The sequence below is a fragment of the Manacus candei genome, unplaced genomic scaffold (assembly GCF_025592945.1).
Source record: "Manacus candei isolate 608988 ecotype Guabito, Panama unplaced genomic scaffold, ASM2559294v1 h1tg000084l, whole genome shotgun sequence".
Taxonomy (NCBI): Eukaryota; Metazoa; Chordata; class Aves; order Passeriformes; family Pipridae; genus Manacus; species Manacus candei.
Genome location: NW_026138132.1, coordinates 2,414,710 through 2,691,238, shown reverse-complemented (window position 1 = coordinate 2,691,238; position 276,529 = coordinate 2,414,710). Strand labels below are relative to the sequence as shown.

At 46.7% G+C, this 276,529-nt stretch overlaps 6 protein-coding genes and 1 long non-coding RNA gene across 21 annotated transcripts; 3 read left to right on the top strand and 4 right to left on the bottom strand.

The window, feature by feature from the left end:
- Nucleotides 1-76,424: 76,424 nt before the first annotated feature.
- On the bottom strand, nt 76,425-92,176 carry CDCA2 (cell division cycle associated 2). Of its 8 annotated transcripts, none has more exons than XM_051811801.1 (15): nt 91,973-92,176; nt 87,232-87,810; nt 85,887-86,017; nt 85,191-85,338; nt 84,419-84,612; nt 84,035-84,113; nt 83,015-83,259; nt 82,277-82,364; nt 81,532-81,740; nt 80,989-81,067; nt 80,351-80,403; nt 79,540-79,680; nt 78,626-78,800; nt 77,945-78,162; nt 76,425-77,458 (listed from the first exon to the last, which is right to left on the bottom strand). In XM_051811801.1, exons 2-15 carry the CDS (start codon nt 87,749-87,751, stop codon nt 76,655-76,657), a joined length of 3,084 nt encoding a protein of 1,027 aa, XP_051667761.1. In that variant the 5' UTR covers nt 87,752-87,810; nt 91,973-92,176; the 3' UTR covers nt 76,425-76,654. The 8 variants fall into 8 exon arrangements, with proteins under 8 accessions (XP_051667761.1, XP_051667758.1, XP_051667765.1 ...); XM_051811798.1 differs by lacking the exon at nt 91,973-92,176 and adding an exon at nt 88,966-89,065; XM_051811805.1 differs by lacking the exon at nt 91,973-92,176 and adding an exon at nt 88,966-89,065 and having other exon boundaries at nt 81,532-81,737.
- Nucleotides 89,152-99,112, top strand: KCTD9 (potassium channel tetramerization domain containing 9). 2 transcript variants are annotated; one of them, XM_051811887.1, is made up of 12 exons: nt 89,152-89,372; nt 91,456-91,577; nt 92,204-92,247; nt 92,531-92,627; nt 92,827-92,885; nt 93,496-93,624; nt 94,124-94,191; nt 94,290-94,385; nt 95,305-95,454; nt 95,696-95,801; nt 96,053-96,186; nt 96,380-99,109. In XM_051811887.1, the coding sequence occupies exons 1-12, from the start codon at nt 89,325-89,327 to the stop codon at nt 96,494-96,496; spliced, it is 1,170 nt and encodes a 389-aa protein (XP_051667847.1). In that variant the 5' UTR covers nt 89,152-89,324; the 3' UTR covers nt 96,497-99,109. The 2 variants fall into 2 exon arrangements, with proteins under 2 accessions (XP_051667847.1, XP_051667848.1); XM_051811888.1 differs by lacking the exon at nt 93,496-93,624 and having other exon boundaries at nt 96,380-99,112.
- Nucleotides 99,113-100,719: 1,607 nt separating this feature from the next.
- GNRH1 (gonadotropin releasing hormone 1) lies at nt 100,720-104,778 on the top strand. The gene is given in 5 exon segments (XM_051811953.1): nt 100,720-100,748; nt 100,750-100,836; nt 101,377-101,518; nt 102,155-102,250; nt 104,381-104,778. Coding segments are annotated over 5 exon segments (393 nt in total). The 3' UTR covers nt 104,420-104,778.
- Nucleotides 104,779-104,895: 117 nt separating this feature from the next.
- DOCK5 (dedicator of cytokinesis 5) lies at nt 104,896-187,504 on the bottom strand. Of its 7 annotated transcripts, none has more exons than XM_051811785.1 (53): nt 187,324-187,504; nt 171,433-171,516; nt 165,454-165,494; nt 164,477-164,532; nt 163,632-163,728; nt 160,380-160,528; nt 159,583-159,718; nt 159,299-159,456; nt 158,477-158,558; nt 157,799-157,928; nt 156,889-156,961; nt 155,322-155,464; nt 154,573-154,698; nt 153,927-154,051; nt 153,724-153,822; nt 152,587-152,659; nt 151,631-151,734; nt 151,113-151,305; nt 150,248-150,345; nt 149,555-149,644; nt 149,065-149,165; nt 147,625-147,759; nt 146,851-146,962; nt 145,713-145,783; nt 144,346-144,452; nt 143,570-143,706; nt 142,802-142,897; nt 141,280-141,378; nt 137,955-138,049; nt 137,440-137,518; nt 137,134-137,234; nt 136,313-136,371; nt 135,423-135,577; nt 133,790-133,875; nt 133,226-133,382; nt 132,606-132,646; nt 132,405-132,495; nt 131,913-132,032; nt 130,863-130,952; nt 129,582-129,686; nt 127,231-127,372; nt 123,917-123,998; nt 123,631-123,715; nt 123,370-123,444; nt 123,155-123,241; nt 122,579-122,755; nt 119,922-120,005; nt 118,825-118,962; nt 117,963-118,147; nt 117,024-117,201; nt 114,884-115,019; nt 113,101-113,198; nt 104,896-111,050 (listed from the first exon to the last, which is right to left on the bottom strand). In XM_051811785.1, exons 1-53 carry the CDS (start codon nt 187,364-187,366, stop codon nt 110,949-110,951), a joined length of 5,706 nt encoding a protein of 1,901 aa, XP_051667745.1. In that variant the 5' UTR covers nt 187,367-187,504; the 3' UTR covers nt 104,896-110,948. The 7 variants fall into 7 exon arrangements, with proteins under 7 accessions (XP_051667745.1, XP_051667746.1, XP_051667750.1 ...); XM_051811786.1 differs by having other exon boundaries at nt 117,963-118,129; XM_051811790.1 differs by lacking the exon at nt 187,324-187,504 and adding an exon at nt 186,035-186,530.
- A 3,505-nt stretch (nt 187,505-191,009) lies between these two features.
- On the bottom strand, nt 191,010-191,741 carry LOC127482022 (uncharacterized). The gene is made up of 3 exons (XR_007908401.1): nt 191,393-191,741; nt 191,233-191,352; nt 191,010-191,115 (listed from the first exon to the last, which is right to left on the bottom strand). It is a non-coding gene; the product is annotated as an uncharacterized LOC127482022 (long non-coding RNA).
- A 29,374-nt stretch (nt 191,742-221,115) lies between these two features.
- NEFL (neurofilament light chain) lies at nt 221,116-226,763 on the top strand. Its single transcript, XM_051811854.1, has 4 exons — nt 221,116-222,213; nt 223,958-224,082; nt 224,897-225,216; nt 226,174-226,763. Exons 1-4 carry the CDS (start codon nt 221,161-221,163, stop codon nt 226,347-226,349), a joined length of 1,674 nt encoding a protein of 557 aa, XP_051667814.1. The 5' UTR covers nt 221,116-221,160; the 3' UTR covers nt 226,350-226,763.
- Nucleotides 226,764-231,847: 5,084 nt separating this feature from the next.
- On the bottom strand, nt 231,848-236,575 carry NEFM (neurofilament medium chain). The gene is made up of 3 exons (XM_051811819.1): nt 235,492-236,575; nt 235,098-235,222; nt 231,848-233,748 (listed from the first exon to the last, which is right to left on the bottom strand). The coding sequence occupies exons 1-3, from the start codon at nt 236,551-236,553 to the stop codon at nt 232,365-232,367; spliced, it is 2,571 nt and encodes an 856-aa protein (XP_051667779.1). The 5' UTR covers nt 236,554-236,575; the 3' UTR covers nt 231,848-232,364.
- Between the last annotated feature and the right edge of the window lie 39,954 nt (nt 236,576-276,529).

Sequence of the window (276,529 nt, the reverse complement as noted above, 5' to 3'; positions counted from 1 at the left end):
GTGCATTTATCAAGGGTGAATATGTATTTGAATAATATATGCACTTTTATCCTGAGTCATTAAAAATGGTAAGTATTTTCCAGTTATATATTGAAGTTCATAGAGGTAATCGATTGCTTTGGATTTTTCTGCATTTTAGGGTTAAAAAAAAAAACCAAACACAACACAAGTTTAGTTCTCCTTTGCATCTCCTCTCCTGAAATTGGAAGGTGAGAACCAGTCTGATAAAATAAATCACTGCTTATCTGACTAAACCACTCAAAAGCACTGGATTGTTGGAAAGCCAGTTTTAGTGGAGGAAAAAAAAATGAGTTCCACTGCAGAGACCCCACCAAAACCCCCCAGTTCCCATGGAGAGCTGTCCCTATGGAAATACCTGGATGTTAATAAATAAATTTTCATATGGCCCCTTGAACCTGTGCTTGTCCATGTGCCCAGGAGTTTTAGGGATGGGTGAGGAAAATTGTGTCCTTGGTGATCCTTAGCTGTGGGAGAAGATGTTCTGGACGTGGGATGGTGGAGCTGGGACAACTCCCCCTTTTCCCAGCTGATGGGAGACATGTATTTAATGGATTTAAATGGATTTAGGAAGCACAAGGATGTGTTCCTTAAGCAGGGCAGAAGAGACAAACTGGGCTGCTCTGCTCCTTCTTGAAGATGTTCCACTTGTTGGGAAGGAATTTTCTATCCCTGGCTGGGTTGGGAGGTTTGGTGGGGTCTTCCTGAGGTGCCTTCTCAGTGCTGTTATATTCCATTTTAAAAGGGGGCAGTGGGTTTATTGTCTTCTAAAACCCAAGGCCTGGTCTATCATATCAGATTAGAAGTGATTTTAGGGAGGTCTGGTGGGAATAATGTGTTTTTAAGCAGCATGAACACAGTCAGGGGCTTCCAGCCAGGCTGCACCAAGTGTCTGCACTCCAGAAAAAAGATGAAATAAAAGAATTTCAGCTTTCTGATTGACACTGTGGGTTCTTTGTGCCATCAAGGATGGGGCAGCCAGCAACCCCAAAGCCAAGTGATCCCTGGAATATGAAGGAATCCCAGGTGTTGGGAAGCCTGGAGCTGTCACTGCAGGTTGACCTTTGATAGCACAGGGTCTGACCTGCTCGTGGGTGTTCAGAACAGCAAAACAGCCACAAAAACCCCCCCAAGCCCCCAAAATATTCCATACATTCATAGGTACCAACATCTCAGCGAGATTGGGAGGTCTGAATTCATGTTTGGGATTGGGCATAAAACCCAGATTGAGGGTTAGTAGAGCTGGGATTAAACCTTCCATAAATTTCAGTGAAAATTGAGCCCTAAATTTAAAAAAATTATCTTGGATCAGGCTCATTTTTATATTTTGACCTACTAAAACACCCCAAACAGCTCCAAAGCATTACAATGGTGGATTTTTTTCCCCCTGCCCTGTTCTGTACGGGCTACTTTTAAAATTTATCATCAAACAGATTAAAAATTCCAAGTCCAACAAACATTCCAGACCAACAGAAATTTCTAGACCCCCTACTACTTTTTTTTTTTGTTTTTTAACAAATAAGACTTTCATTACAAAATCTCAATCAGAAAGATTTCCAATTTAAAAAATTTGAGATATTTCATGGCAAAAAAACCTCTTTTGTTCATCGTCCAGCCTTTCTTTTTTGATCATTGCTTAGTCAGCATGTGAAAAAAAAGATCCACCACATCACTGAAGGCTTGGGAAGATTCAGGGGGAAAAATTTACAGGCTGGCAATAAAAAAAAAAAAAACCAAAACAAGGAAAGTTCCTGAAACATTCCACATTCCTGTCACACTCCAGTTGGTTTTATGAGCTCTGTCCAGTTGCTCAAGTTGCCACAGGGGGAAAAGAAAACCTCCCTAGGAAGCTGCTCCAAGTTTTTGCAGGAAGAGACACGAGTGTTGATGCAAACGTGGAAAAATGGCTTCTCCTGGTTTGATTTGAGCCGAAAAAAAGTGAAAATAATTAAATATAGGGGTGATTTAGAGCGTGAGTTTTGCTCAGGAGTGGAAATTGTGGTGATGGAGGGGAGAACTGACTGGGAACTTCCCAGAGAAAAAGGTGTGTAAATAAATCAATCCAATCCTCAGCCATGAGAGGAGGACTTTGGCACTGGCAAAACACCCAACAAAAGGGAAAAAAAAAAATAATAATGTAAAAATTGATGTGTAGGGATTTTTTCTTTTTCAGTGTAATGAGCAAATCTGTCCTCTTTTAGTTCTTGCTGTCGAGACTTTCCTCTCTGCCACCAGAAAGGTGAAAGTGTCACAAGAGGTGACTGCAAATTTTACCAGAACTTTGGAAGGGTACATTTGGTTTCCTTATTTATCTTGGTAGAGCATCTTACTCCCCCCTATTTCTTTGCACACTTCCAATATGCATGGTTTTTTTCAAAACCTCCTGTAAATTAAGACCTCATTTCTCTCCCTCCTGTATAGTTTTGGGGTCGGTTTTGGGGTTGGCTGGTTGGTTTTTTTTTTTGGTTTCTTTGCTTTGTCAGTTATCCACAGTATGAAGTTGCTATGCACAGAGCTTTTGTAAAGATAGGCTTTTTTTGGGGGTTGTTTTTTTTTTGTTGTTGTTGTTGTTTTGTTTACTGTTTTTAACGGTCCTACTTATGGAAGAATATCTTGTTTGTAAAATGAATTATGTCTACTTCAGTTTTAAACTTTAAATTATCCTAACAAAAAAAAAAAATAAAATTTTTGTACTGTAAACCAAGGGGGGAAATTATCTTAATTTCATCACATTCCATATTCTTTCTCATCTTTATGGGTCACTCAGGGCAACAATAACACTCCAAAATTATAATTATTATGTATGGGAGGGTTTTAAAACCAAGCTTGGCTGTAAAACATCCACACATCACCTGGTAGAGCCTGATTTGGATTATATTGGTCATGGAATAAGATAATAATTATTGGCCATGGAATAAGGTAATAATTAATGGTCTTTTCTGACCATTCCTTGTAACTGGTGAATAAATGGACTCTATGTGAGAGTTTAGTCCTTTTTGGGGAAGAAAGGCCTCGAAAAGCAGGACAGGGGGAGTCCTTTTTGGACACCTTCCCTTTTTGTGACAATTGGCCAAAGCACAAAATCAAAAACCAAACCCGGGACTGGTTGATCCTGGACTAGATTTGGGCTCCTTGGTCCTGTTTTAGGCACCATCTTTGTGCACAGCCCTGAGCAAACAATAAATTTAGGCTGCAGAGTCACACTGGCTCAGAAAATAAAAAGTGTGTTTTCTTCCCTCTTGTGCAGTGAACACTTCAGTCACAGGGATGGATAAACCAGAGCACTGAAAAGTGCTTGGGAAATGGTCATGGACTCTCTAACCCAGGAATATTCCATTTTCTGGGATGAAAATTACTGGAAAGGTTCAACCAGATGAAAATTTGCACTATGAAAGCCACTTCTCCTGACGTTTTTTGACTAAGGACAGAATATGAGTCAGTGTTTAAACCACTGCCAGATGTCAGGGAAAGCAAACACAAGGCACCATCAGCCAAAAGCTGAGGGAAAAACAGGGAATTTTTGGGTAATCTGCATCAATTACTCCTTCCAGGAGAACATGCAATTCAGAGATGACCTTCATGCCAGCAGTGAAACCCAAGTTGTCCACTGTCCTGGTGAAATATCCTCTGGAACAGAGGCCCATTCTCCTGAAAATCTGATTCAGCTCTTCCCCCCTTGCCCCCCCCCAGAAATCCCAGCAGTGTATTAAGTGCTGATTTTAGTGATAAAACCACCAGTTCCTGTCAAAGAGATTCTCAGCCTTCAACAGTGACCTGCTGTTCAGTGCAGGCAGGAGGTTTTGTTGTGCAGATGAAAGCTGGAGAGCTGCTGCTCCAGTCCCTCTTCGTTGCCTCTTTTAGGGACTTGATGATGTACAGACACAACATGGGCTCGTGGGGTGTCACTGGTGTCACCTTCAGAGCTGTCCTGAGGTCTGAGCAACTTCCAAAGGAAATGCTGTGGGAGGGGATACAGGAGATTTTCAGGGGGAAAAAAAATTAAGCTCTTAACTCAGAAAAAAAACCCCAACAAACAACTCTCTCCAACCCCAAGTAGCTTAAACTATGCAAGACTATCTGCACTGAAAGGGAATCTCTATTAAAACACCCCAAAAAGCTCTCAAACCAGGGACAGTGTCCTGGTGAACCTGTTCCATTATCTGTCTTCCTCTATTTTTAAAAGCCAGGGGGAAAAGGTTTTTCTTGGTCCACATTAAGACCAATAAAAGCCTGAAACCTTCAGCCCTGGGAAGTCCTTGGCTCAGCAGGTTTGACACGAAGATCTCGTTGCTGAGATTCTTCTGAGGGAAGAATTTAATGCCCTTTGTCACAGCAGATGCAGAAAGTGCCCCTTTTCCAAAGGCAAGGCAGCTGGGGGGCTGGTAATTTGTCCAGGATCAGGAACACCAAAGAAACTGGGATAATGGGAACTCTCCTAGGAGTGGCCTGTGATCCTGCAGGTTGTGTTTGTCTGGTTGTCTTTGTGCAGGTTGGGCACAGTTGCCAGGTTCAGAAAGGCCTTCCAGAGCAGCACATCCTCTCCCACCCTCCTTTTTTTAACCTCCTCTACAGGTCTTTTCCAAGTGGCTCTTGGTAAAAATCTGATTTTCCCTTTAACAAACAGCGAAACAAAAGCCACTCATCCAACCCCTCACTCAGGGCAGCCCCGGGAAGGGGAGGAAAGAATTGCCAGAGCAGTTAAAATATTTATCTCTGTGACAACACCCAGCTGTTGAGGTGCAAAGATGTGAAGCTTTAATGTGCAGGGGGTTAGTTAAGTAGGAATGTCTCATTAACTCCACGAGCAGGACTGGATTAACCAGCAGCTGGTGGCCCTGGCAGAGGGTGCTGACAGAGCAGCCAGGACAGAGCCAAACATCAGGGGAAGGGGAAACCCAACACTTCCCCCTCTCAGAGAGGAAAGCACCAAATCCTGTCCCATGGAGGCAAGATTAGAAGGTTGGGGGAAGCACCACGAGGGGAGGGTGGGAAAGGGAAATCTGAGCTGTCCTGCTTTGGGGTTGTGCAAAGTTACAGCAGCAACAAAGAGCTGGGGGTGAGGAAACTCCAACCTGCCCTTTTCCAGGTCCTGTTCCACGGGGAGACATGGATGGAAGGTGGTGTTTCCTTGTTAGTTTAGCAAGGTTTGTGCTTTGTGGACTTGGGGGCAACTCCTCCAGCTCGTTTCTGTGTTGTCAAACTCAATCCAGGGTGGACACGGGGGTTGTTGCTATTCAGCTTTGACCAGCAATTAGTAACTGCCTCTCTAATGAGGTGTTTGCTATAATTTTGCCACCATTAAAATCAGTGGCAGCTTCAAACTTAATAATGAATCGGGGTTTTAATGAATTCAGGGTAGAATTGGTTAGGAATTATATACAGCAATAGTTCCTGAGGAACAGTAAAAAGGAGAGGGGAGTGGAACTGGATAACAAACAGCACAAGCAAAAGAGTTTATCTGCTGGCAATAATTCCACCTCTCCCTGTTTGCAAGCTCCAAAGTTACCCAGAGATGGATCCTCAGCTCTTGCAATCCCAAGCTGTGGAGCTGGACCAATCTATGCCATCTCTGATCTGGCCACATCAGTACTTTCCCCTCCAGCCTGCAAACCAGAAACACAGAATTAGTGGGGAAAAAATACAAGCACTGGGTTTCTTCCATGTTCTCACCCATCCCAGATGGGTTGGATTTTTAAGATATGACTCAATTGTTTCTCTGATTAATAGAGAAAGGAATATTTCCAACAGCAAGCAACCTTGGGAGGATGTGTTGGATCCATTTGGAGAACGTAACTACCCATGAGGAGAAATTCAAGCACCTTTTCTGGAGACTCTTCGCTTTAAGTGGCTGAAAACTATATTCCATAAGAAAGTGGTGTTTCTGTAGGATTGGGATGGAGAAGGACTTCTCCCAACACCTCACTGCCTTTGCAGGAACTTGATTGGAATTTACCAGCAGGGTCCCTGTGACACTGCAACTGCTGCAGTCATTTCTTTGTCTTTAAAATGCCATATAATTGCTAATGTAATTAGTGATGTATACAGAGGGGGCCCGTGCAATTACCAAGTCCTAAGATCAAGTAATTAATGTTCTGTCAACAAAACAGCAACTGTTTCATTAACAACTGTCTGGGTTTGAAAACAGAGCAACTCAGAAGGTACCCACTTGGCTGAGTTTGGCAACAGCAGCGAATTCAAACCCCAAACACACCAGCAGAGCTCGACTGCACATGGAAAGTGGGATTGAGCCGTTCTCCAGTTCCAGCTCCCAGTCATTCCTCCTTCCAGGGGCAGGAGGAGTCATCCATCCTGCTCAAGGAGACAGGGCTCCCAGCTGGGCAGGCTGTGCTGCCGACTGATGGCCCCGGTTTCGTGAATAATCTCGAGCATTAAACACTTGCAGAAGGTTTCAAGGGCCTGCAAAGGTTTATTGAACGTTGTGGGATTTGGACTTTTGGCCTATGATTTTGCTGTCCTTTGAATTCATTTAATATTCCCAAGGTTTTCCTCCCCCCCCCCATGACCCAGAGCACCTTTCTCAGGGTGGCAGGAGGAGATGCCCACCTTGGTCTGATTTTGCACTCTCCTTTCCCTTTATAAACCTGATGGTTTTACAAAGAGGTTTTTAACAAAGATTTACCTCATTCTATTCCTCACAGGTCTTTTTCTGACAGCTCACAACCCTCAAAGTGTTGCCCAGATCCACTTTGGTGTCTCCTGCCTGTCTCCTTGTCTCTGTGCTCATATCAAGAGGCCACTTCCAAGGGTGAAACCCTGACAGGTGGAGACTGGAAGGAGCAGTTTTGGTCCTACACAACTCTGGTCTCTGCTGTGTAACCTCCAGCACCATCTGCTGGTTCTGGATCTCCCAGTTTGCAGTCGAGGGAGGGATTCCAGGTCCAGTTCTCCCAGGACACAACACGGAGTCAAAGTCCTGATGCACCACAACAGCTCAAATCTCCAGGGTGGGAATGGTCCCTGCTCCTTCAAACCAAATTAGTGGGGATGGTCCCTATCCATGCCCTCAGTATCACACTTGCTGAGCAAAGAGCATTTGCAGCACCCCTGCCTTTAGCCCAGGACAAGCTCTGTGTTCCACAATCACCCCATTCCCTCAGGAGATGCCGTTTCCATCCTCCAGAAACCCTCCCTGTCCTCCCTCCCCACCTGTCCCCTGCCTCAGCCTGCCCAGGACACAGCTGACACATCCCAGGATGCACAATAGCTGTGCTGGGATGGAATGAAGCAGCAGGAGCAGGAGGGATCAAGGAGGATTTCCGGAGAGATTTGCAGCACAAACAAGCACGAGGAGCTCTCAAAGTGCACAATTTTCCCTCCCGCTCTGCGCGTGTCATTTTATTACAGGGTAATTAAAGAACACTCAAAAATGGTGATTAATAGGCTTTTTAGCTTCAGAGAAATCACATCTTTGATGTCAGTTGCTTAAACATTCAGTTTTAGTTTACTTTGCCATTGAGGAATGGAAATAAATAAAGGACGCCAAGGATGCTTTTTTTTCCCACCCTCCTGTTTTTTTACTCGCTGTAGGGAAGCTTTGTAACAGTCACATGGGTAAAAATGAGATCCAGGCAAGCAAATGATGCCCCAAATGAAACCCTGGACCAGCTCTGGCATCACACATGAGGTGTCACTGTGTGTGGTTCAAGCAGCAGTCACAGGTTCCCTTTTCTAGTGAGCTCCATAGTTCAGATTATTTGATTTTTAAGGGGATTAAGGGAAGCAACTGGGATGATACAGATCCCAAGCCAACACCAGGTAACTTCCCAGTCCACTCCCTGGGGACAAACAAGGGAGGGAACGAGCTGTTCCCTGTGTCTTTGGCAACACCAGCAAATCCCAGATGCCCAAGGTCTGGTCTCCTGCTCACTTTGAACCCCTGATTGAAGTAGTGCCTCTCTAGGGTGCTTGGTTTTATTCCATATAACCAGTTTTAACCATGGGTGAATTTACACATGATGGAGAGTTAAGAAAGAGGTCAGTTCTAAGTGCTTTTATTTTTCCTTTCATTTAATCTCTGGGCTCCATAACCACCCACAAACCCTTGATAACCTGCACTACAGGTCTTTTATCATAAAGATTATGAAGATGCCTGGTCCCATAATAGTATTTTCAGCCCACTAGGCAGCCTACAGAGCCAATATTTTTCCTTAAAGAATAATTTTCACTTTTTCTCCAGTTCTCCTTTCTCAGCCTTTCCCTTTACACCCCTAATTCTAGAAAAATCAAAAGTAAAAAGGCAGGGCTTAGAGTTTGAGTGAATAAATTAATCTATTAACCTATATGTAAGCATCAGTTTCTTGAAATGTTTTTTGGAGCTTTATTGGCTTTTTTTCCCCTCATTATCTGTTCTCCTGCCTGGCACTCTTATTTCCAAATATTTGTACCTCGTCACACCTATATGCAGATTGAAAATTATGGATGTTTTTCATTCAATTGCTCCTGGAAGAAAAAGAGAGGGGAGGGAGGAGGGAGAAAAGCCAAGTTTAATACTCCACAGTAGCCCAAACCTCCTGGGCATAAAACCTGGTTCAGGTAGACACATCTGGTGAAATACATCCCATCAAATTAGTACCAGGGGTATTGAGATTCTAAGACGACCGGCAGACAATTCCCTTTCTAATGTAGTGCTTTGGAGGTTGTTGAAGAAACTTGAATCCCAAATCTCCCGTGCAATGAGTGATCCTAAACATGCCTGGGCTCAAATGCTGCAAGTGAAGATCAAAGCAGCCGGGTCCAAATTGGCTTTTGCAAACAAAGCAAGCCCAGGGATCCCCCGGAGAACGTGGTGCTAATTTTATCAGATCTCCTTGACTTCTCCTTCCCAACAGTTTGTCATTTAAGGAGAAAAAAAATAATAATAATAATCATCATCATGAGAATGCATTTCTCTCTGACTGTCAGGAATATGGTTGTAAGACAAACAAATTCAAGTGTCTGCTTTGCAAGGCACCCAACAGCCTTAATGCAGTTAAAATGAAAAATGAGAACGTTTCCCCCTCTGAAAGCTGCCCACATTTTGGTCCCTGAACCACACACTGACACACACACACACACACACACAGAGTGCCATGAATATTTCAATACAGCTCAGCCTTTCAGATCAATACAGGCAACTCTCAAGTTCTATTGATTTTTCAGAGGTTTGGCTCACCAGGGTGATAAAATATTTCTCAAGTTATGAAACCTGAGCTCAGGAGCTTTTGCTGACACTTCAGCATTTACCAGACACATCTCTCTCTCTCTCTCTCTCCCTCTGCCTGGATTTATGACTAAGCAATAAGTCTTGGGAAGGTGGGCACTATCATCCCATAGGGCCCACTTAGGGTCAAAAAAAGAAGACAGGCTACAGGACAGCCCTTCAGGTCCCTAAACCTCTGTTTTCTGAGGTAATCACTTATTCTTTTCCACATGCCCTCAAAGTCCTTATTCCAAGATTCATTAGCCAGCCAGTGAATTCCCTCTCAGTTACCTCTGTAAGCTGTCAGAGAGAAAGGGACACCAAAGCAGACACCAAATAAAGCAACTCCCTGCTGAGGCAAGGGAGCTAATCCTCTCCATATGGAAAGGAAATATACTTAATTATGTATTTATGCATGTCATTGCAGGCTTATATCTTGTTTCACTTTCATCCACAATGATCCAAACCTATTTAAATACAATGAGTAAACATTTCTGGGTTTACAATAACAGCAACACACGGTCACTTTTCAGTTCCCAACCATTTCCTTTCCAGTTTTGATTTGTCCTGGAGCAGCGGGTTTGGGGCTATGACAAGCTAATAACCCTCCATGTATCCCAGTTTCCCTTTGTTCCCTTCTACCTGTTTCCATCACCAATCCCTTGGTGTAGGGAGTGGCTAAATCCCATCCAGGTGAGGATGTGGAAGGAGAGCAGGATGTGCACAAGGACCAAACCTTGCACTGGAATCTACCCAGTATTTTAAAAACCATTACAACACATTTCAAAGATTAGATGTTTGAAATTAGATTAGATTTTTAGATTGGAATTAGATATTTGATCCAATATATCAAGTTTTTGAAATCAAAGGCAGCCCCAACTGTAGGGAACCAAACAGGGGTTCCAGTCAGAGGTCCTGAAACAGGACTCAGCCAGAGGCCTCTGAGATAACACAGGAATCCACTAAAAGATCTTGGGCAGCCTGGGAAGGAGAGAAAAGAAGCTGCTAATTCCTGCAGAGGAATACCTGTTTGAGTACCTGCACTTAAAGATAAAAATAAGACAGAAAAAACTGTTTTAGGCTAACACCACTTATAGAACATATATTTAGCAATAATAATGTGTTGTTAAAAGGTTTGAAAGCAGTGTGTAAACTTAAAAAATGGGTGTAACAGTATAAAAAGTAGATCCCTGTGAGCTTTCTTTTCTGTACCTTAGAAATCAATGATCTAAGAGTGATAAAAGTGTGTTAATGTGAACATTGGAGGCCTTTTTCTGCCATTTATCCGGGGATGACGAGGATGAAGAATAAAGCCTCCAACTTATAATGCAGTCAGATTGTTTTTCTTAACAACTAAAAGACACCCAAAAAAGTGCAAAACTGCATTAGACAGGTTTTCAGGCGTTGGCACCCAACCACTGGAGGTTCCTCAGGGGCAGAAATCTGTGAGCGCGGAGGGAGAAGGCCCAAGGCCTAATTCAGCCTCCTCGTTAGTCCCGAGCCTCGTTAACAGCTCTGCACCCAACGTTCAGAACTCTCACTGCAGCACCACGAGGCAATTTTCTGTGGGAAGGTGGCTATTTATTATTCCTTGTGAACAGATAGAGCAGAAAGAGAAAAACGAGGTTAACTGGCTTGACCCCCCGGCGCGATCCAGGCCGGCGCCGTCGGATCGATTCCCCCCAGCTCTCCCTCCATTTTGTGCCTCGGCTCTCTTGTTTTAGGGAATTAAGAGGCATCTTTCACCACTGGAAACTTAAAGGCCTTTATGTTGGAATAACCTCACAAAGTGGGCCGAGCCCTGCCGACCCGGTGCCGTCCCTTCCCGCGGGGATGTGGCCACACGCGACGGGCACCTCGTGGTGCTGCAGGAAACGCCTTCGGTGCCTTTGTGTGGGGAATCTGCCATGGCAGAGCTGCTCATTGAGGTGGCCAAGAAGGCCAATGGATCCTGGGCTGGCTCAGGAACAGGGTGGCCAACAGGGCCAGGGAAGTGATTCTGCCCCTGGACTCAGCACTGGTGAGGCCACCCCTGGAGTGCTGTGTCCAGTTCTGGGCCCTCAGCTCAGGAAGGACATGGAGGGGCTGGAGCAGGGCCAGAGAAGGGCAACAAGGCTGGGGAAGGGACTGGAGCACAAGTGCTGTGAGGAGAGGCTGAGGGAGCTGGGGGGGCTCAGCCTGGAGAAGAGGAGGCTCAGGGGAGACCTCCTCACTCTCTGCAACTCCCTGCCAGGAGGGGGGAGCCAGGGGGGGTTGGTCTCTTTTCCCAGGCAACCATCAGCAAGACAAGAGGGCTGGGTCTGCAGCTGTGCCAGGGGAGGGTTAGGTTGGAGATCAGGAAGAATTTCTTTGCAGAGAGGGTGCTCAGCCATTGGAATGGGCTGCCCAGGGAAGGGGTGGATTCTCCATCCCTGGAGGTTTTTAAGCAGAGACTGGATGTGGCATCAGTGCCATGGGCTGGGAACCACGGCGGGGTTGGATCAAGGGTTGGACTGGATGATCTCGGAGGTCCCTTCCAACCCAGCTGATTCTGGGATTCTATGATTCTATGATTAACAGCCTGTTAATTACTGGGGAGCAGCCCCAAGAGCTGCATTGCTCTGTCCATAACCCACCTCCCAGCAGGTGATGGTCTTTGCACGCCGAGGTGTTGCTGTGCTTGGGACTGAGGGCCCAAGGAGCTCATTTGCTGTCCTCAGACAGGCTCAGGCCCTTCCAAAGGTGGTGGCACTGCTGCTCCTTGCTCATCACATCCTCTGGATGGCCCTGGCTGTTGGATTCAGGTCCAGCAATCCCGCTGTGGAATGCTGCAATCTCACCTCAGCTGAGGCCCGACCATCACACATTTGCTTCCATTTTTCTTACAACCTCCACCCTTTCAGGGCCTTCAGCAACTCTGGACATTCCCATTTGGCTGTTTTTAGGGTGGAAATAATTTTGTCTGCGTCAGACTGTCTGGAAAAACCCAAGGATCAGCATTCCCAGTGCCCACAGAGAGAAAATGCTGTGCTCCCCAGGAGGAAGGCAGGATATTTTTGAATCCTCACCGAAGAAGGGGAACAACGAAATGATCATCCATTTAATTTAGTTTTTCTCTCCTACTGCTGCTTTGCACTGCGTTATTTTTTTCCATCTGCAGCAATATGATGGCTGGAAGGACTTCTTCCCACAGCCCCCAAATCCCCTCCCTCATCAACATGCTGCACGTCTCTCCCATTTAATGTGTGCTCTCACTTTTGGTGCATTGCCCCCAAGACTCAACATGTTATATTTGGCTGCATTAAAAGTATATTCTCCATTTATTGGCCTCAAACAGACTCAAGTCCATCCACTGCTACCTCCTCTCTCAGTCCATCCTCTGCTTCCAGAGAAAATAAGCTAAAATAGATATAAGTCCCCATATATAAACAATACTGGTTTCTCAGGAGCATCAAATAACTTAAAATCCTAAGGCATGCAAGAACTTTTGAAGCATCATGCCCCCAAGAGCCTGCATTCAAAAGTGCTAAACAAATAGTTGTTGTGGTGCTTGGTACTTTGAGAAAAGGGCAAAAAAAACCCCAAACAGTTAAATATTTAACTTAAGGTACATTTGAGTATCCTAATTTCTGGCCTTATCCCCAAAATTATCAGCAAATCTCTCCTGAAGTATATCTTTTTAAAAGTAAATAAATATTGTACTGGCTCCTAAGTTGCTTTTAGGTAGTCCAGGAGGATAATAGTAGTGTTTCTTTGTTTAAAGTTATTTTAATTATTATAAATATTAGTTGTTTTTTAATCCAGTAGCATCAAGGAGCCTTAAGGACCTTGTGCTCCCTGCTGTCCCTCAGGTGGCAGGAGACTGTCCCAGCCCCTGCCTGTTCCAGAGCAGGTTTGAGAGGGGACAAAAGTGCAGAGCAGAGAGACCTGGGCAGATTCACAGGCTCAGGGGCCAGGCAAGAGAGGACCCACAAGAGACAATTAAAAGAGGTAACATAACGAACATTTTCAACCTGACTCACAAAGAAGAGGATTTGTGTGCCTGGGCACTGATAGAGTTTTCCTTCCCTGATCCAGAAAGCATCTGAACTGCAGTCAGGCACCTCAAAAAATCCCATTTGAGACAGTCTTCCCTGGAGGAGCTTCCCTGAGGTGACAGAGCTTGGCAGGGTTTGCCCAATTTCCACTTTCCCCCCCGTGATGGTCTTTTAAGACTTTCAGGAAGCAGCATCCAAGAATTACACTTCCTCAAACAAAATCTGACAGAGAGAATCCATCATTCCCCTCACTTGAACACTTCTCAGCAGTTTCAGCAGCACAGCTCTGTGAAACCAAGAGCAGCTCTGCCTTCCCATCCCAGTTTGCCACTTCAAGAGCACGCCATCCGACCCAGCTCCATCCCTCCCAGGGCACCAATACCCAGGAAGAATCCTAAGGCAGTTAAAAACCCCACATCAAAGCCCCACATTGGCCATCTCTAATCAAATTACACTTCTCAAGCTGTTCACTCCCCAAACCCCATCAAACAGTTCCCAATATTTTCCCCACAACTGGTGTTAAGCTGTAATTGCTCGCTGGATCTTTCTGCCCCTCTTGAATAATTGGTGTTGGAACTGCCACTTTATAGTCCTTGGGAATGTGACCTGTCATTAGAAAGCTTCTAAAAATATCAGTTAACACTTCACAATTTTCTCTCCTTTATTTCCTTCTGCAGCCATGGATGTGCCCTCCCTGGACCAGATACCTGATCTGCCTTGGAGCATAAAACCTTTCAGCAATAATTTTTGCAGTCATTTACACAGTAACACCTTTCTCTGGGCCTGGGAATAGAAAGTCAGATCTTTAACGGATGAAAACTGGCAGAGCTCCATGGATTTTAATAGTTACCTCTCTTTACACCGCTTGGAGAGTTCACTCAGAATTTTTTTTATACCTTTACAAGCTCATTTCTCGTTATTTAAAAGGAAAGGCTCGACTTGAAGAGTTCATAGGAAATCAAACTCACGTGATGAGGGCAGCATTTATTAATCTGTTATTAAACAACAGATTTCCAGTCTGGCTGGAGACTGTATTTCAGGACATCTCTAATGAGAGGTCTACTAAAAATATCAATATGCTTAATTATCTCCCTGAACTGGACCTTGGGTTCATAAGCTCAGAGTTTCATCTTCCAGTGTGCCAAACCCCATATTTCCAGTGGCAGATCTTTGGACTGGGCTGTGCAGAGGGTGAGGTTTTGGCAGCAGGAGCCATGAGGATCCTCATTTGGAGAGCTTATACCCAGAGTTCCTTTTAGAGCCAAGGGCTTGGAGCACAGAAAATGCTCTGAAAGGCAGGTATTGCCAAGGGCAGTCACAAACTCTTGTGGCTTTTTCCCTCAGCAGGTTCTCAGTGATTTTCAGCAGTGGCTGGTGCTCTGATTCCTGTCTCCTCAATCCCTGAGCTGCAGCCACTGCTGTTATTTAAAGTGCTCTGACACAGACAACCCCCCTGCTCTGGACCTGGCAGGCTCTTCCCAAGCCACAGCATCCAGGAGTACTTAGATATACACTATTTAAAGCACATTTCTTGACCAAGGATTGCCCAAGCTCTCTATGAAAAGGAGGATGGGATGCCTCAGCCACCCTGGAACTGTGCATTCCTCCTTCCCAGCACAGCTCCAAGTGTTCCAGCCCAGCCTCATCCCTGGGATTTGGAGTGCACACACCACTCAGACACTGAGTGCACACACCACTCAGACACTGAGCCCAGCTCACAGAGGAAGGAGAGGCAGTTTTATCCAGCATTGTTGCTCAAAGTCCACAGTAGGTTGACCCCCTGGCCTTTTGCAGCAATCTTTAATGCCCAGTGTTACTTGATTCCTCACGGCACTTCTTTGGCGCTGGACAGGGCAGAGGTCAAGGTCTGGAATGTCACCAGAGCTGCTACTTAGGAGGGGAGACAATTAGAGGATTGTCTAGACACCGGGCTCTGGGCTGTGTGTGATAAGCTGCAATCAGCCCTCGGAGGTGATGTAAACAAGCTGCTGAGCTTTCCTTTCCAGCCTCCTCCTGCCTTTCCTGGCAGCTCTCGTGTTCTCCCTCCTGGTGCTGCTCCTTCCCTGCATCTGCTGCTCCTGGCACGCCAGCTGTGGGCACCACATCTGCACAGAGAGAGCTGCAGCACCCGGGCAAAGAGCTGCCCTGCTGCACTTCCCCAGGATTGGCAGAGATCATTTATGTCATAGTATTATTTATATAAAATACAGAATCACCAACAGGACAGCTTGAGGACTCCCAATCCTAAAATAACACCCATTCCCACACAGACCTCAGAGCTGTGGATTCAACCACTTCCAGAAAGGAGCTGAAGCTGCATTCCCAAAGCCCAGAAAAGCACATTAAACCCACTGAGTTATTGCATTTTAAATAACCAAACAGACCAAAAATAGCCAGGAAAAGCCATCATTCACGAGCATCTCAGGCCATTTGTCAAATCTAGATTATATGTTCAGAATTACCAAACCCCATTTATTACCTGGAGAATAAATATCACCACGGTTTCTTTTACTGTGAAACACTGATAATGACATTACAGTTCTATAACCCCTCTAATTCCAGTGATCTCCAAGTGTTTTATTGTGGCCCTGGTTCACCAAAAAATGTAATCACAGAATGAAAATCCCATTTACTCCAACAGAATGTGCTCAAGTGCTTTGCTGAACTGGGGACTAAACTATTAAAATTTACATGCCCGTAAGGCAGGAATTATCTATCCTGGTTCACAGATGAGAGGAAAATGAGGCTTGCAGAGAAACTCCCTCAGACCTCCACTCTGTGATTCTAGGTATGTCCAAATCAAACAGAGGGATGCACAGAATCCAAAAACAACAGGCTAGAGGCAGAGCCCGTTTTTAAAGAGTTTTATGTGTTCATCCCTGGGCCACAGAGACCAGACTTGGGAGAAGAAGAAACAAGACCATATGGGAGAGACTAGTCCATAGGCACTGAATATATGTATAGTCTAGAAAAATTATCTTAATTGCTCTTTTCCCTCCAAATGGGCATCCTGTTCTAGTTTTAGGCCTGGCACTAACTCAACGTGTTCAATCCAAGTCTTGCCTCCAGGTTCACGGAAGGATTTGTGGAAATCGGAGCCTGTTCAAGCTCCAGGGCCTGCAGGAAAACCCTTGTGGGTGTGTGTCTTACCCAGAGGTGTTTTATGGTGCCTTCTCAAGCAACACCTGGGAATCCTTCCCCCAAATTCCTAAGTGGGACTTGTGAAGAAACGTGTCTTGGGAGGATCCTCCTGGTGTTTTCCAAGGGAGGGACTTCCCAGCCCTGTGCCGTGTAGACACAATCAATAAAGCTCCCAGTTCCCTCCCTCAGTCCCCATTCCTGAGTTAAAGAGCTCCCAACAACCTGGGACATACCAGCAAACTTCACACAGAGGGAACATGAAGCAAATTCCCTCTTCCATCCCCCCAAGGCTGCCCATATCCCACATTAAGAGAATATCCAGGACATGTTTTATTTACATTCCTCAAATAAGGCACTTGGGCTTTGGGGGTTTAGTGGGTTGGTTTTTTGTTGGTTTGTTTGATTTGTTTTGTTGTTGTTTTTTTTTCAAACCACCTTTTGTCAGATGAGTTTGTCTGAAAACTTCTTGTAAAGCCCTGCCCAAGTTCTGCTGAGCAAATCCAGGTCTGCATTTACTGCTCTCCAAGCTTCCAAAGCACCTTCTGTAATCACACCGTGATAGAGCAAGGATGTAAAACCGAGGGAAATGTATCAAGGCTGTTCCTATCCAAACTATTAAACGTAAAACTTCTGTTTGTGGGCCTCAGAGGCTTCTTAAAGTGTTAAGGAATGTCATCAGCCTAACCAGGCTCAGAACTGTGAGTTGTTTAAAGCACAGTTGCTCTTAAGGCTCAGCCCCACTTCAGTCCTGCCTCACGTGAAGTCAGACATCCTATTAAAACTGGGAAAGAATGGCTCACTTGAAAAACATCTGTTCCAATGTCCTTTGTTGTCTAGACCATTTTCAGAGATTGAGATCCAGGAGTCCAACAAATATTAATTAAAGGCTTGCAAAAGACACAGAGGAATGCAGATGCAGGGGAAGGTAGTTTCTCCACAAGCTACAGCTCTGTCTGGTCCGAACTCAGGAGGAATTTCTTCCTGGAAAGGGTGGTCAGGCATTGGAAGGGGCTGCCCAAGGAGGTGGGGGAGTCTCCATCCCTGGAAGTGCCCAAGGAAGGACTGGAAGTGGCACTCAGTGCTCTGGGCTGGGGGACAAAGTGGGGATTGGGCACAGGGGGGACTCCATGGCCTGAGAGGGCTTTTCCAACCTGTGATTCTCTGACATGGCCCTGGGAGCCAAAAGACCTGGTCAGAGTCTGCCTTCTCTTTCCTGAAATCCCTGCTGCAACAGGAATGCACTCCATGATTTCCACTGCATTCTGAGCAATCAAAGATGAACATTTGTACAGCCTGGGCAGACTTTAGAGCAACGGGCTCCACCGAGTGAAAACCTCCAGCAGCCTGTGCTGAGTGTTAAACCAACTTCCACTGGCAGCAATTCTCCTGCAGAAAGAGGCCCTTCCTCCTTCCTTCATCTAATTTGACCCTCAGGGCATTGGAGCTTTCTCCTCTGCAGCTCTTGCCCATCAGTGCATCTTCTTAGCATCTCTTTTCCCCTTCAACTCATTCCCACTCTCTCTTCTAAACTCAGCTGGAAGCATCTCTTTTCCCCCTTGCCCGTGACTCTTAATTTCTCTCTCCCTTGGTAGTTATTTAACTCATTAACTGAATTAATTTTAACCCTAAAGCGCTTTGGGTGAATAGATTTTATGAAAGATCTGATGCAAAATCAAGTCTTGGGGGCCTTTTTTTGGCACTGGAGGTGCACAAAGGAGCCTCAGTGCAGCTGAGAATCAGAGCCTCATTTCACAGACCCTGCGTGGAGTTTAATCTCAGGGTGACTCCCAGATTCCATTTAATGACAAAGTGACTCTTTGATTGATAAAGGTCCCAGGCCCCTGATGCAGACTAAATATCCAAGCATCCTCAACAGTGGAAAAATTATTCTTGGATCTGCATGAAACAAGACTCTCCATCATTTTCCCACACATGCTTCTTAGAAAAAAATCCCTTTTTCCTTTCAGAATGCTGTTTTATCAGGAAATATTAAGAGCAGAGTAGGCTCCAGCACGGTGGTTTTGCCTTTTTTTGCTCTAAGAGGTGGCTGTTTGCCTGGGGAAAAAAAAAAAAACAACCAGAAAATCAACATAGAAATAATATGGAAGTTGCCCTACAGAATGTTTATTTTGCTTAGGTGCACTGATGGCTTTGAGAAGCAGTTTGGTTTCTCTTTCAGGACAATTAAAGTTTTGTTCACCAAAACTGCACTGGAGACAAGAATCTTCCAGCATGAGGGATGGATTGGAACTTGCCAGCACCCAAAAAGGGGCATTTTCAGCTGGTTGGGCCTAAGTGGTTTCTGAGCCTACAATTTGCCACAGAAATGCTTGGAAAAGGAGGATGGGAATCAAAGGGAATTATGGCCCTTCAGCACAGTCACATTCCATAGACTGACACACAGTTGCTGACTCACACCTTCCTGGGGCTCAGAATACCTAAACTCATTTAAAATGATTAAATACATATATATACACACAATCTATAAATGAATACATATAATTATATATATAAATAAATATATGCAATTTATATGTGTATATAAATTAAATACATATATACAATATATAAAATGATTAAATATATATATATACACACAATCTATAAATGAATACATATATATTAATTATATATGTATATAAATAAATACATGTAATTTATATATGTATATAAATAAATATATGTCATTTATATATGTATATAAATTAAATACACATATATACACACAATATATAAAATGATTAAATCATCATTTTAATTCTACAATGATGGTTACTATACATTTTTAATTCTAAAATGATGATTACTGTCCACCCTTCTCTTCAGCACTGGGAAACTCATCCCAGTGGGATCATCCTTTCTAGCAGAGCCTTTTCCCTGAACACGGTGCTGGGTTGGCAGTTTGACTTGATCTTAAAGGTCTCTTTCACAGAATAGATAAGGTTGGAAGAGACTGGAATGGGTTTTTTTATGATAAAAAAGTCCTGGTTGGCCACCAGCCTGTTCACTGAAAGAAATTCAGCATCTGTCTGATGAGCCAGCCTGGCACACAAATGACTCATCCCATTTTTATTATAACATAATTATTTCAATATATTTGAAAGCATCATGAGCTTCTGTAGCAGGACTGAACTGCCAGGAAAAGGGGTAAAAGTAGCAGGACCACCCTGCTGATGGGCTGGGGAAAGGGAATAAAAAAAGAGGAGGTAGAGAAGAGGGGGAAAAAAAAAAAAAGGAACCTGTCTCCAACTGCTGCTATTTTCTCCATCCCAGGCACTCACACACTTTGATCACAGGCACTAAAGAACCTGCTCTGATCCTCTCAGAAAAGGTGACCTGGCAGCTCTTTCCTCACCTGCAATTTCTGGCTTTCAGCTGATTTAAAGGAGTGCGAGGAAACAAAGCCCTGCTCATAGATCAGTGTCAGAGAGGAGCCCCTGCAGCAGGAGCACGTCCCTGTGTTTGTGACACACCGAGGGAACTGACCCCAAACCCAGCTCTGCTGCTTTTCCCTGGGAGCAGTAAATAAGGAGCAGGGTTGAGGAGCTGAGCCAAAGTAATTTGGCCAGTTCTGGGTTGACTGAAAGGTGATACTGAACTTTTAAATGGTTTTATCCCCTTCTCGTTAGTGGCATCGTTCAATCAGGACTCCTGAGCCTCCGAGGGAAGGGATTGTGGCCACCCAGGGAATTCCTCGCTCCAGCCAGGAAATGTGGGGTTTGTTAGTTCAAACAGCATCTGTAGGGAGCTGGTAAACAACAGCTGAGATGATGAAAGATCACATCAGCTCCTTGCTTTGAAGTAAAAGGCATTAAAACCACGAGTGTACCAGTTCTTCTGCGAGCTGAGCCCCCCCTGCATCCCCATCCCCGAGAACCTGGCGTGGCTGTTGCTGCTGCATAACGAGCTGGATAATAAAAATCCATAAAAATATCAACAAGGCACTTGGAAGTGACAGGAAAAAGCCAGGGAGGCCTTTTGCTGGCGATGCTGCCATTAAAGGCAATTTGTTCCTTTATGCCTGGAATGAAATCAAACGTCCTCCCAAGGCCCAGAGTGACATTTTTAGCCTCAGAAATTTCAGATGTGTCGTCACCTGGAGGGGTGAGTTGCAGATATTCAGGAGCAGAGACTCTGTACACAGAGTCTTGCAAGCAAGCACAAGGACCAGGGCTCATGTTTTAACAGAGTGTGAGTTCTCCCTTTTGCAAAGTTAGTTAGATAGTTGTTGTTAATTATAAAGAGATTAAAGCAAGTTAGGAGCCTCTGCCCCTTGGCATGTTAGAAGGCTGAGGTTCAATGCCTGCAGTGCTGCTGGAAAAGCATGGACAGAGCTGCTTCTGGAAGTTTCCTCAGCTCCCTGGCAGCACTGGGAGTCAGAGCACACCCACCCTGCAGCCCTGGCAGCCTGGATCCCGTTAGTCCACTCTAATCACACTGAAGAATCTCCTCACCTCCTCCTTACCCTGCCTCTGCTTTTTCCATCTCTTCCAAATCCACCTCAACCCCTGGTGCTGGGCTTCCCTTTTCTTTCCCTGCCACCAACCTCTCCACCTTGCTTTTTTTCCCAATTAATCCCATCATGTTTCCCACCCTTAATAAAAACAGCATCTCCAGAATCCAGTGTATAAGGCACTGGACTGGGATGGTGGAGGCCAGGCTCTAATTCCAGTGGTGGTCCCACACTGCAGTGCTTTCTCTCTCAAAGCCATTCCTGTATAAAACAAGGGGAACAATTTACATCTTCATTTGCAAAATGCTTTGAGATCTCGACATGAAAAGAGCCAAACAGCAAGAATGAATAATATATGAGAGCTACAGGACAAGAGCTGGGTTTATTCCTGGCCCTAACACGCCAGTGTTAGTGAAATATTTTTGTCTGTGTAAATATTTTTCCACAATAAATTATTGTTAATAACAGCTTTCTTTCTCTCTTTTTTTTTTCTTTTTTTTTTAAAAAAAAGGCTCGAGCTATAAAAATTGCCTGGTCAGGAAGATCTCAAAAAACATAACCCTGGGAATGTGGACTCTCTTTCTAGCACTACTGAACAACCCCCTCCTCCCCCAGAAAGGCACTCTAAATTATGTACTTTAACACATAAAGAGGCATCATAACAAGGGTAGAATAAATACATAGAGTCCAACTTGAACTACTCATGTCCATGTGTCAGAAGATGCCTGAAAGGTGAAATACTCACAGGCATTTTGCCCTCTGATTTGTTAGATTAGGTGCCTTTCAGCACATTTAAGTACATTTTTTTAGGATGCCATGCAGCTCACAGAGAGCAACAAAGTGCTTTAGGGTTCAGCACATCTAGCTTGTGCAGAAAATTAACATCTTCAGCCTTGAGCCCACCACAAACCCCACACCAGCAGCCCTGGGTCTCAGGTATGGCAGTGTTTAGGAGTTTAAAATCTTAAAAAATAACTGCTGTTCCCAAATGAAGGAGTGTTAAAGGCTATGGATCCAAGGAGGAAGCTCCATCTCACAGATCCCGTGGCAAACCAATATCTCCAAGCAGATGAAATCCTTAGAGCCTTCCCAGCCCTTAAAAATGATGGGTTAAGAGCAACAGAGCCCCATCCAGTCCAGAAATCTTTGGGCAGCCACCCACAAAACCAAAATTCAGATGCCCTAAAAGAGAGGCTGTGATTTATCCATCCCTGGAAGTGTCCAAGGCCAGGTTGGAGCAACCTAGAAGGTTGTCCCTGCCCATGGCAGGGGGTGGCACTGGCTGGGCTTTAAGGTCCCTTCCCACCCAAAGCATCCCAGGATTCTGTGATTCTATGGAAAGCAGATGTCCCAGAGGTTCCATACAGCCATTCAGGAGCCTCATTGCTCCTGGTTTTTTAGCCAAATTGTGCTGACAGGCTGCAGGAGCTCTGGTGGGGAGGCCCAGGATGGATGGGAGCTGCAGGCAGATGTCACTGCTCCCCTTCCCCTCCCTCCCCTCCCTCCAAGGAGGCCCTGAACTGTCACATCCCTGTGCCAAGTGCCTGGGCAGGAATGTGCAGGAATGTGAGCCCCAGCCTGGCATCAGCCAGTGGGTCATTAATTACTGGTGATGGATGAACTCCACAGCTTCGGGCTGGAAAACGAGACCCTTTCCCGGAGCAGAGCAGGGGGTTGTGGCACAGGGCAGACACAGCTCCAGGTTTTCCTGCTTAGAGCTCAGCACATGTTCCAGGGGCTGGGTGGGAAAACCAGGCACAAGGAGGGCTCAGCTCAGCTAATCCTGACCCAAGAGCTGTTGTTATCCCGCGACGTGTCTCTTTTTCCAGCGCTGAATTCAGCCAGCCTTGAAACGTGGGATGTGCAAACAAATCTGTTCAGGTCCTTTCTCTCTGACTGCAAGACTTAGCACCTTTGCAGAACGAATTAATTAGGCCTCCTGAAAGAACGTGTAGGCTTGGAGGAGTGTCTGACAGAGCAGTTTCCAAAGTAACAACTGGGGGGAAAAAAACCAACAAATTGCGTTCCCCAGTGCCCTGAATAGGACAGATTAGAACAACCAGGGTGGGGAGAAGTGTTGGGAATGGTGCACTGAGCACCAGGAATGCACATCTACTGGGAAGATTGTGCTGTCAGAACATGCTGGTCTTTCCCTGTTTGCCCCCTTCCCCAGTCTGAAGGTATCTGCCTGCATTAAGGGGCTGCAAGTAATGCAATAAAAAATAAATTCCAGTTTCATTTGCCTCCTGTTGCACTGTACCCCAGAGCTGCCTGCTTTACAAGTCTACCAGAGTGAAATAAAAAGTAAGACTTCCTGTATGTCTGCTCCACTTCTCAGGTTATGAGGCAGAGAAAGGAAAAAAAAATCATCGGTAATTGCTTTACATATAAATGTGAAAACAATTTTAGAACTCCCTGGTCCTGCATCAACATGCAGATGTCATTTACCAGCTCTGAACTGTGTATTAGCAGAACACAGAAGAGCAATGATAAAGGAAATGGTTCTGCTCCACAGCTCTGTGTTAACCTGTTTATATCCAAGGATTTGCAAAAATAAGCTTTTTTTTCCCCCGAGGGCTCCACAGATTGTTTCGTTTCGTGAGGGGCAGCAACACAAAAACCTGGGACTGTCTCCCAGGAGCCTCTCCAAGGCCACAGAGGGGGGAATCCAACCTGGGAACTGCAGCAGCCACAAATGCAGACATCATGTCAGGGTGTGGGGTTGCTGTGGTGTTCCCTTAATGCAGAAAGTGTGGCAGGGAAAGAGGAAAACGCTCAGTTTTGTGTCTCTCCTTCAATCCATCAACAGCAGAGACAAATTCTGGGGGGCTCAAATAGAGGCAGAGACACCAAAATAACTGCCTGGGTTTAAAGCCCAGCCAGTGGTGTTATTTCAGAGCTGCTCTGTCCACATAAACCAGCCCCCCATCCTGCAGCATCCATCAGCTCCCACTCCACCAGGACACGAGGAAATCAATACAAGGCAATTAAAAATATTTCCTTTAAGTAGCAGCAGCCTGTCTTTTCCTCTGGCAAACACAGCCAAAAGCTTGTACAGCACATGCACAACAGAAGTAAAGCAAGTGGACATTCTGCAGCATTCCTGAGGAAACCCCAGGGAGCTGAGTGCCACTTGAGGGAGAAACAAAGCACTTACCTCAGTGTAATGCAGTGCCAGAAACCATTAAAAATAAACTCCCCCCCCAACATCCAGCAAGCCCAGAGCACTGCAGCTCCTTCCCTGCAGCTCCTTCCCTGCCCTGGCTCTGCAGTTCCACCTCTGGAGCAGGGAAAGCTCTTGGAAAGGGGCTTGGAATTCCAGAGTTGTGTTAATTAGTGCATTGGGCAGCGAGGACATTCAGGGCCAACGGGCTGGGTTGGATTCTTGCTGCCCAAGGAAGTCCTGGTAGCCAGAACAGACCTTGTACAAGCCCCCTGGTGTTAACAGGGATCTGCCAAGTCCTTGTGGGAGCTCAGGGGCCTGTGGAATTATTCCTGGGATTTTAAGGTCAGCAGCGCCATCATTTAACCCCAAGTCCTGTGTGGCACATCTCCATCTCACAGATCTCACATCTCCATCTCACAGATCTCATATCTCCATCTCACAGATCTCACATCTCCATCTCACAGATCTCATATCTCCATCTCCTGTATCTCATATATCCCTGTCTCCTGTATCTCATATATCCCCGTCTCCCATGTCTCCTTCTCCATCATTTAACCCTATATCCATCTCCATCCCATATATCTCATATCTCCATCTCATAGACCTCATATCTCTGTCTCCTATATCTCATATATCCCCATCTCATATATCTCCTATATCTCCTGTATCTCCTTCTCCATCATTTAACCCCATATCCTGTGTGGCACATCTCCATCCCATATATCTCATATCTCCATCTCCTATATCCCATATTTCTGTCTCCTATACCTCATATATCCCCATCTCCTATATCTCCTTCTCCATCATTTAACCCCCTGTCCTGTGTAGCACATCTCCATCCCATATATCTCATATTTCTATCTCATATAGCTCCCTCTCCTATATCCCATATCTCTGTCTCTTATATCTCATATATCCCCATCTCCTGTATCTCCTTCTCCATCATTTAACCCCACCTCCTGCACAGCCCAGGCTGGAGAATTCCACAGCTCCCTTGCACTGAGCTCACCAGCTCTTGCTGCTTTGAAGTACATTTTCCAAAAAGTCAAACCAAGGAGAAGAGGAAAGACAGAGATTCCATCGTAATTTTTGTCCCAGGGGTCGAGGGCTGAGTTTAAACAGCAAACAAAACGAGCTCCAGCCAAAATAATTCTGTAAAAGAACAGGATTTTGTTGCAAGCTTCTCTCCATGCCCCCAAAACAATACCAAAAATAGCTATTCTGAGCCAGTTATACCTTTACAGGTTAAAAAGAGTGAAGAATTAGGAAGCAGAACGTGGGAGAGCACAACAGAAATATGTGATATTTGTAATAAGCTGAAGTTTGGTGTTTTCCTGTCCTTTCACTCTGTGCTTTCATTTCTAAAGTGAACTGATCCCAGATCCTACTCCAGCAGCAACTCTGTGGGTCCTCCTGTCTCTGGATGTGGCTTGTTACAGGTCCTGAGAAGGAATTTTCAATATAATCACTAATGTTTGCACACTCAGGTGATTTTCTTCCTCATCCCTCCTCACCCCCCTCATTCTTTAACACTTCTACTCATCAAGCCACGTCTGAAATTAAAAAAATACAGAGGCAAATTGAAGCATCTGATCCAAAGCCAAGGAAAGGCTTCCCTGAAGGTTCCATGTCTTTAGTGCTGTGAAGTTGCCAGCACTGGATTTAACAGTTTTTGTATCAAGATCTGAAGGGGCAGATATTAAAAATCTGGGGGAGCTCAGAAACCATGGAAAATGGAGAGTAAAAGAGTCATGAGAGTAAAAGATCAACAGGCAAACAGAGCAGGGCTTGCCCTGAGCCCTGGGGTGCCCGAGGAGCCCATCCAGGGTGTTCAAGGCTCTGATTTCGTGCCCAGTGACATCAATTATTGATTCCCACAGGAGCTGGGACGTGTCTTGAGTTGCCCAAAGGGACAGAGGAAGTTTGTGGCAGAGCTGAGGCTCAGCCCAGCCCTCCAGCCTTTCCATTTAGCCAGATGTCCATGTGTCCTTTTAGATTTCCCTGCCTCCTTTCCCGGAGTGATCCCCCCAGCTCTGCCCCCCTGCTCTGCCAGGAAGGAGGAGATGGCACTTTAACTCTCCCAGCCGCTCTCTGTCAGCTCCTGCTGCCACTTGGGATGTGCTGTCGCTTCCATGGAAACAGATCCGTGAATCTTTTTCCCAGGAAATGCCTCCAAACTGCCTTCATTTGGTTTGGTTGTTGTTTGCAACAACCCTGTGCCCACTGAGGCTGCAGGACTTCTGCTGTTGTTTAATGGAGAAGCATCATTTTGGGGACAAAATCAGGTGCAACCTTAATATAAGTGTAAAATATTCTCTTTCCCCCCCCCCCCCCAGGGATTTCCCCTCCTCTGCCTGGGATTCCCTTGCCAAAGTTGGCCCTGCAGTTAAAATATTCACTGATTTATCTGACTCGTGGTCAAGGAAAGACTCCTGTTGCAATGAAAGAGAATCATGGAATATCCTGAGCTGGAAGGGACCCCCAAGGATCACGGATCCAACTCTTGGCCCTGCACCCAAAAATCCCAAAACACCCCAAAATCCCACCCTGTGCCAGAGAGCACTGGTCAAACACTCCTTGAAGTACAATAACAACACATCACTTTGACACAAAAGCTCAAAATGTGTTCACTTCTGACAAGAACTTTCAAATAATTTTGCTGAACCCAAAAGCTGAGAAATTTCAGGCAGGTTTTAGTTGAACCTGCATTTTTCACATGCAAAAAAGTTCTCAGCCGTGGTAATAGCTGTGGGTATCCAGGAAAATGTGGATATCTGCACAGAAAGAGCTGTAGATTTTACTGTACACCCTGAGTCCTCCTGTGAGGGGAGGAGATGAAGCAGAATTTGAGATGCCCATGGACAGCAGCAGTGCCAGGGTGTGCCCTCCTTCCTCTGCTGTGAACTCCCAAGGAGCAGAGCTGGGGAATTCCATGTGGGATCTGCCTTGGCATCCCAGGCTGCAAATTGTCAAATCAGGGAATCCTGGAATGGTTTGGGTTGGAAGGAACATCAAAGCCCATCCAGTGCCACCCCTGCCATGGGCAGGGACACCTTCCACTAAACCAGGCTGATCCAACCTGGCCTTGGACACTTCCAGGGATCCAGGGGCAGCCACAGCTTCTCTGGGAACTCCATCCCAGCCCCTCCCCACCCTCATGGGGAAGGATTCCTTCCCAATATCCCATCTACCCCTGCCCTCTGGCTGTTTGAAGCCATTCCCTGTGTCCTGTCCCTCCAGCCCTTGGAAATAGTTTCTCTCCATCTTTTTTACCGGCTCCTTCAGGTCCTGGAAGGCCACAAGTGGATTTCTCTGGAACCTTCTCTTCTCCAGGCTGAACAATCCCAGTTCTCTCAGCTTTTCCTCCCAGCAGATCTGCTCCATCCCTCTGATCCCCATCTAGTCCTTGGAGGCAGCAGGAGCCAGGATAACCCCAGCAGGGACACACATCCCTGCGAGAGCAGGTCCTGAAGCCCAACTCAGCTGTGCCAGGGGTTAAGCTGTTGGAATCTTGGAATTGTTAAGGTTGGAAAAACCCTCTAAGATCAAGTCCAACCATAACCCAGCACCACCACCATGTTCACCACTAAACCACGTCCCCAAGTGCCACTTCCAGAGGATTTTGGGATGTTTCCAGGCAGAGTGAGGCTGTGTGGAACACAGGCACAGAAACTTTGCCCTGGCACATCCTTGCACCACGGGCAACAAATGGATTTGGCTGCCGAGGAGGATTCTCCCCCTGTTCCATCTGCAATGGATGGAACACGAAATCCCAATCCTACATTACTCCACAAGCCTTTATTTCTCTAATAATAATTTGGAGAAGTGACAAAAAGAAATGAAATTTTGTGTCCCATCACGTCTCGTCACAGCCCGGGGGAAACTTTACTCTCTTTTTTTTTTTTTTAATTTTAATTTCATTTTCCTATCTTTTCAAATTCCCCCCCCCCCCCCATCTGATTATAAAGCTCCACCTAAATTATAAATTATTGACTTTAGGAGAGAAAAAAAAAAAAAAAAAAAAAATAAAATTTTTCCTTAAAATTCTGAAAAGGCTGAGATGTCAAGGTTGGAGAGAAGCAGCTGTTTTGGAAAATGTTGCCTTTTTCTTTGTTCCGAATGCTATTTAAACATTGGCAGGGGGCCTCATTAAAGATGAATCGATGAATTAGTAAGTAGTGTTGTAGCCAGAAGAGACAGCATGTGCTCCTGTGGTGAAAACAGATTTACACAAAAGAAAGGAAGGGGGGGGGCAGAAAATATGTGCAACAAAGTCGGAGTTTTACAATATTCTATCAGGGTTGCACCAATCCCAGGCAGGATCTATCAGAATTTCCAATATAAATTCATATTTTGGGGGTTAGAAGTTGGATGTGGATGCGAAGTTTCCTCTGGGCTAAAATGGAATAGATAAGTTTTGGGCCCTGGAGCTTTTTTAGTTACCAAAATGTTATGAAGTGTGAAATAATAATAATTAGGAATATAGCATGGGAATCACCAAACAGGCAGATCTAATCCAGCTGAAAAAGCAAAGAGAGAGATCAGCTCAACTCTCAGCACCGGGGTGTGCCTGCATTAATATGGTAATGGCACCTCACTTTGGGCACCAGACCTGGAGGGAGGGCTTGGAAAACAGGGATCAGCTTTAGCCATGGAGCTGCAGGGGGGATTCACAGGGACCAGGAGCACCAGGGTCTAAATGTCAGGGGGCAGATCCAAAGTGGAGCTGCTGCTCTGGCTCTGGGATGCAAAGGAACAGAGGAGACAAAAGACCTGTCCCAGCTTCTGTCCCCAACACCAGCCTCGCTCTCCCGGCCTTTGCCTCCTGCTCCAGCTCCAGGAGATGGAAAACAGGAGCAAGTTCCACCCACAGGGGTGGGAATGGTGCTCCCAGTGTGACTGAACATTCCTTTGACACACCTCCCTGCCCACCACCTGATCCTGGCAGTGCCCCCAACCTGCCCAAATCAGACACCTCAACAAAGCTGAGATCAGCCAGGATCAGCTGGGACCAGCCAGGATCAGCTGGGACCAGCTCGAGCCTTGGTGACACAACCACATCCAAGGACCCCTGGGATTGCTTTCAGAATTCCTGGGATGTTCCTGAGCGTGGATGAAGACCCCGAAGAACCAGAGGGAAAAGCCCACCAGAGCTGGGCTGTGGCACTGAAAGAAGTCACAGAAGAAGAATGGATTTGAAATAATGGACTTGTTTAACTGAGACTGTTGAATGGAGAGAAATTACAAGTTTATGGCTGTTTCAATGTTTTTTAATAATGGTTTGTCCCTATCCCCATGTTGTAATGGTTTGTTCCCACAAGAGTTCCACTCCCTTCTCATGCATACCCTATTGTTATCCCCTCCCCTCTATGCTCTGTACCCAGTCGTTGTTCCTCCTTCCCAAATATCCTCCTCTTGTTCACCACACTCTGGGAAGTTCTCCCAGCTCCCCTATAAAAGGGGGAGCCATTTTAATAAACTGGTTCCCTCCTTTCCACCCTACAACCTGTGTGGGACCCTGAGTGAACATCCCCGTGTCCCCAGCCGGGCTGCGTCGCCTGAGGAGCATCCCAAAATATTCCCAAAGTCTTGCTACCCTTCCCCAGGCAGAATTCCTCCTGGGAGGTTCTCCTGGCACAATCCCTCTGGTGTTTTGCCAATCAAACCCAAACCACAGCAATCCCAAAGGTACCAGAAGTTGCTCCTGTGCTTTCGGCAAATGGAAAAGGAGGGGCTTGCACAGCCCTGTCCAAAATCCCAATCCCACACTATTCCATGAGACTTTATTTCTCTAATAATAATTCAGAGAAGTGACAAAGAGAAAATGAAAATTTTTTTGTGTTTTTAGAAGGCTGTAGAAGGGTGAAGGAGAAATAATTCAGATTATCACCTATAAGCTGCTACTAATTCTTCTCCCTTTATGCCCCTACAGGTAAATTAGACATCTACAAAGCCCAGAGAAGATCTTAAAGAACTTAATACTTATATTTGCTCTGGTTTTTTTTAAATTTAAGTGTTGAAACTGGAGAATGGAGGCACACTGAGGTTTATGAGGTCACCCTGGGAACCTTCAGCAAAGCCACCAGCTGAATGCAGACCTCTCCTGTTCACTCCCTTTCATCCATGACCTATCCTTCAAGCCCCAAAATGAAGGAACAGGACCAAGTACCATGTAAACAGAAGATTTCTGAGTGGCTCCAGTGGGTTTTTAACTTTTATATAAAATACAATTACATTGCTCCAGCTTCCTAGATGCTGATTCTTTTCAGATCTGTCACCATTAATAAACCTCAAGAAGAGTCCTAAAAACTTGCAAGACATTAATTGCTTTTTTACAGCTACAAGAGGACCACTTATCCCAATTTGTTAAGTGTAAAGAGTCAAAATTTCCCACTGCTTTAAGTTTTCATCCACACCAAGGATTTGCAGCAAATAAAATTTAATGTCATTTTTGTCTCGCTCGCTACGAGACTGTTTTGCTGTTTTAAATAATTTACTGTTACATCATTACACTGAAATCATCACTGCTGTAGATCTGGCACGAGGCACTTTGCATGGGATGTATTTTGGGGTTTTTAAAGGAAAAAAATGAAGTCCTTCCTGCTGAACATCCCTGGAATTCCTGACCTGCCCGTGGAGAAGCTGAGGCACAAGGGGCATCCTGAACTAGGACTGGAACTGGGAATTCCTGCAGCTGAGACCTTCCCACCACCTCCTGCTGCTCCCAAAGAATCCCAAAGCAGAGGGACACAGATAATTTTTCCCCTCAGTTCTACCTCCTTCCTCTGGAATCATTGATTAAGGTCAGAAAAGCCCTTTAAGATCATCAGATCCAACCATCCACCACTGATCCAGGGCCCCAAGTGCCACATCCACCCATTTTTTTGAACATTTCCAGGGATCCCAGGGAGCTCCTTTCCCCCTGCTCTCCCCCTCAGGTGATCCCAGCTCTCCCCCCGAGCTGGAGAACAATTTGATTTCCCTTTTAAACCAGCTTCTGAGATCTTTCTGTCCTTCTAAACCTGTTAGCAGGGCTATTAAGAGCGGATTTTATTTTTTTTTTTAATTAACTTTCTGTCCCCTGGCTCCTCCCCAGCTGCTCCAGGTCCACTATTATTTCCCTTGACTCCCTGTGACTGTGACCCAGATTTGCTGAGGAGGAGCTGAGACCATCCAGGAGCAAGATCAGACTCACTTTGGGGCAGCCACACCAGACCTGACTTGATGGCTTAAGTTAGAGCAGTCCAGAGGACCCAACAGCACGTGAAAATCAGCTTTTCTCTCTATTTTGTAGCATCCACCTGCGTGAGAACACATTAATTTAGAACCTCCCTCCACGAAGGATCACCATGGACAGGTAAAGTCCTGTCCCTCTGCACCACCTGGGCAAGGGGAAATGGTAAAACATGGCAAAGTTTGGGCAGTAAATAGGATTTTATGCCTTAAAAATCGAATTAATTGCTTGCAAAATAAGCAGAAATAAAGGGAAGGATGTTTGGCCCATCAGCCACACTCTGATTTAAATGAAGCCCTAAGAAAAACATTAAGGATGGGGGAAATTCTCCAGCAGGTTGTTTTCTAGCTCAGATTAAGAATCACCAAGAGAAATGCCAAAGGTAAGATGAAATCTGAATTCCTAATTATTTAAATCAAGGGGACAAAAATGCTAAAAAAAGGCTGGGAGAGAACAGCTACAGAGAGAGGAATATAAACTGAAAAAAAAAAAAAAAGAGTAGAGAAATAACTGGGGGTTTAATGCCTAAGAAAATTTAAGGTTAACAGCCCAGAAATGGTTAACACATTCCTGCAGCAGAACAGGCCTTAAAAATAGAGAAATAAACGACTAAATAAATAAATAAGGGAATAAATCTCGGCTCCCCATCCCTCTAAACCTCCACAGCTCCCACTCCAAGGGTTTGTTTCATCCCACAGCTCTTCCCGAGGAAGGGTCATAAAAAAAATATCGTACCTTAAGAAACAGAAAAAAAAAAAAAGGAGTTAAAAAAAAAAAAAAAAGGGGAAAGAATGTACTTGAATCTATTGATTTGTGCTGTAGCAAAGCCCCTGACATCGTGGAGCGATGAAGATATTGCTCTGGACCCTGTGTGCCTCCTCATACTTCTCCTCTGCTTATGAGGGTCTCTGAGGATGGTATTAAAGATATTGTAGTTCCCACTCTCCGACTCTGGGATATCAGCGAGATTCTCCTGTGTAAAGAATAATTATCAGCACTGCTGTTACCTCTAGTAAGTGTGTAATTACATGCTCTGGTTTGTGGGCTGTAGGCTGGGCGATTTGGAATTCTGCAGGAATGATAAATTCTCCTTTTTTTCGCCGCCTTCTTCCAAATAATAATAATAATAATGATAATAATCATCATCGTCGTTATCAACGTGGCAAAGGAAAGATAGAAAAGCTTCTTCTGGTGTCAGCTTTTGGTTGGGGGATTATTTTTGGCTTTGAGGCTGAAAGGAGCTTTGAAATCTAAGATTTCTGCTGTAGAAAAAGAATAGGAGGAGAAGGGGAAGGAATAAAAGCAGGAGAGTGAGTGAAGGAGAAGCCTTGAGAGCATGGCCATGGAAATATGTTTGATTCCAGTCATCCACCAGAATCTACTTTTATTGGAGGGTCAATAACAGGAGCTGTGCAATTTTAAATTATACAGCAATGACAAATTCTCCTTTTTTCACCACCTTCTTCCAAATAATAATAATAATAATGATAATAATCATCATCGTCGCAATCAACGTGGCAAAGGAAAGATAGAAAAGCTTCTTCTGGTGTCAGCTTTTGGTTGGGGGATTATTTTTGGCTTTGAGGCTGAAAGGAGCTTCGAAATCTTAAAATTCCTGCTGCAGAAATCAAATAGGGGGAGAAGGGGAAGGAATGAAAGCAGGAGAGTGAATGCAGAAGAACCCCTTTTTCAGCAGGTCTTCAACTGGTTTGCTGGTCTTTAAAAGAGTTAAGCCAGTTTCTATTTGCTGAAAATCTGGTTCCTAGCTCTATTTTTGTTTTTCTGCCCCTGCTAAGGTTTACATATATTCATGTTGCCTTTACATATATTCATGCTCCCTTTTACATATATTCATGTTCCCTTTAGGGAAAGTTTTATAGCGATTACTGGGGAGAAAGCCAAAAGGGACCTCTATAAATACACCTCTAAACACTCCAGGATTTAAATCAGATCGTTTCCATGGGTTATTTCAAGGATGGGGCTTGCAGGGTATCCTGGGGAATTCAAGGGTTTGGATCCAATCCTCACTGAAACGCCGGAGGAATGTCACAGAAATGGAAAATCCATTATGCTGTTATTTACTCTTCGGGTTTCTTTTGGTTTATTCCCGGCAGCAGGATGCTGCTTTCACTCCCAACATCCCAGGATGGGCTGACACATGGACTGTGGCTGTTTGCAGCAGCATTCCCAAGGAAATATCCACGGGAGGAGAACAGGCAGGGGCGGATCCTGAGGCCATACAGGTGTTTGGGGAGCCTTTTATCAGCCTGGTCTTGCCTACAAAGCAAACCAGTGGGTTAAAAACTCGGATTTTTGCCTTGCAAGCTGCTCTTTGGAAAGGGAAACTGGTGGTTGTCTTTGCAGAGCAATGACAGGAGATTCTCTGGAACCTCAGGGATTTTACTGCTCCAGCAGTAAATAAAACCAGAGGGATGGAAACAACTGGGGCTTTTCAACTCCAGCCTGAACATCCTGCTACAAGTGGCCGATTCATTGGGTTTGGGATCCATCTGGGACTAGATCTTACTTCTCCAAGCTCTCTATTAATCATGTTGTTGATAAATAACTTTCCAGACATACTCCAGGGGAGGAGCTGAGTCCCAGTGCCATCAGTGAGAGCTGTGGAACTGGTATTAAAGTGCACATCAAGAAGCAGAAATTTTGGGTCCCACATCTACTGGTTGGTTCATGGGAAGACCTGAATTCCAGTTCTGGCATAACTTCCTTCCCTCCTTATTTTCAGAGAGCAGGTGAAGAAATATTGTCCTTGTTTCACTGGATTTTTTGTCTCTGGACAAAATTCCTGGAAATTATCTCCTTTTACACTATTCCACGGTGTAGGATTTAATCCAAGGCTCCAAAAGGTTTCAATTAGCACTAAAAGATCTCTTTTCATCCTGATTTATGGCTCTTTTAGTCCCTGTGTTGGAGCACTCACGTGGAAGGCAAAGGGGGCAGCTTGGATCCCACTCCCTCTGGAAGTCACAGAGGTTTGGGGACCAACTCACCTTGGAAAAATCCTCTGTGTTCCCATCCCTGGGACCTCTCAGAGCTGATGTGGGTTATTGGATCATCCTCCAAAGACAAGGATCAAGCCCTGAAAGAACAAGGGGAGGGAGAGGCACGACTGGGACACGAAAATAGGAGTTAAGTCAAGCATGCAAAATTGTCATTAAAATTTACCAGGCCAGGGACTAAATAGATGTCTCTCCCTTACAGAGCCTCGTGGAGAAAGTCTGGTGAAAATTAATAGGCACTGAGTCAACAGGAGTCTGTAGGAATAAAACAGGATGCCATGGAAATGACTCCAAAATCTACAAGGACAGATGAAGCTTTAAAATATGTTGTCTTTTCTTAAATGCTCATATTTTACACCCTGCAATAGAAATAAAAGCTTATGAGGAGTCTAGAAGAGGGAATAATTTACAATTAAATGTCATGAAGGAGGAATCACACTATTGTACTTACCTTGGCAAAATGACTACTGGAATTTTACTCAGATGAATCTGAATGGTATTGACTGTATTTGATAAATTTTTTGAGGAAGATTTATCACTTAAATGGCATCTTTATTAGTGTTACCTTGTTTATTTTGCTCTGTGATACAGGAGAGGTTCTGCACACACGAGAAAAGGAAAAGACTTCATTAATTAAGGAGTGAGACCATGAGGCAAAGGGCTGAGCTGCTTATTGAGGTGATAAGCAAATAAAAGTAGACATTCAGGCTACCAAAACAAAAACAAAGAATGAAACAAACAAAATTAAACAAAAATGAAACAGTGCAAGAAGAAACCAAAACAACAAAACCAAACAAACTCTCCCCAACAACAACAAACAAACCACCAACTAAAAAAAAACCTCAAAACCTACAAAATCTCCCAAATAAACCAATTTCCCCCCCAAAAAAACCAACCAAAAAAAAAAAAAAACAAACCCAAACACTTTGCCTGGTGCCTCAGTTCCTCCCTTCTAAAAAGGAGGGATATTCCCTGACCTCCTTTGGGAAAAGCTTTGCAGGATTAAAACAGGATTGTTATGATGAACAAACTCCAAGTAATTCCTACTTTTGGACTGATCCTGCAGGGATTTGTTTCCCCACCTACACCCTCAAAGCTTCCTCCATGTCCACAGCACAGTTCAACCTCCCCTGGTGAAAGATGCCTCCTAACTGGGAAATATTATTCATTAAGAAGTGCCTTCTAGAGACATAAGAGAACTTTTAACCCTTGAAAAACAGCAGGAGGATGTTCTCCTGTGTCTTCACCAACACAGTTCTATACATAAATATAAATATATGATTTAAGTTCAGGGGGTTTTCCCTGGTACCTCTAAAATTCATTAGGGTGGATTTGGTTCCTCTGTTTCAACTCAGTTAGGAAGAAGCTGTAAAATTAGAGCTCTGGATGAATTTTTTCCTCCCTGAGACAGAATTCCATCTAATTTCTTTGTTCCTCCCCAAGCCAGCTTTGAAAACCCTCCTGGGGCTCCCCCATCCTTTTCTGGGGGTTCACATTTGGAATTCTGGATCTCAGGGGCTCAGGAAATGTCAGGACTACAAAAAGAACCCAACCTACCCCAGTATAAGTATTAAGTGCAGGGGTTTTTCCCTGGTACCTCTAAAATTCTTTAGGGCAGATTTGGCTCCTCTGTTTCAACTCAGGAAGAAGCTGTAAAATCAAAGCTCTGGATGAATTCTTTTCTCCCAGAGATAGAATTCAGAATTCTTTTCTCCCAGAGACAGAATTCCATCTGATTTCTTTGTTCCTCCCCAAGCCAGCTTTGAAAACCCTCCTGGGGCTCCCCCATCCTTTTCTGGGGGTTCACATTTGGAATTCTGGATCTCAGGGGCTCAGGAAATGTCAGGATTACAAAAAGAACCCAATCTACCCCAGTATAAGTATTAAGTGCAGGGGTTTTTCCCTGGTACCTCTAAAATTCTTTAGGGTGGATTTGGCTCCTCTGTTTCAACTCAATTAGGAAGAAGCTGTAAAATCAAAGCTCTGGATGAATTCTTTTCTCCCAGAGACAGAATTCAGAATTCTTTTCTCCCAGAGACAGAATTCCACCTGATTTCTTTGTTCCTCCCCAAGGCAGCTTTGAAAACCCTCCTGGGGCTCCTCCATCCTTTCCTGGGGGTTCCCATTCAGAGCGGATCCCTTTTGCCGGCCTTTAATTGAGAGTGAAAAGCTGGTTTCTGAAGGCAAGGTAAGGCACTGAAGGTAAGTGATCACCAGAGTGCCCCTGCAATAAATCACTGGAGCCCAGGTCAGGTTTGGAGTGTGAATGCAGCGCTCAATAAAGGCACAAACTCCACCTTCCAGCTCCACACCGAGCCCGGCTAATTGACCCCGCGCTGCTCCCCCCATTAATCATCCTGGCACGGGGGGCAAGAGGCAGCTCCACTGCACAGACCTGCCCGAGCTGGGGGGGCAGAGAAAAGGTGAGATGAAATCATAGACAGTTCTGCCTTAATTAACTCCCAGCTTTGGTGGATGCCCCCGTTTTTTCCAGCGGGGTTTGCCCGGGTTGGGGTCACCTGGATGCTCGAGGGAATAAAAGTGGGGGTGAAGGATCAGCTGGACACAGGAGGGGAAGTCACAGCAGTGGTTGGGTTTCCAGTGCAAATCACACCATCCATTCACAGAACCCTCAGATATTCTGAGCTTAATCCCATGCAGAGAAACCTCACGGATTCTGAGTTATATCCATGCATAGAAACCTCAAATATTCTGAGTTTAATCCCATAAAGAGAAACCTCACAGATTCTGAGCTAAATCCCATGCAGAGAAACCTCACAGATTCTGAGTTTAATCTTATGCATAGAAACCTCATGGATTCTGAGTTTAATCATATGCATAGAAACCTCATGGATTCTGAGTTTAATCTTATGCATAGAAACCTCAAATATTCTGAGTTTAATCCCATAAAGAGAAACCTCACAGATTCTGAGCTAAATCCCATGGGAGGTACAATAAAGTTACACCAAAATTGAGGTTTCCAGTGCAAATCACATCATCCATTCACAAAACCCTCAAATATTCTGAGTTTAATCCCATGTATAGGAACCTCACAGATTCTGATCTTAATCCCATGCAGAGAAACCTCACAGATTCTGAGCTAAATCCCACGGGAGGTACAATAAAGTTACACCAGTGTTTGGGTTTCCAGTGCAAATCACACCATCCATTCACAAAAACCTCAATATTATGAGTTTAATCTCCTTCATAGAAACCTCACAGATTCTGAGTTTAATCCCACACATAGAAACCTCACAGATTCTGATCTTAATTCCATGCAGAGAAACCTCACATATTCTGAGTTTAATCCCATGCAGAGAAACCTCACATGTTCTGAGCTAAATCCCAGGATTCTGAGCTAAATCCCACAGGAGGTACAATAAAGTTACACCAATGTTTGGGTTTCCAGTGCAAATCACACCATCCATTCACAAAACCCTCAAATATTCTGAGTTTAATCCCATGCAGAGAAACCTCACAGATTCTGAGTTTAATCCCATTCATAGAAACCTCACAGATTCTGAGTTTAATCCCATGTATGGCATTAAATGCCCCTGCTGTCATTTATCCAAGCCCAGAGTAAATGAAATTACTGTTCCACCTGCACAGGGCTTTTCTTGCACTGATTTTGTCACGGGAATGTTGTGCAGGGACACGTTGGAAAACCCTAAAGCCAACCCTTCACCTCTTCCCAACCTTCAACCAAGATTGAAAGCACCTCAGAGTTTATCTATTTATCTGATGCTTTGGAATAATCATCTGGAGATTGTGGCCATGCTCATGTGAAGGATTCCAACAATTTAATTGAAGGAAATGACCTCATTAATATGGAGTTAAAGTCCATGGGTAGACTGGGAGCCTGTGCTCCATTTTCCAAGGAAAATGAATTGTGGGGTCAAGTGAACAATGGTTTTTAGGTGCCTAGACACCTTCAAAAATTGGGGCAAAAAAACCCCAAACCCAAACAGGGAATGACAGTTAAATTTAATCTCAAAAATCTCTGTTGAAAAAGGAACACGTGAGCACTTTCAAATTTCCATCCCATGTTTCATTTAGGACTATTCCTGCTTTATTTTCCTTTGGCATAAATCTGTTTATTGGCTGTGAACAACCTGATCAAACTTGGAAGTGACCCTGCTTTGAGGGGGGAATTGGAGCAATGACTTCCAGACATCCTTTCAGCCCAAATTAGCCTTTAACTCTATTACCAAATGGTAAAGATGCCCTGAAATAAGCCCTTTAAACACTGAAACATGAGTGATATTAACGTGAATATATAATTGTTTGTTAAACCACCAGGAATTTCTGGGGAGGCAACCACCACAAAGCTGAGATTTTTCAAAACTACCTAAAGAGCTCTGCTGGAAATCAAGGATTTGAAGTGAAAAAGCAGCTCAAAACTCACGTTTCACAAACACCACGTTGTGAATGACAAATACATTTACAAATCTCAGCCAAAAAAAAAACAAACTTTAACTGTATTCAAAAGGCACTGAAAATTCAGGAAGAGGGTGAAATATTTAGTCCTTCATATTTTGAAAATTCAGGAAGAGGGTGAAATATTTAGTCCTCCATACAATATCACACTGAACTTGCTCACCTGAGCCAGGGAGCAGGAATTGCACAGGGTAGGAATTGCACAGGGTGGGAATGCACAGGCTTGGAATCCTCCTCTATCCCAAGGAATTGCTCTGGGTGAGGAATGGGGAAATTCCAGGATTTCCAGGCAGTGCTGGATTTACAGAGACCCCCAGCATTCCATCCAAATTCCTGGAAACCAGAGCGTGGGGATCCCTGCAGAGCCAGGGCCCTGCTCTGACATTTCCAGAGCCATGCTCCAACCTTTCCTGAAAAAAAAACTCCCCTCTCCTTCCCCATTTTTCTCCATTTACAGGGGCTGAATGCTTGAATGCTTCCCCGCCAGCAATTCCAAAGAAAGGACAATCCCCTTGGAGCACGAGACACAGAACCTATTAATAAGCAAATGGAAAGAGCTGGCACAGATTTCTCCTTGTTTAATTCAGCAGCCACCAGAGCCTGAGCCTTTCCCTCCAAGGTGGGAGATGACTTAATGCACCTCCAGCTCCCCCCCACAGCCAGGACTCCCAGGATGCTCCTTTGAACACACAGCTCTGGATTTTAGGGAAAGGAGGCTTTAATCCTGTCCATGCTACCTCTGTCCACACCTGAGCACCACTCAGTTTTTGGGGGGAGAAGGAGTGCAGAGCTTTGGGGAAATGACTCTGTGGAGGGGGATGATGAAGAGATCAAACCCTTGTCCACAAGTGGGAAACTATCCCTTCAGCTTGTGCTTAACCCTGTCCCAAATCTGGTCTTCCTCTCCTCCCCCTGCAATGCTGAAGACAATCCAAGGGAATCCTGTCCCATAAAAACCTTCCCATCCACCTGCTTTGCACAGAACATTTCTGTGTCACATTGGAATTTCCTGAATTATTTCCATTGCAGAAAAGAAAAGAAAACCACCCAGAGATACTTTTTCAGTTGTGGTGAATTCTTTTCCCCCCTTACCCATCCCAGTTTTCCAGCAACCCCACCTGAGATCAACATAAACACCATTCCCTGGGAAAGGGGTGCTGGGTTGGAAGTCAGGCTCCAGGGGAAGGAGGAAATGTGGGGTGTCCTCAATGAGTTCTACACTTCTCCATCCTAAAAGCATTTTCACCTCCCCTGCTCTGTATAAAAGGATAGTGTTCTGCCAAGCAACAGAAAATATCAACTCTGACACAATCAAATATGAGAATCCACTTTTTTTGTCTTTGAACTGAGCACAGACAGTGGCTGAGCCCAAGAGCACGTTGGATTCTGTGCCCCAGGCTCACCTCCTGCTCCACAGGCTGAATCCTGCAGCTTCAGTTCCTTCAGATCTCTCTAAATCTGTTGCAATCCTGCACCTCAAGCCCCCAATTTGTTTAGGGATGAAAAAAACCCAAAATCCTCAACTCCCTCTGCCCCAAACCACCCCAAACCCAGGGATAATTTCCCTGGCAAAACCCTTCTCCCACACAAAGCTCCAATCCTGGCTCTTCCCAGCCCGGGAGCTGCTGTGGATTTAAATTGCAGCCTGGGTGACAACACTGCTGGGGATATCCCAGGCTTAAATCATCCACTTGTCTTTCATATTGACACTTCCTCAAATGCAATCCTGTCACAGGAGTGTTCTGGTGACATGTGGAATATGGAACAGGCTCCCCAGTGGACACTGGTCATTTTAATGTTGTGAACAGCTCGTCACACCTTCCAGCTTTGCTGGTGCTGCTGTGGAAATTGGGGTGGCCATGGAATGACAAGAATCTCCTGGTGATGCTCCACTTTCCATCCCAGTGGGCTCCTCGGTGATTTGCAGGTTTCTCTGCAGCATTTCTGCACCAGGACAGGGGATTCCAGGAAGTTTCTCACAAAGAAAGGATGGGAATAACCCCGTTAGAAAAAGCTGTCCAAAAATGGCTCTGAAGAAAACGTGTTGGGCTTTTTTTTTTTCAAATCCCAGTTGCCAGGAACAGGTTATGATTTAATATTTTGTAGGTGTCTGCTTTGCCTGTCCATTCAAACTTAATCATTTAATCAAAACTCTTCTCATTTATCAAAAGTTTATCATTTCCAGGTCAAGCCTTCCCAGCAGACCCTGGAAAATAGAGCTGCCCATTTCACTGCTGTTCTGATTTATTGGAAAGCCAAAAAATAAACTCTTCCTCAGGAAATCAGCTCCACCAAAGCCCCCCCCATTTAGTCTGCTCGGATATCCTAAAAGTCTTACACCATGAAGGGTGACCAACATGGACAATTCTCAGCCTCAGGGGTGACCAGTCCACTGGAAATTCCATTTCTCATGTGGGGAAAGTGCTGTAAAGCTTTGTAAATGCTCTTTAAAATCAAATTTAATGGAGCAGGTTGACTTCAGAGCTTCTTGGCAGCAGCAGATCAGAATCATCTGGGTTGGTACTCCTGTGATTCACCCCAAATGTGACCTGTATCAATGAATAAAAGATGTATTTTAATATAAAACCAGATACACAGATGAAGCCCAATGCCCAATGGTAAGAAATTACAATTAGACACATCGTTTTCCTGAAGTTTGGTGAAGAAATTACCCAAAAGTTCATCCAGAGCCGAGGCAGCAAACTTGGATCACGTTCACTGTGATTCACAGAGGGGTTTTTAATCTGCCTTTGGGGAGGCTGAACTGGGCATGACACACATGTCACCAGCACAGGGGAAGCAGCAGCTCTTAATGCACCTCAGATTTCATCACTGATCCAATGGGTGGGGCCAGAAATGCTGGAACAGGCTGGGAGTTTTGGAGTCATAGAATAATGGAATCACAGAATCCCAGAATCAGCTGGGTTGGAAGGGACCTCTGAGATCATCCAGTCCAACCCTTGATCCAACCCCGCCGTGGTTCCCAGCCCATGGCACTGATGCCACATCCAGTCTCTGCTTAAAAACCTCCAGGGATGGAGAATCCCCCCCTTCCCTGGGCAGCCCATTCCAATGGCTGAGCACCCTCTCTGCAAAGAAATTCTTCCTAATCTCCAGCCTAACCCTCCCCTGGCACAGCTGCAGACCCAGCCCTCTTGTCTTGCTGATGGTTGCCTGGGAAAAGAGACCAACCCCCCCTGGCTCCCCCCTCCTGGCAGGGAGTTGCAGAGAGTGAGGAGGTCTCCCCTGAGCCTCCTCTTCTCCAGGCTGAGCCCCCCCAGCTCCCTCAGCCTCTCCTCACAGCACTTGTGCTCCAGTCCCTTCCCCAGCCTTGTTGCCCTTCTCTGGCCCTGCTCCAGCCCCTCCATGTCCTTCCTGAGCTGAGGGCCCAGAACTGGACACAGCACTCCAGGGGTGGCCTCACCAGCGCTGAGTCCAGGGGCAGAATCCCTTCCCTGGCCCTGTTGGCCACCCTGTTCCTGAGCCAGGCCAGGGTCCATTGGCCTCTTGTCCCCCTGGGCACACTCTGGCTCCTGTTCAGCTTCCCATCCATCCAATCCCTCCTTCCAGGCTCTCTGGTCAGCCCAAACAGGGAAGGTAATGAATGGCAAGGCTGCCCTTAGGAGGAGCAGAGTTATTAGCCTAATGCAGCGGGAGGAATGATGCATTAAGACATTAAGAATCAAAACAATCACATTAATGCTTTGACAGCATAAGCAGGAAACAAAAGATGGGAGCTGTAACACGAACCATATGGCTCCATAACTAATCCCTCCTTTAAGCAGCCTCGTGGAAGCACCTTGGGAAGGTTTGGGCCTTCCCAGAGCATCTCAGCATCCTTATTTTACAGAGTTCTCCTTTCATTCTCTCCTCCCCCCTACTCTTTCCCTCTCTGAAAGCGTTTTGTTGTGGGCTTTGGTGTCTTTTTTGTGTTTGTTTGGTTGGAGTTTTTTTTGTCTGAAAAGATCTTCCAACTGCTTCTCCTTCCCTTAAAGTCCAAATCCTACGTCAACCCAATTAAGCCCACACAGCCATAATAAATGAGGCTTGTCAGTTTGGCTCACTTGAGACCCCAAACTGAGCTAATATTACTCAATATGCAGATGTTTTCTGTCTCTTTCTCTTGGAAAAAAAAAAAAGAAAAACAAAACAGAAAAGGAAAAGTGTTATTCAAATGGATTAATGATGAATTGCTGCTAATCTGAAGAGGATCCGCTGCAGAATGACAGGAGGTTGCAGAAATGTCAAGTGGAGGAGATGTGTGGGAGCACTGAAGTCCTCTCTCAACCTGCTGGTGGGTTTAAATAATTCAAATGTCGTGCTGCTGGACCACACCAGCTCACCCTTGGCAAAAAAAACCCCACCAAAATAAAGTGGGTTGCAGAAAAATGTTTGGCCCCCGAACGCTGCTCAAACAGGGACCTGTCACAGGGAGACCTTCCAGGAAGAGTCCCTGGGCTTGTTTTCAGCTCTTCCAGGAGTTGCTGGGAGTTGCAGAGCCCTTTAAATTCCTAAAAATCACATTACAGGGCCTTTTAAATTCCTGAAAATCACGTTACACCTGATTCTGCAAAAGAGAGTGGTTGGAGTTTAACCCCAGTGGCTGCAGCCCCAATCCAGGGCAGTCACCTCTACAGCACTGAAAAATTGCCTCCAGTCTGATTTTAAGGATAATTATCCCCAAATATCATCCACACCAATGTGAAGTATCAAAAGCTGTTTAAAAGCCTAAAAAAAAAAAAAATAAAATAAAATTGGCATCTGTTTCCCTCAGTTCCTGTAGCAGCCTGTCGGGGAATTTGTTGGAAAGAGGGGAAACTGAGGTTGGATTTCTGGATAAAATTCTTCCCTGTGAGGGCAGGGAGGGGCTGGGATGAGAATTCCAAGAAAACTTGTGGCTGCCCCATCCCTGGGAGTGTCCAAGGCCAGGTTGGAGCAACCTGGACTAGTGGGAGGGGGTGGGATGAGATGATTTTTAGGGTCCCTTCCAACCCAAACCATTCCATGACTCTTTTTTTTCCATCATCCTTGTATTTTTTTTCCCCACTCTTTCCACAGCTTTCCCCGTTTTTCTGTGTTTATTTCACAGAAGCTGAGTGCTAATGGCAAAGAAAAAAAACCCAACAAAACACCCTGGAGCTGAATTTGAAACATCTCAAAGCTTCAAATCCTGAGCCCAGGACTCATCTTAAAAATAGTGTTTGAACAACACCCAGAGAAAGAAAGCAAAATGCAGGTGTGGGAAAACACTTCCAGGAATCTCTGAATGCAATATCTGGAATTTATTTCTTTTTAATTGAAGAAATGGCTCTTTGCAGGAGCTGGAGGGAGGAGGAAGGAAGACACACAGACTATTTTGTATTGCCCCAGAATCCAGGAGCGGGGCTTAATGCAAATAATTGACAAGTTTTCCAGAAAAAAAAAGAGAATTAAAAATAAAAATAAATACATGTCGAGTTTTTTTCCTCCTCAAGCACCAGCAGCTGCACTTTGTGCTTTAACAAACAAATTCCTGCTGAGCTGCCACATAAATGCAAATTATCAGGATAATTCTTTTCCTTGTTTTTTTTGGTTTTTTTTTTTTTTGATAAAAAAAATCCAGTTAAAGATTTCTGCAGTGGAACTGAGTGCTCTGATTTATCTCCCTCAGAGCCAATGTTAAACTCAGTTTTCATTCAAGAATAGTTTACTGGAGAACATCCAGAGTTTGGAATTTTTTTTTCTTTTTGTTTCTTTTTATTCTCTGGTTGGTTTTGTTTTGGTTTTTTTTTCTTGCTTTGTTTGCAAAGCAATTTAATGGAGGTTGAAAAGCTATAGGGGAAAAAAAAAAATCAAAGTTTCAATAGAAAAGAGCATGAAAAAATCCTCCTTTATTTAACCAGCCTTAGCATGACAGCAGATAAGGCAAAGATCAAAATTGCAGTTATATCTGCTTTGCACAAAACACTAATATATGTTAAAAACCCCCCTGATTTCTCCCAATCAAGTTGTTTTAAATGAGAGTCCAGTAACTACCTTGGGCTGATATTGGAGTTCTGGAGAAGGAAAGCAGGAATTCCCTGGATTAGATCTCAGCAGGGACAAGGAAAATCAGCAATTTCTTCTTTAGTTTTTTTTTACTTCCCTCATGCCCTTCAGGTTATTTAGAACCTGCACGTTTGTTACTGCAATAAATAATTGGCTTTTTGCTATTTTAGCCTTCTTTTATGGGTTTGAATACAAACATTGACTAAAAAAAGAGCAAAATGTTGTTTGATGCTCTAAAACCAAAATACTGCCAATCTGATTTTGGTCTTAAGTTACAACCAAGTTCCAATAATGTCAATTATAGCAGTTTCAGGCTGTAAATTAATTTATTTCAGGCAAAAGGATAAAGGGGGCTAAAGTCTTGTAGTAAATGAAGTTGAGGGTTATCCACTGGCTCCTGGGCTGATATTGGAGTTCTGGAGAAGGAAAGCAGGAATTCCCTGAGATAAGGAAAATCAGCAATTCCTTCTTTAGTTTTTTTTTTTTTAATTTCCTGATGCCCTTCAGTGTCTTTACCATCTGCACGTTTGTTACCACAATAAATAATTTGCTTGTTCATATTTTAGGCTCCTTTTGTAGATTTGAATACAAATATTGACTAAACAAGAGCAAAATGTTGTTTGATGCTCTAAAACCAAAATACTGCAAATCTGATTTTGGTCTTAAGTTACAACCAAGTTCCAATAATGTCAATTATAGCAGTTTAAGGCTGTAAATTAATTTATTTCAGGCAAAAGGATAAAGGGGGCTAAAGTCTTGTAGTAAATGAAGTTGAGGGTTATCCACTGGCTCCTGGGCTGAGCATCCCTGAGCTTTGGAAGCTCCAAAAAACCAGCTTTTCCCACCCAGCTGTGCAGCAAAGACAGAGAGGAGAGCAAAGCACGGAGGAATTCCAAGTTCCAGGCTGCAGGGAAGAGAAGGCAGAGAAGTTTGGGCTGTTTTATTTCATTTTTTATCGCCTCCTTTTGCATCCTCTGCCTGGAAAGCCTTGGCTAAGTGTGTCAGCTTCCTCCTTAATTGGAGTCTCTGTCTACTGAGAGCTCCAGTAAGTAATAAATAGATTCTCACCTACCTACTTTCCAAAGCTCTTCAAAGCCCACCTGGGCTACTGATGTTCTTGCTCACAATGGAGAATAGAGCAGGAGCTGAAGGATTTGACACTGCCTGAAACAGGCACTTAATAAATAGTGTTCTCCTGCCATGATTCAAACCAGCTGGCCACAGAGAACCAGGGGGGAGACTTGAACTGGGGAGAAGGAAATAAAGATAAAGGCAGAATAAATTCATCTCCTCGCTTTCCTCACCCCTCCCTTCCCCCCCCCCAAAAGGCAGCAAAGCTGGTTTTCATAACTGGGAAGGGAAAAGAGAGAGGGGGGGGCAAAAAAATATCCAAGAATTCCTCCTGAAAGAGATCAGCAAAACGTTCCAGAAACCATGAAAATCGTTGGAAAACTTAGAGAGAGCAGCAATTCCCAACGTTTGGCTGCTTAGCTTTGAAAATTAAAAAGGGAGGGGAGGGGGAAAAAAAAAAGGAAAAAAAAAAGAGGGAAAAGAAAAAAAAAAAGAGGGAAAAGGCAAATTTAAACCACAGGAACAAGGTTTTCCAGTCATGAGTAATGATTTTCGGAGTGAGCTCCGCTGAAAAACACCTGCCTTGCTGATAAACTGATTCCCTGTAAGAAAAGTCAGAGGGACTTGACTGGGACAGCTTCACCTCCAGCCAGATTTTTCACTTTGGAAGCAAAACTCAGCTCCCAGGTTTTCCATTAAAAGGACATCAATCCTTTTTTTTTATTTATTTTAATCCCTGCTGGAGTCACAAAATGTTTTGGGAGCAGCACACGAGGAAACCTCAGGGAGGTTCAGCTGTGGGACCCCACAGCAAAGCCCAGGAGCAGGTTGGGATATTCCAACCAACTGGAAGGGCAGGGAAAACCCCAAATCCTGGCCCCAGGATGGCAGGTCTGGTATCCACACCCGTGAAAAGGTTTGGGAGCTCTTCAATGAGCCCCTGAGCTGTGCTTTCCCAAATGACAGCAATTGTTGAATTTGTAGGAAGAAATTCCTTAAATTGCCTTTAGTGGCTTGGAACTGAAGGAGAGCAGGGTAAGATGGGATACTGGGAAAATATTCCTCCCTGGGAGGGTGATGAGGGGCTGGGCTGGAATTCCCAGAGAAGCTGTGGCTGCCCCTGGATCCCTGGAAGTGTCCAAGGCCAGGTTGGAAGGGGTTTGGAGCAACCTGGGCTGGTGGAAGGTGTCCCTGCCCATGGCAGGAGGTGGAACCAGGTCATTTTTAAGATCCTTTCCAACCCAAACCATTCCATGATTCCATGACACTCTTCTAGAGGTGGACTGACACGGTGAATGATGCAAATCCAGCTGGGAGTCCAACATCCCAGTGTCCTGCAGGAGCTGCTTTGTGTCACCACAATGGACATCAGACACTCCAACTGCTCCATTCCTGCCCTCTCTTATCCCTCTCCCGAGCCCTTCCCTGTTGGATACACCACTGTTCCCAGCTGCCCTGCCCCTGGAAGGCTGGCTCTGGCAGGATCCCAGGAAATCAGTGCTGGCATTCCAACAATCAGCATCTTGTTTCCCCTTCAGGTTTACAGACAATTAGCACCAGCACGAGGGGAAACAGCCTCAAGCTGAGCCAGGGGAGGGTCAGGTTGGATACTGGGAAAATTCCTTCATGGAAAGGGTGATTAAACATTGGAAGGTGGTGGAATCCCCATCCCTGGAGGTGTCCAAGGAATGACTGGATGTGGAACTCCAAGACAGGCTTGACTGGGCACGGTGGGATTGGCCAAGGGCTGAGCTGGATGAACTTGGAGGTCTTTTCCAACCTTAATGGTTCTGTGATTCCATGAAATCCTCACCTTGATCAGCAGCTAAATGAGTCTCAGTGGTGACAAAGGACACCTGAAAGCCAGTGCACAGCTAAAGAAACCCACAGGAGGACTTTCTGGACATCCAGGGCTGAGAGGCAGCAAGTTGATGTTCTGACAGAACAAGAGTAAAAGGAAGAAAAAAAACGTTCTGAGAAGTTTCAGGGCTCTGGGAGCTCGTTTTTCAAGCCACACGTGATAACTGGCTGGAAGAAACGCAGGCTCTGGCTCAGAAAAAGAGAAAAAAAAATCATTAATTTTGGAGTTTGTGTTCAGAGGTCACAAGCCTGAGGCTGAAAGTTAGGGGAAGAATGTTACACACACGAAAACAGGGAGGGAAGACCCTGGTCTTTCTTACAGGGACAAATCCAGAATGATTCCTGGGATGATTTAGCAGCATGTGGGATGTTTTACGTGGATCTCTTCAGGAAGAAGTTGCAACCACACCTTGGAAACATCTCAATGGCAGGATAATGGGATTTATTTCCAATTAATGGAAATTGTGCACCAAATCCTACAGCTGAAAGAAGCAGATCTGGGAAGGAAATTCCTGACAGTCGAGAGGGGAAAAATATTGTTTTGATGACTTTGAAGGAAGTTTAATTTGCAGTAAATAGCATCTTAGAAAGGTTGAAAGACCTTAAAAGGATAATCCCAAATACAGGGATATAACTTCCCAGTGAGTTCTTCCTTTCCCAGAGCCAAAAACCTGGAGTAGGCCCTGTGAGGTGGATTCCCAGCATGGACAGTGAGTCCTGCTGGTGGGGAGAAGCATTTCCAACCCTCCTGCCCTTCCCATGTGTCCTCCCTGTTTGTCCACGGGGATGAAAAGATGGGCTTTTCACCTTCAGAGAATTTTGCAAACCTGCTCCAGGAGGATAATCACCAGCAGGCAGCCAGCACGGACCTGTTTAAGTGAGAGAAGATTCTCAGGCTAATTTTAGGGGCTTGAACAGAAGGCGACACTCCAGCTGGGAGAAGATTTCCACCGAAAACAGTGTTTTGATGAAAACCAGAGGGTGAAGAGGGGGAGTTTCACAACATTTTTTTCCCCCCCTTTTCCTAACCTGCTCCGTGGAATCCACATGGGACACTGGGAGCAGTTAGCACGGAGGGAGCTGTGATGGTTCTGGCAGCAGAATCCAAGCAGGGACCTTCTGGAACAGGCAGAGATCTCTCTCCCAAGGAGTTTTGCAGGAATCTGATGGCATGTTTGGCACAGCAAGAGAGAAGTTGCTTTGTGAGTCGTTTACCTGAGTGGATCAACGTGGATCCCTCAAAGAAGAAGGATCTAAAGGAGACTGAACCTGATTCCTCCACCCCTCAATTCCTGCTGTAATTGTGCACTGGGAGTCACTGTTACCCTCACCTGAGGTCCTCAACCTGCTGAATGTGTGTCCTTCCCCTCCTCCAAAGCAACCAGACTCAGAGAATCTACCTGAGATCTCTGGATGGGGGTTTGGGTTGGGTTTTGGTTTTTTAAGGGAAGGCTGATAACCAGCAGAAATTTTCACTTAGTACAACAACAATTTGCTGAGAAAGACTGAAAAAAGGGGTGGTTTTATCAACTTTAGTTCCAATTCACCTGCTCCATAATTAGTGCAAAACTTCCTCCTTTTAGGGACAACAAAAAGGCAGAAAATCCTCCAGCCAAAGGGGGATATTTACTCATTTAAAATCACACAGGTCAGTTCTCTCTGGAACTCACACTTAAAGCACGAAGGAAAAAAACTACCCTAAAAAATCAGGGCAGGTCTGCAAAATATTTCAAACCTCAGGGCTACCCTCAGAACTGATCTTGAAGGAATAACTGGACCAGCAGGAAAGGCTGGGCCAGAATTGTAGAGGGAAGGAGACAACGGAGCCGGGGCTGATGTCCCCTGGTGCCCGTCCAGCTCTGCTCCAAACTCCAGAAACAAAGCATTGGAGTTGCTCAAGAAACCCAAACGAGTATTTATAACTTCCTGACAGGCTGGATTGCACAAAGCTTTAAGACCCCTGTAAAGTCCTGCCTTCCCTCCTTTCTCTCCCTCTCTCCACATGATAAAACTTGTGGCTCTTCGGGGAGAGCCACTTCTCCCCCAGATCCAGAATCAGTGCCTGGTGTCTGGAGACACCCTCATGTTCAACACCACCTTTTCAGCACCTCAAGCTGCCCAATCTCTCTCCCTCTCCTGTGGCCAGCTCAGGATCAGCTCCATCCCATCCTTTAACTGGAAGACAACGGAAGGCACAAGAGGAAAGTCTTCCAAGTGAGAGGTTTAAGTGATAGAATGAGTAGGAATCCTGGCAAAACCCATGGAGGGACTGCCAGGAAATTCTATATGATGCAGGTGCAAATAGTTTTTTGGTTTGGTGGTTTTTTTTAGTTTTTTTTTTTTTAATTCAGACTCATTAAAATATGTATTTTGCAAAACGAATTAAATTAAAACATCTGGAAGCTGGGAGGAAAGGCAGGGGCTGGACAGGAGGACTGAAAACACACACACACACACACACACACAGTGACTTTGTCTCCAGTTAAAAAGTGGATTTGAAGGCCCCAGGATCCATAATTGTGGGAAAGTAACCTGAAGATGCCAAACAACAGGAAATTACCAGAAGAATCTGTCAGCACAATCAGCTGCTATTTTCATTGTTCTTTGGCAAATTTATACACAGTCGGGAACACCTGGGCTGGCACCAGGCCCAGCCTTGACTAATTGCCAGGGGAGAGGAGCAGTCATTTGTCTTCAGTGGGGTTTCCTACGCTCGCTCCTCAAAACATGTGGTTTCACTTTTCCCCTCTCTCTGCAGGAAATGGCAGGACAGTGAAACGCAGAATAAATGAGCTCGATTCCAAGAGGTTGCCTCCTCAGAGGCCACTCCAAAAATAACTGTCTTGTGAGAGGCTGTTAATAACCAAGATTCTATATACTGTCTTCAGCAAACAACATTTCAAAGGCACAGTGTTCCTTTGCTCCCCAGACCCTCTGTGCTTTCAAAACCTTGTGGGAGGGGGGAGAAGAGAAGGAAGGGAGGGAGAGGAGGAAGAGCCCAGGCACTTGTGAGTCCTGAATAATTTCGAGGGGAATTCACACTCTCTTCAAGCTGCCCTTGCAAAACCCAACACACCTCAGAGAAGTTGCTTGGGTTTTTCCTTTAGAGCCGAGTAAAATGTGTTTTCTCAACTTTATTCCGGGATGAGCAGATTAAACTGCTCTGTCAGCCTCTGCTTTTTGGGGATGTCTCTCCCTCCATCCCCTTGGATAACTTGGAATGACCTGAGCTCACAGTAATTTACAGCAGACAATGGTTTCTTAGCCAGAAATCAGGCACAGCCTTGGTGTTTTGATGAGAGGGATATCCCAAGGTGTGTGGAAGCCAGGCTTTGCATTTCCAGGATCCATTTCTGGCTCACTCTTTGAGACAGGTCTCTGCTGCATGTGTCTTATATTAAAAAAATAAAGTAAGTCCCTCTCCAACTGCAAGTTTTGAAGCAGGTTTTAAAGCCCTGTGACAGAGCCCAGAAGAGTCCCAGCAATTACCTGTGTTATAGCTTTATCTCTGCCCAGACTTGGCTTTGACATTGTAAGACTGCACTTTAAAAGATCACCTCTTTACAAGAACCACCTGTCTAAAGCGACAGCTTTTTCCTTTAACCTCAGAACATATTTTTAAAGTTAACATACCACTAAAAAACCCCCACCCCCTGCTCCCATTACCACCAATTCTCAGCCAGCCCAGGCTGTGATGTCCCCTCCATGTAGCAAAAGCATGTTTTGTGTATTTATCTGTTAAACTTGGGGTGCTTTCTAATTTAAATTGCAGAATATTGACCTTTTTGGATGGTCCCAGCAGCAGCATGTTTTATATTGAAGTGCACATCCACATTTGGGATATTTTTCACCTGCATCTTGTCCAGCCCCTAGGATGATTTAGCACCTTGGCACTCTGACAGCAAAGGATCGCTCAAACATAAAAAAAACCCCAACCAAACCACCAAACCCTAAAACCCCGTTTAAAACGTACAGCAGATGATCATTAGGGTGGCTGATGGAGCTCAGGGAACATTTGGGTTTCATTTGGGTTCAGTTGCAGCCTCCTTAGCAGGGCAGGACTCAGCTGTAACTCTAAACTTGACCCACCTTTCCTTCCCCTTCTGCAGCGAAAGGTGAAAAATGCGCCGGAACATTTTCCAGCACGGTTCCACTGCGGCGCTGGGAGAGCTCAGACTTGGCTTATTTTCTCTAGGACTGAGATGTTTTGACATGTTTATTTGTTTAATTTGTTTATTTTGACTGGCTCTGATTATAATTGGCAGCCACGAGCAGAATTAACATTAGACAGTGTCTTAGACTTGTCGGTTACAATAATGCAAAAGGCATGTGAAGGCAAATCCTCCAAAGCAGTGACAATAGCTGGGGTTTGGTTCAGCAAAAACGTGTGGAGAGCAGATAGTGCTGGAATTACATCCTCCCTCTGATGGCTGTGATGCAGGATCAGCCCCTCAAAGGGCTGAGAGTTAAAAATTATGATGATTAAAACAATAAAATGTCTTGCTACCCGGATAGCACCAATCTGACCCTTGCTGGCATGATGGAATATCCTCTGAACAGCTGGATTTTGAATGAGAACCTTGGTGTGAAGCACAGAATCATCCAGGTTGGAAAAGCCCTCTCAGGTCATCAAGTCCAACCTGTGGCTGATCTCCACTGTCCCACCCAGCCCAGAGCTCTGAGTGCCACAGCCAGGCTTTCCTTGGGCACCTCCAGGACTCCAAACCTCCCTGGGCAGCTCCTTCCAATGATTAACAACCCTTTCCAGGAAGGAATTCTCCCAATATCCAACCTGAGCCTCCCCTGGCACAGCTGGAGGCCGTTCCCTCTCCTCCTGTCCCTTGTTCCCTGGCAGCTCCCCCCTCCTGTCAGGGGGTTGCAGAGCCAGAAGGTCCCCCCTGAGCCTCCTTTTCTCCAGGCTGAGCCCCCCCAGCTCCCTCAGCTCTCCTTATATGACTTACATTATAGCCAACATTATATTATATATATATCTTATAGCTTACAGTATATACAAAGTACTTTTTTTGGTGTCATGGCCAGTGCAGAAAGGGCTCATCATCCTTCCCAACCAGACCCTTCATTTATTCTTTGGAGTTTATTCTGACCCTCACTGACTTCACTTTGCCAAGACCTCCAGCACCACTGGTACTTTCTTGCAGTGGAGGAACGTTTTTTAGACTAACAAACTTTTCTCTGCTTGCCTTGGGTTTTGTTTTTGTTCTTAATTTCAGTCACAGAAACACAACACGAGCTGGGCAGAAATTTATTCAAGACACGCAGGGCGAAGCGTGGGGGTTTTTTTGTTTGTTTTTTTTTTTCTTTTTCTCTCTTTTTATTTCCATCCAAATGTTTTACTTCCAACGGCGTGTATTTAAACTGACAAAAGCAGGGCTATTTTCTGAGCTGCTGCATCCTCCAGCACTGGCTCCTGTGCCGTGATATTGCAGCCCATATGTTCCTCACAATCTCACACTTCCCCGGCGCTACCTGGGCCAACAAACCCCCTCCTGTGCCTGCAGACAATGCCACGTGTGGGGGAGAAATCTGCACCCTCTTGGCAGGCTCTGCTTCCTGGATTTGAGGTGAGGACACCTCATTCCCTGGTTCTCTCCTCCTCACTGCCCCAAAAAAGGGCCGGTTGAGGCCCCCCGAGTGGTGGCCATGTTGGAGCATCAGCAGATATTCCCATTAAAATTCCCTCAGATCCCTGCACTGCTGCCTTGTGGGGCAAATAAAACATTCCCTGAACTGCTGAACCTTAAAACAACGTCCTTAACCTTGACCAGTTAAAGACCAAGGCTAAATATTCAATCCAAGACTAAATATTCCATCCAGACCTTTCCTGGGATTCCAAAAGCCCCCTCGAGGGCTCCAGCTGGGAACTGCAGATCTCAAGAGCTTGGAATTCCAAATTTGGGATCCAAACACCTTTATAGGTGTTTAGGTCTGATATTAGTGGCTCCCTCCTCCTCCTCCAAAGGATCATCAGGGAGAAACTCGGGACACCTCACCTGCAAATCCCAGAGAACCTTAAAGGGAAGGGAAAAGAAAACCATCCCGGTTTTTCCAGGTGAGAAGGTGAGGCACAAAGGAAAAAGCATCGTGTCAGACACAGGGAAGGAGCAGAGACTTTAACTGTGTGTTTCTGAGGGTTTCCCATTTTTTTCCTTTCCTGGAGACTCTTTCCAAGGGCCTGGAGTGGCAGGACAAGGGGCAATGGATTTAAACGAAAAGAGAGCAGGGTTGGATGGGATATTGGGATATTGGGATATTGGGATACTGGGATACTGGGATATTGGGATATTGGGAAGGAATTCTGCCCTGGGAGGGTGGGGAGGACCTGGGATGGAATTCCCAGAGAAGCTGTGGCTGCCCCATCCCTGCAAGTGCCAGTGGATTTGGATGCATGTGGAGCAAGAGAAACGAAATGGAGCTAAAGCTCCTGGCAGTTCCTGTGCTCTCCCCATTTTATGATATTCCCATTTTCTTGAAGGAGTTCTCGTGCCTGTTTGTCAGCTTGTTAGATATTAGACACAGAATAAATCCCAGGGAAAAAACCAAAAAAATCCCAACATTTTTTTTGTGTATAATCCACTGGCTTCGATGGAATTTAATTAGTGTGCAGCTCTCAGGGGCAGTTCCATCACAACAGTGAACTGGAACACTTGAATTTTGGAGTCAATATTACATCAGTTCTCCTGCAATCACTGCATTTATTTATCAGCCATAAAAAGAACATCATGCTTGTGGTATTTATGGAGGGCATTATTGTATATATAAAATTATATATATTATAAATAGTATATGTAATAATTATATATAGATATTATACATTTTGTATATTTATACATAAATATTCTTATTTGCATATAAATATTATAGCATAATATATAATATACAATATATAATATATAATGTATAATGTATAATATATAATATATAATATATAATATATAATATATAATATATAATATATAATATATAATATATAATATATAATATATAATATATAATATATAATATATAATATATAATATATAATATGTATGTTTTTATATAATACAAATATTATAAATATATAGTGTTAAATATATATTAAATATATAAATAAATTAAATATGTTATATTATAACTATGAAATCTAATATATTGTATATTAGATAAAATTATTTTATATTAAAATATGTCATATATAATGTATAAATATTATATATATTTATATATTATATAAATATATGGTGGAAAGGAGCTGACTGGAAAAGCCTGGTCTGACAGATCCAACACCAAAGCAGGAGCCTCTGGAATTGGGTGCTTTTCTTACCTTTGCTGGATGATCTTGGGGGGGAAAAGAAAGGAGTGAAACATTCATTGTGCTGCCTGTGTCCTTCCCAACCTTTCCTGAGGTGCTGGTTGGGGAAGAAAAGCTTCTTGTTGTCCATAAAAATCAACCCAAATGGGGAAAAGTCAGGGGATGATCTCAGTTGGAAATGCTTGTGGAAACGGGCAGAATTGTCCACTTCTAGGCTGCACTTTATTTTAAAAGATAAACTGGGGGGTGAGAGGTGGTGGGCTCAGGGTCACACCGAGGATGCACAGGCAGCTTCTGCTCCAGCCCACCTGAAGACAAAATTGGGAATATACCCTCTTGGCTCTTGTGGCAAAGCAGCTTGGAAGATCCGTGTGTCTCAGGGCAGATATTCCTTCCAGAGGAGCTGCAGGAAAGACATTTCTCACTGTTCCAGTTTTGATTCTCAGGGACACACAAGTCTCAAGTGTTTTCCTGCCCGGCAGCACCTTCTGGTAGCCAGGACTCTGAGCTCCCTTCACTCAGGGCTTGCTGAAGATCTGAGCAAACAGAAACCTCAGCACGTGCTCAGTCACCTTTCTCACCCAGCAATCGTGTGGAATCTCAGGTTTACTGAGGTTGGAAAAGACCTTCAAGAAGATCAAGATCTCCACCAGCCCACCCAGCCCAGAGCACTGAGTGCCACGGCCAGGCTGCCTTGGGCACCTCCAGGGCTGGGCACTCCAAACCTCCCTGGGCAGTTCCAATGTTTAACAACCCTTTCCATGATGGAATTCCTCCTGATGTCCAACCTGAGCCTCCCCTGGCACAGCTGGAGGCCGTTCCCTCTCCTCCTGTCCCTTGTTCCCTGGCAGCTCCCCCCTCCTGTCAGGGGGTTGCAGAGCCAGAAGGTCCCCCCTGAGCCTCCTTTTCTCCAGGCTGAGCCCCCCCAGCTCCCTCAGCTGCTCCTGCTGCTCCAGCCCCTTCCCCAGCTCCGTTCCCTTCCCTGGACACACGAGCTTTTCTACACATTTCACAAACCCAAGCCTTGAGCATCCCAATTTTCCAGGTGGGAAGCTGAGGCCGGGCAAAGGGGCTGGTGAGCCACGAGACGCCCCCCGAGGTCACATCTTGGCAACTCCACAGGTGCAAAGGGGATAAAACCCCTCTGAGGAAATTTGTTCTGCCCGTGGGTGTCCCCGGGGGGTTGGAATGACAGACCTACAACCCCCTGACAGTGTCTGCTTAAACCAAGGCAGCACATTGGACATGTCTCAGACATCCCTCTACAGAGTCCAAGGCAGCAAAGGTCACTCACTGGATTCTCCACCTTTCTATAAAGTCCCCAAGATAAAGGGGAGAAACCTGCCCTGCTGCCTGTGCTGTGGCAGGGCTCTGTAGGTGGCTGGCTGTTGCCATCTCGTGGATAAAACAATATATGCCAAAATCGGAGCTGTTAAGTCAAGGTCCAAAAATCCCCTTCTCGGGAAAAATTCGGTGTCTTTCTTTCCCTTCGGGGTTAGCTCTGAACTCCTGTTCCACTGTGTTATCAGCTGCTTGTTGTTTGCTTTTCAGATAAAGAGAATTTTTTTTTTTTCCTGTTGACTGAAAAGTGAAAGAACGGCCTGGGTCAGACCTGAGTTCTTTTAATTAGTTTGAAAGACGAGGCTGAGACACGAAAAAGAAGGGGAGAGCAGATGAAACCTGTGCCAACTGGCAAACAAAGGGTTTGCTTTGCAATTCCGTGGATCGAGCAGTGGTCAAGGGGTGAAAACCCAAAGTGAGACATTTGAAATGGCAGGAGATTAACAGGCACAGAGAAGTTTTCTTTTGTCATTAACAGTTGGGATTCAAGTTCCCTCCTGGCTCTTCCTCTCCTGCTGCAGTTTACCCAGGGATGAAAGTGTTTAATGTGATTTATGGGACTAATCCTGGAAAAGGAGCAGGTTTTGTGCCTGGCAGCCCCTTTTTTTGGAGTCCCCAGTTCACAGGAGTGACCAGCAAGAGAGGGAAGCAGGAGCTGCTCCTGGAGGAGTTGTTATTCCTGATCCTACCCTTGGAGATTTATGCAGGCTGGCTCGGATCACAACAGCAGCCCAGCTCAGTCTGCCAATAAAAACAGCTCCTACATTTCCATCCCGGGCCACAGAATCCAGGAAAAGTCTCCCTGCCTCAGTTTCCCCACAGGAGAAACCGCAGCTGATACCTTGAGCTGAATTTATTTTTGAACAGAGTCCTTATTAACAAGTTTATTTTTAAACATTATTAACCATTATTAACAAGTTATTTTTTAAAAAAAACTCCAAACTTTTTGTGCCAACACAAGAACAAGATCACAAAATCTGTGATAGAATCCATATTAGAAAAATAGGGATTCAGGAACATGTAAGGAAGATGCCATGAGTCAGGCACTGATATAAATTCCAGACTCATTTAAATTTAGTCGATCAAAGAAGGGATCCCCCAAAACCATAGAAAAATCTACATTTAAAGAAAAAAATCATTTGAAGAAAAAATAATTTAAAGAAAAAATAATTTAAAGAAAAAATCATTTAAAGAAAAAATCATTTAAAGAAAAAATCATTTAAAGGAAAAAATGTATAAAGAGAAAAAATGTGTAGAGAAAAAATGTGTAAATAAAAAAATTAAAGGAAAAAAATTAAAGGAAAAAATTAAAGAAAAAATTACAGAAAAAATTAAAGGAAAAAATTAAAGAAAAATAAAGAAAAAAATAAGAAAAAATAAAGAAAAAATTAAAGGAAAAAATTAGAGGAAAAATTAAAGAAAAAATTAAAGAAAAAATTAAGGAAAAAATTAAGGAAAAAAATAAGGAAAAATTAAAGAAAAAATTAAAAGAAAAATTAAAGAAGAAATTAAAGAAAAAATTAAAGGAAAAAATGAAAGGAAAAATTAAAGAAAAATTAAAGAAAAAATTAAGGAAAAAATTAAGGAAAAAAATTAAAGAAAAAAAATTAAAGAAAAAAAAAGTAAAGAAAAATCTTCATAGATCACCCCCAGCATCTCTCAACCAAACATCAAACACCCCCCAGATCTCTGAGAACAAACATATTGATGTTTAACATTATTTGTCCTTTAATCAGACTGCCAGTTAAGTAAATTCATATCCAGTGGACAGTATTTAAGGAGCAGGGAAAACGTTTCCCCATTATATTCTGTCCCCAGGCAAGGGAGATGATCATTTTCTACCCTGCTAGGAAGGGCAGCACACCGTTAAATTGTGACAAATTAGTTTTGGGTTAAGAGCTTTACTAGTCCCGGGTGGTAACTAAAAATCTGCATTATTTGCCTGCAAAGCACCCCGGGAAGGGCTCAGGGAACACTCCCTGCTCGGTGCTGAACCAGAGTCAAGCCTCAAAGTGGCTCTGACAGGACATCCTGGGCCAACAGCAGAGCCTCACCCTACAAATATCCCAGCAGGACTCCCAAAAAACCTCAGTCTGGGCTTTCTCCCCCTGCCTGGTCTGACAGATCCAACACCAAAGCAGGAGCCTCTGGAATTGGGTGCCTTTGTTGCCCTTGCTGGATGATCTTGGGGGGGGAAAAGAAAGGAGTGAAACATTCATTGTGCTGCCTGTGTCCTTCCCAACCTTTCCTGAGGTGCTGTTTGGGGAAGAAAAGCTTCTTGTTGCCCATAAAAATCAACTTTTCTCCTTCAAACACAGGCTGGCTGTGAGGCAGGGAACTACCCTGAGTGGGGAGCTGGAAAATGGCCTTGCTGTGCTACAGCTCAGTGTGTTCCTTGGAGAAATTTGGGCTGTGGGGACCTGGATAACCTGGTTGGTTTGGACAACCAACCAAAATCTTCATTCACAGCCATTTCTCCTGCAGCTTCTGCTGTTTGTGTGGCAGCCCAGGCTCCAACCTTGGCAAAGGGCTCCTGAGCCCAGGTCTGGTCCTTGGCTTTAGAGATCCCCAAATATTCTCAGACCAGCTGTTTCCAGCTCTGATTTTGGATTGCCCAAATTCCTGGGATGAGGCAGTTTGCAAAGGGAATTATCAGAGTTATTTCAACTCAACCTCATCAGCCCCAGCCCTTGCTTTGCCAGCAGGGCCTGGGTTCCTGGCCCGCTGATCTCCACGGGATCGAGGTGGCCAGGACCATTTTCAGCTGGTAAATCAGCAATGTTTTCCCCTTCCCCCAGAGCTCAGGGAGTTCTGCTCCCCTCAGCCCGAGCTGACACAGGAGCAGCTGCACGGAGCCTCCAGGGAACGGGCCAGTAAAGGAGAAATTCCCAAGGGAAATGGTTTTTGGTGACCCCAGCGAGTTCCTCGTTGATGATGCATCAATATCTGCGTGTGCAGGGTCAAATGCACGACTGGATCCATCAGCAGGAAATTAAAGAGCCCTCTCTGAGCAGATATAGGGGGGTGTAAAGCCATTTACACCCCCCAAACATCCCTCCAGTGGTGGATGGTGGCCCCAAGTCCCACCAGTTGATTTCCCACGTGCCAGAAATCCAATAAATAAACCACTGTGGCAAGATTCCCCCCCACCCCCTTCAGCTCTTCAGTTCCTGCAGATGTCCTGATAAATATCCAAACATTCAGGCCATTCTCCAACCCTGTGCTGAATAACAAACCTTCCAGTTTTATTCTTCAAAATCCCATCCCGTTTGGACCGTCGAGCACTTCAGGTTTTTGGTTTGGTTTTTGTTGGTTTTTTTTTTTTAAAGTGCAAAGTGAAAAGGAAGGGGTGTGGGGAGGGGGGGGGGGGGGGGGACACCAAAAAAGTTACCAAAGCCGGGCTGCCACGTTTATTCTGCTTTTTATCACTTCAAAAATGAGCACTAAAGGGCCGAGCGGGGGCTCGCCCGACGGGTTTTTAATGTACTGTAATTTCTCAGGAAAACACTTTGTGAAAAGCAAGCAATATATCCTCGTGGATAAAGCCTGGAACCACGGTTTCCCCCACCATGCAAAACATCTGTGCCCTTGCCCAGAGGTCATCGCTGCAGTGGTGTTTCTCTTTACTTTTAAAGAAATGTCAGGCCATTTTTTACACAAGACTTATGACAGGGTGCTGTTTATTGTATCACAAAGCCACTATAACTCCAGCACAAGGAAACTGCTATTATTTGGAGAGTATATATCTTCCTGACTAGAGGGGGAAAGATGGAAATAAGAAAGGGCCTTTGCAGGGAGGCAAAGCCAGGGTCTCCCTTCGTGACACCAGCATCTTCTGCACGGCTGGGAACTGGGATCACTGGGCTGCTCAGGCTTAAATGTTAGGCTGGGATTTTCTGTTGGGTCACACAGCTCATCTCTCGCTTAAAACGGTGCCAAAGCCCCAATTTTTGAGGTCTCTCCCGTAACCAGGACATTCTTGAGCCACTTGACTTCGAATTTCAGCTCCCACACTGTTCAACACAGAACAGTTTTTTTGGTTTTTTGTTTCACGGGGGAAAAAGCGCCGAGGAAAATGTCAAGGACAATTTGGGGCGGAATAAAACCCGTTCCCAGTCACCTCTATTTCCTTTCCCCCCCTTTCCCTCCCCTCTATCAGGGAAAATTGCTTGTGGCTTTTGGTGGTGGCTCTGTGACTGGGGGCACCGGGGGGGCACCAGGCTGGGAGAGCTGCATCTTTCAAATCAGGGCTCTGGCTGAGATCATAACTACTTGTGTTCATGGAAGGTCCCCCGGTGCTCCTTGCAAGACTAACCTCTGTATCCTGGCCAAATTCCAGCTCGGGTAATTACAATCCACTTTCCCCAACACCTCTTCTCTTCTCTCCCCCTGCAGCGCTTTCAATCGCATATGAAATTATTCTATTATCTAATTAGAATAATGCCCACGGACCCCCTGCCAGGCTTGGGCACCCTGAGAGGTGCCACAGAGGCACCTGGAGCCCTCTGGATCTGGGAGCACCGGGAGAGAGCTGGGATTGGGATTGTCTGCCCGTGGAAGGCCAGAGTGAAGACCAGGGCTCGAGGTGAACTGCAAGAAATAAGGTTGGAAGGAGAAAGGAAGGACAGGAATGTGTGAGATTGAGGAAGATTAAGGAAGGAAGGAGGAGGATGGGTTGTGCTGGGGTGTGGAGGGTGTGGGTTTGCTCCATGTGTGGGCCAGTCACTGAATTTGGGCTTGATGATCCCTGTGGGTCCCTTCCAACCCAGAATATTCTGGGGTTTGTGTGTTTTGGGCTGATTTAGGTGCTGGTGAGTCAGTGCCACCCCCCCAGCAGGTGAAAGCAAAGCTGCTCAGGGGAAGCTCAGGGGGATGGTGGAAAGGAGAGAGAGGGAATTCTGATGTGGGCAGTGCCAGGACCAGGGACAATAAATGGTTTCAAACTGCCAGGGTTAGGTGGGATATTGGGAAGGAATTCCTCCCTGGGAGGGTGGGAAGGGACTGGGGATGGAATTCCCAGAGAAGTTGTGGCTGCTCCATCCCTGGAAGTGTCCAAGGCCAGGTTGGAGCAACCTGGGCTAGTGGGAGGTGTCCCTGCCCATGGCAGGGGTGGAACTGGATGGGATTTAAGGTCCCTTCCAACCCAAACATGGTCTCTACACCGTGTGAGTGCAGCCCCAAGCTCAGGTGCTTCACTGGATTGTGGAGCCTTTGATTTCTGGAGTGCAGGGGGGGGGGTGGATTGGGAGGAATCACCTTCCTCATCACATATTTGCACAAGCAAACAGCAGTGAAGCCACTAAAGGGGACACCCAGCCTTTTTAGGAACTCCACTGCCATCTGAGCAGCCAGATTTTAACAAGCAAACACAAATGGAAAAAGATCCATAAAATGTTTGAAATATCTTTTCCAGCACGTTCAGTGAACTCAGCTGCTCACAAATATTCCATGGCTTGATCTCAGAGAGATGAAATTTGGGAGTATTAAATTAGATGGAGCATCAAGAATTTTTCCTGACATTATCTTTTGGGTAAATTTTCTGGTAAATTTTCTTTGGGGTAATTTTGGGCAATGATCTGTGAGATGTTTAACCCAAAACTGAGCACAGGACATCCATCCCCCCCAAACTGCACCCCAGCACCCAGTGATGTGAACAGGAGAGGAAAACAGAGACAAATGCCATCAGCTCTTTTCAAACATTTGTTTGTGCTTCCTAGTCATTAACTGGAAAAAAACCACTTGTGGTTCTTTGGGGAGAAGAACTTTTGGTTCCCTTCTTTCTGCCATCCCTGTGTTTATGGAGCAGCTCCGAAGACATTCCAGTTTGGGTTGTTGTTGCCTTTGCACCTTTAAGCAGGGATTTTGGAGAGTGTTTCCTTCCAATGCTATCATTTAACTTGCCCATTTTTAAATGGAAATGGCAGCTGGATGCAGCCAGCAGATGCTGTGCAGTCCACAGAGGGCAATTATTAATTTCCCAGTGGACACCTTTGCTTGTGGTGACTGGCAGTGGTGGGGGGGATGTTTGCTTTTTTTATCTTATTATTGTTGTTATTATTATTATTAGCATTATTATTCTTACTCAGGCCTTTTATTTAAAGCTTTGCTGGATGTCTGGATCCCCACACACCTGCTGTGCCAGTGATTACTCTGTGTTTAATGGCTTGGCTGCCCTGGGAGAGCAGAGCTGAGGGAACAGGGGCTGGAGAGGACAAGAACGCAGCTGGTGAGTTGGTACATCCCAAAATTCTGAGTGAGGAGCCACCACCAGCCTGCTCAGGCCTGGAAAGAGCCTTGGTGGTGACACAGGCTGTGGGCTGGAGTGGTTTTGCTCCAACCTGTAACTACAGAATCATGGAATCCCAGAATCCAGGGTTGGAAGGACCTTAAAGCCCATCCAGCTCCACAGGGACACCTTCCACTAGCCCAGCTTGCTCCAGCCTGGCCTTGGGCACTTCCAGGGGTGGGGCAACTCTCAGGCAGGTTTGTAGCTAAACACTGAAATGGTGAAGGAAAGGGACAAATATGAATTTTCCACCAGGGTCTTGTCCCGACCTCGTTTTTCCTCTGCAGAAGATAATAATGAACGTTGTCAGGAGGAGGATGAAACTGCAGGAGCACCACTGGTAAAAACGAAAATATCTCAACAATGAATGTCCAAAATACACTTAAAAGATCCTCCCTGAGAATGTAAATCACCAGCACAGGCCAAACTCAACAGAGGAATTTCCCACCTGGTCACAGGCTGACAAATTGTCACCTCAGACTGGGAAAATCTCCCCCAGAGGCAAAGCAAACACAGAACCAAGGGCACAAAGGGAACTCTCTGGGCTTTAGGCCAAGCTTGACATCTCAGTTTTGTTCTTCACCTCCAAAGTGGCAGGGCTGGAGGGGGACATTTCACTTGGCCCAAACACCAGCTGGTGAATTCTCTCAGAGACACACCCAGAGCAGGGCAAAGACACCAGGCAGGAAAACCCACCCAATCTGGTTGTGAATGAAGTGTGAGCAGCTCAGTGACTCTGCAACATCAAGCTCCTCAAAGTGCCACCTGATTTTGTGCATTCCTGATGGCTCCTCATCCTCAGGCAACAGGAAAATGCCAAAAAATTGGGCTTTTTTCGAGGATGAAGCCTCAGCTCTGCAGTGAGATCCACACGGGGGGATCCTCATATCTACTTAGAGCCCCACTAATTTTAAAAAAGAGCAAGTGAGACAAAAGAAACCTGGATTTTTTTTTTCTTATAAAACTACTTTTTAAAGAGAAAACCCAAGAGGAGGTCCAAGCTCAGACACACAAGTCAAAACAGAGATAAATAAAAAACCAGGGAGGTTTCACAGATTGCTGAACATGTGTCATCAGAGCTGGGAGATAAGTTGCAGATACCAGGCAAAGAATTGGTGGGAATAAAGATTTCATTCTCCTAATACTTGGACAACTCTTTATTAGTTAAAACCCTCCCAGAATTCATTAACTGCCTCGTTTCTCTTGTCATACTTGCAGCTGAAGTAGTTACTGAAGAAAGATCAAGGGTTAAGCTGAACCCTCCACAACAGCACAAGGCTTTAAAAGAAATAATAATAATAATAATAAAAAAAAAAAAAAATAAAAACCTCCATCCAATTTTTTTCCCCAAATTAAATCAAGAACATTCATAATTAGTTTTTACACCGGAGACATCTAGTGGGAAATGAAAGAACTGAACGAGCCATGAGCTGCCTTCGCCCTTTCATTAATATTTGCTCCCCAATGCAGGTCAAATAAATCTAACTCACAGTTTGAAATGAGCAGCTTTAAAACTGATGTATTACTTTCTGCCTGGATTTGTGCCACCCAGTTTGGATAATTACTCCCAGTGCTTTTTCCCTGTTGGATCCGAAGCTTCTTCGCAAGAACGAAGCGAAGTTTGGGTTCCTCGAGATCTCTTCTGCTTTGGATAAACTTTTCCTTTCCCCTCCCCACCCTCAAAGATCGTTTCCACCTCGGCAGTTTGAGGAGCTGGGTTTGTGGGGGGTGAGCAGTGCCACCCAGGCCATCCTGCCCTGCTGCCCAGTGCCAGTGTCCTGCATCCCTGACCCCGGGACGATGCCCCTGGGCCGGAGCTCCTGCTCTGAATAACTTTGCTGAGGCACAAGTGTGAGCCCTGCTCTCACCAGGCTTGCACACTCATGCCCAGAGCAGGATGTTAAACAGGTGTTTAAGTCATTTGGAGGCCAAGAACAAAAGATGGAAACGAAAATGGATGGACAGAAAGGTGAATTAACCTGCCCCCTGCCATGGCTGTTGTGTCCAACCTCGTCCTGCTCTGCAGCTCCAAACTCTGCTCTGTGACAGCAGGGACAGGACCCAGGGAACAGCTGGAGCTGGGCCAGGGCAGGGTTAGGCTGGATAACAAGGAAAGGTTTTTCCTCCAGAGGGTGATTGGGCACTGAACAGGCTCCCCAGGGTTCGGTCACGGCCAGAGCTCCAGGAGGGTTTGGACAAAACTCCGAGGGCCAGGGTGGGATTGTTGGGGTGTCTGTGCAGGGCCAGGAGGTGGATGGATGATCCTTGGGGGTCCCTTCCAGCTGAGGATATTCTATGGCTGCCCAGAGAACCCCGAAGGAGCTCCAAAGCCCTGCTGGGACAGGTCAGTGCCCTGTGCCCAGGCTCACACCCTCGCTGGGTGGAAGGGCTGGGCAGTCTGAGAAACCAGCACCCAACACAACCCTTCTGGGAGATAACTTCAAACACCCCGTGGTGTGGGATGGGTGAAAGGGAGGAAAATTGAGAAAGGAAGACATTAAACCCTCGCTTAAGCAGAGCTTTGGCTGAGGCAGGTGAGACCCACGTGGGCACTGGGACTTAATCCCGAGCCCAACTGGCCCCGTGCCACTGGCCACTGGAGCTGCAGCTGCCCTGAGTGACAGCAGGAAATTGCAGTTTGGCTTTTTAGGAACTGTGAGAGGGAAAGCACAGCAGCTCTGCAGGGTTGGCTCTCCCCAGGCCCCTCGGGCTCTCATAAACCCCAACAGTCTGAGCTCCTCCAGGGACACTTTCCTCCTGCCAACCCAGAACCCCCTCAGCGTGGTTTCACCGCTGCCTTCCCAGGTATTAGGCTGGATAAATGCCATTTTGGGCCACAGCTCCTGCACAGCTCAGGCTAAAGGGCTTTTCTTTATTTCAAGTAGCAGTTCCAGTGGTTTTGGAAGAAGGTGGTTTGTCTGCATTGACTTTGTCACCACGTGAAAGTCATAAAGTCCTGACAGGGCTACAAGTCCTTTGCAGGTCTTCTTTGTTCTCCTGGACTTATTCACACTTTGGACTTTCATGTATATAAAAATGTACAAAAAATATGTCTAAGATGTATCAAAATGTATCTGAAATATACCTAAATGTATCTGAAATATACCTCAATGTATCTGAAATATACCTCAATGTATCTGAAATATGCATCTGAAATATACCTCAATGTATCTGAAATATGCATCTGAAATATATCTAATGTATCTGAATTATACATAAACATTATACATATATATATATATATAATACTATCTTCATGTATTCAGACTCTGGACCTTCATATACATAAAAATGTACAAAAAAATATGCCTGAAATGTATCAAAATGTATCTGAAATATACCTCAATGTATCTGAAATATGCATCTGAAATATATCTAATGTATCTGAATTATACATAAACATTATACATATATATATATATAATACTATCTTCATGTATTCAGACTTTGGACCTTCATGTATATAAAAATGTACAAAAAAATATGCCTGAAATGTATCAAAATGTATCTGAAATATACCTAAATGTATCTGAAATACACCTAAATGTATCTGAAATATGCATCTGAAACATATCTAATGTATCTGAATTATACATAAACATTATGTATATATATATATAAAAAATACTATCTCCATGTATTCACATTTTGGACCTTCATGTGTATAAAAATGTACAAAAAATATGTCTCAGATGTATCAAAATGTATCTGAAATATACCTAAATGTATCTGAAATATGCATCTGAAATATATCTAATGTATCTGAATTATATATAAACTTTATACATATATATATATATATGAAATACTATCTTTATGTATCTAAAGACACAACACAAGAACAAAGCAAACAGTGTTGGGTGATGTCAGCCCAACACAGCAAGGATTGTTCCTAAATTATTATTCCAGTTTATATGGAGCCTAATGCAAAGATGTCTCAGGAAAAGAATGCAGCTGATGTGGAAATAAAAGGGAATAAAGGAATGGGGCTGCTTCCACTGTGAATGTGGGGTTACTCCTCCAGCTAAATTAGATTAAAACCAAACCAGACTGATAACAAAAATCCCTTCATGCTGCAAACAAACTTTACAGCAGGCTGGTTTTATAGTAAGATGTATAAATACAGCTCCTCTGCCTTGTAAAGGGCAAGTTCAAGTTGCAAGCAAGGCCCTTTATTGTGGATTTCTTTATTTCTGCTCCTTGTCATGTCCCAGCTGAGGCACCTGGGAGGGTTTAGAGCAAAGCACAAACTCACCCCAGCGAGCTGTTCCAGCAGATTTGGGGTTGTAGTGTTCCCCCAGCAGAGCTCTGTCAAGCTGGAGCTGCTGGTGCTGCACTTCCCAGCTGGGAAAAAGAAATTCAGCTTCTCCCAGAGAGTGTGAAGTTCAGCTTTTCAGGGCAAGGGAATTCCCACCGGGATGAGAAAAGCAACAGCTGATGAGCACATCCATAAAAACAATAAAAGAGGCACTTGTGATGGTACCAAGACAATGACAGGGAATAAAAAGGGTTTGTGTACTGAACACTCCAGTTTGTTTAATCAAAATGCTGCTCCAGAGGGGCCTCCTGAGGGAAAACTCACTGTGGCATTTTGGAGCTGTGGGAATGGGATCCCTCCTGGCACTGTCAGGGAATATCCTGAGTGGGAAGGGACCCACAGGGATCATTGAGTCCAACTCCTGGCCCTGCACAGGACATTCCATGGGGTCCTGTCGTGGTTGGAATCAGCTCTGTTATCTGTGTGAGGCTCAGATCCCTCCACATCCCAGATTTTTCCTTGTCTCAACACTGAGCCACCAAGGAAGCATCTGGGAAAGGGACTCTGCAGTTCCAGAGGAATTCCACCCAGCACTTCTTTGCACCAGACTTTATGGTTGGACCCCCCAAATGGCCTTTGCAAAGCCAGGGAAGACACTGCTGGCACCTCAAGAGTTTGCAAACTGAACTGGCTGTGGGCAAATGGAAGGAAACAGGAGAAAGGGAGGAAGCAGAGGAGGCACAAAAAGGCATTTCCTGGCACACAGAGGGCAAACAAAGCTCCTCAGCAGGCTGAAAATCCAGCCCCAAGAGGGGCAGCTGATGGGATCCCTCCCCAGCAGAGCCCATCACCTGCCTCCTGCCCTGTCCATGCTGAATAAATGCTCTGAAGAGAAGTGGGGAGGTACCTGCAGGCTCCTTATGTTAGAAAAGGTGTAAATTCCTCTAGATTAGATATTGGGAAGGAATCCCTCCCTGGGAGGGTGGGGAGGCCCTGGCACAGGTCGCCCAGAGAGGCTGTGGCTGCCTCTGGATCCCTGGAAGTGTCCAAGTGTCCATCCACCCACCCCTGGGCTGGTGGGAGGTGTCCCTGCCCATGGCAGAGGGTGAGATGAGATGATATTTAAGGTGGATATTTAATGATATCCATTCCAACACAAACCATTCCATGGCATTATCTTGCAGCGTCCAATTCCAAATTTTACAGCCATATAGCAGAAAAAAAACCAACCCAAAAAACTTCCATTCCAGGGCTCCAACCCTGCCCAGGTTGGAGCTGAACATTTTATCCAGCTGAACATGCTGGATGCACCTTTACAGGGGTTAGATGGGAGTCCACAAAGGAATGATTCCCTCCCTCCATTTAAACATCTATTCTTCCCTAATAAAGCCCCCCAGGCATTGGATTTCAGGCAGTGTTTGCAGGGATCCACGGGTTATTTCCAAGCCCAGCCATTACCAGTGAACATGGTGACATTAATATGAGTAAATGCAGGAAAAAGGATGAAATAAAACATATCCTATTGAAGGAAATGAGAGCTCCTTAAGAAAGAAAAACACACATAGGAAAGACGTGGGCATATCAGGATACAAATGGGACACTGGGGAGCTCTGGATTCCACAGGCATGATGTTATTGGAGTGTTTGATACCAGAGCAAGCACCTGCAGATATGAATTACATCCTTGTTCAGGCCACGAGCATCGGAGCCCTGACATCTCAGGAAGTGCTTATGTTATATTTCAAATCCCACTGCCAACTGCACAAATATCAGCTGAATCAATCATAGGTATAAAAGACATTATCTCGAGGACTTTTCAAGAGCTGAACAAGCCACCTCTCTTCTTCTGAGAGCAGCCCCAGCCCTTAAATCATGGGGGCTCTTGCTGCTGCTGCACCTGAGGAACACGAGGGGTGTGAGGCATCAAATGCTTCACCTCTGCACCCAGAAACGGGGGAGAAACAGGTAAAACCAGGAGCAAAAAGTTATACACGTTGTAAGTATGCCTTTGAGAGGGGACAGCTCGTTTTACACCCGTGGAAACTGAGGCTGCAGAGCATGGAAGGGTTTGGGCTCTGGAATGTCGAGCTCAGGGCCAGGGGGTGATGTCCTTCTGAGTTGTGTGACCCAGATGGGTTGGATGGGCAGAGGGAGGATTTTCATCTCCCAAATCTTTTGTTTGGCACCTTCAATTGCACCTTAAAAAAAAAAAAAAAAACCACCACAAAACCAGGTAAAAGCTGAATTAAATTTGGTTTTCTCACTCAAAAGGTCCATCCATGCAGACTCGATTCCCAGAGTGTTTGGAGAAGTTATTCCCCACCCAGACAGTGAAACCTAGAAATCAAAAAGCTTTTGGGACAGAGAGACATTTTCTGTCACATGTATCAGGGCTGTTAAAAACAGAGCACAAACACAGCTCAGAGAAATCTAATTTAACTGAAGATACCTGCATTGAAGGACTCAGAGAAATCTGCTTTAACTGAAAATACCTGCATTGAAAGACTCAGAGAAATCTGATTTAACTGAAAATACCTGCATTGAAAGACTCAGAGAAATCTGCTTTAACTGAAGATACCTGCATTGAAAGACTCAGATCTTAACTTTCTGCTACATAAAAAAAAAAAAATTCAAAACTACAAATATCAAAATATAACCCCCCAAAAAAATAATCTGGATTTTAATAATTACCCAAGATTTGAATAATTCTGGGAGCTTCAGAGCAAACCAAGGTTTTTACCAGTGTTAGGGCAGCATTTTGAATTTGAACTTTTCAGCGTGTTCAGAGTTTCCCCATAAGCTCTTATTAGATTAATTTGTTATTTTTCCACGCTTGCCACGGGAGTCTTAATTACTGTTGCTGCAAATCCAGCTCCCATCCATCTTAATCAAGCAGGGACTGTTTGGCCAATGCTGTTAAATCACCTGGTGGAACAGCTTTGCAAAAGTTTGTTCTTTGCAGTGGAAAAAAATGGCTGAGAAAGGGAGCAAAGGCAAATCCCTCCCTTTCCATTGGGTTCCCAGCAGCAGGAGGACGAAGTGGCCAAGAACAAAGGGGCCAGTTTTTGAATTTTGAGGAATTTTTGCCTTAAAAATAAAAGGAGGATCTGAATTATTGGGATCCTGGAATGGGTTGGGTTGGACCTTGAAGCTCAGCTGGTTTCAGGACACCTTCCACCAGCTCCAAGCCCCGTCCAACCTGAACGTTTCCATTTCTATTTTCCACTCTCCACTTTGCTATGGAATGATTTCATGACCTGGATGCAGCAATGAGGGTAATTACTGGGTATTTAACATGATTACATAATTTAAATCTGTTTTGGCAGAGGGCTTTTCCAGTCCTGTGCCAATTCCCATCCCCAATTTCAGTGCCAGTCCCTCAGCAGCTGGACCAGCTTAATGGTCCCTGTGAACAGTTAAAGTCTGCCTGGGATTTTTTTATTTAAAAAACCCACTTTTTAGAAAGATTGGATACCAAACAGAGCAGAAAAAGCATCTGCAGGGCTTGACTTTCTTTTCAGCCTCTTGTGATTGTTGAGTGTCAGACCCTTTGAGTGAGAAAACCAAATTTAATTCAGTTTTTGCCTGTTTTTGTGGTGGTTTGTTTTTTTTTTTAAGGTGTAATTGAAGGTGCCAAACAAAAGATTTGGGATATGAAAATCCTCCCTCTGCCCATCCAACCCATCTGGGTCACACAATTCAGAGTGGCACAGGAGGCTCCTCTAATTCAGCTCCCTGGGCCAATTTAAGCCACTCCTGAGCCCCTCAGTGCCCTGGGGAATGTTTTCCCAGGGAGTTTTCCCTCCAGGTTTTATTCCCCTGGTGTGTATTTTCATTTTGTACCCTCTAAGGTAATTGTGAGAACTGAAGAACAGTTCCAAATTTTCCAGATCCCACTTGCTTTCAGGTCCTCCCTTAGCTGCCTGCAAACCAAAATGCAGATCCTGGTGGAACTGCCACTTGTGAGCTCCCAAGGAACAATTCTGCAGAGCAGGAGTGCCATATTAAAATAAAAATCATAAAACCCCTGCACTGTTAAATTTAAGGAGGAGATTCCTCCTTGTTCTAAGGGTTTCATTTGATAGAGGAAAGCATCTCAAGTTGATGGGGAACTGTTCCCTGCTCAGCCATGGTTCACCCAAATCCCTCCATCCTCTGCTCTTCTCAGAGGTTCCTCTCATTTTAATCTTCAAAAAAAAAAACAACCTCTAAATCCAGAGTTTCCGAGGAAGTTCTCCTAATTAAGATTTCATTAACAGTTTGCACACACAAACCCGGTGCACCTTCCCTGTCAGACCTGAGACAACCCATTTACCCCAGCCCGGAGCACGAGGAAATGTGAGGATAAAAACAAAGGAGGTTCAAATTTCCTTCAAAAAAAGAGTCCAGCCCCCCTTTCCCTGTGTTCAGCTGCAGCAAGGTGAAAGGCTAAATGTGGACAGAATGGGAATATGTAAGTGGTTTCTAAGCTTTCTGCTGGGAATACTTAACAGCATAAGCATGTTTCCCCTGGAGACCTTCCCCACCATTTGGTCCAATTTCTTCCTCCAAGAACTCAACCAGGCCATGATGTAATGCTCCAGGGAAAACATTCCTCTCGAAAAAGAGTATCTTCCTGGGGAGAAGTTTGAAGAAAACATCTTAATATTGTTTAAACAGCTTTTGGCACAGGCACGCCGGTTGTGCTGCGCTCGGGGCCGAGAGCAGAAGGAGGGCTAAAAATATGGGAAGGGAAAGTTTGAGGGTTTAGTTTAAGGCTTCTCCTCGACTACCAGCCCAAGTCCCCAGTCCTCAGCCATCCTCATGGAATGAGGGAAAAAGGAAAAAGACTTTTTCAGCAGCAGAGCTTTGCTTTGCTAATAAAAGAGGGACCATTTAAGGCCTGGGCTGTTGTGGGTGTCAGGTTTGGAGCTGCCTGAAGCCTTATCACTGTAACCCCCAGCCAAAGGTGCAGTTCCAAGGCACTTCCCACCACGGGGCTGGCTGGGATTGAGGCCTTTTGGGGCTCTAAGAGGAGGCAACTCTGCCAAGTGTCCTGGCAGCAAAGCTTTAATTTGCTTAATGAGCGTGTCCACACGTTCCCTGCGCTACCGACCTCCCTCAGCCAGCCTGGCATTTCTGGCACTGCAAGGGCTGCACTTCGGGGTGTCAAACAGGAGGAAGCAGCACTGGGGACACAGAAGCAAGATAAGCAAGGCCAGAGGGCAGCACATTCCCAATCCCAGGCGGGGGAATGAGGGATGCAGGAAATCCCAGCGCGGCACAACCGACCCCTGCTCGCTGCGGGAGAGGCCAAACCCAAACACAAAATGAACATTTAAGGATTATATTCCATAGCTTGGATTAGGTCATGCTCAGCACTGATATAAGCTCCATTTGCATCACCTATTTCTTACATAAACTTTTAGCTTTCCTTGCAAAACACACCCTGGCACTTGAGGGTGTTGGTTTGGGTTTTTTCTTTTTTCCTTGAGAGTAAAACGACCTTTCTTTGTCATCATTAATATTTGTACCCACACAATTACTCCTTCCTCAACAGCACACACGAGGCTACTCAGCAGCTCAAATGTGAATTCCCTCCCAGCCTTAATAGATTTGCATTAGTGGAGATTTTTTGCTCCCAAACCTCAGCGTCCCTGACCTGCAGAACACGGCACTGAGGGCATTTGTGTGTCCAAAGCTTGGCTTATTTATGGCAGGGTGAAGCTTGGCTTCCACCCACCTCCAGCAGAACTCCCTGCATTTAATGGATGGGGATTTGAGAGCCCTGAAGTTAAAAAGAGCAAGGGGAACTGAGCAGCAGCTTCATCCAAGAACAGCAGGAACCCAAACCCAGCCCAGAGAGGGAATAAAACCCCTCCAGTTTTCTGATTCCTCCCTTGTTTAGTTCCCTGCATCGCTGGGGCTTCCAAGGTGTTTGCAGCTTTGGAGATACTTTGGAAGCTTTAATGATTTTTAAGGTGATTTTTAACAAAGGAGGCTACTGTAAAATAGGGCATTTTGCATATTAGCTGTTCAAAGGGGTTTTTGAGGAATAAAAGCTTTGGGTTTGTTGCTTTTTTAGTCCTTTGCTGTTTGAATTCTCAGAGGTCTCTGGGCACGGGGACTCCAGTCAAAGTTGTTGTTGTTATTGGTAATAAATATCATTATAAATGTTACAAAACATGTTGCACAACAAGAAATGTCTTGTCTGAAGAGTCCACTGCTTGGCCACGCTAAAACCTGCACCATAAAGAGGATATTTCAACCCAACTCAGTGGAGTTGGAGGCTTCTGTCAGAGGTTTTACTGCTCATTTCTTGTGCCTGTAGGTTTTTCAGTTTCTTGGTAGACCCTAAAAAACTTTTAAAGCCTCGAATCACAACTATTTATCACCCATCAGGGAGCTCCATAAAACATATTTTCCTTCAGAATGACTGTTCTCGTTAAAAAAAAATAAAAACTAATTTAAAGAAAGAAAAAAAAAAGACAATTAAGAACACTTTTTAAAAAAAATTCTCCATTATAACCCAACTTACAGGGATCCTTAAAACTTAAAAATTAATGCCACCTGCAAGCTGTAAATATATGCATTATTCCATTTTTTTTTTGTCCTCCCACCCCCCCCAAGTATTTTCTTTGGCTGTTACATTCAGCTGAACGAGGCCTAAAAATTGTCAAACTGAATTCTTGTTTAAGAGCTGAGCTGGAAGCACTGCCAGTTGGAGTGAAACACCCAGCCAGGTTTAGGGAATACGTTGTATTTATTTTGGCTGAGGGTGCAAAGGGGGGGGGGGAGAACATTTTCCATCCCATCCCAAGGCAGGCAAAAAAAAAAAAAAAGAATAAAAAAAGGGGCTTGAAATATTGCACAATAAAAGCCATTCATTATATCTGTCTCCTCTGCCTTCCAAAAACAAGAAGGGCTGACCAGTTCCAAATCTGTGCAGGGGGCAGGAAGATGGGAGTCAAGGGGTCACTGGAAATAACCCAAGACTAACACCAGGTTTTTCAGGTTGGAGGCAGGGAATGTGTTCCATGCCCTCATTCCCAGCTCATGCAGGTTTTTCATCTCCCCCCCCCCTCTCTTCCAAAGCCTGGTTCAAGTAGTTAATTGCTCTGTTCTGCACAATTTGCAGGACTTAATTACAAAACTAATACATTAGGCTACTTGTCTGCGAGTCACAGGCCCAAGTGCAGCTTTTCTGCTGGGACCCGGGGAAATCAGAGCTCATTTCCAGTTCAAACATTTGGATTTGCAGTTTTTCTCCTCATTCTAAACCCCTGCAATTTGCAGGAACACCCCATTCCAGTTTGTTTTATATCTCCAGTGCTCACCTACCTGTTGAAAAAGAAATTTCTTTTTCTACCCACTCTTGATCCTTGTGTTTAAACCATCTTTAAATACTTGGATTTTTTGGATCCTTGGATTACTTGGATTTTTCTCATTTTAAACCCCTGAAATTTGAAAGAACACCCCACTCCACTTCAGTTTGTTTTATATTTCCAGTGCTCATCTGTCTGTTGAAAATGAGATTTCTTTCCCTGCCCACTCTTGATCCTTGTGTTTAAATGCTTGGATTTTTTTGATCCTTGGATTTTTCTCCCCCTTTTAAGCCCCTGCAATTTGCAGGAACACCCCACTCCAGTTTGTTTTATATTTCCAGTGCTCACCTACCCATTGAAAATAAGCTGGAATTCAGCAGTATTTTTTTAGAATTGATTATTTTCAAGTCAAATAAATCAAAAGGCATTTGCAGCCCTTGTTATTTTTTCCCCCCTGGTTACCACGTCGGGATGAGAAAACTTTTTACTTCTATTAACTCATGTGGGAGAAACTTGGTCATCTCATCTCCATTTTTATAACTTAATGACAGCAAAATATTGGCACAAAGTAATTCCTGGGAAACATTAACACTTTCCCTTCAAAAAAACTTCCTGAAGAATTCAAGGCTGAGTTTGTTCTTTGTACCTTGAGCTCGTTAAAATCGAGGGAATTTAAGCAGAGACCATTCCAAGTGTGAAAAATTATCAGCCCCTGCTTCTGTTACAACCTTCTGCATAACTGAAGACTTGTCTCCTCTCAAATCCACTCTGGATTAAGGAGACAATTGATTTTGTGAGAATTTGAGGACAAATTCTCTCCAGAGGATGGACAAAAGGAACTACAAGCACTAAGTGGAAATATCTGCTGGAAATAACTGCAACCTCACCGTTTCTTGTAGTTCCTACCTCACACTGAGCACCCACAACTCATCCCTAACAACCCTTTTTCCCAGGACAAAAATCCAAGCTTTGTTTTCTCCTCCCTATAAAAGCCCTATCTCCTTTTAGCAGGTAATCATTCCACTCCAGAATTTACCTCCAGATAAATTCCAGGGCTCCGCTGCTGCTTTGCTTTATTTTTTTTGAACGTCAGGAGCAGCAGCTCTTCCGAAGTGACTCATTTTTTTAAGCTTCAGATTTTCACCTCAGCCAGCACCTCGACCGTTTTTGTCCCTCCTGCTGTGCTTTCCCAGCTCCCTCCCAAGCACAAAGCTCGTGTCAGCCTGCCCTCTCCTGGCAGCCAACAGCACTCAGCCCCCAAACTGCTCCCAAATCCCAAAATAAAACATCAAGCAAACCGGTTTGGGAGGGGTTTAAGACCTGTGGATGTGGCACTTTGGGGACAGGGTTTATGGCCTGGACTGGGGGATCTTAAAGTTCTTTTCCAACCTCAACGATTCTACAACTTGAGCAATATTTAAGTAGCAAAGTTTCTTTCAAGCTGCCTGAGGAGTTCTTGTCTTGGGAGGAACAGGCATAAAAATCAAACTGCTCTGTTTGCTTTTAAGCCCTATAAAAGCAGCCAAGTACATAAAACATTTTATTCCACATCACCAACGATAAAAGCAAGGCTGGTGTTCCACAGAAAGCTGTTTCCTCCGGGCTGGCACAGGGATTCCTTCGTGGGAAACACCAGGAAAAATGAAAGCAGCAGCAAGTGCTGGAGCAAACCACTGACAGTCACTTTTTATTGCACTGGTGCAACTAGAAAAATGCAACCAGGGAGATGCCAGGCCAGGCACTGAACCCCAGGGCTCTGCTTTCTGTGCTCAGGGGTTGGAAATGAAGCTCAGCTTTAGCTGGTTCACCTCCCTCAGCCAAGCTCATTTTTCTACGTGAATTTTATAGATAAGAAAGATTTAAAAGCTTTTTTTTTCTTTTTTCCTTTTTTTTTTTTTTAAATGACCCACCTTCAGAGTAGAGAAGCAGAATTCAGGAACTGTTTGTAACACAAAATCTTACTCTCAGAAACTTTACCTCTGCTCCTGTCCAGGAGTCAAACAGTCTTTCCAGAAGGTGGTAACAGGTCCCCCACCTCTTCCTCCTCCTCTTCAAGCCAGTTCTTTTCTTTCTTATTTGCAGAAAAACTCAAAAGGGTTTTCAAGCGTATTTTTTTTTGAAATCTAGAAGAAAATTCATGCAGATTTCAACAGCACTTTAAAAGGAATGATCAAGCACTTTAAAAGGAATGTTTGCTGGGAAGCAAACACTTCAAGCAGTTGTAGCTGAAAGGACACATAATTTACACCATGGTTTAACTACTAAAGACAACTCCACGTTCATCATGGGTGAAGAATTTTTTATTCTCTTGATTACCTGCCACAGCTGTACCAGACCAAGCCCCTGAGCCAAGCCAGTCTTCCCCACAGGTCTGATCTTCAAGCATTTTAGGCCTCAAGACATGGAAAATTAGCTCTAAGTTAACCAGAAAATTAATAAGGGAATAAAAGTGGAAGAGAGGAGAAAACAGCACTTGGACAGAACATAAGACTCTAATATTCATCTTCACTTCAGAAAATCAGAAACAGCTGAAACCTCGTTGAGTGTCCTCGGGAGGTTTTTCTGCTTCTTCTGAGTGTTTGGTGTTATTTCTGTCCTTCTTATTTACAGAATTTGTGATTCTCCTTTTCTGGGTTTGTGCCCAAGGAGTTTCTGGAGGTGTGGGTGCACTTCTCCTCCTCCTCCTCCTGCCAGGCCCGTGGGCATGATGAGCAGAGTCCTCGTTCTCCTTCCCCAGGGCTGGGAACAGGCCGGGGCTCTGCTCTCGGGGCTGAACGTTCTCAGCCCCCGCCAGGATGGATGTGCTGACTCTCCTCCTGGATTTGGGAGCGGGAGCTGGCAGGGGAGGCTGCTCTGGGAGCTCCCTGGGGAGCTGAATCCATGCAAGTCCCTCAGTTCCTGCCTCTCTCCTGAGCCTCATGCTGCGCCGCACTCTGGTCTCGCCGCCGGCGCTGCCCTTCCTTCGGCAAGGCTGGAAGGAGCTTTTGGGAACACACAAAACTTCTTCCACGTTATAAGATGACACTGGCAGGTCCATTCCAGTCATTTCCAAGTTTTCAACAGGAGGAAAGTAGATGGCACTGCTGCTTCTTCTTCTTCTTCCTCTTGCTGGGCTACCACTTACAGAACCTGGCTGAGGGCACTGAGTTCTCTGGGCACCCTCGTGTACATCAGTGGCCTGTTGTTCCAGAAATCCCAGGAGATTTCCTTCTAGTTGCTCATTTTCTGTCAAGGAACTACTCTCCTTTGCTTCATCTTCACCTTGCTGGAAACCCTCAGATGTACCAAAACCACCCTCTGCATCTGGCACGACGTTTGAAACCTGGGGGGGATAAAAATAATAATAATTCTTCATTTTTATTTTTTTTTTAGACACAGGCAAAAGGTGACCCACAAAAACCTGGTTTCAACTAAACAACTGTTGGTGTTTTCCACCCCATGCCTAGTCATTCTCCAAATGACTAGACAGACTGACTCCACAGAACCCTGGCATCCAGAATCCACAGGTTGGAAGTTGTTTCAATGTGAGGCCAAGCTCAGGTTGCTTGAGAATCCCAGAATCCTGGGATGGGCTGGGTTGGAAGGGACCTTCAAGCTCATCCCATGTCCCATGGGCTGGGACACCTCCCACCAGCCCAGGTTGCTCAGAGGCCTCACTCAGTGGAGTTCTAAACCCTCAGCACCTCTTCCAAGGCTGGAGATCCCACGGCCTCTCCAGGCAGCCTGTTCCAACCTTTAATCCATCATCCTTCCTGTGTTTTCCTTCCCCCCAAACATGACTTTCCTGATCCTTAAGCAGCTCAGTTACCTCCTGTTCAGTGCCAGAAGGAGCCTCCAGGTACTCCTGGGACACCTGAGGGGCCCCATCCCTGGAGCTGCCAGGAGCTGCCACATCCAGGTCCTTGGAGCTTGGATCTACATCCCCTGCATGGATGATGCTCTTCCCTCTCACCCCTTCAACCACCACCTCCTCCTGGACATCCTCACAGGCATTCCAGGATTTAGGATTATCTGCAGCTGCATCCTCTGAATCAGGACAAACAGGTGGTTAATTAACTCTGGGAATGTAAAAAAATCTCTTAATTATAACAACAAAAAGCTTCATAGTATTTTACTCTACATAAAATTAACCTTCTAAACAACCATTCCAGAGAAATAGTGGGAAAACCCCCACAGAAAGCTCTGCACATCCCTTGACTCTTCATGCCCAACTCACCAGCTTTAAAGACTGAAAATATCAGTGCCCAAAGAAAAAGCTTTTTTTGTCAGCTTTACACTGGAGTCCACCAAGAGGTGAATTTATTCAGTTGGACATTACTGATCTATTAGATCCTCCAGATTCTGCTATTATAGAGGCAATTAAATTAAAAAATATAATAGTGGGTTCGTTACTGATGCACAAAGATAACCAGGAACAGGTTTTTATGGAATAAAAAAAACGAGAAGGAACAGAGAGAGCAAAGCAAAATAAAGCTAAAAACCAAATTACCTGAAAAAAGCCCCTCTGCCTTTGGTGAGTCTGGAGATGAGACAGAAGAGAAATCCTCTGGAATTTCAGGGATAGGGCTGAGAAGGGGTTTCTTAGAAGCCATCTCTCTTTCCCCATATAGAGATTTTTTCACTTTTCTCTTTCTTCTTTTCCCGTAGCTTGTCTGCCTTGATCTCTGCAAACATTGAGAAGCCTGACTAGAGCACAACATCCCCCACAACATTTTCTATCAGATAAGTGACACCACTGCTGGATTGGGATGGAAGAACAATTGTTTCCCCTAAAAGGAAGGTTCCCCTTGTTCTGTAATCCACAAGTTAATCAGAAAACTCCAAGAATTTCTTTTCAAACACGAGACCTGATTTTTGGGTCACTCAAACAAACCTAGAAGGCAAAGAAATGAGTCTTTCAGCTCTGAAAACACTTTCTTCACCCATTGCTCAGTCTGAAAAGGATCAGGGGCAAAAATCTTTTAGAAGCTTCAAAGCTTTGTGACACTTAAATAAAATAGGACTGGGCAGGTTCAAACATCTCCTGCTGCAGGCACTTGGGAAGGGAAGAACCAGAAACTCATTTGCTGTCCCTGAAGTGTGAAAAGGCATAAAAAACCCCTCCTTTTTGCCCTAGAAATATTCAAACCCTGCTGATCAGCCTGAAAAGTGACACAAACACCCCCCCTTTCGCCTCCTTTTTGCCCTACAAATATTCAAATCCTAATAAATCAGCCTTTCTTGGGAAGAGGGACTCAGCAGTAAAGGTTGGGAAACAACTTGGGAACGAAGAAGAAAATCTTGGCAGCAAGAAAGAACACAAAGACTCTTTACAAAAGTCAAAATAATCAGAGAAAACCCAAGGAGAGACACTTGGATTGGGGAATAAAGGCAGGAATCCCCAGTGCAGTGGCTGCTGCTCACCTGTGGTTTTTTGGGAGCAGATGTGGTTGGATTCTTCTGGCGTGGGATCTTGTTCCTCCTTGGATTTTTAGTGCCTTCAGCATTCCTGGTGGTGGTGGCTCCTGAGGGTTTGCCATCAGCCTGCTCTGACTCAGCCCTGTGCTGTTGAGGAATTTTGAGTTGTTTTTTATTAAAAAAAAAACCCACCAGAGTCCAACTGGCATCAGAATCAAACTGGGCTTAGTCTCTATAATTTCATTTATGGGGCCATAAAAGGTAGAGACAACTGGAAATTAAATGTTACAGAGCTTGTCTTCACACAGTAAATACAGCCCTTTTTGCACAAAAAGGACATTCTAATGAGAAAAATGCTAAATTTTCCATCTTCACTTCTTTCTTTCAGGGAAGATGGGTTAGTTTTTTCATATTCCTGGTTGGGTTTTTTTTTTTGCCTTCCCTGTCTCCAATAAACCACCCCAGAGCTGTCCAATATTGAAGTGTGAAAGCTCTTCTGGCACAAATTGTTGTACAATTAAAATTCCAGCAACCACAAAGTTTTGTCAGATTGTTTGGGAAAGCTCCTGGAAAATTCCATGGAAATAGTAAATTTAAATATCAATAAAAAAATAATGGTTTTAATAACTGGAAAACCACTTTCACTCAGAAAAATCTCATTTCCTGGAGACAATTCCTTGCACTAACAGGAGGTATTTCCATATATCTGGATATGGACAATCCTGAGGAAAAGGCTGGAAAAGGGGGTATAAAACATAACAATTCTGCCTGAAGAAGTTCAAAAAACAGATAAAAAATCATCACTAAAGAAATTTACCTTCCTTTTAGCAGAAGAACGAGTTTTTACCATGTCAGCTTTGTCAGTTGGTTCTGTGATAGATGAAAAATAAAAGAATTTTGATTCAGTTTCAGTGCAAAAGTTGATCACATCCCAAGGAAATTATCCCCATAACTCCTAATATTATGCACTTGAACCCCCTTTGGCTTGAGTAGTGACTTATTCTTGAGGAATATTAAACATGGCAAGATAAAATAAATAACATTTTGCTTTATAAAATAGAGGAGAACTAAACTGGGGAGGGTTTGGTGAGAAATAATTAGCACACAACAATGCCCAGATTTCATAAATACATGTGCACAACCCCCTTTCAATTCTTTTATTGTTGGTTTGATATTTTAATATCAGAATTGTGACTGTAAGCCCAATTTAAGTCCAGACTTACTTCTTTAAGTCTGACTAGATCAGGCACTTTCAGAGAAAATACAAGGTTAAATAACAACCTAAACCTACTGCCAAGAGCTTTAGAAGAGAGCATTTAAATTTTAGCACAATTGAAATACATCCTCTGTATAAAAAAAAGCCAAACAGACCAAAAAAAACCAACAAAAAACCCCTCAACTCTCAATTTTCAGGTGCAAAAAGATTCATTATCTACAGCCAAAAAAGCAAGTTACCTTCTGCATTTTCAACAGGTGGAGGGTCTTCTGCAGCAAAGGAACTCTCCAGGAAATCTTGGGGAGGCTCAACACATTCCTTCAAACAAAAAAAGTTACATTTTTTAGCAATAAATATGCCACATAATGATATTTTTTAACAATAAATTACACCAGAGATGTACTGAAAAACCCCTTGTCCATCAGTGTTTGGAAGAGCCAAGTGGTTTTATTATTTTTTCTTAAAGAATGCACCAGATCATTGACTACATGTGGCAAAAAGAGTTACAGCATCAAAACAGAAGAAAAAAACAAGGCAAAACCACTCCTTGTGCCACCAGTACCCACCTTCAGACCCAGCTTTACAGGCCAAAGTGCTGCTCAGAATTCATAAAGCAAAAAGAAAGTTGAATAAAGCAGCCTTAAATTTAGTATTTCAGCAATTTCTTGGCAAAACCAAGCAGGTTTGGGGGAAAAATTCAACAAAAACTCAATAAAAAGTGACCATTCACAGAGAGCAGGGGCTGTTTTTGCAGCTTTAAAGAATAACAATAAAGAACTTACATCCTCACAGTCAAACTCCAGCCTGGGTAAAGGTTCTGCAGTTAAGCCTGGCCTTGGGGAAGGGCTGGAGCTCAGGCCTGGGGAGGCTCCTCTGCGCAGGGGGGTGTTTGCAGGCAAGGTCTGGTCGAATATTTCAGGGCTCAGAACTTCTCCAAAAGTCACTTTTTTCTTCTTTGGCGTTTTGAAGTCGAGATTTTCAGTGTTCTCTGCTGGAATAAAACAAAGGAGCAGCTCAGGGGATGTGGGACTGTCCCAGAGTGGGCTTTGCATGGGTCTGAACACCCCCCTAAAATCCCAAATAAACAGCAAAATCCACCTTTACACGTCCTGTGGGATCATCCACAATTTTCAGTGCAGCTTTATTACAGTATAAAGAATTAAGGAAGAAAGCAGAAGACTAGGAATGACCAGCTGTTCCACAAGTGTAAAATTCTTGGAAAAATCAGTGACTCTGCCCTAGTGTCAGAGGCTTCCTGAAGATTTTTGGGGTGGGATTAATTTTAGCAGCTTTTATTTAGTGGTGTTTTATTTTATTTAGTAGAGTTGATTTTATTTTATTTGCCTTGGCAATCTCATTTTCCAGGTCATGCAGTCAGAGGCCACACAGGAGCTAAAACAGTGGTGGTTAAAGTAGATCACCAAAAAGATTTAGCAAAGAGGCCAAACTTTATGATCCCAGATGATACTCTGCCTATTTAAAAAACAAAATGGGAATTATTTGTTTTTTTAAAAAGGGGAATCTAACCTGTTTCTGATGTTTCAAAGGTTTTTTCATAGTAGGAGACTGGGACAGGTTCACCTCCTCCTCTGCCAACTGCATCGTTCAAGTATTCCTGTCAAATTTAAATGATACCAGTCAGTACTATTTAATTATCAAATCTCAAATTTAATTAAAATATCCTTCTCAAAAGTGAAGATAAGTTTCCCTATGAGCAGCATTTAATAACCAGTCCTTTTGTTTTAAAAACTTACTTGTTTGTTGAATGAATAAAACTCAGACATTCATATCATATCCAGAATCCTGGAATGGTTTGAGTTGGGAGGGACCTTAAAGGGCTTCTCGTTCCACCCCCTGCCATGGGCAGGGACACCTTCCACTAGCCCAGGTTGCTCCAACCTGGCCTTGGAAACTTCCAGGGATGCAGGGGCAGCCACAGCTTCTCTGGGAATTCCACCCCAGCCCCTCCCCACCCTCACAAGTGGAATTCCTTCCCAATATCCCACCTAAACCCACTGTGTCAGTGGGAAGCCATTCCCAGGCCCTTGGAAAATAGTGTCTCTCCATCTTCTTGCAGGTCCTGGAAGGTACAATTAGGTCAAGGCCAGATCTCCTCCTAACACAAAAGCTTCAAGCCAAGCAGCATTAAATTCTTTCCAATCAACATCAAAGGCTCTTTAACCCTGACCCAAGTGCTGCTCACTCCTTAGGGCTCTGCAGCAGCTCATCCTTGGTGTTGGGACCTCCCTGGACCCCAGAACCAACCTTTGGGCTGCCCAGGAGTTGCCTCATGGGGGTTTTCTTCAGGATGGACCTCAGGGAGCCACTCTGGGGGAGGTCACTGAAGGGAACGGTGCCTGCTTGTCGTGGGGTGGCAGGGGGGGTGACGAGGGCTTTGCTTTCCTCCAGCATTCCCAGGCTCAGTCCTGCCACAAAAGCAACCTTCTTCCTGCTCAGAGCCGAGAGAACATCACTTCTGCTGTCAGCAGGGGTGGGCTCAGACCTGAAAACTTTGGGGCAAGGGCACAGATACGTCAGTTAAAGGCTGAAGGGAAATCGAGGAGGCTTTAGGATCAACAACACAAACTTGCACAGATTCTGTGCAGCAGCATCAAGGAAAAACCCATTTGTTTGGAAATTTTGGCTCCTGTGGCGCCACATTTCTGTTCAATATTTTTGGGAATTTATAGAACACCAGAAAGGAGTGTTGCATGGAGGAAAAGACATTTTGCATGGGGATTTTGTCAGTTGTGGGGAGGGGGAAATGAATGTGTTCTCTGATGTACAGAGAGGGACTCTCTGCATTCATATCCCTCTCTCCTTCACAGCCATGAGCTACTCAACTCTACTTTTCCTTAAAAAAAAAATCCTGGCTAGAAAATTACAGAAAACTAAGCAATTATTCCCAACCTGTCCCTCAGTTTGAGCTTTTTTCCCTACCAAGCTTCCCTACCCCACCTTCCCAATATTTCAGCCCCCCTCATAAAAGCTCTTTCCTTCAGTAAGGCCGTGTTTAATGCTTGGCTGGGCTGAACAAACTCCAAATTCTGGTTTTAAGCTGGGCTTTGAGGCACAGCAGCTCTCGAACTGTTTGTTATTTACAGCCCTTTTTTTTGTATGTTCCCCCATCAGCCTTTATGTCAGAGTGACCTCAGGTTTCTGGTGCATCATAAATTGCAGGCAAGAGGACAGATATGAGGTGAAACATTTCCTGACAAATATTCCAGCGGGTTTATTTCCTGAGGAGAATATAAGAGAGATTTTAATGCTGATGAATCTTCTTACCATGGCCTCTTTCCAAGGGATCTCCAGTTGCAACAGTCTCCAAGGACTCAGAAGGATTTTTTTGCCCATAAACCCATTCCTAGAGAAAAAGTTATGAGATTTTATATATATATGTCAATATATATCATCAATTTATACAGACACCAACACATGATAAAGAAATAAAAAACTATCTGACAATGTTGCCTCTTAAAATAGCACAAACTGTGGAGCTTTTTAATCCCACAAAGATTTCAGTGTTTTCTCAATCAGCCACTACTTTAGTTGGCTTTATTTTCCCCAAAACTAAATGTTTCAAAGGATTAGACGGCACAAATGAAAACATAAGGCATGAAAAAGCTATTTTAATCACTAAATTAGAAGTTTCCTCTCAATTCTGAGTACCTGTAGAGCAGCAGGTTCAGTCACAGCTGGGTTTGGAGACAAGATGCTGCAGATCCTGGGGTCACATTTACTGCTCCTGGTCACATTTTCCCTGCAAAAATTCTCTTTCAAATCAGCTCCACTGTTGTCCAACAGGAACTTTTCACTCCACTGCTCCAGGTCTGGCTCCTTTTTAAAAGGCACTTTGTTCTGAGCTGCATCAATTAAGAACAAAACACAAACCAAACAAACCACAAGGACAAACTTCAGGTTTTTTTTCAGTGAATTCTGGTTTTAGGTTTCTTCACCAAGAGGATGGTGAGATGCAAAAAGCCAGGTCATGTTTTAGGCAGGGAAAAGAAAACACATGGAAAATAACATCACCAACCCTCCAAAACAAAGCAAGTTATCCTTTGCATGTAAATGTTTGGAAGATCATCAATACCAGAGAAATAAAATAAAAACCATTCTCAGCTTCATGGGAAAAGTGTGCAAACACTAATGCTTAGTGAAAAAGTACAAAGATTATAAATCTAGGAACTAAAACTGAGGAAAGAGTCATAAAACCACAAGTTTTCATTTTTTTTCTGAGGAACCACCATTCAGGATGCACCAAGATGGTTAAAAGACACAAAAAAACCCCTCAAAGCAAACCCAAAACCCACCTGTGCCAAGCCTTATAAAGGAAGATTATTTTGTTTTACATGAAGTATTTTTAGTTTCTCACTTTTTAGCCTAAAGGAAGGCCTGATGTTTAAGACAAACCACTGAGCAGAGTATTAAATCAACTTACAAGAGCCTCCTTCCTGAGAATCATCCCCGTGGGACAGCCCAGAGAGTCCAGTTTCCCCTTCAGCTTCTTGGAGGGATTCAAAAGATGTTTGAAAGGTTTCAATCTTGTCCTTCAACGACCTGACATTCACATGTTTAAAAGGACTGATCTGCCAAAACAAAAATTAACCTCATCAGACTCTTTATTGCTTTGTATTTATCCTTTGAGATAAAAAAAGAGAGAGAGAAGAACAGAGTCTTGTGTTTAATCTGCCTGCAGTTGTAGGTGGATGGTAAGAATAAGCAAAAAAAGGAACTTTATCGAGAAATATTTTAAGTTTTACTGCATTTTAATAATCTGTTCCTCTAAGCCATGCCCAGAATTTGCTTTCTGACAGCCTGGGATAGTTCAAGTTAACAACTCTGATTAAACCAGTCACTTGTGCTCATATTGACTTCACTCACAACACTTTAATTACCCAAAAATCAAACTTGGAAAGTAAGACAAGTTAAAATACATCAGCAGGCTCAACGTGGAGAAGATTCCAGCCTCTAAACAAAACCTGGAATATCCCCTTAGCCTAAAGTCAAGTGGCCAAGGGAAGTCAGCAAAATCAGGTTCTCTCTCCTGCTGGATTCCTCCCAGGCCTTGCCTCATCCTTGGTGGTTCCTGGGGGGAACTGAAGTGCCCCAGGTGATATTTGGGAAGGACTGTCACCTGTGTAAAAGGTTCTTTTTGCCTCTTGCCTCTCTGCTGGGCCAGGTAGCGGATCAGGGAGTTGTTCTCCGGGGAGCCCCGCAAGCCGATGGTCGATCTGCGCCGGAACTTCAGCGAGGTGGGAGAACTCCCTGCCAGGGGGGACAAGAGCAGAGCTTAAAAAATAAATAAAATAAGAACAAGCCCAGAAAAAGCCAGGCATTTTTTTTAATACCTAAAGCTTCAAAATGCTATTTTTTTTGGTCTTTTTTAAGAGTGATTTCTGCTATTTCTGGAGAGACCCGAAGTTGTCTGCTCCGCTCAAGAAGTTTTCCTGAGCAAAAGGAAATGAGGTGCCTAAAAGCAAGTTAATATTTAACTGATTTATATACCATGTGAGGGGCTGGCTGGCTTTTAGTTTTTCAATTGCTAGGTAAGGAACTGAGCACAGGATTTGCAGAATTTGTCTTACAGCTCCCTTGTGAAGCTCAGAGACAAAAAGGGAACATCTAATTATGTAGGATGCAGGATAAATCCTGGTTAAACGTGGTAATTATCTTATATATAAGATATCCTATACATTACATTATATGTATATATAATATATATAAATATATGCTATATATACATATATATTATATATATGTTATATATACATATATATATATTACATACACATATATATTAAATATATGTTACATATACATATATATATATTACATACACATATATATTAAATATATGTTACATATACATATATATATGTTACATACACATATATATTAAATATATGTTACATATACATATATATATGTTACATACACATATATATTAAATATATGTTACATATACATATATATATGTTACATACACATATATATTAAATATATGTTACATATACATATATATATGTTACATACACATATATAATAAATATATGTTACATACACATATATATGTTACATACACATGTATATTATATATATGTTATATATACATATATATATGTTATACATACATATCTATTATAATATATATATTATGTATAATATATACACATATACATAATTTACATGTACATAATTTTCTATCATATATTGCATATATTATATAGAAAAATATATCATATAAATATAGAAGTGATATAAATAAATAAATAAATATCTATATAAGTAAATATTATATAAATATATAAGATACAGGATATTATAGCAACTCCTCTCAGAGTCTGCTCCTTGGGCATATCCAAATGCTGTCAGAGCACCTGAATCTGCCCTAAATTGGAGCTTTTGGGAAGAGCTTGGACTAGATGACCTCGAGATGCCTCTCTGGGAAGGACAACAGTCCTTACTCACTCCAGCCTCACCTTTACATCGTTTGGTGAAACTTTCTGGAGCAATCCCAAACTCGGTAATTGTCACAGTAGCAAAATCAACGGGGTTTTCCCTCAGCTCTTCAGATGTCCCCAAATCAGGTTTTCCTTCAGCTTTGTCCCTCTCAGGAGTGGAGCAGGAATCACTCCCCAAGGAACCAGACCTGCTGCCTGGAAAATCCTCCCCCCTGCTCAAAGGCAAGGTGGGTTCACTGCCCACATCCCCTTGGAGGGCACCACAACAGCCCCCAGGGAAGGGGCAGCTCCTGGGATCCCCCTCGGGGTGGGACAATTCCTCCCTGGGGCCTTTGGGGGATTTCAGGGCACGTTTGGGTGACCAGGCCTGGTTCCCATCGCTCAAATTCTCCTTCTTGGACGCTCTGATGACTCTGAATTTAGTCCCTTTGCAGATCTTCTGGTCTTTTGGCAGAGGGAAAGAGGCCTCATCTTTCTCTTCAAGACAACCTCCCTCATTTTCTTTAACTTTCAGGGGACTCTTGGGTTGTCTGTGCATTGTTTGGGATTTATTTTAAGAAACATTCACTCAGCCTTCGCTCCTGTAATCACAGATTCCTATCAAAAAGAAAAAAACAGATTATTATAGTTATTTGCTAAGAGCAAGAGTTCCCTACCACGCTCAAGCTGCTTCCAAACCCACATTTTTCCCGAGCAAAGTGTTTTTCCAGTGTGATGGAAAGGAAAATTTATCTCCAGAGAGCTACAGGGAAAGGACACAAAGGGCTGGAACAGGAAAGAGGAATGCACAGCAAGCAGTACAACAAACAACATAGTACAAGCAACGTAATAAACATAATATAAGCAATAAATATACACGGGGAAGGGAACACAAGGCCACGATTTCAATCTGTCAAACTTCATATCAGGGTAAAATCCATGCACAAAATACATTAATCACAACCACGCTGTGACTGTTTTGCCCCAAGTGTTGCAACAAATGTCAGCAGTTTAATACTACTTTTTATAAGACTCATTAGCATCAGCAGAGAAAGAGAGAGAGAGAAGATAAGTCTTGAGAAGAAACCAGCAGAAGGAACAATAATACTTTTTTTTTTTTAATACCACTAAGTTTTAACTAGAAAACTTAAGAGGCTAACTGGTTTGCTTGGGGTTTTTTTGTTTGGGTTTTGTTTGTTTGTTTGTTTGTTTTTGTTAGTTTCCTGGATTTGAAGTTGACGATGTAGAACTCAATAACATCAGCCTGAAACTTCGGTTCTGCAAATACCTGCGTTCTCAGAAGCAAAATTAAGCCCGTAAACACCGCGTTGGCGATTAATTTTTTTCCTTTTTCACACTGGAGGCCAATGCACACAATGAGACACCACACCAGCCCGCGTGGGGGTCGAGCCCGCCCGTACCCCCCAAGTCCCTCCGGGCTCGCCCCCCGTACCCCACACAGCGCACCCATCCCACACACCCCCAGCGCCGCTCGTAGCCCCTCAGACACCCCGCGATCCCTTCGTGCCGCCTCACCAGCGCTCCCCAGACCGCAGGACGACCCCCCAAACCCCCCAGGAGCCCTGACAGACCCGCACCCCTTCACAAACCCGCCTCAACCCGTCCCGCCTCACGTTCAAATCTGCCGCACCGCCCCGCCACCGAGTATCCCTCCGCGACCCCGCCCCTTTCGCCCCCCCACCCCTGACTCCCACCGAAAAGCCACCCCCGTTTCACGCAGCACCGGAGGGATTGCGGCTCGCGGGACGGGACCTCCTGCGCCGCCGCGTCTCCCTCGGGGGGTCCGCAGGGCTCGGCGTGGACCGGGGGCACTCTTTTGCTGGCGGAGGGATCACGAGCCGTTGAGTCGCAGACCGCTCAAGGGGGGGGGGCGGAATAATACATTCAATAAATTCATTCAACGGGCCGCGCCCACGTGACGCGCGGCGACCAATCACAGACGCTAAGCTACGCTTTATGCAAATAAGGCTGCTTTGTCCCGCCTCTCCGGCGGGGGCGCGGCGGTGATTGGATAGGTTTACTTGCAGCGCGGCGGTGATTGGCCGCGGGTGGTGTCAGTCATCGCGCGGCGCTTCCGGGTGTTGTGGCGGCCCCGGCGCGGCGGGCGCAGCATGAGGCGGGTGACGCTGTTCGTGAACGGCAGCGCCCGCAACGGCAAGGTCAGGCTTAAGGGGCACCGGACGGGGGGGTCCTGCATCGAGGGGAGGCGAAATCAGGGGGTCCGGGCCCCTCGGGGCGTGCCGGCCATGCGCTCCGTTGGCTGCCAGGCCTGGTCCGCGCTGAGGGAGGGTCCTGAGGGAAACCCAAAGGGTTTAAGACGGGAGTCGGTGTTAGAGACGCTCCGGGGCCTTGCTGAGTCGCGTCCCGTCAGTCGCAGCCTGCTGGAGTAGCGCTCTGGGCGTGGGGTGACCCTGTGTGGGGCCCCCGGGAATAATGGCACTAAATTGTTTAAAACCTCTCTGGGGTCCTCTCAGGGGTGGAAAAAGTTGATTTCTGGGCCCTGCCAGAAAGGCCCGGTGATGCGGTTCTAAATATAAGCCGTGATCTCGATGTTTCCACTCACACTGAGTGCAGGAGTTGATGTGACTGCACTTTAATGCTGTAGTTCTGTTAAATGTCATCTATAATCCATCCCATATTTCCCCATCCACAGACCGTTACTGTGATTGTGCTTTAATGCTGTATTTCTATTAAATGTTATCCATAATCCTGATTTTTCCCATCCACAGAGTTAATGTGACAGTAGTTCTATACATGTTATCCACGATCCTGATATTCCATCCGCAGACAATTGATGTGACTGTTCTTTAACCCTGTATTTCTGGTAAATGCCATTCATGATCCTGATTTTTCCCTCCACTCTTCAAGTGCAGAAGTTACTGTGGCTGTATTTGAACCTTGCAATTCTGAATGTTGGCCTTGACCCTCATTTTTCCATCCATAGGTCTGGACTAAAACACTTAATGTGACTGTACTTTAATGGTGTATTTCTATTAAATGTTATCCATGAGCCTGATTTTCCCATGCCCAGCTCTGAAGACACTTCATGTGACTGTACCTTAATTTTTTGCAGTTCTAAATGTATCCATGATCCTCCTTTTTCCATCCTGAGGGCAGACAATGTGACTGCAATTCAGTCTTTGGTTTTAGGGAGGGGAATACACTTGGGAGAGGCTTGGAACAGAAAAAGCAGCAATATTTCTCTAGAGGAATAAAAATCTGAATCATCATATTCTTATTCAACATTCCTTTCACTGCTGCTGGAGCTGTGCAAGTCACCCCATTTTTAGGCAATTTTCTACCATCAGAATTGGTCTATTTGCTTGGTTTTTAGTCAAAATCCACATGTATTTCCCTCTCCCTGTAAGATATTTTAGTATATAACATATATTGGTATATAACATGTATTGATATGTAAGATACTTTAAGATATATTGACATATAAGATATATACCTTATATTGAGATAAAAGATATACTGGTATATAAGATATATTACTATATAAGATCTATTGGTATATAAGATATATTAAAATCTATTGGTATATAAGATATATTGATACAAGATATTGGTATAAGGTATATTGGTATGTAAAATATATTAAGATATATTGGTATCTGAGAGATATTGGTAAATAAAAGATATTGCTAAATAAGAGATATTGATATATAAGTTATATTGGTAAATAAGTTATATTGGTAACTAAGAGATATTGGTAAATAAGAGATATTGATATATAAGATATATTGATATATAAGTTATATTAATATATAAGAGATATTGGTAAATAAGAGATATTGATATATAAGATATATTGATATATAAGTTATATTAATATATAAGAGATATTGGTAAATAAGAGATATTGATATATAAGAGATATTGGTAAATAGGAGATATTGGTATATAAGAGATATTGGTATATAAGAGATATTGGTATATAAGTTATATTGATATATAAGAGATATTGGTATATAGGAGATATTGGTAAATAGGAGATATTGGTAAATAAGAGATATTGACATATAAGTTATATTGATATATAAGAAATATTGGTAAATAAAAGATATTGATATATAAGTTATATTGATATATAAGAGATATTGATATATAAGTTATATTGATCCATAAGATATATTGATGCACAAGATATATTAAGGTATATTGATCTATAAGCTATATTGATCTATAAGCCATCTTGATATCCCTGCAGTTGATTTTATCCCCCCCATGTCTCCCCAGGTGGTGGCTGTGTATGGGACCCTCTCAGATTTGCTCTCTGTGGCCAGTAACAAGCTTGGAATCAAAGCCACCAGTGTTTACAATGGCAAAGGGGGACTCATTGATGACATTGCTTTGATCAGGTAAGGATGAGCCAATAAAAGACAAATTGGGGGGGGATTAAGAGAGCAGCCTGCTAATCCTCCTTAATCAATAACCAGATATTCTGATTTCCAGCCCAAGGGGCCTTTCATCCCTCCATTCAAAAATAATCCTGGCTTTTGAACTTCAGAGCATTTCTCTGTTGTTTAATCACAACTTGACCCAAACTGTGTTGGAGGCCTTTGAACCCCCCCGTGTTGATTCCAGGGCAATGTGTTCACCAGGAAATCCCACTGTTCCACTCAGCCCTTGCATGGGGATTTTTTTGAAGAGGAGACCAATCCTGTCATTGCTTTGGCATCACAGAATAGCCCCAGACTGGGGAGAAAAGCAACTATTTTGTAAAAATCAGTTGAGTGACAGAAATGGGCCCTACCTGGTCACTGCAGATAAACCCCTGGTGAAGTCAGTCCAGCCCAATCCACTGGAACCTGCAAAATTCAGACAAAATCCAGATCCTGAAGTTCCACTTCATGGCAACTGGTTATAATTCACCTGAAAGTGGCCAGGAGGGGTTTCCCTGTCAATGAGATGAGCAAGAAATGATGATTAATCTTCTTTTTCTCCTCCTCTCCCCCCTGCCCTCTCCTCTGCTCTCCTCTCTCAGGGATGATGATGTTTTGTTTGTCTGTGAAGGGGAGCCCTTCATTGGTAAGTCTATATAAAATACAGAAAAAAATATATAAACCCTTGTGTTTAACAGAAAGAGGTTTTATTTTGCTTCCATATAAACCCAAGATTTTATTTGCTGCTGTTTTCAGAAGACACCATAGGGAATGGATTAAGAAATAGTCACAGTTTCTCTAATAACTACTAATGTGTCGTAATAACTTATTATAGGCATATCATATTAATGTTATATTAATTACATATTATTAATTGTTATAAAAATTAGTATAAATAAAGAATTGCTAAGGTGTCTTTTAACCTGTAGATCCTCAGACTGATGGGAGAGCTCAGGAGGAGCTGACAGGGTCCCACACAGACTGGCTGACACTCAATGTAGGAGGCAGATACTTCACCACTACAAGGTAAAAATGCTTTTAGTCTCAAAAAAACCTCGATTTCAATGCAGCAAAAGAGCTTGGAAAATAACTTCTTATGAAATAGGAGGTCTTTGACTTCTGCCACTTTGTGTTTTGTGGTCACCAGCACGATATGGCAAGAATTCAATTCTTAAACGCTTTGTGTATGAGGTAAAAAGGGAATTGCAATGCCTTTGTTTTCTAGGAGCACTTTGGTTAACAAAGAACCTGACAGCATGTTGGCCCACATGTTTAAAGATAAAGGTGAGTACACTGAAAGAAACTTTGTTTTTGTCAAGTAATAAATTAGCAAAGCAGGCACAAGGCACTGTCGAGCTGAGAATCTAAAATATCAAAAATATGTTAAAAGTACCAAAGCAGAACATAGAATTATTCTTTTCATAATTCTTTATTTCTCTGTTGCCCACCTAAAATTTATCATCTCACAAAGTGAAAATACAACTCCCACCCACAGTTAGTGTTTTGGGTCCTTTTTTGTTTGTTTGTTTGTCTGTTTGATTTTAGGTTTTCATGTTATTGTTGCTCGGTTTCGTCAGGAGAATCCATGAGCAAACCCTGCCTTTGGGAGACAGTCAGACTCAAACCTTAGTGCTGCTTTTATTCTTATGCATTTGACAAAATATTTTAGTTATTTAGAGCAGCAACAAGTTCATTTTAAGGTGATTTTTCCCCCCTTACTCCTCCTTTCCTTTTGCAAACCACCCTTTCACACGTGGCATTTTCACATCCCGCCGCCTTTGGTAATAAAACTCTGCAAGCCAAGCAAATGCTCTTCTCTTAATATATCAAATTTAAACCTATATAGTAATATATCCAATTTAATGATCTATATATATATATGTTGTGGAAACAGATGCTTGGGGGAACAAGCAGGATCATAGAGGAGCATTCCTAATTGACCGCAGTCCCGAGTATTTTGAGCCCATTTTGAACTATTTACGTCACGGACAGCTCATTGTAAATGATGGCATTAATTTGCTAGGTAGGTATTACCTGTCTGACATCTGAATTATTCCTCTTTGGGAGTTAAGCTTTGCCCTCCAGGTGAAGCCAGAGGGACCTTTGCGTGCTCATCTCCGTGGTTTTCTTTGGAGTTTTAATTTCCTCGGGATTTATTCTCGGGCGTTGCAGCTCCACGTTGCTTCATTTAATGAAGGTGTTGCTTGATTTAGTGAAGATCACTTCATTTAATGAAGATTGCTTGATTTAATGAAGACAGGCTGTTTGTTTATCTTGGGAGCATTAAAAGTTTTCCATCCTGGATTCATGTCTGGCTGGAATTCTGGAGCTGATACCTTTAACCCAATGCTGGTGTTGCAAACATCCTGGCTGAGTGATTTTTTTTTTTTCCTTTTAGCTGCAAGCAAGCTTTCCCTCTGCCCAGTTACATCTAATACAATGTCTGTGGTTGTTCTCCAGTAGGGAGAAGGGTGATTTCTGGATTCACAGTTCCCTGGAAATAACAAACTCTTTGTTTCCAGGTGTCCTGGAGGAAGCCAGGTTTTTTGGTATCGATTCCCTAATCGAACACCTCGAAATAGCCATTAAGGTAATTTGGTTGAACACCTGAATGCCCCTGCCCTGCTCTTCCAGGGGATGTGTAATTTAGTGCTGTCTGTGTCAGCTGTTGAACAACATTCCCAACAGAATTCCCAGCCAGCTGAGGATCACTCTCCCATCTCTCGGAAGGAGTTTGTCCGGTTCCTGCTGGCAACACCCACCAAGTCCGAGCTGCGCTGTCAGGTGAGAACACATTCCTCTTCCTGACAAAATCCTAGGAATTTCTTCCCCACATCTCACCTAAACCTCCCTCTTTTAGCTTAAAACCACTTCCCCTTGTGCTGTCCCTCTCTGGAGTGCTGGTGTCTGGTGCTGGAATGTGGCAACGTGAAAAGCAAACACTGTGTTCTCTTTAGCTGAGTTTTGACTCTGAGCTGTGGCACAGTGACCTTGGCTTGGAATTCCAGGGTGGTTTGGGCTGCATTCCTGCTTTGGGGGGAAGCTTTCCTGGAGGAGTAATTTGTTTAAATGTAAAATAAACCCAGGACAATTTTTGAGAGCTTTGCATTTAGATTTCATAGAATAAATGGTCTTGTGTGTATTTATCTGTATAGAATCCTGGAATGGTTTGAGTTGGAAGGGACCTTAAAGGTCTTCTCATTCCACCCCCTGCCATGGGCAGGGACACCTTCCACTAGCCCAGGTTGTTCCAACCTGGCCTTGGACACTTCCAGGGATTCAGGGGCAGCCACAGCTTCTGTGGGAATTCCATCCCTGCCCCTCCCCACCCTCCCAGGGAAGGATTTCTTTCCAATATCCCATCTAACCCTGCCCTCTTTCAGTTTAAAAACCATTTCCCCTTGTCCTGTCCCTGCAGGCCCATATAAAAAGTCCCTCCCCCTCCTTTTTATAAGCCCCCTTCCCTGGTGGGGTGTCTTCAGCTCTTCCCAGGACCTGTGTGTGTCTGTATCTATCTTGTATCTGTGTATAATTATTTACAGCATATATTTTAATACATTCATACCCATATATTTACACACAGATATTTATACACTGTAAATATTAATGCACACATATCTACACAATTATCTTAACTCTGTGTCCTGACTTACCCCTTCCCTTCTGTAACCTTTCTGGGGGGTTTATTCCTTGGGATTCCCAGGGCCTGAATTTCAGTGGAGCGGATCTTTCCCGCCTGGATCTTCGCTACATCAACTTCAAGATGGCCAATCTGAGCCGCTGCAACCTGGCCCATGCCAACCTGTGCTGTGCCAACCTGGAGAGGGCTGACCTGTCAGGCTCTGTGCTGGATGTAAGAGCTGCTGCAGCTTGGGAGGGCTGGGCTTGTCTTACCAGAGAGGAGCTGGAACAAAGAGAGCGGTGTAAAACATCGAGTTCTTAAATATACTCTAGAGTTGTTCTGGTTCCCAAAGCTTTTACACTTCTTCTCAGTGATGGTTTAATGGGATTCACTCCCAGACCAGAAATTAAACCTGTATTTTGATTGGTTTGGTGTTGTTCTTCTGGCTCTCACTGCCTCCTGTCTGTGCCAGTGTGCCAACCTCCAAGGGGTGAAGATGCTGTGCTCCAATGCGGAGGGAGCGTCCCTGAAAGGCTGCAACTTTGAGGACCCATCAGGCCTTAAAGCTAATCTGGAAGGTAAGAAGGTTTTGCCCTGTGAATCTGTGCCAACTGCACCTGTGTTTGTACATTTATCTGGCCTAGAAAAGGTCCAGCTGTGGTTTGTCCAACCCTGAGAAGGGCCCACAAGGGCTGGGCCGAGTCTGTGACCATCCCAGCACTGAATTCCCTTCTCCTCCAATTCACACAGCTCTGAGGCAGCACCAGTGTGGAGCTGCTGTGTCTCTGCCTGTTTTTCCTCCCAGAACCCCTTTGTGTGTGTGTTCCAGGTGCCAACCTGAAAGGAGTGGACATGGAGGGCAGTCAGATGACAGGAATTAACCTCCGAGTCGCGACGCTGAAAAACGCCAAACTAAAGAACTGTAACCTCAGGGGAGCAACGTTGGCAGGAACTGATTTGGAAGTGAGTTGGGATTCATTTTACATCCTATTCCTTTAGATCCTACAGTCAGCTGATAATTTGGGGGATTGCTGGCTTTTGGCTGAGCTCTCCAGCTTCAGACTACAATGGAGTTCAGGTAAATGGACTTCAAGTAAAGCTCTGAACAGAGTTCTGGGTGCATCCCATTGACACTTCTTTTTCTTTTCCCCTTCAGAATTGTGATCTATCAGGTTGTGACCTCCAGGAAGCCAATTTGAGGGGCTCTAACGTGAAAGGAGCCATCTTTGAAGAGATGCTGACCCCCCTGCACATGTCCCAGAGCGTCAGATAGGGAAGAGAACACATCAGAGAGGAAGGAATCCAAACATCTGTCGTGACTTTCTTCACCTCCTCCCCTTCCTGAGTTAGAAGTAATGGTTATTAGACAACTTCCATTTGCAGTAGTGCCTAAGTAGGCTCTTTGATCACTTTTGGGGAGGGAATTTTTGTTTCAGAGGTGGAAACAGAGAGTTTCTTCCTTTGTGAAGAGAGTGAGGAAGTGGGCTGGTTCTAAAACCAGAAAGTGGGGCTGGTTTGGGGGGAGGGTTCAAGACTTTCATTGTTTTAGCATTGCCTCACTTTGGAATGCATTTTAATTTATAAAGCACAATATATGCAATTCTATTTATTAAATCTGTAGCTGCAATATGAATAGAAAATGTTATTCCTGTATAGTAGCAAACAAAGTTCAGGTTTACAGGTAGACAAGTGTATTTACAGTCAAGTGTCTTCATCTCTGCAGGGTGTTAATGCCAGGGGTGGTCACACAGTGCCCACGGGATGTGTTCAGGTCTCTGCTGGGGTGGAAACAGTGGGGAACTGTCCTCAGAGGTCCTAAATTGCTGTGGAGTGGTTGGAGTGCAGGGTTAGAGCAGCTTTATCCCCTCAAATGTGCAGAGGAAGCTGCTGCCCCTGCAGGGACCTGCCCACAGCCTGGATTGAGTTCCCCCTGGGAGATCCCTGGGCAGAAATGGGCTGTCTTAGTTAATCCTCTCCAAATGAGTGTGGAATTGCACTATCAATCCCAGCTGGGAAGAAAAACTCCCCTGCTTCCACATGTCCTGGCCACTCCAGACTGGAGTTCCTGTAGCTTTTTCCTTCTTTGTTGGGAATTCAACGTACAGAGGCAAACACAGAAGTGTCCCCAAAGCAGAGAGAAGCTCTGGGGCCACAGCACCTGCTCTCCCCTCCTCTCATCCCTTCAGGAGATGAAGAAATGGCCCTGTTTCCCCTCAATGTACTATGCAAATCCCCCTTGAAAGCATGGGCATAATCCCATTTCCCAGCCAGATCCACTCTGGGCTGCCTAAAGTGGCTGTAAAAGCATCTTGCCTGGGGCCAAGTGCCCCTTCCACACTTCCTTTACCTGTGGAAAAAAGCAGGGGAAACTGTTTTTTGTGTGAGCCTCCCTCCCTGTGGGGCTGCCCCTCAGCAAAGGAGCTGCAGGATCTGGGTAGTTTTCTCAGCTAACATTTCTTTTTAGACACAATCAAAAAGCACACGAAGAAACTATACCAAAAAAAATAGAAAAAAGGTGCAGCAAGAACTTACCTCAGATGCTTAAACCACCCCAAAGTTCAGACTCACCTTGAATCCTAAGGAAATACAGCTGTTACAGTACAAATACACAGGAAGAACCAGTGGATCCCAAAACTTGGAGGGTGGTTGGAGTGTCCCAGGAGTTGGAGTTCCACAGTTCCTCAGTGGGTTGTGTCTCACTTTGCAGTGCAATTTCCTGTCCTCCAGGCTTCTTGTCTCAGTTTGTTTGTTCCAAAAATGCTGCTTTGCCACCAATCTGGGAAGATCAGTGATTATTCTGGATCAGGATATGATTGGGTTTGGGGGGGGGGAATTGCAGGATTCTCCCTTATTTTCAAGTTGGCTCGACTCAGGCGTGTGACATGAACATCCAGGACTCAAAATCCCGGGCTCATGTGGTTCAGAATTGGGATTATTTCCTCCAGATCCCTCTGGATCAGGCTCTAGGACACCACCAGATCCTTGGTGAAGTGACCTATAGATTGAAGGGAAATATTCCAGTGTGATTTTGGAGTCCTTTCTCCCACCTCAAGGCTTTCAGTGGGGAGTGATGTGTGTGTTGCAGTAGAAGAAGATTCCTAGGGCTAGAGAAATAAATGAATTATTTTTCTTTATCATATTTTGTAGCTGGCAGAAGTAAAATATTGTATGGGGGGGAAAAAATACTCTATTTTCATAATCACTGTGTATAAAAATCTATTTGAACTTTCACTGGAGCACTGTTGAATAATCACAGCACGTGGCATCATCATTCACAGCTGAATTCAAGGTACCTCTTTTGCTATCACAGAGCTGGATGAGGAGCCCAAAGTGGCCTGTGCAGAAATTCCAGCCTAATTTAAGTTGCATTAATAAAAGTGTGAAAGAGAAAAATGTCTTGGTCGTCTTCATTTAAATAAACCACCCCAATCTTACCTGACAGCAAGAATTTTGGGTCGAAGCATAACCTTTACCTGCTGGAAAAAACCCAAATGTAGCTTGTGGGGGTTGCTGCAGTGGTTCTGATACATTAATTTAGGGAATTTTCATGAGGGTTTGTGTTGATTTGTCAATAATTAATTTCTAATACTTTTCAGCTTTTTTGTCCCCACCTTTCTTCTTTGCTTGATAAAATAGTTGGAGGCAGAAGTCATTCCCCATTGTCCCTCCATCCCAAGAGGCAGAAGTCATTCCCCATTGTCCCTCCATCCCAAGTCCCTCTCCAGCTCTCCTGGAGCCCCTTTAGGCCCTGGACAATTCCTTGACTTCCATGTCAGTACCAAACAGGACTGGCAGGAAGATTTCCCTCCCCAAAGCAGAGAAACTGCTGCAACTTGGAGCTCTGGCAGCTCTTCTGAAACGTCTCCATCACCCCAAATCTGAGCAGTTTGGTGTTTTCCACTGCCTGGGGCTGTAAAAGGTTCTGTGGGCAAACAAAACCCAGCTGGGATCTTATTTTTAACGTCCTTTAAGGGGCTTATAAAGTAGGGGTCCCTTCTCTCTCTAAATGCTATCCCTATCTCCTATTTACCTCTAAATAACCTTCATTTTTGCAAGGCTCATCAGGGAAGGAAGGAGCCTCCAAAGCCTCCCAGGAAAACCCCCCCGTGCCCACGGCAGAGGAACAATTTCTCCCACTGGAAACCAACTGTTTTCACAGCTTGATCCATTTTTATCAGCTGGAGTTCAACGTTGGCTGCTCTGGCCATGAGTAGGAGGAGCATTAGAGCAGGAAAAATTACTCTTAACAGTCACTAAATCCTCCTTCAATTATTTACTCATTAAATTACTTTTAATCCCTTTAAAAAGCTCCGAGAGGTCACGGGAGCTGGAACAGGGGATGGTGTTTGGAGAAGAGGGAACATGAGACAGTCAAATGGCACCAGGACAGTTCAGAGCAAGGCAGAAGGGCTGCCAGGTGGGTAAAAAATAAAAAATAAAACAAAAAAACCCCAAACAATCCCATTCCTGCAGCCAAAATTACTGACTTGAACTCCTGCATGCAAAGAGCTCTTGACTGCTTCAGAAACCTGCACTAACTCCAAGGAATGGAGAACATGGAATGGTTTGGGTTGGAAGGGGACCTTAAAGGTCTTCTCATTCCACCCCCTGCCATGGGCAGGGACACCTTCCACTAGCCCAGGTTGCTCCAACCTGGCCTTGGACACTTCCAGGGATTCAAGGGCAGCCACAGCTTCTCTGGGAATTCCATCCCAGCCCCTCCCCACCCTCCCAGGGAGGAATTCCTTCCCAATATCCCATCTAACCCTTCCCTCTGGCACTTTGAAGCCATTCCCTGTGTCCTGCCCCTCCACCCTTGTAAGAAGCACTTTGGAGTCCTATTCCCTCCTTTGTGCCAGCAAAGCACATTTACAATCCAACAGACTCCTCCACTGGATCACTTGGACACCAATTTGCATTTTACAGAGCAAAGAACATCAAGGCACCTCAACTGGAACCTGGAGGAGGAGGATTTCCAAGGAGCTCTCCAGCTGCTCTGTCCACTTGTGCCATCCCAGGCTCCTGCTCAGGCACCCAAGGGCTGTTCCCTTCAGATGTGTCTCAGCTTTTGGATCCCCCATCCCTGAAAGTGCCCAAGGCCAGGTTGGAGCAACCTGGGCTGGTGGAAAATGTCCCTGCCCGTGTCAGGGGGGTGGCACTGGGTGAGTTTTAACATCCCTTCCAACCCAAACCACCTGTGATTCTTACAGCCCGAATTCCTCACCCATCCCGAGTCCTCACCAAACACAAACTCACCCAAAATCTTCTCCTTAGGAATCAGAAACCACTGACAGGACAGCTCCTGCATTTCCCAGCAGCCAGCTGGGCCTGAATGTCACATTTACAAGCTCTTAAAAGCCAGGCTGTTACTTTTATGGCTCTCAGAGAAAACAGCTGAATTTAACAGCTACACGGGGGTGCTCCAATTATGGGCTTTACCTGGGCTGCATCACAGTCATTTTAACACCAAAATTGCAGCCTGGGAGGCAGAATGAGATGAAGTCACCTGCTGGGAGGGGGTTGGTGTATAAAAGGGAGGTGGCAGCCACAGTCACAGGACGTTTTCCATCCAGGAAGAGTTGGAGTTCCTCTGCCACCCCTCTCAGGCAGCAGGTAACGTGCTTGAACAACATCCCATCTTCCCTTTTTACTTATTCAGTGCTCACAGAAGCTCACAGGAGAAGAAACTCGGATCAGAAGAGACTGCAAAGAGCAGTTCTGGAGGAGCAGGGACATCAGAGCAGGAACTGAACACATCTGCCCAAACCCTACAGGGACCTGCACGGGACCTGGGAGGTCCAGACATGCCTCAAACTCTGAGAGGCTGCTCCAGAATCCTAGTTCAGATCTCCATCCAAATTCCTCAGATGTCAAAGCCCTTTTATAGGGAGTTAATCCCCACTTTGAGAGGCTCCCAAGGCAGCTGTGGCTCAGGCCCAGGCACGAGGTGCAGCTCAGAACTGCAGAGCACAGGCACAGGGGGGGATTCTTGGGGGGGACTTGATGATCCTTGTGGGTCCCTTCCATCTCATCAGGACATTCCACGAGCCTGTGATCCAGAAATGCAGCGTTTTCATCACTCTCCAAGGTAAAAACGCAGCTGGAATGCCTTGATGATAAAAAAGATGCTTTTTTTTTTTTTTCCTCTCCCAGGATGGAGAAGTCCAGGAAGATCTTTGCCAGTGTCCTGCTGGTGGTGCTGTCCGTGGGGATTTGCTTGGCTCAGCACTGGTCCTTTGGGCTGCAGCCAGGAGGGAAGAGGAGCACTGAGGACCTGGTGGGCTCATTCCAAGAGGTGGGTTTTAGGTTGGGGAACAACCCTGACCTGCAAAACATGCAGCCAGGAAGAGATGGTGCCACAGGCTGCCCTGGAGACCTGTATCCTTCCTGTCTCCTTCCCTTAAAACCTGTCTCCTTGCCCTAGACACCCATTTGTGCACAAACACACACGGGTTTTTAAGCAGTAATTGGAAAATAATTGGTATTTAACAGCCTGGCACAAAGAGCAGCAACCAAAGCCCCTGGGCAGCCACCTGCAAGGCAGAGATGGAGGCTGAAGGTCCAGGTTAAACCTGGTTTCATCCTCTCCCTAATTTCCAGCCCATATTCTGATGGGCTGTTTTACAGGGACATTCACCCACCTCCCTTAAAATTGTGGCAACTGCCCCGTGGTGGATGGTCAGGAATTAAATAACAAAGCACCTGTGGAAGGTTCTGTCCACCAGTGGTTTTCCCATTCTTCCCAACACTTCACGTCCAGCCTCTCCCAGCAGCACTTCCAGCATCCTGGTTTTCAGCTGCTGGAGCCCATGGGAAAAAAGGTGAATTTTAGCTGTGCAGTGGAACAGTTTCATCTTCATCTGTAACTGGGGAAGAGCTGCTTTGGCAGCAAAATCTCCTCTCCTGAAGGCTGTGTCACTTCCCAATCCAGATGGCAAAGGAAATGGAGAAATTAGGGGAGGTGCAGCACTCTGAGTGCCCTGGATCATCCCAGCATTCCAGGCTCAGGGATCTGGAGGAAGCCATGGTGAGTAACGTGCCTTTTACTTTACCACTATGGGAAAATTAGGGGAAAATACAGGAGGAAAGAGGAAAAAAGGTGCTGGAGGAGGAGGGAGAGGGGTGTAAGTTTAGTTCACATGAGGCAATGCTGGCTCTGCCCTTATTAAAGAATCCCAGGAGGGTTTGGGTTGGAAGGGCCTTAAAGATCCTCTTGTTCCTAAACCAGACCATTATCACCTGCATCAGTCCCAAGTCCCTCAGGGGGCAAGGGCACATAATTGTTGTGGCAGTGCCATTACTGCCTCCATTAAAACCAAAATCAAGCCAAGGCCACTCTGCCTCAACCCAAACCCACACAGCTCTCACAGCTGCTTAACTTCAAAGGCTCCCCCTGCCAGCTGCAGGAGCCACCAGATGGAAGCTGCTGCTCCCAAGGTCCCCAGGCTGGGAAATGCATTTTCCATTAGACAGAATCCCAGAACCAGCTGGGCTGGAAGGGACCTCAGAGATCATCCAGTCCAACCCTTGATCCAACCCCACCGTGGTTCCCAGCCCATGGCACTGATGCCACATCCAGTCTCTGCTTAAAAACCTCCAGGGATGGAGAATCCACCCCTTCCCTGGGCAGCCCATTCCAAGGGCTGAGCACCCTCTCTGCAAAGAAATTCTTCCTGATCTCCAACCTAACCCTCCCCTGGCACAGCTGCAGACCCAGCCCTCTTGTCTTGCTGATGGTTGCCTGGGAAAAGAGACCAACCCCCCCTGGCTCCCCCCTCCTGGCAGGGAGTTGCAGAGAGTGAGGAGGTCTCCCCTGAGCCTCCTCTTCTCCAGGCTGAGCCCCCCCAGCTCCCTCAGCCTCTCCTCACAGCACTTGTGCTCCAGTCCCTTCCCTGTTTGTAGCTCTGCATGAGATGCTCTAAGGCTGTGACACCCCGGGCTCCTCGTGCAAGTTCCCTGCCCCAGACCAAGGGCTCTGCAGCAAAACCAAACAGCAAAACCAGGCTCTTTAATTAATCCAGCAACACCCTGGCCAGGCCAGATGGTCCCCACTGCCCGGGAAGTGTCCCTGAGCCAGCCCAAAAGCTGGAACGCTCAATCTGTGCATCAAGTTTGAAGCCAAGACCCAAAGTTTCAAGCACTTGAAACACTCCCCAGCCTTTCCTGGCCTGAAACAGGCTCATCACCTCAGTAACAACAAAGCAGAGTCTTAATTCCATTGGATTTTCATGTGGAAACTACCTAAATAAGTATTACTTTAGGCCATTTAAACCCTATTGTACTGAACATATATTGGAATGGTGGTTCATGTCTGGCTTCCAACAGCACTACCTGCAGAATGAAGAGCCAGCAACAATAATTTAGGATTTTTTAGTATTTTAGTATTAGTATTAGTAATTTAGTATTTTTTTTTTACTGCAAGAGACAAGGTTAAGCAAAAAAAATATACCAGAATCATGAGGAGGATATTTGAAATGAGCCCTTGAGGAAACAACCAAGGAAAACCCTCAGGGTTGCTCAGAAACTTATTTCTTAATGACACTAAAAACAAATTAAGCTTTTCCACACAAACAAGGAAGGAAAACTCTCAGGTTTGCTCAGAAACTTCTTATTTCTTGCTCCTCAATGACCCTGAAAACAAATTAAACCTTTTCCACCTGCAGCTTTTCCAGGGATCATTGTCACTCCAATCCTCCTTTCCAAGCCACTCCACAGGGTGGATATTCCAGGTTGGAAAATATTCCATCATCCCAGTTATTCCTGCTCTTAAAAAAAAAACAAGAATATGGTGTGTTTTAACAGGAATATGATGTTTACAGGAATATGGTGTTTACAGGAATATAATGTGTGTTTACAGGAATATAATGTGTTTATAGGAATATAATGTGTTTATAGAAATATGATGTGAGTTAGGGATATGATGTTTATAGGAATATAATCTGTGTTTATAGGAATATAATGTGTTTATAGGAATATGATGTTTATAGGAATATGATTTTTATAGGAATATAATGTGTGCTTACAGGAATATAATGTGTATTTACAGGAATATGATGTATGTTTTTGCAGGAATATGATGTGTATTTACAGGAATATGATGTGTGTTTTTGCAGGAATATGATGTCTATTTACAGGACTATGATGTGTGTTTTTGCAGGAAAACCTGCTCGAAGGGGAAGGAAGAAGAAAGATTTAAACCCCAGTGGATTAACAGAGCCCAAATAAGGTCTCAGAGCTGTGGCAAAATCGGCTCCTCTTCACGTGGTCTTTGCTTTTTTGGGTCATGATGTGAATAAACTGCCCTGAAGTTGCATTTAAATGGCTGAAAATAATGGTGTGGGTTATTGGATTAAAAGAGGGACATCCCAGTGCAGAGGTGGAAAAGCAGGACAGGCTCTGCTTTGTGGCCTGCAACGAAAATTTGGATGTGGGAAAACTTTGATTTCACATTTAGAGCCCCAAACCCTCCCTGATCTCCCCGGTCTGTGGCTAAAACAGCCCCAAAACTTCATTAAATGCCCCAAAAATAAACTTACTGCTGGGCTGGAACTCTCCTCACGCCTCGGTGTAGGCAGGAAAGACTTTTAAATGCTCTTTTTTTTTTACTGGTTCGGTCATAAAAACTACATTTATTTTAAAAAGGTATTTACAAACTTTACAAGAGTCAATACATTTTAAAAAAAAACCACGGAAATTTATACACCTTGCTTTACAGAGACTCCTTTCCCAAAGCCCCTGCTCTCTTCAGAGAGCTGTTATTTTTTAATTAAAGCTGTATTTTTTGTTTTGCTGATTCAACTGCAGAGGACTTAAAAAAAATGAGGGGAAAAAGAAAAGGAAAAAAAGAAAAAAAAAGGAAAAGAAAAGCCTGCAGAGGTGAGTTTGGAGTTAAAAAACCACATCCAGGACACACAAACCCACGTCCCACGAACTCCAAATTCTCCCAAAATCACAGCAAGGTTTGTCATGATTAAACCTTTATAACCCCACAGTGAGAAATGACATTAATTAATACCATGTACCTGAATTTTGGAGCTGCTGAGGAACTTGCACCTCTGTTTAAAAACACAAACCAGCAGAAAAGTAGAGTCTGGGAGTGCCAAAGTGTCCTAAAGGTGCTTTAATTAATTAATTAATTAATTAGAGCAGAATCTGGTGAATCTCACGTGCCAGTGCAGGGAAAAAAAATCACATTATTGTTTAATTTTTCTTTGCTGCTTTAGTTCTTGCAAAAGCTCACCCTGATACACCAGAGAATTTGGTCTGCACCAGTAAAAACCAGATAGTTTTTAATTAAAAATAAAAAAATAAATCCAAATAAGGCAGCAGAAACGGGTCAGGAATGTTTTCACCATATATATATGTAAAAAAAAATTAGTTAAATTACAGATTTCAATTTATTATTTCCATTTACAATTAGAAAAATAAATAAGGAGAGAGAAGATCTGAGGGGGTGTCACTGCAAGGCCAATCTGGGTGTGTCTGGAGCAAACCCTGGGCTGGGAGAGGGGAGTTTGTGGGTTGTTATTTATTATTCCCCAAAATCTTTGCACATCCAGGGGGGTGTTTCTGCCACTGCACATCCCAGAGCTGCTCTCCCTGGAATTTTGTGTCCTTCCCTAATCCCATAATCCACCAAAACTCCTGTTCCTGCCCATCTTCTTCTGATGTGTAACATTTTTCAAGGAATTTAGCCCAGCACGACCAGTTTTAATTAAAAAGCTCCAGCAAACGAGTGTTGCAGCCCATTTCTCTCCAAGGGGACAAAAATAAAACCCTCAAAAACTTGAAATTTTAACACCAGCTTTGAACAGCAGGGCTAAGAAACTGGATTAGGGTTTTGCCTTCTGGATTTTTAACTTGGAGATTTGGGGTTTCAAACTGCAAATTGGGTAAAAACACTGATTTTTTTTTTTGATTTCTCATATGCAGAGAGCATCATTATGGACCATCCTGCTCCCATTTTTAGCCCTCCAGTTTAAAAAGCATCAGAGACACATCCAAGAGCATCCAAATAACATGAAAAGATGATTCTTGTTTAAAAAACTAAGTAGAGACACCTTAAATTGTGAAAATTAAACCTCACAACTCAGGCAGGTGCTGGAGCAAAGAGCAAACACCTAAAAAAAGAATCAGGGCTCTGGTGGGATTTCTCATAGATGTGGGCACTTAATTCTACTTAATTAAAATCAGTCAGGCCCCGGGCTTAGTCACACACTTAAGTGCACAACTGCCTTTAAAAAGCTGAAAATTAAATGAGTTTTTTTGGAGGGGCTAAAACTGGCACAAAGCTCTGAATGTTTCAGGCACAGAACAGAAATTCCACCTTGTGCCTCTGAGCCAAAAATGCTGATTTTTATCAGCCAAGAACATCCCCCCCAGTCAGTCCCACAGGTAAGAAAACAACCCCAATTTGGGAGATCTGCCTGATCTCTCTTTTCTATTCCTTTCTCCCTCTCCACCTCACATTTCATGCTAAATAATAAATACAATATTGACTTTGGCACATGGCCTTGTTTGCACCTTAATTCAGGCAGAGGCTTCTCCAATAATCAGATTTTAACACGCCTTTAGTGCTGTTTAAGGGTCTTTAAGCCAAATAAAAGGGCTTTTTAAAGCTTAAATTACACCAAGCACTGAATATTCCTGATTTTTGCAGCACTAGGATGGGTTCCAGCCACCCCCTGCTCACTCCCCTGCCTCTTTAGAGACTCACCTGCTTCCAGGTGACTCTGGGCTCAAAAATGATCATCCAGAAGAGACAGAAACTGGGTTTTTTTTGAGCCAAAGAAAGGAAAGGAAGGGGGAGGATAATTAACCACTTACACACCAAGTCCTCAGTTCATAAACCTCACCCATAAAACTGCACAAAAAGCAGCGAGAACCAAACCTCCTCAGGTTAAAGGGCAAAGTGGAAAGGGCAGAAAGGTCAGCTGAAAAATTCCTGCCAAGGTCAGAGCTCCTCCTGGGAGGGTTTTTTTTTTTTGCATGGATCGGTTCCCCCCTCCAGGAAAAATGCCCAAGGTACATCCACGTGCTAAAGTTGTGAAAGAAGAACAAAGAAAGGGTGGAAAACGAGACTTGAGAGTCACTGGGCACCAAAATATCCCAAATCTGGCAGCTGGTTTGTTCACCCCATTCCCTGGGATCCCCACTCTGTTCCTGCTGCCTCTCCAAAGGATTTAAAAGCCAACCTGCCCTGGCAAGGAAATGCAGCCAGGAATGAGGGACCAGGCAGAGTCAGAGAGGGGAAAGACACTGAATTAATTAAATGAATTAACTGGATTAACCAGAGGTGCTGTTGAGATGCTCTGCAGACACCTCAGACCACATCCTGCTGTTCTGCCTGAAGCAAAAGTCTCACAAGGAGACAAAAAGTTCTCGTTGGAGCGAAGTTTGGGAGGATCCTGGAGTTCCTGTGAGCAGGAGGGAAGTGGTTACAAGGGAGGAAGAAGTGGATAAAAACCAAAAGACAAGAAACCCCCCCGTGGTTTTCAAGTCAAGCAGAGTTTGCGTCCCAGAACACCAAGAGGAGCTGACACATCCCCTGGTGCTCCAGGGAGGGGGGGACCTGGCCAGGGTGTCCAGGAAGGTTTCCAAGATTCCCCCTGGGAAGCAGCAAGGCAGAGGCAGCTGGGAGTGTGTGCAGCAAACATGGATGTGATGTGACTGCCCTGCAAGCCCTGAAACATCCCCAACCTGACGGGAATGCAGGGTGACTGGGATGCAGACAATCTGTCTGCCAGAGCCAGCAGCTCCTGGAGTCACACAGGAGGCACGAGAATCCAGAGGAACAAAAGAAAGGACAACTTCAGGCTGAATAAACCCCCCCTGGGGCTTCACTGGGTTTGCTTTTCCCTGAAAAACTTCCATGAGGTTTAACAAACTTCATTTTTTCACTGGGAGCCGTTTCTGTGTGTAATGAAAAACCATTTCTGGCTGTAATGAAACCCCATTTCAGTCAGGTGAGCACAAAAAAGGTGCAGTGGCCTTCAAAAAAAAACCCCCAACCCAAGAGTTAATTGTATTTACTACTGTCAGTAACATCCTCAGCAGGTTTTTAGTGGCTCCCCCCAACTTGTACCAGATAATCAGAAGTCAAATGACAAGTTACAGTTACAGTAAAATTATTCCTGGAAAAGAAAATGTTCCTCAATACTGATGATAAATTAATTCCAAACAGACAAAGTTTCTTATAAGTGCAGAAATTTGGATCCAAATTCCTCAGCTGGTCCCTCTTGGTGAGTTTTAAGAATCTTTCAATTCTCCAAGAAGTCTCAATCTATATTTTACAATTTTGAGTTCCACAGTGAAAGGGAAGAACAAGAAGCAATTTTTTGCCAATCCCTGGAAAACATCAGGGAAAAAATAACAGCCAGGACACGACCAGGGCAGTCCCAGAGGCAGAGTGGAAGGGAAAACCCTCTGCCTGAATGGGGCAAGAGAATAATTCTTACAAATCAAGGAAACCTCCACCTGCACTTGCTTTTCTGCTTTAGAGTGAGATATAAATGATGATATCTAAAGAAATTCTGAATTAGGCAGCTTGGCAGGAAAAGCAAAGTTCTTCATGATGCATTATTCCTGAAACAGGGACTCTGGGGAAGTCCTGCTCCACACAGGATTCCAGTGGCAGCTCAGCCATGGGAATTCTGTGCCTGAGGCCCATCTGGTCCAGAAATAACACTGATATTTGTGTTGGATTTTTGGTCACTATGCAGCTCTGAGCACAGGCTATTCCTGCAGTGCCACAGCCCTTCCTGCAGGGACCACGTGATTTTAAAGAGGTGAAACCCTAAAATCCTGTTGATTTTCCTCTATGCAAACAGAAAGACATCCAGACAGAGCAGGGAATAAATAACTAAAGCAAAAATTAAATACATTACCCCCACAAAAGAGTGGAGTGGTCCAAGCAAGAGGAAAAGAGGTGGTTAACTGTCAAGTCTTTCACACATCCCAGATCTAAATGGTTCCTTAAAGTCCAGTCTATCAAAAACCTGGATCAAGGGAGGCTCTAAACCAAAGTGCAAGTACTGCCACAAATGGGGGCAGGGGGGAAAAAAGAGAATTACTTGTACTTGTGTGGATGTGCCCAAAGGAAAGGTCACAGGAGAGAATCAGAGTCTCGTGGCTGAGGTCAGGAGGGAGAACTGGGTTTGCACATTCCATCCTCTCCAAGTTGCTGGGACCAGTCCAGCCCTGGTATCAGTGCAGGTGGGACCAGTATAATCCTGGTACCAATGCAACTGGGACCAGTATAATCCTGGTACCAAAGCAACTGGGACCAGTATAATCCTGGTACCAAAGCAACTGGGACCAGTATAATCCTGGTACCAATGCAACTGGGACCAGTATAATCCTGGTACCAAAGCAACTGGGACCAGTATAATCGTGGTACCAATGCAACTGGGACCAGTATAATCCTGGTATCAATGCAACTGGGACCAGTATAATCCTGGTACCAATGCAACTGGGACCAGACCAGCCCTGGTAAAAGTGCAGCTTCTCTTCACCTCCCACATTCCCATTTCCACCCCTTTAAAAAGCACAAAGGTGAAGTTTTGTCCCAAGTCCCAGACAGAGGGGACACAACTCAGGGAGGGTCTCAAGTGCTCTGTAGGGTTCAATCCAGTGAAATCCTGGCAAAGGACTGGTGAACTCTCCCTGGAGCAGAGCTGGAGTGAGGCAGGGGCTGCTCTTCATCCCACACACAAACAAAAAAGCAGAGAAAAGGTTTTTCACATCTGCTGCCAACGCTCAGGTCTCTGCCTGCAACCAGGGATCTTCAGGGACTTCTCCCACCCCACACCTTGGGAGCTGCTGCTTCCCAGCAGGAATGGCTGGGATCTGCTCCACATCATGAGGATCAGATCTTGGCTCATCAGGGATCACAAATATGAGAAATAAAAATACTTTTATATATATATATATTATATATATAGGCGTCTCGTGAGGTTGTAAGATATCCAAGTTCCAAAACCTGAACTGGAGCATCAGGGTCTTTTTTTCCTGGATAAGGGAGATGCAAAAGTTCTTAAAAATTAAAATCTTTCAGGGCCATGTGAGAATCTTGTGTGCACAGGGGTTTCTCTTCTCTCTCTGGCCTAAAGGAAGATCCATCAGTTTTGACAGAGGGTGCCCAGTGGCCAAGTGGAAAGAAGGGAAAGCCCCTTTTCAGAGAAAAGAAACCCTTTTTAGGCACATATTAAGCTTAAATATTAAGCTTAAAAATATTAAGCTTACCTGAAAAAGGTGGGATTTTGTAAAGCTACAAAATGCATGAAATTTAAACCCAAGGGGGTCTTTTCTCCCCGAAAACTCGGGGTGAGACTGGACCCAGAGAGCGCTGAATAAATCCTTTCTTTTTGTCTCGTGAGGTTTTGCAGTTCTTTCTAAATTCGAGGGAGAAATTTTTCTCCCAACAAACACAGCTCGAAACTCACGTGAAAAATACTGCTGGACACACCTCCCACTGCTCTGCCTCCCCTGGCTTCAGACCCCCGGTGCAAAATCCCTCCTGGGACTGATGACACCGGGAAGGAGCCGCTGGAATTGCAGCAGGGCTGGAACTCAGGGCAGACAACGCTGAGGCAGAAGAGAATTCCAGTAGGGATCAGTGTCCCAGGGAAAGCAGGGCTTAGGGAACACAGTCAACAACAGTTCCTTTGGGTCTTTCCCAAGGAAAACTCCAAGGAGGGATCACCAGGCTGGGGTGGGATCCTCCCTCACTGCAGCCCCTGCTCCGAGGACACCACGCTGGATTTCCTGGTTTTTGGGGGTGGAGGGGGAGGTTTGGCTTCCCTTCTGCTGGGCAGTGGTGGAGCAACCTGAGAAGGGGAAAACACACAGAAAAATAAACCATTACTGGCAAGTGGAGGCGTTTTCCTTCACCAAATGATGGATCCAAAAGGTCCCGACGCTTCCCTCAGGGTCAGATCTTGGAATTCTGCCTCCCAGCACCACCAGTCCCTGACAGGGGCAAACAAGGACAGAGCCCCAGGAGGTAACAGGAGCAGAGATATTTTTGACTCCCAAAACATGCTTCTGGACATATTTAAATTGATTTAAATTTAAATTGAAACGCTGGACCTGCAGCCCAACTTTGCCAGTTGTTCCCGTGTCCCACCTTTTGTTCCTCAGGACAATGGCAATAAACCCACCTCCTTCCAGTTTCCAAAAGTGCATTATTTTTATCCTGCTGGCTTGATGGAGCTGCACCAAGCAGGGGCCAAAAGGATGTACAGCACTTCCAAATCAGACTGGTAAAACTAACACCACAAAAAAGGGGAGCAAGTGAAGTTCTAATTAAACAAGTAAGTTCTAATTAAACAAGCCACATCCTGCCTGTCTGGCACAGGGGCTCGCAGGATGTTGCTTATTCTTGCAGAAAACTGCATTAGGAGGTTCTTTTGAGCTGTTTCTCTGCCTGTTTTAGGGGCCATCCTGTAAATAAATGAGATGTGAAAGGCCAGGTGAGCAAAGAGCTCGTGTGGCTCCACCACTTCGGAGCCAAAACTGCCAAGATTTCAGGGCTGCTTTAACCAAAGGCAGACAGAGACAACTTTACAACAGCAAAGCAACAAAACCCTTCAGAAAATACTTTACAATCTCTCTTTGCAGCCCCGTGAATCCTTTTCCTTTGGCTGCAAGCCAAGGGCAGCCTTGCAAGCCAGGACATGTTAATAATTAGTTTCCTTACAAGACTCGAGGGAAAGAGGCTCTGTCATTAATCCTCTGGAAGCAGTGGCTCCCCCAGCACATCCCAGGGGCTGGAATATCTCTGCCAGTCCCACCAGGACAGCAGCTCCAGGGGCTGTTTCCAGGGGCACAGCCAATTCCAACCCAAGGAAGGGGGAAGGACAAAACCTCCTCCTCATCCCACACTTGATGGCACTGTCACATCCCAGTGTCACATCACTGAATTAAGTGATCGACTGTTTTCTTGTCTTCCTGGGCTGCCAGAGGTAAAATATTTATAAAGTGTGATCGTTCTTTAAGTCCTTTTGGGTCCCATCCCAGCTCATCTCACTCAGGTACTCCCCAAATCCTCTTTGCCAACGGGACTGGGGGGAGACGTTCATGCCTTTAAATTACAAAAGGTGCTTCTTAACAGGGCTTGGGGAGGCTCCATCCCTCCCAAATTATCCCCAAAGGGATGATTTCTGCTGCTGCCCCTTGGTAACAATTAGTCTGGTACCAGAACCACCTTCATTTCAGGGGCAGGGGAAGTGATTCCCACACAATAACTGGAGTTATCTGCACCTCAGGGACTCCAAACAGCCTCCAGACTCTGTAGTTTAAGAGAAACATCAGTGGTACAGCATAAAAAAAATGGCAATTTGATGTTCCTCGCAGGAAAGCACTTCATGGAATTGAGACAAAGGCTGTGGCTGAGGCAGGGATTTAACACAGGCTCTTTTAAGTCACTAATGACTTCAAAAACTTGATTATTCTGAGCTGAGGACTTAAAAGGAGACATTTATCACCTCAGAAATGGGGGAAATTTCCCCCCTATTCCTTTTTTCAGGCCCAAATTATTGCATTGTTTCACGCTGGTCATGTTTTTGAAATTTTTCCCTCACGGTGCTCGTTTGTTTTCAGTATCTCTTCCCACCCCCACACTCAGTTTTCCTGACCAAGGACAACACAACTCCCACTTGGAAAAAGAAAAAAAAAAAGGAAAAAAGGACTTCACTCCTGAAGCAAAAAAAAAAACACGAACTTTTTCTTCTTTTGTGGTTTCAGGGAGTGAAGCAGTAAAATGATTAGACAAGTCTCAGGCAGCACCACCCTTGAAAGCAGCTCGGAAAATTCCACTGGTGCCTCTTTCTCAAAAGCTGCTGCTCTCCAAAAAAATGTCAGCTCTCATTTCCTCACCTCCACAGAATTCCTGGGGTTGCTGTTCTCATAGGGTTTGCTCTTGGGTGGAGGAGGGGGTGGGGTTGCCAATCCATCAGCCTGCAACGAGGGAAAACCTAAGAGCAACAACAGTAATTAGAAAAGACATGAAAGTAGGTGGAAAAGGAACAGGAAATGGGACTGAACACGTCGAATTTTAAGGGAGGTTCATTTAATATCTTGTGCTTTCCATCTGCCAACAGCTCTCTGCTTTAGCAGCTAAACCTGACTGGATTTGTTGGAGTCACAGTCGTGTCTCCCTCAAGTTCCAAATGCCCCGAAGAGTTTTTCTCTCTCTCCACCAAATGGATGGGAGCTGCTGGGAGCCCTGAGGGAGCAGAGCCCTGCAGCCATTAGCACATCTGCCTGTCCAACCCCACAACTCCCTTTGATTTTAACTCCACTCGATGGAGGAGATAAGGACCTGAACTTCAGAAAGATCCTGGCCTGCCCCTAAGGGCAACTAAACCCCCTGGACAAGTGGGAGAGGGAGGTTTCTCATTCCTCTCACACATCTTTCTTCAGAGTATTCCTGATTTTGTGTTTCTGGTTGTCTCCTCCTCACCCCTCATAAATATTTTTTTTGGTTTAAATCCCCTCACAGCACTTTTATGCTGGTTTGGTTCATCACTGGATTCTGAATTTACATCCACACCCAACCTTCTGTTCCTTTAAAAAAGGAGCAGCAGACTGAGAAATGCAACATCCATGGGCTGCCAGGGGTGACCCTGCACAGGGATTTTTACCTTGAGCCATATTTAAATGTTGCTGCAGCATTAACAGGATTTTTCTCCCCCTTCTTTTTCAGGACCAGATTATTGTGGTATTTTGATCTATGCTTTATGTTTTGGAGACTTTCGCACAAATTGTTCATTTTGCTAATTACCTTCAAGATAAATTCCACCTCTTGTGGGTGTAACTTCACCAGCTCACTTTCCAAGCTGCAGAGCAAGTTCTACCAGACCTTTTTTACCACGTGATGGGAGTTTGTTCATTAATTAACAAAGCCCTCAGGGCCTGCCCAGGATATTTAGGCATCCAGCTGATCAGAACCACGTGGGATTGCTGTGGTTCCATCCTGTGAACCCACAGGAGATGCTCTTCTAGACCTGCCTTGATTTATCACCTACACTGACTGCATGTGATGTTCACCTTGAGGTTTAATATACCTTCCATAAGTCATAGAATTCTGGAATGGTTTGGGTGGAAAGGGACCTTAAAATCCATCCAGTGCCACCCCCTGCCATGGGCAGGGACACCTTCCACTAGCCCAGGGTGCTCCAACCTGGCCTTGGGCACTTCCAGGGATGGGGCAGCCACAGCTTCTCTGGAAAACCTGTGCCAGGGCCTCCCCACCCTCCCAGGGAAGGATTTCTTCCCATTATTCCATCTAACCCTTCTCTCTGGCAGTCTGAAGTTGTTCCCCCTTGTCCTGTCCCTCCATCCCCTGTCCCAAGTCTCTCTCCATCTTTCTTGTACAAGTCAACACAGAAGAAATCAAGAAACAAATTGAAAAAGGTAAAAGCTGTTGTCTGGAATTCCTCTGACATCCTAATTTTAACCAGTGATCTCTAAGTGACAAGGGTGATCTTTGGTAACACAGCCAAATTTTGTGAGCTGACAAAAACGCCCACGACCATTATCAGCTCAGAGTCACCTTCTGTGCTCTAATGCAGAGCAGTTCCTCTTTCCCTCCCTCCCTCCTTCCCTCCCTGCCCAGTGTGGTTACCTCAGCAAACACAGACTCATTTCCAGGACTTACTTTGGGTCCTGGGGGTTTTGGGGGTGATGGGGGGTGGGCTGCGAGTCGACTGCTGGAGCGAAGAGCCCTGAAGCAAAGTCAGTCTGTTGTCTCCCAGCTGGAGACTCTTTGGCCTTTGTGCTTTCCCTGCCGTGCCCTGGTTGGAACAAAGGCAGACAAAACCCTTCAGAAGTCAGCCAGGTAAGAGCAGGCTGGTTTGAGGGGCCTCAGAGGATTAACTGAGATGGGAAGGTGTTAGGATGAAAAGTTGCTGCAGTTCTGTGAATAAACTGGGCAGGGCAGGGGGGGAGAAGTCTTTCCAAGAAGTAAAAAAACTGAAATTCTGGGTGCAGGTCAGGGCTGCTGGTGTTACCCAGCTCCTTGGGGCTGTGAAACAAGCCTATTTTAGGCTTTCCAGAGCAAATCCTTTGCATCTGGGACTCGGGAGATGTTCCAGTTCCTTCCAGTGTCATGTGTGTCCTCTGTGCTCTTCACTCCAACCACGAGGCCACAAGAGTCCAGTTGAGGAATATCAGGGACCTTTTAAATATCAGTTTGTTGTTTTACAGAGCAGGCTGTCACTTAAACACGTAATTAAACTCACTGGGCTCTTCAGAGCTCAATTCTCCATCAGTTGGATTTCTCTTAGCACAGAGGAGACCACACACTGGTGAATATAAAACATTTAAAGCCCAAATCTGCTGGACACACACAGCAAGCCTTTGCTTCCCTCTGGCTTTCCAGCTCCCACACAGCTCAGCCAAGAGCTGCATAAAATCAGCCTGTCCCATTCTTGGGCTCCACTAGAGCAGCAATAAAACCAGCTTTCTCTGAGCTTTGCAGGGCTGTAACCCTGGACTGCTCATTCCCTTCAGGGAGCTGATAACACTTGGAATTTGCCCTCAGAGATGCTGGGGAGAAGGGAGGGTGGGTGCTGTGTTTGCATCTCTCAGCTCCCTGCAGTGCAAAGCCTTGGACAGACATTCCCCACTGCCCCAGCAAACCACACAAATGGGCTTTATCCCAGATATTTTCCCTCTAGTTTTAGTCAACAAAGTGACCAGCAGCTGCCAGCAGTGCCTGTGGGTTAAAGCCATTTAATCCAGCAGCAGAGGCAGAGGGGCCAGGCCTCCTGAACCACCAACATTCCTGACTCCCAATTTTCCTGCCCTGGAAAGCCTGTCAATACCCAGTGACACCAGCCCAGCTCCCCTTCTAATAAACATCCTGCAGCCTCCAAGTGCTGGCAGCACCACTCAGATTTGATGAGAATTCCTGAAAATGCAGGCCCTGTTCCTGCCAGATTCCGTTGGGCACTCGAGAGAGAAAGGGAAACACAGGAATTCATGTTTGCTCATTATTTACACAGCCTGTGCTAAGTCAGATTAGTATCACTGAGCTGAAATGCTCAGGTGCCCAATTCTCTCATCCTCTGACAGTGCAGCACAGCCTTTGCATCAATCAGGATAATATTCCAAGGTTCTACAGCTTTACCTGTGGGCTGAAACTTATCCCTGTGCATCACTGATCACCGGGAATCCCACTGCCAACCCTAATCCCAACAACTCCAAGATATTCCTCATTACAGCCTCCTGGGGGGGGATAGATTCCCTTTTATTCCTCTCCTGCAAATAATCTGCTGAAGGAATAACCCCTCTGCCCCCGTGCAGGAGGGTCTGGAGCAAAGCACAGGCTGGAACCAGGTTTTCCAAGTCCCAAGCTGGCGACTTAACGAGCAGCCCATCCTTTTTCCCTTGCCCAGCCCATCAGGCTGCTCCTCACCAGTGACAGCAGCTGAACATCTGGCCTGGCAGCTGGATTCCTGCCTGGGTGTCTTGGTTTGAGACACTGGGACACTGGGACAGCTCCAACAAAAACAGGGGCAGCCCTGCAGGGTGCTGAGAGCATCACACAGGCCCCTGCTCTGACCACGAGTGGGGCACTCAGCACCTCCAGGAAGCATCAGAGCCTCCTGCTGCCAGTTTGGCCCTCCAGCCAAAGCTGTGACACCGGATTTTCCACAGAAAAAAAGCACATGAGCAAGGCTTTTGGAATTCCAACCCCTCCCACTGGTTAATGCAGCTCCCAAGGAGCAGCAGTGGGAATGCTCCCAACCCTCCTGCTGGGGATTGGGTTCTCACTGTCAGCATTATTGGGTTACCATTTTGGAAGTCAGTTCTGCTTCTGGCTCCTTCTCCACGATAACCTGAGACTTGCTAATGCTCCACTCCTTCCTCTTGAGTTTGCTGATCCTGTTGTCACCATCATCCTTCCCGGGCGGCTCCTCAGCTCTGGAAGATGTTGATATTCTCCTCTCCAAGAGAGGCTCCAGGATAGATCTGTGGCCCAAAAGAGGGAAAAAACACGAGTCCATCAGACCTTTCAAGGGCTGTTGGTTAAAGAGCTGCCATCTCTTAGTTTGCATGAGGTTATTGGGAAAAACTGAATGATGAACGTGATTTTTCAGCGAGATTCGTGCTGGGTTACCCCAGAAATTCTGAGTATTATGTCTTAGGTCTAATGAGATCTGTAAAATCACATTATGTAATGTGTAATAATGACTGTAAACTCTGATCTGCTTGCAGAGGGAGCCAGACCTTCATTTTATGCTGAGCCCTGCATTGCCCTTCAGCAAGTCCCCTAAACCCTTCTGCTTATCACAGCTGTAAATTAAATGTACAGAGAAGTAAAACCAGGGAATGTTTCCATGTGTGGCAGCTCCAATTCCATGGATGCAGCTGCAAACAGGGTGGAAACACGTCCTGTGTGACTTATTCAACTCTTTGCTGACCACACCAAAATAAACCACCCTGCAGTGCCTTACACCTCCTGTTTTCCCAGGAAGCAGAGACAATGTGTGTCTGAAATACACCCCATCCCTCTTCAGGGCCAGGCAAATAATTTGGACAGCAGCTGTGGGTTCAATTCCCAGAATTATCATCCCTATTTGTGCCCCAAACTCCCTGCCTATAAAACGGAGCAATATTACAATTTTTCAATGTGCGTTACTAGGGAATAAACTTTGATTTTAAGAGTAACTAAAATCCTTGCAAAGGCATTTTTGCAGTGCTGTAAATCAGGGGGAAAGGCTGGTACTGACCCATCGGAGCCTGGCCTGGAGGAGGTGCTGTCAGAGGAGGTGGAGGAGGTGGAGACCACGGAGGAGGCCACGGAGGTGACTGAGAGCCTCCTGAGGGTGGAGGACATGATGTAGGGCAGCACCACAGAGCCAGACCTGCTGGGCTTCCTCTCGGTCAGGGAGGGGGGCTGCAGGCAAAAACAGGGCTGAGAAACCACACAGCCAGAGAATCAGAGACTCACAGAGTCATCTGGGTTGGAAGGGACCTCTGAGATCATCCAGTCCAACCCTTGATCCAACCCCGCCGTGGTTCCCAGCCCATGGCACTGATGCCACATCCAGTCTCTGCTTAAAAACCTCCAGGGATGGAGAATCCCCCCCTTCCCTGGGCAGCCCATTCCAATGGCTGAGCACCCTCTCTGCAAAGAAATTCTTCCTGATCTCCAACCTAACCCTCCCCTGGCACAGCTGCAGACCCAGCCCTCTTGTCTTGCTGATGGTTGCCTGGGAAAAGAGACCAACCCCCCCCGGCTCCCCCCTCCTGGCAGGGAGTTGCAGAGAGTGAGGAGGTCTCCCCTGAGCCTCCTCTTCTCCAGGCTGAGCCCCCCCAGCTCCCTCAGCCTCTCCTCACAGCACTTGTGCTCCAGTCCCTTCCCCAGCCTTGTTGCCCTTCTCTGGCCCTGCTCCAGCCCCCCTGGGCCCCCCGGCTCCTGTTCAGCTCCCTGTCCATCCCCACTCCCAGCTCCCTCCCTGCCTGGCTGCTCTCCAGCCCCTCTGTCCCAGCCCGTGGGGTTGCAGGGGGTAAATCCCAGCTCACAAGGGGGGAGAAAAGGGGGATGTGGATACTTTGGAAGCAAAGCACTGCCCAGCCAGGCTGGCTCACCAGGGTGATGACCCCGTACTGCTTCTCCACCTTCCTCCTGAGCTCCCGGAAACAGCCCGTGAGCCGCTCGTGCAGCGGCTTCAGCTGCTCCGTCAGCTTCTCCCCGTGGATCCGGATCCCCTCCGCCAGCAGGGGCATCTGCAGGGAGGGCAAAAACCAAGTCCCAAGAAGATAAATCGGCCCTGCTGCTCCAGGAAGGGGTTTTCATGGGATCACAGAATCAGCTGGGTTGGAAGGGACCTCTGAGATCATCCAGTCCAACCCTTGGTCCAACCCTGCCGTGGTTCCCAGCCCATGGCACTGAGGCCACATCCAGGCTCAAAATGTTCAACGCACTTAAAGGACTTAAATCAACGTGTTTTGGGTTTGAAGAGGCAAAACTAAGCAGTGATGAGGCAAGGAAGCTCAGCTACTGACCTGTGGCACTCAAACCCGACAGTGTGAGCTCCAGGTGCTCAAAAATATGACCATTTTCCCCACTAATATCCCAGAGGAGTTGTGGCTGTCCCATCCCTGGAAGTGTCCAAGGCCAGGTTGGAGCAGTCTGGGCTCATGGAAGGTGTCCCTGCCCATGGCAGGGGGTGGAATGAGATGGGCTTTAAAGTCCACCCCCAACTCAACCCATTCCATGATTCCCTCTTGCCCCCTCAGGTTCCTTATTCTGCTTTGGAAAAATGCCATGTTTAAATGTCAGAGCACCACTTCTCAGCCCCCAGGGCTGTGTGACTGTGAGGTGGCTTTAACCACCCTCTGCTGGGTGGGAATATGTAAAATGTCACAGGATGCCACGGACATCCCAAGAAAACAAGGCAATTTTCACCTCCCTGAGGGTCAAAACACACCAATTCCAATGGTCACCCCAGCAGGTTTGATGATTTCATAAAGAGGTAACAGATATTTGGATCCTCAGGAGGGAAAAGCCCCCACCACCTTGGCAAATATTCCAGAGTAACACAAAGCATAAAGTGGAATATTTTAGGCCACCATTTTAGAATGCAGCAGTTCTCTTAAAATAAAAAGCAACTGGGCACTGTCCAGATTGTCTCTCTGAAAAAAAATGAGGATGAAAAAACCTCTGCCCTTCCCCAGTTCCAGACCTGGATGGCAATTTGTTGCTTCAGCAGCTCGATTTTATCTTGATCTTCGGGATGTTCCTGAAGATACTTCTCGGTGAAAAAGGCCTGGAAGCAAAGAGAGAATGTGAAAAAGGTGATACAAACACCACCCTGCTTTCCCAGGGGAAGATCCCTGGGATTCAGAAGCAATTCAGTGCCATTATTCCTCATATTATGCCAGATTTTGCCACCTCCCTGCCACCGAGCTGAGGGAAAAAGAACCAGGGTTATTTGGGGAGAAATAGGGGAAAAAAAGGGCTTTTTTTGTTTCCATAAATAATAATTTCAGTGAAACATATATTTTAAAAAGTTACTCCATCAGAAAGGTCTCACTCAATTCCAACTCCCTCCTCACAAACCAGTGTTGATTGGAATAACCCAGGTTACATTAATTCTCCCTTCAGTGTGAGGAGCAGACCCAAAATCTTGACTTTTCACCTCAAAAAGCCTCTAGTTTTCAGCAGCCAAGGACACCCCAGACCTGCTCCAAGGGGACCTGCTCCGATTCCCTTCAGCTTTGGGATTTAAGTCCTGAAATCCAACCTTTTCACCTGGGGCTTGTCACAAAGACTCAGCAGAAATGTATAAAGCCTCTGCTGAGGTTTGGGCTCAACAAAGCACCTTTAGTCTCCACTTCTCCTGGGTTTACCTTCAACCACCACAACCTGCTCTTGGTTTAAAGCTGAACAAAACCAAATCCACTTTCCAAAGCCTTAAAATTGTGCCAATTCCCAGGATGTGCTGCAGTGTCCCACTGGAAAGGATCACAATTCCGGGGCAGAAATGTTTCATTTTTCTTTTTTTTTGCCTAGATAAAATCCCTAATCATTTCTTAATTTGGCTTTGAAATGCCTCCCTGAACTATTTCAGCCTCTGAATGTATTTTTTTCCTCCTGTGTGCCATTAACTGGACTGTTGGACAAGTGTTTATAGGGCTGGGGTATGATCCCCAAAAGGCTGATGGCAGGAGGAGGTGAGCCTGGGAAAGGGCTGCTGGGGAGGTCCCAGAGGAATTGTCTTGAAAGTGTTCAATTATTGCAAGAAGAAAGATGTTAAAAACACAGATTTTGGCTTTTTGGCTCCAGTGAAACAATTAAAATTTGAGATTTGAGCCGCCCACAAAAGCCAAATTTTCTGATCTTCAGCTGAAATAGGAAAATATGAACCAGAAATGAGTATTTCCAGATGTGGTCACGGATACTTTGTGTTTCCTGGTTTTTAACTGCTTTCCCACTTTCGTAATTCTACACTTTATGTCAACCTTAATTCATAAAATGGGAGGATTTAGGGCCAAATTCAGCCTGGCAGAGCGTGCAAGTCCTCTGGAACAAGCAGAGTCAGACCCTGGATAAATCAGCCCCTCTCCCATTTAACTTGTGCTCTTCATTCCATGTGAAGGATCAGACGTGTTTTAACACCATCCCTTCAGTTTAGGGAAAGAAGCACTAGATTTTTGGGCTGGCAATGTCACCAGTAGGTGCTGGGAATCAACAACTTCAATTAAACATCCCCAAAAAACCAAAGAACCTACGCTGGGGTCAGCTGGATAAACCCAGGGAGGAAATAGTGCTTTTTTTCCCCTGAAATATTTGCAAGACTCCAAACACAGATAATTTGCTGGCAAGAGAAATCTTAATTTTCCTTCACATTAATTATACAAGGGAGAAAGAGCAGTTTTTAGCCTTTGTCACAGGGTGCACTGTGCTCTGTGCCCCCTGAGACAGGAGCAAGTTGTTGTCACCCCTGGAAAGGAGGCCCAGAAGAGTTGGATCATCCCCCTCCATGGCAATGCACGGCACCAAAACCAAACACTGCAAAGGTTTTCCACCTTGCAGGCAGTGGGAATCTCTGCTCTTTGCTCTTTCCTGCTCCTCTCTGAGCTCTGAACACACGGACACGGGATGTGCCGTGGCTGGGGGACAGCTGGAAGCTCAGCTGAACCTCCCAGGTTTCCAGCCAGGCCTTCAGCACTGCAGAGGTCACGGGGCTGAGCTCCACATCAGAGGGACATGGAATGGTTTGGCTTGGAAAGGATCTTCCAGAGCAATTAATTCTGCCCCTGTCTCTGAGCTGCCTGCTTGTGAAGTGACCAGAATTTCCAGGGGTCAAACCTACTGGAAAAGTCTCCCCTCCTGGAAGCCCAGAGGGGAATTTAACTTGGTCCAGGCTGGTCTGGAGGGGAAGCACCAGGATCTGAGAGCCTTAGAGGGAGGGATGAAACCAGGGGAAAGAAACACGACTTCACCTTTTCTCATGGAATGGTTTGGGTGGGAAGGGACCTTAAAGATCCCCAAAACCCCTGCCATGGGCAGGGACACCTTCCATGAGCCCGGGTTGCTCCAAGGGCACTTCCAGGGATGGGCAGCCACAGCTTCTCTGGGCAACCTCAGGGTCTCCCACCCTCAGAGGGAAGAATTTCCTCCTAATATCTAATCTAAACCTGCCCTTTTACAGCTTCAGGCCATTCCCTGTGTCCTGTCCCTCCATCCCTTGTCCCCAGTCCCTCTCCAGCTCTCCTGGAGCCCCTTTAGGCCCTGGAAGGGGCTCTCAGGTCTTTCCTGGAGCTTTCCCTTCTCCAGGTGAACCCCCCCAGCTCTCCCAGCCTGGCTCCAGGAACCTGGAAGTTCCCTGAGCGAGACCTTTTCATAGTTGGTGTATCCCCCCATCACAGCCGGGTCCACGATCCCGTTGAGGAGCATGGACAGGGGGTGCACAGGGAGGCTCCTGTCCCAGATGTGCTGCTGGACAATGTTGGTGATCTTCTCGTTGGTCAGCTCCATGGTTTCTATGGCATTCTCCAAGGGGCTGATCTCTTCCTGAGGGAGACAAAAAAAACCCCAGAATAAACCAGGTTAGAATAATAACCATCATTCCCTGGGAGGGTGGGGAAGGGGTGGGATGGAATTCCCACAGAAGCTGGATCCTTGGAGTGTCAAAGGACAGGTTGGATAGGGCTTGGAGCAACCTGGGATAGTGGAAGATGTCCCTGCCCATAGCAGGGGGTGGCACTGGATGGGCTTTAAGGTCCCTTCCAACCCAAACCATTGCATGATTCCAGAAGTCTATGATTTATTCCTCCCCACTGAATATAAAATTAAGGAATTTAAGTTACTGATGTGCCACATCCAACGGGGGAAGGACTGGCAATCCTAACTGTTCCAAGGGATTCCTGCAGGGACTGGAGGGTAGGAGATGCAGCCCCACACAGAACTCACCGTGGTGACCTGCTTGACCTCAAACCACTTGAGGATGCCTGGGAATGAATAAGCTGTGGTGTAGGTTGTCCTTTCTATCCACATGGTCTGGTCAAGAGAAGGAAAAAAAAATGCCAAGGTGTAAGGAAAATATTGGGCTTGCAATTCAATTCTCCCCCCGGGGAGGGTGAGGCTCCCAGAACAGGCTTGGCAGGGCCTTCCCCAACCATTCTCACCTGCACTAAGTGGGAGGGAGCCCCTTGCTGTGCTCTGGGGGAAGCTGGGGCTGCACACCTCAATATTGATGGATTCTGATGGATTCTGAATGTTAAAACTCCAGCTCTGGAGCCCCTTGGCACCAACACCCTGGCAAAGATTGCAGTGCCAAGGGCAGCCCCTTTTTTTTCTCCTACCTTTTAATACCAAACCTACCCCATCATTGTGACAGTTTTGGTCAAAATGCCCCCAAGAAAACAAACAAAAGGCAAAGGACTCACAGCAAACTCATTGTCTGGATCTTTCTCTCCTTTCCTGACTGGTCTGGAGTGTGTGAATTGCTGCACCTCGTTTGCTCTGTAGTAGCTGGAAAGAAGCAGAGTAAATGCTGAGTTTCCTCACCTCCCACCCTCCTTTGCAGAAATATTCAACTCTTTTCTTCTCACAACCAAGTTTAAACTGGATATTAAACAAATTTCCACCGGGCACAAAGGCACTGCACCCTGTGCCTAAGTTAGTTGGGGAAAGAACAAAGGAAATGCTGAGGGGAAAAAGAAAATGAATTACTTTAGGATCTGTTCAGGGACAGGTTTATCTTTGTAATTAGGTGGCAGGTTCATCACAGGCTTTACAATAAAGCACTGCACATCTGAGCAGCTCTAGTTAAGGATGAAAAACCAGGAATTCTTTTGGGAAAACAGGAGAGCCAGAGAAACACCCTCCCTGTTTTCAGCAAGTGTCAGAATTCCCCACAATTCCCCACAATTCCCTGTGCTCTTGTCGAGTTTGAAGGAAAACACTAGTTCATCACAAATCCCAGGCATTGCATTGCATCTTGCAGTTTGTAGGATTAAAAGCCCATCAAGATAAGGGTTGTACTTATCCCAGAATCATGGAATGGTTTGGGTTGGAAGGGACCTTAAAACCCATCCAGTGCCATGGGTAGGGACACCTCCCACTAGCCCAGGTTGCTCCAAGCCCTGTCCAGCCTGGCCTTGGACACTCCCAAGTACTGAAATTCCCTGGTGAAACGCTTGGGAAGCCTCAGAAATTGCTGATTTCTACTTTGGGAAACAAGAAAAAGGAAAGCAGGATTCTGTCCTGGGTTCTGCTCTTCTCTCTCACCCCCCAGTGATTTATCAGACTCTGCCAGCACAGTGGGGCTGCCCCTCCTTCCCTCTCACTTCTTAAATTAATACATTTTAAATAATTCATGAATCCAACCCAAGAAAAGAACTGTTTTTAATCAAGGAACAGCTACTTCACCTCCGGCTCTTGCACCTGTGAACCACCACAGACATCAAAAAAAAATAAATAAAAATCAGTAACAGTATCCCCAAGCACAACAGCTCCTCCAAAATTCTGCTGGAAGGACCTTTCACAGAAGGAAAAACCCCGGATGGCAAAGCAAAGCTGAAGGAATTTGACCTCCATTAGCAGATTACTTCTGGGAATCACCTGCCAACTGCCCTCTGAAGGGGGCAAAGGCAGCCCCCACACATCCTTCCCCTCACTGAGGGCACTTCTAAGGGGTGTTTGGAAAGCCAAAGCAAGGTCATCCAGCTGGATCCCTGCCAGAGCTGAGCCCAACCTGCATTAGATCAAGCTCTGAGCCCGAGCTGATGCCTCCTCTCTCTCAGGAGAGCTTATTAGCCCGGGCTCTGTGCCAGGAGGAGCATCCACACACTCCCAGTCCCCAGCTGGTGCACGACTGGTCTGCTGGAGGCTCCAGGCAAGGCCTGAGACTGTGCCCAGCTCCCAGGGCACTGTCAGCAAAGCAAAAGGACCCGTTGTTTTATCCCAAAACAGCCACAAAACCAGATCAAACCGAAGGAAAAAAGAGCCTGAGACAAAGGAGGGTAAAAAAGCCCGAATTGAAGGCAAACTACAGAACCATCAAGGTCTGCCTGACACAACACTGAGACTCCTCATCTTCTCAGAAGGTGTTTGGAGGAGGCTGGGAGGAACCTGTCCCAAATCCAAGCTGTGCAGCTGCTCCCCTTCCTCGTGGGGCTGCGCCAGAGCCCCGGAACCAAACACCCCCAAGCTTTTGGTAGGGTTCAGATCTGCATCCAAACTTGTGCAGCTCAGGTTCATCTGGAGCCAAAAACATTAGAACAAACACAAACAGATGCAAAGGAAGTAGCTGAAACAAAGCAGCAACAGAAGAGGCAGTTTGGATACCGAGTTTGGTCTTGACTGAATTTTAATTTCCTCTGTGGATTCAGTGCTTGGCAGGATTATTGCAAGGGAAGCATCTGGTATCACTGCTTGAGCTGTGCCTCTGTGCACAGGATTTGGAGGCCAAAATGGACCATCAGATGCTCCAGTCTGGCCCAGGAACTCGGTTTTTCCTGCTGTTGGTCTGCCAGGAGCACCCCTGACAGTGCCTGGAGTCACCAGCAGGGATGTGAAGCATCTTCACCAGGCTGCACTGGGTCCTGCTCACAATGAAGAGGATCTCAAGCCTACTGGGGTGCTGGGACACAGCCTGGAGCTCCACCAGCAGAGAGGCAAAAGAATAAGAATTAAAAAATAGTAAGAATAAAAGACCAATAAGAATAAAAAAAAATAAGAATACAACTCAATACAAATAAAAAACAGTATGAATAAAACCCAAGAAGAATAAAAACCAACACAAATAAAAAACCAACAAGAATAAAAAACAAGAACAAAACCCAATACGAATAAAACCCAATATGAATAAAAACAAGAATAAAACCCAATAAGGATAAAACTCAGTAAGAATAAACCCCAATAAGAATAAAAACAACAATAAAAACCAGTAAGAATAAAAACAACAAGAATAAAAATATGAATAAAAACCAATAAGAATAAAAATACAAATAAGAATAAAAATATGAATAAAAACCAATAAGAATAAAAATACGAATAAAAATACGAATAAAAATACGAATAAAAATACGAATAAAAATACGAATAAAAATACGAATAAAAATACGAATAAAACTAATAAGAATAAGATCTTGTTTTTTTTGATTTTTTTATAATTTTTATAAACGTTTTAATATATTTTTATATATTATTATATATTGTATATATTTTTATATATATTACATTTTTATATATATTATATTTATATATATTATATTTTTATATAATATTTATATTTTTTATAATTTTTATAAGTAGTTATATAGCAGAAGTAGATTTTAGAAGCAGCAACCCTGATTCACTTACCCTTAGCACAGAAACTACACACATTCCCCCACCCCATCACCCCATTCCATGCCCTCATATCATTATCCCCTGAATTCCAGTGGAAAATGTTTAGTCTCTCTTTAAGAGCAGGCCCTTTTGTTTAGAGAACACTTGTCCCTTGGCCTGAACTGCAAGAGTACAGTCAAGAACTGGGTGAACCTGAAGAAGATGATGAAGAAGGGGTCTCAAAAAGCCCCCAGCCCCAATTCCCAAGGGGCACGAGCACCATGAGGGTGGGCCAGGGCAAAAGCCAGTGGGTGGATGAAACCTGGGACTGGACAAGCAATATTCTAAATCTGGACAGAGGAGGAGCCTGTGTCTTGTAATCTCACGCCTCAGAGGCACAAATTAAAATCCTTTTCTCATCTCACCTCCAAAACTAACTTGCCTTTTTTTCCTCCCTGCATTTTCTTTAGGCAACACCTGCAACCTGTCCTGGGTTCACCCAGACAACAGCTTGGTTCACCCTGACAGCACCAAGCTGCCCCCTCTTCTTCCAGCCTGTTTAAATTCCCTGTTACAACTCCAGATATCCCTATTTTTGTGCCTTCCGAGCCCCCCCTGGAGCAACGAGCTCCCTGCTTATTATTCCTGGAGACCCTCCCTAGGAAAGAGGCGGCTCTTGAAGGTGCCCAAAACTCATCAGAAGCAAAAGATACACTGTTTAGGAGAAGCTTTGATGTCTTCCCCTGGAGGGGCAGTGCTGGTCATCTTCTCAGCACTGGGGAACTGGGTCAGCAGCTTCAGGTTGAAGTCCTCCCTCCGCTCATACTCCTTGCCACGGTAGATGAAGATTTTATTCTGGGGGGAGGAGAGGAAAAAAAGAGAATGAGAACGAGCTGCCCAACACCCCCAGAGCAGCCTCAGAGGTCTGGTTCATGGGAAGGGATGGGGTTTAAGCTCGACAGACAGAAGAGGTGAGGGAAGGAATGGGTTGGAGGGAGAGCTCAGCAGCTCTGGGGAGGCAAGGCCTGGCAGAGGGAACCTCAGGTTTGCCTACAAAATACACAGAATCAGAGAATAGTCTGAATTAGAAGGGACCCTTTGGTTTGAATTAGAAGGGATCCTTTGGTTTGAACTAGAAGGGATCCTTTGGTTTGAACTAGAAGGGATCCTTTGGTTTGAACTAGAAGGGATCCTTTGGTTTGAACTAGAAGGGATCCTTTGGTTTGAACTAGAAGGGATCCTTTGGTTTGAACTAGAAGGGATCCTTTGGTTTGAACTAGAAGGGATCCTTTGGTTTGAACTAGAAGGGATCCTTTGGTTTGAACTAGAAGGGATCCTTTGGTTTGAACTAGAAGGGATCCTTTGGTTTGAACTAGAAGGGATCCTTTGGTTTGAACTAGAAGGGATCCTTTGGTTTGAACTAGAAGGGATCCTTTGGTTTGAACTAGAAGGGATCCTTTGGTTTGAACTAGAAGGGATCCTTTGGTTTGAACTAGAAGGGATCCTTTGGTTTGAACTAGAAGGGATCCTTTGGTTTGAACTAGAAGGGATCCTTTGGTTTGAACTAGAAGGGATCCTTTGGTTTGAACTAGAAGGGATCCTTTGGTTTGAACTAGAAGGGATCCTTTGGTTTGAACTAGAAGGGATCCTTTGGTTTGAACTAGAAGGGATCCTTTGGTTTGAACTAGAAGGGATCCTTTGGTTTGAACTAGAAGGGATCCTTTGGTTTGAACTAGAAGGGATCCTTTGGTTTGAACTAGAAGGGATCCTTTAGTTTGAATTAGAAGGGATCCTTTAGTCTGAATTAGAAGGGATTCTTTAGTCTGAATTAGAAGGGATCCTTTGGTTTGAATGAGAAGGGATCCTTTAGTTTGAACTAGAAGGGATCCTTTAGTTTGAACTAGAAGGGATCCTTTGGTTTGAATGAGAAGGGATCCTTTAGTTTGAACTAGAAGGGATCCTTTAGTTTGAACTAGAAGGGATCCTTTGGTTTGAATGAGAAGGGATCCTTTAAAAGCCATCTAGTCCAACCCCCCTGCAATGAGCAGGGACATCCTCAACTCCATCCCCTTGTGTTCCTATCCTCACAAACACATCCAGGTGTCACTGAGCTACCCCTGCTTTCCAGCACCCCAAGAACCCACAGCTCCAACACAGGGGCTGGTTTTAAGTGAGAGAACATGTTTGCCAGAAAGTTCTTTAGTGCAGGGAGCTGGTCCTTGAGCCCACTGGTGGTGGGAGTGACCTGAGGGACCTCCCTGTGCACAGGCAGGAGTTTTCCCTGGCTCATTCCTGACTCCCTTCACTCCATCCCCCAAATATCCAGCCCTGGCAGTTCTGCTTGACAGACCAAACACCAGCCCGTGGCCAATTATTTTTCCAGCCTGTCCACCTGGCTGTGGTGCTTTGTGGAAGGGAAGGACCCAAAACCATGCCCTGGAGGCCAAAGCCTTCTATGCCATTCCACCACACAGCTCTAATTAACCACTCTCCTCTTTCACTGAGCTTGGATTCCACTGAAGGCCAGAACTTCAAACAGCTCCAGCCTGAGAATGTAAATATGCCTGAATTTTCAATAATAGCCAGGAATATTCTCTGGCATGCCCATGAGACTCATTCATGCTCAGCACCTGCCTCAGACAAGAAGAACCTTTGCACTTTAATTCCTCTGCATGGGACAAACTCTCATTGATGTGCCTGAGCACTGGAATGATCCACGCCTGAAAATCAGGCTGATCCAGGCTGAAAAGCTCCAGGATAAATTCTTCCCAGGCTAAACATTCCCTAACAGCAACAATCTCGTGTCAGAGGGCACCAATACAAAAGGAAGATTCTGTTTAAACCCTATTGCAACACTCTATTAAAGCTGGGAACACACAGAATTCCATCTCTTAATTGTCTCTTTTTAGACACTGAAATGCTCTGAAATACTTGAGGGATTTAGATGTGTCAGTGACATGCAAAGGAAAAGGAGTTTGGCATCGAATTCTCTTGGTATCTGTGGAAAAGTTGGGATTTTTGGGGTCCCCAGCACTGCAGGAAGGGAGTGTTGAGGAATTCTTACCCGGAGGAAAGAGGGGAAACCCTGCCCATAGTATCCAACAGCAAAGTACTCTGGCTGAGGCCTCATTGCCTTCATGATATTCTCATAAAAAGTAGCTCTTTTTTTCTGGAAAATAATAATAAAAAAAGTAACTCTTTTTTTCTGGAAAATAAAAAAAAAGTAACTCTTTTTTTTCTAGAAGACAAAAAAAACACACCACATTTTCCCTCTGGACACTGCCAGGCTGGAGCTCCCAGCAGCTCTCCCTGACAATGCATTTGACAATTTGCCTTTTGGATCCACTCTCTGCTGCTTGTCCATTTACTTGATTAAATATTTGGTTTGTCTGGACCAGAACCAAGTTCATTTCCTGGTTTGCAGACGTTGAGGACGATGCCATGGCTTTTAGGATTCCAGAAGGATACTTGAAATCCTTAACTGCCTGAAAGCCAATTAAATATAAATATATTCTGAAGCTGAGCAGACACAAATGGTGACAAATGTCAGAGAACTGGCAGAAATAAAACTGGGCAGATGATCCTCCTGTGAGAGAACATAAAGACCATCTGGTTCCACCTTTAATTACTAAAAAATATAATTCAGAAGCAAGAGGATTCTGTAGTTCTGTGTTTTCACACAGCAGTTTTACCACAGAAGTAACGAGGTGATGAGATTTAGGGAGCCTGAAAATACACCTTGCAAATGTTGCTTTATTTGATTAACAGCAAGAACTCTAAACATCTGCCCATGGCACTGTATTGCTAATTAGGAGGTCAAAACCTACTTAAAAAAACCTATAAAAATATTATTCTAATATTAAAAACTTTACAAAGCCACGGAGGTTACATTGGTTTGTTTGTCTTTTAACATAAACGTATTTTAGGCTTATGTTGCTCAACAATATTAATTTAAACAGTTGGTTTGTCTTTAACATAAATGTATTTTAGGCTTATGCTGCTCAACAGTATTAATTTAAGCAGTTGGTTTGCCTTTAACATAAACGTATTTTAGGCTTATGCTGCTCAACAATATTAATTTAAGCAGTTGGGAACGATGTTGGTTTGTCTTTAACATAAATGTATTTTAGGCTTATGCTGCTCAATAATATTAATTTAAACAGTTGGTTTGCCTTTAATATAAATGTGTTTTAGGCTTATGCTGCTCGACAACATTAATTTAAGCAGTCCAGGGATATGTTGCTTTGCCTGTCTTTGACATAAATGTATTTTAGGCTAATCCTGCCCACCAAGATTAATCCAAGCAGTGAGAAGCCTGCTGAAAAAAGAGGATAAAATGTCTTACCAGGAGATTCCCAAGCCCCTCATAATCAAAGACCTTGTTTTCATACATGTCAGCCAACTCCTTGCTCAGCTGGATGGCTTTTTCCCACATCTCCACGGAGAGTGAAGGGAGGCAGGAGGGGGAAGAAGAGCACAAATAACATAAAAGACTCAGTTAAAAGCATCCATGAGCCCAGGCAGGTGAACAGAACTGCAGCTGATTTCCAGCCAGGCAGGACTTTCATGCCCTGCCAGCTCTCCCCCAGCCCCTGGGATGTGCATTTTTGGCAGTGGTTGTTCCACTCAGAGAGCTGCTCATTTGTGGGTCTGAAAGGCATTTACAGAGCGAGGTTTGCACTGGAATCCTGACAGGGAAAACTCAGGCACAGGGAGGTGCAAGGACAAGCCTAAACAGGGAAGAGAAGCCCAGGTGGTCTCTTCCTACAGCAGCACTTCAGCAGCTTCCTGGGCTTTGTCTCATCACAGAATCACGGGATGGTTTGGGTTGGAAGGGATCTTAGAGATCATTTAATTCCACCCCCAGGCTGCTCCAACCCCCAGCCTTGGAACCTCCAGGGATGGGGCAGCCACAGCCTCTCTGGGAATTCCATCCCAGCCCCTCACAGGGAACAATTCCTTCCCACTACCCAACCTAAACCTCTCATCTTTCACCTTAAATCCATCCTAAGGAGACATTCAGCCCTGGGAGAAGCACCTCTCCAAAGTGCAGGGTCAGGATCAGCAGACAATGCCAAAAACCTGACAGACATTCCCCAGGAAAAGCAGGAAAACCCCTCCAGTTTTCTCTCCCACCCAGCATCCTGAACAGGCTTCATTTTCCAGCTGCTCCCCAACCAACAAGGGCACAGAAGGTTCCAGCACCACCAGGACAAACAGCACTAAGCCAGGCCTAAGCTTCAAAACCTGGTGTGGAATCACATCTGCTCTTACCCCTGTCACCAGCCTCAACCAGTGACATCCACTGAGCCAAGGACTGACCAGTGAGTAAAAACACTAAATAAAGTAAATTTTGGAGCCAGGATGTGCTGCCAGAGCAGGGTCAGCCACTCACTTTGCCCCTGTCGAAGAAGGAGATGATTTCTTGGTAGAGTTTTTCCTTGAGCTCCTGCTGGGAGTAGACGTAGAAGCTGTCCCTCTGCATGAGGTGGGGGGCACAGGGCTTCTCAGACCACTGCACAGAGGGAGAAAGGGCAAAAAACTGCTCATTTTCAGGTGAATTAATCCTTCCAGTGGCTCTCCCAGGGCTGCATTCAAGACAAGTCCTCATCAGTGCAAAGGAAGCTTTGCAGTGGTATAAGCTGAGGCATATTCTCCCAGTTCCCAATTATTAATAATAATTGATATTAATAATGTTTCATTTTATTCATTCCACTGCTGTGCAATTGGAAAAATTCACAGAGCTCCTTAATGACCTTGGTGATGCAAAGTCACGTTGAGGAAAAAAAGGGGGAAAAAAAAGGAATTGTTTATTCTGAGCTGTTTATATTTTCTTTAGAGCCCCCAACCCTGGCAGTGGGAATTAAAACTGGGTTTAGTGGGATACCTGGAGCAGCTCTGCATGGAGAAGCAGGGTGTAAGCTGCCTCTGTGAAGTTCTCACAGTCTGTGTGCAGGTCCCGGAGTTTATAGAGGTACCTGGAGGAAGGAAAAGCTGCTGGGCCTTGATGGGAAGGAATCCTGTGTCCATGCACAGAACACCAAGGGAATCCAGGCTTTGGGCAGGGTTATGGAGGGAAACAACCCACCTGATATAAATGTCCTCTCGCTTCTTCTCCTTATAAAAGTTCTGCCAACAGTTAGAAAAAGTCAAACTTACAATGTAAAGCACCAGGGATTTGCATAATTATCCCCAGACAAGTAACTTGAGCATCAGTTTTAGATGTTTTAAAGATGTTTAGTGCCATTTTGGCTGCTTAGAGCCATATATCCCTGGTTTAGATGTATTAAAGATCTTTGCTGTTAGGTGCACATATCCCTCTGTAACCATCCTTTTAACACAAGGTGGGGTCACCATCACCTCCAGAAAAGGGGCAAATCACACAAAGTGACCTGTCCAGAGCTCTTGGCAGCGGAACAGGGACCCAAACTATCCACTAGGCATCTTTCCTGCCTCTATTTCAGGGCTCCAGATTATCATCTGGCCAAGGATCAGCCCCAAGACTCGATTTTGGACTGTACCCCTTCCTACCTTCACAGCTCGAGAGCCTGACTTGGGCACATCCTTAACCAGAACCGGCCCAAAGAACGAATTCAAATCATCCCCCCAAACAAAACCCACTTCCTTTAGGATCCCCCAAATAACCCCAACTCCTTCAGGATGCCCAGCAGCCAGAAGTGAGGAGTGCAGGCCCAGCCTCCCCCCTACCAGCACGTTGACGGTGCAGCTCATGCGGTTCTCCTTGCTCTCGTCGTGCATGATGGTCCTGTAGTCCAGCAGGTTCTCCAGCAGGCTGCTGACCAGCAGGGCAAACACCTCCCCGGGGGCAGCCAGGTATTTGTGCTTCCTACAGTGCTCCAGGAGCCTGCAGGGACACCCCAGGACAGCTCAGTTATGGTTCCAAGTGGTGGTAAACTGAATTTCGGGGTCAGCGCTGAACACCCGCCCCTGAGAGACCCAGGTCAGGCAGGTCAAACATGATTTGTTGAGCAAAAAAAAAGGGTTCTTGGTACTAAAAGCTCTGATTCTGATTTAACTTTGAGCCTGCTCTTCTCAAGCTTTTCCACTTTGGCACCTGACTGTGAGTTTTGGCCTCCCAGTTCAGGGCAGTTGTGCAAGTTGCTGCTGCAGAATAAACCCCTTGTTTTTGGGCACTAAAACAGCTGCACTGCCTCCCACCTCAGTGGAGCAGTGAATTAGGGTTTCTTTGCACTAGAAAAACAACCAAATAAACTGAAAAAGAAATGTCTCTGTGTCCTGTATAAAACTTACAGTTTCTCCAGCAGGATCTTGTACTGCTCATCCCCTCGGCCACCCTCCACCTCCTGGTCCAGCTTGGTGATCAGCTCGTTTTCAAACTGAAAAGGCAAAAAAACACCCCCAATTAAATAGGGAGCAGCTCTCAGGGGTGTGAGCTGAGCACCAGCAACGCTCCTGGCTGGTGTTTCTGTCCCCACCCCACCATCACTCACTGGTTTTACAGCCCAAGGGAGAGGATCCTTCCTTTGCTGGAGCAGAATAAAAAGGGTGAGAGGCCAAAATGACAAGAGTGGAGCAAGGAGATAAAAGTCCTCCCTCTCTCATCCTACAAAGTCATGCTCTGGTGTCACACTCCCCCTTCTCCCCATCCACCAGCAGATCAGTTTTGCAGGATGGAGAAGTTTCCAGCTCACAGAACTCACCCTAAAGGAACCAAAGTGCCACCACCACTTGATTCCAACTAAATGAAGAGGTGAAAGCTGCTCAGTTAGTAAAAACTGGGGTATTTATTCCTACTTTTGGGGGATGAGTGGCTCTGAAGTGCTCCCACTTCCAGAAAAACCAAAGTGCCACCACCATCACAAACACTGGGGTTCCTAATTAAACCAGCTTCTCACGGGGCCAGAACCAAGTCCTGGGGGATCATCTACACCCTGGGATGTGCAGGGCAAGGAAACAGTCTCACTCTTAACTGTTCCCAGTATAGAAATATAGATTTTATACATTTTTTAATATCTATGTATATTAATATATATAGATATAAAGATATATAGATATATCTATAGATATAGATATAGACAGATATATCTATATATATTAATATACATAGATATATCTATATAATGTATCTATATATATCATATATATATCATATATACATAATATATAAATATATATATAAATAGCACTGGGAAAATGTATAAAATAAAATATATAAAATAAAATAAATACCACAATGGAATAAATAAATAAATAACTACCACATTGTCTGCAGCACAGCTGCAGTGTTCCCACCTGCCAGGTGAGATGGGAATGCCTGGTATTCCCAAGGGAAAGCTGGAAGAGTAAATCCTTAAAAGCTGCAGTGAAAACTCAACCTCAGGGCAAAAGTGAAGCTCCTTTTCCTTCCTTACTTGCTGGTGCTTCCCAGCAGCAATAAAAGGCAACTTTTGGAGAAATTATCCCAGGGTTGGAACTCAGGGATCCAGATCCTGCTTCCTGCTCTTCTTTTTACCTGTGGAACCTCAAGCAAACCCTGTCTGTCCCTATATCCCTGTTCTCCCTTCCAGAATTATTCCAAAATGTGGTGTGTGCTGTGAGTTACTGAGGGATTAATCAGCATTTAAGCAACCCCAAAATCCTCACACTTGCCTGTCCAGCAATTTTCTCTACAGTAACTTATATTTACAGCCCAAAATCTGTCTTGGGGGGAATTTATATTGTTATTATAAAGGTGAATAAGCAGACATTATTTTTTAACCTACTATTTTAAGGTCCCCATATTCCTTCCCAATTTAGATGTGTAGATATTTATTATATTGTAAATACATGTATTATATTGCACCTAGACTGTATTATATTGCATATATTATATTTTCTTGCCTTGCACACGTACAGATATTGTACATTTATGGTGTTCCCTTACCATGTGGAAGTTCCTGTTCCCACTGAAGTTGAACTCACACTGCATCATGTCAAAGAAGATGGGAATTGTTGCTTTCCTGAGCTCAGGCTCTGGCACCAGAGTGACCTCCAGGATTGGCCCCACCATGGCTGGAATGAATTTTATCTTGTGGGGACCTGCAAGAAAACCAAAGTCAGACACATCCCAGGGCAGGATTTGGACATCCCAGGGCAGGATTTGGACATCCCAGGGCAGGATTTGGACATCCCAGGGCAGGATTTGGACATCCCAGGGCAGGATTTGGACATCCCAGGGCAGGATTTGGACATCCCAGGGCAGGATTTGGACATCCCAGGGCAGGATTTGGACATCCCAGGGCAGGATTTGGACATCCCAGGGCAGGATTTGGACATCCCAGGGCAGGATTTGGACATCCCAGGGCAGAATTTGGACATCCCAGGGCAGGATTTGGACATCCCAGGGCAGGATTTGGACATCCCAGGGCAGGATTTGGATATCTGAATGTTTAAGCACATTATAAAGACCACGAAGCACAAATATTGTGCTCAGAATGTGTATTTTATGTGGTTAATGGCTACTTAAAGCAGAATTAACACCCCCCCAGCTCCACAGTTCAGCAAGGGTAGAGAAAATAACTGAGCTGAACTGCAAATCACAAAGGGTCTGAAAAATTCAACTTTTCCTTTATATGGCAGAACATTTTATAGGGAATCTAAAACATCATCCCAGCAGCTGATGTGAGAAAATAAAATCAGCTTTTGCAAGTTCTTCCCAGCAAAAGGAAAAGGGATTTTTGTGTGCATTTCCCCACATTGAACACGTGCAGCTTCTCTAAAGAAATAAAGGGATCTGAGAGCTCAAATAAAGATCATTCTTTGGCTGGAACTCACCCAGGTTGTACCACATATCCCTGATTTTGAAGCCAATTTCTTTCCTCATGTCCCCATACCTGGAAAAAGGATTAAAAGGCAAAGGTGACAAAGGCCTGAGAATTGGAATTACCTGAAGAATTCCATGGCAAACCCACAGATGGCCATGTGTCACTGGGACAGGAGACTGCAGAGTTCTGAGGGCACAACAAAGCTGCAGCTCTGCTGCTTCATGCAATGAATTCCACCCCGAATTTTGGGGGGTTTGGTGTTTTTCCCTAAAACTTTCACTGCTGACATGGAGAGAATGCATCAAGATTTAATGCTCAGGCTTCTTAAAGCAGGAAAAAGGTGGCAAACTACAGATGCTTTCATAAAAGTCTGTGTCAAGAACCTCAAGAGGTATTTAGGGACTTGATTCCAACTAAATGAAGAAGTGGAAGCTGCTCAGTCAGTAGAAATTGGGGTATTTATTCCTACTTTTGGGGGATGAGAGGCTCTGACGTGAAAAAAACCAAAGCTGGGGGACTGAAAAGCTGGAGGGGTTTTAGGATTCCTCTCCCCTGCCTTCCACAGAGGCTGAGGAATTGCATGAGGGAATTTTGGGAGCTGTGACAAGCCCCTGTCACAGACCTTACACTGCAAAGAGTTCAACTCCAACAGCTCAGGATGTGTCTGCCCCGACTCAGACACCCCCAATCACCCCTCCTGGTCACCCCTTTATCATCCCTCATTAATTAAACACTTCCCTGGCACCTCCTCTCCTCCTGAGGGTTCAGGGGGACGTCTGGACAAGAACAAATGAAGCAAAAAGCTCGGGCAGGTTTGAAATGCAAACTCACTTCTTGATGATTTTGCTGCGTTTGGCCTGGGAGAAGGTCTCCAGCTGGAGGGACTCGTGAGTCAGGAAGGCCACTGCCAAGTGGAAATAGTTATTCCAGAGCTGGGGAAGAGAAACAGGGCTCAAATAAAACAGGAGGAGACAAAGGAAAAGCAACAACCAGCACCACAGAGCTGCACAGCCCCCAGTGCTGCTGGTGAATAAGAAAATCAACACTGTGGATCTGTTGACAGTGGGATTTATTTGTCCTTCCTGCCTTTCAGGTCTGGGGGCTGCAAGAAAATCCAGGAACAACGGGGATGATTACCTGGAGTTCAAAACTTTTTTGATCCAGGAAGGCCTGGTTGAGGACAGAGGTGAACTGGTTCACTGCCCTGAGGAAAACCCTGAAAAGATAAAAGCATCCATAAAAGCTGGCTCTGGAAATCAAAGAAATGACATTGCAGTTCTGGGTTTATTCCTCTAGAATCCCTTCCACCTCTTTCCCAGTGGAGAAACGTTCAGGGAAAGTTATTCCTTGGTTTAGTGGCCTCAAGTCACACCAGGGGAGGTTCAGGTTGGATATTAGGGGCAGTTTGTTGATTGACAGAGTGGTTAAACACTGTCCAGCTCTGGCTTTAGGTTTGCCATGGGATTCCCCCCCAAGCTGGAACCAAAAAGGATTCCCAGTGCCACCAACAGAAATGCCCAGGAAACACAATTCACTGAAATCCAATTTAAACCACCCAGAAATGGTCACAGAAAATCAACCTGCCTGTGTGAGTCACTCTCCTGTCAGAACCACAAAGGCTCCAAAGTAAGACTTCAAACAGAAATATCTACCTGCTCTGCATCATGTTCATGACCATCCAGTCAGCTGCATACACGTTTTTTCCAATCAGGTCCTTGAACATGATGAATGTTTCCATCAGGAAGTCCTGTTGCAAAAATAAAACCCATCAGGCTCCACATCAAAACCCAGGGAAGTGCAAACCTTTGCAAGTGCATTGATTAACGACTGCATTGATTAACAATCAATACCCTGCTGCTCCCAGGAGGGAGCTCTCATTGGGTGGGTGTGTTCCAATAACTAAATTACTTCTGACATCCCATCCACTCAATTAGAGCAGGAGAAATAATTCCACAGGACATGTTGAGCTGTTTAATTAAATCTGTCTTTACTGGTTTGAATTAAGCTGTGTTGGAGGGAGTCCTGGTGCACAAACTGGATTAAAAAGCAAAACCAATATTCAGGGACTTGTTTCCAAAGCCCTGAATGATGACAGTGTAACAGCTCTATGCAGGATCCTCTATTTTATCTAAATTAGACCTAAATTACACCTAAATTATAATGTATTTATTATTTAATTCCATTAGTTAAGTCTTTTCTGGTCCAGTTTAAGAAGGACACCTAAAGACAGGGAGTGAACATGATGTCAGACACATAATTTAGAGCATTATTGCACAGAAGACACTTTTTATGTTCTCCAAACTGCTCCAAACAAGACTTAAGACTTGGGCAAGGCAAGGTTGAATTGTGCAATGAGGAAAAAAAAGGAAAAGGCAAAAGAAGAGAGATGAGCTAAAGAAGGGAATATCAACAATATTGATCTCTACATTGTGGTCTCTACAGATATAAAAGCACTGAAATCAATTTTAGTCTCCACAACGACACCACATCAGCATTAAAAATGAGAGGGACACAAAGAAGGTCACAGGAAAAACCACCTCCCTGAAATCATCCCCAGCAAAAAAAAAAAAACCCTCTGTGGAGCTGAACAGTTTGCTGGAAAAAACTGGCAAGTGATGGAGGGAGAGAAATGGGCTTTGGGTGCTGCCTCAGGAAAAATCCTTCAGGCATTATTAAATCAGGGCTTGATGGAAAGGTTTGGGCTCGACACAGGGGCACCTTGAGGAGATGAATTAACTCCTAACAGTGTTAAACCAACCAAGCCACGATGCAAAGCAGGGCTGCAACCACCAGAGCCAACAAAACCCCCCAACAAACAGCAAAAATAAAGCCAATTACTGCAGTGAAACAAAACGTGCTGTTGGTATGAACAGCTACTACACCAGCAAAAAGGTGGGTTTGCTCATTAGATTTAAGGATGTGTAAAAATTAGATAAGAAATTGTTATTTTCCATCAGTTTCTGTTTAAATCCAGCCCTGCCCCATGGCAGGAGGTTGGAACAAGATGGTTTTTAAGGTCCCTTCCAACCCAAACCATTCTGTGAGTCTATTCTGGAATTCTAAACGATGAGCAGGTAGTTCTAATAATTACATTAATAGCAATTCACCCTCCTGATATGGCCTCATACAGAAGCTTTCTGTGGCCACAGAGAAACACAGAAGGAATATTCTCCTATTTGAGTCAGGAGATGCAGAAAGCTCTGCTAGAACAAGACCCACTGAACCCACGAGGGGAGCTTTGTGAGCACCAGTTTAACCTCCCCCTGAACTTCATTTATGATGTTCTCCTCCTCCTCCCTCAACTCGAATTTTCAGGGAGAAATTCTGAATTGAGGGCCACTCGACATCAGATTTGTTTCAACTCTGCCCTGAACTCCCCTTTTCCCCCAAAATCCCTCAGATTTACCTTCCCAACACCCCTCTCCTCTTGGAGATTGGGTTCCACATGACCTCTCCCTCATTTCCTGGCTCAAACAGCAGCAGAATTCCTCCTCATTTGCTGATTCTGGTTTCTTTCTCCCTCCCCAACAAATAATTTGGGTGAGAGCAAAAGCAGCTCTGAGCCCACACGGAGGGAGTGTGACCTGTAGGTGGCTGTGTTGCTCCAGAGATGGAAAACAAAATTCCTACTGCACGGGGGAGAAAAGCGTCCAAAATGAATTACAAACCTTTTTGGAGGGTTTTGACACAGGCAGAACACAACTCCAGGCTGGTATTTCAACAATCAAGCAAAAACAAGGAATAAAGGGGGCAAAAAAAGCCACAGAATTGCTGTCTCGTGCACCAGGGACTTGCTTTAATATTAGTTTTGACCATTTTGGGGAGTTTGGAGAAAACTCTGGGCACAGCTGTTCATTTTAAGGGCCTCAAAAAAATAAAAAGCTCATCTTTCACCTGGTGTCATATTGAAAGTCAAAAGCTAATGTTTCACCTGATGTCATACTGAAAGTCTTTGGGGATGTGAATTGTACAAAACTGTTACCATTTGGGGAACTATTTGCAGTGCTGCCCATTAAAGCAGGATTAAAGGATTTAATTAAACTTGAGAGGAGGGGGAAGAATTAGGTAAAGAGAAAAGGAGCACAAGGAGAGACAGTGAGAGGCAGAGAGGGGAAAACGCTTTTCCTTTCCATCTTCATTCCCTTTTCTGCCTCCTGACTTAAATAAGTCATTAAGCATGTTTTTACTCAATGCCACAAATGCTGCTCTGAGACAACAACACCCCAGAATAAATGCCCAGGGGCTGTGGCATCAGGAGCCCAGGACTCCCTGCTGATGGATGTGGTTTAATCACAGAATCATAAAATCAGCCAGGTTGGAAAGGACCTCTGAAATCATCAAGTCCAACCCTTGATCCAACCCCACTACAACCTTTACTCACTTGTAACTCAGTCAAAACTCCTATTAACTTCAATAAATCCAGAGATAATAACATTTTTAGTGCCAGAGGGATTTTAGTACATTGTGTTTATCCCCTCTTACGTTTCAAGTGCCAGGCATTTGAACTGAAATACTTATCAAGCTCATAAAAAATTAACACACATTAAGATGCACTAGAGCTTGTAGCTTTTTTTAATAGATATCATCATTGCAATCTTAAAATATACTTGGAAAGGTTAGGCAAGTGTGATAGCCTTTCCTGGAGACCAGCTTGTAAAGTTCTCTCTTTGGTGTTGGGATAAATTGTGGGAAGGGGTGGGGAAGCCTGGAAATTGGATTTTGGATTTCTAATGTGGCTCAAACTGCCACAGCAAGTCTGCATAAGAGAAAAATAAAACATTTGCAAAAAAAACCCATAAAAATGTTCTCCTATCAATTAATGAAGTTTTTAACCTGGCCTGCAGGTTTCCCGTGGCAGGGCTCTTAATCTGTCCTTATGGATTTATGTGCAGCCCAAACCCAACCCAGGAATTTGGAGTGACCTTCCCAAAGCAGAGCTGTGCACTGAGCTCATTCCCCCCAGCCAGGCTGACTTACAATAATGTCCTGCCTGGTTTTGAAAGTCTTGATGTAATGGCTGTAGTGGAAATCATCCATCTGCCTCAGGATGGCTGTCATGCAGGCCACGAAAATCCCCTGCAATGGCAAAAACAAAACACTGGTTATTGTCCTGTCAGTCCTGAGCGTGACCTCATCGATGTCACTGAGCACAGTCCTGCATCATCTGAGCCCTGACATCAGCCTGGGACTCTCTTCACTCCTCTGAACCAGCCAAGACTTCCTAAAATCCAACCATGAAGTCTGGGTGTTGCTTTCTTTCTCCTCAGGGATCACATTTTGCAAGAGAAACACATCTTCCCAACATGCATTTTTTTAAATATATATATGTGTGTGTGTGTGTATACATATATATGTGTATATCTATATACATATATATGTGTATATATACATATATATATGTATATCTATATACCTATATGTGTGTGTGTATACATATATATGTGTATATCTATATACATATATATGTGTATATATACATATATATATGTATATCTATATACCTATATGTGTGTGTGTGTATACATATATATGTGTATATCTATATACATATATATGTGTATATATACATATATATATGTATATCTATATACCTATATGTGTGTGTGTGTATACATATATATGTGTATATCTATATACATATATATGTGTATATATACATATATATATGTATATCTATATACCTATATGTGTGTGTGTGTATACATATATATGTGTATATCTATATACATATATATGTGTATATATACATATATATATGTATATCTATATACCTATATGTGTGTGTGTGTATACATATATATGTGTATATCTATATACATATATATGTTTGTGTGTATATATATATATATATACACACATACATACAGATCACTTCATTACATCTTCAGGGTCTTTTCTAACCTGATTCTCTGATTTTCAGGGTCTTTTCCAGCCCCATCCTCTGATTTTCAGGTTTAGCCTGGCCACTGCAAGTCCCACGGGGGACAGATTAACACGACTTCAGAGTTATCAAAAATAAGACACTATCCCAGCTCTTGATTTTTGCCATCTTTCTGGGCATGAAATACAGGGCAAATCAAAATATTCCAAGTGCTTGCACCTTGTAAGGTACTCCAGCAGTCAGAAATGCCCCTTAGGGATGTGTCACCCCTCAGCATTTAATCCTATTCAGCCAAGGCGATAAAAAGAGCATTTTTTCAGCAGACTGCTCGTGCCTGCAGTTAGAAACTGCCCTGAAACCAACTTCTCTGTGCACGAGGGCCCAAAGGGACTGGAAATCACCCCCCAGGGAATCAGTTCAAGGTGCAGCTGGAGCAGGACACCTCGGATCCCAACCCCCGGCCTCGGCAAACCACCCAAAGCCACGGGTGAGTGGCACAGGAGCCCTGCAGGAAAGGGAAAGGTGATTCCATAAACCACTGCTACACAGTGAAACCTCCCAGGGGAATAAATTCCACTGGGAAAAAGTGGTAGAAGTGAGGAAGTGAAAGGCTCTCACGATGTGGGGGGACTGGCGGCTCATCCCGATCACCGTGCGGTTGATCCTCCTCAGCAGGCGCTCCATGATCAGCTGGATGTGCAGAGCTGTGGGGCCCTGGGGAGGGGAAAAAGGCAAAGTGAGAGACCACTCTTAACGGACACTGCCCCAGAGAGAGCTCCCTGGGCTGGGGGACTGCCCTGACAGTGGTTAATTGCCATTAGAGGAAACAAAAAAAAGGAGATTTAAGCACTCTAGCGATCGATTCAAATGCTGGAGGTGTTCACTTGGTGAGGAGCTCAGTTCATTGATCTGGCCCAGCTTCATTAGCTCATCCTGCTGCTCTGACTGGGCTTTGTTTTCCCTGAACAGCTCTTCAGTTCAAAGCAGTGTTTTCCCAGCAACTCAGAATCAATGTCCAGGACCACTGTGGGCAGTAACTGTGTTCCCCAGACTGAGCCGTGTGCCCATTTCACAGAAACCAAACACTTCCATGACTTGCTCCAAGTTATTCAACGAGCCACCAGAGTAGCTGGGATAACATTTTGGTCCCTAGAAAGGGAAGTAATGGCTTTTAGTACTGTGTGATAATGACTAACTCAACCTTTCCTGGCTCCTTTTCAGACACAGCAAAAAAACCCCACAGTTCTACAAAGAACTCCCCAGCAGTGCAACAGAATTTCTGTAAACATCACAACTTCCTAATGCTTTAAACCATAAGTTGAGACAATTTTTTTTTACCATAACCTCTCCAAAGTAGAAGTGGCACCCCTGGGAGTTGATGCTCACCACATCTTTCCTGTCCAGCACTTCCAGAACGCTGCTGAGCAGCTGGGAACTGGCCTCGTGGTCAGGCTTGTGGGAATTGTCATCCAGCTGCCCACTCAGCTGGTCGATCAGCAGGGGCAGAAGGGCATCTCTGCACTCTGAAAAATGAGACAGAGACAGCACCATGTCATGTTGGCCTCGGGAGGATCCTCAGCATTCAGGGTACACGGGCACCACACAGGAGTTCTCCGCTCCCAAATTCACCTTGGACACCAAAACATACTTAAAGCCACTTGGGTTATAACCAACAGATGAGAGAGTCACAAATAACCTGTAATTAGTCATGGAATGGACTTAATGATCATCCAGTTCCACCTCCTGCCATGGGCAGGGACACTTTCCACTAGCCCAGGTTGCTCCAAGCCCTGTCCAACCTGGCCTTGGGCACTTCCAGGGATGGGGCAGCCACAGCTTCTCTGGGCAACCTGTGCCAGGGCCTCACAGGGAAGAATTTCTCCCTAATATCCCATCTAACCATGTCCTCTTATTTCTAAATTATATATATAATATATATTGCACCAAACAGCAAACTCAACTTCTGCCTCTTTCTACACCAGGATCCCACAGCGCTGGGAACTGGATAAAGACCCAACAGCCAAAAACCATTTCAGTTCTTCCAGGGGAAGGGATATTTCCAAAGATGGGTTTAAGGGCAGATTAGCACTGGTGGCTGACATGGGACCTTGCAAGGCATTTCTGGTTTGAAGGCTGTGTGGCCCCACGGAGAATCCACTCACCAGCCTGTCTGAAGAGATCACTCTCCACGATCTTGGTCAGGCAGTTCAGCTTCTGGCGGACGAGCTGGTTGTCAGGAATACTCTGGATAAACTTGCTGAAGAGGACACTGGTGTGCAAACCACAGAGGGAAAAGATGGTCAGTGCTTCCACCCAATGCCATCCCACCCTGCACTTGGGCAAGCCACAGAATCATGGAATGCTTTGGAAGGGAAGGGACCTTAAATAAGATCATCTCATTCCAGCCCCTGCCATGGGCAGGGACACCTCCCACTAGCCCAGGTTGCTCCAACCTGGCCTTGGACACTTCCAGGGATGGGGCAGCCACAGTTTCTCCAGGCAATCTGTGCCAGGGTCTTCCCACCCTCAGAGGGAAGAAGTCAAGCAGGTTTGTCTAAGTGTGGACATGTTGTCTCCAGGCAAATTACTGCAGAGCCCTGACTTATTTTTAAGAAACTCAGTACAGCCCTTGAAGAAAAACTGGGCAGTATTCAGAAACTGCAGGCTTAAAACTCCTAAAATTAGGCTTTTATTCCAAGGCAGACTAGGCACATCACAAAAAATTTACACACAGACAATACTCTCTGCCCTCCAGTGCCAGCAGAAGAGAATCACACTTGCTTTTCACTCAAAATGAAAGCAGAATTTTGCAAAGACCCAGCAGCCCCACTGCTGAAAGTTGAGCCATGTACAACAGCAAAAGCACATCCTTCCAGATGCCCCTTTCATCAAGAGTGATGACTCATTTCACTCCAAGATTCCATTAAATTCAATTCCGTAGACATTTGCTGTCTGTCTGCTGCTTCTGAGCAAATTATTTGTGTCAGCACAAGGGATGGGCAGTTCTGGGCAAAGCTGTGAACACCAAAGAACAGGAATCCACAGGGTTGTGGATTCCCTGGATAAATCCAGCTTTGTTTCCCTAACCAAGGCTTTGCCTTTGCCACGGATTTCAATTCACCTCAGGAACAACCACTAAGAATTGGTGGAAAACCTGCACAGTCCTCCAGGGTTGGTTTTCAGTAAAACTCAAGGTGACTATAGAAGCACAGAACCCCAGGATGCTTTGGGTTGGAAGGGACCTTAAAGCTCTCCTTGTTCCACCCCTGCCATGGGCAGGGACACCTTCCACTAGCCCAGCTTGCTCCAAACCCTGTCCAACCTGGCCTTGGACACCTCCAGAACAAGCAGCTGAGATGCACAGAACCCTTTTAACCACATCCTTTAAAACCCTGCAAGCACTTCCTCAAATCCCTGCCCAGCATCTGCACCACCATCTCAGAACTGGAGTGGCTGTTTTTAAGCAAAGTGTCCAAAATTCTTCCCACCCAGCTGAGCTGGGTTTAGAGGACAAACTTAACACAGTTACCTGAGCTCAACGGGGTCGAACACCAGTTTGACATCGTTTATGATGCTTGGCAAATACTTCAGAGCTGCCCCCTGCAAGAAAAAACCCAAGGACATGAAACACAGGGGGCACATCCAGTCTTTGTCAAGAGCAAATATGGGGACAACTGCAGGGAAATGGCTTAAGATGAAATTTATGCTTTCAAAGAGCCTCCAACAACCCCACACGTGCAGTGCAGAGCTGGCAAGGTGAGGGAGGAAGGATTCATGGCCAAGTTCTTTCCTTTTTTGCAGACATCCTGCAGTTCCAGGGGTTAGGCACCTTATTGCCTGACATAAAAAGCACTGGGCAGGTAAATTGGCTCTGTTCTGCACAGTTTAGCACATCCACATCCCCAGGAATAAGTTATCCAGGCAGCAGGAAGGCTTTCATAAATGTAGCATCCAGATAACTCTGACTCCAGGTCTCTGGGATGTTCTGGAGCTGCTGCCAGCAGCTACTCTGGCTGTCTGAAAATCACAGTCAGGCTTTAAATCACCCCAGAGCTAATTAAAAGTTCAGAGTCACCCTTTCCTTCAAATAAAAAGCATGGAAGAATGGAAACAAAGCAAGGAATCTCCAGGCCTCACTGCCTTCAGCAACTCAGCAGCCTCACTGCTCTGCTCCTCCTCAGAGCACCAGCACAAGGTTCATCATCCTGCTGACACCAGAAAAACCAGCAGGTACAAGATCTAAGACACCTTTAGAGACCATCTGGGTTTTTTTCACTGCTTTAATTCCCAGCATTACACGGATTTCTGCAGCAGTTGTACATTTGTACCTCCACCACCCTCGAGGGATTTCTGCAGTAGTTGTACATTTGTACCTCCCTCAGCCTCAGGCTTGGTTGAAGTGCCTTCCCCCCTGGGGCAGGTGGTAGCTCTTACCTCAGGAGATGCTGAAGGGATGCTGCTCTTTTTATTTGATGAACTTTTGGCTTTAAATACCCCTTTCCTGCCACACACACAGCTCATTAAAACAGACACTCAGAGGGGTGACTTGCCTTGAAGGGGTTTTACATTCCCCAAAGCCTGTTCCTTTTCCTGGCCCAGCTCCCTCCCAGCTGTATGAGCTGATCTAATAAAAGATATTATTACTTCTCCCTGCAAATCTGGCTCACCTTGATCTTCACAGCCTCCTCCAGAGGCCGGTCCATGAGGATGTTGAAGGACAGGAAGAGTTTGCGAATGGCATCATTGAATTCATTCCCATCTTCACTCTTCCCATAAACACTGCAAAGAACAGACACATAAACCCAGGATAACAGGGCCAGGGCAGCTGAAATGGGATTTTATCCTGGGCAACAACATCTCAGTGCAATCTCCTTCCACAGGCACATGAGGGGACCATCAGTGTTGGGGCTTTGCAGTGATTTTCTGCTGGAATCTGTTATGAGGGAAAACCTGCACTTTTTAAGCTGCAAATTCTGCTTGGGTTCCAACAGTAAAGGTATTAAACAAAGAAAAAGCCAGAATGAACATGGGTAAAGGATTCCACCCTACAGGATTCACTGTAAATCTCTGCCAAGATGTTTTGAGGCTCCAGTACAACCCCTGCCATTCACCACCCCCCAGCTGGAGGAGGTGCCACCCTCACCTCACCTCACAAGTGTTTGTTGTGTGTGTTTGGGTCTTAAAATGAGGAAGTCATTCCATGTTTTCCTTTTTAAAACAAATACTGGGCTCCATTTCAGCTCTCCCATGCTGCTAGGGGTGACTAAAAGGATTCTTCCTCTTTAAATGGGCGACTCCAATTTTTGCTTAATTTATTTGTTCCAGGCAAAGGGCAGGAAGGTCCTCTTAATGAATAAGGGATAGAAGATATGGGGAGGAATCTGGGGTGACTGGAAGAGCTCCAAGAGGAGCCCCAGGGCTGGCAGTGGCCGTGGTCTCACCTCAGGTACAACACCCGGGACTGGACGATGAACCTGAACAGGTACTTGAGGGCTTTCAGGGCAGCAAAGAGCAGCTCTGTCTTGCTGGAGTCCTCAGCATTCCCCACGTAGCAGTTGAGCACTTTGGTGAGCTTCCTTTGGAAAGAAAGCACAAAGGAGAACTAATAGAGACACAGCTCAGTTCCTGCCCAAGCCCAGCTTCCTTATTCCAGAGGGGAACTCCAGGCCAATAAACAGTAACAGAGGTTCCTCCTCTCAGCCCATTTCCTCCTGAAACCCTTGGCTTCACGGGATGCCAGGTTTTCACAACCACTTCATGAATTCTCACAAAGCCTACAAATCTGGCTGCAAATTCCACCCTCCTGATCTCCTTTTCTTCTTCCCTAAAATGAGCTGGAAAACCCGTTCCTGCTGGAGGTGACTGACACCTCCTCCGTGGGTTCTCAGTCTTGAGTGTGCAGCACAAAACTCTCCTGAAGCAGTTCTGAGCTGCAGACAAGTGGCACAAACACATGATGTGGATTTTTTTATCAGGTCTCTGCCCCATCAGAAGATCAGGATCCTCCCCCAGTGCCAGGGCTGGGAATATTCAGGCAAAATCCTCTTCGTTAATCAACTCCCAGCACCCAAAGCAGTGTGAGAGCGACAGCCAAGCTCTTGCTGCTCTATTTGCCACCCTGGCAGCATCCAATTCCCCCCTTTTTTCCAAATTCTGGCACGTGGAACACACAAAGGATGCTCTGGAATATTGCAGTTCACTTGGCATCGTGCAGGTGTCACGCCAAGCCAAGCTGGAAAAGAAGGCAAGGGAACAACAACAGAGCTAAGCCAGAGTGTGCCACTTAATCAGACTAAAAAGTCTGTTTATTGTGAGGGAAATAATGATGATTCTTCCACAGGTTACAGGGAAGAAGGGAAGGAAATCACATGGAAGCAGTGAGGGGAAGGAGAAAGAAATCCAGGAGATGGGGACTTCAAATTGTGCTTCCTCATGGAATTATCTTCAGGGTGACAGCCAGCAAGAGATGCTGAGCACTCAGCACCAGGAATTCACATGGATCAGGAAAAAAATCAGCAAAAGAAGAGATTATTGGCCTCAGTTATAACTTTTTAGTTCCCTCTTCCCATGAGGGTGATGACCTTTGGGTTGAGAGGTGCTGGATCAAGGAGTTGGGAAGTCAAGATCCACGACAGGAGTGTCCTTCCCTTACAGAAAAAAACAAAATAAAATCTCCCAACAGAAATTTTTAGAGGCTATAAAGAGGAATTACAAGTTGTCTTTCTCTCCTGTGAAAGTGGAGAAGAATGGGATGGGACTCCCTGGGCTCTGCTGCTTTTATCACGTTGCCATCATCAAAAATTACCTAATAAATACCACCATTACCAGAATTAAAAAGTAATCCCATCACAAGCCATCAGCCTGGGTGCACCAATACTCACACATATGCCAGGGTTGCACTGAAGTGCTTGTAAATGTAAGTCTCAAGGACAGCGTTGAAATGCTGGAACTTGATGTCTCCAATCAAAGAAATAATAAATACCTGCCAAAAAAATTCAAAAGGAAACACGTGTACAGAGCTGCACAGCCTGGAACTCCAACATAACTCAGTCTCCACTTGCATGTCATTTCTCTTGCTGGATTACAGGTTTTATTTGTTTTCTTAACAGCATTAATGCCACAGAGAGTGTTATTGATGTTCTAACAGTCACTAAACACTGGGTGTATTTATTTATTTATTACTGTTTTCACTGTGGTCACTAAAAAGCTGAATGTGCACTTCAGTCCTAGCTCTGAAAACGCCTTAAGAAGAGTTTAAATGTAATTTATTAATAGAGCAAAATACCAGCTGCTCATCTAAAGGAATCACCACAAAGAGGCTGAAAATGTGGCTGAAAACAAATACTCTAAATGCCCAAAAGACTCACTCACCAGGGCATCAAACACAAGGAAGTCATAGGTTTCATTTTCTGACATCTCCATCATGATGTTGAAAAGTGCATCGAGGGTGTCAGGCAAAAACTAGAGGGGAAAAAAAATGTAATAGTAAAGAAATAATAGTGAATAGTAGTAAAACAGTAAAAAAAATGGTAAAAGGGTGTCTGGCAAAAACTAGAGGGGAAAAAATATGATAGTAAAAAAATAATAGTGAATAGTAGTAAAACAGTAAAAATAATGGTAAAAGGGTGGCTGGCAAAAACTAGAGGGGGAAAAAAATATAATAGTAAATTAAGTTAGGCTTTGAATGTGTTTTCCATAAGGATACATGAATGTGTATTTCATAAGGATGCAGGGGAATATATTTCATAACTTTTCATCATTTCAAAATTAATCAAAAAATATTCCCTAAGTATACAGGGAAAATAAAGTCCCCAATATCTCCCTGATGTCCAAGGCCAGGTTGGAGCTACCTGGGCTGGTGGAAGGGGTTCCTGCCCATGGTAGGGGGTGGACTGAGATGATTTTAAGGTCCCTTCCAACCCAAACCATTCCATGATTCCCCTGGAATTGCCCTCCCAGCCCCTTTTTTTGGGCACAGCACGGCCCCAACCCTTCAAGGCCAACCCCAGGCACGCACACCTGAGCTTGGGTAACACCAAAGGAGACCCAAAACCCCAGGAATACCTTCACAATCTCCCCTCCTTCCACCTCCATGAGCTTCCTGAGGTTGTGGGCGATGTTCTGGGAGTTGGAGCGCCAGTTCAACAAACCCAGCAGGTCAACTGGCAAGGGCACAACAACGGCAGCAATTAGCAATTCCAACCCCCCCCCAGCTGACTTAAGGGCTGCAGAACGAGCCTAGAGGTTATTTTTAGCAGCAGTGTACGGGGAAAAGTCACCCTGATGCACAGAATGTTACCTGGAGGTGGTTCCTCTGTCCTGGCGAGGAAGGGAGGTTTTGCTATAAATGGAAACTTTGGTGCAGTCCTGACAACACGAGGCACTTGGAGGCAATTCTGCAGGTTTCTCACTCACTCAGAGGAGGCATCTCAAGCCAGGGATTTTATCAACCCAAGAGCCTTCCAGAGCTACTGGAAGTCTCCCATCATCTCCCAGCACACGCTGCACTCGATCCCATCTGTACATCCCTTCATTCTGACCCCTCTGGCAGCACGAAAAGCAGAGTTAATGTCCAACAGCATCCTGCAGAGCTCAGTTCTAACTGCTGCTCTCTTAATAGCAGAGAAGATAATTACCCTGAAACATTCATAACTCTGAGAGAACACACACACTGTCACTGGGAGGTGCTGTTTCTGCATAAGGATTTAACAGGGGCAGCTTGGATACAACATTCACAGGATGTGGCTGCACAAACACCTCTGTAGCTTGTACTGGCAACATGATGCCAATAATGCTGGCACAGGGCTGCCATTGATGAGCCAAACAGCAAAATTAAAGCTCAAGCACTGTGCCCACCCATCCTGCACTGCCAAAACATCTGGGTGAAGAAAATGCCCTTTTTACTTCCAACCCCCAGCGCAGGACGTACCATTCTGGGTGAGTTTGGTGGAGCAGATCACAGTGGCAATCTGGAAGCTGTCCTTTGTGCTGTCTTTCGTGGGGGTGAAGTTGGCCAGGTGGTGCAGGTTCTTCCCTGAAGGAGCCTCCCTCTCCTCCATCTCCGTTTTGGTGCAAGGAAGACTCAAATAGCTTTTGGCATCTTCCATTTTCTTGTTGTCGCCCTGTGGGTCGAGAGCAGCAGAGAGAAGGGTTATCTCACACTGAGCACACTCATCTGACCTCCTGCACTTCTCAGCTGCAGTCAAACTTCAACACAGTGATGGACACAATGGATTTGAAACACTTCTTAACCTCTGGAATTGTTTGGGCTTCTCACTTCAGGGAATAAGTTGCCCATGCAGCTGAAGGACTAAGATATTTTCAGAAATCCAAACCACAGAGTTTAGGAGGGTCTCCCCTCCCCACCCACACATTTTGTAGCTGGGAAAACCAGCCAAGAGAGTGTTTTGATCAGTTAGACAAAAGGCAAGGCTGTGGCCAGGTTACCTTGTAAACAATCAGGTTGTGTTTGCCATCCTGCAGCGTCGTCCCATCTGCATTCATCAGCTTCACAAAGCCCACACCAAAAGCTCTCTCAGACCTATCCCTGGCTGCAAACACCAGGAGAAGTCTTTGTTAGGAACTGCCTTATTTATGGGCATACAAGCCACAGTGCAGCTCTCTACCTAAGGCAGCAGCTTTTTTATTTATTAGCATCTCAAGGCACTTCACAGGTACCTGCAGCTACACAGACATCCTCTCTGCAGCATCTCCCACCACACCAGTTTAGTGCTTAATCCTGCTGATGGATGGACACATTAATGGATGGACTCCATCATCTTAGAGGTCTTTTCCAACCTTAATGACTCAATGATTCCATGACACACAACTGCAGAGATATTTTGGTCGGGATTTTGCACCTCTGTTTGTCAGGAATGGATGTGGAAGTGTCTGCATCTCCCAGATGCCTTCAGAGGATTTTTTGGAGAGCCTTTCAAGGGCTTATTCTCACATTGCTGATCTTGTTTCAGGGCTCTGAAATTGCCTGATGAAACTTCCGGCTCTCACTTTCTCATTAGTTTATCATTTATCTAATTAGAAATCCTCCTACAGGAAGACCATTAGAAGCCCACCAAGCCCTGCACTGAATTTTGTCAAGGCCTTGATATAAATTAAAACCAACACCATACACTGAGAAGCCAGAGCAATAATAAGCACTGATAACTGCCTTTTAAGGGGGCCATCATGCTGCTCCTTCTCTAATTTCAGTTTTAGAACAGCACCAGCACCAAACCCGCACGGTGAAAAAATCTGAGTTATTTTGCTTCTGGCTTGCAAAAAAATCCACAATGCTGGAATTAAGTAGAAATGAGGAATGAGCAGCAAAAAGAGCCACACTTCTGGGGGATGCTCAGGAAATCCCCAGGAGGGTGGGAAGAGCACAGCCCCTTCCTGGTACTCACATTCCTGGGACGAGCGGTGACGGAAAGTGAACCTCAGATGGCACCGACTGACCTCTTCTATGGCAATGGCCACCTGCACAGGGAACAGCAGGGACATGCAGCACCCTTCCCCACCTCCTGATGTTCTGCAGGACATTTGGGGATTGAGGCACCTTCTGATTTTAAACCAGTTCTGGGTTTAATCAGTCCCGTTCGATCTCTTTATTGATGAGCTGGATGAGGGGATCAAGTGTTCCATGGGCAAATCTGCTGATGGCACCAAGCTGGGGGGGAGTGTGGATCTGCTGGAGGGCAGGAGGGCTCTGCAGAGGGACCTGGCCAGGCTGGATCCATGGGAAGGATCCAACGGGCTGAGGTTCCCCAAGGCCAAGGGCCGGGTCCTGCCCTTGGGCCACAACAACCCCCTGAGCCCCACGGGCTGGGCCAGAGTGGGGGGACAGAAAGGGCCCTGGGGGGACTGACTGACAGCAGCTGGACAGGAGCCAGGGGGGTCCAGGGGGGCAAGAGGCCAATGGAGCCTGGCCTGGCTCAGGAAAAGTGTGGCAGCAGGAGCAGGGCAGGGATTGTGCCCCTGCCCTGGGCACTGGGGAGGCCACCCCTGGAGTGCTGTGCCCAGCTCGGGGCCCTCAGGTTGGGAAGGATGTTGAGGGGCTGGAGCAGGGGCAGAGAAGGGCAGCGAGGCTGGGGAAGGGTGTGGAGCACAAGTGCTGTGAGGAGAGGCTGAGGGAGCTGGGGGGGCTCAGCCTGGACAGGAGGAGGCTCAGGGGAGACCTTCTCACTCTCTGCAACTCCCTGCCAGGAGGGGAAACCAGGGGGGCTCAGACTTTTCTCCCAGGACATGAGGGCACAGCCTTGAGCTGCCCCAGGGCAGGTTTAGGTTGGCCATGGGGAAGAAGTTCTTCCCAGAGAGAGGGATCAGCCCTTGGAATGGGCTGCCCAGGGAGGGGGGGGAGTCCCCGTCCCTGGAGGGGTTTGAGCAGAGCCTGGATGTGGCATCAGTGCCATGGTGGGGGGGACAAGGTGGGGTTGGGTCACGGGTTGGACTCGATGATCTCAGAGGTCTTTTCCAACCTGGCTGACCCTGTGTTTTTGTGATTCCACACCAAGGAAGCAGGGCAGGGACTGAGCCCCTCGTACCTTCACGGTCTCGTACCAGCAGGGCTGCTTGACCTGGTAATAAACCACCGACTTGTACTCGGAGACCCCTTCGTAACCAGCCCCAGGATGGATGGCTTTCTTTGGGCAAAAACACACAGGGAAGGGGGGGAGGAGGAGAAGGTGAGGTCTGGAATGAGAGCAGGGAGGATTTGGGGTCATGCAGCTCTCGGAGGCCCTGGTACCTCCTGCAGGTTTCCATCCTCGTCGTGCACAGACATGGTGACTTCCACGTTCTTGGGGGTTTTCTTCTTCCCCTTGTCGAACTCCCCTTGGATCAGGGTGACGTAGATGTCGTTCCGAACGTCCCCTGAAATCCAGAAGGGTTTCTTGAGGGTTTTCCTCACACAGGTGGACATTTCACACCCCTGGGGACCACGTCACCCTCATCTTCTCCTCAGCCTTTGGGTAATTCCCAGAATCACAGAATATTGGAAGGGGCTTTTAATGACACCCAACATCCCAGCATTTCACCTCCATCTCAAATTACACAAAATCCTTATAAAATGAACCGTTTTCCTTTTCATAAACCTCTTGTCCTTATGTATTTTTTACAGGGCTAAATCCACTTAGAATGGATTATACAGGGTCAAACCTACACCCAACAAAACTGTCTCTGACTAAAAAGACATTTTAATCCAAAAAACTATCATTTTTCAATCAGAAAGGAAACTCATGCTTTCAATTCTTTTGACAAAACCAATTTAAAATCGTCCAGAAATGTGAAGAAAAATAGAAAGTTTTCAGACAGCTTCAAAATATATCTTTTTATAGCAGAAACTCCAGAATTTTAACTGGCTCTTTCCCTCTGTAGAGGCACAGGGGACCTACCAGGAAGGATGATCTCAGGGAATCCCATTTTCCGAGCCACAGCAGTTGATCTGTCTACAAGGTGGGAGAAATCCTTTTGAACCTGAGCCAGATCCCCAGGGAGCAGCTTCAGGGAGACCCAAAGACCTGAGAAAAGGATGATAACACTTGTTTACTGCCAAAAAAAAAAAAAAAGGTACAAACCCATGAATTTTAAGCCCATGAATTTTAAGCCCATGTTTATAAAAACCTTTTTCCTCCTGTGACCTTCCTGCATCAATTCCTTAAATATCCCGAGCTGGTTCTTTCTTGCCCAGTTCTGCATCTCCCTAAGGCTGAGGGAGACTTTACTGGGCAAGAAGATGCTCTGAAGTAAAACACAAACTTTCTGGGGTGAACCCTGAGTGTGTTTGAGCAAAGGCCACACACACAGGGAAGGGCAGAAGGATCCTGAATAATTCACTTTAAACCCAAAGCCATTCAGGACACGCAGCAACGTTCACCTGACAGGATTTTATGTCCCTATAAACAGCTTTAGGTTGGAAATATTGCATTATTAGCATGGAAAGCATCAGCTGGAGAAGCTCCTCTCAGCCAGGTGAGAAGAGCTCCTGGGTTAGATCCACGTGTGCTGGGTGACAACCACCACAGGGAACACAGGCTTGGCTCAGGGAAGGGATCAAACTCCCCCAGTCCCTGATCTCTGGACTTCCACAAGGCTTTTATCTCCTCAGCAAGCAGGGGAACCCTTCCCCAGGCTGGGGCTGTACCTTGGCCTTTGTGATTCACCTCCTTGGCAGCGATGACTTTGTTGAAGACCGAGGTGAGGGGCTCGTTCTCCCCAATCACGTGGGATGTGATCAGGGGGGACATGATCAGCTGCCTCTGCCTGATGTAGGTCTCCATGGCAATCCTAAATCAGAGAGCACACACCAACATCAACCTGGGCAAGAAGGGGGCTGGCCAACAGCTGGCTGTTTTCCAAGGAAATGTTTTTTTTTTTTTAAAGGATTCCCTTTAAAAAGGGTTCCCTTTTACTTTTTCACCTGCACAGAGCCATGGGAAGAACATTTAAACTCTCAAACTAGGAAGGACATCAGGCTTAGGATGAGTAACACTGAGCTGAGGCCTGATTTCAGTTGTACCTGAGAGCTGGTCCCTAGAGGCCACGTAGATTAATTAGTGTTAATTTAACAGAATTAATGACTGCTGTGAGATCACAAGTGGTGAACCTCTCCCTAGTCACAGACACATCTATTGAGCTTTGGATCTTGAACCTGACTTCACTCCTGTACCCACACCAGCAACAGTGACACACAAAATCATGTCTTCACAGCTTGAGGTGTCCAGCTGTGCATTCAAACTCAGCCTCATTAGAGCAGAAGGAAAATGGGGGAAAAACCCCAAACCAACCAAACAAAAACCCCAAAACAAACCAACCCCCCAACAAACAAAACAAAACACAAACAAAGGACCCAAACAAAAAAACCTCCAAGCAAACAAAGAAAAATAACAAAAACAAGCAAAGAAAAATAACAAAACCAAACAAACAAAAAAACCCCCAAACCAAACAAAAGCCCCAGAACCTCCCAAACAAACAAACAAACAAAAACCAACCATAAAGCAGCAGAGTGACATTATTCTGCAAAGGAAAAGCCATCCTTCCAGGCCCTGAAAGGGTAGGGAACAAAGTCTCCCCTGAAAATACCTTGTAATAACATCTGGCTGCAGCACTTGCACTGCTATATTTAGGACTGTAACAACATGGCTGGGTCTACCCAAACAAGCTCCATTTCAGTGCCTGGAATGTGCCAAAAAAGTGAGTACCCAGAGCAGGCAGAGCACACAAGGCTGACCAGCACTGCAGGAATGCAGAACTCACTGGGCTTCCTGGGAAAAATCCCTTCCCTCCTGCCCTCTGACCCTTCCAGGGAAATCTGGAGAGGGAAGAGGCAGAGGTCCCACCCAGCAGGGACAGGATGTGTCCTTGTGCTCAGGTGTTTCTGAAACTCTTGCTTCTCACCCCTCAAAGAGTTTGGAAACCACCTCCCCCAGGTCTCCCAACGTTATTTAGCACCGTGTCCTCCTTTTCTCTCTCCCAGGGAGAAATTCCAGCTGATTGCCAGAACTCCCCAGCAATTCAGCCTGTCATGGACACACAGAGAGCAGAACAAAGGCTCCAGGGGACTGACAGAAACCTTCCCCTTCCAAGAGCTGGCTCCTGATCTATCTGCAGAGCCCTTGGGGCAGTGCCAGCCTCCCAGACAGATCTGTCCTCCTGCAGAGGACAATGGCTTTAAATAAGCCAGAGCTGTGACCTCTGGAGCCAGTACTTACTGCTGGAAGGGGATAAAATGCTGCTTCTCCTCGTCATCCACCTTGCCATGGATGATGTCAGTTATGTCCATCACTGCAACGACACCAGAGCAGCACTTACTGCTAAAGGACACCCAGGGAGCTCTGCCCTTCATGATGGAAACAGCATTTCCTGCTAAAGGACACCCAGAGAGCTCTGCCCTTCATGATGGAAACAGCATTTACTGCTAAAGGACACCCAGAGAGCTCTGCCCCTCATGATGGAAAAAACAGCTCGTTTGGGGACAGTGGCACCCGTGACAAGGGCTCTGAGCAACCTGGCCTGGTGGAAAGTGTCCCTGGGGGAAACTGGGGGGGCTTTAAGGTCCCTTCCAGTCCCAACCACTCTGGGATTCTCACCAGACAGCACCACCCTCATCTGAACTTTTCAAAAAGCACCTTTTCACTGATGGGCAAGTCAGCCTGTGAGTGTGAATATGTGGTAAAAACCAGGTGGGGCTCAGGGCTTTCACAGTAGAGAAATCACATTTATAATCAAAGGCTGTTATTGCTCATTCATTTTGTTTTCCACCACAAATTTCAAGTCCTTTCCCAGGAGATCACAGGAATCAAAGAGGAATTGGGTGTCTCATTCTGTAAAACCTCCAGCTTTATCCCTTGAGCCCCGAGGAGAAAATCCCTCCTGGATAAAGCCCTGATAAAGCTGCTGCCCTGAGAGGTGACAAAAGTGAGCAGTGACAGCATTTCATCCTCCTGGACAACCTTCATTCGAGGTCTCAGAGGGGACTATTTATGGCTGGGCAGCAGCAGAGATGCTGACCCAGGTGGGTGCCAGGCTTTGGGACACCCCCAGCCCACAATTCCCAGTTCCCAGCCCGCTGTCCCAGTCCCTGGGCCATGGCAGACTCTCCAGGGGCTGCCCCTGCCCTACCTGCCACCCCAAAGGGCCTCCTGAGCCCACAGGTGTGCTTCTTGCCATCCTTGAGCTCCATGTGCCCCACCCTGACGATCTGACACACCAGGCTGATCTTGGGTCTGATCAGGTCAGAGCTGCTCAAGTCCTGGAAGTGAGGTGAGAGAAAAGGATATCAAAATCTGCTTCATGGATAGGAGGGAAGGCAGAGAGAGCAGGACACTCTGGGAGACTGAAAACGTGAAAATTGTGACCTCCAGGACCTCAAGGGAGCCCCGAAGGTCCTTGTGGGACCCCAAGGGAGCCCCGAAGGTCCTTGTGGGACCCCAAGGGAGCCCTGAAGGTCCTTGTGGGACCCCAAGGGAGCCCTGAAGGTCCTTGTGGGACCTCAAGGGAGCCTGCAAGGAAGGTGCAGAGAGACATTTATGGTGCCAGGACACAGGGAATGGCTTCCCACTGCCAGGGGGCAGGGACAGGTGGGATAGTGGGATAAAATTCCTCCCTGGGAAGGTGGAGACACCCTGGCACAGGTTGCCCAGAAAAGATGTGGCTGCCCCTGGATCCCTGGAAGTGCCCAAAGCCAGGTTGGAACAATCTGGGACAGTGGGAGGTGTCCCTGCCCATCACTGGGTGATCTTTTTGATCCCTTCCAACCCAAACCATTCCATGATTCATTCCCTGATGCTCTGAACTCACAGTGAAGACTGCCTGGAGGTTATTTAGCTTCTCAATTTCTTTGGGCATCCCGTTACTGCCCCAACGAACCAGGTAATTCTCACTGCAAATGAAGGAAATAAAAGAAGGAATCTAAATAAATCGACACCCAGCATTCCCAGTTCCTGCCAGAAGCTGGAAAGAGTTTTGATCTTTTGGGAATATCTGAAGAATTCTGCCCAAATCTTTCATCCCAAGAGGACTCTGAGGTCGATTTTGATCTTTCAGGAATATTTGAAGAATTCTGCTACATCTTTTATCCCAAAATGACTCTGGGGTGACTCATTTCAGAGGAGGGTGAAGGCACATTGTGAGCACTCCCCGTGTAATTCCAACTGCATTTCCACACCTGATAACTTAGTGCTGGAGACAGAGTGTTCCTGACACAGACTTGCTTCCCTGATAAAGTTCTTTACATCCTCCCTACCAATATATAATTCCCAGTTATTTGATGTGACCCTGCACTGCCTGGACAGAAAACATCAGGTATGGACATGATTTATTGGGAAACAAATAATCAAATGCATCCAGTCTTGGGAAAGTTGAGAATACAAAAAGACAATCTGGGGTTTTGGGTGATGTATCTCAGAAATGCTCAGCTTTAAGGAGGGGAGTCAGAACCTTGACTTCCCATCTCAGCTGAAATTAATTCCCAATTAATCAGAATTAATTTTCCCCCCACACTGGGGCAGCAACCACAGAACTGGAAAAAACTTCTCTGCTGGATTTTCTTTTCTAACCTCTACTGGCTTCTTTAAAAGGACCACCAGGATGACTAAATGACCTCTTAAAAACAGCCCCTACCTGATGAATTTGGAGAGATCAGGGTCGTAGAGGCTCATTAACAGCTCGGCATCTTCCCCAATGTTGCAGACAAAGTTCTTGAAGTTCACATACAGGCTGTAGGTGTGGGTGGAGTTGAAGATTGGCTGCCCCCTGAGGTCCAAACTCTGCTGCAGGGACTGCAAGGGACGGGAACATTTCCATGAAAAACAAACCCAGAGGAATTCAGTTGTGTGCTGCCAAAGGAGCACGAATGTACAAACACCAGGGACTTGGAGAGGACAGAGCAGTGACAGGAGATGCACCTTCTCCTCCTGGATCCTCTCATCAATCCTTTTGGAGGCAGTTTCGTGGGCCCTGAAGAGGGAGATGGTGCTGGTCTCATCCGGGTCCAAGATGTTCCCGTTGTCATCTCGCACCACCAGGTCCAAGCCCAGGATCCTGAGCAGCACAGGGCACAAGAGGGGGATTTTGATTCAGTTTGGGAGCAGCAAAGGGGGCTTCAAGAGCACAAATGAACCAGGGAACTCAATTCCAGGGTGGCATCTCCCTCATTCTTGCTTGCAGGGCTTTGTTTTAAAAGGTGGATGTGTACCTACCAAGCTGATTATTATTCTTTGCCACAAGCTTTCTTCTTAATTGACTTATTTGACTTGAATCAGGTCTGACAGGCAGATAAATGAGCTCTGGAGTTGTTCCCTGTTCTGTGCAAACCAGTGAGAGCTGGAGTTCTGGTGGCCAACAGAATCCTGTTCCTCAGTTGCTGATAAAGTAATTTATTTATTTCACCACCAGCAGCCAAATCCTGGCTCCAGCCAACCAGGAACAAATTGTTCTCCCTGGGAAATGCCACCAAGGCCAGATTTATGAAGAATTAAGACAGGTGAGGCTTCCTGCCAAGTCCAAGAGATCTCTGGCATGTGAAGAACCCACTGCTGCAAACCCACCTGCCAGGCAGTGCCACCCTGATGGGCTCTCCAAGCTGCCACCATCGCCCTTCCAAGGGAAAAATCCCAGCCTAATTCAGTGTGTGGTCACTCCCACTGTGCATTTCCTGGGATTTGGGATCCCCCCCTGCCCCCCAGGCAGAGTTTGGGTTTACCTGTTGCCATAGTCAATCTTGGCAGTGACTTTCTTCTTGAGCTCAGCCAGTTCATCCTTGGGAAGGGTCCCCGAGAGGATCTGGGACCTCCACTCTATCAGGCTGTAGGTCAGCTGCTGCACGTGCCTGAACTGGGTTGTCTTGTTGTTCTGCAGGAAAAAAGGGACAATTTTAAACAAGAAAAGCCTGAAACCACTGAGCTCAGTGAGCTCAGAACTGTCCTCAGCTACAGAACCCCACAAGTTGTATTTAACTACAAATACCTGAGAAACAGGCCCTGTGTGATACTGCAAGATGAGACCCCAGGAATGAGTTCTCCAGTGCTTTGCATGGCCAAGGTTTAAGTGTCTTTAAGATCTTTAAGTGCCTTCAAGGGCTCCACCTTTCCCCAGGACATTTTTTTTTTTTTTTTTTCAGAAAAACCCCACAGACTAAAAATAGGTTTCTGGTGTTTTCAAGCACTTCATAAGTGCTCTGCTGGGGAATTTTATGTACAGGGCAGAGAGAGGATGTTGAGTGACCACAAGGGTGTTCTAGCAGACTGAGACAGGAATGGCAACTTAATAGAGAATCATGGAGTGTCCTGAGCTGGAAGGGACCCACAAAGATCATCCATCCAACCCCAACAACCCCACCCTGTGCTGAGAGAGTTGTCCAAAAGCTCTTTGAGCTCTGTCAGGCTTGGGGGGCTGTGACCAAACCCTGGGGGAAACACAGAAAGAACAAATATTCAGCTCCCAACCACACCCTGGGGGAAGAACCTTTCCCTTCCATCCAGCTGAACCCCCTCCTGCCCCAGCTCCTGCCATTCCCTTGGGGCCTGTCCCTGCTCCCAGAGAGCTCCTGGCCCAGCCCATGTTTTCATACCCATGTTTTCACACCCCTCCCCAGCTGTAGCTGCTCAGAACCACGTCAGGGATTGCCCTAAAAATGCTCTAAACCAATCAGCTGAGTGGATCCTCCTGTTTGCATTTCCATCTCTGCTGTGAGAGCAGCAGCTCTAATTACCCAGCACTGACTGAACAGGACATCAAAAACTCCTGCTGAAGAGTTTTCTCCTGCCATCCCTGCTGTTATCATCCTTAATTAACAAAAATACTTCTCCTGCTCTTTGCTGGTTCCACCCTGACAAAATCACTCCCATCTATGCACCTTGTTCCTCTAATTCCAAGCTCCAAGGCTGTAATTAAAACATGGATGGGTGTGTGCAAACCTACCCTGTTTGGAGCAAGGTGTGCTTGGAGAAGTAAATAAGCTTTTAAAAGTGTCAGACAAAATATTAAACCATTTAAAACATTTAAACCATTGAAGAGGAAGTCCAAGTCTCCTCCTCTCTTCGCCACCTGGGACGACTCTGAGTGCCAAGAGCAGCTCATTTTCCCAGGGAAGGGCCACAGACTGGAAGTTTCTGGGACAATGATTATGGTTATTCAGCTCCAAAATGACCTTTCAAGAGGTTTTTGGCTCCCTCCCACCCACAGCCAGTGGGAACTGGCCAGTGGTTCCTTGCTGGTCCTGACTGGGGTGTGACTTAATTAAATTAACAGCAGCAGGGCTGTTAATTTTTAACTGCAAACCCCAACTGCTCCCCCACAGCAGAAAGGGAAACTCAGTTCAGTGATTTCCCCATTCTCATCTCTGTCAAATAACGTGAATGATTAATTAAATTACATGAAGGATATAAATCACTCATATTTCCCCCCAAATCTAAAGGGAGTTCTAAACAACCATCTTCTTTTCCATTTGGATGACAGAGACTACAAGAGGTTTGAGTTGCTACAGGGAGGATATCAGAGATATATTTAACAAACAAAGAGATATATTTAATAAACAAAGAAAAAAAGGGTGTCCTTGCATAAAAATACTTGCAAGGAAAAGGCAATTTGTGTGGGTTTTCAGGGCAATACAGAGCAGACCTCAATGTGCCATCAGCTAAAGCTGAGTTATCTCCACACCTAATTCCTATTAACTAAAGCAAGTTAACCTCCCCCCCATTTTTATATTTATTTTGCAGTGGAGATAAACCCACTGCTGTAATGAAACCCACAGGAATTAAAGCAGTGAAATTAAATGCTGCCAAAGGAAAAAAAAAAAATCTCCTCATGTTTCCTTTTTCTCCTCAAATATCTCCTTCCTCCTTTAGCCTTTTTTTTTTATTATTCTTTTAATACACACTGCAAGGGAAAATAAAACAAACTCAAATCCATTTCAAACCACAACATTTTCCAAGCCTATTTTAGGACTTATATTGGTGAAGCACAAGAACATGAAAAGATTTCTGCTCTTCAAAAAAAAATAGATTCTGAGGCTACAATCCTCAAGTCATTCAGGAATTAAACAACAACAACAAAAAAAGCCAGGAACAAAACTCTCTTTTCAGGCAGTAATTCCATCCCATACAGCTTCTCGTTAAATTAAGAGGGTGGAACAAATTCTTGTGGTTTCGTGGCACACAAACAGAATGAACTTTGTGGCCTGGTGAGATCTCCAACAGGAAAATTTGCTCAGTGATTAGATTTAAACCCCCTCATCTCAATTAAAGCACATTCTGGGCAGGCTGAACTCGCTGCTAATGGAAGAAAAGTCAAGTCTGAGTTTTTAATGTGCCTTAATAATCCCCTTCAAAAGAAGGCAACTCGCTGGGAGCTCTTGGAGCAAGATAAACCCACCTGAGGGAGCCCAAAAAATCCCTGTCCTGCCTTGTGATGGTGCTGAGGTGACTGCCATGGTCAGGGGGCTCAACAGATCCAGCAGATGAGGGGTCTTTCCTCACCCTACTGGGAATTAAATCCTTGGGAGAGCTCCCAGGGGCCAGCCCAGGCACTGATCACAGCCCCAGCACCCTGCAGTGGCTGGAGCTGGGCCAGGGGGTTAAGGAATGAAAAAGGGAACAGAAAAAGTCTCCTGGAAAGTTGCTCTTCAATACTGGAAATTTAGGAATTTCTACAGATGCCGGGGGAGCTTTTCTAGAGAGTCACAAGGCCAGGGCAACCTGGCAGATGAGCCCAGGAATGTTCTGTAGCAAGGACAAATGAGGATAATTGACAATTGGCAGGAATTTTCTGCATGTCATGCAGGAAGATGACACCAAACCTCAGCTCTGTGAGCCCACAGCAGTGCAGCAGAGCACTTCTAGCCTCTCTCAACACCACTTTTGCCACAATGGAAGTGTTAAAATGCTGCTTGACATCCCTGCCAACAGCCCAGGCTCATCTCACCCCAGGTTCTGTGACAAAACTGAGGAAAACTCACCACATACAACTTGTGCCAGATAACTGCCCACTCCCTCAGGGTGGAGGTGAGCTCCTGGCCCAGGGGTAACTCACTTGGAATCACCGTTTCGTGTTGCCTGGAGGGGGAAAAAAAGGAGAAAATGGGAGGTTTTACACTCAGGGTTAAAACTTCATGGTCAAACATCTTTTTTTTTTTTTTTGATAAATATGTAAAAGGAAGTTTCAGAGGGGATAATTTCCACACAGTTCACTCACACAGGATGGCAAGACTCTAAAGATGTTCTCCAGCACACACATGCACATTCATTATCCATTTTTAATCCAAGCCTCTTTCAGTCTTGTTATTCCCAATGCATCCATCCCAGAAACAGAACAAATAGGGAAAAATTCATTTTGGAAGAACCACCCCTTGCAGTGGTAACAGTCATTTAACAAATAAAAATAAAAGAGCACTTTACAAAGCTTCCTCCTTTGCAACTGCTGTTTTCCTCTGGCTCTGACAACCAGAGACTCAGCTACCAGGAGTCATTTCCTTAAATGTTTTCCAAGACAGGAAGGACTCCACACTCCTGCTGGGTCCTTGCCTGGGAGCAGGAGGCTCTCCTGACTTGCAGGAGTTCTCAGAGGAGCTCCACTGACCTGCCCCACTCCTAACTGGTCTAGCAGAGCTTCCTAAATCCTGCCAAGAGCCTCCTCCTGCACCCACCCCACAGCTGCTCTGAAAAATGAAATTATGCAGCCCTGGAAGCCTGGCACAGGAGGCACACCCTGCTCAGAGGCAGAGCAGGAGTGTTTGGCACCCCCACAGCTCCTGGAATGGGGGGTTTTGGGGTTTACATTCCCCTGGTTTGGCTGCCGACCTACCCCCGGTCCTTCACGATGGCCTCTTTTAAATGGATGTACGTTTCGGGGAAAATGCCCTAAAAATAAACAGAGAAATCAGAGGAATCAAGCACAGCCTGGGTTAGGAGGGGGACAAAAATACATTTAGCAGAAAGGAGGGGAAAAGGGAAAGAAATGTCCCAGTATCACAGGAAAAAAGCCATTAAAGAGTCCACATTTCAGCACTATATTTGATATTTGGCACCTCAGAGAAGGCAATTCCTTGTTTCCCTCTAAAGACACTCATCTTCCTGCATGACATGCAGAAAATTCCTGCAAATTGTCAATTCTACTCATTTGTCCTTGCTACAAAACATTCCCGGACTCATCTGCCAGGTTGCCCTGGACTTGTGTCTCTCTAGAAAAGCTCCCCCGGCATCTGTAGAAATTCCTAAATTTCTATTATTTAAGAGCAACTTTCCAGGAAACTTTTTCTGTTCCCTTCTCATTCTTTTTTATGACCAAAAAAAAATGGCAGCTGAGGGATGCTACCACAAGAGAGGAGCCAGGAATCCTCTGGGAAACCAGATTTCCCTGCAGCTTCAGGGCCAGATCCACAAACCTCAAGCAGCCTGGCTGAGATCCAGGCTGTGTGCAATTCCTGGAATATTTTCCAAGCCAAATAAAAAAATCTGATATCACCATTAAATATAACTAATGCTGGATGTGTCCAGGTCCAAGAGCATAATAATAATAAAGCAATAAACTCGTGGATGCAGATGTGGAGCAGTTAATTTGGGGAGTTCAGGCTGCATTCCTCGTGATTCCAGAGGGGGAATATCCAGCTAATGGCTCTGAAACTTTGAGCTCAGGGGTATTTTTTCTGTCACTAAAGAAAAGGACACAATGGCCAGGAGAGCTGCACAATGTTCAGACAAGAAATACAGCAGATTAGAGCACTGGATGGGGCCTGGCAAGGTGTGAGATGAAAAGGAGAGCCATAAAAAGGGAGGTCATACCTTCTTTGATTTATTTCGGAGGGTGTATCCTCGGTACCAGCCTGGCAAAGGAAACAAAAATATTTATATTTATATCTATATTTATATTTATTTACTTTTATATTTATATTTACATTTATATTTCATTTATATTTATAATTTATATTTATGGTTTTCTTGTCTACAGCAACGAAACACCAAGTGTAATTCCCACCACCTTTCCACAGCACCAAAATCTATTGATTTTGCCAGTTTGAGCTCTTACTGCTCTGGAGACACCTCTGCTTTTTAGGGAGGAGCCTGAACTGCTTGTCCTGGCACAGATCCTGCTTATTAATATTATCTGATCAAGATCTAGAGAGTACAAGATAAAAATAACAGCTGTGATCCCCAGGACTCAGAAGGATGTGTCACTGAGGGGGACATTTCTTCTCTCTTCAGCACCTGGGCTCTGACCTGTATTTTCATAAACCCATGGAATGGTTTGGGTTGGAAGGGACCTTAAAAATCATCCAGGGACAACTTCTACTAACCCAGGCTGCTCCAAGCTGGCCTTGGACACTTCCAGGGGGTTATTTTGATGTCAAAGTCATTAAAACACAAAGCTATTAAAAAAAAAGCTGAATTTCTTGCATCCTCAAGGGATCTTTGCTCAGGGAGCAGAGAGGGGAGAGGCAGAGCTGGGGGAAAGTCCTTGTTCCTTCTCCTCCAGCACCTCCAAACCATGTGAGATGGGGGGTCTTCCTCTCCCTCCTCCCCTGCACCCCTTGGCTGGGCTGTGCCAGCACCCTCTGCACTGGGTTCCTCTCTTTGCCACAGCCAAGTTTCCATCCCCTGAGTCCTCCCGAAGTTCCTGCCCTGAAAACAACCAACTGAACCCATGAGGAGAAGAATCTGCCCTGTTTTAAAGGGCCACATCCCTCGGGTTGAGTCTCACCCTGACCCCCAGCCAGGAAAACACCAAAGACATTCCAACCTCAAGACTGGCCAGGATCCCAACTCTGCACGACCCCAATTCCCAAGTTTTTACTCTTTTCCTAAGGTTCCACCTGCCCAAAAACTAAACCCACAGGCCCTGTCCCTCAGCAAGCACACAGGGACTATATATATATATATATATATGTATATATATATATATGTATATATATATATATATATATATGGATTATAGTCCCTAACTCATGGATGGTGCTCAGTCAGCCAGACAACCCCCCTGCTCCCACAGGATTATGTCCAGCTGAGTGGCAGCACCAAGAAGGCAAAGGGATTTAAGGGAATAATCAGGCAAAGGAGAGAAGAAGAGAGGAGGGGAGGCTGGTTTATTTGGGTTTTTGTTTGTTGGTGGGGTTTGTTGTTGTTCCTCCCCCAACATTGATATATTCAGCAAAGAACCTCCCACAAAGAACCACAAATCTGAGACCCCTTGACCATAAATTAAGAGTTTAGAGTGGTTATATTTGTGTTTTGATGGGGCTTTTTTGTGTGTTTCTTGTTGTATTTGGTCTTTTTTTCTCTTCAAGTGCAGTTTTGACCCCTTTCTGCAGCAATGGGAAGGCACCTCAACCACAGAAACTCCAATATTCCAGGAATAAGTCAGGAGCAAAGAAGCAATTCCATTCCTTGCACAGGATGAAAATAAGATTATCCATTGACCATGGACCCATGGATGAGGTACTGGATTAGGGATGAGAAGATTTAGGTTCTATTTTTACCTAAGTTGTCATTAATTGAACAGTAAAGTCCAAGTTGCTCAGGGTGTGAGACAAAGCCCCCGGAATTTGCCAGGAGTGTTTTCCCAGTGATCTCAATTCCATCTGCCACTCTCAGCCCCTCCACAGCACAACTTCCTCATATTTCAAATGGCCTCTTGGCACTGAGCACATTCCTGTCAAATGTTTTGCAATCATTGCATCAAACCCTGTTGTGTCTGATGATGCAAAAGCTATTTCTGCAAGCACCTCGTGCCATTTTTTATCGGAATTCTGCTCCTGTTTTCAGTAATTTTGCCCATCCCTGGAACAGGAACACCATCTTTTGCCAGTGGTCGACTGATGACGTGATTTCTTCTTATTAAAAACCCCCCAAAATATGCCTAAACTTCAGAGGAATGAGAGATTATTGAAGTGTTTGGGTATTTTCACCAAGCAGGAGAAAAGTTCTTCAGTTGATGATGACCCAGCACATTTAAGCTCCTACAACGAACTGAAATCTGGTTGAGACCACAAAAAGGACACTGAACTGGCAAAAAAACATCCAAAAGTTTGGGTGTTTCTCGGGATCAGGTCCTCAGTTTTACCCTTCATTAAATGGATTTTCTGCAGCACGGAAAAGATGGGAAAATCTACAAGAAAATATTCCAATGGCAGTGGTTTGATGCTGGCAAGTTCTCCAGGGTGGGGCAAGCCCAGGTCAGGGGTTGAACCACAAGGTCTTTGTTCCTCCTGCAGGGCCCTGTCCTGTCTCCCCCCACACACAGGGATTGCTTCACCCCCTCCAGGGCTCAGAGAAAAGGCTGAAACCAGGCAGAAAGTCAGTGTAAACTGATTTTCAGCAGGAGAAGAAAGCCATGAGAACCAGGTATGTGAGCAGACATTCCTTCTCCCCACAACTGGGCCATTTCCCACAGCTTCCCTGAAATTATAATAATAAAAATAATAAATAATAAGAGTTTCCTCTAAACAGCAACATCTCCTCCCAGCTCATCCTCAAGGACAGATTCCCAGAGAGTAAATCCTGCACTGAACCAGCCTCCAAAGCACTGGATGCAGCAAGTTTTCCTTCTTTCCTTGGAGATTTTGCAGCGTGTGCAGAGTCTCAAATATTTCTGGCAGAAGGCCACGCTGCGTTATCTCGTTATCAAGTGGAACAAGGAATTCTGCACAAATACCTTGTGCCCTTCAAGCACCTCACAGGCAGCCAGGGAAAGGAGGGGAAAAACAAAAAAAAACAACCCTGGCTTTGCAGGTTCCAGTGCTAAGAGATCTCAACTAGCAAGGCCAAGCTGGGTTTATTTTAACCTAAGAAAAGTGGTGACCTCCAGGAGGGTTTGGACAACACTGTGGGACAGGGTGGGATTTTGGGGTGTCTGTGCAGGGCCAGCAGTATTACTCTGACCCTTGGGGGTCCCTTCCAGCTCAGGAATTCCACGCTTCCAAGGCCTTCCAGCCTTTGTGACAGCCCTCTACCTGCAGGCAGCACGTGGGAGCACAGCTGAGCAGGGATTTTACAATTCCAAGGTGTTTTCCCCCCTTGTGAAGCCACCAGGCAGCACAAGAGCAGCCCCTGACTGCAGGTGCTTCCCTGAGGGTTGGTGAGACACCTCAGCCCCTGGCCAAGCCAAAGGTTGGCCCAAACTGCACCTTCTGCTGACACTTTAATTCACTTTATCGCCCTTTCCTCTCCCCCAGGGGCTCAGCTCTATCAGTGTTGTGTCTCCAGGGCCAGATAACATTTCTTGTTCACACCAAAAGCCCAACCCTGCTGCCTCCCTGCCAGGGGACACACTGTGCACTTGGAGCCCTCCAGACAGGGCAGGGCCAGCCCAAATCCCACACAAAGAGCTCTCCTGGGAAGGCTCTTTGACACCTGGCTGAGGAAACCAGGAGGAGAAAGGAGGAATGTTCCAGGTGACCAACAACAGCCCTGAGAACCTCCTGGTAACTCACACCAGATGCTGAGGTGGGGAGTAAGAGCTAAAGCAGGATTTTTCCAAGTGAAAACTTGACAACAATTCCCTAAGGAACGTCAGAGATAGCCCATGGAACAGCCTTGGCCAGGAGCTGCAGGGATAACTCACACCCTGCTCAAAAAAGGGCCTCCTGGGGCATCTCTGAGCCTTTTCTTCCTGCAGAGCCTCCGCCCTGGTGGCATGGAAAGTTTTCCCTGGGTTGAGACTTGTGTACCCAGATAAGAACAGATATTAGAGGAACAAAACCCTGGAGCTCTGTTGGCAGGAGGGAGAACATCCCTCCTCCCAAAACCCAACCCACAGGGAGCTGGGAGAACATCCCTCCTTCCAAAACCCACTGGGAGCTGGGAGAACATCCTTCCTTCCAAAACACACAAGGAGCTGGGAGAACATCCCTCCTTCCAAAACACAACCAACAAGGAGCTGGGAGAACATCCCTCTTCCAAAACACAACCCATGGGGAGCTGGGAGAACACCCCTCCTTCCAAAACCCACAAGGAGTTGGGAGAACACCCCTCCTCCAAAACCCAAAGCTGGGAGAACAGCCCTCCTTCCAAAACACAATCCACAGGGAGCTGGGAGAACACCCCTCCTCCAAAACCCAAAGCTGGGAGAACATCCCTCCTTCCAAAACACAATCCACAGGGAGCTGGGAGAACACCCCTCCTTCCAAAATATAACCCACAAGGAGCTGGAAAAAGCTGGAAAAAGCAGAGAGCTGATGTCCCAAAAATTGGAGATGACAAGAGGCGAGAATTTCCTGCCAAGCAGCCGGAATACAGAACCGAGGGGGTTTGAGATGGATTTATGGGGAACCAGAGCAGACCCACAGCAGAGTTCCCACCTCTGACACAATCCACACCTTCCCCTTTCCGCTCACAAACGTCTGGGCCTGAGTTTTTTGGCTGCACTTTGTGGGAAAAGGGTCGAGTTGGACGGCGGGAATTCCGAGGTGCCTCAGCCACGGGCTTTGATTGCACACGGAGGGCTCAGCAGCTGAAAACAATCCCTTTTTTCCCTTTCCCAGATGAAAACAATCCCTTTTTCCCTTTCCCAGATGAAAACAATCCCTTTTCCCCTTTCCCAGATGAAAACAATCCCTTTTCCCCTTTCCCAGATGAAAACATTCACTCTCCTCAACAATTTCCAGGCGATTTTCTCTCTCCCACTGGAGAAAATTCCAGCCTGGGATAATTCCAGGCAAAAAAAAAAGGGATGTTATTTGGGTGTACATTCCCTGTTCTTGACTACCTGTTTAAAGAGCTGATTACAAGTTAAACAATGAGGTTGCTTAAAAATCGAGAGAAAGAAAGAAAGAAACACCCCAACATTTTGGGAAATAAAAAATGCATCCTCTGCATGAATTTTGCTTCTTGACACTCCCTCTTTCTTGGGTCTTTTTGCAGAATCAAGTCACAAATTAGTAGGATTACATACAGATATTCTGCCTGTTATCTACAGATATTTTGCCTGTTATCTACAGATATTTTCCTTCTTATCTACAGATATTCTGCCTGTTATGTACAGATATTCTGCCTGTTATGTACAGATATTCTTTCTGCCTGTTATGTACAGATATTCTGCCTGTTATGTACAGATATTTTGCCTGTTATGTACAGATATTCTGCCTGTTATGTACAGATATTTTGCCTGTTATGTACAGATATTCTGCCTGTTATGTACAGATATTCTGCCTGTTATGTACAGATATTTTGCCTGTTATGTACAGATATTCTGCCTGTTATGTACAGATATTCTGCCTGTTATATACAGATATTTTGCCTGTTATGTACAGATATTCTGCCTGTTATATACAGATATTTTGCCTCTTATGCAGAGATATTTTGCCTGTTATATACAGTTATTTTTATTTTATTTTATTATTATTATTATTATTATTATTATTATTATTATTATTATTATTATTATTATTATTTTTAGCTGGATCAATTCATCAGATCAATGGAAGTGCCAGGCCTGGCACGGCCCAAAGAGGAGCCAAAGCAAAGAGGTGTGGTGTGAAAACTGGAATGAGGAGCCAGAATTAAGTGTTCCTTTATCTTGTAGCTCTGCCTTGAGACACAGAGAAATCTCACCTTGTTAAACTCTGCCAGGAACCCAAAAGCTACGTTAAATTTTCTCTATTTTCTGCATTTTTAATACCATTTTAAAACTCAGTACCGAGTAACAAAGCGCTTCAGGCACGGCAGGAGTGGAAAACACAGATGTAAAATTGCTGTTATTTCAGAAAAATAACCTCCATTTGTTACATTTTCCTTCCCAAAAAAGCAGCAGCAAGAAGTGGGACCCACCTTCGTACATCTCCAGGATGTGAACGGTGTCCCCGACCTGCAGCGACAGCTCCACGTCCTGAGCGGCCTCGTAGTTGTAGATGGCTAAAAAAAAAGGGAAAAAACACAATTATGAGGGGCCAGGGGTTCAATTATTGGCTGGTGGCACCTGCCCAAGGCAGGGCAGCATTTTGGAAAAGCACTATAAAGTCATTAAGGGGTGAGGAATCCTCTGGAAAAGGGGGGGCGGGGTATCTGTTCCCAGATTTTGCCCTGCAAGGGGAAGAAATCTTATTATTCACAGCCAGGATAATAATACAGTTATTTTATTGCCCAGAATACAGATCTAGGAGTCCTTAGGACAACCTGCCCACGACCTCAGGCATCAGGGATCAATCAGTAATTATCATTTTTTTATAGCATTTCATAGCACTCACTAATGGAGTGTTGGAAAACACCACAAATTTGATGTTCTGATAAAACCCACCCCTATTCTATGCTAAAAAATACTCTGATTATTTGCTACTCAAGGATCTCCCCAGACAAGACCCAATTTTAGCACGAAAACTTGAGATTCTCCACAAATTTAATCCCTCCCAAAGACAAAGCTAATCTGGATCTTATCAGATTTCCATAGGGAATAGGATTAAGCCCAAAAGCAGAGCCCTCCTTGGAGACAAGAGGAGAAAGTTTAATTTGAATTTGCTTTCAAACCAGCCCAAATAAAGAGACATAAAAGCAGGGAAAGGCTTTTCTCTGGGTCCATGAGCTGATCAGCAAAGTCAGGACAGACACTCCTCTACCAAACTGGGGCATCTTCATTTATTTAAACATCGATTTAAGCACAGATCACACACAAGGCAACCTTCCCACACGCAGAAATCTTATATTTACATATCCCTGAGCTAATTTATTAGTGAATAAACGCCGTGTTTGTTTTAAAGAAAGCAAATAAATCCCACAAACGTTTTCAGGAGGCTTTGGGAAAATCCTTCAGACTGCCCAAGGTTTGGATTTGAAGGGCTCTGCCTGGAAAACCAAATAAATAAATAAAAGAGTGGAGCTTTTCTGTCACAGACCCACATCCAGTGCCCATCTTTCCCGTCAGGATGAGGAATTATTGCCTCCTGGAAAGGCTCCAAACGACTGTGGGTGACCACACAGGAAATTATCTCACAGATAGGAGCTGCCTCTCAAATATTGGAACTAAAAATAGTCCCCCAGGAGCAGGAGATGTGAATCCCTGCTGGATCTGAGCACAGGCAGACACTTCTTTTCCTGTGCTGCAGGGCAGGGAGTGTTCCCAGAGGCACTGATTTATGCCTGCAGACACACATGGACTTTGCATTGAATCCACCACATGGTTTTCCAGAGAATTTTGGGAATATTCCAGGTTGCAGGAATATTCCTGGGCTTTTGCTCCTAAGGCACGAGCTGCTTCGACATCCAGTTTCCTCTCCCTGCCCCCAAGGGTGCTGTAAATCAATATATTAAAAACTGACTGGTGATCTGGATGTTCATCAACACCTCAAAGGCCCCAGAATAGGCCCAAAATTAAAAAACACTCCATCAACATTTTAACAGAAAAATCTGGATAATGTTCATGGCCAAAGATGAACTGATGGGGAATGCTGGACTTGATTCAGTTCAGAAGAATTTGTTCCAACAGACCCAGACAATAATCCTGCAGGGGGTTGCAGCAGCAAAACCCAACCCAAAGGGCAGCAAACTCCCTGTGGCTGTGCCTCCCGTTGGGATAAACCTGCCAAATCCCAGAGATCAAGCAGGGATGTTGCAATCCATGACTGGGATGGGATATCTCCAAACCTCCCCGAGCTGCAGCAGGATCAGAGTGGAAGGATGACACAACCCCAGCTCCCTCTGGAGTCCCCCAGGACGTGCCCTGGGACACTGCAGTGTCACTGGCACTGCTCAGGTGAGGACCAGGCACCAGGCAGAGGATGGACATTAATAACCTGTTAATGAACGTGTCAGCAGACTCAGGAGGTTGAAGGCAGAGTGTCTGGGCCAACTCCTGAATTGGCTGATGACACTTTGTCTGCTGAAGTTTCCTCCCGTGGTTACAGCTGTCCCAAAGTGCTGTTTGGGATTCCTGGCCATGGCTGTGAAGAGGCACAGCCAAGAATTTCTCCCCACTATCCCACCTAACCCTGCCCTCTGGCAGTGGGAAGCCATTCCCTGTGTCCTGCCCCTCCATCCCTTGTCCCCAGTCCCTCTCCAACTCTCCTGGAGCCCCTTTAGACACTGAAAGGGTCTCTCAGCTCTCCCTGGAGCCTTCTCTCCTCCAGGTGAACCCCCCCAGCTCTCCCAGAGGGTCTCCAGAGCAGAGGGGCTCCAGCTCTTGGCCCTCTCTGGATTCATCCCAACAGCTCCTCATCCTTGTGCTGCACGTCTCACACACACACACAGGGATTCCTACATGCAATTTGCAGATGCCTCGGGTTTTTCTGGGACAAACACACATTATCCAAATACCAGGCTGCATTTTTCCCTAAATTGCTGCTTTAGCTCCAGACAAAAGCAGCCTGAGCAGCCCCAGAGTCCAGGGAAAGGTGGGTGGGTGTCAGAGCAGCCTTTCTTGTGAGAACACAGAGAGGGAATTCAAACCAAAGAGCAAAGAACTCCCCAGTTCCCTTCCCCTCCCCAAAGATCACAACAGCCACAAGCCAGAGAACTGAACACTGCAGTTCCCTTCCCTCTCCCTGCTGCACCAGACAGGTTTCACATCCCAAAATTTAAGCACTGACATCCCAGCACTGAAGTAAAGGAACTCACTTCTGCCCCTGCACAACAACAACAACAAAAGGCAATTTTGGAGTATCTTGCCTTGCCAGGCTGAGTGAAGGCAGAGCAGAGGGGCACTGCACATAAAACCTCCTCCCCAGTGGTTCTGCACAAGGTTAGAAAAGACAAATTGCTGGCATATTTTCCCTGTTTGCAAGTGATGCTTCCTGCTGCTGGGAGTCCCAAACAGCCCATCTGCAGGGATTTGTGCTGCTCAGCCTCTTTTTTAGTGTGTGTATTTAATCTGACCTCTCTCAGACTTGAAAGCAAAAGGAAACTGTGCATGACAAACACGGCCATGGCAGGAAAAAAAAATCAAACCCCTTCATTTAAATCCCGACAGAGCAGCAAGAAGGGAAAATAAGGCAGAGACTTTTGTCCTCAAATTTGCAGGAATATCTGAAGTTAAGTCTTTTTGCTCCAAGCTAAACTTCAGCTGAGATTCTGTCCTTTGAAATTCACTTTGGAGTGATGATCCTGCTCCTTTTATCCTCCTGGATGAAAAGCAGCACTGAAGTCTAACAAATTTAATCTAAATAAAGAGGACGAGGTGGAGAACGCGACCCAGAAGATGGGTTTGTTTCATGAGGAGCACAACCAGAGGCAACATCTCATGTTATTTGGTTCACAGGCCTCCAAGCTGGATTAGTGGGAAGTGTAAGACATGGAATCCATGAGGAGGGAAGGTCAGAGGAGGGAGCATTGGGAAAAGGCAGCAGATAACTTCATGACTGATGACAGCAGCCAGTCACGAGGGGAAGATAAGAAGCAACTCTCCTGCTTCAGGGCAGAAGGTGAGTCCTCAGAATGGATGGTAAAGGAACTCCAGAGGCACTGCCCAAGTGGGGGTGGGTGCTGGGTTCCCCCAGAGCCAGCCCCACAAACACGGAGGGCAGAGGGAACCTGGCACAGCCTGGGCTCTCCAGGGCCCTGAGGGATCCCTGTGGAGAGCTGGGAGGTTCTCAGGAGGCCCAGTTTGGCAGCAGCACGATGGGAAGAGCAGGTTAAGCTGTGTCACTCCCCCCCAGTGGTAGGAAGACACCAGATTTATCCCAGCACACACATTCCTGATCCATGAGACACCACCCAGAGGCACGGACACAGCACGAAGCCTCCGTGTTGTGCATGGGGCAGAAAAGGAGAAGCACAATTATATTACAAATAAAACCCCCCAAACACACTCCAAAACCCCACAAAAGCTTCACTTTTGGACAAAGAGCCTGGAGAGAAGCTTAAATTTGCAAGAGGTCTGTCAGCAGCTCACGGAGCCTGAGCTGGATCTCGGTGGAACCAGGGGGAGATCCAGCAGTTCCAGGGGGAATGGTTTCCAACTGAGAGGAGGTTTGGATGGGATATGGGAAGAAATTCTTCCCTGGGAGGGTGTGGAGGTGCTGGGATGGGATTCCCAGAGAAGTTGTGGCTGCCTCATCCCTGGAAGTGCCCAAGGCCAGGTTGGAGTAACCTGGGCTAGTGGAAGGTGTCCCTGCCCGTGGCAAGGATGGCACTGGATTGGCACTTGGAAGTCCATTCCAAACCAACCCATTTTATGATTCCACTATAGTTTAATTCCCAGACCCTTTTTACCCCCAGAATAACTCATTGTCAAGGCTGTCCCAAAAGCAAAGCTCAGCTAAAACACCCAAACCCAGCGACCAAGGCAGAACCTGTCACATCCCATTTCGTGTGGATCTCAAAGCAGAATGAAAGGGAATCCTTCTCTCAACAAGTGCATTTGAAACGTGGATTATTGGCCTGAAAAGCACAGCCACTGCAAGATCCATTATCTCTGACTTGGCTCAAACCAAACCCCCCCCTCCACCCATCACAAAGACACAAGAACCACTTCCAAATGCCATGTCCCACTTCCCCCCAGCCTGCCCTCACACCATCTGATAGGAGAGGGCTGGCTTTGCTTCCTGGGAACAAAGACTCACATTCAGAGCTGTTGCAACAACCAGACTCCATCTCATTCCATCTTTCAACCAAAAAGTCAACCCCCAGTGCAAGGGAAACAGAAGTTCCCCTGCTTTTTATGCTGCCACAGTCCCGGATTAAAAAACGGCCCTGCTGCTGGATAGCCCCCTTTGGAGGAGCCTGGTATGTTCTCTGGTGCCAAGACAGCACCAAAAACACAGGGGCTTTATTTAAAAAACAAGGGACTGCCCAAGGAATTAATTCCGGGCGGGAACAAAGGCTCTTTGATGTTTCGAGCGAAAAACGTTCTTGTAACTTCCCAGGAATTTGTGTCTGAAAAATTGAGAATAGAATAATTAAAGTTTAGATGTCAGGCTGCTGCTTCTTCTTCAAAAAAAAAGGAAGTCATGGTTCAACTCTGGGGAAAAATGTACATTTTATGACTGTTATTAAAAATATTCCCGCTGCTGAAGGGTTGATGCTGAGATTCAGTCTCAATTTTACAAAGTCCCAAGTGGCTGCTCAGCATTTTGAACACAAGTAATCCAGAATAACAGGATTATGCAGCTGGAAATGCTGTAATTAACTGGCATCATTAGACTTCAGAGTCAAAGCTCTGACGAGCTCGAGGTGGGACTATCCCTGCCCATGGCAGGTGGGTGGAATGAGATGATCTTTAAGGTCCCTTCCAACCCAGACCATTCCATGGTTCTGTGCTTTCATGACTTTTAACATCTTGTGTTCTTATTGTTTCAGGCTGCTCTCACACACAGAAATACATTTTACTTGGTTTTAGCATTTTTAAGTGTGGTTGTCTTAAAAACGGGCATTAAATGAGAAATGACAGCACCTGCCCGTGCAGGAGGATGTGACTTGGCCCTTTCCAATCTGGATTCTGTAACTGCTGGGGTTTAGATTCAATTCTTGCTTTGGAGAGCCAAGAAAAAAGCAGGAGGAGCCACTGTCCTCCCCATGCTTCCAACACTTCCATTTCCAACCTCAGGCTATCCCAATAACCACCTCCAAAGGAGGGTGTTTCCTGCCAGATCCAACTTGATCAAAGTCTAAGATTTTTCCTGAATAATGGATTATCTTGGAGATGGGACAGGCAGAGAATCCCAGGTTTGCAGAGTCCGTCCTGCACAAACAGTCAACATGGAACCAATTCCCAAATTTGGGGAAGGTTTTCAGCCATCAGTATCTTTTGGTTAATCCTGTCTCTCTCTCTCCAGCACAGACTGGCTCAGATTCTGGACTCAGTTTAATCTCTTAAAGCCTGGACTGCTTTAGAAAAAAAACAACTCCCCAAGCCCAGCCCATGGGAATAGAGATGGCTCTGGAGGTTACACAAGGGCTCCCAGGGGCTGATTTAACAGGGCCAGCTCCACACCAATGCTCTGGAGCAGCCACAAATCAGCCCAGGGATTTTAATTAGAGCTCCTCACATTCAAATCAGGCAAACTGAGACAATCCAGAACTGCTGAAGCGACAGACACGCTGATTACAAGGGGAAAAAAATAAATAAATAAAGAGATAATACCCATATTTTCATGTCTGCAGAACTCCCATCGCTCATTTCCCCTCAAATATTTATCACTGAGTGTTTATAGCACGGGAGGGGTGTAAAAATAAAAGAGATTCGGTTCTCAGAGTGCACCTAAACTGCAAACAGCCTGGAAAAACACATCCTAAACACACTGATTTGGGCAGCAGCAGCAACAAGAGCACAGCACGAGCTGTTTTGTCCCTTGGAGGGTGCCTGGGGTGGGAGCAGCCAAATTCTTGGGAACTGACCCCCCCCAAAGTGTGTGGTTTGATTTCCATCCAGGTAACACACACAGATCTTTTGCACTGCGACATTTTCCTCACTGGGCTCTCCTCTTCTTCTTTTCTTATTTTCACTCTAAAGGGCCCTTGGGGATTTTGAGCTCAGATAAGGGATTAATCTACATTAGCTGTCTCAGCTGATGTCTGCAGTGAGAGGGAGAGCTGTGAGCCAGGGCAGAAATAAGTCAGGGTGGGAGCCAACCTGCTCCTGAATATCCAGCACCCAACCAAACCTGGTGCTTGAGAAATTAAAAAAAAAAATAACCAAAAAAGCAGACCTGCAATTCCAGTCTCTTTGGAACAGCATGAAAGTTCCCCACAGGTGGAAAAAAATCAAACAGCCTGGCCTCTCCTCTTGAAGATTTTGTAAACTTTTATCAGGTTGCTTTGATATATCTTTCTATTTAAGGTGTTCTTCGAGGTTCTGCCAAGAAAGGTTGGGCCAGATGATCCTTGAGGTCTGTTCCAAGCAGGAATTCTGTGCTTCTATGATTAATTAGGCTGTGGTTTAGAGGAATGCTTTAATTTTAGCTCCCAGTGCATCCCAGCATCCGTCTCCTTCCTGCCCCCAGTGAGAACAACGTCCCCCTAACAGTGTTCAGACATGACAAGGGGAGATAAAGGAAGAAGTTTAGCCCCAGTGTCAAGCAGTTTTTTAAGGCTGCCTGTGTTTCAGGTGTGGTTGATCCCAAAAAACCCTCCAGTTCCCAGCTGGAAGGTGCTCCTGGACCAAAGGCTTCCCAACCCAGCTCCTGGCAGCTCCTCCCTTCATCCAGCCAAACTTCCCCCAGCCACCCTCCAAGAAACCAGTGCCACCAACCTGCAGTTCCTGAGCCTCACCCCGAGCAGGATGAAGCAGAAAAGTGCCCAAGATGTTCCTGCTGCTCCACCAACCCCAGAGCCTGGTGCTGCCACAGCTGCATCTGTCCCCAGCTCCAATCCCACAAAGCACATCCTCTGAGCGTTTCCTTCCTTCCTTCATTCCCCAGGACATCCATTCCCTGTGCCACAGTGACCTTCCCAACACTCAGGACACCAGACCTGCTCCTCTCCATCTTCTGGGTGCCACCCTGACAGGGGGTTTGGAGACCCTGTGAGGTTTAAAGGGTGCTTGGAGTGCAAGGTGCCCACCTTCCAAGCCCTGCAGCTTTATTCTGCCCCTTTGAAACCTGAGCAGCAACAGCCAGCCTGAATAATTAGTGTTCTGCCAAAAATATATTTAAACACGGTCTTGTTCCTTAAAGAGATCCTCCTGACCCCAAAAAACTGTTTCAACTACCACATGACCACAGAAATCAAGTTTTGCCACTGGTTTTAGAGGGCTCAGCCCCTGGTTTGTGTTCAGCCTGTTGGCATCACAGCAGCTCAGTGCTCCTAAAACATTGTGTTCCTTTCTTCTGTGCACTTTGGACAAAGAGATTTGGAATAAAAGGGGCACAAAGCCACTCTTGGGGCTGATCTCTCCGAAAGAAGGGGTTCACAGAAGCACAGAAGTCACTGTTTCAGTGGCATTTTCACTCAGATTTGTAAAAGCCAAACCCCAAGCCCATGATGGATAAATTGGCCCCCTCAGCTGGTTCCCAACCTGAAGGCGTGTGGCACTTTCAAAGGAGTTAATTGAATTTGCCACCGGCTTGAAATTACTGTCCTAATTCTTACTGGGCAAAACATCAAAGGAAGTGGAATGAAAACTTGGAAATGCTACTGTGGAGAGCTGTAAATGTTGCTATCTAATGAGTTCTGCTGTTTGCATCTCTCCAGAGGGAGGGAGGGGGGGAGAGATGAGAGCTCTGAGGAGTTTGAGCACAGAGTCCAACTGTGCCCATGGGCTGCTCTGAACCACCAGCTTCATTTGAGTTAAAACTTCACCCTTGTGCCTTGCTGGCCTCACAATCACACCTGGCACAATCACACCTCCTCCTCCTGACACCCAACCCAGGCTGAGAGACCCCCAGGGAATGTAGAGTTCAGGGGTCCCCACTTCACCAGCTGCAAATAAAACCCAAGCAGGAATTTTTAACCAGCATTCCCAAGGCTCCAACACCTTCCCCTCTCCATCCATGTGCTCAGGAGGAGGAACATGAGCTCTGCCACAGCTGCAGGAGGAGAATTCACAGCTCAGCCCACTGCATTTGGAGAAACTGGGATGTGCTGCCAAGGAGTTTTCACCTGCACTGGATGAACCCTCTGTGCAAACCCGGAGCTCCCTGGAGCTGGCAGGGCTCCCACAAGGAGGATTTCTAACATGCACAACCCCAGGGATTCAATTTGGCCTCTGCACCTCCAGCTCTTCTCATTCAACACGGGCTTCACAACAAATTTACTCTCCTTAATGGCCTGTGGTTCACTGATCTGTGCCTGCAAAATGACACCAGAACTGGCACTGCAGAGGAACAGGAACTGGTTTGCAGCTTCTCCTTTCCAGAGACCTTCAATCCCAAAGCATTTTTTCCCCCTTGCCACCTATCTCAGGTAACAAGAAAATGGCAAACAGGGGAAAAGTGTTAAAATGAGGAGCAGGAAACGCTGACTGGAAGGAAAAAGCCCAACAAAAATACTGAACCCTCTGTTGTCCAGAAGAACGAAGAACAAACTACCCCCTAAATTGCAACAAGCAGATTAGTTTTAATTAAACTGCAAGAGATGCCAGGAGATTAAGAATTTGGGAACATTTGTGGCCTTCCTTTCATTTCCTAGAGCTACTTTATTCCTTTACATTAAAGCTCCATCTCTCTGCAGCTTGAAGCCCCCACTCCATCAGAGCAGTGAGGATGGAAGTGCTGCAAGAATGAGGTCTAAAAAGGTAAAAAAAAAGAAAAAAAAGGCACTTCTACAGAACCAACTGGCCACTGCTTACCTGTGACATTCTGAACCACTCTTAGAACTTCAGTGCTCGAGTCATAAATGGGTTTATTACACCAGAGGATCAAAGTACCAAGCTCCCCAAGAGCAGGAAACTTATCTCCACTGCACCCTCAGGAACTTTTTGCCCAGATTCAGCATTTTTGAGAATGAGTTTCGTTTTTATTGCAGCAACACCTCCCAAAAAATGGAGTGTCAGTGACCAAAGAATGAATCTCCACTGAACAGCCACTCCTTTTTTCAGCTGCATTCTATGACAGGGGGCCAGGCACCCGTCTGAGAGCTCCAAGAGGCTGCCAGAGGAATTAATCCTTCAAACTCTGCTCCCCCCTCAATTCCAGGGAGCTCTCCCTGGGAGGTACAGCCTGTACAGCTCCAAAAAAGACACTTTTTATCATTTAAGCCACTGGTCCAACTCACAATTCTGCAAAATCATCAGTTTTTGGAGGCAACCACGGACTGGCTGCCTCTGGAGCTGTTCAGTAATTCATATTTATGGCCTGGTTTTATTAGCACATGTTTCCTGGCAAAGGCACCCAAATTCACTGCAGGATTTCAGGCATTATAAATTAAAGGCACTGGATTTGAAAGCATCACCTCACTCTGGTAGCAGGGGGATAAATGTGTTTATGACCTTGGGCTGGAGGTGGTTTGAGGCTTGGCCATGGGGTGCCTTCAACGTGCTGGCACAAACAGGGCTTTATTTTCCTTCAAAGCACCAGCTGAGAGGAATGTCCTGCCCCTCAATGAAGCAAACTGAACAGCAAAAAAAAATGCTGATTTTCAAATTAAAGGAGCTTCAGCAAGTTTGACCACAGAAGGGCTACGAATGAATGAATATCATCTGAACAATACACAAAGATTATTACACATTTACTGCTCATCTGCATATTAAACAGATCAATGAGGTTTTTTCCTCAGTTCAGGAACTTTTATTCTTATTCTAGAAGGCAACCACAAGTTCTGGAGACCTCAAGAGAGGATTTAGAGCCTCCACAAAGGGATTTAGGACTGTTGAAGGTGAGCCCTGAGACAATTCCTAAACATTCAAGGTGGACCCCCAGGAACTAAAGCACCCAGAAGTCACCAGACTCTTGAAAAAATACTTCTTTTCAAAGAAGGAATAAGATAAGGAGCCAGTTTATGAGTCTTGTTCGTGTCAGTGATGCCTTTGAAGTCCACAGGATTAGTTTCATAGGGGATGACTTAAAGAACAGAATAGAAATCACAAAAAAATCAGAGCAGACAGACTGGATTAAAAAAAATAAATAGAAGGACTACGAAAGCGACTTTCACATCAAATAAACTGCAGAGACAGCAACAAAAAGTCAGAAATTAATCAGAAATAAAATGTCACTATTACATATAATACATGTATACAAATAATCTTCACACAGTGTCATGTGCTACTCCAAAGAGACAAAACTTTCTGGTCTCGGCAATGCCAAGAGTTTGCTTTTCCCTGTTGGAAATTTGCTCTTCTATTTCTGTTCTATTTCTACCAACATGACAACTTTTTAGCCATAAATCACAATAAAGCAAATGGAGGGGGAAATGAGCAGTTCCAGGGTGTTTCCATCCAGAGGGAGATGGTCCCTCCTGCAGAAGGAAGGGGCTCCTCCATCCTTCTGGAGCCACCACAGTGCCCTGGAGTGGCAAGGCAGAGAAATCCTGCAGGAAGGGCAGGCCAGCAAGTCGAAACAAATGGGAATTTTGCTCTGATTTGACACGCTGAACTCCTGTGAAACCCTCTGACCACACACAGTCTGTCCAGACAACCCCGCAGGTGGGTGGGACTGGAACAGGGAGCCAAGACCTGATGGCCCAGAAATGCTCCCAAATCAAAGCAGGAGCAGGAAAATCTCCCTGTGCAGCAACCCTGCCTTCCTCTCTGCCCCTTGGCATCTCCCCTCACAGAAATCACCCCCCTGGCTGGCAGGCACTGGGCACACTTGAGACATTACTGGGGAAGACTGTTAATGGGATGAGAGAGCCTGGAGTCTGTGGAATCCTAAATTAATCCATTCTAAGTTGATTATAAACAAGCAGTCAGAGCCCTTTTTTCACTCCTTCCTGCAGGCAGGAGCTGTTGTGCTGAGCCAGGGCAGGGAGCTGACCCAGCTCCAAACCAGTTGAGAGAAGCAAGGGCTGGGTTTTCAGCCAGGGTGGTTTCCAGGGCACTGGAATGATGGATCAGCTACAAGTTCCTAAGATGTGAGGCAGCTGATTGGGACCAAACACCCCGGGGGATTTGGACAAAGCAAACACTTCTCTGCCATGAGAACAGTCCCGTGCCCTGAGCAAGGAAAAGTGGAATGGGTTTGAGAGGCCACCAGCACCTGACAGAGGGAATTACCTGTCAGAGGTCCAGCATGATCACCTGCCTGCTCCTTCCCCAGCTCTGGGAAAGAGCCAAAAATACCCCAAAAATGAGGGTTGTAGAACCATCAAATATCCTGAGCTGGAAGGGACCCCCAAGGGGGGAGGTCCAACCTCTGGCCCTGCACAGACACCCCAAAATCCCACCCTGTCCCACAGAGAGTTGTCCAAACCCTCCTGGAGCTCTGGCAGCCTTGGGGCTGTGCCCACTGCCCTGGGGAGCCTGGGCAGTGCCAACCACCCTCTGGGGGAAGAACCTTTTCCTAAAATCCAGCCTGACCCTGCCCTGGCACAGCTCCAGCCATTCCCTCAGGGAATGGAATCTCCCAGTGCTTCCCACCACCTTCCCCACCCCACCACCTTCCCCAAAATCCAAACTCCTCTGGGCTTCACGTCTCAAAGCTCTTCCAACAGAACTTCAGTGAATAATTCCTTCCTCTGGAGGATCACATTTGTGAATTGACTGAGCAGATCAAGCTGCATTATTATGAACAAACACTTCCCATCCTGTTCCTGTCCTGCTGACTGTTGGTGACACATAAAGCACTCGTAGCTGATCCATCATTCCAGTGCCCTGGAAACCACCCTGGCTGAAAACCCAGCCCTTGCTTTTCTCAGCTGGTTTGGAGCTGGGTCAGCTCCCTGCCCTGGCTCAGCACAACAGCTCCTGCCTGCAGGAAGGAGTGAAAAAAAGGCTCTGATTGCTTGTTTATAATCAATTTATAATGGATTAATTTATGATTCCACAGACTCCAGGTTCTCTCATCCCATTAACAGTCTTCCCCAGTCCACAAAGGCCACTTAGATGTTAAGAACAGCTGATGACTAATGACAGAATTGCTTTTAAAAACTCAAGTGTAATACTTAAAAGTTAGTTAATGCAAACCCATGGTACTGCCAGCAGAAAAGGAATCAACAATGTAATTACTTTCCTACGCTCTAATTTTAAAACAAGCAGATAATGAAAATTAAAAATCACAGGGAGTAATTCAGGTGTTCTTTCCTTCAGAGCAGCCTTTTGACTGAAAGGAGTTGGAGTGAAAGGCATTCTGCACATGACAACCTGCTTTTCAGAGCAGCACTGGACAAGAAAAGCTTATTTCCTTCAGTTTGGCCCCAAAACTAATCAGCTGTCAAAGAAGATGCACCAGGTGGCAACTTTGATTCCTAAATGAGGTGAGGGCTGTTACAAGGAAGCTCAGTAAGACCCAGACAATCTTGATGCTCAAAGGGACAAGATGCTAACCATCAGCTGCTCCCTTCACGAGGTTGCAGCTTCCAAAGGCCCATCTGGCACTTGGGGGAAAATTCACTGCAAGTGAGAAGCTCTCAACCATTTGTCTCTCACCAAATCTCTCACATTTCCCTAAAAATGCTGCCATTCCCAACGCTGCACTTCCAAACCTGCCATCCCAAACCTGGCCCATGTGCCACCTGGCCCAGCCCACCCTCCAGCTTGAACCAGTTCAGGGCAAAACTAAAAGGCAGCAAATCAATTGGAACCCCCCCATCCAGGAATCTGTAAAATATAATCGAGGACACAAACCATTCTGAAGTGCAAAAAAAAATAATAAAACCCAAAAAAAACCCCTCAGACAAGTGACATTGAATCACACTGTTCACTTCTGGGAATTTCTGACTGCACTGGCATGACTTCCAGGGCTGGGTTTAAAATAAATGCAAGCAGTTCTGCAGTAATTCCTAAGGCAGAAATCACCAACAAACACGATGGGGTGGGTTCTTTCACAGAATCTCAGAATATTTAGGGTTGGAAAGGCCCTCTGGAGATCACCCAGCCCAAGCCTCCTGCCCAGGTGACACAGGGACACGTCCAGGTGGGTTTGGGATGTCTCCAGAGACTCCACACCCTCCCTGGGCAGCTGTTCCAGGGCTCTGCCACCTCCATGGAAAGAAGTTCTGCCTCCTGTTGAGGTGGAACTTGTGTTTTAAATTCTGGACAGCACTCCTTGTCCTGTCAGTGGGCACCACTGAACAGAGCCTGGCACCATCCTGACACCCCCTGGAGATATTTATATGGATTGATAAGATCCCTTCCCAGTCTTTTCTTTCTGGAAAGAATGAAGTTGTGTTTTCCCCCTTCCCAACTGGGTGGAAGTTGTTACCATCCCATGGCCTGTATCACACAACCCAGGGCAATCCCACCTCAAGGACATCCTGGCAGGGAACACATCCCATCCCAGCCACTAACAGGCCCCTGGGGTAACAATTAACAGCCCAAGGAGCTCAAACTTCCCTCTGAATCCTCATCAGCTCCTTCCAAGTGAGCCCCAAACCGGTGAGGATGGATCCCTTGAGCACAGCACAGGACACACCTGTGGATCAGCAACTGTCCAGCCTGCAAACACCACACTGATTCCATCAGTGCCATGTGTCCAACACAGCCTGACAGAGCCAGGCACTGCAGGAATTATTCTCTTTCCTGCCTGGGGATCAACCTCAGCAGTGAAAACCCCAGAGCTGCAGCCTTACAGACCCAGGGAGAGCAGCATCCTGGCAGGGAACACATCCCATCCCATCCCATCCCACACTTCTGGAGTGCAAGCAGAAGGCAAGAGGCAGTTTTTCCCTCCACCCTGCTTACTCAGGAGCCAGTGCCCTTTTGTGGGAGAGGAGCTGTCACAACCAGCAGCTGGCTCAGGGCAGCACAAAAAACTCCCCCCGGAAGCTAATAAAAAGGAAGAGAGAGGAGTGCCTCTGATTCATCCCACTGCCCAAGGCCATCCCGGGCTGGAGAACAGCCCTGCTCAGAGGTGTGCTTGGAAAAACCCTCAGCACGATCCAGCAGAGCCAAACAAACCAGCAGGACAGAGTTTACCTGATTACAACAGCAAAGTTGGGAAGCTGCAGGTGCTGGGAGTCATCTCCCCGAGCCACACACACACACACTCTGCCACAGAGAAACCCTGTGGGCTGTTCCCTACGCAGAAAGAAGCAAAGTTCAGGGTGTACAACCCTCCACACCCTCCCAGTTACCTGGAGAAAGTAGATAAGGCTGTGCTGGGTGGAAGATCTCTGCAGCTTTAGCCCTGAGAGAAGGGAGCTGCCTCCCTGCAAAGCCACTTGGAAAGCAGGAGGTAACTTCCACTCCAACTCACTCTCTGAAAATCGTGCAAGAGGGAGGTTTTTCACCTTCAAACTCACGGATTGAACAACCTCGAGGGAGTTCAGGGAATTACCACTTTGCAAGCACGAAATTACTAATTTATTTTCTCACACCCAGAAATCCACTGCTGAGCACAGAAGTGGCAGAGGAGATCACCCTTCATTAAAACGAACGACCAGAAGCTGTTTTATGTCATTAGTGGTTTCCTGTCGAGTGTTCCCTGCCCAACTCTCACCAGCCAACCTCAGAACTGCGGGTTTCAATTTGTCAAACTCTCAAGAAAAGCAGAACTTTTATCAGCAACCCCAGGGGTTATTTCCTCCTAGAGCAAAACGAGCCAGCAGCACCAAACCATCTCCTTTTCAACATCAGGGGGGACAGGGCAGGGTGTTAATAAATTACCATGGAATCCTGGAGTGCTTTGGGTTGGAAGGGACCTTAAATCCCACCCAGTGCCACCCCCTGCCATGGGCAGGGACACCTTCCACCAGCCCAGGTTGCTCCAACCTGGCCTTGGACACTTCCAGCCCAGCTTTCACCACTCCTCACCCTCTGTCGGGATTCCCAGCCCCTGGCAAAGGCGGCACCCACACCCCTAAATTTGGCCCTTACAACCTCCTTATCCTGCCACCACCTTTCGGAACCACATCCTTTGGGGACAGCAGGAGGCGTTTTTAGTGCCGTGCCCGGAGCTCTCCTCGCTGGAAATCCGGATGGAGAGGGCAAAATTCCAGCGGCCAGCCCGGAACTCGAGGCATTCCCGGAGCTGCCCGGGGTGCGAGCTGGGCACGCACCTCCATCCCATCCCTAAGGATTCGGGGAGCGAACACCTTGGGAAGAGCAAAGAACCACCAAAGGGCGCGGGGGGATGCCCGGGGAGGAGAGGGAAGGGAAGGGAAGGGAAGGGAAGGGAAGGGAAGGGAAGGGAAGGGAAGGGAAGGGAAGGGAAGGGAAGGGAAGGGAAGGGAAGGGGCACACGGGGGGTCCCGGCTGGCACTCACCGACCCCGTACTTCTCCCGCTTGGTGGGGATCCAGCGGGCCATGCCGGCGGCTCTCCCAGCGCCGGGCTGGGCTCGGGGGGCTCGGGGGGTCTCGGTCACCGCAGCCCCTCGCCCGCCACCTCCCCGCGCTGCTGTCGGGGGCGCGACACCCCGGGCCGCTCCTCCATGCTCCGGAACGCTCCCGAGCTTGGCCGAACCAAAAAAAAAAACTACCCGGCAAACACCCAACTTTGCTGCCTCCCCCGCTGCGCCCGGAGCAGGGGAGGGAGGAGGAAGAAAGAGGAGGAGGAGGAGGAGGAGGAGGAGAAAGAGGAGGTGGCTCCTCTCCCCGCCCCGCCGGGCATCACCTGCCCCCCGCACGGCACCGCCCCGAGCTGCGGGACACGGCGGGGAAGGTCGGGAAAGGCTGGATAAATCCCCCGGGGAGAGGCAGGGAAGGTCGGGAAAGGCTGGATAAATCCCCCGGGGAGAGGCAGGGAAGGTCGGGAAAGGCTGGATAAATCCCCCGGGGAGAGGCAGGGTAGGTCGGGGAGTGGTTTCAGGGGAGCATCTGATGTGGAGGGGCGCGGAAAAAAGCCCCCCCCGTCAGCCCCAAATCGGGGTTTTTGTCACAGGATCGGCCGTGGGTTGGAGATGGGGAAAAGGGTTTTCCTGGACAGGGCAGCGGTGGCAGCAAAAAGTCTGCCTGGAAAAAAGCGTTTGGGAAACGTTCGGGGGGATTTTTGGGGGGTCCTGTGCGGGGCCGGGAGTTGGACTCCGTGATCCTGGTGGGTCCCTCCCAGCTCGGGATATTCTGTGATCCCATAGAAGCGGGGGACGGTTTGGGTTGGAAGGGACCTTAAAGCCCCTCTCGTTGCACCCCCTGCCCCGGGCAGGGCCACCTTCCACCGCACCGGCTCGCTCCGAGGCTGCTCCGTTTTTCCAGAGTAATTCATTAATAGCTAAGAAAACAAAGGGGTTGCTTCAGAAGCACTCCAGGAATCTGGGAAGCGCTCCCAGGGCTGCGCTTTGCAGGAGACTCGATGTTCCAGAGCCCGGCTTGGCGCTCGGTGACGTCCAACCCCCCCTTTCCCGGCGGTGCTGGGAGCTGGGACACGGTGAAGGATTCCCAGGTGGACACACAGGGACCAGCTGGGCATGACCTGGGTCCTGCAGGGCCGGGCTGGAGCTCGGGGCAGAGCCAGCCCGGCTGGATCTTTTAGTCAGAGACATGTTATTAGGGTTGAACCTTGAAGGACTTTCTGGAAATCAGAAATGAGATGGGACTAAGCCTGGTTTAATTGAAATTGCAGTTGTCAGTGGTATGCACGGTACAGGGTGGGTTGATTGGGTGATGTCTCACTGCCAGAGAATCATGTGTTGGTCATACTAGAGAACAGGAGTAGTGTTGGTGCAGCTGCTTGAATTAGAAAGTGTTTGGTAGAAGCTTCAGCAGCTCGTGGATGGTGGCTCTTTGAGATTAAAGGAAGAATAGCTAAGGTGTTAATCTCTAGGCTGACCCATGCTATCATCCAGTGGTTACCTGAGATTGTAATAGTGGTTCCTAGGAGTAAACTTGCTGTGGACATTAATTTAGCTTGGGGATTCATTAGTAGGGGAAGGAGTTGAACCATCATTTTCGGGGTATGGGCCCCATAGCTTAATTAGCTGACCTTACTAGACAATAATATAAAGGGAGTATGAAGGATTTTGATTCCTTTTGTGTAGGTTCAAGTCCTGCTTTTTTAAGTTTAGGAAATGAGAGGATTGGTGTGCCTCTGTGTTCACTTTATCACAGTGATCCTTTTGCATTCAGTCTGTGGGGGCAGGTTCCTGGCAGAGGGATGCTTGGGAACACCCACTCACCCCCTGGATGGAGCAAATCCCAGTGGCAGGTTGTCCAGCCAGCATTAGGGGAGATCCAGCTTCTCATCGTCTCTCTGGAGCCATAAGTCACTGGATCTGGTTTTTATTAGAGCCCCCAGAATCATGGAATGGGTTGGGTTGGGAGGGACCTTAAATATCACCCAGTTCCACCCCCCCTGCCATGGGCAGGACACCTTCCCTGTCTGGGGAAAGCAGTGACAACCAGGATAATTCAGAGTATTTTTACACCTACTCACCTGTTTCCTTGCACTAAAGCGTGAAAATCTGGGGAGAGGATATTTTTTATCATTTTCCATCCCAAGTGAGAGGCATTAGGGAGTGTTATTGCTCAGCTCTTGGGGTGCCCTGGGCAGATCCCTTTGGATCCCTCACACCCCCAGCCTTGCATGGCCAGCACAGCTCTCCACACTGTGTCCTCTCCCCCCTGTGTTTCCAGTAAGTTTATTTTCCTTCATCTTCTCTGCTGCCTCTGAGGGGCAGAGCAATATAAATAAGGATTAATTATGGGTAATTTGCTGTAACAAGTAAACTTGCCCTTTGCCAGCAGAAAGTTGCACTCAAGGACAGTGGATATCACAATTAGCACAGTCTCAGTGTACAATACACTGGGTTTTTTTAAACAATGCCCAGTGATCTGTCATCTCTCAAGAACGTGTGGCCCATGAATTTGTCACACACACAGGGTGTTACTCACCCATCATGTTCCACCCAGTTTCCAGCAGAGAGCCCAGCCCTTCCCTAAAATGATGTTTGGATCTCCTGGCACAGCTGAGATGCTCCCAGATGTGCTGGGATGTGTGTGCACATCTGGAGCCCCAGAGGTTCAACGGGCTCTTGGAAAGCTCAAACAGCACCTTCAGAGGGTGTCAGGGACAAAAACACCTTCAGAGGGTGTCAGGGACAAAAACACCTTCAGAGGGTGTCAGGGCAGGACGTGGGGAAAGCAAGAAAAGATTTGCAAGCTGGAACTGGTTAACTAATTTGTTATTTGTAAAACACTAACTCACCACAGCCAGCCCTGCTCAGATGTTGTGCTGGCACAGAAAATCAGGGGGTTTTTTGTGCCCCAAACCCTCCAGTTCCTCCGGTTAAAGGTTGAGTGGGGCCACTAAAGAGAGTCCTTGTGTTTCTGGGCAGGGCTGGGGGCTCCCAGAGAGCACAGAACACATGGCATGAGGGCATCCAAGGCTTGAGAAGAGGAAATATTTATGCATTTTGCAAATGCTTTTGTGCTGGAAGATCCACACAGAGTCTGTTTGCGGAAACTTAATTTTGTTTCAGTTTAAATGTATCATTAAAGTGCTTTGAAACTTGACCAGGAGGAGCAGTGACTGGGCTATCAAGGCAGTTAATCACGATGGCTGTCCTAGGGCTGATCTTGGAGCACCTGGATTGCCAAATATTCCCTGCTCCCACTGGGATGTGGCTTTTCTGGGCCCTTTTTGCAGAGTGTGGCAACAGGAGGTGCAGAGGAGGCTGGTTCTTTTGTGTTATCCTGCATTGCCTTCCATCCAGGGAACACTCCATCCACCATTCCATCCACCATTCCATCCAGGGAACACTCCATCCAGGGAGATCCCAACTCCACCCAGGGATCACTCCATCCACTCCTCCATCCAGGGAACACTCCATCCACCCCTCCTTCCACCCCTCCATCCAGGGAACATTCCATCCACCACTCCATCCAGGGAACACTCCATCCAGGGAGATCCCAACTCCATCCAGGGATCACTCCATCCACCACTCCATCCACCATTCCATCCACCCCTCCATCCAGGGAACACTCCATCCACCACTCCATCCACCATTCCATCCACCACTCCATCCAGGGAACACTCCATCCACCCCTCCTTCCACTCCTCCATCCAGGGAACACTCCATCCAGCTCTCCATCCACCCCTCCATCCAGGGAACACTCCATCCAGCTCTCCATCCACCCCTCCATCCAGGGAACATTCCATCCACCCCTCCTTCCACCCCTCCATCCAGGGAACACTCCATCCAGGGAGATCCCAGCTCCACCCAGGGATCACTCCATCCACCACTCCATCCATCCCTCCATCCAGGGATCACTCCATCCACTCCTCCTTCCACCCCTCCATCCAGGGAACACTCCATCCACTCCTCCTTCCACCCCTCCATCCAGGGAACACTCCATCCAGCTCTTCATCCACCCCTCCATCCCGGGAACACTCCACCCACCCCTCCAGAGCTGCTCTAACAACACCTGAAGTGCTGCTCTTGTGCAAGCTTCAGTGCTTTGAGTGAAACGTTCCTTGCTGACATTCCAGGTGTGCTGACCCCCCAAAATCAGTTCCAATTCCCCTCCTCAGCAAGAGAAAACCGGTTGCTGCTTCTCTGAGCAAGACAGTTTCCCTTTCTCCCCTTTTCACCTCCCTTTTGGCCCTGGATTTATGTGGCCTCCTCCCAAATAACGAGGAGGAGCAGCTTTTGGTGAGTGGTACCTCGGAGATGACAAGACTGGGGAACACAATTTGGGGCCAGATTATTCAAGAAGTTTTCCTGCAAAGTTTTTGCAAGGCCACCTGAGTTCTGGCTGAGGGGTCTCCCAGCAGGAGTGGAAAGGAGAGCCCAGAACCTTGATTTTCCTTTGGAATCCTGAGCTGGGCCAGTTTTTTTCCAGCCCAGGTAAAAACCAAATTCTTGGCAGGGAATGAAAACCAGAGCAAAGCATGAAAAGAGAGACAAGTAGCAACTGGAGGGGCTGGTTTGAAGGAGGGAAAGGTGGTGGATGTTTCATTAAATTGAATGATTTGCAGATGTCAGGGGCACATGAAGGAAGCAAGCCCAGCCCTCACTGAAAGTAGGTTTAGTTCAGAAAGGCTTTTATTTCATTTTATGTCACCAAATACAGGTTTCCCTTCTCTTTTTCTTTCTTTTACTGCTCAAGTTGATTGAGCTTGAACGGGCTGGACCCTGTTCTTCTCTACCCTGAGCAGGATAAATAGTTAAATTCTAAGTGTAACTCTTAACCACATCAACCCCACGATTCGGGGGGTCACGGTACAGACCAAGAGCTGGAGAGAATTTGGGTGACTAAGGTTCATTCCCATTTTTAATGCACTAAAAATCCCATTTCTCCTGGGTCTTTTATAGCTGAAAGGGAAGCGTCTTTACGGATCTCCAGAGCGCTGAAATAAAAGCTTCCTCTAAATTTAACATTTCAAAAGGTGAAGTTAAGAGTCGTTCGAGATTCTTAAGTCTCGTTTAAGTGACGTTTCTTTATTTTTGTGGCAGAACTGAAGTTCAAAAAGCGGAATTCGAGTGCCCTCCTGTGTCCAGAGAAGAACTGCAAGGACTGAAGTTTCACCGAACCGAAAATAAAGAAAATAAAAAGGATTTTCCTGGGAAAACACTTCAGAACTGTTGCTGTCACCAGCCCGGATCCTGTCGAGCCGGGTTCTGTGTTTACACCACCAGAAAAGATGGCACTTTAATAAGGAAATATAAATACCCAAAGAAATAAATCAACCACTTTCCATTAAAGCAAGAGAAAGGACGTGGAAACCGTGGAGAGAAAAAAAAAATAAATACTAAAACCAACTAAAAACTACAAGTAAAGCCATCTGCTCATTAATTTAATCAGTCAGTCCCTCTAGAAGATGAATGAGCCGGGCTGGTAAGAAGTGGACTCTTAATTTTCAACCACCTGCACAATCCATAAATAAAAAGCAGCAGAGTAGGGTAAATAAGCAATTAAATATGCAAATACCTACAGCACAAATAGGAGTAAACAGTGGGGTTTTCCATCTGCCTGTGCATGTTTTGACATGGAACAATATTTAACATATTATCTGAAAATCTTATGGCCCAGCTACGTTAGATCTGAATATTTCACTGCATGGTTTTTGTTACCCAAAGGAGGCAAATATCTGTATAATAATGTCAGTTTTGTCCCTTAATTCTCATTACCCTCTTGTCAGTTCTTGAGTAATTACTGGGGAGAGAAATGTTTTGTGGAAATTTATGGCTGATAAAATACTGAATTTCAATGTTAAGGTACTGGGGGGGGGGGTCATTATGTTATATTGTTCCCTTTTACCTTGGAAAATTTAACTGGTTTTTATAATCACTGACACCCAACAGAGCTCAGCTGATCTCCTGCTGGAAGGATAAACTCTGCCATTGCTGCTCTTGGGGAATTTTTCAGTGACCCATGAGAGACATTTCCCTGGGAGAGGCTGAAGGATAAAGGGAAAGGTGAGGGAATACAGAATTACTGGCTGGAAATTTGGTTTAGCACTTGAAAAAAAAAAGTGTTTGGCCAACACTCGAGGAGCTGAGGGATGGGCAGGAGCGACGCTCAGGATAATGAGATGAAAAATTCAGCCAGGTTTTTGGTGTTTTAGCCAAAAACTCGGCTTATTTACACCAGTAGGAACCCAGTTTTCCCAGTTTCCCTTATTCCTGCCCCTCTGCTCCTAAGGATGGAGCCACCATGGCACAGCTGCACCAAAGCAAGACCTGGAATTTATGTTGTAGCTTTGTGCTCCTCCCTCCTCACTCCTCTCCCAGGTCGTGTGGAAGATCATAGAATCGTAGAATCATGGAATCATGGAATCACAGAATCAGAGAATCACAGAATCCCAGAATCAGCTGGGTTGGAAGGGACCTCTGAGATCATCCAGTCCAACCCTTGATCCAACCCCGCCGTGGTTCCCAGCCCATGGCACTGATGCCACATCCAGTCTCTGCTTAAAAACCTCCAGGGATGGAGAATCCACCCCTTCCCTGGGCAGCCCATTCCAATGGCTGAGCACCCTCTCTGCAAAGAAATTCTTCCTGATCTCCAACCTAACCCTCCCCTGGCACAGCTGCAGACCCAGCCCTCTTGTCTTGCTGATGGTTGCCTGGGAAAAGAGACCAACCCCCCCCGGCTCCCCCCTCCTGGCAGGGAGTTGCAGAGAGTGAGGAGGTCTCCCCTGAGCCTCCTCTTCTCCAGGTTGAGCCCCCCCAGCTCCCTCAGCCTCTCCTCCCAGCACTTGTGCTCCAGTCCCTTCCCCAGCCTTGTTGCCCTTCTCTGGCCCTGCTCCAGCCCCTCCATGTCCTTCCTGAGCTGAGGGCCCAGAACTGGACACAGCACTCCAGGGGTGGCCTCACCAGTGCTGAGTCCAGGGGCAGAATCACTTCTCTGGCCCTGTTGGCCACCCTGTTCCTGAGCCAGGCCAGGATCCATTGGCCTCTTGTCCCCCTGGGCACACTCTGGCTCCTGTTCAGCTCCCTGTCCATCCCCACTCCCAGCTCCCTCCCTGCCTGGCTGCTCTCCAGCCCCTCTGGCCCCAGGGGTTGTTGTGGCCCAAGGGCAGGACCCGGCCCTTGGTCTGGTTGAACCTCATCCCGTTGGAATCAGCCCATGGATCCAGCCTGTGCAGGTCCCTCTGCAGAGCCCTCCTGCCTTCCAGCTGATCCACACTCCCCCCAGCTCGGTGTCATCTGCAGACTTGCTGATGAACAGCAGGAAGCCCTGGCAGGCATTTTCATTCGGAATCACTGGCTAATTCCAAAGTGCCTGTGAGGAGGAGCCCCTGGCAGTGTCCATCCATCACAGCTGAGCCCTGGCCATCGACTATTTGATGTTTAATGCAGCTCTTACATCTTTAATGTCTGAAGAGCTGCTTCCCGAAAGTGCCCTCAGCAGGGGTGGGGGGTGGGAGGTGTGTGTGGTCAGATTTAATCACCATTTCCAAGGCTGGAAATGAGCTCCCAATAATTCTTAGGAGCTGTTGCCTTCAGCAGGCTGCAATCCATGATTCCCTTTTTTTAAAAGCACTGTTTGTTTGCTTTCTGTGCTCCTGGGAAGTTTAGATATGACAAGTGTTACTAGAAAATTCAGTGTTCCTATAAAATTCAGTGTAACTATAAAATTTAATGTTACTATAAAATTAAGGCCCTGATTTTGGCAGGTCAGGAGGGCAGAAAGCCAAACCCAGCTCTTTAAACTGGAAGCCCATTACATGGAATCAGAGTCATGGAATAGTTTGGGTTGGAAGGGATTTTAAAAATCATCCAGTTCCACCCTCTGTCATGGGCAGGGACATCTTCAACTATTCCAGGTTGCTCTAAATCCAACCTGGCCTTGGACACTTCCAGGGATGAGGCAGCCACAGCTTCTCTGGGAATTCCATCCCAGCCCCTCCCACCCTCCCAGGAAGGAATTCCTTCCCAATATCCCATCTAAACCTTCCCTCCTCCACCTCAAGGCCATTCCCCCTTGTCCTGTCCCTCCATTCCCTTGTCCCAAGTCCCTCTCCAGCCAAGAAGGAGCCCTGTAGAGGAGCAGAGTGTTTTTCCTAAGGAATTCCAATGCCTTTTACAACAAACAGGATGACTCTGCCTTGGTTCAGAAGTTGCTTCTTCCCCCAAAAAAAATCCCAGGTGTTTGGTTTGGGATGGGAAGGTGTAGATCCAGGTCAGAGAGCAGCTCCAGTGCCAGGATCTGACTCTGATCTCCCAGGAATTATGATTATTTCTCGCAGGAACTATAATTATTTCTCACAGGAGTTATAATTCTTTCTCAAATGACAAAGCAATGCTGACAAAAAGGAAAATAAAATCAAGATCTTAGAACTGCTGAGCTCCAGCTGACACTAAATGCTGCAGTTTCTAGACAATAAAGGACAAAGAATCCCCCAATTTAATACCCACACACATATTCTGTGGCTCAGACTCATCTCCACTCAGTGTGGAGCTTTAAAGCTCTGGCTGTGCTTTATTTGGTTGCAAACAATTAATGGTTCTGCTCAATTCTTCCCAAGTTTTATTGTGCAGTTTAAGGGCTCTGGATGCAGCTTGTTGCTGTAAACCCCCTGTATTTACTTGCAGGGTTTGATTTATTTGCAGAAGCAGCTTAGAGATCTTGGTAGGAAATGCTCTGAATGAGCACAAAGTTCATTACACGATGCAGAATTTAGAATAAAAAAGTCTGTAGGCTTCTTATGACTCAGTTCCATTTGCATAGGAATAAAGGAGCACAGAATTGATACATCCAGAGCCCTAAAAATGTCTCCATTCATCCAGTACTGACTCTTGTTATGAGTTTTATCTTTCTATTTTTTTTTTAATTCGACTTTATTTCCCTTTTGTCCCATTGAAAAGGGGGAAAGAGACCTATTCCCAATACAGGGAACCAAAATTGAGAGACAATAGCAACACAATAATCTCTTTTCCTTGGGTACTGCCTGCTGCTTGCAGTGCTGCTGATAAGGGACTGGAGAGCTCCAAATGTCCTCTGCAAATCAGTTCTCTCTGGCTTGAAATAGGCTTTAATTTTTAAAGGAAATTTCATTGTGATGGCAGGTTCAGTTGTGATTCTCCAGAGGTTTGATTTTTCTGGGAATCTTTCCATTCTAAAAACTCAAGTTTGGATGATATTCAAGGTTTTGTGGCTTCAAGAGAAGGTTCTGTGCTGGCTGTGGGCAGTAAATCAGCCACAGGATGCAATATGCTGGATGTAGAGCTTTTTTCTGGTGGAAAGGGGACCAAAAAAGAGGAAAAAGGGAGCAGTGCTTGGTGCTCCCTCCTTGCAAAACTTTTATTACTGTCCTAGGAGGGGAAAATCTCTGCTGTGGAGGAGTGGGGATTAGTGCTCACAAACAATGAGAATTAATGATCAAAGTTGGAGAAAGGACTCATTAAATATCCACATCAAAGGCAAAATCAAGGTAGGGAGGAGGAGGGTGTTAGAAACCCTCGAGTCATGGGATGATGTGGGTTGGAAGGGACCTTAAAGCCCATCCAGTGCCACCCCCTGCCATGGGCAGGGACACCTCCCACTAGCCCAGGGTGCTCCAACCTGGCCTTGGACACTTCCAGGGATGGGAATTCCATCCCATCCTCTCTCCACCCTCCCAGGGAAGAATTTCTCCCCAGTATCCCACCTAACCCTCCCACCCTTCAACTCAGCCCCATCCCCCTTGTCCCGGGGGTGCTTTTAAGAGCTCTGAGCCTCCAAGCCTCGGCTGGGAGCTGACACTCTCCATAAAAAGAGACCTAAAACGCTTCATCTCCGAAGCCCGGGCGGTTCCTGCGGCCCCAGAGCCGCTGTTGCAGGAGTTCAACACTAGATGCCACCAAGACATCGGCGCGGAGCAGCCCCAGCCCCAGCCCCGAGCAGCCCCGGCGCTGCGGGAGGGGATGCTCTGCACTGCAGAGCGGGGGGGAACAGCCCTGCACGGCTTCTGGCCAGGCTTCGGCACGGCCCCAGATATTTGGGACCCGCGGGCCGGCTCCCTGGCAGCAGCCAAAGGGGAGGGATGGGAAGAATCCGGGGAGAAGCAGCGGTTTGTGGGGCTTCGGGTCCTGCGGGGCTCCGGGTCCTGCTGTTCTCTCCTCGCTGGCCTCGAGTATTTCTGCCAAGAGCAGCAGCAAGAAGGGGTGTGATGCGTGGGGTTCAAATGCTGCAGTCATGTTCCCCTGCATGAAAACCTCCCTCCTGCAGCACAGAGACAGAAGGGGAGAGAAAACCGGCCCTGAGTTCTCTCAGCATTTGCTGAGCAGCGACAGAGAGGGCGTTTGCAGAGTCATGCTCTGTCAGGATACTCTGCCAGGATTCTCTGTCAGGATTCTCTGTCAGGATTCTCTGTCAAGATTCTCTGTCAGGATTCTCTGTCAAGATTCTCTGTCAGGATGCTCTGTCAGGACTCTCTGTCAGGATTCTGTCAGGATTCTCTGTCAGGATTCTCTGTCAGGATTCTCTGTCAGGATTCTGTCAGGATTCACTGTCAGGATTCTCTATCAGGACTCTGTCAGGATTCTCTTTCAGGATTCTCTGTCAGGATTCTCTGTCAGGATGCTCTGTCAGGATCCTCTGCCAGAATTCTCTGTCAGGATGCTCTGTCAGGACTCTCTGCACACCACCTACACCCAGATCTTCGCTTTTCAAAGCCATCAGTGACAGCCTGAAATTTTAACAGTCATTTAAGCTTTGGGTTTTGAAACCCCCACCCTGCTGATAAACTTCCCAGCCCTGTAACAAACCCCTTGTGCAGGCTCCCCTGGGGACACTGTGCCAGCCTCCAAGGTGCCACACAGAGATATTCATTTATCTGGGATAAAACTCCACATTCTGAGTCCCTTTTGGAGCCCAGGAGGACGGGAGGCACTGGGGTGAGGTGCTGCCAGCTGGCTGAGGGGCAGCTCACTCCACAGCTCCTGGGAAGCACTGGGAAGCACTGGGAAGCACTGGGAAGCACTGGGAAGCACTGCCTTGCAGGGAACTGTTCTGCTCTGTGCAAGGCAATGGCTCTGCCACTTTGCTGGGCACAGAAGAAGGTGCCACTGGGTGAGAAGGAATCACTTAGTCCCGTGGGAAGAGCTGTGCCCAGCTCCGTGCCCTCACACCCCCCAGCAGCCCTGGTTGTACCCCCCCTCTCTACCCACACCGAGCTTCGTATTTTCACTTCTCTGCTCCCAGGAAATGTCAGACCCAGCCTGGCCCTTCAAGAGGACCCTCCAAGGAGAGCTCCCTGGCCAGGCACTGCATTTCTGGGGCTCAGAGGAGCTGGGCTGACGTCAGCTCACTGTTGCCAGGCATTTAGAGCTCCGTGAGCTGCCTGGAGCGAGGAACCAACCCAGCGAGCAAAAGAAAATCAAATTACTTGCTGGCAACTTGTAACTCGCTGGAGTGGCTAAGGAAAAGCTTCTCTCTGCCTTCCTATTTGTCTGGGTTTTAATTAGGGAGTTTAGGATAGATATGGAAGAGGAACAGCCTGTCAATACCCTGCCCAAGTAATTCAGCCCAAATGATGCTTATCTCTAACACAGCAGTGTAAAGGCATTAATCTGTTCATCAAAACTGCACAGAGAAAGGCAGGAAGACTTGATTAGATTATTGCTTCACTAATCAAAGACTAATCAGAGTAAGACAAAGTGCTTGACCCAGCAGGGTGGAGGATTAAGATCTGTGGGATTCCAGAATCAGGCACATTCTTTTCTAGGCCTGTGAGGGGAAGAGAAATGGAGAGATGACAGCCTTCAGCTGAAGATTAATTCAGCCTTTAGATGTGAATTAGAGGCACACACTACTTAAGAAATTAAAAAAAAAAATAAAACAAACCAAATTATAAAACTGCACAAAAAGGATGGAGCCTTTTGTGCTGAGAGAAAATATGTGCCTGTCTTATATCTGTAATTACCAGCCCAAAGTCTGCACTGGAAAGCAAAGGAGCTGTAAATCAGCCCCACTGGTGCCTTCAGTGCCACCACTGAGGCCTCTGGAAGTTTCTCACATCCCAAGGTATAAATCCATGGATTTCAGCCCCAGCTCTGGCTGCTCAATGTGGTGATTCAGCTCTCCCTGCTCCCAGACTGATCCACAGCCACTTCCATGGATTGTTTTAGGGGAGGCAGAGGGGGCCCGGAGCTGGAATTTGATGAGCCCCAGCCCTCTGACCATGGAGAGGTTTGGTTCAGCTCTGCAGGGAGCAGGCTGGTGAGGGGGTTCGTGATCCACTTGCCAAGGCTGAGGGACTTCCCATCCTTCCTTCCAAAATAGAAAAAGGAAAATTCCTGGAGCCTCATCTATCCCTTGGCTGCTCCTAGTCTTCACCCACTTGGGAAATGTCAGTTATGGGCAAACAGGGATTAGAAAATCCACGGTGGGGAACAATTCTCCACTGGGCTGAAGTCCCCACTCTGAGAGGGATACCCTGAAAACACTCAGGGATAGCCACTAATCCGGGTTTAATTCCATATGTAGCCATTCCAGTCTCATTAGCAGCACTGCTGGAGTAGTACACCACAATTAGCCAGGAGAAAACATCCCAAAATGTTGTTCAAAAGAGCTAAAAAAGACCCAGCTCTTGAGAACACACTGCTGGAGATGCTGCAACTCAGAGAAACTCTACTGAAGCAAGAGTTTCTATGTATTTCCTGAGCTCTAAACCCCAGGCATTATTCCCTTCCCACAACACAGGAGGAATGCAGGACAAACCTGAATCACCTTGAGTGGGAGAGCACAAAAAAAAAAAAAAACCACCAAAAAAACCTCCCAGCACAGCGAGTCCTGGCAGAAAGATCCACTTGAGAATCAAGAGTGAAACCTAAAAATGTTCCAGCTCCCCATTTACGTCAGCCCTGGCTCTTTGCTGCTCTGCCATTACATAAGATTAATGCATTTCCTGGGATGAATTGTCTCACCAGCACTGCTTTAAAGCTGCCACAATTCCACACTGGGATTTTTTTCCTCCTTCTTTTTAATCTCTCCTTTTTTTTTTTTTTTTTTTTTTTGGGGGGTTGCCTGCAGAAGGAGGCAAACAGAACAGAAGAAACCTTTTTTCCAGCTCTTTCCCTGGATGCAAAAATCCAGCCCTTGGCTTCCAGGCCACCCCTCCACGTTTCTGCTGAGTCATCTGCCAAAAATCTCTGCCTGTCGAGGGAAAAGACACGAGCAGGAATGAAGCACCTGGTACTTTTGGGGGTCTAAACCATCCTGTAGGATCCATACCTGCTGCATCAACCACTGAGTCAGTGTTTCTACCACTTCAGGCAACAAATTTAAGCTGAGAACGTGGCTAAGTGAGCGATTAACGGCTGCAATGAGGTTTAAGGCTTTTTGCAAGAACCCACGCTGTAAATCCCGGCTCGGAGCCTTTGTGTTTCTCTGGTTTAGAGATTCTTTGAGCTCTGATCCCACCTGCCACGTGCAGGTCGCTGCATTCCCTGGAAAAGACCGGTTGGAAGCGTGTGGCAGGCGGGCAGGGCTGGGAACTGGCTGGGAACTGGCACTTGGTGGCACCAGAGCTCACCAAGGGAAGGGAAGGGAAGGGAAGGAAGGCACGGGTGAATCAGCAGCATTTCGCTGCTCGGGCAGGTGATGCTCAGTGGGGTCCAGAACTGTTTGTTCTGTCCCATCAGAGCCCCGAGATCTGGCTCTGCACTTCCTCTGGGAATAAATGCGCTGGCTCTGCTCCCTGCAGCCTCCTCTGGAGGCTCCACAGGACTGGGAATTCTGAATTTTCCAGGGCTCAAACTTCAGTGGACGCTTCCCAGGCGAGCAGAAGTTCCACCTGCCCTGTTCTAATTGCAGGGCTTTGCTCTTGCAACCAGTCCCTCACGGGAGCAGGAGGGTTTTATCTGAATTCCACCCATCCTGCAGGAATGCACAGGCATGAGCTGGAAACATGACTGTGTAAGGATGTGCAGGTTGCTATTAAACCAGTAAGCTAAATTAGATATATTATGGTTAAATATTACTTATTAAAAAACACCTTCGGTTTCTTAGAAGAAAGATCAAGTCGTGGGTGTAAATAGTGATCAAAACCCCTATTAAAAAAGGATGAGATTTGAAGCAGCAGACACATCTGGTGCCATTGGAATTCTTCTGAGAGCAGCACTTGATGTCTGAGCTGCAATAAATTACAAGTTGGGCTGAGAAAACGTCTCCTTTTTGTGTAAAAAAAAGCTGCAAACACTGTCTACCGAGTTCATAAGACACGAATTCCCAGGGTTTTTTCTCTCAAGGATGGTTGGTTTTCTGTGTTCTCTAGAGACTGTAAAAAGCTTTGTGTCCCTAAACCCTCACCCCCCCAGTGACTGCCCAGCCCATGCTGCAGGTGTGAAGGGTGCACAACTCCAAAATAATTTGCCTTTTAATCCTCTAAAACCTGCTTGTCAGTGCTTTTAGAAGCAGCACCTTTTATGCCCACGTGTCAAAATGAGTTTAAGGGGCTGTTGAAAATCTCCAGGAAATCCAGCAGCCCCAGTTATCTCCTCCTGGGGAGTGCCCAGCTCAGCAAGTGCTGCACAGGGTGTTTGATGAGCATGGGAAGTAATTCTGAGCTCTCTGCCTCCTTTTCCACACCCAGCAGAGCCTTTTAACTCCCCAAAGCAGAGTCAGGGAAAAGTTGCCTCTCGCTGAGGGGAGCAGGGGGTGACAGAGCTGGGGGATGTGCTGGGTGAGGCTTCTCCCCTTTCACTGCTGTCTCACATCAACCATCCCTGTCTGAGGATGAGCCCAGCCCAAATTATCCTTAAATAAAGGGGCTGACAAGGCAGGCAGAGCCTGGTTTCAGCCTCACTGCAGCAGAGACTGCAGCAAGTGGCTGGGCACACCCTGTTAAAGATGCAGCACATCCATCGTGCTGCCCTTCAGGCTCATTCCATCCCCTTGCTGCAATGCTGGCGTCAGACCCAGAGCTTAACTCTTCTCAGGGCAAACTGCCTCCAAAATGCAGGCAAAATTCACTTTTGAGGCAAGAAACTTCAGCCCTGAGTGATCAGTATTCGCTGGAGGTGCCCTCAAGACAAAGTTTTACATTTGTACATGCACACATATGTATTGAGGGGTATTTTGGTGTGTTGCTTTGCTCTGTTTGCTGCAGGGAACGGGGTTTGAAGTGGGAATCTCAGTTCCTGGATCCTGCCTGCAAACCTCCCCTCCAAGGCCAGGATGACACTGCAATTTCCCCAAGCCCACCTGGGTTATCTGGTAAACTGAGGCACGGCCTCCACACAAGTTCTCTTATGGGTTTTGGTTAAACTTCTGCTGAAAAAAGTCAGCTATTTGTAAATCCAGCTCCACATCAGTAAAGCTCAGAAGGGTGTAGGCAAAGTGGACCTTTGCAGAACTCAAGCAGAGAAAACATTTCTTGCAGGAGCACCTTGGACTTTTAATTCTGCAGCTGACCTGAATTTCTTTCCAAGACCAAAATCTGTGTCTAGATTATTGAACAAATCCATGTATCCCACACAGATATTTCCCTTGGATTGCTGTTCTTCCTTGCCACTGAGCAAAGCCCAGTGCAGGGAGCTGAGGAAAGCTGGCCAGGGTGGTTTGTAGTTCACCTATTCTGGGCTGGCTGTCACTGCTGTGCCAGAGCTGAGACACTAAATTAGAGCAGTCCCAGAGGTCAGCCCGATTTGAATTTGGGAAGAGCCAAACCAGCATTATCCTCGCTCCCCTCTGAAGGGCAGCCCAGATTCTGAGCCTGCTGAGGAACCTCTGGGACTTAATTAATGACTCTGCAGCACGGCCAGCAGGGAGGCACTGCAGAACTCACACTGCTGCCCTGCCTCCCTTAACAGCCTGAGGCTGCAGGAAAGGAGAGAGGGGCCAGACCAAATGCAGCACCCTGAAACATTCCTTCCACAGAAAATGTGCTTCCAGAGGGAAGCAGCAAAACAAGGACACCCCTGGAGTGCTGTGTCCAGTTCTGGGCCCTCAGCTCAGGAAGGACATGGAGGGGCTGGAGCAGGGCCAGAGAAGGGCAACGAGGCTGGGGAAGGGACTGGAGCACAAGTGCTGTGAGGAGAGGCTGAGGGAGCTGGGGGGGCTCAGCCTGGAGAAGAGGAGGCTCAGGGGAGACCTTCTCACTCTCTGCAACTCCCTGCCAGGAGGGGGGAGCCAGGGGGGGTTGGTCTCTTTTCCCAGGCAACCATCAGCAAGACAAGAGGGCTGGGTCTGCAGCTGTGCCAGGGGAGGGTTAGGTTGGAGATCAGGAAGAATTTCTTTGCAGAGAGGGTGCTCAGCCATTGGAATGGGCTGCCCAGGGAAGGGGGGGATTCTCCATCCCTGGAGGTTTTTAAGAAGAGACTGGATGTGGCATCAGTGCCATGGGCTGGGAACCACGGCGGGGTTGGATCAAGGGTTGGACTGGATGATCTCAGAGGTCCCTTCCAACCCAACTGATTCTGGGATTCTGTGATTCTCTGATTCTCTGATTCTCTGATTCTATGAAGGGCCCTGGGAAAGCTCAGAGAGAAGCAACACTGAGCCCTCACCCACAGGCAAGGGTGCCTTGTGGGACAAACTGGGCTTTTTTGTGCTCACATCAATGCCTGGGGCTCCCTTAGAACAGTCCAGCCTCCTGATCCTGCTCACTTTGGTGCCTGTCTGGGATTTTCCTGAGCTATGTGTTGTAGATGCCTTTCAAACTCAGCTCCTAAAGGCTCAGATTTGCAGGCCCTCAGGCATTTTATAGCCTTTTCCTTCCTTATCCTTGCTCTAAAAAGAAAACAAAATCCTCCTAAAAAAACCCCTGCCTGGCATTACATAATTCAATTTAAAATGGGAACTGCTGAGGATGAGGTCAGTGTCCTGAGGTGACTGGTACAGAAAGGATGGAGCACACGGGACAAGGGTGGAACAGAGAATTTGGTGGGGAAAGGGCGAGCTTGCACTGCAAATTAACATATAAATAAATAATCTTTTCACAAATAAGCTGCACAAAATAAAGGATCTTTCCCGCAAGGAATAAAGGACATTTAAAGAATTCTGCTCTGAGATATCACAAGGTTAGGGGATTAATTAAAGCACCACTGGTCTCAGGATGTGGAATTCCAGGCAGCACCCCTTGGATTTTGTCCTTGGAGCAACCACTCAGAGCTGGAAAATCTGTAGCTGGGGACAGAAAGATGTCAAAATAAAAATCTACATTAAAATCCACTAGGGAAAAAACAAAAAAACAACAAAAAAAGCAGGGAAGGGGCAGGGGGAGGAAAACAAGCAGGAAAGGGCAAGGGAACATTAATTCCAAAAGCCCAGAGCTGTTTGGTGCATTGACACACGATGCAGAAGGTCAGTTTGTTTGCTGTTATCTGTGTCATGTTCTGCTGTCACTGGAGGTCTCTGGACAGCTCAGACACTGCAGCCAAAAAAAAAATGATCTTGGGGAAGATAAAAGGCAAGATCTGCCCTGAATCGACCCTCACACGACACCCTGCAGCTAAAACAGAAATCAAAGGAGCAGCATTTGGCCCTGGGTGACTCAGAACCAAAAATTGAAACCCTTCAGGATGATTCTTGTGTCGTCCCCATCCTTTAAAACCCGGGATCTCTGAGCAGTTCGGGCTGAAATGTGATTTATTTATACTGGAAGGTGATGGTTCAAAGCCACTGAGACTGAGAACAAGAACATCATCAGCCTGGTGAGGGAGAGCCAAACCCTCTCCCCATCAAAAGCTCCTCTTTTCATGTCTGTGAACCCACCTGTTATTAAAAATTAAGACTCATCCCAGCTCCAGACTCGGAATTCTCTCCCAACAACGGCTTCTGTTTTGCATTTCAAAAGGAACCAATTTGTTATAAAGGGGGAAAGAGGGAACTGGAGGAAGCATCAGCTGTGGGAACAGGGTGAGGACGCTGGGGGTGGCAGAAATAAGCTGAAACTGGGGGGTTGATAAAGAGATATTTGGGGCACGAGGTTAATTCAGTGGCTGTGGGCTGGTGGGGTTGAATTAAACATGAAACTCTGAATTTTCTGAGCATTTCTGACCCTTCCACGGGAGGATGGGGGTGCACAGAGATGTCCCCACGAGAAACTGGGAGCATAAATATTCTCCTGAACTGGGGGGGAATGGTTGGAAATGCTCCCAGTAACGGATTCAGGCGGGTTTGTGTCCCTAATTAAAGGCAGGTTCCTGATTAAAAGTCCCGAGGAATGAAGGAAAGAGTCCCAGTTTCTTTGGCTGCTTTAGGATATAACAATATATTAGGGCCTGCTGTTGATAAAGATGGAATTAAACACTTGCTGGGTGAGATCACAGCACTGCAGTTGTTTTCCTATACCATTCTGTGGGATTTAAGGAGGGAAAGCAGCACCATTTAAGGGATAACTGGGAATAACACTCATGTTCTGATTACTTTTCCTTCCTGCCTTGTGCCATTTTGGGCAAAACTTCTTCCACTTGTTTCCTTGTGTTATAAATGTACAATTTCTCGGGGGGAATCTGGGCTTGTGCTTCTCCCACAGAACTTTGACAAATCCATTTATTCCCTTCCCAGCTTTTTTATATCATCTTTACATTGGAAGGAGCCTCGGGAGCGTTATTAGGATGTCAAAATATCCTGTGTGAGAATGTCAAGAAGTGACAAAAAGGGAGGCTTGTTGACAAAAACAAAATGTACAGTTTTGCCCAGCAAAGGAAAGGGAATAAATCATGGTCCTGGTGTGGTAAAGGATGCACTGAATTGCTCCTCTCCATCACAACTGCTTTCACCTGCTCCCTGCAGGGTGGGAATCAGGCCAAATAATGGGATTTAATTGCTTTTCTAGTGGATATTTAGTCCCTGTGTCCACTGGCACTGAGCAGTGAAGCAGCTTGGCTGATGGGAAACTCTTGCCTTGTGCAAAAAAAAACCAGAAGAGTCAGAAAAGCTGAAACCAATTTCTGATTTCACCTAAAAAGGGGTTTGAACAAATGCCTTCTAGCAAAGGATTGAGTGAGCAGGACAGGGGGTGGGCTGCAGGGGGACACTGGGGGATTTTTAAATCCCATTTTCGTGCCAAAGCCCAGCTTGCAGCCACATCTGCTGAGCCCACAGGAGCAGCTGCCCTTGTAATGGGATCTGCAGGGCTTCCAGCCCAGCCCATTGATCAGCTGATTCCATGGATTTATTTGTGCCTGGAGCAGCACATTTAATCAATGAACAGGGGCAAAAACATCGATGGAGGAAAGAGCAGCAATAATCCAACAGCAAAGACAACTTCTGTGCTGATCTGATTGGCCTTGGTGACTGGTTACACTGAAATGGAACCTGAAATACAACTCCAAATTACTGACTGCAAGCAATTATGATCCAGACAAGCTTCCTTCTTGGTCTTATATATTATTTCTCCCGTGGAGGAACACCAGAGTCTATTCCTAAGCCAGGAAATTGTAATGGGAGGCACTGAATAGCTCTGGAAAGCCAAGCAGGATCAGGTGGTTGGGACAAAAGTAGCCTGGACAGGACTGAACACTCCAGGGAAAAGCTCTTGAAGGAAAGAGTCTCATCAAATGTAGCTCTGCTGGTAAAAAAAATCTGAATTATCTGAAAAAAATCTGCGTCAAATGTGGATTTTATTCCCAGCTTTTGGAAGGCAAGGATTAATTAGAGGAGAGCCTGGTTAGAGCCTGGTGCTGACAACACCCAGGGTGTGGGTTCAGCCCCTCCATGAGCCACCCAGTTACCTGATGATCCTCGTGGGTCCCTTCCAACTCAGAATATCCCAGGATTCTGGGATTTAGAGGAGCCTCAGGTTGTGTTTTACTCTCTGAGTGCCAGGAGCCCGTGCAGGTGCTGTTCCTGTGCCTTTGCACCTCCAAGGACCAGCAGGAAAACTGTGCACCAGCAACATTCCCTGATATTGGGAATATTCCCTGATATTTGCCAATCGATGGCAGAATTCCTGCTGGATGCAGAGGCTCATTAAATCTGGAGTAAATTCCCAGCAGGATCCTTCTCCTCAGCCATTGTTCCTGCTGGAATCAGGCCCGTCCATCACACAGCTCTGCAGCTGCCCTCTCCCAGAGCCCAGCCCTGGATCTCCAGCAGCAGTGGATGAGGTGACCCCTTAATTCTCTTCCATCTGAGGTCACCCCAGATGGGAATCTGGGAGTGCTCATCACTCATCTCCTGGACAGGGCTGAGCTCAGCACGTGGCTGATGGTCCCTCCTGCCCTCCATTCCTCATGGGCAGATAATTTAATAGGGCTGAGCTCTATATCCTTTAATAAATGGAATTAAAAATGCTGCAGCAGCTGCACGAGGAATAGAACCTACAGGCTCTTCAGCAACCTATTTAATGGTGGGGGTTAGTTCAGGAAGGGGCATAAGCAAAGATGTGCAGAATTTGGGGCAATGGGCAAAACAACACCTGCCTGTCACTAGAAAACCATATGTAAAACCACTGATGTGTAAAAGCAGATCTAAAAACATGGAAATGCAAAACCATATCTAAGAACACTGACATTTAAAACCATATCTAAAAAGATTGAAATGTAAATCCGTGTCTAAAAACTTGGAAACGTAAAACCACATCTAAAAACATTGGAATGCCAAACAATATATAAAACATTGAAATGCAAAACAATATATAAAACATTGAAATGCAAAACAATATATAAAACATTGAAATGTAAAACAATATATAAAACATTGAAATGTAAAACAATATAAAAAGCCATTGAAATGCAAAGCCATGTCTAAAAAGCACTGAAGTGAACTTCCCTTGCCTCTGTGAGGATGTAGCTGTGCACCCAGGAGTCCCCTCTCGTTTTTGACTGGAGTCATTAGTCCTGTACCCCAAGAATGGGGTATTTTTGGGGTAAAATGGAGCTAAATTCAAGTTCCTGCTCTGCCACAGCCACGTTCAGAAAATCACTCCCAGCCATCACTGCTGCTGGTCTTAAAACTATTCCTGCCTGGATTTTCTGAGGAGAGCAGGTGAAGATTTGGTCTCACTACCCAAAACTGCTCGTTCAGGGAGTACCTGATAAAGTGGATGTGCAGTGACACCAACCTGGGGACCGAGTTCATCCCCTTGAACCACCAACACTGACACTGAAATCCCAGAGCTGTGATTTGAGATGTCCCAAAGGCAACAGGGGATGACAGGCAGGGTCACATCCACCACACCCAGCTGCCCTGGGGTGTTAATAAGTGAAGGTTCTTGACCTGCTGATGGCCAGACCCCAATTCTGCACATCAGTCCACACTTCCCTCCATCCCCAGGCCACCCCTGGAGTGCTGTGTCCAGTTCTGGGCCCTCAGCTCAGGAAGGACATGGAGGGGCTGGAGCAGGGCCAGAGAAGGGCAACGAGGCTGGGGAAGGGACTGGAGCACAAGTGCTGGGAGGAGAGGCTGAGGGAGCTGGGGGGGCTCAGCCTGGAGAAGAGGAGGCTCAGGGGAGACCTTCTCACTCTCTGCAACTCCCTGCCAGGAGGGGGGAGCCAGGGGGGGTTGGTCTCTTTTCCCAGGCAACCATCAGCAAGACAAGAGGGCTGGGTCTGCAGCTGGGCCAGGGGAGGGTTAGGTTGGAGATCAGGAAGAATTTCTTTGCAGAGAGGGTGCTCAGCCATTGGAATGGGCTGCCCAGGGAAGGGGGGGATTCTCCATCCCTGGAGGTTTTTAAGCAGAGACTGGATGTGGCATCAGTGCCATGGGCTGGGAACCACGGCGGGGTTGGATCAAGGGTTGGACTGGATGATCTCAGAGGTCCCTTCCAACCCAGCTGATTCTGGGATTCTGGGATTCAGTCAGTGATCCATCAATCCCCACGTGCCTCCTGCTGCCCATGGATAATCCCCCCATGGATAACCCAGCACTTCTCAATTCCTCCTCTGCTTTATCTCACCCCAGGATGGATCCAATTCCATGGGCTGGATCCAAATCCATGCAGGGAATCACTTTTGAGCAGCCCCTGAGTGCTGAGGGGGTTGCAGAGGTGGGAGATGAACATTTCCCAGGAGAAAGGAACCCAGGACAAATCCAGCCATGGGTTAAAAGTCCCTTAGATCAGTGGGTTAAACATCTGAGGGTGTTCAGCTGAGCACTATCAGCCTGACCAAGAGCCAGGGTGGGACTGAGCCAGACCTCAGGTAAATTTAGCATCTGCTTCCCTTCCTGGCCAGAATAATGGATTTATGATTTAAGGAAAGCAAAGCAATCTTTTTTTATGATTGAAATCACAGATTCATGTGATGGAAAGTTACCATTTCCATATTTTTGTGCCATGTTTGATCCCATAGAGTGTGAAGGTTGGGATGATAAAGGTACATCTGCTCACACAGATCCCCTGTTCTGCAGAACACAGAGAATCCTCACACCTCAAGGGAATATAAAGCTTTTTTTTAAGGCTGGACTGAGAGAGGCTGGAATGAACAGGGACTGCTCCACCTCCTGCTCACCACACAAGTGCCCTGGGCACGTTCAGGGCTTTGGGTGGGACCCACCTGCAGTTCCCCAGCCCAGTTCAGTCTGAACAGGGGATAGAATTCCAACCCACAGCCCAGACCTCAGTCTGTGTCCGTGGCTGCAGCCAGGGCTCAGATGGCAGAGCTGAATTCCAATTATCTAAGCCAATTTTGTGCCTTGTGGTGTCAGTTCCTCCTCTAACAGGCTGGGCTTGCATATCTGGTGTAATAAAGAGCTTTTATTCTGCACATAATCTTTCCAAACGTTGACAGACTGCAGGGAAGACACAGTTTGTGTTTTCCATTTGGGAAGACACTGCTCAGATTCTTAGGAAGGATCAATAATCAAATGCATCAGCATAAGGCACTGACAAAAACGCCCTCAGTTTGGCCTCACTTTGCAGTGGCCTAATTTTGGGGCAGCTCCTGAGAAGCCATTAGGTCACCATGGTCTTTATAATGGGCAAAAAAGCAAGAGGAACAATCTTTAGGAACCATTGTCAGGACCCCTTAAATGATGTCTATATATTAGACGTCATTATTTATTATTATTATTATTATATATTATTAGACATTATATTAGACATTAAATATTTAGCCAGGACAATCCAAATTTCCTTTGAAGCTGAGTGGTATTTGTGTTGCATCTCGAGATCTGTAGATTAAAAGATGCCTTGGTGCATCTTTCACCTTCCCATTTTCCTGCTGAGCATTCCCCCCAAATCTTCACATTTTGAAGAGTTTTCCTGAGCTCTCCTGCAGCAATCCCAGAGGGAAAAAGGGGTTAAAGGAATGGCTTGAACAGCAGGCAGTGGAAAGCAGCAGCACAGAGGGGTTTTATTGCTGCCTATTCCAGCAACACACACCAAAAAAAACCCCCACGTTTCCCCTGGCCCGGCCCTTCTTCCAAGAAATGTCAGCCCGATGGATAATCACTGCTGATTCAGGGCCCTGGAGGGCCCTTTTAAAGAGCAAAATTGCTGCAGCATCCTCTGGATTCATCAAACATTATTGCTGCTCTCTGGAGGAACGAGGAGATCCATTACCAAAGGAGGAATAGATTCAGCATCACCTCATGGCAGCTGCAGAGATACATTTTTATTTTAAAGCCACGCTTTTCCTTTTGATTGGGAGCCAGAAAGGGGGGGGGGGGGAGAAAAATGAGAGGGGGAGAAGGGAAAAGAGAAGCAGAAGAACGAGCTGTCTCCGAGAGTTGCACTGCGGGAGAGCCTGGGAAGTTCACAGGGAGGAGTTCACAGGCGCTGCAGGAGTGACTCAGCATCATCCTGCGGCAAAGAGGGGACACGGCAGCAGCCACCGCCCTTTTCCCCCCCTCCTTTTCCCTGTGGAAATAAGCGATTCCCGCAGGAGAGACCCTCAGCCCCCGTCCCGCGGAGAGCTGCTCTCCCTCTGCCCCAAAATCTCCCGGCGAAGAGCTGCCAATTCCTCCAGGGCCACGACTTTCCTGGGAAGCTGGAGACATTCCCAGCTGAGACAGACATTCCCAGCTGAGACATTCCCGGCTTATACATTCCCGGCTGCCCCTGCACTCCCTGGGAGCCGCAGGGATGCTCTGAACTCCCACCCTGCCCGGTTCACCTCCCACTCGCCGGGAGCAGCTGATCCCTCCTCTCCTGCACAGCCTCCCTCGATTCTCACATCCCTGATTTAATAACGGTAAAAAAAGGGGGAAAATGGGACAAATTTCCAGCCCCACACCCCCGAGGCTGCTCTGCTCCAGCAGAGACACACGGAGGGGACCAGCAGCTGGGTGTGTTGGGTCTGTCCCACCAGAGCTGCTCGGGGTGGGAGAGCAGGGCAGGACCTGACCCCTTTGGTATGTTGGGGGTGTCCCACCAGAGCTGCTCAGGGTGGGAGGGCAGGGCAGGACCTGATCCCTTCCTGCCCAGCAGAGTGGGAATTTGGGCTCTTCCCATTCCCACTGCAGAACTGGGCCCAGTTCCTGCGAGCTGGACGTGCTGGAGAGAAGCACTTAGGTGTCCACAACCTCTGCCTTGTGTGTCAGAGCTCAGCAAAGGCCATGGGGAACCAGGGGGGAGAGACCCAGGGTTGGGCCCAAGCCCACTCTTGCCTTGGTTTTCCACCTCTTCCCATCCCACCTTTCTGTCCATTCCTTATAGAACACCTTCCTCTATTCCTTATTGAACACCTTCCTCTATTCCTTATTGAACACCTTCCTCTATTCCTTATAGAACACCTTCCTCTCGAGTTTTGCTGATTTGGGAAGTAAATGGGCTTTTTTTTCTCTTCCCTCCCCTCACCAAATTTTACTTGGCCCCTCCTCTCAGAAAACTTGGGGGGGAAAAAAAAACCAGCCACCTTCTCTGGGACAAAATTGTTCTGCTCCCATGGATCTCCCAATCCTTGCTGCATCATTTTGGGGCTCCCATGGATATCCCAATCCTTTCTGCATCATTTTGGGTGGCTTGGGGGGAGTTTTGTGGAGTTTAAAGCATGAGCACCAGCTCTTGAGGGGAGTTTTGTGGAGTTTAAAGTATGAGCACCAGGTCTTGGGGGAAGTTTCGTGGAGTTTGAAGGTCAAACACCAGCTCTTGGGGTGAGGTCTGCAGGTGCTGAGGCTGCTGGCAGCCTGTTAACCCTCTGGAAGCCGGGGCACAGCAGGCATTGCTGCATGGAAAAGGGGAATGTGGCCCTTGCCAAGCCTTTCCTTGCTTGCAGCAGTTCGGCTCCCGGCCAAAGGGAGCCGTGGTAGCTCCTCCTTTCTGCGGGACTCTCCCTCTCTCCCTCCCTCCCTCCCTTCTCCTCTCCCTTCCAAGCTGGTGCAGTGTTGAACTTCTGCCAGGAACCGGACCTGCTGCAGGAGCAGCAGCTTTCCAGAGGGAGGAGGGAAGAGGCAGACGGAGTAAAATGCTTTCCCCGAGCACCTCTGACAGCACTCACTCCAACAATCCTCTCTCCATCCCCAATTCCTGCAGGGAATTCAGCCCGGGCTTCTCACCCCCGCGGTTGGAAAAAAGCAGAGGGCACTGCCAAGGGCGGATGCCAGAGGGTTTGCTCCCTCCTTTTCCACTTGCAGAAGGTCAAATCCCCTTTCCCCGGGTCCCGTTCCTCCCCGAGGGCGCCCAGAGAAACTTTGCTCCAGGTTTTCCTGCCTCTGGTGCCCCCCTGACGCTCCTGCCCAAGGCACATCCTCTCCTTCCTTGACGAGTCCAAGGAAAGGACTTTCTGCTCCCTTTCTGCCCCCAAAATTTGCCTGGGGGGTGGTGGGGTGGGGTGAATTCCCAGCAGGAGGCGCTGGAGGAGCACAGGGAGCCCCAAATTCCTGCGTTTTTTCCCCCCGGGGAACTGCAAACCCAGCATTAACCATGATTAACCCTTCCTGCATCCTTATCCTCCCTATCCCACCGTGCCTTTCCCGGACCCCGTCAGGCTGCTCCGAGGGCTCCCGAAGGAATGCCCGAGGTGGGATCCCATGGATGGCAGCTCCAGGTGCACCCGGACACTCCTGCCCAGCCCAAATGAAGCCTGCAATGCGTTTTTGCTCGTTTGTTGTTTTTTTTTCCCCCTCCTCTGAACTCGGCAGCACCTCGGGGGCCACCGAGCTCAGTTTGCTGCCTCCTCTCTTACTCATCAGCTGCATTTCGGGGAGAAAGAACTCCTCCCTCTGCCTTTCCTCCCCCTCAGCCATCCCACACTCGGAGCAGGCAGCCCAAAAATGCTCCTGCCCCTCCCTGCCTGGGCCTTTGCTCCCTCCTGGCTGTGCAGGAGCTGACACGACACCTCCTCCTCCTCCAAAATCTGCAGGCTCAGAGCACCCAAACACCTTTCTGAGCGGCTCTCAAGCCAATAATCAGATTTAAAGGTGGCATCAGTGGCAGGAACAGCCACTTCTGAGCTCAAATGAGTGGAAAGAAGCCCAAATCCCTGCAATAAATACAACAGCAGATGTCCCTGGGGAATGGGACAATTCCCTCTTTGCTGCCTTCGTGTCCACACTCAAAAGAAAAAGGAAGATTAAAAGCAAGTGGAATGGAGCCAAAGTTAAAAAAAAAAAAAAAGAAGAAAGAAAACAGACTCAAAAAGTACAAAAAGCATTCAAGGATCTGCTTTCCATGAGGAGCAAGGGGTATAAAAACCAAGCTGGGTTATCTCCTCCTGAAATCTGAAAAGTTGTCTTAAATCAGAATAAAACCATTAAAAAATCTTGGAAGCATAAAAAGTCCTCTTGAAATCTTTTCTCCCTGACTTCAAAAGCACGAAGACACATCACAAAATCTTCCCCAAAAGTCCCTTAAAGCACATTCCCCCTCATGGTGACAAAATGAGAGATAAAATGATATTTGTGGCTCCCTCATTTCTCTTAATCCCCTATTTATTGTCTCCAGCCCAATGGACCACCCAGGTAAAGCAATTAATGTCCCACATCCCCGTGGGTTAATTACTGGGGCCAAGAGCTTCTGAAGTGGTTGTTTCAATATTGCATTTCTTTTATGGAAAAGCAAAATTATTATAAATTATTTGTATAAATTAATATATAATATAATAATATAAATTTATATGTTCTTTATATCAATTAAAATTTATATAAAAGCCAAATTCCTGCTGGGAGTTTCTAACCTGAGGGCTCTTAAAGTGACTAAAACAGTGACAATGCAGGTGCTGAAAATACTAAAACTTAAAAAGTCCAGATCTTCAGAGAAATAGTCTCTGAGCTCTTTTTGCCATCAATTAATTATAGAGGAAAACATATCCTGAGAATAGGATTAGCCAGGGAGTGAAACTGTGGAAAGAGTCAATGAAACTACATTTAACAAACAAAAAAAATATGATTATGATGATTAAGGCAACTGAAAAAATCAGTAAAGATTTAGCCACGTGAACATTTGGGAAAGACACAAGTAAAATGTCTGAAACAGAAGTTTTCAGCACTTGAGTTTTTACCATTTAAGGTTTCACACGAATCATAGAAATGGCTGAGAGTTAGAGGAGTTAAAGGGAAAAGAAAAGGAAAAAAATCAGGAGTTTTAACGCAAGTGAAATAAAAAATTGCACAAATGCAAAGAAAAAACAGCATCTCCTCATCTTCCCTTAGTAGCAGGATCAAGAAACCCCCTCCTGACCAAGCTCTGCCATGGGGACCTCTATAATTTCTAATTTAATAAATGAATGAATTAATTTCTAATTTCTAATTTTAGGGTGGGGCAGAGCCCTTGGCTCTCCAGGAGGGGAAGTGCCAGAGATGAACCCCCTGCAAACCTTTCAGTTAAATGACATTAAATCAAAGCAGAGCAGGGGAGGCACCTCCTGTCCCATCCCACACCTGCACAAACTCTGCTCCTGAATGAACAGATCCAGCCCCGGGAATCTGGGGGCTGCAGGAAGGTCTGATGGGGGCAACAAGAGGCTGCAGAAATTTCGGGATTTTTACTCCTGTGCTGCAGAGCTGAGCCAGTTCAGCTGATTCCAGTCCCCCCTCACTGCAGCACAGCCCTCAGACAGGTTTATTGCTCCCTTTTCCCCCGTGTTTTATGGGCAGCAGCACATGCCAGAGCAGGAAATAAAGGATATTTATGTCCTCCCAAGAAATGCTCGTCCCTGTGAGTGGGGGAAGGTGAGACCCACACCCCAAAAGGGGCTTTGTGCCCACCCCAAGTGGGAAAATATCCCAGGGATTTAAACAACTGAAGGGCAGGGAATGTATTCCTGAATTGTTCATCCACGTTCTGAGATCCAAGGAAGGACCATGGCTAATCCTAATCCCAGGATATATTTTCCTCTATATTTAATTGATGGCAAAAAGAGCTCAGAGACTGTTTCTCTGAAGATCTGGACTTTTTAAGTTTTAGTATTTTCAGCACCTGCACTGTCACTGTTTTAGTCACTTTTAAGAGTCCTCAGGTTAGAAACTTCCAGCAGGAATTTGGCTTTATATAAATTTTAATTGATATAAATAACATATAAATTTATATTGATTTATTATATATGTTACATATAATATATATTTTATATATTATATATATTATATATATTATATATATTATATATGTTACATATGTAACATATATATTATATATATTATATGTAACATATATATTAATTTATATAAATAATTTATAATGATTTTGCTTTTCCATAAAAGAAATGCAATATTGAAACAACCACTTCAGAAGCTCTTGGCCCCAGTAATTAACCCACGGGGATGTGGGACATTAATTTCTTTACCTGGCTGGTCCATTGGCCTTCCTGGAAATCTGGAGCTCCCTGTGCTTCACTTCCCTGCAGGTCCAACCAGAAGATCTCTCTGCTTTTTACTTGTCCACGCAGCCCAGGAATAAAAAGTCCTTTTGACCCACATTTTATCTTTATTTTGGATAAATAATTTGGATATTTTTGCTCATACTGGCAAGTTTTAGGGAGGAAATGGAGTCTCTGACTGCATTTTGAGCCTCCCTGTGCTCTCAGCTGTTCTGTAAAGGCACTTTCCTCCCTTCCAGCCATCCCCTGACTGCAGCTGGAACAGCAGAAAAGGGAAAACTGGGAAATATCCACCCTGCTGCCCCTTGTATATTTGTGCTGGTTTAAATGTAAGCCAGCAGGGGAAATGAACTCAACTCAAAGGAGAGATTATAAATCAGAATAACAATTTAATAAAATAATACAATAGATACGATTATACAGACAAACAGTTGGTTTATTTGTTCAGAGGAGCTGTGGCTGCCCCTGGATCCCTGGAAGTGTCCAAGGCCAGGTTGGAGCAACCTGGGTTAGTGGAAGGTGTCCCTGCCCATGGCAGGGGGTGGAATTAAATGATTATTAAGGTCCCCTCCAACCCAAACCATTCTGGGATTCACCCCAAAGCCTTTCAGTTTGCATTTAATTCCTGGAACCAAAAGCAGGACATCCATTGAATTGATTCTGGGAGTTAAGAACCAAGGAGGAATCTGCCACCAGATTCTGTGCCTCAGTTTGGAGTCCTGATCCAAGGAGTAAACAAAGCTAATGAATCTTCTAATTAAACATTCCCTGAGAGGGCTCAGATGAAAGAATTGGCTGCCTGTTTCCCCCAGCTCCTGTAATCAAGAGACAGAACAAACTCAAAGTGAGCAAATTGCTGTTCCTGTGCTCAGAAATGGGTGCAAGGGATAATAAAAGAATGAAAGCTGCTCAGGCACCTGCTATATATGGCACCAACAAAGCAGAGAGGGGTTCAAAAGAAAGAAATTAAATGCTTATTGGCATTCCTTCTGAGTCTTCCAGATACTGGATTTCAGTCCTTGCAGACAAAGTTCTGTGTGGGCTTTGAAATTGCTGTTGGTGTTGTCTCCTATTAAAAAGGGCTGTTTGAAATCCAGGAAAAAGAATTCCTAAAATGTAAGATTTGTTCCAATTCATCAAAGCCCAGCAGAGCATTTTGATTCACCCGTTTCAGTTCAGCTCCTGCAGAGATTTGGGGATAATTTGAGACAAATTCGTGTTCCTGACTTCAGGGCAAGGGGGAGAAGGTGGTTCCCTGGTGTGGTGAAGTGTTAGGAAAATGCAACAGCAATTTCCAGGTGTGTTCAGCACAGGGGCAAGGACCTGCAGGTCCTAAAGCTGCAGCATTGCCATGGCACTAAAGGTGGCACAAAGCAGTGACTGCTCTGTTGGACCAGTCCCAGTTCCCCCCTTTCTCCTCCAGAGCTCCTCTGATCCATAAAAATCCATCAATCCATAACACAGTGCCACTGGAGGTTGATTTTTTAATTGGCAATGATTTATTCACAATTCCAGAGCACTGGGAAAGGAAATTGTTTAGTCCTCCTTTGCTCTGTGGAAAGTAGGATTATGCTGTGTGGGTACTCTTTGTGGGTGTAGGTACCATGCACTCATCTCTTTTTATATATCTCATTTTATATATTGTGTTGTACAACACATCAGAGCTACTGGATGAATGTTTTCAGCATCCAAATAAATCAAATCTAAATTATATCATTACATAAATAAATTAAATATGAATTAATTAAAGCAGGCACTGCCTGATTCCCCGCTCCCTCAAAGCTTTATGGAGTAGTAACAATCTAAAAAATAAAGGAAAACCAATGTTTTTGCTTTTTTTTACTTAGAACTGCTCCATTTTTGTGCAGGCACAGCTTCTGAAATAAGAGCAGGCTCCACCCTGCCACCCCCCTCCACCTCTCACACTTTGTGTGATTAAAAAAAAAGGCAAATCCCACTAGATTTCAATGCAATGGAGCAGAGGAAAAGGTGTGGACAGGGATGGTTTGTCCTGGAGTTGTTGCTTTTGCTTAGGCAGCAGGAGAATTTATAGACTCCTGGAATGGTTTGGGTTGGAAGGGACCTTAAAGATGATTTAATTCCAGTGGTAGGGACACTTTCCACTTGCTCCAGCCTGGCCTGGGACACTTCCAGGGATCCAGGGGCAGCCCCAGCTGCCATTCTATTCCTGTGTCATTCACCAGAATAATTTGCATTATTTGGGTCAGCCAGGCCAGGGGAGGTTTCCAAGGGGTGAACATGGACCTGGAGATGAAAGGGTGACACTCAGACCTCCCTGAACCAGCCAAAGAGCAGCTTTAGCTCCAGCAGATGGAAAGGGGCACAAGGAGGGGCTCAGCTCAGCTCCAGGGGCTGCTGCAGGTGAAAAGGGCACAGAACACTTCATTCTGCTTGGAACCAGCCCTGCCCTTACCCCATTCCTCTGCTCTCTACTGATACATTGATTTTTCTAACAATAATATATCAAGGGGCTTCATTATCCTCTGCATTATGGCAAAAAGCACTAAAATGGAGACAAAGGGAATTCAGAATTCAGTCAGCACTGCCCTGGCCCTGGAAATGCAAGGGTTGGGAGCAGGATGCCTCCAGTAGTAGTTCTTTTTTCTTTGTAGTAGCAAAGCTCCATCCTTAGCTCTGAGTCACAGGGAAACTCTACACTGCAGGGCTGTCTGCAGGCACACTCTGCCATCCTCCTGGCACACACTGCTGGCACAGAGGAGAGGCTTTTCCACTCCTTTGCCCTCCCTAAAGCAACATGAGGAAGGATGTTACCAGCCTGCAATTACAAAGCTCGTTTTCCTGTGACCTGAAGTGTTTTTACAAGTTGAGGTATATTATTTATTAATAAGTGATAGCATTAATAATTAAATCTCACACTCAAGCTGGTGTAGGGGTGATTAGCATAAATCCATTGGCACGAAATTTCAGTTTGTAGCAGTTGAGCATCTCAGAAAAAACCAGCAGCTCCCTGCATCCCTGACCAAGCCTGCTGTGAACCTTCCCCTCTACAATGTCTGTGTTGCTCATTTCTTCCCCTTTCAAACCCACTCTCTGCTGTATTATTATTATTATTATTTATGTATCAGCACATAAAACTCTGCCTGTGCTGCTCTGCTTTGCATATCCCATGTCTGAGTAACGAGGAGCTGTTGTGACATCCATGGATGCAGCTGGAATTCAGATAACACACTGGATGCAATTTGGAGCAGGAGCCTGGCTGGCAGTGCTTGTAGAGGGAGAGCAGCTCCACTGCTCTTCAGGAGGACTCTGTGGATTCACAAAATAAAATCTCTCAGCAGCTCTGCTGGGATCTGGTGACACTGAAGCCTCGAGGAGCTCTTGGTGCAGTTCATTCCATCTGGCAGAGCTCAGATGAAGAGGAGATTTCAGCTCTGTACCTCTGAGAGGCCACTGCCCTTCCCAGCTTAATAACCCTCATTTTTAAATACCCTGAAACTTCAGGAAGATGCCACACAACAGGTAATGTTCTGTTTGGGGTCACTAGAAAATAGTAGGGGACACATTAAACCAGCCCTGCTCTACCTTTAGGAAGTGACTGATATTAAGCAAACACTTCTTTGTGCCAGAAATACCCAAGTCCATTGCAATTAGTGACAGGCAGATTAATTCATGCACATTACTGAGTCCTCCCCCTTTCTGCAGGAACCCACTAAGCATTTCTGAGGTGTCTCTCTCAACAAATATCCCCCAGTCCACACCTACATTTATTCCTTGCTGGGGGAAACTCTGAAGAGTTTGCTTTGTAAAATGTTTGCCCTTCTGACTCAGGGAGATGAATTGTCACTGCCTTTTTGAGCATCCCATGCAGTCTGTGCTCAGCACATCCCTGCCTGCCTTCTGAGAAAGCTCCACCACAAAAACACTGCCTTGTTTTAATCCTTCTTTGAATCCACCAGTGGCTCCTAACCTGCCTCTGAGGTAGCTGCAATGCAGCTGTCCAGCTTTAATCTCTGTAGGAGCCAGATTAGGGAAGGATAAATGTCCAGTCCCTATGATCCCTGTCTCAGACACACTTGGCTCCAGGGAATCTCCAGGAACAGAGGAAGCCAAGCCAGGTAACCAGGTATTGATGTCTCCTACCAGGACTGAGAACCACCCTGTGTTTGCTGCTTCTTTCTTGTAATGAAAGAACAAAGAACAGAGCCAGGCTTCTCCTGGAAGTGCCCAAGGCCAGGTTGGACGGGGCTTGGAGCAACCTGGTCCTGTGGAAGGTGTCCCTGCCCATGGCAGGGGGTGGGACTTGATGGGCTTTAAGGTCCCTTCCAACCCAAACCATTCAGGGATTCTCTAATTAGCTGGTTATTAGGAACCACTTGTAACAAAGGACATGGGGAGGATGCAGGGGCTCGATGGGCTCTCGTGCCTTGCGGGAACTGCAAAATGAAGGGGAAAAAAATGCTATTTACACGTGTCTGGGGGTTCTGGGGTGCAGAGAGGGCTGTGTGTGTCCCCCCCAGCCTCACCGAGGGGACCTGGGACCTCCCCGAGGCTTCTGCCAGGGCGGCTGCTGGGCAAAGGGGGGATGAGAACACAGGGGGGCGTTGGACACAACCTGGGCGGCTTGGGGAGGGTCTGCAGATAGAGCTGAGGGGTGGTGGGTCCCGGGAGGGCTGAAAGGTGGGTCCGAGGCTGCCGCCGAGGAGGGCAGAGGCAGGTCGGAGCAGGGGCCGTTCCAGCGCAGCCCGACCACAGCCCCCCGTGCCTGCCGTGATGCCCAGAGCGCTCCGAGCATCGCCGCGACGAGAGGATGCTCGGAGCAACCCGGCGCGGTCCTGGCATCACCTCGGCGTGACGCTGCCCGGAGTGGTCCAGGCATCACCCCCCCGTGACGATGCCCGGAGTGGTCCAGGCATCACCCCCCCGCGACGATGCCCGGAGTGGTCCTGGCATCACCTCCCCGTGACGCTGCCCGGAGTGGTCCAGGCATCACCCCCCCGCGCCGCCGCGCTCCTCCCCGTCCCCGCCCGGGGGCCGCGCCCGCCCGCCCTCCCGGCCCATAAATAGCGGCGCCGGGGCATCGCCCCTCCGCAGAGCAGCGCCTCGCCCCCTCGGCAACCATGAGCTCGTACGGCTACGACCCGTTCTTCCCGTCCTACAAGCGGCGGTACGCGGAGAGCCCGCGCATCCATGTGTCGGTGCGCAGCAGCGGCGGCGGCTTCGGCTCGGCGCGCTCCGCGTACTCCAGCCTGTCCGCGCCCGTGTCCTCCGTGTCCGTGCGGCGCAGCTACGCGACATCCAGCGCCTCGGGCTCCCTCCTGCACTCGGTGGACAGCCTGGACCTGAGCCAGGTGGCCGCCATCAGCAACGACCTCAAGTCCATCCGCAGCCAGGAGCGGGCGCAGCTGCAGGACCTCAACGACCGCTTCGCCTGCTTCATCGAGCGCGTCCACGAGCTGGAGCAGCAGAACAAGGTGCTGGAGGCCGAGCTGCTGGTGCTGCGGCAGAAGCACGCCGAGCCCTCCCGCTTCCGCGCCCTCTACGAGCAGGAGATCCGCGAGCTGCGCTTGGCCGCCGAGGAGGCGACGAGCGAGAAGCAGGCGCTGCAGGGAGAGAGGGAGAGCCTGGAGGAGACGCTGCGGGGGCTGCAGGCGCGCTACGAGGAGGAGGTGCTGAGCAGGGAGGACGCCGAGGCGCGGCTGCTCGAGGTGCGCAAGGGCGCGGACGAGGCGGCGCTGGCGCGGGCGGAGCTGGAGAAGCGGGTGGACAGCCTGCTGGACGAGCTGGCCTTCCTCAAGAAGGTGCACGAGGAGGAGCTGGCGGAGCTGCAGGCGCAGATCCAGTACGCGCATCTCTCCGTGGAGATGGACGTGTCGGCCAAGCCCGACCTGTCCGCGGCCCTGCGCGACATCAGGGCGCAGTACGAGAAGCTGGCGGCGCGCAACATGCAGAACGCCGAGGAGTGGTTCCGCAGCCGCTTCACTGTGCTCAGCGAGAGCGCAGCCAAAAACACCGACGCCGTCCGGGCCGCCAAGGACGAGGTGTCCGAGAGCCGCCGCCTCCTCAAAGCCAAGACGCTGGAGATCGAGGCCACCCGCGGCATGAACGAGGCGCTGGAGAAGCAGCTGCAGGAGCTGGAGGAGAAGCAGAGCGCGGATATCTCCGCCCTGCAGGTCGGGGGGCTCGCGGGGCTCTCCGCGGGTCGGGGGGTTTGGGGCTGGCGGGGTCTCCGCGGGGGCGGGGGGAGATGCTGAGCAGGAGGGTTGGGGGTCTCCGCGGGTGAGGGGTCTGTGTGGTCCGTGTGGTGAGGGGGATTGGGAGTCCTGCAGGTGCGGCTGGCAGGGTTTGAAGGGTTCTGCGGGTGAGGAGGGGTGGGGATGATGGGGTTTGCAGGTGAGGGAGGTTGGGGTTGATGGGGTTTGCAGGTGAGGGAGGTTGGGGTTGATGGGGTTTGCAGGTGAGGGAGGTTGGGGTTGATGGGGTTTGCAGGTGAGGGAGGTTGGGGTTGATGGGGTTTGCAGGTGAGGGAGGTTGGGGTTGATGGGGTTTGCAGGTGAGGGAGGTTGGGGTTGATGGGGTTTGCAGGTGAGGGAGGTTGGGGTTGATGGGGTTTGCAGGTGAGGGAGGTTGGGGTTGATGGGGTTTGCAGGTGAGGGAGGTTGGGGTTGATGGGGTTTGCAGGTGAGGGAGGTTGGGGTTGATGGGGTTTGCAGGTGAGGGAGGTTGGGGTTGATGGGGTTTGCAGGTGAGGGAGGTTGGGGTTGATGGGGTTTGCAGGTGAGGGAGGTTGGGGTTGATGGGGTTTGCAGGTGAGGGAGGTTGGGGATGATGGGGTTTGCAGGTGAGGGAGGTTGGGGATGATGGGGTTTGGGGGTAAGGGTGTCAGGGTTTGAAGGGTTCTGCAGGTGAGGAAGGTTGGGGATGATGGGGTTCTGCAGATGAGGGGTGTCAAGGTTTGAAGGGTCCCCGCAGGTGGAGGGGGTTTGTGGGTTTCTGTAGGGAAAAGGGGCTTGGGGTTTACACAGTTCTGCAGCTGAGGCTGTCAGGGTTTGGAGGATTCTGCATCTGAGGAGGGTTGGGGATTATAGGGCTCTGCATGGGGAGGGATGAGGGGTTTGCAGGGTCCTGCAGGTCAAAGGGGTCGGGGTTTGTGGGGTCCCACAGGTGAGAGGGGTTGGAGCTCTCAGGAGTCTGCAGGTGAAAGGGTCAGGTTTGCAGGGGAAAGTCGTCAAGGGGATCCCAGAGATGCTCCTGCTGTACCTGTATTGCACACAAATTATCCCAAAATTGTAATGCAAAATGCCCCAGAGCTACCAATTATCAGTATAATCTATCATAGATCCATCTGATCCTGGAGATGGGACACTGCTTCCAGCTCGTGCCAGAGCAGTGTTGTGGATCTAAACTGTGAGGCATCAGAAAATCATGGTGCAAAATGTCCCAGAGCTATAGAGAATTGATCTGTATTCATTCATTCATTCATTAAAAACCCCACAGAATTATAGAATATCCTGAGTTGGAAGGGACACACGAGGATCATTGAGTCCAACTTGGTGGATCTCCTTAAAAAAAAAATAAAAAAAATGTTAAGTTAAAACTAGAGAAAGCACAGAGAGGCTAAAACCCAAATGAAATTATACACCAATTTCCCGTGTGCTTTAGCACTTGGATACCAGATAATTGGACTCTTTATGGTAAATAGCAGTGAAGTAAAAGGGTGTTGATACAGGAGTGGGAAGACCCTGCCAGGGAAGGCATTAAATGTTGCCTTTTTGGCTGAGGGTGGAGTGGGAGCTGTCCTTTTTTTTTATTTTTCTATCTGCTAGAGCAAGATCAAATTAATAGGATTGGAGAAATCCGTTGTAATTATTGATAGGCTTGGAAGAAATGAGAATTTTATGCTGTTGCACCCAACAGGACACAATCAACAAATTAGAGAACGAGCTAAGAACCACGAAGAGTGAAATGGCTCGGTACCTGAAGGAGTACCAGGATCTGCTCAACGTGAAAATGGCCCTGGACATCGAAATTGCAGCTTACAGGTATGTGGAAGCCAGAACTTGGAGCAGATCCCCCTTCTCTTCCAGACAATTCGTGTGACTTGTCATTCCTCCAGCAGAAATTTCCATAGATGGGTGTCAGAGTTTAATCAGGTCCTCTCTGGTGTCGTGTCCTTGGGAGAAACTGTGGTTTATTTTGGGGTTTTTTTGAGGTAAAATACTTCTTTAAAGCAAAATTTTTTAATGAGCTTTAATTTTTACCTCGGCAACACACGGTCTCAGTTCTCTGTCTTTACACATCAAAATATCTGTTCTGGGCTTAGTGAAGGGATTTTTGTGTCAGTGCAGATTTCTGGTTTTCGGAACAGAAGATCCCTCCAATGCTCTCGAAGAACAGGCTTTCTTTCCAGCCTGCAAATCTGCAAAGTAAAATATCTGGCAGCAGAACTGCTGCTAAATGGCTGTGAGGTGTTTTGTCCCCGCTGCTGGGAGGCAGCTCGAATGCTGAAGCAGATTTTCTGGGAATGCCACAAGGGGGAATCCTGAGAAAGCTGCCAGACGAGGGTTAGAGCTGCTAAACCTCAAATGGTCGGCTCTGCCTCGCTCTGTGAAACCCTGCAGGCTGCCAGAACACTCCTCTGACTTCCCCTGCCTGATTCTAGAGGGTTTTCCCTGTCTTTTCTAACAAGAAGTATAAATTCCCCCAAGATAGGCATCTCTGGAACAAATCATTCCAAGAAGGCAGAGTAGCATTGCCTCATGTTATTAATTAGGGACTAATTTTGCCCTCAAAGCATCCCAGTTTCTTGCTCCGTGGCTGGATCTGCTGCAGAATAACCAAGCCCTTTGTTACCAGGAAACTTCTGGAAGGGGAAGAGACCAGGCTCAGCTTCACCAGCGTTGGCAGCATCACCAGTGGCTACACCCAGAGTGCCCCCAGCTTTGGCAGATCTGCCTACTCGGGGCTCCAGTCCAGCTCCTACCTGCTGACAACCCGCTCCTTCCCCACCTACTACTCCAGCCACGTGCAGGAGGAGCAGATCGAGATCGAGGAGACCATCGAGGCTGCCAAGGCAGGGGAGGCCAAGGCAGCTCCTGCAGAAGAGGGGGAGGAGGAAGAGAAGGAGGAAGGTGAGGAAGAAGCGGGAGGAGAAGAGGCTGAAGAAGAGGAGGAAGGTACTTCCAGCTCCTTTCAAACCCCTTTCTGTTGCCTCTCAGGTCCCTTTCTTTCTCTCCTGCCTCTCAGGTCCCTTTCTTTCTCTCCTGCCTCTCAGGTCCCTTTCTTTCTCTCCTGCCTCTCAGGTCCCTTTCTTTCTCTCCTGCCTCTCAGGTCCCTTTCTTTCTCTCCTGCCTCTCAGGTCCCTTTCTTTCTCTCCTGCCTCTCAGGTCCCTTTCTTTCTCTCCTGCCTCTCAGGTCCCTTTCTTTCTCTCCTGCCTCACCCTGCCCGTGTGGGATAAAACTCAGAAATCCCAATTATTCATGATTAAACCTCTCCCTTTTCCTGCTCGTGGCAGGATTAACCATTTAAGCAGCAAAATCTGACTGTTGAGTGCCAAGATAAGGTGAAATGTCCAGTGTCAGGCAGGTGATAGGCTTCCAAAAAGCAGATTGATAAATGTTCAGGTGGCAGCAAAGCAGCACTCAGCTGTCAGACACCCTCAAAAAGGAGGAACAAGGACATCCTGAGCTAAATCTGAATTCCCAGAGAGCAGCCTGGAATAATGGGAACGTCAGCTGATGTCTGTGGATGGAATTAGTGGGGTCAGGGGGTGGCAATGTTTCATATCTGAAATGCACTGGTTGCCACTGAGCTATTTGAGGCATTTATTAGGATAAAGATGAATTCTAATGGTTAATTACAACTGAAGAGCAACAAGATTGCTCCTTGAACCCAAGTTTTTGAATAAAGCTTTAAGCAGTGAGTCCAGAATCGATATTTTTTCGAGGCCATGATGTTTTATGAAGTGTTTCAGTCCTTCTGAAAGGCAGGGTGAGCTGGTTGTGCAGTTTTGTTGCAGCAGGCTGCCAAAATGTGGGGGGTTAGAGGGTGTGCAGGTCCCCTGGCTCCCATTAAATTGGGATTGGTACATTCAGGTGAAATATCTTTTGGGGTTTTTTTTTGTCTTCTAAAGGTGCAAAGGAAGAATCTGAAGAAGCCAAAGAGGGTGAGGAGGAGGAAGGAGAAGGGGAAGAAACAGCAGCTGAAGAAGGGGAGGAGTCTCAGGAAACTGCTGAGGAGGAGAAGGAAGAGAAGGAAGAGAAAGAAGCAGCAGGAAAGGAGGAGAGTGAAGTGAAGAAGAAGGCTTGATTTTTTTAAAGGCAGCTTTGCTTTCCATCAGGCCGAGAGAATAAACGATTGACTGAGCTAAAATTGCAGTCCCACATATTTATTTCAGTGACCACTGGGGTTTAAAGTTCCTGATTCTGATGTTTCTCTCTGTGCAGAGTCTGAGTTTTTTGCTTGCAGAGCCCCCACTGGCTTGTTCCCCGAGTGCTGCATGGTCCATGGGCTCCACGGGTTGTCTTTTTCCTGGGGTGATCCAGAACTTCAACATTTAAAAATATTGGGGGGGGGGGAAGTAAAAAAAAAGAAAAAAAAAAGTCCTGGAAATGAAAGTTACCTTTAACTTGCATTTAAAAATAATTATGGAAACCTTGGGTGGGTGAAAATAATGGAGGCTTCAATAAGTGCAATAAAGCTAAGTCAATAAAGAAATGCTTACATGGAGTGCTGGTGTGTGTGTGTCTTGTGTCACTGATGCTCCTCAAAGGTTGATAAAGGGGAGTAAAACATTTATTTGAAATCTGTAGGACAGGATAGGGGGGTGCTTTTTAAATGTATACCCTGATTTTTGTGGTATCTATTTATTTTCATTGGCTCCCCTCGATGGCTTTGTCCAGAGAGAAAGGAAATCTATTTTTTATATACAAATTTTTGTGGTGTTCCAAAGGCATCTCCCTTTTCAGTGTTGAAAGAGCCATAAAGAAGATAATGATGGATGAAGTAAGCACTTAAGTATTTTCTTCCACATTTCCAAGCAAAAGAGCAGGAGAAACAAAAAGGAGCTTGGTCAAACCATTCAGAAATGCAGAAATTCCAGTAACTCCTGCTCAGGGAGTTCCAGTATCATTTCCTAATTTTCCCTCTTCTTTCCTGGGGTTTTTTTTTTGATGTTTTGGAGAACCAGAAGTAAAATAATTTTCAATTTCTTCAACTGAATCTCATTTAAATCTTCCTTTTTACCTTTTCCTTTCTTCTTCTAATGGAGATTTTTCTACCTTTCCTTTCTGCTTCTAATGGGGATTTTTCCACCTGCGATTGTGCAAATTTATCCCTGCCAAGCAGATTTTATTTTCCACCTCCAGGAGAGCGGGGCTGAGTTTTTGGGGGGAATTTACAGAGCCAGAGACTCTTTGTGATGTTTGCTCAGTGCTTTTAAAAGCTGCTGGGGGGATTGAGGGGCCAGATACTGAGCAGAATATTGAATTTTGGAGCTGGTTCTTGGGAATTCCCTGCAGTGTTCCATGAGGAAGGGATGGATGGCACTCAGCTGGGAGAAGGTTCAGCTTCTGAGGAGCAAAACAATCCTGAGCAGAGCCCATCGTGGCCAGAGCTCTGCTGAACAGCTTGGAGAGACTTTTTCCAAGGGCCTGGAGTGCCAGGACACAGGGAATGGCTTCCCATGGCCAGAGGGCAAGGATAGATGGGATGTGGGGAAGGAATTCCTCCCTGTGAGGGTGCCCAGAGGAGCTGTGGCTGCCCCTGGATCCCTGGAAGTGTCCAAGGCCAGGTTGGAGCAGCCTGGGCTAGTGGGAGGTGTCCCTGCCCATGGCAGGGGCTGGAATTAAATAATCTTTAAGGTCCCTTCCCACCCAAACCATTCCATGTGCTGCTTTAGATTGGATAGTTGAAGAAATTTTGGGTGCTCCTGGATCCCTGGAGTGTCCAAGGCCGGGTCGGATGGGGCTTGGAGCACCCTGGGCTGGTGGAAATTGTCCTTGCCCCTGGCAGGGATGGGACTGGATGGGCTTTAAGGTCCCTCCCAACCCAACCCCATTTCATGACACATCCAACCCACTCCTCCATCCTGCCTTTCTCCAAGCACTCTGAGCTTTTGAACTTCTCAACACTTGATTTTCCCTCCTCTCTCACATTTTGTTTTGCAGATAAACTCCCCCTTCCCTCAGCCCTTCTCATCCCCTCCACTTTTGGGAAGCAAAGCCCCTCCCAGGTGTCCCCGGGGACGCTCAAACCAGCCCCTTTGGAGCTCCAGCAGCAAACACACCTCTCCTTGCAGCCTTCCCCAGCCTCATCCCTGCTCCTTATGTTCCTTTGGATGTGCTGCAGCTCGGGGAGAGGTTTCCCAGCCCTGCAGGAGCCGTGAGTCAGCCGCAGGCAGGAGCTGCAGGCAGGGACGGGCAGCAGTGCCCAGCCAGGCTGGCACCCCCTGTGCCCGGGGGCAGGGCTGGCAGGGAGGCTGCACGAGTGGGTCTGTGTGTCCAGGTGCTCCCAGGGGCTCTGGGATGGATCCTGCTGCCAATCCTTGCTTCACCTTGGAAAAGCAGGAGCCTGCTTTGACGCAATGCAGTAAAAGCTGGCAGAGGGAGGCTCGGGAGAAACTTTAACCCCACTTGCAGCTGCCAGCAAAGCCAGGAGTGGCCTGGAATTCTGGGGGCAGGCAGGGGCTGGCTCAGGCTGAGATCTCATCCCACAAATGCAGGGAGGTCCTGGATGCTCCCCTGGAGATGCACATACACCCCCCCCCCACCCTAAACTCAACCAGGGGAACACCTGGGCAGGGAGAACATCCAGATTCTGGACCTTCTGGGGACTGAATGATGGACAATCCATCATTTGCTGCCTTCCTGGGTCAGGTAAAGGTGGTTTAACCCTGAACAGAGAAGGACTAAAGCCCACTTGGGGATGAGGAAAGCACAGACCCCGATGCCTGGAGAACATTCCAGTGCCTGACTCAGCAGCTCCCTGGCAAATGCACCCTGGCTGTGTTTTGTAACACTGCCCAGCTTGTTTCCACCTGGAACTTAGTTCTGGGACGCTGAAAATCTCTTCCTTGTAGCATCTCCACAACACAGCACAGTCCAAAGATCCTGGTTTGGAGCCCCCCAGCTCCTGAAGTCACACAGGGGACTTGATATCCCACCTTAAACAAGACTCATAAATCTTCACTCCAAATTCCTTTAATTATTGTTTTTCTCCCTTCACGGACTTTTGCATTATTTAACGAACTCCCCTGCCCGAAAATAATTATTCCCTTCACTGGTTGTGTGCAGTCTGAAGGAGTAATTGGTGCAGAACAGGCAAATGACATCCTATTTATGCATCTCTGCCCGGGAATTCTGCTCTCTTTTGAAACTGTTTGATTGCAGATGTCAGTAGACAAAAAAACCTCTTGGCACCATGAAATATTAATCAGTTCTTCGAGTTTTATAAACATTTAGAAGTGTGTTAACCGCTCGCTTATTTCTCTCAGGGTTTGGTGGAAACATTTGCAGGGGGAAATGGATTAAATTCACAAATTTTGTGTGTTAGAGCAGAGGGGGAAAAAAACACAGTGTGGGTGTAACTGGGGTATATTCTGGGGGAGAAAGGGGGGAGAAATGAGGATGTTGGGATAGATGTCAGTGGGTACCTCAGTTTGCCTCCCACCCAGGGGGGTTCCAAGGTGCAAACGGGAGCAAACCAACCCAGGTCCTCACTCCGGGGTCCCTGGAGTTGTGTCCTACCAGAACTGAGGAGAAAAAAAGGGGAAAAGAAGCCTAAAAATGAAACCCAGCCGGGTTGGGATCCCCCCTGCCCCACATAACCCACGTTAAGTGTTGCTGAGCTGCCACCAGCATTTAATTCCCTGGGCAAGGTGACCCTTCTCCATCTCTTCTGAAGACTCCCAACTTTCCATGCTGAAATTCGGGAGGTTGTAGCAGATTCTAGAACTCATTTGGAAGCACATAAACATCATTTTAGTGGAAATATTGGTCTCTGCTTTAGCTTTTGGGGTTTAATGGTGGCGTTCCCTCTGTCAGATCCAAGAGGAAAATAACTTGATGCTCCCAAACCTTTGGGAATTTCTGTGTTTTACCACTGAAAACAGGGGAGTGTGACTGGGCTGCTTGGCTTCTTATCCCTAAATAAAGGGATTTTCGTGTCCTGCACACACAGGGCTTCCACAACTGAGCTCAGGACAGAGGAGCTGCCACTTAATTTGCTAACTCTGCTTTAATTAACCCTCACTCAGCCCCCAAGCTGGCGAGCCCAGATTTCCATCCTCGATACCAGCAGGAGAAACATTCAGTGCTTTGCTACACAAAGACACTCAGAGTTTATTTAAAGGTTTGATCTGCTGTGGACTTTTTATCACTTGTCCAGTGAAGAACATGCAAATAAAAACTAGTTGATCTTCAATTATTGATAAAGAGTTGGAAGGCATCAAAATCATAGATTTCAATCAGACCCTCAATTAGTCAGAAAATTGAGGGCAGTCCTTGTCCTGAACCCAGGATTAAGGATTATTTGCATTTCTTTGTTTGTTATGAGAGGTGGGACATCATCCATGTTCTTCATTTTCTTCTGGAAGTGTAAAATAAACAGAATAGGAATCCCATAACAACTTATTGGTTCCCAAATGGAATTGGAATTGGGGCCTTCCTCTTCTTCCCTTTCTTTCATTTGTCTCCATTTATTTTCCATTTAGAGGGACTTTAGAGGCCCCTTTGATTGGCTTTGTTCTTAATAAAGCCAACCTGGAAGTGGCAGTAGAAACAGGCCAATACTCAGCAGGCCTTTCTATTGGAAATTAAAAAATGCTTTGCTTTGAGATTTGATTTTAGAATTTCGTGTTCAGCAGCAGATTGATCATTTGGGAGAATTAAGAAGGGTGTTCCCCCACAATGAATGCAAGAGGGGGCAAAATAATCAGAAATAACCCCTTTGGGATGACCTCAGAGTGCCTTGGTTGAGTTTCTTTAGTGGGTCTTTGCACACTCAAGTGACAAACTGGTGCCACACCCAGCTGTGGTTCACACAGGGGAAAAAAAAAAAATCAAGGAATTATTTGGAAATTGCCACATCTTTAAGGCTCCTCTTACACCTGGAGGTTGGTGTTGAAGGAGGAAAATGATACTTACAGCAGATTGTAAGAGTTTTAGACTTAACCCAGGCAGGATTGATGGCTTAGAGACCTTCCCCTTCCAAGGAAAAGGAGTTGGAACCCCCCAAGCACCTCCAGGCCAGACACAGGAGTTCAAGGGATTCCTCTCTCTCCTCCAGAAAACATGGATTGTGGCTTTTAAGTATTTAAACCAGTATTTGTGTTATTTTACAGGAAATTTCTTCCTCATCATATCCAATTTCTAAACCTTCCTGAATTCCTCAAAGCCCAACTCCTGGACAAAAAAAAAAAAGAGAATACTAAGAAAAATAAAATAAAAAAAGCAACCAAGCAGCTTTTCAACCCATCCAACTGCATTCCCAGTCAGGACAGAGCCCCAAAATTCAGGAAGGATTGGAATTTTGGAAAGAGAGCCACCAGACAAGTCGTGTTCTCAGTATTGACCTTTATTGAGCAAGAACTGCTGTGACTGTTTTACATCAAACAACAAAAGGTTGCGGACTGTGCATGTCAACAAGGTTCTCCCACGAGCAAAAGTCCACCCTAATTGCACCAGTGAGGTAAACATAATTATTTATAAGTAGCTTTTTTTATTATTATTATTATTATTATGAATTTATTTTTTTTTCTTAAGGCTAGGAGAGTTTTTTTTCTGGTTCTCATGAATATTCTACGACTGTTTTCTGTTCTGTTTTCACTTTTTTTTTTTTTTTTGGCTCAGTTGGTTCTTTGCATAATACATCTCAAAGCCATCCCTCAGATAACGTCCCTCCAACAAACAGCTCAGGAGATTCCAAAAAAAAAAAAAAAAAAAGAAAAGAAAAAAAAAAAGAAAAAGAGAAAAAGCTTCCTTTGTTGCACATTTCATCTCATGCACTATTATTAGCATTATATTTATTTTTTCCTTTTTTTTTTTTCTTTTTTTGCCATCCCCCAAGCTCCGTGGAGGGAGTACATCCTGAGCCTGCCTGCATGCATTCCCCCCCCCCTTTTTTTTTTTTTCCCCCCTATATTGCACGAAAAAAGTAAAATACTGTGTGTCTGGAGCCTCCATGAGAGAACCCGTTCTGCTTTTTCTGCTTTGAAGCCGTCACTCACATGCATTTGGCAGCTGTCATATGGCTTAACCTTTTGCACCGACCCAAGCTCTTGGATTTGGTTGAGATTTCAGCTATGGTTGGGCTCGTTTTTTTGTTTTATTCGGTCTCTTTGATCTCTTTTACTACGGCATGTGAGGTGACTTTCTCCACCTTCTTGGTGGACACCAGTTTCTCCTCGAAGCTCTCCTCGTGCTCCTCCACCTTCTGGGTGACGGTCACCGACTTGGTGACGAAGGTGGGCCCTCCGTCCCCTCCTTCCCCCGTGATCTTCTCCACCTTTTTGGTCACCACGACCTTCTCCCCCTTGTCCTCGATGGGACTCACGTCCAGGCCGTTGGTGACGACCCCCTTGTCCTCCTCCTCCTTCTCCTTGGACTCCTCTTCCTTCTTGTCCTCCACCTCCCCGTTGACCGCGATGTCCTCTTTCCTGGACTCCTTCTCGGCCTCGGCGCTGACTTTCGTGACCTTTGTGATGGTGATGGTCTCCTCCACCACAGCCTTGGCATCCTTGACTGGGGAGGGGGCTTTCTCCGGGGAGGGGGCTTTCTCTGGGGTGTGGGGCTTCTCTGGGGTGTGGGGCTTCTCTGGGGAGCGGGGTTTCTCTGGGGAGCGGGGCTTCTCGGGGCTCACAGGCTTTTCGGGCGTGCGGGGCTTCTCCGGGCTCGCCGCCTTCTCGGGGGAGCGCGACTTCTCCGGCGTCAGCTTCTCCAGGGCCACCGCCTTCTCCACCTTCTCCGGGGTGGCAGCTTTCTCAGGGGTGGCAGGTTTCTCTGGGGAGGTTACCTTTGGGGTGGCAGGTTTCTCAGGGGATGCTGCTTTCTCCTCCTCCTTGGCTGCTTTCTCAGCTTTCTCCACCTTCGCTTCCTTCGCCGCTTCCGCGGGTTTTTCCTTCGGGGCGGCCTTGGCCGGCTCTGTTACGGGGGATTTAGGGGGGGATTTAGGGGGTGACTTTGAGGGAGGTGTTTTGACCTTCTCTGCCTTTGCTGCCACCTCTTCGGCCTTGCCCTTAGCTTCTTCCTCCTCTTCCTCGGCCTCCTCCCCTTCTTCCTTTTCCTCGATTTCTTCTTTTTCAGAGCCACCTTCTTCCGCTGCGTCAGATTTTGCAGCTTCTTCTTCCTCCTCTGCTTCCTCTTCCTCCTTCTCTTCTTCCTCAGCTGCTTTCTCAGAAGCAGCCTCTTCCTCTGCAGCTGCTTCTTCTGCCTTTTCTTCCTCCTGCTCTTCCTGCTGTGCCTTGGCTGCCATTTCTTCTGCCATGGCTGCCAGGGCATCTTCCATTTCGGACTTCTCATCCTCCACCTTCGTCTCTTCGATGATTTCTTCTACAAACTTGTGCTGGACCTTCAGCTTTGGCGGTTCAATTTTTGTTTTCTGGATTTTGGTGGATGCTATTGTGACAGATGGTTGTCTGTGTGTGAATATGGGACCGGTAATGCTTCCAGAGAAGGCACTGAATCTTGTCTCTTCACCCTCCAGTAGCTTCCTAAGGGGATCAGGAGGAGAAAAAAAACAAGGAAGTGAGCATAAAAACCCAACATAAGGGGCAGCTGTTGGAATAACTGCAGCTGCCCCACCCCTGGAAGTGTTTAAGGCCAGGTTGGACGGGGCTTGGAGCAACCTGGGCTAGTGGAAGGTGTCCCTGCCCTGGCAGGGGGGTGGAATAAGATGGTCTTTGAGATCCCTTCCAGCCCAAACCCTTTCATGACTCTCTAACATCTCCCTGCCAGCAGGATGGAGGCAGTTTGCACGTGGAACATGCTGGAACTGGCCAGCACGATCCACGGCTCACAGCCCCAGCCCAGCTTTCCTGGAGCCTGGCAAAAAGCTCCTTTAGCCTGGTTTGCACAGTGCAGGGGTAACACCTTCAGGGATCAGCTGAAATTCAGCCTTAAAGGTCGAAAAAAATTAATGATGGCACAAATCAGCAAAATAACCAACTTCATGGGATGCATCATGACTTAGGCAAACAGGATTAGACCCAGCCAACAGACCCAAAGCAAATATCGTGGCTGAGCCCCTCAGAGCTGATCAGAGCCCATGTCCTGCTTCAGTAATTTGGGTGAATATGAGGGCTGGAGACTTTGGTTCAGCTAACTTTGGCAGTAGCCAGCTGTAGACCCTGGTGTCTGTGTGTCTGTCTGAACAACCTCAGGAATTTAAACAGAATTGGAGATGTTTGGGGGTTTTTTGTTTGTTTTTACTTTTCTTCTGTTCAAATGCACATTTGTCATCTAAGTCCGTGACCCAGAAAGATCAGCAGCTCTCCGATGAGAGCTCTGAAGAGACACAAAGGAGACTAAAAAAACCTGCCAGGTGATGGCAACAGCAAGCAACGTTCGGCTGCAGATCAGAGCGGGTGCCTCTGAAGGAAAGTTGAGCAAGAAAAGCAAAAGTGTTTGTGACAGGCAGATTAGCACTCCCCGCTTGAAACCATGATCAAGCAAGTGCCCTGTCTCTCCCAGGCGATAAAAGGGAATTCAAGTGACAAGCGCGGCTCGCTTGGCATATGCAAAGCAAACAGGAATTAAAAATAAACCCGTCTTTTGCTGCATCTTCTGTTTTTGCAGCCAAGGACAGAATGCGGCACAGGGGTGCCACTGCACTGAGTCACTGCCGTCCTGTGCCCACGGGGCTTGCTGGGAGCTTTGCCACTGATTAGCTGGTCCCTAATGACCTTCTGGGTTCTCACTGCTGCAATAATTTAGTCAAGCTCTAATTTCACTCGCGTTCACTGCAAGCAGGTATTTCTTATCTGTGGTAAAGCTTCCCCCAGCCAGCAGCATCTGCAGTGCTATTAATATTCCAGACGTGTCTGCAACGGTCCTACTGTACCTGTATGCAGCAATTTCAATGTCCAGGGCCATCTTGACATTGAGGAGGTCCTGGTATTCCCTCAAGTGACGTGCCATTTCCCACTTCGTTCCTCTGAGCTCGTTTTCCAGCTGGTGAATCGTGTCCTGCAAGGGGGACGCAGAAAACCTCGGTGACACGGGCGTTCGCCTCCCGCGGGGACAAAGTTGTCGAAAGGGACTTTTCGAAACTCTCCCCGCCGCTCTGGGAGGCAGGGCCGGGATGGGAGCCGGACCCACCCGCTCCCGCCGCCCTCCCCGGCATCCTCCTCCCCCGCTCCCGCATCCCTCGCCGCGGAGCCGGCGCCGCGCACCTCCCGCATCCCCCCCCGCACCCCCGGCGGGCCGGGGGCAGCCCGGGGCCGCCTCCCCGGTACCTGGTAGGTGGTGAGGTCGTTGTTGTGGCGCTCCTCGATGTCGCTGAGCTGCCGCTCCAGCGACTCCTTGGTGCCGCGCACCGACTCCAGCTCGATGCTCTTGGACTGCAGCTGGCGGCGGTACTCGGCGATCTCCTCCTTGGCGGAGCGGATCGCCTCCTTGTTCTGCTCGGCCGCCTCCGTGAGCTTGGCGTAGCGGCACTTGAACCACTCCTCGGCCTGGTGCATGTTGTGGTCGGACTGGCACTCCAGCTGGGCGCGGATCTCCTTCAGCGCCGTCGTCAGGTCGGTCTTCAGGTAGTCCTTCCTCTCCACGGTGGCGTGGGACGCCTGGAGCTGCGCCAGCAGCTCGGCCACCTCCTCCTCGTGGTTGCCCCGCAGGAAGGCCACCTCGTCCTGCAGCGACTGCACCTTCTTGTCCAGCTCCGCCCGCATCAGCGAGGCCTCCTCCATCTCCTTGCGCAGGGCGCGGATCGTCGCCTCCGTCTCGTCGCGCAGCCGCGCCTCATCCTCGAAGCGCTCCCGCAGGCGCTGGATGTCCTCCTCGATGTGCTCCGAGTCCAGCTGGATCTGCGCCTTCTCGTGGCTCACCTGCTCCAGGGCCCCGCGCAGCTCCCGCAGCTCCTGCTCGTAGGCGTCGCTCAGCTGAGCCCGCCCGGCGTGTTTCTGCCGCAGCGCCGCCAGCTCCGCCTCGATCTCCTTGTTCTGCTGCTCCAGGTAATGCACCTTCTCGATGTAGCCGGCGAAGCGGTCGTTGAGCCCCTGCAGCTGCTCCTTCTCGTTGGAGCGGCTCAGCTTGAGCTCGGCCGCGCCGTTGAGCAGCGAGGACTGGCTCACGTCCAGGCTGTCGGCGGAGCTCAGCACGGTGGAGCCGTAGGCGGCCCGCGGGCCCCCGAGGTTGGGGCGCTTGTAGGAGGAGGACACGGTGCTGCCCGAGCCCCGCGACCACGACTGCGAGCGGAAGCCGCTGGACGGGGAGGCGCTGGCGCGGCTGTAGGTGGCCCGGGTCTCGGTGACCCGGCGGTACGAGGGGTTGCCCAGGGGCTCCATGGTGTAGCTCATGGTGGGGGCGCTGGGGGCGGCGGTGCGGGGCTGCTCCGGCCGCCGCCGCCCCTTATAAAGCCCGGCCGGGCGGCTGCGGGGCGGCCCCGCACACGTGTGCGGGGGGCGGCTCCCCCCGGCCCGGCCCCGCGCCCGCCCCCCGCCCCGCCCCGGCTCCCCCGGCCCTTCCCATCGCTCGGCCCGGCTCCCCCTGCCCGGCCCCGGACGCCCCCCGATGCCCCTTCCCCACTGCCCCTTCCCTCACTGCCCCCGCTCCTTTCCCCCCTTCCCCTTTCTCTTTTCCCACGGCTCCTCCCTCCCTATTGCCCTTCCCGTTCTCCCTCGGCCGCGCTCCCCCCACTCCCTCCTTTCTCCCTCCTGCTCCCCCCTTTCCCTTTCCCCTGTTCCTTCCCTCTTGCCCTGCTCCCTTTCCCCCCCTTCCCTAGGCCATCACCCTCTTTTTTTCCTTCCTTCCTTTCTTTCCTTCCTTCCTTCCTTCCTTTCTCTCCTCCTTCTTTCCTTCCCTCCCTCCTTTCTTTCTTCTTCCCTTTCTTTCCATCCTTCCCTTTCTTTTCTCCCTCGCCTTTCTATTATTTATTCTTGCTTTCCTTGCTTTCCCTTCTGTTCCTTATTTTCCGCCTTCCTTTCATTTCTTTTCCCTCTTTTCTCTCTCTTTTCCGCCCCCCAGCCCCCCCTTCCCGCAGCGGCCGTGGCGGAGCGGAGCGCGGGGGTCGCACAGCAGGGTAGGGCCGGGGGTCGGGGGCCGGGATTTTGGGATTGGGGGCCGGGATCTGGGCTTGGGGACCGGGAACCGGCGGCTGCATCACCACGGACAGCTCCCGCCGGGAGCGCGGAGGGGGGGGGCGGGGGGACCGCCCTTCCCGGGGGGGTTTCAGGGGTTCCATCACTCAGAGGGACCCCAGGATGTGTGGGAAAGGTCCAGCCCCTCCTGTCCCCCCTTCCCCGGGCGGGGTCTGGCGTGTGAAGGTCGCGGCGAGCGGGGGGAGGCGGCGGCTCTGCGGCACCGGGCACTCCCCGCGCCGCTTTTGGGGGCTCTGCGGGAGCAACGGGGGGAAACCCTGGCAGGGCTGGAGCAGCGAGAGTTTGGAAGACACCCCTCAACCCCCCCCGGCATCCCAAATCCTTCATATCTTGATTCTTCTCCCCTTCTCCTCCTCGCTCTCTTTCCCTCCCACTCCCGGTTCTAACGCTTGGTGCATTGCTCAGGAATAAATTCGTCTTTGAATCCGTGTTAAAAAACGATGTTTACACGATCAAATGTACTTTGTATGGGCTGCGTTACCGTGCCTGGCCACCAGCCAGACTCTGAACTCCTCTTGGAGGGATTACAGCTACGGGGGAAAATGTTTAGTAAGCTGCAAAGAGAGAGAAAAAAAAAAACCAACACAACCAAAAGCCAAAAAACCCCCAAACCTGCTGGTGCTAGAAAAATCCCTGCCACAGCTCCCCTGGCAAAGCAGAGGAGCGCTGAGGGGGGAGAGTTAACTCGTCGGTCGGGAGGTGCTGAAAAGGGTCTGTCTGTGCTCACAGCCTGAATTTTTCAGCGGGTTGTCCCAACGGGCAAAACGCTCCTCAAAAATCGCCTCGGTGCCTTTAGCCTGGGACGGGCACAGGCGAAATTCCCGGCTGGAGGCGGCTGTGGGAGAGTTAGGGAAGTCTGAGGGACAGGGTTAAACTTTGCGAGCACATGGAGCATCGCACCCCTCTGCTGGCTCATTAATATGATGCTGTCATAGGACTGCAGCACTGCAGTCGGAGCAGGACTCGGAATTAGCCCCGGAGCTGCTGCCTTGCATTTGCAACCACGGGCAGCTCCAGCCGCTGCTCAGCCTCTGGAATTTCACATTATAAACGCAGGGAAGAGGCTTTATTCTAATGATGCAATCACGGGTGCTAAATCTGCTCCATTAATTTTGCTCCAAGTTTTCTCCACAGGCACAAACCATCCCTTTGGACTTCATTTGGAAGTCAAAACAAAATTACTGCCTATTAGGGCATTGCATTTTGTTTCCTTTTAGGAAAAGGATATGCTGTGATCTGGTTTATTAATGTTTTTTTCCCCCCTGGTAAGTAAAGACTGTGAGGGGGGAACAGATCCATGTTTTACACATATGGAAAACTTACTGTAGAAGAAAACACATGGATAACAGAGGTGCTTGGGAGCTTTTATTATCCATTTAATCTTCTGAAAACAAGGGAATGGTGTTGAACAGCAAGTAAGGAGGGGCATATGGAACTTGGTAATAAACCTCCCTTTCATTAAAGACCTCGATGTTTTAAATCCAGGATGCAAAATAAATTGTTGCTTTATAATCAAGCAGTGACAGCATTTGACTTCTTTATTTCATACTGAGATGCAGCAATGCAAACTTTTACAGAACAAACACAAGACCTCTCCTAAAACGTGTGGGTCACCTTAAAAATCGAGATATTTAGAGGAGGGAAAAGTTTGAATTCACAGAGGAATTTGCAAGCAGAGACAGAAACCCTCCTGAAACAAAAACCACGTTGTTTTAGTTGCAAACCCAGCCTTGCAATGGGGAGGTGCAGGTGGACAGAGCTCCTGCTCCCTTATCCTGAAGGTGATCTGAAGGTTAAAATGAGTCAGGGAAATCAGCCTGAAACGTTGCCTTATTTCCCAAGAGATTTCTGATCCCCCCTTGGGAGATTTTGGAAATGCAGCCCCATATTTCTGCTTCTGGAGAACTTTTTTTTTTTATTATTATTATTGGCCTGGGAGTTGAAGAAACACTTGGGAGCAAAGATGTCTGGGCTTGGAGGCAGGAGAAGGGAAGGAAAGGGGCGACTCCCCCGGAGTGGGAAAGCAGCAGCAGCCCTTTGAATCTTGATTATTCACTATTGACAAACCTGCAGCAAAGAAATGCTACAGGAGGGCGAGACTGAGTCCTGCAGCTTCCTTAAAAAAAAAAAAAAAAAAGGGAAAAAAAGGGAAGAAAATGCAGGAGGTGGAGTAAGACAACAGCCTGAATGCTTCCAGGGAGAGGAGATAAAATATGGGCAGTGATAATGAATTCACTAGAATATCTTAAAAAAAAATTAATCAGATGAAGAGAATAAAAGGGATTTGGGGTGGATTTTTTATGTTATGGAGAGGTAGCAGAAGGAAGGCAACTGGGCAGATAATGCAAAAAACATTTATCAGCTTAAAGGGTGTTGCTAAGTCACTGCCTGCTTTTAATATAAGCCTGATTTAAGCTTAATCTTAAGGAAATTAAGCCTAAATGGGTCTCAGTGATATCCATGCAAGGAGGGCAAACAGGAACATCAGCAGGAATTTTGTCAGAGTGGAAGAAAAGGCAGGAAATCAGAATTTGGTTCACTTTTCTATTCCATACCACGGAGTGATGTGAACTGGTGTGACCCTCCAAGGCCCGGGATTTATAGTGATTTCTGCCAGCTGGAGACCTTGACACCCTCAAACCTCCTTTGGTCACCCTAAATTTCGGATAAATAACGCCCCAGGTAATCAGCTGGTGGAAATTGGGCTCATTCCAGCTGAGTCAAGAGGGCAAGGACGGACATTTGAGCCCAGCTGAGCCCAAATCCTGAGAGTATTTCAAGAGAGACAGCTAGGGATGAAAATACCGGGATTTATGGATTCAGGGCCTCGTCCTGGGTGGTGTTGGATGCTCCTTGAGAAGGGAGGAAGGCAAGGAATGAGCACTGCAAGCTGCAGGACAGGCTGGGTGAGCAGGGCTGGGCTCCTGGAAGGTGAATTTTCACCTTCCTGGGAAGGTGAATTTTTAGAGGTATTTATAATTTTTAGAGGGATTTATAATTTTTAGAGGGATTTATATTTTTACTGTAGGTTTGTTTGGTTTTTTTTGAAGGGTCTGGAGATTTGAACTATCAGATTCAGGGGAGGGGGTTAATTATGGATTGTCAGGGTCTCTCACTTCATCTGCAGCAGCCTCCGGGGGCACTTGGGGGGTTGGAATAAGCTGATTTTAAGGTCCTTTCCAACCCCAACCATTCTGGGATGCTGTTCAGCCTCTGTCCTGCTGGAAGGGGAGGGTATGTCGGGCTTTTTTGATGTCAAGCCACAGCATAAAACACAAAAAAGGCCCTTGTGCTCTGAAAAATTGATAAGTTCATTTTCTTTCCGCTCCGAGCTGGACCTTCCCGAGGCAGAGCTGCAACAACAATAACATTTCCTAACACATCCCACTTTTTCCAGCATTCCCATTGGGCTGGGGATGGTAATTCAGGGCCTGCAAACAAACCCTGCCAGGCACTGGTGGTGTTTGCCTCGTGCAGGAACTCTCTGCCTTGCATTGGAAGGTGAAATGTTTCTGAGCATTTGCACTGCAGGGACCAGTGAGGGGAAATTTCTGGCAGATTCCTAAAGGTTATCACCCCTGCTTTCACTCCCCTGGATTTATTGGCTGCAGGGGCAGCTCACAGAACCACGGAATCATGGAATTCTTTGGGTGGAAGGGGCCACCAACCATCCCAGGTTGCTCCAAGCCCCCTCTGGATGTCGAACACCCAGACCCAAATTCCCTGCAGTCCCCCTGCCAAGAACAATTTCACAGCTACAGACACACTTCAGTCATTTACTCACTTCAAAGAACTCGACTTTCACCACCCCACCCACGTCTCCCAGCGGTGTTTCCCCTGCAGTCTGAAAGTTTGGAAGCCCTGCACTGCATACACTGATTTTTTACAAGACCTGTGGGATGTTCTCCTCCATGACCTCGGTTCAAAGGGCTTGTGGGAATCCACAGAGCAGCAGGAGATGCTGAATTACCCCAGTGAAGGGCTTTTAGCCTGGAGTTTGATGGTTAATAATTGAAATATATCCAATAAAAGTTTCAGATCCTGCCACAGGTTCCCAGAGCTCTCAGCCCCCTTTGCACCACCAGCACTTTGCCTGTCTTTAAATCCATTCTCTCAGGGTCTCTGTCAGGTCCAGATTATTCTGAACAAGCCTGTCCAGGGAGGAGATATTTGGGAAAAAAATGATCCTTAAATATTGGGGTGGTTGTACATCAACCCAGGCAGGTTTTCCTGGGATCTCCCCATCCATGTGCTGCCACTGAGTTAAAAAATGGGAATTCTATCCCAATAATTCCCCTGACTGCTGGGATGACACCCATGTGTGGTACCCAGGGCAGAGTTAACTGTTCCCAGAGAAGAACTGCATCCCAACATCCCATCTAACACTTTGAAGCTGAGGGAAAAGCAGACTCAGCCCCCAAAGGAACTGTGACCCTTCCCAGTGACCCTCCTGGAGCCAAGGCCACGGAGAAAGACAGGTATTGGAAAACCTGGGTCCTACCAGACAAGCCAAAACCTGACACAGCAGAAACCAGCCTGCCTAGAACAGCTTTTTTTTATTATTATTTTTAAGGCAGAAAGAGTTTGGAGGTGAAGGTTAACGAGGCAGAAGGAAGATCCCACCTCTGAAGGGAAGGAAGACACTGAGCCTCAGTTTCCTTTCTTTTATATCATCACCTACAGGCACACAAAGGACCAAACCCTGCAAAGGAGGAGCTCTGAGCCAAGCCCAGGCACAGCAAAACCCAGGTTTAATTGCCTGGGATGAAAAAAGTGACTTCCTTTGGTTTTATTTCCTTGGTGCTGCCTGGTTTTCTCACCGCTCCTTTTTTTGCCACACGTGTTGCCCTGATGTTTCAAACTGAAAATTGCCATCCAGAAAATTTATATATCCAGGTCAGGGTAGCAATCTTCTGCTGATAAAGTGATCAAAAATAGCTCTTCCTACCTCCTTTGGAGTGTTAGGTTGTTTTTTTTTTTTTTTCTCTCCTAGTCTTCCCTTTCTAAAAATATCCCTTTGAAAAGTGGCTGCAATTCTGCCTTTTATGACCACTTTTCCTGGAGTTGTACATCCCAGATGACAAGGCTGCCATAGGGCAAAGCTATTTTTAGAGTGCTGCTTCCCAGGGAAAAAAAAATTGGGGAGAAATTATTGTAGGCTGGAAATTAGGGGGAGTTGGGCACAGGAACAGTGAACTCTGCCCTGGGTACCACACACGGGTGTCAGTCCAGCAGTCAGGGGAATTATTGGGATAGAATTCCCATTTTTTAACTCAGTGGCAGCATACAGATGCCAGGAAAACCTGCCTGGGTTGATGTGCAACCACCCCAATATTTAAGGATCATTTTTTCCCAAATAACTCCTCCCTGGACAGGCTTGTTCAGAATATTCTGGACCTGACAGAGACCCTGAGAGAATGGATTTAAAGACAGGCAAAGTGCTGGTGGTGCAAAGGGGGCTGAGAGCTCTGGGAAGGGTGGAGCTTTGGAGATGGGGAGCTCTGGGGAGAGTGGAAAGTGAATTTGAAATCAAAACTAAACCCAAATTTAAAACCAAAGTTAAAATTAGTGGTGCCCCAGTAACTTCAGGGAGATGCCTCCATTTGCTGTGGTTGGGAACAGAGCCTGTAACTGCAGGTTCAGATGGGATATTGGGAAGGGATATTGGGAGGGTGGTGAGGGGCTGGGCTGGAATTCCCAGAGCAGCTGTGGCTGCCCCTGGATCCCTGGAAGTGTCCAAGGCCAGGTTGGAGCAACCTGGGCTAGTGGAAGGTGTCCCATGGCAGGGGGTGGCACTGGATGAGCTTTAAGATCCCTTCCCACCCAAACCATTCCATGTGCTGCTTTAGATTGGATATTTGGAGAAATTTTGGCTGCCCCTGGATCTCTGGAGTGCCCAAGGATGGGCTGGATGGGGCTTGGAGCACCCTGGGCTGGTGGAAGGTGTTCCTGCCCACGTGGCACTGGATGAGCTTTAAGGTCCCTTCCCACCCAAACCATTCCATGTGCTGCTTTAGATTGGATATTTGGAGACATTTTGGCTGCCCCTGGATCCCTGGAAGTGCCCAAGGCCAGGTTGGATCACCCTGGGCTGGTGGAAGGTGTCCCTGCCCATGGCAGGGGGTGGAACAAAACGATCTTTAAGGTCCCTCCCAACTCAAAGCATTCCATGACTGTGTCATCCAGGAGGATTTCTGCTCCCAGTCCCCATGCAGGGATGATCTGTGGCAGCTCTCAGTGCTTTGGGGGTGGGCTCAGCTCCTCCAGGTCCACTGGGGCTCATCTCCCCCATCCCTGTCCCTCTTTTGCCCTTCCCTCCCCTCTCCTCCCAATCCCTGGGACGTTCCCCTTTCCCTTCCTTCTCTTGCCTTGTTTTTCACTGAGGCAGAAGCAATGTACTCCAAAAGGGATGATCCTGACTCCTCAAACAAAAGGCTCCATCCCAGGAACCCCGTTCCCCCTGCCAGGCTAATTTGTATCTGGGTTAATTGCTCTCATGCTGGATGTTTAATTGATTTGTGTGCAGAAAGCCACCGAGAGGCTGCAGCTCAGTGACAGCTCCACAGAACTGCACTGACTCCCTTATTTTTCTTTTTAATTAGTGCAAAAGCAAGAGTGTACCTTGCAAAAGGCTGCTGGGCTCTCGGGGGGATCACTTATTGTGGGGATGCTGGACATAAAAAGAGTTTATTTTTCTGAGCAGAGCTGGGGAGGTTTTTTCAGGTAAAAAAGTTCCACAGAAAATTAAAAAAATAAAAGAAGGGGCCATTAAAGTGGTGCTTGTTGGAGGACTCACCTTGTGCTGTGTGGGTGAAAAACCTGACAATTTAATAATATTAATTATCACCTTGGCCAAAGAGCTCTGAGGAGCCCGGGCAACCTGATTTATGGAAATCTGAGCTGTGTTTTGGCTGGAATGTCAGCTCAGTTTTTCCAGCCTTATTCTTGTAACATCTAAATAATATTCTGAGTAGAAATAACTATAAGCTGATTAGGAGGGAAGCAATAAATACGAATCAAATCCAATCATGCAGGGACTCAGGGGAAGCGAATCAATAATTTTCCTAACGTGTTCTGCAAACTCATGTTCCTGGGGAAAAAAAATCCACGTGGCTCCTCTAAGTCTTGATTAAGCAGGAGCTGGGAGCCTTCCCTTTCATCTCAAGGTCCTCAGCTGGGGTAAAAAAACCAGAAGTTTTGATATAAATTTAAAAGCAGTGGTGTCAGTTTGCAGCGAGTCAAAGCCAGGAGTGAACAGAACACCCACAGGGGACAGGCTGGGAAAGCCACCCTTCCTGAGGGGATGGAGGAGAAGAGGGAATTGTGAAATTATTCCATAATCTGATTTAAAAGCGGGAAAAAAACAAAGATTTTTTTAAGTGCTTCTATTTTTTTTGTTGCTGTTATTTCAAATCAATGCCTGTTCTGGACAGTTGTACATTGGATTATGACTGAGGTGGTCACAAGACAGAAACTTGTTTGTCATTTAGGATGGAAGGAAAGCTCATCAAAAATGTGTTTGTTTTTTTTAAATTTGCCAGCATCAAATGTATTTCTATAACCCTTGAAATTATTGTATTCATTGGTGCCCTGGAGCCTCCTCTTGGCTTTGAGACTCCAGCATTCCTGGTTTTCAAGTCTTTGTCTGTCTGACCCTCCACTACCACATGGAATCCTTTCTTCTCCCCACCAAAGTGAGAGTGAGAAGGACCCAGAGGGGTAAAAAACATCTCAACAGAGAGAATTTCAAGTGGTTCTGTGGTCACAGTGATGCCCCAAGACCACGAGGTGCCAACGTGGTGCAGCTGCTGTGTTGCTTTCTTTGTAATTCCGAGCTTCAGACTGACATTGTCTCTCATTAAATGACTCCACCTCAATTAACTGCGGGCAGAAAACAGTCAGAGAAGGGAATTTGGAAGCTATCACGTGTCAATCTGAAGGTCAGAATGTCCTGCATCGTCCCTTGAGATGCTCCTGGCCTGGGCAGAGCAGGTTGTGCCCGGAATTCTGTCAGTGGGGGATTTTGGAATTCAAAAGCCAGGCAAACAAAGACTCTCCCAGCTCATCTCCTAACCCGATTTCCTTCTGGATCCAGTGGGAATTACTTGTGGAAAACGAGAGGAAGCTTCACCTGATAATCTCATTTCTTCAGAGATCCACAGTCTGCTCCCTCTACCCCCCTGTCTGTGCCTTGCAGTGACCTCTCCATCCTCACACCACCGGCCAAGGTGGCAACAAACTTCTTCCAGTGGCTCCCACTGGTTTTCCTACTGATTTTTCCCTGTTTCAGTGCAATCCCTTCTCCTGTCAGCAGCAGGAAAAACACCCATTCTGTGGATGCTGCTGCTCCCTCTTAAAAAGTTCAATTTCTGACTGGTTTTGATTTCTTACTGGTTTTATAACTGTCCCACAGTTGTAATTCCAGAGATGATGTGCCGAGGCCTTGGTTTACTGGACACGAAAACACTTCTCCCCTCTCCTTGCCCGAGGCTCTCCCTGCATCCCCAGCTCTCCTGGCTTGTCCTTGGCATGGAGTGGATTACCCCAGTCAGCAGGCAGCAGGCACAGCCTTCTCCAGCTTTTTCTTTGGATGGAACCCAGTGGGGCTTCCCAAGGTCAGGCTGGGGCAGCTGGCGAGGCTTCAGTGGGATTTTCGTGGTCCTTTTCCAGCAGAACTCGCTGCTGCTCTGACAGATCCTGCACTGCCATAAATCAGGCTCCTTAACGAGCTTTTCCCATGTTCCAAAGCTTTTCCCAAATGGAATTATCTCCCGGGTTATCACTGCCAGGTGGGGAATACAACCTGTGCACGCTGCACAGGGGGAGGAGGGATCACGAGGCAAAAGGGTCAGGAATGGGACTGACAGGCACGGGGGGTTGGAACAGACTCTTCCTGCTCATCCCAGGGAAAAGTCAGGAGTGGATTTGTGCCCTTGCCAGGGGTGACACTCTGCAGTGGAAAGGGAAGCAAATCCCAGGGGGTGGCTGCTGACATCAGTGGTGCAAAGCAGAGCAGCCTCCTCCTGCTGCTCCAGGCTGTGGGAGCCTGGAGAGGCCTCCTTGGCTTCCTAGGGAGAGGAAAAGGAAGGAACCTTCCCTTCTGAGTGGGGCTTGGACAAGAACCTTCCTTGGACACACCAAACTTCACTGTCCACAACTTTCTCCCATGATTTTTTCTGCATCCCAGAACCACAGAACGTGCTGAGCTGGGAGGGACCCACGAGCATCATCCAGTCCAACCCTCAGCCCTGCACAGGTCCATCCCCAAGAGTCCCCCCCTGTGCCCCAGAGGATCATCCCAACCCTCCTGGAGCTCTGGCAGCCTTGGGGCTGTGCCCACTGCCCTGGGGAGCCTGGGCAGTGCCCGACCAGCCTCTGGGGGAAGAACCTTTGCCTGAGATCCGACCTGAGCCTGCCCTGACACAGCTCCAGCCATTCCCTGGGTTATCCTCTTCTTCCATGTATTTTGTGTTCCAGGAGAAGTGGAACTGCACCCCTGTGGTCCCTGGGCCCAGCACACTGTCACTGCTTAATTACAGCACCCACCAAGGGCTGGAATTTGGGCTAATTATGCACTTCCTTCCCTTTGTGGTGTTGGTGTTCACATCCAGGAAATCCATGCCATTATTGGGGCCTTCCAGGACCTGAAGGAGCCAACAAAGAAGGTGAAGAGAGACTATTTACAGGGGCCTGGAGTGTCAAAAAAAGGGGAATGGCTTCAACCTGACAGAGAGTGGGTTTAGATTGGATATTAGGAAAAAAATCTTTACTGTAAGGGTGGGGAGGCCCTGGCACAGGGTGCCCAGAGAAGCTGTGGCTGCCCCTGGATCCCTGGAAGTGTCCAAGGCCAGGCTGGAGCAACCTGGGCTAGTGGAAGGTGTCCCTGCCCATGGCAGGGGGTGGAATTCAGTGATCCTTAAGGTCCTTTTGAACCCAAACCATTCTCTAATTCCCTTTTTCTCCTGTGTGAGGTGCAGAGTGTCTGAGCCTGCTCCTTTCCCTCTGGGACTCGGAGCTGTTTCCGAGAGCAGCTCTCGTTTCAACAACTGCAATTCTTGTTGGCAAAACCTTTAATCCAGCCCTGAGGTCCCCCAGTTTGTCTGGTCTCCCAACAGGGTCCCCCTTTCCCCCTCTGCCCCCGGGGACCCACAGGCACAGCATTTCATCCTGCTCAGCTTCTGCTGCTGCCTGATGAAGGTGGAGATAATGACACCGATGAAACCAGCTCCGTGGTGCTGCCTTTGAGATCCCCTGAGGAGGGTTCCCAGATAAAGGGGAGGAGTTGTTTGTCATCTCTCCTGATGGGAACCACTCAGGTGTGAAATGCTCTGCTTTGGGTTGGACCTTGGGCTCACCTTGAGCCCCTACAACAAAGTCACAGAAGCACAGAACAGTTTGGGTTGGAAGGGACCTGAAAACTCATCTTATCCCATGCCTGGGCCACCACTGGACACCTTCCACCAGCCCAGGTTGCTCCAAGCCCTGTCCAGCCTGGCCTTGGACACCCCCAGGGATCTTATTGAAGTCTCTGTGTGATGATGCCTTGAAGGGGAAACCCAAGGTGTGGGGTTGTTGCCAGGATTGCCAGTTTTCCCTCATTTTCAGGGCTCCACAGCCCAGCCCCTTCCCCCGGATCAGGATCAGCAGCCGGTTCCATCCCCTCCTGCCACCTCTGGATTTTCCCTGTTTTCCACAGCCGAGCACTGCTCTCCTGTGGAGCTGCAGGCACTGCCAGCCTCTGTGGCACAACATCTGCCAGCTTGCCATGGGCTTGGGAAGCCTTTCCAAGCTTTGCCTGGCTCCCTCCTTTCTTTTATTACATGTTGCCCTCTCTGAATAGCGTTATTTTTTTTAATCCATATTTTTTTTAACCCGTGTCTCAGGGTATCTGTATTTTTTTTAACCCATGTCTCAGGGTATCTGTATTTTTTTTAACCCATGTTTCAGGGCATCTGTATTTTTTTAACCCATGTTCCAGGGTATCCATATTTTTTTAACCCATATTTCAGGGTATCTGTATTTTTTTCAACCCATGTCTCAGGGTATCTGTATTTTCAGGATATTCAGGCTCAGTGCTGTTAAAACCCCCCGAAAATCTGATGTGCTCAGGGCTGCATTTCCCAGGTGAGACGTTTCCCTCTGCCAAATCCAGGTGTAAAATCCCCATCCAGAGTTCACCTGCCCTGGATAAGGATCCTGTTGTTCACCCTGCTTTGTTTGGAGCCGGGGGGGGGGGCTCATTTCTCATTATTTTCCGTGCCTTTATCAAACTCTCCCACCGTAATTCCCTTTCCAGAGCAATTCCCTCTCCCGGAGCGTTTTCCATTTGCCACAGGTCATTGTGCTGCCTCACCGGAGCCATCGGGGAGGGGTTTTATTGCCTTTTGTTCGGGCCGGGTGATTTGGGAGCTGGTTGAAAAGCAGGGTTTAAATGTGCCGGCAAAAGGGATTTTTTTTGTTCTGCAGAAACCCGAGAAGAGGTGAAAAGTCCGGGGAGCAGAAACGAGTCCCGGGGGCAGGGAGGGATCCTGCAGGACAAATCTCAGCCTCACCTGAGGCTTTGCCTAGCAAAAATATATATAAATAAATAAATACATATAAAATATATATTTAGCTGGGATATATATAATTGTTAGCTGGGATATAGATAATTTTTAATAGGATTTTTCTTTCCTCACCTCTGAGCCATCAGAGGAGCTCTCACTGGGGGGGTTTGCTCTCCCTGCTTCCCTGCTTGAGACACCTCTTGCTCTCGGGACATTTTAAAGCCATTTATGTTTAACACCAAAAACAACTCACAGAGGGGGAACAGGGGACAAAAAAGGGCTTTTCACCAAGGGAAGAGCTGAGGGACACCCTTGACAGCAAGAGACCTGTTCCTTCCTGTATCCTCCAGTGTTGCTGGAGATGGAGATGGGGTCACCCCTCTGATGGATATGGGGTCACCCCTCTGATGGATATGGGGTCACCCCTCTGCCTGGCACTGGGGATGGATGTGGGGTCACTCCTCTCCCTCTTACCATGGATGGATATGGGGTCACTCCTCTCCCTCTGGATGGATATGGGGTCAATCCTTTTCCTCTCCCTTCAAATGGCTATGGGGTCATGCCTTTTCCTCTCCCTGTGGATAGATATGGGGTCACTCCTCTCTCTGGATGGATATGGGGTCACCCCTTTCCCTCTTACCATGGATGGATATGGAGTCACCCCTTTTCCTCTCCCTCTGGATGGATATGGGGTCACTCCTTTCCCTCTCTCTGTGGATGGATATGGGATCACTCCTCTCCCTCTCCCTGTGGATGGATATGGAGTCACCCCTTTCCCTGTGGATGGATATGGGATCACTCCTCTCCCTGTGGATGGATATGGGGTCACTCCTCTCCCTGTGGATGGATATGGGGTCTCCCCTTTCCCTGTGGATGGATATGGGGTCACTCCTCTCCCTGTGGATGGATATGGGGTCTCCCCTTTCCCTGTGGATGGATATGGGGTCACTCCTTTCCCTGTGGATGGATATGGGGTCACTCCTCTCCCTCTGGATGGATATGGGATCACTCCTTTCCCTCTCCCTGTGGATGGATATGGGGTCACTCCTCTCCCTCTGGATGGATATGAGGTCACTCCTCTCCCTCCCACCCCTGCCTGAAACGCTCCCCAACCCTCCTGCCGTGAGTCAGCACGGCCGCCTGGGCTGGATCCGCTCCTTCCCAACATTCCAGCAGCTCCCGATGAATTAACCATGGCCAAGCTCCGAGTTTGTTCAGAATAAGCTTGTTCATTCCATCCCCGGGCTCCCACCCGCTGCTTTCCAGGCTTTTTTTACGTTCCACCCTCAGAAAACGAGACCCGGAACCCGGGAAGCCCTTGATGTGCAGCTCGGGCACGTGGAATTCCCAGGGAAAGGCGGAATTCCCGGGAAAACGCTGATTCCAGAGGGAAGGCAGCTCCGTGCAGAGCTCTGGGGGGCACATCCTTAAATTCCCCATTACAGGAGGGGGGTTTTCCTACAATTTATCCCGGAGAAACTGTGGAAAACTCCCGAAGGGAGCAGCTGATGGTGCTGCTGCACATCCTACAGGGATCCGTGACTCAGGAGAGGATGGGGAGAGAGGTGGGGAGGATGTTCTGGGGGATAATGGATGTCTAAGCGATAATGGGCTTGAATCCTAATTAACGTTAATGGCTCGCGTTTCTATGGAATGCAAAGAGCGCGTTCGGAGAGACTGAGACAAAAATAGACACTTTTTTATTTTTTTTATATATTTTTTTTTAAGGCACGAAGGTTTAAACTCCAAGGACCAGGCACCAGAGTCACTGTGCAGTTATTTGATGCATTTTAGCCACAGAAAAAGAAAAAAAATTTAAAAAAACCCCCAAAACCTTGTTCTTCAGGAGCTTGTGGGGACTGGGAAATGTGAATGTGTGGCCTCTTTTTTTTTTTAACACCCTGATAAACGATGCTCCTCGTCCCCGACTCTGTCACTGGGCTGATGTGGAGAAAAAGTCGCTTTTTTTTTTGGGTGTGCCTTGAAATCCTGCAACAAAGATTCGAGGCAGAAAAATAAAATTAACACGTGGAGGGTGTGAGAGGGGAGGAGGGAGTGGGGAGAGGGAGTGGGGAGAGGGGGTTCCTGCCCTTCCAGAGCTGAGAACAGTCCCATGAGGATCCACTCCATGGAAGGAGCCAGGGAAAGGCTCAGGGGGGGTTGGAACTCTCTGATCCAGCCCTGGCCATGATTCCTCAGAGCTGAAAACCCCATTTTTCCACGTGCAGAGCTTTGCTGTGGTGCAGAACTCCCGTCCTTGCTGGCCAGGCATTGCCAGGGATTTATGGACATGGAATAAGTCCTCTCTGGTAACAAGACATAAAGATCCCTGGGTCTGTATCCTGAAATGCTTCCTGCAAAAACCCCCCACTCCTTGCCTTGATTTGTGTTCCTGGGGTGTAAATTTATCACTTCTTGCTGTGTGTTTTCCACCAAAAATGCCACGGCTTGCAGTTTGCCAGGAATATTTGCCATCTGCATTCCAGAGCAGCTTGCCAGGAATATTTACCATCTGCATTCCAGACTCTCTCCCTCCTATGGCAAACATTTCAACCCGTTAAATTTTGCTGTCTAGAGCAGGGCTGGTGCTTTTTCCAAGGACAAAACAGGTGCAGAGCTCTGAGAGAACATTCTGAGGAAGAGGCTTTTTTGTTGTTGTTGTTGAATCCTTCAGAATTTGAATTTCATATTATTATTTTAAAAAAAAACAACTCAGGTGCTGACTGTCCCTGTGCTCAAACTGTTTGCTGGGAAGCAAGAATTCCTATTTTTTTATGGAAAAGGCTGAGGAGATTTTTTTTGGGGGGTTAAATTGAAAAGCAGGTACTGAGTGCTGGTCCCTCACGCACACAGTGCTGCCCAAAGAGCTTTTATTCCTGTGCTGGTGCATTGCAGACCACAAAATTCCATTTTTTTCCTGCCTTTGCCAGTCAACCCCACTGGGAAAAAGACACCACGAGGTGCAGGGTCTCCCAAAAGAAGAGGGAGATCCTGCTGGATTGGGCAGCTGCTGTTAATGTGTATTATTTAAATAAGAAATTAATGTGTGAGGCGAATAATGAGAGGTTAAAGGAGCCCAGGAAAGGCAGGTGGAACAAACAACAATAAAGGCCTTTATTTGCTGGTGGCTGGATCTGACTCCTCAGACCTTTTGCCTTCCTATTGATGGTTTCTGATTATTGGCATTTACAGACCCCCTTTTGCAGTGACCCCAAAGACCAGACCTTGAGCTGGGATTAATGACAGCTCACATTTCAGCTCAGCTGCCTCAGGTGACTCCAATTCTGCAGAGCAAATTGCTAATTAACTCCCTGGGCCTGGCAGCCTTAATGGCACAAAATCAGGAATAGGGTTTCCTTAAACATCACGGTGGGGATTGATCCCTAAAGGTTGGATTGGGGCATGGAAAGGGGCGAGTGACTGTCCAGGAAAATGCCCAAAGCCACAATATTTGCAGCAGTCCCACATCTTGGGAGCAAAAATTTGCCTCTAGGAGCAAAAAATTTGCCTCTAAGAGCAAAAAATTTACCTCTAAGAGCAGCTTTTTTCAGCAGCACTCCTGAACCAGGGCTGTGATGTCCAAACCTGAGCTAACACTCATTTCCAGAGGGGTTTTTAGCCTCTTTTCCTCCTCTCCCAGACACAGCCCTGTCCTTTCTCTTCAGCTCTGCCCTGGGGAAGACTCTGGCAACAAACAATCCCAAAGCCCAGGAGGAGAGCTGGGAGTGAGGGCTGATTTTGGGGGGGCAGGTTCCAGCACCCCCATTATTTTGGTTAACCCTGTGTGCTGTTTTTCTCTCCCACCTTCCTGGAGCTGCTCAGAGCTCAGGGGACTTTGTGCTGTGGCCGAGTGTGAAGCACATCAGACACATTTATGAATTCCTGACTGTGCCAATTAAAAACCCACCCAGAGAGGGGCTGCCAGCCCCAGGAGCAGCCCCAAAACCCCCTGCACCACCTCATTTTCACATGGGTCATAAAACACCTGGGAGAGCACAGACACCCTAATGCATCACACTGAACCTTCCCCTTTGCAGTGGAATGAATTTAAGCTAAAATCCCAAGTTGCACATGATTTCTGTGTCTCTCAGCATTGCTGGTGCCCACTGGTGGTGCTGAACTGCTTCTACTCGTTTTTCATTGCTCAGTCTCACCGGGATTTAAAAGGGGGGGGGGGGATGTCACTACCTTTAACCCCTTCCCCAAACCCAGGGAAAAATAAGAATTAGGGAAGAAATGAAGAGTCTCGTGCCCTGCCCACGAGGAAACACTTCCCATCTGTTCTATGGGGAACCAGCCACAGATTCCCAACCAGAGAAGCTGCTCTGCTTTCTTTTGTCAGGGCTGGCATATTTACAGTATTTTGCTGGCACATTGCTTGGGAATTACAGGCAGATCCTCTCCAGCATAGTGGGAACGGGAGCATCACATGCTCCATCCTCCTGTCTAGAGGCTGTTGGCAAACCACAACTTGTAGTCAATCAAGGCAGGATTTTATAACCACTTCTGCCCCCACCCCCTTCTCACATCCCTTTATTTCCATCCTGGCTCTCCAGAGCAGGATGATTCACATGTTACACTAACCTACATTTGGCTTGGCACCACTCCTGGGCTATATATAGATGACAGAGTCACCCTGTTCTTCCTCCTTGATTCCTTTTGGGTTTTTTTTTTCAGCACTGTCTGGGTGCCCCGTGGGCTCAGGGAGGAGCTGGGAGGTGAAAAGGCACATCCAGCATCACCTTTTTGGGCTGGGGCTGGTCCAGGGCTGAGGTGGGATGGGTGGGTGCCTTTTATGCCTGTGTTTCAGGGCCCCCCAAGTGCTCTCCTTCCACAGTCATCTCTCCCTGAGCTGTTACAAGCTGAGCCTAAAAATAGAGACAAATGAAGTCCCAGTCACTGTGCAGTGGCTGGTGAGCAGCCTGTTCCCATCAGTGGCTTGCACATCTCTGTGTGGGTGTGATGCCTCTGCTGTTATCTTTTGCACCTCCAGAGCCAAACCATCCACAAAAACCGTGCTTTTCCTTTATTTATTTATTTTTTTTTATAAAGCAAACTGCCTCAGCTCCTTCTTTCACCCCAAACTGCAGGAGCCTCCTTTGTTTCAGTGGCTGCCCTTTGGGAACCCTGCCCCATGTGCCCTGTGCCCTGTGACAGGAATGACCCCCTGGCAGCATCACAGAGGGAAGGAGCCCAGCTGATCCCCCCGTTTTCCCCCCTCAGGAGCAGCCTCACAGCTCCACAGGCACCAGCCAGGGGGATGGGGTGGCAGCTGTGCTGTTAAAGGGCTTTTTATTGCTGGCTGTGCTCAGCCCAGCGCCTGCCTGGCTCCCCACAACCCTCCCCACAGCCCCTCCAGCCATCCTAATAAAGGCTCCGGGGCCACAGGGGTGAAGATGAGGAGAGCAGGTGCTCCCTGGCCCCTCTGGTCATCGATCCAGGGAGGGAGGAGGGTCCTGATGAGAAATCTATTGGTAAATCAACCTCTCAGTAATGGCAAGGACAGGCTGCAGGGGGAATTCTGGCTTTTAGCCGGGTAATATTCCTTCAGAGACGGGATGTGGGGGAGGACAGGATGAGCTGTGTGAGCGCCAAGGGTGGCCATTGGATTTTTTCCTGGTTTGTGGCAGGATCTTTCCCGTGGCCAGACACAGGGGCAGGTAGAAAATGGAGATGAGGATCAGACCTGGGGGACTCTGAGCCACAAAGTGCTCCTGCTTTGCCTGGAGGCAGCTCTGCTTTGTCTCTGCTCCACCAGCCAGGAAACAGGGAACTGGGAATGCTGCATGGCATCCTGCAGCCCTCAGCCTTGGTGGCAGTCCCTGCTCATCCTGCAGGATCTGGTAGCCCTGCACACCCTACAGGCTGCTGGACCTGCTTATCCTATAAGATCTGGTGGTCCTGCCCACCCTACAGGATGTGGGACCTGCCCATCCTACAGGATCTGTGGTCCTGCACACCCTACAGGCTGCTGGCCCTGCCCATCCTACAGGATGTGGGACCTGCTTTTCCTACAGGATCTGGTGGCCCTGCTCCCCATGGGATGCAGGTGATGTACCAGACCTTGTCTCTGGAAAAGCATCTTCCCACCAGCCCCGTGTTTTGGGCTCACCTGTGGGATGTGCAGGGTCAGAGGGATGCAGGGAAGGATGTCACAGTGGCTCCCAGCTCTCTCCCCTTCTGTGGCCCCTGCAGGTCCCTGCTGGAAGGTGGGTGGCTCAGTCTGGGACACTGAGCCCTGGTTAAGGAGGTTGAGGGTCCAGTCTCTGTTCTGCTCAACATTTTCTTTGGGATAAACCCAAACTCTCTGCCTGTGCAGTGCTGGTAACAGTGACTCTCTCCTCAGGGAATTACCAGGAGAAGAAATGCATTGGGAGTTTTGGACCTGGATGCCCTGGAAGGCTCTGGATGCTGCTCCTGTTTGGAATGAGTTCCCTCCACACACAGGGTCATTCCTGGAGATTATCTCCACTTGAAACATTACCTCATGTGTCAGCCCCAAACCTGCCTTCCTGGCTCAGTGTTTTATTGCTTTTTTTGAGCAGCCTCTGCCCCTGCCATTAATCAGAGATGTTGAGTCACCCCCAGCTCCCAGCCTGGGGGGATCAGAAAAACCCTGGATCAGACAAACCCTGGAAGTGCACAGGGGCACAAATCAGTGACCAGTGACAGGGGCAAGACTGAATTCAAGGCAACAGAGCATTTCTGTGTCCCTTCTGCAGCCTGGACCATCTGCCCCTCCTCTTCCCCTGGGTGCTGAGCTCCATGGGGGCTTTTCTTTTTCCTTTCTTCAAACTTCGGTGGGATTTTTTCGTCAGGCAAAATTTATCCTGGCTGTGCTGCTGGGGCCTCATCTTTCCCCAAGGAATTGCTAACCAGAGGGGCTGGCAGAGCTGTTCTTCCCACCTCGGACTCCTGGGTGCCTCCTTCCCAGCCTGGCTGGAACACCACGCTCTGTGCCCCTTTGGGAGGGGGCTGAGGCTGCTCCCATTGTCACACCAGCTGTGCAGGAGGGACAGGTCAGTGCTTCCAGGCCTTGCTAACACCCTCTGGGCATTGGGACAGCCGAGGGGAGGGGGGGAAACCCTCATTCTGCCAAGTTCTTGATTGACTGCAGGGTTTTGTGTGCAGAGCTCCGTGCTGCTCACTGATGTATCGATCCTGATGTGTGCAGCAGATGGGCACAGCAGGTGAGGCTTTGGGATGAATGCAGGGGGCATGGCAGTGCCCTGACGCCAGGGAATGATGTCACCTCGGAATCCCCCGTGCATTTAGGGTCAGATTCCCTGGAAGCACACATTTGCTGGCTCCTCTGAAGGCAGATTTGCCGGAGGGAGCAGATGCCCGGCTGGTGCAAATCAGCTTTGCTTGGCAAACCCTGCACAGTTCCAGTGACTCCCCAGTGCTGTCAGGGGAAGATCAAACCCACACGGGCTCATTCCTGTGAGCTGCCAGGCCCAGGGAGTCTTTTAGGGTCGGGCTCTGCAGCCACAAACCCCTCCAGGAGAGCAGCAGCCAAGCTGCTCCTTCCGAGCTGCTGCTCAGCCCTCCCTGCCCGGGCTGGTGGCAGGTCCCCAAAAAGGCTTCCAGCTGCAGCCAGGCTTGTTCCTCATCCATCACACCTTTCCCAGGAACAAACCTCCCTCGGCTCCCCGCTGCCTTCCCGGGCAGGCTGTCAGGAAAGCCGAGCCCCCCGCCCGGGAGAACATTCCCGGGGTTAAAGAACATTCTGCCGCTCTCCAGCCGGGCTGGCCCTTCCCAGCCGAGCCGATGGATCCTTCTCCTTCCCCTTCCCGCCCCGACGTGGCTGTTGGTAGGAGTTTTCTTCGCTGTGCTGAGCGAGTGGGGCTTGGATTTGCCTGAGCTCTGCCGGTCAGAGCAGCTCATCCCCTCTGTGCCGCTGCCCGGTGCCCCATTGCCATTTAATTGTTTTTTTGGGGGGGTGGCACCCAGAGACAGAGCCTGGGGCTGCACAGGGACCCCCCGAGCTCAGGGCTGGGGCTGTGCCGGCGTTCCCTGCCATGGAAACACGGGAATGCCCCCAAGGACACCTCGGGAGGAGCAGAAGCATCAGGGAGTGCAGGAGCCGGGCAGAGAGGGGAGGGCGTCCTTTGAAGTCCGCCGTGATTTGGTGGTGGAGCAGCAGTTTTTTCCCCTTTTAAAGGGACGAACCCGGGCAAATCGAGAGGTAAATAAATAAATAAAGGCCCCTTTCCCTTTCTGGAAGATTAAATGCTCCCCTGTAACCGTGCATTAACCCCTGGCCCCGCATTAGGCGGCTGCTGCTTTGCACCCTGGATGCTTTTAAGCCCGGATTCCAATTAGCCAAAGTGGCTCCTGACGGCCTTCCAGGCAACCCCCCCGCGCCGGGGGCCACAGTCCCGAGGGGAGATGGATCACCAGAGCCTGGAGAAGCAGCTCCTTCCCCGCAGGATGGGGGGGAATGGAGCGGAGGGGGGGGTCAGGGTGGCTCCGGGGCTGCAGAGATGCTTTTCCAGGCTCCCGCTCCCACAGATTGGCCGGTGGGAGCGCAGGGACCCTCTCCCGGGATATTTATAGGGAAAGCTTTTTAACAGCCTGCCTCGAAAAATCGCCTTCCAAACAAGCCCATCTCCCCCCCACCCCCGTAATTAAATACCCCGGCTCTGACCAAGGATATCGATCGGGCGCTTCAGCCTCTTCCCCCCGCTCCTGGACCCAAGGGAATTTTCCTGCGGAAGGTTTTCCTGCCTCTCCCGGCCCTGCCCTGGATGCAGCACCGAGTCCAGACCCGCTTGTTCTGCCTGGATCCATCCACTGACTTTTCAAAATCTCACGTTTCCTGCTTAAAACGTGTTTTAAAAAAAAAATAAAATCCAAAATCCCCCCCAAAAAGGGATTTTTATGGGATGTTTTCTTCTCGGGTGTCACCTCCATATTTTATTTCCCGGTTATTCCGACTCCCAGAAAGCCCACGAAGGCAAAAATCAATGAAGGAGAGTAAAACATTCAGGGTGAAATATTCCGGATTTTCCGTTTCAAAACGTGTTTTCTCTTTTGTCAGCACAAAACCTGCTTGGAATAAAACATTCCAGTCGCCCCTAAACGACTTTTCCTGTTTAAATTTTTGTTTTGCAGATTCCTGCCTGGTAAAAATGTACAAAAAAACAACAATAAAAAATAAAATGAAGGTAAAAGCTTATTTGCAAATACCAGTTGCAGTTCTCACGCAGGTTAAATTACCTGTCAGCTTTCCACGTGAGGCCCCATACCCATCTGAATTTTTATTTAGTATTAAATTTTAATATCCCTTTTTATTGTATGAAATGCAGGCAGGTGCACACAGGCACCTGATATTTCTATCGGTGCACGAGGTGCTGAAAACACTTTAATACACTTTATATTATTTAGGTCACATATTTGCAAAGGATAATACAAAAAATAATCACCCTCTTTTTGTCAAGAAACTCCCTGCTTGGTCCAGGTACTTCTGACACCAGCGAGGGATTTTTTCATAAATATTAATTCAACTTGGTTTCTGTTGTCAGCATGGAGAGTGTACAAAGCATGGAAAAAAAAAAGTATAAATGTGGTTGCAGAATATACAACCTAATTTTGGGCTCTGCCTGTTGAAAGCACGGGGACTGCTGTGAGCAAGTGCAGGGAGTTCATCCCTGAAATGCAAAATAAGATCTGTACTTTGGAACCTGCATCTGTTTTTTTTCCAGAAGAAGAGGAAAATGTACAAAATTTCTTCGTCCCCAGCTTCGTGTTTAAAGATTCCAAGAGAAAGGAGCCTTTTTTTTTTTTTTTCATCCAGTGGATTCCAGCTGGGGTAAAATAAAGACATTTGGAAAGGGTTTGTGTTGGGCTTTGTGTTTTCCTTGTGTGCAAAAGTATCTCTGATTTCCTAAGGAAGGAATGAAGTTTAATAAAGAAATAAAGGGGTACAGGCACCTGGAACTCCAGAGAAAGGAATTATTGATCCATAAGGGTCTTTCCCTTGGAAAATCTAATGGGAAAGGCTGACATTTCATCAACTGCTCCCCTCAGTCCCAACACAGGGACATCTTCAAGGTCAAAATGCAGCTCATTCTGTTGGGTTTGGGGGGTTTTTTTGGGGTCATAAAATCCATAAAAGAAGGAGCTCACAGTGGAGCTGCAGCTGGGGGGGGGATGGCAGGGATTGGGATGTGTCTGAAGGAAACACAGGTTTCCTCTTTGGGCCTGGCCCTGCAGGCAGTTCCTGACCCAACACAGGGTGCCCCTGTCCAAGCTGTGGCTGCAGCTTTTTCAGGCTGTGTTTCTCTTTCAGCACAAAGCACTGGAGGGGGAGAAAACTTTTTTGGTCTGCCACACGTGAGGTCTGACCACCATGAGCTTGTTCATCTGCTGGCAGGTGACAAGTCGGTCACCAGGAGCCACCAAACAGGAGCCTGACTGAAATTTCAGAGCCACCAAACCTCACTCGTGCTCCCTCCTGAGAGACCCTGCCCCGGAGGTGTCATTTCATCCTCCCTGAGCAAATCCAGGGAGGAAAATTGCTCCTTCTCCCAGCTGTGACTTCCCCCCGACTGCTGGGAACGTTCAGCTCCGAAGGGTTTGATTTATGGCACCTTTTGGAAGCTTGTACAATCATTTGCTTCTATTAATACCACTCATGCCCCACTGGCACCTTTATGAGGGACAAATCTGCAAGTCACAGATGGAGGAAGATGAGGAATTAGAATCACCTGAGGAGCCTGATTCCAACCCACACAAATCCGGCTGGAAAGCTGCAATGGGAGCCCAGGGGCTTTTTAAGGAATGCATTCAGCCCTGGCAATTTGGGAAAAGCTGTCACTGGCAAGGGGGAGGGGACTCAGAACCTTTTTCTGGGGATGATAAAGGAGAAGTGAGCAGGGCATGAAAAGCAGGGGAGAGCTGGGGGCTGTGTGGGCAGATGCACTGGGGCTGTTTGAGACAAAAAGCCCAAATCTTGTCTTAAGTGGGCTTTTAATGCACTTTGGGTCAGGATAAAGCCAGAGCAGCCACCCCATGATCGTGCCAGAAAGCCTGGAGTGCTCCTTGCACTTAGTTCATTATTCCAGGTGACTTTCAGCTGAATTTCAGTGTCTTTAAAGGCTCAGATTCTCCCAAATTCCATCAAGAAACCTTGAATATTTATCCCACAGGGAATGAACTCTGTACCACTCTATTCATCCCCTGGAAAATGCAGCTCTGGAAACGTTTCATTGCAGGGCTGTGGAAATGCAAATCAGGCTCAAGACACACTCACCCCTCTTCTGTCTGCCCTGTTCTCTGTGCAGGGAGCCAAAATCCTGCATTTTAGCATCAAACTGATCTGCCAAGGCTCAGCATTCAGTCCTGAGTGGATTTGTTTGTTGTATCCGAGTTTAAACCCACGAGGAAGCAGGATAATAAAGGGAAGTGGGACACACTTTACGACCCCCTTGGAATGAAAGGAGATTCACCAAGCCCGGATTGCTGTGACCACACTGAGTTGATTTTGTTTTCTAAACTAATCTAAAAGAAATAAAAGAGTTTCAGTCTGCCCTGATTGTTTATTTGTGTGAATGTCACTTCCTCAGCGTGGCTTTTTTATCCTCTCCCTTGTTTGAGGTGGTTTAAAACCCGATATGTTCTGAGGGAGCTTAAAAAAAAAGGTGATTAGAGATGGAGAAGAGAACAAAGCTCAGAGCTGAGGAGGCTCAGAGCATCCATGGGCTCCTGACCTTGGAAAAAACTGCTCCAGGATTAAAATTTAACTTTTTCTTTAACTGCTCCAGGATTAAAATTTAACTTTTGCCTCGCAGATATTTGAAGGACACTGGCGTTCAAAAGCAATTTAACCGTGTCCACAGAAAGAGCTTGATATTCCTTATGGTTTATTTTTCCTAATATATTCCCTGCAATCCTATTTGCAACCAAACCACACCGATTTTTAGCAGCTGGAGCTTTAACCCAGTGCCAAGACAGGGCAATTCTGCCCCCATCCTGCTTTACCAGTGCATTAATTCCAGCCCCACCTTCCTCCAGGGGCATTTAATCCCCCTGCATGACCAGCAGCTCATTTCTTCCTGTGCTCCTGGAAGCTCTGGGTTGGTTTTTTTTTTGGGGATGTAAGTGTGGTCGAGCTCTTCTAAGGTGATTTTCATTGTTCCTTGCCTGGGAACAGCTGCAGCACCTCAAATCAGCCTGGATTTTAGGCAGTGCTGGGCAATTTGGGAGGCAGCTCCTTCTGAAGAGGGGATGGAGGTTCCTCTGGGCCTGGGGGTGTTTTGGGTGTCTCTGGGTAATCCTAATTTTCACAGTGTGAATTTTGGGGTCCAGGTACAACCTTAAGCTTGGTGACTTCCCAACCTTGTGGAGGAAGCCTGGGGACAAAGAGCAGCCCCTGCTCCAGGAGGGAGAGGCTGATGGTCCCCTGGGATTCCTGGGGCAGCACAACAGAGGATAATGGCTCTGTGGACTCATAGGAATAACTAATCCTGCCAAACCTGGGCTTATGGGCTTCTCAGAGGCCAAAAATAGATCAAAACCACTCCTGATTTCACAGCAGCACCAAGAGACTCCTGCCTTTATTTCGCTTTCCACTCCTGTTTGTGTCTCTTATCCCTAAAAACCCTGCTGGCAGTGCCAGCCTGGGCACCAGGGACATCAGGATCTTTATTACCAGGCACTTTAATCCTGGTTTCAGCTGGAACACTCCCCTTGCAGCCTGGCTTTGAGGCAGCTGAGAGCAGCAGCCTGGCCACCAGGGCAGTGATGCTGGGAGATGTGAGGGGTTTCCAAGTGTTAATTAAGGTTTTTCTCAGAGGTTACTGGAGAAGCACTTGCTGTCTGTTTTAACCTGGCTTTTTCTCTCTTCACCAGGGCAGAAATCAAACATTAGGAAATGAAAAGACAGTGGGAGGGAGATGAAATAATCAATCAAACTCTTCCCAGGCAGGAGGCAGCGACTCCAAGGGAAGCTGAGAGAGCTGAAGCCACTTCCCTCCCACATGAAAGGTGAAGCAAGAAGACCTTTCTGTCATCTTTTAATGAGCTGCTGCCCTTCTGGCTGAGGGAGGGGAACTTCCCTGGGTGCACAGTGGGGTTTGATGAGGGGGTTGGCTTTAATTCAGGCTTCAGCAAGTGCTGGGTAATAAAGCAAAGTCCAAGTATAAAGTCAGTGGATTTGAGAGTGAATCCAAGCTTGATATTGCCCTGGCAGAGCTCTATCAATGCTGGTACCTCTGTGAAGGTGCCTCGTACCCTCAGCCCCTCCTGCTCCCCTCAGGGTTGAATAAAACTGCTTGGATTTACCCAAATGCTTTCTTTTGACCTGCTCTGCATCCTCTTACAGTGACTTATTCCAGAAGCAATTGGCCCAGCTTCCTGCTCAATACCCTGGGGAGATATTAAAGAGGAGCTGTGGGAGGTAAGGGGGGGTTTCAGGGTCATCTCAAAGGGGTCCTGCCTGCAGTGGGCAGTGATCTCAGAATAAATGAGCCCCAAACACATGCTTGGCACACACAGACCAGCAGGAATTCATTCCATTTCTCCACTTTAGATCGTCTTCAGGAGCATGTTCAGCATTTCAAGTTCTTTTTAGGGGCAGAAAGGTGAAAGATTTTGGTTCTGGAAACCAAAAGCATTGTCTGGGAGCAGACCCTTTCCCAAACATCCCACCCTTACTTGCTTGGAAACAACTCACTTTATTTGGAGCTTTCAGGAGGACTCTCATTGATCTCAACCTTTAAACACTTCAGTTCAAAGTGAAAAGCCCCAAATGTGGTCACAGGAGCCGAGGGGGTTTCACAAACCAGCCCTCCCTTTATCCCAAACACAAGTTTTTGGGAGTGTTGCCCCTCCAGAAGAGTTTCACTGCAAATTCTGCCTTCCTGTTTCGAAGCAGATGATCAAAAGCTTCTTGTCAGGAATGATTAGTAGATGGGGGGGGGGAAATAAAAATTCAGGCTCGAGGCAAGCTGATAAATGATGTTTTTCATTTCTGGATCATCCAGCAGTTTGTTTTCCTGGCCACAGTGATGTGCAGGATGGATGAGGGGCTGCTCTGAGTTTACTTGGCTCATTTTATGCAAAATAACTGGGTGTCAAATGAGCCTAAAAAAAAAAAGGTAGTAATATTAATGATCCACCCACGTTTGGGACCTCCCTGGCTGTGCCAAGGGACTGCCCTGAAGTCAGGGGGGGATGGTTGGGGTGTTTGAACACTGATCTGCCCCAGCCTGGTTGGAGAAATGGGCTCGAGGCACAAAAAGGGTTTCAAACACAAGCATCACTTGAGATTTGAAGCACCAGACAACTTTCATTAGCCAATAAAACATGTATTATACACAAAGCAGATGCTGCAGGATTGCTCAGGGCAGGCAGTGGAGCTGCAGCCTGGGTTTTTTTTTTCCCCCTCAGGGAAGTGTGTGTCACATTTGGCACCTGTAGTAACACCTGAACTCAGATAATACCCGGGCCTAAAGTGACTATTTTTGGTTCATGACTCGCCTCAGCTGCCTTGCAGTTGATGTCTTTATTTGACATGGCCTTCAGGAAGGATTTCTTTAATTCATTGCTAAATCTTGAAGTGGAAAATTGATCTTTTCTGGCTCTTTCTGCCTCTGCTCAGCAAACAAATGCTCCTTCCCCCAGGAAAAGGCTTTATATACTCAGGTTAATGACATGTGGAGCTGCAGAAACTCTTCAGTCAGCAGTCCAAGGGATGAGCCTCGAGACAGGGCTGCTTCCTAGGCAAGGAATTAATTAATTTTATTGAAGCAGGCAGGAAACATCGTGTTGTGATGTTTATCTCAAGCACTGCTCTGTGTCTGGATGCCGAGAAGTGATCTGGTTATCTCCTGTCCTCCACCACTGAGGTCACTGAGGGGGGATAAATCCAGGCTAATTCATTCCTGGGGCTGTTTTTCCGGGGTTATTTGTGCACCTGCAGCTTTTCTCCTTGTCCAGGCAGGAAGCTCTGCCCTGGTTGGAGTGTCCTGGGCTCTCAGGGTGTGTGAGTGCTGCAGAAATAATGCTGGGAGATGCAAAGTCCTTGATCTCTGCAAGAGACTCTTCTTGGGAATTCAAAGGGAAAACCTAACACTGAAGACAGGACAGGTAATGGAACAGAGCCCACCACAGCAATTGCATTTTTGGGGCTGCAGGGTGTTTGTAGTTACAAAGTGTAGCTAAAACATGTTTGTGTGAAGGTAAAAATTAGTTCCTCAGACTCTCTAGTCCAAAAACTCTCAAGTCCAAACACTCACTGCTTCACGCTTCCCTCCACACCACAGATCCTCAAATCCCCAGGGAAAATATCAGAAAATATTAATCTTGCCCATCAAAACCTTCCAAATCTGGCCAAGCTGCCCTGAGCAGCTCAGGGTTGAAGCAGGGACTCGTGTGGGCTCGTGTTGACATGGAAATGAGTATTTGATGGAATAAATCCCCCCTGCCAGAGTGCAAGGTGTCTTTGCTGGGTCCCTGCATGGATCAGAGCTTCCCTTCTGTGAGGGCTGTGAGTGGCAGCAGGAAAACATGAGCAAGCAGGATAATTCACCTCAGAAAAGGGGGAAAAAAAAGGGCAAGTCATGTCCCGTGTTTTAATGGAGAGCAACTTTGCCCTGGCAGGCAGAGAACTTGTCAGCAGTGAAGACACAGAGGCAAAGCCTGCATTAAAACAGCCTGGCCCCTTCTCCAGCAGCAAATCCAGCAAAGAATGCCAGGCACGAGCTGCTGGAGGGAGTTCCTGGTGCTGTCAGCCAGAGGGGACAGCAGGACAAGCTGGAGTTAAACCTGTGCCCAGGGGATGAGGGATTGGGATGGGTTTCTCAGCTGGATGTTGAGGCAGCTTTGGGCAGTAAGGACTGGAGGGTTCCAAGCTGCAGCATTTGGGCTGGGTTAGACTCTATTTTGATTTTTTTCCCCTTCAAATCCCCCCACCTGCCAGTCTAAGGGGAGGCCAGGAGGGCTCAGGTGGGATTTAAAGCAAAGGGGAGTGGTTTGTTGGGATGTGGGGACTGGAGGGGTCTGTGTCTAACAGAGCCCCTGGTTTGTTCTCTGGCCACTGTCACAGCCTCAGAAAGGCCCCAAAGAGCCCCCAGAGCCACCAAATCCTTCTTGGTAAGCACATAATTCCAAATGCTTCCATAAAAACCCACAAAATGAGGCTCTGGACATAAACTGGCCTTGGGCACTGGGGTTTAATACTCATAAAAACTGGCCTGGAGGAAACAAGGGAATGGCTTTAAACTGAAAGAGGGGAGGTTTAAATGAGGTATTGGGAAGAGAATCTTCCCTGTGAGGGTGATGAGGGGCTGGGCTGGAATTCCCAGAGAAGCTGTGGCTGCCCCTGGATCCCTGGAAGTGTCCAAGGGCAGGCTGGAGCAACCTGGGATAGGGGAAGGTGTCCCTGCCCATGGCAGGGGGTGGAACAGGGGGATGGGTGAGGTCCCTTCCCACCCAAACCATCCCAGGATCCCATGAATCCTCCCAGTGTGTGGAATTCAGCACAGACAAAGTTTTCAGAAGAGCTCCCACAGCTGGAAAAGCCCTTCTTGAAGTCTGGTGACTGTGCCCAAGCCCTTAAAGCTGCCCTGGCAGACAGGATTCTTCCCTAAAATACATGATTTGCAAGAGCTGTACTTGGATAACAGAGGTCAAAAGCTCTGGAGTCCTTAATAGCAATATTCCATTTCAGATTCACTCAGAGCCTCCACCCAGCTCACACAAAAACCCTGGGAGGGGGGGAGAAGATGTTTTGGGGAAGCTTCTGTGTCCTGTCCCTCTTCCATGGGGATTCAGGTACCAAAGAGGGTTTAATATTCTAATTTAATATTCTTTAATGCAGGTGATTTTACACAGAAAGGGGGATTTTTAACATGAGGAAGCAGAAAGAACTGGTGCAAGCAGAGCAAAAACCTCCTGTCCTGCCTCGTCTCACTTGTTATAATCAAAAATAATGAATATATGATGTCTCAGGTGGGTCCCCCCTGAGGTTTTCTGCCCTGGGAGTCACTGGGTGATGCTGAACAGCCCCAGGATTGTGGGCTGGAATAACCTTGGACACAGAACTCCTGGAATTCTTCATCCCAGAGGGCTGATTGGAAGTGACTGGGGCTGGTGGTGCCCGGGCAAACTCCAGCAGGATAAATGAGGGAGCAAACCAAGCAGGAGTGTTATTGATTTTCTCCTTTTAAACAGCTTAATAAGGGTTTTCAGTCAGGCTTTACCTCTAAATTTGCTGTCAGCTGGGTTTGGTGTAACCATTTCCCCTCCTTTCTCGGGGGTTCAGGTGTCCACACTGCAATATTTGGGGGCTGCAGTGATATTTAAGGAGCCAAATATTTTGCTGACGTGGCCCCCCCCCAGGAATCAGAATAAATAAGAAGGTGTTCAGTGTGCATTTTGTTTAAAAATATTTAAAAATCAGGAGGATTTGGGGGGAGGGCAGGGCAGCATTTGCCACTTGTAATCTGGGAATCACAGAGTTGGTCGTGCAAACCCTCTTATTCCTGGGAATTTGGGGGGTTGAAGTGAGGCAAATCCTCCACAGAGCTGGGCATGGAAACCTTCTTATTCCTGGGAATTTGGGGGGTTGAGGTGAGGCAAATCCTCCAGGAACCTCAGGAAGGGCTGGAAAATATCCAAACCACGAGTTTTGGGGCCTTTTTTTTTTGAGTTTGGTCTCTCCTCCTGCCCCAGCTGCAGCCAAACCCTGAGCCTGGACAGAGACCCCACTGCAAAATCCACCCCCAGCTCCTGGAAATTGGGAATGTTCAGGAGGCAAAAGGCAAGGCTGGAGCAGCATTTTATTCCCTTGCAAGGAGAAAGGGAGGAAATTATTAAAAGTGGTTTATCTTTTGTCTCCCAGAACCACCCAGAGAAACGTTCAGGCAGCAGAAGCATGAAAAGAAATTCATCTCTTGGCCTGTCTGAGGAATTCTGATGAGATTTCTGGCTAATGGCCTCTGACAGATGGGAGGGGGAATAGAAATGTAGCTCTTTTCAATCAAAGAAGCCCTGAAATGAGGGTTATTTTTATTTTCCTACATGCCAAGCCTTGTCACACAAGTTATCTTTTTGCTCTGCAAAGGAAGTAGTTCCAGAGCAGGAAGGGGGGGAGCTGGGGAGGTCAGTGGAGCAAAATTTCAGAGAGGAAAAGCAATTAGGAGCAAAAAACCCCCTTCATTTAGTGCTGCAAAATCATTGTTTTTCCCCCCAAGTGATCAGTATCTGGGTAAAAATGGAGTTTAACAGTAGTTAGTCATCAAGGCTTAACTTGTCCAGCTTAACTAAGCTGGGGAGTGCTGGAAAAATCCCATATTTGACCCACATGTCACTTGGATGCTACACAATGAGTGGGAATTGGGCTGTTTGCAGCAGGAGAAAATCCAAGTGGAATTAGTCAGGAGTGGGAGGTCAAGCCCTGGTGGGCAAGAAACACAAGAGGAGAGCACAGGGGGTGTTTTTCACCTGTCACTTGGAGCCTTTAAATATCAAATTTACCTCCAGCTGCACATCAGCTGCCAGCACATGGATGTGTTTGATGCAGGGGGAGCAAAAAAAGCCCTTGAAAGGAAAAAAGAAATAAGTGTAAATAGTGATAGAGGCAAATGGTGCCTCTGGGAGCTGCTGCTGCTCCAAAGAGAGGAGAAAAACGATGCTCCCAAATCCAGGAGTTTTTTTCCTGCCTCAGCAACAACAGATTAACAACAAAAGTGGATTAATGGGTGAAAACACCAAAAAAACGGTGCTGAACACGGAATATTAGAGAAGGATTTATTTTTGGGCTCCCCCCCCCAGCTCAGAAGTGATTTTTGCAATTGTTTTGCAAGTGGAATATTCTGGGTTTTTTGGAGATTTTTCACCCCAGGCTGGGCAGGGAACACCCTGAGCCCAAGTGTGGCTGCAGAGGTGTCACAGGGATGTGACAAAGTGTCTTCTGGGGGGCTCTGACCCTCCAGGGCCAGGACACAATTTACAGGGAGGAAAAAGAAACCTTTTGAACCACGAGATGGAGAAAAAAAAAAAAAACAAACCCTGAGCCTAAAAACGGCAGCAAAATTTGATTTGTAGGTATTTACTGAGGTCAGAAAGAGCCAGAGAGGCAGCAATCTTGCTTTATTTATTTATTTCCCTTCCCCCTAACCAACAATGTAACTTTTAAACGCACACAAGAGACCAAATATTTGTCGGGGAGAAGAAAAATACAAACATCCAACTTGTTTTTGTTACGGCGATTTTCAACCTGAACACGTGGGTTTAATGCCAAAGAGGGTTTGATATTTCAAGGTGTCAGTCAAACTGAATCACACCGTGGGTGTCAGTCAGCCAGACTGGATCACACGGGGATGTCAATCAGAAAAACTGGATTATACCAGAGGTGTCAATCGGCCAGACTGGATCACACATCCCTGCTGCAAACATCCTTTGGGATCCTGAGCCACTTAAACCCCCACTGAGAAACTGTTCCAGGGAGGTTTTTGTCCTTCTGGCTCTCAGGGGGACTGTGGGGCCTGTAGGGTTTGATATTTTAGGGTGTCAGTCAAACTGGATCACACTGGGGTGTCAATCAGAAAAACTGGATCACACATCCCTGCTGCAAACATCCTTTGGGATCCTGAGCCCCATAAACCCCAACTGATAAATTGTCCCAGGGAGGTTTTTGTCCTTCTGGCTCTCAGGGGGACTGTGATGCCTGTAAGGTTTTGTATTTTGGGTTGTGAGCTCTGCTGTTTTCAGCCTCACGAGACCAGTGGCAGTTCAGAGCTGTGTGGCTTTAACCCCTCTGTTCTTCTTTTATCTCCAAAATGGACCTCAGGACGTGCCAACCATCCCACCTGGAATTATTAAACCTGAATTCCTTTGGGAGACCGACTCTTTCTGTTCCCAGCAGTGAAAAAAATCACTTTATTGTGCTGTGGTTTGATCCTTCAGGGCATCCCATCCTTGGCACTGAAACATCCTCCTGTGCAAACCTTGTCAGATCAGTGCAGGTGGGAGGTAAATTGTTCCTGCCCCGGGTGGGAAGAATTTTGCTGTAAAAAAGGGACTTTTGGAAGTGTGGAATTTTTTCTGGATGAGGAATATTTGAAAGCCTGCAGCAGCAGCAGGATGACTCCACAGTCCTGCCACATCCCTGCTCTGCTTCCAACACTTTATTCCCCCCTTGGCTGGGAGATGGGGATTTATTGATTGCTGATGTTCAGCCAGCCCCAAGTGATTTCAAAGAAAAGCCCATTTTGCTGATCAGTGCCTTTGGGGATTTATTTTTATTTTTTTTTTTTTTAATGCCTTAAACCTGCTCTTGGTCTGCTCTGCTCGTGCTGCAGGAAACCCTCAGCTGGAGCTGGGGGCATCAAGGAATTGGAATAAATAAGGAATAAATAAGGAATTGGGATAAATAAGGAATAAAGAAGGAATTGGGATAAATAAGGAATAAATAAGGGATTGGGATAAATAAGGAATAAATAAGGAATTGGGATAAATAAGGAATAAAGAAGGAATTGGGATGGATAAGGAATAAATAAGGAATTGGGATAGATAAGGAAGAAAGAAGGAATTGGGATAGATAAGGAAGAAATAAGGAATTGGGAAAGATAAGGAAGAAATAAGGAATTGGGATAAGTAAGGAAGAAATAAGGAATTGGGATAGATAAGGAATAAATAAGGAATTGGGATAAGTAAGGAATAAATAAGGGATTGGGATAAATAAGGAATAAATAAGGAATTGGGATAAATAAGGAATAAATAAGGAATTGGGATAAATAAGGAATAAATAAGGAATTGGGATAAATAAGGAATAAATAAGGAATTGGGATAAATAAGGAATAAATAAGGGATAAATAAGGAATAAATAAGGAATAAATAAGGAATTGGGATAAATAAAGCTTGAAGTTTTCCCTGTGAGAGCAGAGAGGCAGAGCTGGCACACAGCCCTGCCCAGGCTGCTGGGAAAGGGAGGCAGGAGGGTTGACGTGGCAGTTTTTCCATTTTTCAAAGTGAACCTGAGTGAGAACATCACAAAAAAAAAATTAGGATTAAATCCGTGGATGAGGTGGTGGCACAGGGAGGAGCTGGATCCAAAGGCTTTAATGAGTCCAAGGCTCCCACTGAGCTCTCAAGGGTGTGACAGCAGGATGGGCAATAACTATAAATAAAAATGCAAAATAAAGCTCAAAAACTGAGCAAGTGAAAAAGTCAGAAGGCAGCAAAGCAAGTAGGAAGCGAGGCAAGCAAGATTTTTATTTTTATTTTAATTTATAGAAAATATTTCTGGCTATAAATTAAAAATAGAACTGTTTTCAAGCCCCTCAGTTGTTCCAGCACGGTGTGAAATGCAGAGCTGACCTCCAGGTGTGGCTCTGGATTCAGAATTCCCCTGAATTTATTGAAAAGGCAGCAGAAAACGTGGATATTTTCTGAGGGGAAAAAGGAATTTTGAGCTTCAAGTCTTGCAGGACCACTGAGGTTCCTCCTGGTTTTCTGACCAAGAACATGAAGTGGTAAACCAAAAAAAAAAAAGAGGAGCAAAGAGTATTATAATGAAGTAAAATATTTTATGCCCTTTCCTGAAGCAGATTGATGGAATTCTGGTGTACAATTAGCTGCTATTTAAATGGGAAAACGCACAATTAATCTAATTACATAGGAGTGCTGCCTAATTGAATGATTCTATCGCTCCTAAAGCTGGAATATTTGCATTAATACGAGAGGAGAGCTGGACTGAACGGCCCCAGAAGCCTGAGATGTGTGATGTGACCACGGGCTACTGGCATAAATATATTTTATAAAGGGAATTTTGAACCAGATCAGCCCTTCCCTGGGCCAAGGAGAGGAGAAGGAGGAACACTGATGTTCCCAGCCCAGCCCTGTTTTATCTGCAATGCATCAGGAGGTTTGTGCAGCTCTTGATTCCTTTATTTTTGGCTCTGTTCCCGGGGCTGGGCAGAGCTGCAGCTTCCCCCCCCAGGCTGCTGAATTCAGCTGCAACTCTTGGCTCGCTGCCCTCCTGCAGAACTGCTCAGCTCCGAGGGGAGAAAAAACAACAAAGGAGGCACTTCCTGACCTGAAAGAACTTTTTGGGAGTGGAGGTCGTTTAAAATGACAGCCCAAAAAAGCCACTGCATGTAGGGATAATCCCCAGGGTGGGGGGATTTGGGCCCACTGACAGATTTCCTGGGGGGTTTCTGATTATTTTATGAATTATTTTATAATTCACAGTGTAGAATTTACCTTGGCATTTTATTATTATCATATGTATACACAGATAAAATATATTAATATACATTAATATATATAATATATAATTATATATAATATAAAATATATAATTATATATAATATATAATAATATATTATATATAATTATATATAATCTATATATAATCTATATAATATATTCTATAATATATTTTATATATAATAAATATAATCTATAATTATATATAATCTATATAATATATAATACATTATATTATATATAATTATATATGTTATATAATAATATATTAGATTATATAGATCATATAGATTCTATAGATTATAAATGTATATATAATATTATATATATAATCTATAATTATATATGACCTATATCATATAATTATATATAATATATAATATATATAATTATATATTATATATAATTATATATGTTCTATAATAATATATTAGACTAGATTATATAGATCATATAGGTTATATAGATTATATATGTATATATAATATTATATATAATCTATATAATATATAATATAATGTATTATATATTATATAGATTATATCTAATTCTATATTATATATTACAAATTTATATATAAATATATGTTTATTATTATAATCTATAAAATGTATTATTATAATATATAATAATAATAAAAATAGTAATAAAAATGAAATTAAAAACCCAAAGCTACACAGTGATAAAAGCCTCTTGGGTGTATGAAATGAGAAACCCTTTGCTTAGGAGGATCTTTAAAGGTTTGTGGACACATAAGTGGGGTTTTTCCTGAGCTCCCAATTAGTGTTTTTCACAAGGTGTGACCGTGGCCAGAAATCTCTGTCAAACTGGGGGCAGAAGAGGCAGATTTTTGGCATTTAATAGATTTTTTAGATTTTTCTGCAGGTTTCTGAGTGCTGTTTGCCACGTTAAAGGTGACTGGGAAAATACCACACATAATCTGGATTTCAAATCCAGGGGGTGGAAATCACTCCTGGTGCAGATATTTCACTTGTGAAGCCTTGGAAACTTTCTTTTTGGGTTTTAAATCCTTTATTTTTGTGTGTGTGTGTGTGTCACTGGCCAGTGGAATTTCCAAAATGTGACTTTAGGAAGAAGCAATCCCATGAAAATATCCCATAATTTCCTTACACTGCAGCTCCTTGATCTGCAAAATTCTTGAGCATCTCGAAGCCAAGTCTGAAATTAATGATAAAAGCCCCCTGAAGATCAAATACATTTCAGGTTATTAAGATTTATGATGTTATGAGAGATATAAAAATGGGCTTTTTTTTTTTTTTTTTTGCACAGTTAACATTTTTCCTGACTGGAAGTTTTAATGTCTGACTCGAAGGTTGTTCATTAGGTACCTCTGGAGAGATGGAAGAAACAATAAGAGTGATTTAACAGGATTAAAAAAAAAAAAAGAGAGAGAGAGAGAAAGCAGCAATAAATTTGAGCACTGTCTAGATTTCAGCCCTCATATATCGTGGAGGTAATGGCATATTAATGCACAAATCAATAGGCAGAATTAAAGCCAAATTAAATCAATATACAGAATTAGAGCCAAACTCGCAGTTTGGCTCCTCAGAGCTGTGGGAGCCTTAACCCTGGTTTTTCTCTCTTCAAGGAGGAGGGATGTGGAAGGAGGGGATGGAAGGTGTGGATTCTTTCAGTTTTTTAGCAGATAATTGTGGTTTTTTCGGGGTGATGGCAGGAATGAAGCAATGAGAGTTGTGAGCTGAGGGATGTGGAAGGAGGATATGGAAGGTGTGGGTTTGTGGTGCTTTGAAACTCCCAAGAATCTAATTTTTAAATTCAAGCCCCCCCCTTCCCACAGTTTGCCCCTGTGAGAGGGTTTAGTGATGGTATGGACTTGATATCTTTTTCACCCCACCTGGAGAGTTTTCAGACAAAACACAACCGTTCGTTATTGGGGGAAGGGGAAAATATTTACAAAGGTTTATTTGCACCCACACATATATTTACATTAAATTAAATTTCTCCTCTTCTTCAATAAAAGTCCAAGGAGAAAAGAGAAAAGTCTATCACTTTTTAGTGATATTTAGATAATTCTGTTTTCCTCGGGGTGGTGGCAGGGAGTGAAGCAGCCCTGGCAGTGGAAGTTGTGAGCTGAGGGATGTGGAAGGAGGGTATGGAGGGTGTGGATTCTTTCAGTTTTTAGCAGATAATTGTGTTTTCCTCTGGGTGGTGGCAGGGAATGAAGCAGCCCTGGCAGTGAGAGTTGTGAGCTGTGCATTCTGAGTTTTTGGGAGCTCCTCTGGGGTCAGCTCAGTGACACTGAGCCCGGCTCTGCTGAGCTGAGCTCGGCTGAGCAGGACAGGAGGAGCAGGGGGAGCTCTGTGTCCTCACACCCTCTGATCCCCCCCAGCGCTGGGACAGGGTCATTTTGGGCCATTTTGGGAGCCAGAGCTCATCACTGCTCTAAGTGCTTAACTGGTTGTGACTCAACTGCTCCTCCTTTCCATCCCTAAGTGGGAGCACGGGAGGTGAAATGAGGGACCAGACAGAGAGTGGGAATTATTCAAGTGTTGTCCAGGCTTGGAGTAGCAAAGCAGCTGCTCCAGGGGGGGCTGGGCTGGGCTGTTGGCACCATACCTGCCCTGTGCTCTGCTCTTCAGGGCTGTTGGCACCATACCTGCCCTGTGCTCTGCTGCTCAGGGCTGTTGGCACCATACCTGCCCTGTGCTCTGCCCTTCAGGGCTGTTGGCACCATACCTGCCCTGTGCTCTGCTGCTCAGGGCTGTTGGCACCATACCTGCCCTGTGTTCTTCTTTTCAGGGCTGTTGGCACCATACCTGCCCTGTGCTCTTCTTTTCAGGGCTGTTGGCACCATACCTGCCCTGTGCTCTGCTCTTCAGGGCTGTTGGCACCATACCTGCCCTGTGCTCTGCTGCTCAGGGCTGTTGGCACCATACCTGCCCTGTGCTCTGCTCTTCAGGGCTGTTGGCACCATACCTGCCCTGTGCTCTGCTCTTCAGGGCTGTTGGCACCATACCTGCCCTGTGCTCTGCTGCTCAGGGCTGTTGGCACCATACCTGCCCTGTGCTCTTCTTTTCAGGGCTGTTGGCACCATACCTGCCCTGTTCTCTGCTGCTCAGGGCTGTTGGCACCATACCTGCCCTGTGCTCTGCTGCTCAGGGCTGTTGGCACCATATCTGCCCTGTGCTCTGCTCTTCAGGGCTGTTGGCACCATACCTGCCCTGTGCTCTTCTTTTCAGGGTTGTTGGCACCATACCTGCCCTGTGCTCTGCTGGCATCCTGCTGGAAAACAGGGACACTGATGGGACCATTGGGAATTTGCTCCTGGATGTCTAAAAATCATCTCACTGTGTGTTCCAGCCTGGCTGGACAGGGCTGGGAGCAGCCTGGGCTGCTGGGAGGTGGCCCTGCCCGTGCCAGGGGGTGGCACTGGATGGGTTTTAAGGTCCCTTCCAGCCCAGAGCATTCCATGGATCTGTGTTTAGGCTTTTGGAGGTGCATCAGTGCCTCGAGGTGCATCCAGGGGGGGTCGTTCCCGGTCAAGCAGGGCTGGTTGCTGTGTCTCTGTCTCCAGCTGGGTGGTGGGTGGTGGTTCCTGTGGCACTGGGGAGATTTGGGCAGCCCTGAGACCTGTGTCCACAAAAATTCCTCTTGCTCTGCTGTTCCCTCCTTTGCACTGGAGTTCCTCAGGGAATGGGATCACCCCTTGCATCGCTGCAGCTCCCCCAGCCCAGCCTGTTCTCGCTCTGGGGCTCTTCTGAATTTAGTTTTATTTCTGTTTGCTGCGGGAAGAGCTGAGACGGTGACAGTAGATGGCACTCTCTCAATCCTGTCGCCCTGTGCTGGCTGGGGAAGGAGCTGGAGGCACGAAAGTGGATTTTAGACGCTGGAAAAGGGGGTGCAGGTGGGCTGTGAGGAGCCACAAAGGCTCTGATGGCTCTGACATCACCTGGGTGACGAGAAAAACCTGCTTTGGGGGACAGGGATCGATATCTTGGGCTCAAAATCCTCTTTGCTGTGTGTGTGGGCACCTCTGCCAGCTCCTGTGGGCAGGACAGGGTGGTAAAAACCCTCTGCTCGTGTCCTTGGGGTGGGTGGAAGGTCCTCCAGCACTTCCACACACGCTCCTTCCTTGACAGAATTCCTGCAGCACATCCTCCCCAACACTTCTATGATCCCCAACATTTATATTATCCCCAATTCCTATGATCCCCAACATTCAGATCGTGCTCTTTCCACCAGATTCCTGCCCTTTGTTCTGTTTTGCTGCTTGTTTTCTTTTATTTTCCTTAAAATAGATCAAGCCTATATCTTCCTCTTCCCCCATAAAATATATTCCATCTTCATCTCCCGTGGAAAAGACACTTCAGCCTATCATTAACGATTTTCCACTTGGGTTTTTTTTGTAGCAATCCCAAAAATGCACTTTTACATCCTTGTGCAACCCCCTCAGCTTGTGTTTTACACCCTTTTCCTGCTTATTCTGCGTTTACTCCCAGCCATTTCCCATAGAAGTGTAAGTGAAAAACTCTTCAGTGAATTAGGAGGTGTGAGCAATTAATCAGCACAGTTTTATCTCCAAAAAAAAAAAAAAAACCAATTCAGCACCACCATTAACTATTGTGAGGGAAAAGCTGCTGATAAATGGGCTGGTTGGTTAAACTTGTTTTTTAACACCCTTTAAAACTCTCTCAGAGGTTTTCAGCCCTGGGTTTACACCGAGTTTTTATTTGCTGTGGAGGAAAGGAGCTCTTGGGGGACTCTTCAGATCACTCCTTAGAGCAACAATTTCCCTCCCAGCCTGTTGCTTCCTGGTGGAAATGCTGGAAATGAGGGAAATCCTCCCTTCCCTCAGCTTAATTGCTGATAATCCCTTAAAATCGTCAGTGTTAACATTCCATTTGCTTTGTTTCTTTTCAAAAAGGGGTGAAATCCGAGATTTCCTGAGGGCTGAGACTGGAATTTGCTGAGACAAAGTGGCAGCAGGGAAACACTTTTACTGGGAGGTGAGAGAACATTGTGGGTTTTTTGTTGCTTGTTTTGGAGCTTCTTTTGCACCCTCACAAGGGAAAAAAATTCCTCTGGGAGCTGGAAAAGCTGAAGGAAGGAGAAAGGAAGCCAAAGTGTGCCCTGCAAGGGGATGATCTCCAATCAGCTGGCAGAGAAAAGAAATTTAGTTAATGGGAAGAGCAGCTTTTGTTCCTGAGGGACCTTCAAGGACACAGTGAAAGGGATGTTGCATTTTATCAGCACTTCCAGGAGAGTCCTGGATCACCCTGGGAATGTTTGGTGTCGGGGAGGGAGCTGGGAACACAGTGGGGGCAGTTCAGGGCTGGCTTTTTGGTGGATCTGGTTGGTCTCTAATTACACAGCAAAAATGGAAAGGCTGTGTCTGCACAGGCTGTCATTTGGCAGGAGAGCTGAGGGC

What these genes read in the sequence shown, in the direction of transcription:
- CDCA2 (XM_051811801.1), bottom strand. Translation starts at nt 87,751, where the DNA reads ATGCACAGACAACCCAAGAGTCCCCTGAAAGTTAAAGAAAATGAGGGA. An exon ending in AAAAAGAACCTTTTACACAG is followed by an intron (nt 85,339 to 85,886) that starts GTGACAGTCCTT and finishes TTGTTTTGGCAG; the next exon opens with ATCAGTCCTTTTAAACATGT. An exon ending in AACTCCTGGGCAGCCCAAAG is followed by an intron (nt 82,365 to 83,014) that starts GTTGGTTCTGGG and finishes TAAATTTGACAG; the next exon opens with GAATACTTGAACGATGCAGT.
- KCTD9 (XM_051811887.1), top strand. Translation starts at nt 89,325, where the DNA reads ATGAGGCGGGTGACGCTGTTCGTGAACGGCAGCGCCCGCAACGGCAAG. An exon ending in TGAAGGGGAGCCCTTCATTG is followed by an intron (nt 92,248 to 92,530) that starts GTAAGTCTATAT and finishes TTTAACCTGTAG; the next exon opens with ATCCTCAGACTGATGGGAGA. An exon ending in TGGCAGGAACTGATTTGGAA is followed by an intron (nt 96,187 to 96,379) that starts GTGAGTTGGGAT and finishes TTTCCCCTTCAG; the next exon opens with AATTGTGATCTATCAGGTTG.
- DOCK5 (XM_051811785.1), bottom strand. Translation starts at nt 187,366, where the DNA reads ATGGCCCGCTGGATCCCCACCAAGCGGGAGAAGTACGGGGTCG. An exon ending in GCTGGTACGAGACCGTGAAG is followed by an intron (nt 152,660 to 153,723) that starts GTACGAGGGGCT and finishes TTCCCTGTGCAG; the next exon opens with GTGGCCATTGCCATAGAAGA. An exon ending in CGCAGCAAAATCATCAAGAA is followed by an intron (nt 136,372 to 137,133) that starts GTGAGTTTGCAT and finishes TCCTTTTTCCAG; the next exon opens with GTATGGGGACATGAGGAAAG.
- NEFL (XM_051811854.1), top strand. Translation starts at nt 221,161, where the DNA reads ATGAGCTCGTACGGCTACGACCCGTTCTTCCCGTCCTACAAGCGGCGG. An exon ending in CGGATATCTCCGCCCTGCAG is followed by an intron (nt 222,214 to 223,957) that starts GTCGGGGGGCTC and finishes TGCACCCAACAG; the next exon opens with GACACAATCAACAAATTAGA. An exon ending in GGCTGAAGAAGAGGAGGAAG is followed by an intron (nt 225,217 to 226,173) that starts GTACTTCCAGCT and finishes TGTCTTCTAAAG; the next exon opens with GTGCAAAGGAAGAATCTGAA.
- NEFM (XM_051811819.1), bottom strand. Translation starts at nt 236,553, where the DNA reads ATGAGCTACACCATGGAGCCCCTGGGCAACCCCTCGTACCGCCGGGTC. An exon ending in ACGACCTCACCACCTACCAG is followed by an intron (nt 235,223 to 235,491) that starts GTACCGGGGAGG and finishes TCCCCCTTGCAG; the next exon opens with GACACGATTCACCAGCTGGA. An exon ending in ATTGAAATTGCTGCATACAG is followed by an intron (nt 233,749 to 235,097) that starts GTACAGTAGGAC and finishes TGATCCCCTTAG; the next exon opens with GAAGCTACTGGAGGGTGAAG.